This window comes from Scleropages formosus, chromosome 18 (genome assembly GCF_900964775.1).
Source record: "Scleropages formosus chromosome 18, fSclFor1.1, whole genome shotgun sequence".
In the NCBI taxonomy this organism is placed as follows: domain Eukaryota; kingdom Metazoa; phylum Chordata; class Actinopteri; order Osteoglossiformes; family Osteoglossidae; genus Scleropages; species Scleropages formosus.
In genome coordinates this window covers 9,929,774-10,209,234 of record NC_041823.1, presented here as the reverse complement: position 1 = coordinate 10,209,234, position 279,461 = coordinate 9,929,774, and the positions used below count along the sequence as shown (strand labels likewise).

The window sequence follows — 279,461 nt, the reverse complement described above, 5'->3', positions numbered from 1 at the left end:
AGATCCACTTCACCCAAGATCTCTCCAGCTCATTTACGGTGTAACTGTTCATGCATCGTAACTCCATAAGAATCCCCGGATACAACCTTCATTCAGCCACTACTCTGGCTTTGTACTTGCTCATTTGTGTATCTTATATTTAAAAAAGAAAAAAAAAAATTGGTGGGAGGGTATTGGGATTTGTCTATCCTGTGTCTTATGCACCTACTCGAATGATGAACCTCGGTGCAGCAAGTGGTAGGTAATGAACTAGGTTTGCTTGAGACTTTCATGTCTGCAGCTATGTCTCCATCTCTTAATATAATGCATAAATTGTACTTCTGTTGAGATGTACGTCACTTTGGACAAAAGTGTCTGCTAAATGAATGTAAATGATAATTATGAAGCTACATGGAAAAGACTATCTTTATGAGAGGGAATACTGGACTGTTCAGAGTACATGGGTGTGTTTGTACAGAGCAGGAAGTACATGCTTTGTTTAGCATTTTTAATCAGTAAACCTGAACTGATCTGTGTTTTGTTTTGGAGAGACAACCTTTTCGGTACAGTTCTGGAATGTATCCGCTTACACCGACAAAAGTGCAAATACTAGCATTTCAGGATGTTTTAAAATGCAAAACTGGGTCTCCTCTTATGACATCTGAAATTAAGAAGCAATAATATTTTTGACAAATTTAATTTGCTCAATTTCACGCACAGCGTTGTTATATTTTTGTAAAAAGATTAAACACAGAAAACCAGTCTAACAAATTCCACATTCCTTAAACAGTGTCAACTTTTAAGAAATTCCAATGCAAAACATCTTATCTGGCCCTATTCCACATTAGTTTCTACTTTCTTCAGGACAGTCATACAGTATAATTCAATTAAAATTCCTATTAAAATACTTTACACTTTAGAGGGTAAAAACAGGGCAACAGACCTTACAGTACAAACCAATAGAACTGGTGGAAAATAATCAAGCAACCGGAAATGACTGTCAATTTTCAAGTCTGTTTTAAGCAGTTTCTTGTATGATTTGCCTTTAGCGCTCCACAAAAAGCCTCCTTCATGATGCTCAAGTGCCTTCATAAAAAAAAAAAAAAAAAAAACTTGACACGATCAGAATTTCAAATCCACGGACAATGACCTTTGACAGATGACACACGGCCTTCTTTCAATACACTACATTAAATGCATCACGAAGCCTTCAAGGTATAATCTAGAAATAATCACGTGGTAAAGAGATGCTACAAAAAGTGTATAAAAAAATCCAAAAGGTAATTAGGACACTTCAGTTAGTTCTGGTAATGAAACCGATTTACCATGACAGCAGATTTTTCTTTTTTTTTTTTTTTTAAATCATCTATACAGTTCATACTAGTAAATATGAAAATCATGAAAGTTTAAATAAGAGGCACGCTAATAAAGAAGCATTTCAGGGTATCTGTGGTGTAAACTCACAATTACAGTGTCACTTTACCAGTGGAATTTTACAGTGGTCAAGCTTCAAGAAACACAAAGTAGAGGATTGCACTTCATGCGGGCTGGGTGCACAGCGGTGCACTCCTACCACAACACACCGCAACACACGTTTCTTATTAAAGGCTTCATAAATCGTGATTCAGACCTTCACTGATTGATTACACACAAATAAAAAATAGTCTTCAGAGTGGTCTAATACAACGTACAGCGCCCTCCAGAATTACTGGAACCCTCGGTAAAGATGAGCAAAACAGTTTTCGCTGTTTGTTATCTCACTCAAATTACGAGAGTAATTGACCTTTCACTGAGGTTGAATTATTCAAAGGGGGAAAAAAAAACAGTCCTCAAAAAACCTGAACCTTGATTAATTTTGTCCATTTTTATAGCTTTTTTTTGCTCACTTTACCAAGGCTGCCAATATTTCTGGAAGGCACTGTATGTGGAGGTAATAAAAATAATGTCCACCAATTCCTCGGAATTTGAACAAACTCGTAGCTGAGCACTGGACTGTATCTGTCTGCCTGCCTGTCTGTCTGTCTGTCTCAATCTCAAAGGCCGTCTCAGGGTCACACCGATGAACTGATTTTACTCTTTTTTTTTTTTTCCCCCAAGTGAAGCATTTACTAAGAGTTTCAGTTTTTCTGTCAATATCTTCATATATTTGTTCTAAAAAGTATACAGAATTATATGAATTCAGTTAGTATGCAAGTTCTTTTTATTGTTCAGATATACGACTTGGTCATCCCAGCCACCTCTAGTTGTTGCAAACATTTAAAATTTTATTTATTTTTTTGTTGTTTAGCTGATGCTTTTACCCTAACCAGCTGATAATTTTGCTGTTCACAGCTATAATTATATTATTATACAGGTACCTGGGTATTTAAATACCTTAGACTAAGGGTGCAACAAGGCCTTTTGTGAGACTTGAACCAGTGACCTTCAGGCCTGTGTCGTGAACAACTACCTACTTATGGCCATTTTTCCCTCCACTATTTAAGGACAGCTGAACGTGTCGTGGCTACAAACAGTCCCTGAGAGGACACTCCTTTACCCCAGCAAGGCACTGCTGGACTGCAGGATCAAAGCACCACAGCTAGGTTTTCACACAAAGAATGAAGTCCCATATTGCTCGCTGTTTCGTACTTGAGATTTCAGAAAAATGGCATCATTTGCATACTTTTAAAATATGGCCACTATTCTCACTCCTCTATTCAGCTCCTGGCACGACAGTTGTGTACAGTACTGTGAACTGGGGGGAGGGGGTAGTTGCAATACAAAAGAATGCCTTTCCCTTAAAAAAAATGTTTAGTATTACAACAAAAACACCTCAGCTGGGCTAAAGGTAGCAGTTTTAGCTGTCACTTTTTTTGCCATTTGCACTGATTTTAGGTACAGAGGTTCAGGGGGACTTAGAGCCTTCAGACCAAGTGCACTTGTTCTTCCCAGTCAGAGGAGGCACTGCTGGAATGGGGGGTAGAATCCGAGTCGCATTTGGGGATGTCAGCAGCGCTGAGGGTCCTCCTACAATCTGGCAGCATGGGCTGCGTGGCCTCGGCGTTCTCAGAGTCCGCTTCTAGATGGGTGAGCTGCACTGTCTCCAGGTCTCGGCTGGGGACGCACCCTTCCGCTTGTTGCTGCTGTAACTCCTCTGAGGGCAGCGGGAGCAGCTGTGGCACTTCGACGGCAGTGACTGCCTCCTGCAGGCCCAACGGAGCCGCTGAGGAAGAGGAGAAGGGGATGGATGTGACAAGTCTTGAATGAGCATCATTGGAATGGGTCATGACACCAGTTGGAAGGGAGGCATTGGTAGCAGAGCTGAGATTGGTGTGGTCACCCTCTCCAGAGGACAGGGTGCCCCCTGGTGGCTCTACAGGTGCATCTTCACTGTTGACGGGGCTGCTGCACATCAGGGGCTCAGAGAAGCCCCTGGAACCCGCAGCCCAAGTAGCTTCCATGTTGCGGGCCGCAGGGTCTAGTCTTGGAGGAGATGAGGAGCCTATAGCTCCCAGAGGGCCCTCGCTGCTAGTGAGCTCATGGGGCTCGTCGGCTGCCGCAAGGCCGGAGTCCTGCAGGGACATCTGGATTGCCAGCAGCATGTGGGCGTCGTCCTCCTCCAAGGAGCTCAGGGCCTGGAACGCAGGCTTTTATTAAAAACCCCTAAGTCTCTGCACAGGAGAGGCTCAAAAACAGAGCTTGGCAGAACACTGAAGAATGTTCAGACTCACTATGCTGAGGCTATGTCTCCGGCCACTGCCTCGCTCCCAAGGATCTGCGTGGGACATGGACACACACTGCTGTCTTACTCTGCACCACAGTAACCCCACATATTTATGGTTCCCTCTCAATAATTCACACGTGCCATAAAATGCAGTGGTATGACCAAAACTCACTGTGATTATGAGTACAAGGAGGAAACAGCGGTCAAACCCCAGATAACATTTATAAGCCCAAAAACATTTAATTTATCAGGCATATAGATTAGAAAACACATTTTGCTGTGAGTGGTTTATCTACTTAGAAACTGAAGATGACTGTATCATGTCTGAGGTCACCAAGGAGCTCTTGCTGGGGTTGGTGGCTCTGATACGTGCTGGTCAGTGGTGAGGGCTGGCAGGACGTTACCCCTAACGTACCCAAAGTGCTGGTCCCATTAGAACCAGTGGTGATGTTGTGTAGGATGAAGGACTCCCCATGCTGCCTCTGCCTGCGCCTGCGCTGGAGGTCAGCGTAGCTCTGGAACAACAGGCAACAGCATGAGGCATCGTCATGGCCAACAGGAGAGCGAGATACTGCAAGACCACCACAAGAGGGCACAGTCACTCTGCTCTGCCACCATGCTGACCTTAGCAAACACCAGCAAAGAGAGCAAGGAGGTACGAAACCAGCAGACATATAATAAATAACAATCATTTGCTTCTATAATCACCAAGTAAATATTTATTTTTTCACAGGTACAATCAATACAGTATGTGTGCACTATGCATTGTTCTCCTTTGCATTAAAACATTTTGTTGCCAGTTGTAATGAAAATGTTAACACTAACTACATTTATTATAAGCTGGCAATTAAGGAATTCATTTTGACTTGATTGAATAATTATTAATAATATATGAATGACTGCATAAGTTTTTTTGCAATACCCGCAGATGTACCCGAGTTTTCACCAGTCCAAGTGCTGACTGACCCCTCAAGTTCTTTAAATTGAGCGAATTCCAAAAGAACGGAGGCTGGAAGTCTGAAGCCCCTTACCTCATGGGAGGTGAAGCCCGAGTCCCATACTCCTCCAGCAGAGCTGCAAACACAATGAAGCACAGTATACAGTTTTATATGTATTTCACATAGCAGCACAGCACACATCAAGGCATCCTGTAGAGAACGCTGCACTTGAATGATGACAACTGAAGCAGACATTCTTCTGGAAGCTTTAGAATTGCTTTAATGTGGAATTGTACTGAACACAGTTGTGAAAATAACAAAATCGAATCCAGAAATAATACTCAACAGTGTATTAAAATATTAGCCTATAATGTACTTTGAGAAGGGAGGAACTGGACACACTGATATGGGGCAGGGAGAACAGGCCAGACTGACAGATCACCCACCTATGTCGGGGGGCCACGGGAGAGTCGTTGGGTGCCACACCCCGCGCCACAGATGCCAGGAACTCCTGTCTCTTCTGTTGGACCAGGCAGGCGGCGCGGATGATTTTATGGCGGGGAGTGCGGAGGTAGGGCCGGTTGACTTTCTGGGCAAGGTCCTCAGTCACCATCTCCAGGTCAGTCTGCAGGAAATGACGTGAAAGAGTTTCTGTTAAAGCATGCCACCTAGTGGGAATGGACCCCAACGTGATTCAGCATCAGTTTGCAGCATCGGCACTGACTCCTAAGATCTTAGGACTTATTAGCGCTTATGCTGAATGGTCTCTGTGAAAACGTACAGCTGTGCAAAGTGTGAAACTAACACGTACGAGCTCCTTTTTATTAGAAAAAAATGTACACCGATAAACACCACCATCAGGTGGGCTTTTCGGTACCTGCATAAGTTCAAAAATTTCCTTCTTTGTGCTTTTGGGCTCCAAAAAGAAGCCGTAGGGGTAAGAGCACTTGAGGATGCGACGTGTCTTCAGCAGCTCCTGCACGGCATCTTCGATGAACGTGGTGTCTGGGGGGCTGCCCTCCCCTGCAAAGCCAGAAAACAACAACTAAGTGAAAGATGTTCACATCTCTTCCCGCCCTCTCTTTCTCTGTCTGACAACTAGACATGACCACTATTATTACTGCTCATATAGTAACATTAAGCATTGCAGGCTACCGGGCAAGCAGCATGGACACTAAGGGCATAGGTTTGAAAGCTGAAAGGTTGATAGTTCAAGTGGACCTGCTGCAGTAACTTGCTACGTAACCAGAATCGCACCAGTAAAATATCATAATATGTATCTATACTAACTGCCAAAACTGAACATGTTTCTAGATAACACCCTGAGCTTCATTTAATACATCGGTGAGTTCGGCTTCGCTACGGTTTCACACTCTATGCTCCGTTCATAAATGAAACACTAAAAAAAAGAAAACAGTTACAGCCACAGTGACAGTTTGAGAACGACAAGCATTTTACTTATTTACTGACATCCACCCAAGGCTCTGCTCAGCTGCTCCATCTTTGCTTTGGCCGTCTTCAGCAGACGCCGTTCCAGCTGCACGTGAAGCAGAAGATGCGAAGGAATTAGCCGTAAGCTTGCTGAAGCTCTCTCTCAGGCCAACTGCATGTGATGCTGAATTAGTGGAATCGTTGAGCGCTAATTCTTGCTGACACTAACAGCGCGAGTGTCATGGAAAGCTCAATGGGTGGAGCTAACACTTGCTAATGCTAACAGGGCTAGAATCTCCTGAAGCTGAATTCACGGTGCTAATGGTTACTATTATGAACAGTGTCAGTTGCGTAGGAAACCTAGTCAGTTGCACTAATGTTTTCTAACGCTAACAGGGCCAGCATCCTGGAAAGCTGCAATGGTGGAGCTAATGTTGCTAATGCTAACAGGGCCAACTCCTGTGAAAGCGAGTTAGCGGTGCTAATGTTTGCTAACGCTTGCTAATGCTAACAGGGCCAGCATCATACGAAGCTGAATTTTTGGAGGGCTTAGCTACAAGCTTGTTACCACCAGCTTGGTCTATCCGGAGAACGAAAACCCACCTGATAGCTGTGTTCGTGGTTCTTGTATCGTGTGTAGTAGTGCATAAAGCGGTTAAGTTCCTGATAGCTCCTGTGCTTGCGTTCCGCCTGAAACAGAAAGCCCACAAAAAAATTAAACTCGCATGCTGAACTGGCAATAAAAGGCCAGGACAGGAATCCTGTCCTGTCTTAATACCCTTCCTTCGGTTCAAAGCTGCTCCCATATGCGTGTCCCCGTCAGTACTTCCATAACACTGCAACAACCACATAGACCGCCGTCGTTTATGGGTGCTTGGGCTCTTTATGGCCTGTACAAGCGCCCGACGTCCATGCCCACGTGGGGGGACAGCGCTCACCTCTGCCGTCAGCTCCTTGGACTGCTCCTCCACCTGCTGGATGACCTCGTAGCGCGTGCAGCGGTAGTAGCCCCCCGTGGACGAGCTGTGCTTCTTCCACTCCTCGAGGCAGATCCAGCAGAAGTCGTACTTGCACTGTCGGGGCAGGATCGGACAAGGGCCGTCGGCTCCACGCGAAAACGATTTCCGGTCGGAAGGCTACGCCGAGGCACTCCCGACACCGAGTAATTTTACGTTTCATTTGCAGCGCGAAAGAAATGTATCCACTTCATCTCATCTGTGACGACTTTCTCCATTTACTGTTCCGCATGAAAGCGGCGCCAACCACCCTCTTTTGTGTGCAGTAATACTCCAGGACTCTTTGGAACGGAGAACCGGGCAGCGATAAGATAATAACAGCCCGAATTTATAAAGTCCCAGGCTAGAATAAAGCTTCAGGTTTCTGATCCCAAATAAATTAGCTGCACACAGAGGCACAAAACAACATCTTACTGTGCAGATTTTCAAAGGACTCTACACATGTTGAGAAAGGCTATTCGTTGTACTGCTGGGTCTTACAAGGAAATCACACACCAAGTCAAAATGAACCAGATGTAGTTTTCTCCCTATCTGAACACTGTTCTCTAGATTGTACCATGAATCCAGCAGAGGGAAGCGTTCCGTCGCGGAGTACGAGACTGAAATCCGTTCCCTTTCTGCTGTACTTTGAGCGCTCCAGCTTAGAGCCTGAGTAGCCAGCCACGTGCCTCTCTGTCACTTCCGCAAAACCACTTATAAAATAACAGCATAGAAAAATATTTTAGATGTTAAACACTTCAATTAAAAAAAAAAAAGAAAAAAGGCATACTTGCAAGAGGGGAAAAAAGGAAGCAGAAGATGGACAGGAAATGCAATTTGTGCGGCACATACGGAACCCATTTGCAGAAGCACCTGCTGACAAAATCCAACAACTTTACTTCTCCCTTATTCTGCTGGGGGAAAAAAAAAAAAAAAAGACTGAACTTGCATCTGAGATGTGTCTATACTTCAGGACTGCCTTTTAGAGGACATTTTTTATTCTCATCAAGTGCATCGGCACCGAGTTGAACTGCTCAAGAAAACATAGAGCTTTTTGTTAAAGACATGGGGGTCCTTTTACCCCCTTGACCCCCTTTCCTCATTTCTATCCCAAAAAAAAAAAAAAAAAATTCTTCCAGCAGATATCCGGCCTCACCAGAAACAGCTTTTCCAACAGCGATGCCTGATGTTTCTTCAGCAGTATTGACAGAAGTTTCAGTAGGTTTAACATGTAACACGACTTTTTCGTGGCTCGTTTTGACTGCGTGCCTCTTTCTAAATTAAAATCTGACATGTGATCCTGTCAGTAGCTCATCAACTGTAATGGAGGAAAATGATGCTTAGCAGCATAAAACAGGCCACAGATACTTAGGAGCCCAAGCTACAGCTAGAAGCCCATCAGAACATTAACTTTTTGAGTTTGCCAAACTTGCAAAGAGAGAACACATATTTTGTTTTCCTTTATTGTATAAACAGAAATACACCAACAACTACAGACTTTGCAGGTCTGCAACTTAAGTGCCATGTAATGTCAAAAACGCTGCAAACTCTATACAGTGTGTCCCCGACTATAAAACTTTCAAGCAAACTTTTCACTATTACGAATTATTCTGAGCAATATTTAGTACAGGTAATATATGAATTCAAATTACATGCCAAAGCTTGACCAATAGCGACGGACAGTAATTGGGAACAGAAAGCATTGCCTTCAGTTCTTCAACAGCCTCCTCTAGCTCTGGCCAAGCTTCTTTACCGTGTTTTCTTATTTACAACGTATTATAAATACCCCTGTTCAGCACCCCAGAATGCAAAGATGTGTGAACGAGGCGTCCCAGCTCACCAGGAGCTGGGACTATCATCCAATCTGGTCTGCTCAGTCAGAGAGAGTCTGAACTTTGTTCCCATTTGAAAATCAATGCTGTTGTCTTCCAGTCCACGGAGCTGTCAGGTTGCTGACATTTATATTTACATTTATTCATTCATTTAGCAGGCACTTTTCTCCAAAGCAACTTACAAATCAGAGTAAACAAAAGTGCATTTTACAATAAAGAAGTTTAGAAAGACACGACTCTCAAAGCAGAGCTTGTCTAATACCACCATTTTTGCAGGCACACATTACATGAGCAGATGCAAGAAGAAGTTATGACGAGCGCTTGGTCCGCTCCGTGTTGCATTCAGCAAACAAAGTCCGAGTAACAACCCAACTCTCTCTCCTCATTAAGTTTGTAAGTAGGGGACCAACTGTATCCTTATGCAGCCTTACTATCTGCTAAGGCAGTGAAACAGATTCTAACAATAACTCGGCATTAAGTGGATTTCTATTTGAAGTGCTGATATCCGATGACCCAGTATCTTTCAGTTCTGTTCTGTTCTATTCCCTGCCGCAAACAATTATAATTAGACACATGATTTATTAGCCAGCTAAAAACTCAAGTTTCTTAGGTTTGGAACATTGTCACCGCGAAAAAAGTCAGATCTGAGATCTTAACATTCCAGAGATGACCGATGAGCATGCGCACCCAAACACGTTTCACCTTACCTTGGCACACTGCATGTGGTTGCAACCCTCATTCTTCTGGATGGGGGACTTGCAGATGGGACACGGTTTGGAGTTAGTGCGCAGCCACAGGAGGTTGGCAGCATCTTCGTAAGCCGCGCTCACACCAGCCACTTTGCGGGAGGAGGAAAATGAAAATACATCAGAACAATACTAAGAATGACGTTCACTCAAAATTGCAAAAGACATTCTTCGATCTTCATTTTCAAAAAACTGATCAATTATCATCTGGATGTGTAATGCACATGTTGATATGAAATGAAAAGGTATAATTAGCTACTGTCAAACATAAGAGAAAAGCAAAGAAAGCACGTTGTACTGTCTCCCTTTTCAAACAGATGTTAACAGATAGCCCACCTGAAACACTTCGTAGGATAAAGGCATTCAGCATAAGTATTCAGTTCCAAAAAGAAAACTGTAAAGCTTTGATGATTCTCTACAGATAAATTTCATTCAGCACTGGCAAAAGGAGTCAACCTGAAAACTCATTGTTGTGAAATTGCATGTCATAATACACAAAGAATGAAATAAAACAAGATTCTGTAGAAACTAGGTGAAATGAATGAGGCAAAGCAGAACGGAGATGCTCACACTTCTCTGGATGCATCTCAGACACTTTCTGGAGCCACTGCTTCCACGTTTGGCAGGTACAGGGTTCGTGGGCCTCTCCAAGACATTCCCTGTCAATAGGACAGATTTCTTAATTTGAATTTTTAATTACTTTCTGAAATTTCTGTACCACCTTTTTTTTTTTTTTTTAGCTGAAGGGGTTAGCCCTGTTCCCCGGGTTAGTGAAACTGAGCCCTTTAATGCATTCTGAGTTGAATCTGTTAGCCAGAAGAATGAGGAAATAGTGAATATAGAGTATGAAGGTTTTTACTAAGCATTCTAGATATATCAGAATAAAGTTCAGTCATCCAGGAACTAAATGCAAAAAAAAGGAAAAAAAAAAAAAAACAACCACATCCATGAGAGCGGGGCACTGACCAGCAGAAGAGATGGCCTTTCCCACAATCCACTGCAGGGGCCTGGAGCAAGGGCTGGTTGAGCAGCTCCGAGGAGCTGTTTCCTGGGTCCTGCCGGGACAGTCGCACCGCCCTCTCGCACCCTGCCCTGGGGCACCAGCGGATAGAGGGGTTGTTTTCCACAAATGCCTGCGGGCACACACAAGATGCACACACACTCACACACACACACACACACATCATTCTTCTTCTCCACCTTTCTCTAGAGATGCAGACCACCACACAAAAACTATCACGGCTTGCCAAAATTTTCTCCTAGACTTCTTTTCACCAGCATACGCTGAGAATGCATATCTCAGTAGAGAAAATGATCAGATTCATTAACAAGCACTAAAGAAACCCAAAAACAAAAATTTTCTTTGCATTTAATATATTTTATTATACACTTAAAGTGTTGACCTCTGGTCAATAAAGGTAATTAAGAATTGTAATATTATTAAAACATTACAAAGCAACAAAACCGGAGGAAATAAAGGGAAAAAACTGGTTTACATGAGTGAATAACAAGCTTACACGACAACTTTAAACTTAAGCTCTTAGCGGAGATGGAAGATCAGTCTCCTGTAAGATCCGATTAATTCATCATTTAAATTATTCCCCTGGAAAACTTTGTGTCAAACTTGCATTACACTGCTTAGCAATTATAGATGACTGTGGAGTTTAATTTTACCCATTAACTAGAATAAATGTGGTGAGACTGTAAAGAGCAGCAATATGAACATAATAAATCGAACAGAATCACATAGGTAGAGTATGAAGAAAAAAAACTGAAAATAACCATAATCAGGCAGCTACAGGCTGCAACTGGACACTTGATCTGCAATGCCTTGGAGGGATTTTTGTTAAAATTATTGGTAACCAGACATTTCCAGATGAGAGCTGCAAGCTCTCTTTGGTGCATTGGCTTTCGCAACTCATTGTTCTACCTTAATGTCAAATTGAAGATAGCGCTTGTCCATTTCCCGGGAAACCACGCTCTCGATGACCTCCACAGGGACCAGCTGGAAGCAGTCAAATGCTGGGCAGAAGATATTGTGTGCATCCCCCTCCTGGATCTTCACATTCAAGAACCTGACAGACGAAAACCATGCAAGGTGACTGCAACGCACCTCAGTTGTGAGCCGTTGAACACGAACGCGCAGCTTCGGCAACAGTGCACAAAATGCCTTGTATGAAGAAGCGATTATCTGACTTGTGAAAAGAATGACAGCACCTAGTTTAAGGCTTTTACGTGTAGCAGTCCTCTCTCCTGCTAGCAAATTACATTTTAAGTGAGAGTGGAGGGAAAACAAGGATAAGAAAGGCAAGTTTAACATGTTCAAAAACTAAAAATTTACCCTTCCCAGCATGCTCTGCAGAACTCATGTCCACAGGCCATATCCACTGGTTCTTCAAACACTGAAATGGTGCACATGCAAATGCCACACTGGTAACAGAGGAGAACAAGAGATCAACACAAAAATATGCATTTTCTTTGACACCCAACTGAAAAACTGACCTTTGAGAACGTATTTAACCTTAGACGAACATCACCGCACGTGTTTTCATTTTCTGTGCAAAATATCGCTTTGTCAAACCAATAAATAAAAGTACATGCAGTAAAGTACTGCAGTAAATGCAGTAAAAATTACACCAGTACACAGAATATCTCATGAGCTTGCAGCCAGTGGGTTGCACAAGAAGCAGATATGCTCATTTACTCCATGGAGATAGATGTTAATATCTGAATGTCAATATTGTTGTGCAAATGTCAGCACGCTGGAGAAAAACCCCCAGCGCACTTTTTAAAACAAAATCCGTAAAGCCACTTTAAATGCCAGAGAATATCAGGGTTTTTTTCAAATTCGTTTGACGAAAACAGAATGTCACAGGGTGCAGAAGGTACAACAATTCGGAGAAGGAACTTGTCATCAAAACCTTCTCCGCTCCAAGAATTTACCTGAAGGAAGTTCGTGAATAAGTCCATAAAACCTGAAATGTTTAGATTAAATAAAGCTCTGTAAATATACAAAGGTATAAAAATACTATACTAAAACTATATCGTTTCAGCATTACTAAAAACGTCTGCGAGGCAATACTACTAACAAGCAGAATTTGAAATTGCCCACATCACGGCAGTGAAACTGTAGCTACGTCACAGTTCAAAGCAAGGCTGAGACGCATTCTTGCTATGATGTCATTTCATTGCTATTTGTACAGCGTATAATGTTTTCAGCTATGAAACAATAGCAGTGCAGTAATCACTTGGACCTTAGAGCAGCAAGCTCAATGCAGCTCTGCCACACGAACCCACCAGCATCAATCTGCTGAAAAGAATCCATTGTTCTACAAAAATACCGATATTTCAATTTGAAGGACTCGATTGTGCTGCTTCGCTCCGACCTTTTACAGCTTGAGGGAGCTTGACATCACGTACTACTTGTACAGAACAAGATAGGCTTTTTATGGAAAAATACAATGACGAATGTAGAAAATACATAGCTCATCTCCGTGCATTATTAAAAACACCAAAGTCATATTCCTTACATTGCCGTTCAAATAAAAAGGGTATGTTCTGAAGACAGAAAAATGTTTTTCAATGTGAAAACCTTGCTTGAAAACCTTAGCAGGAACTGGAGCTTAAGCCCTCTTCACATTGTTGGAAACCATTCATAGTTCTATTCTTATCGTTGAAAACGGTTGCGAGAGATCGTCGGAAACCGTAGCTAGCCCTCCTTATCGTCGGAAGCCGTATGTAGTCCTCCTTATTGTTAAAAACCATAGCTAGCTCTCCTCATTTTTGGAAACTGTAACTAGAGCTCTCTCCGTCGCTGAAAATGGTAGACAGCTGTAATCAATGGCGGATATTTTGGCTAACTTACTATTGGAAACCAGAGTTGTTGTTAAAATTGTAGTTTATCATCATTTTTAGAAACCAAAGACAGCTCTCATTGTCACTGGAAAATATAGTTATGTTTCGCCATCAACGGAAATGTTCATCTTTCCTTTTTGTTAAAAATCACAGCTGTTCTTAACGCGGAAATCAGTATTCATTCTTGTTTACGACTGGTGTGACGGAAAAGAGTCCGAGCTGACTCACTGAAGGCATGTCCTCATCCACGCTAATCTCGTCAGGCGAAGTCACAGACGACCTGGTCGTGCGGGGCGTCCGTGCAGATGGCAGAGTGTCCCAGGCATTGTAGCCAGTAGGGGGCGGAGTGGGCATCTGGACCCCTGACCGCTGGCAACAGTCTTCGGCACTGGACATCCAGGCTTCAAGTAACTTCTCCCTGTCCCAGTCTGTTCAAACAAAGAAACACACATCTATGCTGTGACCTGACCAATTGCATATTTTTCTCTCCACAGCATCATTTTCATGCCTGCAAGGGTGACGGATGGAAGTACCGTGAGCCCGGAGCAAAGCCTCAGCAGTGAAGAGGGGGGCCTGCAGCATGTCCGCTGTCTCCACAATCAACATGTCCTTCAGCCGACGCAGATCCTGCGGCCTCAGACCCTCATACGGCTGATGAGGAGAGGAAGGGAAGGGGTTAGGTAATATTAAGTCCCTAGAATTATTTATGGTAACGATGTTACGTATTCTCTGGAGCCAAACATCATTAAACACGTACAACTAGGTAATAAACAAGAGGAAATACAATGATTTGCTACTATCTTTCATAGGCATCTTCCTCCGCCACTATTGTTTTGCAGCATTTTTCGGTATTTGAAGATTGCGGGTTTGATGAAGCGAAGGACGCTCACCGCTCAATGCGGAGCGCAAGTGACATTCTGAAGCTGCGGCGCAGAACGCCGTTTTGCTACTTCGCACGGAAGGGCACCATCGTATTGCCGCGCATCAGAGAAGGGGAGGGGAGGGGAGGGGAGGGGCCACTCACCAGGGCACCCGATCAGCAAACTGCACCTTCAGCAGAAGAGTGGCGTCGGCCAACCAGCTGACCGCTCACGGGGAAATATTTATCGGGCAAGGTTCAACTCTTAAAAACTTACCGCTTTACGTGGTATCTTAGATTCAGATCTTTCAGAGTCATATACGGTGCATGTAACAAACAGAATAAGTAAGATTTCTGCATGGCACACAAACGTCTGCTTATGGGTTGGATAACATTTGAGACAAAATTTCACACCAGTAGTAATTTCTAAGTGTCACAAGCTCTAGAATCCTGGTATAGCATAATGCCACTCCGTACCAGCAATCATTTGCATATATATTGTATTTATTTAACTTGCGCTCCCCTCCCCCCCCCCCAAAGTGACTTAGTGTCAGCTACTACAATGATGATTACCCCAGTTGGCAAGAATTTTACGTCCCTTTTTTCCCCCCCTTTGCATTCACTTTTATTGTCTGGATATTCTATACTTCACATGGAAATTAATCCTTGAAAACAAAGATTTTAGAATGCCTGGTGAATGTGGGACAAAGCGCTTAGTGGGCTTCAACCTAACCCAGGTTTTCTAGAATGGATACATAATGGTCCTAAACAAAACGGGTAGGAAATGGTCTTAATAGGAACCTTATATGCATACATTTATTCACTGAGCTGACATTTTTCTCCAAAGCGGCTTACAACATTAAGTAACACAAAATCATTTACTAATTTATATAGCTGGATTTTTTCTTTTTTTTTTTTTTTTTTGCAATTCAGAGTACTACAGCAGGAGGCGGGATTTGAGTATGTCCTTTGAGAGGAAGGCGTGGGTTCTAACCAATAGGGCACCTGCTACCCTCAGTCAAAGATAAAAGTTTGAGCGCACCACTCTTTGGTCCAGGGCGGCGCACTGGACTTGGACATCCTCGGCTTCGGGGCCTCGGGAGAAGACCATGTGAGACTCGAGGCGGAGGGCCAGATCCCTGTGCTGCCACCGCTCGGCGCAGTCGCACGCCGTCTCCTTGCTCTCGTTCTCCGCAAAGAGGTCCACGTCGCTCCTCAGCAGCAACTACACGTTAAAGGGATAAAGCTGTACATGATTTTGGGTGTGAGAGCAAAGGGTTCGTTCGCAATGTCACGAGAAAATGCTCTGCAGGTGTCAGAGTCACATATTGCTGTCATCAGGTTATTTATTGTTCATCAACAACCACTTGTCCGGTGCAAGGCTGCAGGGATTGCATATTCAAATAAAAATATTTTCAATTACGCAATTAAGTTTTCTGTACACAACCCTTCCTAACAGCTTGCCTCAGACTGTCTGACATTGCATGATGTGGAAAAAGTAGAGAAATGCAAAGTAACAACAGCGGGGCGATTCAAACAGGTAAACCTCCTTGAGGAAAGCCCAGGTCCGGAAGAGAGCCCTCTCACCTCGACACACGTGACCATCCCTGAGGCAGCGGCGTAGTGCAGACACGTGTTCTTTTTGTTGTCGGCGCCGTTGACGTCGGCCCGCTCGTACTCCCCGCGGTCCAGCCTGGCGCCGGTCCAGCCTAAGACGAGGCGAAGGCATTCGAGGCGTCTCCGCTCGTCCTCGTGGGGCCGGGCCAGGCGCGGGAGCAGCGCCGCCTCCGGCAGCAGGATGCGGGGCCCCATGCAGAGCAAATGCAGGGCCGTCTCGTTGTGCAGGTTGCGCTTGTTGGGGTTGCCCTCCTTGTTGAAAAGGAACGCCCTAGGGGAGCAAAGGCAAGGCATGCGACACCCGTTTCGGGGTTTGCGCCACGGCCCGCCACGGCCACGGCTTCCAAAGCACGACGGGAAGGTGGAACCCCAAGACCCTCTAAGCTCTGCACCACAAGTTAACTCTGCGAATCACGTCTATACCATTAGTGCAGCAACAAAAGGTGGATCCTGCCCACTGTAAAGGAGCTGCTTGTGAAACAGTCGCAAAGGAACCAAGGACTCATCACCTTTATTTGCACTTCTAAGACCACAGGAGGACAGAGCATATTGACATTTATTTGTTTAGCTGACGTTTTCCTCCAAAGCAATTACAACGTTAAGCTACTTAGTTATTTACCCGTTTATACACCTGGGTAATTTTTACCGGGGCAATTCAGGGTACCAGAGCAGGAAGTGGGATTCAAACCCAGGACCTCAGAGTTCAGAGGTGGCGGCTTTAACCGCAACACCCCTGCCGCCCTGCAAACAGGCTGCAAACAGGCAAGTCTTTTTTTTTTTTATGAATTAAGCGGATCGGTAAAGCAGAGCGAGGAGTCCGACGTGACTAGGTAGCGCAGAAAACAATTTCGCGCATCATTTGCTTTGGTATTTGCTTTCACGGAGCACCTCGGAAGGCTGTCAACAGCAACGCGCAGAGTCAAACTTTATTAAAATACTTTATTACCTTCCCCCACCTGCACTTTCCAAAACAGCTATGACACTTTAGCGACAGACAGTGAGATCACGGAGTTCTGAAAGCAGCCCGTGAAGCGTCACGACATTTTGATTTAGGATATAACGAAATACACAGCGAAAGGGTACTTGTACCTGACAGCGAGCTGATATTGCAGCCCTGATCTTTTTTTGTGAACTACTCTCTGGAACGAGTGGTTCCTGTTAGATGCAGAATTGCCAGCACCGTTCCTTCACAGACCATGAATCACACCTTCAGACCGAAACCCATCAGCGTCTGGCGCTTCGCTGCGCTCGCGCTGCAAAGCCGGCACCACTTAACCGTTAACCCTCCGCCTGGATACGATCCATGGCGCTTTGTCGATGTACGCCGAGCACATAACACCCCTTGTCATGCAGGGTTATGGTTAGGTCAACCAGCTAACATAATGAAATGTGCATGTAGAGTACAGCAGGTATTGTTTTCACAGTGTAAGAGGAGAGAACTCATACATCACACCTATTTCGGTTCCTGCAGGAAATAAAAACAACGGAACTTCTAGAGGTCACAGTTTCAAAATCAAGTAGCTTTTATTCTTGTGCCACTACAAGAGCTGTTCTCATCCAGATAGGAAAATTATGCTGGAGGGAAAAATATGCAATAGGTCAGGTCACCATGGCAACCTGGAGTCCTTAAGTTTTACAGACTGAAAAAACAAATGAGCCTGCATATCTCATCATTGGTTTGCAGTTCCTGGTGTCACATCAATGGGATTTTGTCATATTTTAGCATAAATAGGTGCCACTTTTATATTTAATTCATTTACATTTATTCATTTAGCTGATGCTCTTCTCCAAAACAACTTACAATGTTAAGCTACTTACAATTATTTACCCATTTATACAGCTGGGTAATATTTTACTGGAGCAATTTAGGGTAAGTAGCTTACTCAACTGTACTACAGCTGGAAGAGAGATTTAAACCTTCAATCTTTGAGTCCAAGGACAGCAGCTTTAACCATGATGCTACCAGCTGCTACTTTTGGGAATTTGGAAGGTGTGTGTGTGTGTCTATGTATAATTTTAAACCACCGAATGTAATATTAATTAGATCTTTGACTTACGAGAACACGTTATGAAGGGTTTTCCAGGAACGCATTACCTTTGTCAGGTGGGGGAAGACTGCATGTTTTTTTTCTCTCCATGGAAGTGTAAGTCAAGGAAAATGATATTTGCTCTTTTGGCCTCTGACTCCCTGGCTGTACCTGCAAGCCCTCAACATTTTGGTGCCTGACCCAATGAGGATCACCTGTCAACCAGAGGGGCAACTTCGGACTGACCTGAATGTCAAGTGTTGACAGGAGGGGTAAATTTAAACCATTATACGTTGTTGGATAAAGAAACAACTTCTTACGGTTTCAAGGCGTATCGGAGCAGAAATAATGAAATGAAACATACAGGCATCTGCTTTCCTCCTCCGGTATTAAAGTCACTGAAATTGGAGCTAATAAAATTCAAAGTTACAACTGCAGAGACGAATTTAGAAACGAGGTTAAAATTACCTTTGGAGAGAAAATAGCTGTGTTGCTTTGACCCACAGTTAGACATTGATTAACGAAGACCTGTCTGCCTGGAATTACTTTCAAGAATAATACGAACTCACACAGCAGGTGGAGGTGGATCGACTACCCAAAATTTTATACAGCTGAACTATTACGTTATTATTTCCCACCTTGGATTTGGCATATAAAACAACGGTGATTAGCAGCACTTCTTCCGTGTCGCTACCCTTGTGCCCGTGTCGGTTACATTTCTTACGTGGAAAGCGGAATGAAGTACAACTGGAAAGAGTTATCAGTCCGGCTCTGGAAAGAATATCGGTAGATTAACCGAAGGTGTAACCCAACACTCGGCTCAGCGCTAAGAGCGAGTAGGAGGAGGCCCGGACGCACTTTTCCTCGAAGGTACTGCATATGTAAGGAGGTGCATGAGGAGGAGGCACGTCGAGGCGGTCGCTGACCTCAGCAGCTGAGTCATGGCGTGCCTGGAGGCGTAGTGCAGCGCAGTGTTGTGCTGATAGGCATCCCCGTAGGAGGCGTTGGGATCCAGGGACTCCCGGAACTGGGGGTGGCCCTCATATATCTGGCAGGCCAGGGCCTCGTCCCCGGTGATGAGCGCCTTGCGGAACTTGCCGGCCGTGTTCCCCATTGGGGGCGTGGGGGTTGGCAGCACGCGCACTCAGGCCACCCTCAGCATGCGTGCTTCCGGAAGAGAGTCATCCGGCCGGCCCTGGAACCGGAAAAGGCGAGAGGCGTCAAACCCCGACGTACCTGATGAACCTGCTAAATGTCAGCAGGAGCAGCGATGCCAGAGGAACATAACCTTTTACTCACATCACCGGGAATTTCACATTTTCAGCTTACCATTCGTTAGTACTTACGAGTAATTTCAACATTTTTCAAATGTAGAGCAGCGCAAACAGAGCAACAGAGGACAGGTATTCCATGCAGAAATACATCTATTACGTGGCCGCACAAAATAAAAATTAGTGTTCAAACTCCAAATCACAATTAAAAAAAAAAAAAAAAAAAAGGTTCAGAATTTCACGTACACTAAAAATGGGGGGGAGGGAGGAAACATAAAAACAAAATCCTATGGAGGTCGTTTCCATTCGCCGTGCCAGCGATTAATAACCTGCCAACTCAAGTAATCGTGTACAAGGCACCACATTTTAGTACGATCGTGACCTCAATATCCGGCTGAGGACTAGAGCGCAAATCAGACGACGACGATACCTCCTGGCAGACGTCGGCCCCGGCGTTCTCCAGCTCGTTCCAATAACGCGAGTTCACGCGTCAGGTGTTGTTCCTGAGACCGCGGGCTACGGCACGGCGTTCACACCTGCCTGTCTGTCCGTCTCCTTGGCAGGACTCATGACTGGCTCAACTGGTATGGTGGCTAACTGAGGGGCGGTGGCTTGGGGTAAAAAGCAGGTGACTACTGGAAAGAAGTGCGATATATAGTATAGTGCTGCCTATGCTTAGTTTCAACATTGAGCGGGGGTGCTTATGAGAGGAGGGCTGTTATTGCTGCCATACGGAGAGCTGGTTCAACTGCTTCCTTAACCTGTCCAGCCACATAACGATATTGTTTACACAAATCTACTCCAGGCACATCTGAACTGGTATGGAGAGTGGTGTAGTGTTTGGGGGTTGTTGCCTTGGGGTCTAAGGGTCCCAGGTTCAAATCCCGCTCTTGCTGTAGTAGCCTTGATCAAAGTACTTGCTCCGATTTCACACAGTAAAAATTACCCAGCTGTATAAATAGGTAAATTGTTCTGAAGTAGACAAAGGTGTCAGGTAAATGTAGCGATGATAAGAAAAATCAAAATTTAAATAAAAAAAAAGTCCCTTAACCACAGAACAATCAAAGTTTATTTATATGGGACCACTAAAAAAAAAAAAAAAAAAAAAAAAGTTTTATTGCCTAAAAACTGAGGGCGTGCACTGAACAGAACAACACGCGTCACTAAATATGAACAAGGCCAGCACTTGTTATGACACTGGCTTGTACAATCGATACACTTTTTCCCTCATAACAACAGATCTTAATCCACTCCACTGTTCAGACCACAATGTTGCTTTGTTTAGTCACATGAGCATGTGACATATTCTATTTAAAAGCGCTGTATCTTACCAGGCCGAGCTAATACCGTAGTATCTTCGCCACTGAACGGTGCAGAAAATAGGTCAACGGCAGTTTATAGAGGGACACTTCGTCCCAGAGGGAACACAAAGGAGAAAACCTGCTGCCCGTTATGATTTATGCTCGAGGAAGTTCAAATATTTTCTCTCACGCTGGCAAAACGGGTTTGCCGTCAGCCTCTTCGTCGCCACTGAAACGAGCCGATCGATTCCTGGAGAAGCGTCGTCGCGTTCTCTCCAGTTTACAGCTCGGCGTTTTCAAGGACACACCGAAGATGGGGACAAATATTTACCGAATCCTCATTTCACAGAAAGCATGCCGCCCTGCCGCATTTTATTTATCGGAGAATTTCCTCAAAAGCCGTCTTTCGGTCTGGAGGTTGTGGCGCGGTACTGACATCCGACCACCGCTGTTCACGAACCACGGATTCCTCTCCAAGTCATTTAACTTTCCTTCAATGGCCCCCTGACTTTGCATACTGGTCGTGGTCTGTTTGGAAATTAAAATTAATAGCAAATGAAAAAGCTCCTCTTACAATCTATAGTGGGCTTCTACTAGGCACGGCTAGTGCCTCAGAGCTCTTGGGCTGTGCGCTTGAATCCATACAGACTTGGGATGTTCTCCCTGTATTTGTGTGGGTTTCCACCGGGCGCTCTGGTTACCTCCCACAATCCCAAAGACAAGCATTTCAGGCTACGCACCACCACAAACAAACATCGGACAAACAGTTACTGACGCCAATGGACAATTCGAGGGGTTTCTACTCATCCAGCAAAGGGGTGTCATCACACTGCCCATATGACCAACTGCCAAATGTCAATCATTCACAGGTAGGTGTCACAACACATGGGCCTGGTTGAAAGGAATGCTGAAGTAAGGATGCTCTAATAAACCTCCCCCCCAAAGCCTAGGAGAACACCAGTTTTGACTTTCTTTTAACAGTTCTGTCAGGGGATGCTCAGCTTTGCCCTGTTCAGAACAGGATGGCGACGCCCATCAGTACCAAGTTCTGACAAACCGAGAAAAACAGCGGAGGAGGAGAATGGGGTGAAAGGTCTGGTTTGAATTCACAGTTTCAAGTCAGTTTGTAGCTTCACATTTTCCATTATAATTAAGAATCGAAACAAAACCTGAGCCTTCCGTCTTCTCAAGGGCTTAATTTCAAAGCTGGATCAATTTCTCATGCATTGCCACAAGCTTCCTGCTCTCTCCTCTTTCGACCTTCCAATTTAAGCCATAAGCTGCATTCTGTACAGGCTGACCCGACCGACACGGTTATTAAGAGAAACACGAGACTTGTCCACAAACTTCTCCAACACCACGAGCCATCAGTCGGCCTCTTTCGGCGCAGTGGCAGGAGTGTGTCCCAACGTGGACGGGCCCTCTTCACGAACAGGAAACTTCGGCAAAGTGATTAGTCATAATCATAATCCGATTGCAGAGTCATGTCTCAGTAGGAGCATGTTTTTTTTTAAAATACTGGGAGTTCAACAGTCTGAACGAAATCTGGTCTCAGCACTCCAAGTTAAGCATTAAAAAAAGAAAGGACTGCCAAATGCCAAAGGTTATTTTTTACACTATCACCATGGAGCCGTTCTGAGGACAAACCACCTCTCTGTAAAGACACAAACGCTGTGATTTGTATAAAGTAATTACAGAGAACGTAGGGACCTTAAAAGCAAGAATGCGTTATAATCATTAAAATTTTAATTAGACGAGCATGCTTTCAAGTACATGCACTCTTCAGGGCTGCTGGGGAATTACTAAGGGAATTTTTTTTTTTTTTTTGGAACAGTACTCGGAGAACTGTGGCAGATGCCACAATATTAATATATCGTCTACAAGTCGCGTCTCAAAGCGCGTCGGAGCGCAGGCGGCGATCGCGATTTTTCTCCGCACGCGCCCTGTCGCGAGCCGATCGCCGCCGAACTAGACACGACCGCACATTCGTCAGGCAACAAGCATTGTAACAATGTGTCCCTTTGCGTGCTTTTACACTGCAAAGTTTGCGCTGCACCTGTTTTGCACGCACATCACATACATACATAAATAAAGCACAAAAAGGATTCGGACAAATATGTTTTGTGGAAAAAATACCAAAGAGAAATTATTTACCCTCGACCAGGGGGGCAGGGCTGTTCACTCTTAGTCTTAGGCTTAGCAAGAACAAGCAATGAAATGATTGACGGATTTCTCACACTTACCGTAAAAACTCGCCAAGCTCGGAAATAATATCTGCAACATGATTAAGAAGAAGAAAACAGTACACGATTAGTTAGGGACAATAAATAATTTCCGAGACATTTAGGCTACATATTATATATTATTTAATGCTGAACTAGTTCCACTTTCGCTTCAAGTGCTACTACTTAGTCTACTAGACTAGACTAATGCACTGATTACTTTACCATCACTACTTATGTTATGCAGCATTGCATCATCACGTCACTGAGTGTGCAAATTGCAATGCCTGACTTAACTACACTCAGGTATCGGTAATAAACACACGAACATATGATATACATACATATATATATTATATATATTTTAAATTAAATCCCCAGAGTGCCTGTCTCGGTGCATACACACACACACAGTCACTAGCCGGGTGACGGCGACGGAGGCGCCGGGGCTGGGCTACCGGTTTAATTAAGAAAAACAAAGACACAAACACAACATTCAAGAAAACACCACCGTGGATGCTAGAGCTTACAGAAGGGGCCGGTGGCTCATCCCCCCTCCGGGACTCGGGAGCCCGCGGCGCTGCTCCCCGACGGCTCGCCCCCTCTCTCCCCCGTCTCTCTCTGCGGCTCGGTCCACGCGCTCTCCCCGCTCTCTGTCCAGGGGGTCGCCGCCGCGCGCACGCACGGTGGCGGCTCGCGGGGCCTCCGACCCGGAAACACAACGAGTCCCCGTGGAAGAGCGGAGGGACCGACCGAGCCGCGTCCCTCAGGCAGGAGGGGAGACGGGCGGCTTTGCGTGCCACCACTGACGGAATGAACATATTTATTTAAAAGTAAATAAATAATGCTTTTACGTACGACTTGTTTTTTTTTTTTTTACTGTGCTTGTAATCCTTTTGTTTTTTTAGAGTTGGAAAATAATGCATTTTGAAGTAAAATGGAGGCTGTTTGTTCACCAGTGCCCGGCTAGCTCAGTCGGTAGAGCATGAGACTCTTAATCTCAGGGTCGTGGGTTCGAGCCCCACGTTGGGCGAAGAGTGTTTTTTTAAAAACTCATTTTACATGTTTGTGGGGATTGTTATTATTTTATTTTTTTTTTACTGAAAGTTGCTTTTTAGCTACCACTTAGCCCGAAGTTACCTCAAGTAAAATGTCCTTATGTACAAATGGTTCAAATACTGTAAGACATTTACTTAGACGGCTACGCAACTTATTTAACCATTATTTCTCTGAATGAAAATCAAAGAAGTTGTAATACCGGACATAAATCACATTTCACTGCCATTTATGAACCGCAACTTTTTCGGCATGTATCTGTAAGCTTCGCTGCAATGTGCTGTAATGTATTTATTTTCCTGTATTTAAGGACTGTGAGGATTTGGAAGTGGGCGTGTCCCCTACCTGTAAGGCCCAGTGGTTTCACATCTCATTATTTTTGCAGTGATTTGAAGTGAAAAATCCGATAAAGGTGGGGCGCCACAGTGTAGCAAATCTGAGCCACATGGCTTTCAACTGCTGTTCACTCAGGCCTCGTTGTGGAAAACAAAGCCTTTTGCCTCTTGTGATTGTTATCTAAAGGAAGCTGGATTTTCTCTCTGCTTAAACTTAAGTTATTTGCCTGCAGATGGCAACCTAGACCAAGGTAATAACGCTCGGCTCTACATAGGAGCAGGGGAATAGCAGCCCTTTCCGTAGACACCCTTGTGTTATAAAAAATCGACTTATGGATTTCTGAAGATTCAAACTAATTCCTATTAATTTACTATTTAAATAGCATTTTCATCTCTTGTCTGTTTTCTTAGTTGTATGTTTGTGGGGGGGCACAGTGGAGCAGCGGGCTTGGCCAGGGCCTCCTCTTGGGTGTGTTGGGGGTTCAAGTCCTGGTTGGTGTGCCTTGTGATGGAATGGCATCCTGTCCTGGGTGTGTCTCCTGCGCTGCTAGGCTCTGGTTTGCCATGACCCTGCTCAAGCAGTGTGTTTGTGTGTTGTTGGGGGGGTGCGGTAATCTCACCTGGCATTTACATGCCAAGCCAATAGGTGGCAGTAAATTGCACCCCACTAAAAAAAAAGGAGTGGCTGATGTCTTGTATTTACAGTAACTTCACTAAAGCCTCGACTACTTTATAGGTTGGTTGTGGTGTCCCTGATTTTGGTGATCAACAAGATTATGAATGTTGCAGATGTTTGTGGGATGAATTGGTGAAATGTACTACACAGGCAATAAAATACTGAAATAAGAATTTTTTTTTTATAGCTATATCTGAGATGACAGAACCTCATCTGCAAATTGAATGAAGCTTTTACTGATGGTGACGCCAGGGGTAGAAATGACTCTGGAGTCATGAACAAAATGAGATACAAGCAGACGTCTGGTCCTGCTTGTGTTGGTAAGGTGAGGAGTCGGTGTCCATTGCATGCCATTCCACCAAATCAAAAGGTGGCCAGAGGGTCTCAGCCGAACAGCTGTGAACCCCAACAGTCCAACCAACTTGCGATGTCTGATGTCTCTGCGCTGGTTCCACAACAGTTTTACTGAGCTCTACGGATTCCAAAGATAATGGCATATCTCACTTTGCCTTTTGGATTTCTTTTGTCTGAACTTCAAGGCACCACCACTTTTTCCTTTGTCATTCTCATTGTTTATTTATGGGGAAATTGGGCTTAAATGGCAGGAAATGCTTTTGTCTAAACTGGACATTTTCCGGCCATCGGTATTTGTTGTGCAGAGACGAGATGCACTCCCATAACAGATAAACTGCAAACCACAGGTTTGAAATTGATTTTTTTTATGTACTTATTGTGTAGTGTTAGCATGCCCAGGAGGGGTGGGCAGCCAGCTGGCCTTGGCCCCCCTGAGGTTTTTCGCCTTTTCCAGTCTCAGCAGTTTTGTTTCCTCTCCTCCGTTGCCTTCTGGCTTTTTCTCCTGCTGGATTTTATCTGTGAATCCTTGTTGTTATTACTTATGCTACTTGTTGCATGTCTGCTTGTGCTTTTCACGTTATTCTTTGTCAAATGCTCTAAGGCAGCTTGTTGGGATGGGTGTTGTACACAAATAAACTGAACTGGACTGAATTTAATACTTAGTATTAATTCTGAGAATGAAGGATTTTGCTCCAAATTATGGCTACAAAGTCCTGCAGTTTAAAGTACTCAGGTATCACTTAGATCATCATTTAGATTGCTTGCATATCATATCATTCACTTGGGTAATGTTTTTTAGACTCTATAATAAACTGTGATAATGGTGAAGTATGCTTTTGGCTTGAGGAAACTGTACTGGACTATTCAGTAAAGAAATAAATTATGTTGTGATGTAATTTACATGTAAAAAGCACAGTGACTGGATATCTGTCAATTATAAAAAGAAAACTAATGAAAGATTTGAATATTATATTTGTGTGTGTATATGTGTATATCACGTGTAAAAATAGTCCATTCAATATAAGTAATTATTAGAAATTCTTGGTAAATTTTGCCTTTTAAGCCACTTTTAAACCTTACAGTATTGTGAGAAATGCCAGGGAAATGATGTGAAGAATATTCAGTTTGCAAGAGCACCACTATAATTAACTTTAATTTGGAGTCCCTTTTCAAAAACTGGGTAAATATTGCCAGTCATTTAGGCACATAGTGGAGACAAGTGAAACTTTTTTATGAGGTCCTTTGTAACACTCAGCTTGTGTCAAATGAACCAGTGTAATATTAAATATTTTTTTCAGGGGTTGTGAAACATTCTACTAATTTCTGCACAAATCAGCGTAAGTTGCTTGTTGCAGAAACCAAAATTGAGGACAACGGTGTCAAATAAACATAAAGTACTGATATGTGGTGATTTAAAAAAAAAAAAAAAAAAAAAAAAAATCACTGCATGACAACAGTGTGAAAAATATACATTGCGGAGAAGTGTCTGCCTTGCTGCTATCTGACTAGACATTGTAGTCTCAAATTTTTCTATTTTTTCCTGCAGCTCTCATCAAACAGTGGTGTTCTGAAACAACAGTTAACACTTAATTACCATATTCAGTGTCTCAATAAATTACTGCACCGGGTTCAAAATGTCTTCATGACTCATTTAGCTTGCTAATTTAATTTAAGTCCACTCAAAGCACATACCAGAATGAAAGATAATTCTGTCATAGCAATAAAATGTTGTTCCCCCTTATGAGATGTTGTACAGAAAGTCTAGATTTTGCTGAGGCCACAGAAGAAGCACATAATTCACGTATATGTTTATTTGTAGATAGTACCCATGCCAACAGAGTGCATTATGTACTATTGATTATTGATGATATTATAATAAATAATATATTATGAACAAAGGCTGTGCCATCAAGTCAACCCCAAGGGAGGAATGGAAGTAGTTTTATATATATATATGTGTGTGTGTGTGTGTGTGTGTGTGTGTGTGTGTGTGTGTGTGTGTGTGTCTGTGTCCTTCTCTATTATTGTTTATCCAATGCAAGGTCACCGTGGTACAGAACCTATCCCGGAACTGCATAGGGCACAAAGCAGGACAAACCTGTCTGTCACAGGGCACTCACACACACTCATTCACTCACAGGTGCACACACTACGGGTACCGTGACTCACCTGAAACATGTCTTTGGACTGTGGGAGGAAACCAGAGCACCTAGAGGAAGCCCATGTGAGCATACGAAGGACATGCAAACTCCACGCAGTCTGAGTCGGAGTCCAACGGTCATCTGAGCCTCCAACCCAAGACCTGTGAGGTACCGATGGTACCGCCCTGCAGGGATGTGGCACAGATGTTATATATTATCTTAACTTAGATGTCTCAGCATGTGTGAGTGCGATCCCTGTACAGAGGCTCAGTCAATAACTGTGCACCATGACTTTTGAACGCATTTGTATCGAACGTGTCGTCCAGCTACGCGGCCGCACTGCACGACTTGTACGGATGCTGTGGCGATTGCGCACAGGCCAGCGGTCGACACCTCAGTGCCACATTTCGCGAATGCCGAAGGTTTACAAATCCCGGCAAGAGATCTCATCGGGTTTCTCTGTGAGATCCAGATTGGCAGAATTTATGACCACATCACAGCGTACAAATGTTTTATGAATGGGGCCCCTTGTACTTTCTATCACCTGGACGCCACCTCCACACCCATCCCCCGCTGCAAACATTTACTCCCTTTTCAGAGGTTAACGCTGCCACGGTCCATGGTCAAAGCATGAGTCAGACGCTCTGTCAACAAACATAACGTTCAAAGCTGCCCCCTGCACAAAGGGGCACTGCCTGCAACTCGCGTGACTCGAATCATTATAATGGAAGCAGGTAATACTGTTATGGGCATATCACACCGTTTATTATGAATGTACAATCAATTATTCATAGATTTGTTAGTGAGGAAAATAGAGGGAAGCAAAGAGATTAAGCGCTGAGACTTTAAAGGCAATAAAATTAATTACAGTCCAAAGGATTAATCTGTATTCCTTTCACTCCACCAAAGGGCTTTGGTTGTACTCTGTTTATTTACTACGAATCAAGGAAGCCAAATTTATTAAATTATGTGAGCCGAGCCTGGAGGGCACCTCAGAGGTGCTTAAACGTTTCAGAAAAGATTTAAATATATTACCTGCTCTTCATATGCCCTGAAAATCCTTTGAAAGTAACAGGAATTACAATGTGCGACAGATCTCGAAACAAAACCGATGTGCATATATCAGCTCATGGCATATTTTTGCTGGAAAAAATGTAATGTGCAGAATTCTGTTTACTGTTTCTCGGAGCTGTCCTGTCCAGTGTGCGTCTAGGTTTGCACCCTATGCAAATCTTAATAAATATTAAAAAAAAATTGAAACAATGGCGCTCCAAGGGCTTTACTAGTATGGAGTGGCAGCATATGGAGGATGTAGTGGTGCAGCAGGTTTGGCTGAGTCTTGCTGTGTGGCAGGTCTGGGGTTTAAGCCTTGTTTGGGGTGCCTTGTAGTGGACTGGCGTCCCGTCCGGGGTGTGTCGTCTTGCTCTCTTTGTTGCCGGGTGAGGCTCCTGTTTGCCACGACCCCTCTTGGGACAAGCAGTTGCAGACATTGTGTGCGTGAGTAACAGAATAACAAGTATGCAGGATGTCCGTTCATGTCATTTTACTATTACTTTCTATTCATCTATCTGTTTATTTTACACAAGTATAGTGCCGTGGACCGTGCAGTCCTGTGTTTCACTTTTTTGTGGTTAGATTTTGTTTTACCAGTCCCAGGTGAGTTGTAGTGGGAGGTTGGGAAGGGGGGGGGCTTGTTTAAGGTATAGAAGTGATGGGCATGATTCTTGTTCATTGTAATTCCCTGAAAGTGAGAATAAATTTTAAAAATAATGACAAAATAGACATACGTTTTTTATTACCTTTTTTGCCCCAGAAGGTGACATGTGGGCCTGTGCCTTTTCTCCCAGCACTCTGAGTCGTACTGACCACATTCCAAGCAGCATCTCTCTGTGCGACGGGGCCCCCAGCTACTGGCTCCCTCCCCAGGCCTCATGTGTGGAACAAGGGCTGCGCTCGGAGACAGGAGCACTGATCCGGAGATGACGCTCGAGGGCATCTTTACGCTGCGCTTCGAACATGGCGCGCAGTTCACCTTTTCGGCGCATCCAGGAAGCCGTCTCCTGACACCGAGCTTCCCTTTGTACTGCCGTCGACGGTAAGGCGACACCCGTTTTCGCCTACGAAACAGCGGGACTCTGCTACCGTCGCGTACGCCTGAAAATCCTCCCCCTAAAGGCGAGCGTAACAACAGAAAAAGACTGAAGGTGTGGCTTTACCTCCTCTGATTATAGCACTAGGCGTGATAATGAGTGCAAAAAAAAAAACTTCATATTTCTTGATCTGTGGGTTTCAGTTTGTGTAAGAAATCATATTTTCACCCAGTTCCTTGCAGAAACAAGTCTGCTTAAGGGGTGGAGGGGATCCAAAGGGTAAATTGAGCTGTGTTTGCGGGGCCTGTGCGTGTGGACTTGTTGGGTCTTTGACATACAGTATGACAACCCTGTGCCATGATCCCTCATACAGTCCAACATGATACAGTATAATGATCATCTGTCCTCATATAGCGCTCCACCCTTCAGTGAATGCATATGCAGCTTCCACATATTCAATTATTGTTCCACCGGCGGCTCTAACGCGGGGTCCGTGCGTGTGCGCGCACGTGTCCCAGTGCATAATTCAGTGCGCGTCCATCCATGTCGCATGTGCGCGATCTCCAGGTGGCGCCGCCCCGCTTCCCTCATCCCGCTCCAGCCTGAATGCCGCGAGTCCCACCGACGGATCGCTTCCCATCGGCTGCGTCACCGCTCTGTCACCGCGGCAGCCGGACCCCACGCACGGCGGGAGGTGACGCGCGCGTCCTCCCCTCCCACCCACGCCTGCGAGGAAATCGCCGCTGGGTTCCGACCCGAGAGGCAGATCTTTAAAGAAAAACGGCAGGTAGCACAACAACCAGAGAGGGACTCGACACCGCGTCCTTCCTTCTATCCTTCGCAGCCAGGCATTCAGAGCGAAGATGCGCACCCTCCTTTTGCTCGCTATGGTCCATATAGTTTGATCAGAGCCACCCGTAGCGGGAACACCAAGTGCGGAGCTCCACTACGGAAAAGGGGGAGCCGGTCCTCCTTGGCTTAGAGCCGGAGTCCCCGTTGTGCTGTCTGTCAGAGCCAATATTTCCTCCTCTTTTCCAAAGAGCTGCTTCTCCGCAGCCGCTCGCCGTAATATAGGGCCCGGCCGGTAAGAGTCTTATCTTGGCAGCCTGGCTTTTCTCAAGGCGGGACACACAACGCAGCCGGCGTCGCGCCTCTGGAGTGGAGTGCGGCAGCAAAAATAAATAGGAGACCTGGCTGGGAAAAAAGAGGAAAAAAAAAAAGAAAAGAAAAGAAAACGAAGCGCTGTACTGTACTGCCTGGGACAGATAATCTCTCTAAAATTTCATATTTCTGAAAAAGCGTAAGCTTTGAGTCAATCCGCCGTGTCTCGGGCCCCTTCCATAGCCGTATTATAAATATTATTTGCGCTGCTGGGTTTCACTTGTTTATTACGAAGCCGCGAATCATCGTGGCAAATACACGCTCCGAGAGAGATATGATATGTTTTCTCTTCCCAAAATGATTTATGCGCAGCCTCTTCATTAAGTATCTCAGTTATTAAGGCCGCGAATGAAATTTAAGTGGTTTAAGTATTTAGCTGTTCATCACGTTTTTTTCTTTTTTCTTTTTCATTTTTGATGTCAGAGCACAAAGACGTGGGGTTCTGGTGTATTTTGTTTGGATGGGCATATCCTCACTTGCCAGAAATATATTTCTCTCATGTTTCACAGCAGGGCCGATTTGCATGTTCTTCCGCGGTGTGAAGCGTGAAAGCCGGACTCCTGCTGAGCAGCGCACGGGCCGTGGAGTGAGTGAGGGAGTGAGTGAGTGAGTGAGTGAGTGGGCCAGGAGGGACGTCAGCGTTCGGCGTTCGGTTTCAGCAGCACTCTGATTGATTCCCGCTCCTCTCTCTCCCTCCTTCTCTCCATCACCCCCTCTTTCTCTCTCTCTCCCTCCCTCTCTCCATCACTCTTCTCTCTCTTTCTCTCTCCCCCCCCCTCCTCTTTCTCTCTCTCTCTCTCTCTCTCTCCGGCCCCAACTCTCCCCCTCTCTCTCCCTCTCTCCATCCCCCCTCTTTCTTTCTCTTTCTCTCTCCCTCTGTGTCTCTCTCCCCCCTTCTCTCCATACCCCCCACTTTCCCTCTCTCTCTCCTCTTTCTCTCTCCTCTTTCTCTCTCTCCCTCCCCCTTCTCCCTCTACCTCTCTCTCTCCGTCCACCCACCCTTCCTCTCGCTCACCCCCCTCTCCCTCTCTTTCTCTCTCTCCCTCTGTCTCTCACTCCACCCCCCCTTTCCCCCCTTCTCTCTCTCTCTCTCGCTCACCCACTCACTGCTCTGCTCCCTTCTTCCCCAGCTATCCAGTTAACAAGCCCCTCGAACCCAGTTTGCTGCAGGATGACATATCCCTGCTATTACACTGAGTCCCCAAGAAAGACAACACGTTAACCCAACCCGGGTTGGGCCCTGGTGTGCAGGTTCAGCTTTTAATTTCTTTAGTAAAGCCTTTATTTATCCAGCTGGCCTTCCAAATGTAATCCAGTTTCCCACAAAAAGGTGACCAAAAAACTTGCGGACTCTGCGCGGTGTCCATGACGGACCAGGGTTTTCCGCCACAGCTTTACGGTTTATGGTTGTCTCCGCCATCCTGCTTTGCCTGAAAAGCTGCGGTCGTGCGAAACAAAGCAAGTCACTGCAAATAAACCTGAGCAATGCTGTCGTACAGGAGACTATTTCCCAGTCGTAGAGACTATTCGTTCCACAGAAGGAATGCAGTGTTTGAATAATGAGATCATCCTGCTTCTCACAAGGACATTCCTATTTGGATAAAACCCGCCCACATTTGTATGATAATTGCTTTATTTTCTTTCTTACAATACAACCATAATAGTAATAACGTGAGAAAAAGATCTCAGTCTTTATCAATAGACTATTCCAATATCACAATGCAAATCCACTGACAATCACAAAATGAAAAAGGAAATTTATTTTACGGCTGCATCAAGTGAGAAAACGTGACTTTGCTTGTTACGCAGCAATAAAAACCATGACACGAATTCTTTTTCATTTGAGAGATATGAAATTAATATAATTATGATTAATTATTCAGAAATATGGTACAGATAACCCAGCCTGAATATTAATGTTATCATAATATGAAAATACTGAAATTAAAATAAGCTAGTTTAATGCAGTCTGAAATAACAGGTTTAATTGAAAAGTTGGTGGTTTAAGTGAATATTCTGAGACCTTGTATTAATGAAATAAGACGCACCGTTAAAGTACCATTACGCAACTGTACTTATGAAGGCAGAACTGTTGAAAAAGTAAGCTGAGGCCAAGACAGGCCTGTGTAACATTTATAAAGTTGAAATGTTGATTATACTTTTTTTCTGTTGACAGTCAGGCATGAGAATAATAAATAGAAAAAATAAATTTTAACATATACATGAAGAAATACATAAATATGCAAATAGATCAACTGCGCTTTGACAGAATGCAGAGACATATGGCAGCGCTTTCAGCACATTGTGGCAACATTATGACTGTATGAAATGAATAAAATGGAATAAAATTTTCTCTAGCATTATTTATTAATAGGTTCATTAAATATACAAGTGAAGAATATGAGTGAAACTGTAAAAATGGTGTAAATCATACTGGAGTTCAAGATCTAATCAACATCTTTCATGCTAAACCTTGAGGCTTGTGTAACGAACAAAGAGAAACAAGACCATTCTCCCTTCAAAATCCTGTCCCTTTCACAAGTTTCCAAGTAATTAAATCCTGTATAAGTATTTATGAGTGGAAAAAATTGAACCTTTCATGATAAATAACAACTTTCCCACTGTAGGGTCACAGTGGATCAGAGCCTATTCCAATAATGTAGTTATGAGGAAAGGTGAACCCTCAGTGGATCAATCACACACACACACACATTGTAGCATGTAAAACATATGAAACACGTGTGTTTAATGTGATTAATGGGAATAAATTAATGGCAACATGGACAGACATGAACAGAACATTCAACTCCACACAGACAGATGGATTCAAACCTATATCCAGACCCACTGCTCAGGTGCTGAGAAGCACTACCACCACCCATTGCACCTCTATTTAGCTTGAAGGATTTTTGCATCATGCTCTCTTTCCATTTGTCATTCAGGTGTTTATTTCTCTCAGAACATGTTGAGATCTGCAATGCTGGGAACAGTACATAGGTTCCAATAACAGTTTTGGACAGTTGCATGAAGAGTAGATCTTTCTGATGGGCAAACATTGCACAGTGTGCTACTTAGACTTTGTCAGTATGCAAATGTCTGCAAGAGATACCCTGAACCCTTGCTGGAGGAATAGCTCATACAGTTTCAGACAGCCATACTGCTGAGATTCTATTCAATGTCTTTACACACACAAACACACACACACACACACACACACACACACACTTTCTGAACCGCTTGTCCCATGCGGGGTCACTGGGAACCGGAGCCTAACCCGGCAACTCAGGGCATAAGGCTAGAGGGGGAGGGGACACACCCAGGGCGGGACGCCAGTCCATTGCAAGGCACCCCAAGCAGGATTCGAACCCCAGATCCACCAGAGAACAGGACCCGGTCCAACCCACTGCACCACTGCGCCACCGCTCCCCCCGCTACCCGACTGTATAAATGGGTAAATTGTCGTAAGTCGCTTTGGTGAAAACCATCAGTTAAATAAGCAAATGTAATTTCCATCTGCGCTGTTTACATTTCTATGCCATTGATTGGTTTCTAGGTTGTTCAATAAAATCGCAACTCAAGGTTCATGATGGGTGTTTTCAGGAGTTACCAGAAGCCTCAAAGTTCTCACTTGCACTTGAGTGCTTGAAGGCACATTACCTGCAGCGGAGTACTCCTGCTTGTGTTACAGTAGCATGAATTCCATTCCTCCCCCACAGTGTCCCTTCCAGCATTGTCACTTCAGCGGCACATTAATATTAATTTCGACCCTAACGAGGTCTGTTGTCGCAGTGGCCTACAGTTAGCGCAGTCGAAAAAAAAAAAAGAGCCGCTGCATACAAAGACTAAGTACGTCAAGGGGACTTATTTGCCCCGCAGTTCTTTCAGTGTAACCTAGAGAAGAAATATGGAGTACAGCCAGTGTAAATACAAATTCTTATTTAACGCTAATTTACATGGGATATATCCGGAAAAATCCAGCCAATTATTTGTGATGAAGGGAAAGGGGTCCTTTAAGGATCACGGATCAAAATGCTGCCGCGTGACACGCGCGTCCGCTCCTTTGCTCCTTTGCGCTGAACGGTGCCTTCCTTCATGAGCGGCATCGCGGAGCGCGAAGGAGTGGTGGCTGAAGCAGTCGCACAGTTCCTTTGCCTCACACGTGGCGCATTACCGAGCCCTAATGGCGCGATTAGGGTAATTCTTACCCAGAGACCAGTTCAGGCCGCTATCGTGAGTCCATTAGCACAAGCTGCGCTCGGAGGAGTGGACACATCAAAGTGCGAGAGCGGCCGGGGGAGGCCCGGCAAACTTTCCGTCTTTTCCCCCACCCCCGGAATGAAACGCGCATAATGGCCCGCCTCAGTGTTTTACGGGCCGTAATGGGTCGTCCCGCTCCGGAACACACGGCGCCGGATGCGGCGTATCTGCCCGGTGCTGATAACAGCCTGCATTGGACGCGCCCGCCGGGGTCCGGAGGCGCTACAGGCACAAAACGCAAACCCAACGGGCGAGCCGGATGCGCGACATGATGGATACGCGCGATGCCGTGCTCCTCGGATCCTCGTTTTAGCGGGCGCAATTTATTTAAGCGTCGATAGTGCTTGACGTGGTGACACGCGCCGGCGTCGTTGCTTGCGGCCTGCAGAGCGCGGTTCCACGCCGGATGAGAGAAATTGCCACGAAGAAGCGGTCGCCTTGCCGACGGGTCGAGCTCGGGGTGCGCGCGACTCTAGGAGGAGAGAGCCTAGGTTTCGGCTCGGCTGCGCATTAGTGCGAACTTCAACAAATCAATATTCAGTTAAGCAAAAGACACCAAGGCTGCAGGCCTCTGAGAATTAAAATTCTGCAAAAACTGCTTGGAGTGTTGGGAAACTAAATTGAAACAGTAGACGTGTCACCGTGATTTATTGTTTACATTTACGATATTTGATAAAAATGCACGATACGTCAATATCTTTAATGCACAGCTATTGTTTCGTACAGCTAATAGGAGTTGGATCCATATGCATATGTTTACATCTAATGCTGAAATGTATGCTCTCTGCCTTGCTTTGATTTTTCTGACCTTTTTTGTGCATTTATTGTGAAGATGTAAGCCAGTAAACAACACTAATGAATTAGATCTTCATGTAAAAAATACTGTCCACACTCCTAAGCATTAACGGGAAGAATGTGTTTGGTCTTTATTTCATGGTTTTGCACAATTTTGGATGGCAAGGGCAATTTGCTGCAAGGACCAAACTCATCTCGCTTATTAAGAACAATGTTTGGATCAAGTTTTGCAGGGATATATTTGACAGTTTGAGCAGCACTTCGACTAGATAATACTAAGGAAATACTAGACTTCTTAAAAGCCGTTATTTATACACGTTGCACTAAATCTCATGTCTCATCGTCATATTGCGACTAAAAGTCATAATCATTAAGGAAGAGAATGTCACAGGATTTCCAGATTCCTCCTGATGAATTAGAATGACAGCGCTGTTTTCATAAGAGCTTCAATTCATAGGTCCCCGGATGTCCGGCCGAATATTTATCAGAGATCTCATCACACCTCTCATTAAAATGCCCGAAAAGGAAATAAATATGAATTACGATGTGATATTGACCTGTCAGATCACATATTTACATGACATTCCCTGGACAAATTGTGCATTGCTCTGTATTGATTGTGGAGCCTCTCTCTGTCTGAAAGACTTTGAGACAAACTTCAAAATCAATCAGAGTCATTACACTCAATCTGAAGAAGGTCCATGAGAATAAGAAAACAAGAAAAGCTCTCCTAGACAGTGAGGCTGCAGTATGTCTGTTGGCAAATTGCTTAGAAATCCAGGTAATTTTCCGGGTAATTTTCCTGTCATCGAAAGTTATCGCTGATTTTATTTGAGCCCCTCTGTTGTGCACATAAGTCAAAATTAGTTATGTACATATTTTGCTGAAATCACACACTGCATTGGCCTGATAAACAGTCTGTGCCGACCTCACGCGTTTCATGAGGGGAAGAGTAGCAAGGGCAGAACGTGCGGAATGGGCAACTTCCTAAGAATTTTAATATTTTAGCTCAATGAAATAATTATGACTAATGTCTACTGTTTCCATATTCAATGATTGCAGCACATGATTTATATCACATGCGTCACATGTGACACGTCTTTTTTTAGCGCATTAAACAGTATGCATAATGGTCTTAAATTAATTTTGCTAGAAAAGCTAAGCAACTTATATTACATTTCTACGTTCCTTCTCTGTTTGTCTGTCATACTGAGGCTCTGTGATGTCATTACTGTACTTTTTACTTTCCTTTCTTTTCCTCTTCTCTTTCAGTGTGTTTCTTCATTCACCAAGGAGACGGAGCATATTAAAACAAATCAGTCTTATCATAACAGATCTAAAAATATAAACATGAATAATACTAATATAATTTAAATATATAATATAAAGGGGGGGTGCGGTGGCGCAGTGGGTTGGACCGGGTCCTGCTCTCCGGTGGGTCTGGGGTTCGAGTCCCGCTTGGGGTGCCTTGTGATGGACTGGCGTCCCGTCCTGGGTGTGTCCCCTCCGGCCTTACGCCCTGTGTTGCCGGGTAGGCTCCGGTTCCCTGTGACCCTGTATGGGACAAGCGGTTCAGACAATGTGTGTGTATATAATATGAATATAATTTTTCAAGAAAAATATGAAAACTAATGATAAGTGAAATCTGTTACGTGTTATTTGTCACGTGAGAATAGACTTATCCCATTAGGATTTGGTGAGGACTGGATGTGGGTTAGTTATGCCCCAATTTGTAAAACCATAGGAGTGAAAGAAAATATCAGACGCACTTTATCGCGTTGCTGTAAATCAGCCGTGATTTGTGCCTAATGAAAATTTTCACTAGATCAAAACCTTGCTCATTCTATGTCGGTGCACATCAAACTTTAATTTCGCTACGAATTCTTCATTCTTTGCTCCGTGATCCGTTGTGTCCCCGTGTTACATTGATGGATGTGCGTTCTTATTCTGTTACAGATTCTGCCGGATCCTGACCGCCGCCAGTCATGACCTCTATTACAATTCACTCCATTCAGCACGATCGCCCAAAGGGCTCTTTTCACCGTCACGTGTGCAACTGCTCTTTTACTTTGTCTCTTTGATGTGCATGGCATATCTCCTCAAATGGGAAAGCTTTATCTTTATTCAAAATTACAGCGAAACTGCAATTCCAAAGCTGTTTACTAGACTAACTCTCTTTGGTCTTGTGATGCGGATGGGACTGTAACCCAAAAACGAATGCTTCACTTCATCATGTTTTCTCAGATATCTATTAAGGGCTTTGCCGCCTGAGGTTCACATGGCATTATTACATGCTGGCGACATTACACTACTGATTTGCACTAAGTTTGTGGGAATAGTAGTAATTAAAATATGTGAGTTTCTATTGCTCTCGGGGGGTGCGGTGGCGTGGTGGTGCAGTGGGTTTGGCCAGGGCCTCTTTTCCAGTTGGCCTGGGGTTTGAGTCCCGCTTGGGGTGCCTTGTGACGGACTGGTGTCCCATCCTGGGTGTGTCCCCTCCCCTTCCAGCCTTGTGCCCTGTGTTGCTGGGTTAGGCTCTGGCTCGCCACGACCCCGCTTGGGACAAGTAGCTTCAGACTGTATGTGTGTGTGTGTGTGTGTGTTACCCTGTGTTGGTCTGCTGTCCTATCCAGGGTGTACCCTGCCTCACACCCTATGCTTCTGGGATGAGCTCCACATCACTGTGACCCTGCTTTGGACAAGTGGTTAATGATAATGGATGGATATTTTATGTTTATTATTATACCATAGTGGGGGCATGGTGGTGCAGTGGGTTAAACCAGGTCCTGCTCTCCGATGGGTCCGGGGTTCGGGTCCTGCTTGGGGTGCCTTGCGGCAGACTGGTGTCCCATGCTGGGTGTGTCCCCTCCCCCTCCAGCCTTACGCCTTGTGTTGCCGGGTTAGGCATCAGCTCCCCCGACCCCGTATGGGACGAGCGGTTCAGACAGTCCGTGTGTGCGTGTGTGTGTGTGTATTATAGCATACTACATACATTATAGCATACTACAGTAAACAAAGGGGGGATGTGGTGACGCAGTGGGTTGGACCGGGTTCTGCTCTCCGGTGGGTCTGGGGTTCGAGTCCCGCTTGAAGTGCCTTGCGATGGACTGGCGTCCCGTCCTGGGTGTGTCCCCTCCCCCTCCGGCCTTAAACCCCGTGTTGCTGGGTTAGGCTCCGGCTCCCCGCGACCCCGCATGGGACAAGCGATTTCAGACAGTGTGTGTATAGTAAACCAATGTCAACGGAGTGCTGAATTGTTCTTGCAGGCAGTTCCTTATGCAAGCTGTGTAACGTCAAGTGTGGCACAAGGAGAATAAAACCTAACACCCACAACCTGCTGAAAATTGCCACTAGATGCAGAGCCCAGACTTAGAGAGCTTTAAAACTGTTGGTTATCTTACTTGCCTAATCCACTCTGTGATGTGATGAAGAACAAGCTTATCCCTTAACTAGTGACTGAGGGATAAGCTGTGAAAATCCTTTTAGTGTTTAGCTAAAGCATTTAGCTTGCAGGCCACATAAGGATTGTGGGGTAAGCTCTACCCATGCCACCTGTTTTTTCCTCCTTCATTTATTATTTTAAAAAATTTTGCCATGTGCAGCTGTGAGGCTGTGCCGGAACGCTAAAACTTGCACAAGTTGCTCTGCCCCTGACTACGGGCTGTGAAAATCTCATTAGCTGCTCTAGCTTCCGCAGCTGGTAGAATGCAGGAGAGAATCCAACAAAATCACTTGTGATTGCGCTAAAAAAAAAAAAAAAGAAAAAAAAAAAGATCCTGGAATTACAGCTGGTCTCACCAGCTTTTGGCAGGATGCCACTGAAAAACTGCTAGCAATTTAATGCCGGGAGCATGGAAATTAATTTAATTAGGTTATTATTGGGAAACAACCATTCTGTAAAATTCAGTTAACTGTTTATTGCCCATAACTTACAATCATCTCAAAGGTTTTATTCTCAATTATATAAGAAATGACAGCCCCAGAGTGAACCGCTGGAGAGAACAGTGGTTGCAGTGAATTAATGCTCCAGAGCTGCATTTTGCAGATTGTGGGATTTTGTGACTGTCTGCATTTGAAGTGAGACCGAAGAAATGTGTAATAGCGGAAATAGCAAAAAAAAAAAAAGAGTTTAATGCCAAGTCAGATTAAGATGAAGCCCACATTTAAAAATGCAACATGGACAGCCTTCTGTTGATATGGTAATAAGAAGTCCTGATGTACTGTCTTTTCCCACAGTGAAATCTATGAAGAGTCAAGTTAAGAAGTAATCTAAATTCCTACAACAGAAACATTAAAAAAACCACTGGGCATACAAGTACAGTATACCTTCACAGGGCCTAAGGTTGCAGTGAACAGCATGCTATGGTTTAAAGCAGTGGTCTCCAACGTGGTGCCTGCGGGCACCTGGTAGCCTGCGAGTCACCCGCCAAACACTTTCTATAAATAGGCTCAATTTTAATTATTGATTTTAGTTTTTTTATTATACTTACACACACACACACACACACACACACACATACAGGGTCACGGGAACCTACCCGGCAACACAGGGCGTAAGGCTGGAGGGGGAGGGGACACACCCAGGACGGGACGCCAGTCCATCACAAGGCACTTCAAGCGGGACTCGAACCCCAGACCCACTGGAGAGCAGGACCCGGTCCAACCCACTGCACCACCACACCCCCCCTTCGTTTACTGTAGTATGCAATAATGTATGTAGTATGCTATAATACACACACACACCCACACACAGACAGGCCAACCCACTGCGCCAGCGTGCCCCCCACTATACTTACAAAAAAATGAAAAAGTGTTAACATTTGACACATACACACACATTTCTGGAACTGCTTGTCCCATTCAGGGTCGCGGGGAGCCGGAGCCTAACCCGGCAACACAGGGCGCAAGGCTGGACAGGGACACACACCCAGGGCGGGATGCCAGTCCACCGCAAGGCACCCCAAGCGGGACTCAAACCCCAGCCCCACTGGAGAGCAGGACCCGGTCCAACCCACTGCGCCACCGCACTCCCGTTAACATTTCATATAATGTTAAAACATCAAAGGAAATCATCATTTAAAAAACGGAAATATTTTGAAGTTTACACATGTTGTTGTTAACGTACACAGCGTACGTTTCTCATAGGCTCTTCTGCGAGTTGAGGCGGTAGCGACCTGACGGCATAAACAGGGTGAAATCAATTATAACCAAAAAACAACAAAGGATTAATTATGGCTGATGGTGCAATAGGTCCTGCAAAAAAAGAAAGACTTATTACTTTAACGAGGAGTGGGAGAAAGAATTTCTCTCCGCAAATGTCAAAGGCAAAAGTATGTGCCTCATCTTTGGGGCCCGGCCAGCATCGCGGCATTCAGCACAATCCACAAGACCTTCAATAGCAGTTATCCACCAGGTACATCACTTAAAAAAGAAAAAGTTAACAAGTTGAAAGCAACATTAAGCAGGCAGCAATCATTTTTTACCAGAGCCGCTAAGATGTCACAGGCTGCAACCGAAGCTTCATTTAGGGTTGCTCATTTTTTGACAAAACACAAAAAATCGTTCTCGGATGGTGAACTTGTCGGGAGCAACGACTACGATAGCGAACGCACTGTTTAAAGATCACAAGAACGGAGGTGAAATCATGTCCGCACTCTCCGACGTTCAACTCGGGGCGAACGCAATCGCAAGACGAGCCACTGCTATGTCAGGGAACGTAACGAAGCAACCGGAGAAAGACTTAGGTTCGTGCAAATGGTCTTCCATCCAGTGTGATGAGTCTGTAGGGAAATGTGTTCAGTGCAATGTGAAAGAAAAAATTATAAATATACATATTTCAATAAATTTTCTTGGAATATCTTCCAGGATTGATTGTTTAATAAAAAATATTTAAACAGCTTGTGAGAATACATTAACATTTTTCATGCCAGGATATCAAGATATTTCATTAACCCTTTAACATAATGTTGTTAACTGAAAGTTAAAAAAGCACCATTGTGTTTATATTTATTATACACACATTTTCAGAACCGCTTGTCCCATACGGGGTCACGGGGAACCGGAGCCTACCCGGCAACACAGGGCGTAAGGCCTGAGGGGGAAGGGGACACACCCAGGACGGGACGCCAGTCCGTCACAAAGTACCCCAAGCGGGACTCGAACCCCAGACCCACCGGACAGCAGGACTGCGGTCCAACCCACTGCGCCACCGCACCCCCTATATATATTATTATTATTATTATTATTATTATTATTATATTTATAACAAATTATACATTTTTGAGGAGATCAAACAAGTAGCCCTCTAGACTATTTTATCCCTTCAGGGAGCCCTCACTCACTAAAAGGTTGGAAACCCCTGGTTTAAACTGTAACACCACACAAAAAGAAAGAACATTTCATTTATTTATTTAGCAGACGCTTATCTCCAAAGCGACTTCCAACAAACTCTATAAAGTGTTATCAGCCCACACACCTTATTCACCGCGGTGACTTACACTGCTAGATACACTACTTACACTGGGTCACTCATCCATACATCAGTGGAACACTCTCTGTCACTCACACGCTATGGGGGAACCTGAACAGCATGTCTTTGGACTGTGGGAGGAAACCAGAGCACCCGGAGGAAACCCACACAGACATGGGGAGAACATACAAACTCCACACAGACTGAGCAGGGATCAAACACACGTCCTTTTGAACCACCCAGGCGCTGTGAGACAGCGTTTATATTACAACATTATGTAGAGTTTAATGTTTAGAGAGATGCTCCTTTAGCAGGCATTAAAGGGCTCCAGTTGGACTTTCACACAATATTTTATTTGACTTTTAGTGCTACAGCCCTGCAGGGGGGTCAGGATAGGGCCGATTCAAAGGCAGTTATCCAGAAAATAAAGATCATTCCCGAATACCTGTGTACCAACCTATTGCATTTGCTCAGGAATTTAGTGCTCTAAACTTTTTTATTATCTTTCAGTGATAAAAATTCTTTTTTTAATTATACATGGGGGTTGTCATGCCTACCACCTGAGAATTTGTGGTCTTCCCTATGGCTGGGTGAGTCATGGGGGATGTGGTGGTGCAGTGGGTTTGGCTGGGTCCTGCTCTCTGGCGGGTCTGGGGTGCGAGTCCTGCTTGGGGTGCCTTGCGACGGACTGGCGTCCCGTCCTGGGTGTGTCCCCTCTCCCTCCAGTCTTGCACCCTGCGTTGCCGGGTTAGGCTCCGATTTGCCGCGACCCCACTCAGGACAAGCGGTTTCAGGCAGCGTGTGTGGTTGAGTCATACACTGAACTTCTTTCAATGAGATTTGTTGTTATCACCTGTCCTGCGGAGCTGGGAGCACACGGGTGTCATGTTTCAGCTCAAACACCCCCCTGAATATGGAGATGGTAAAGAGTGGGTTGGGGACAGGAGTGACCTCTAACACACAATGCTCTTCCACATGAGCAATGGTTGGGGTTGGGGGGGGTGTGGTCGTTGCGGTGGCCACCCCGCGACCCCCACGGTGAGTCACTTCCCCGCCGAGGGAAACGAGAGAGGTCTTACAGCAGACCTGCCAATGAGGGGCAGACAGAGCCGTCTAAGCGATGGGGGCTCTTTGGCGTGACTCAGCTGAGACTGCCGTGACTGAGGGTTAGTCAGCGCTCGCCCCCGGGGATTTCGTCTGAAGTGAAACTAACCCCACACCACCTCCCTTTTGTTTCCACCTGTGTGCGTGTCTGTTGCTTTCTAGAGGCCAGATCCACCGCGGTCGGTCAAACCCTGAGTCGCCGACTTTGCCTTTGATGGTATAAACCCTGAGTTAGTTTATACCACAGGACTCGTTTTGATTTTCGCCCGTTTGATGGCAGGCTTCCCCGACTCCCCTGCTTTCCCACGAACGAAAATGCATGGAAAGATAAAACAGCAGACGCTGTATGGATATTGTCTGGGTTTTATGTTAATACAATGCATCGTCGTCAAATATTGAAATAGACAACGTGTCTTGTTCCTCAATATATAACTGAGGTTCCGTTGTTCTAATTACACAAGGCAGAGATACGCGCAACAATACGCGCCGTGTAAATCTATACGAATCAGAGCGCTTCCAGGCTGTCTCAGGTGAGTATGTGAATACCACATCTCCGCTGATTCCATACATATGAAAGTGTTGTAGTGTCGCAGTGAAAATAATTTTAGAGCGTTGAATATTACATTAGCTTTAATTAATTAATTAATTAATTAAATTAATTAACATTTATTCATTTAGCAGACGCTTTTTTCCAAAGCGACGTAGATCTCAGAGAAAATACAATGTCTGCATTACATTAAGAGAAAGAGACATGGCTGCAGACATGTTATCCATAACATAAGTAACCCTAGTTTATTACTTTCCACTTGATGCACCGATGTTCATCAATTGAGTAGGTGCATAAAATGCAGGACAGATGAATCCTGATGACCTCCTACCAAAATTTTTATTTTTTTTCTTATAATAAGATACACAAAAAAGCAATCACATACAATGCCGGAGCAGCGGCTGTGTAGACATGTGACTTTTAAATAAACCAAGTTTGTTTCGTTCCACCATATGCACCCATGTTCAATGTTCATGACTGACATGTTACATATTGGTATTTGTGTGCGTCAAACATGTTATGGTTTTGGTGTCACATGCTTTATCCTTTTGGCCAAAATGAAAAGACTCTTTCTTAATACAAAATTGATTCAGAAATCATTAATTACTGATGAAGCGCTATCATTAGACTAAACACACTTACTGTTGTCATCTTTTCATATATTCAGGTATTTCGATTGAAATCGTTATGGCTGGGCTCCTACCATAAATCTGTAAAAGATTAACTAAATTGTCTGATATTTTGCCTTTAGTATTTGCACACTGGGGGTGCGGTGGCGCAGTGGGTTGGACCACAGTCCTCCTCTCCGGTGGGTCTGGGGTTCGAATCCCGCTTGGGGTGCCTTGCGACGGACTGGCGTCCCGTCCTGGGTGTGTCCCCTCCCCCTCTGGCCTTACGCCCTGTGTTACCGGGTTGGCTCCGGTTCCCCGTGACCCCGTATGGGACAAGCGGTTCTGAAAATGTGTGTGTGTGTGTGTATTTGCACACTGGGGGTGCGGTGGCGCAGCAGGCTTGTTGGGTCCCGCTCTCTGGTGGGTGTGGGGTTTGAGTCCTGCTTGGGGTGCTTTGTGGTGGACTGGCATCCCATCCGGGGTGTATCCCCTCCCCCTCCAGCCTTCCGCCCTGTGTTGCCGGCTTAGGCTCTGGCTCCCCGTGACCCCATATGGGACAAGTGGTTTAGACAGTGTGTGTGTGTGTGTGTGTGTGTGTGTGTGTGTGTGTGTGTGTGTGTGTATTTGCAAATTGCAGATTTATCAGATTCAAAGAATTTAGAAAGATTATTGTGCCCTTCCACAGATGACACATTTGTCTAAAGTAATTGAAACTGTTCCTTTTATACAAGCTGGATATTCACTGGATATTCCATTGGAGCAGCTAAGCTTGGGTAGGTACCTTTTTCACAGGTACAACAGCGGGGCCCATCCTCGGACCAGCAGCAATTAGACTACAAGTCTGTGTCCCTAACCTCTATGTTACTTGCTGTCTTGAGGTTTTAATGAACACCCAGCATAAATCAATACCTCACTCGTTCACCAGGTGCAGCAATTAGTAGGTGATAGAAGAATCACAGGAAGATCTGAATTGATCGGTGCTGCTGGGATGAAATCACTGGCACAGCGGATGCCGCCTCTCTTATCCCACAGTGCCGTGCACCTTGAGATGAAGTGACAACCCACGACAACCCCCCACCCCATCCCCTCATTGATTTCCAATGGAGGTTCTGAACCTTTTTAAATTGAACTCATTCTGAGAGGCAGGACCAGTGATTCCCAAAAAGATTGCAAGGGAAATAAGACAGAGTTCAAAAACCCACTGCCCTAAGATTATTGTAGTTGTGGTGATATGTAGCGCTTCAGTTTTAGACGTGCGGTATGTCTTGCCTTTAAACGACCTTTAGATCTGGCCAATAGGTAAATTAAAGGTTATTCTTTCAAATAAAAAATGGCCTCGACATTCCACGAAAGCCCAAGTCAAATACGGTATCTGATTTATTAGACAATTAATTAAATTAAAGGATGCTTCAGCGATTACATAATACAGTAGGAATGATACAGTATAATATAAGGTATTTGTAAAATTCAAAAAATTTGTTAGAGTTCCTGAGAAGTGACAGAAAAACTACATAATGAATAATTAAGCACAGCCACAACCTGTTATTGGTACCTCCGAAGCGTAGATGGTGACACTGTAGCACACTGTTAAAGGATGTAATGAAGGAGCGTGATCCCCTCCCAGTAATGACGGAGTGGGACCATTTACACAACCCATAATTATTATGTAGCCTACATCCATGGCAACCATCTAGTTGGTTTTCCTTTGAAAGCTTCACAAAGGAGTCCTTTACAGCGTAAATGTACTGGTACAGCTCATTATGCAATCGATTAGATGAAGACTTGCCTTTGCTGCTGCCCATTGGCTGAATCCGAGAATGAGAGGAGGGGCTAAATGCTCATTTGCATTGTATTAATTCATTATAAGGTCATGCTATCAAGAGCACCTGACACCTGTTAAGCGAAAGATACAGCAGGTCAGTCTTTGTGTTTATACTTCTGCAGCTGAACTTCCTGTTTTTGTATGTAAGTATTTAATCGAGGTTTTGCCAGTTTCTTTTTCAGTCACTTAATTCTGCACCAAGACTCAAGGTACTGATCCCAAAATACCACTTCCAAATTTTAATGATGCGAAACAATGGCAAACGTGTCCAGAAAAGCATGGAAGGAGGGCCTGACCGGGACAACAGGAATGTTCTGGAAGCTTTCTTCACGGGGAGAAACCATAACCCTCCAGGCCCTCTTTGCAGGTGAACATTCAGTCCTGCAATGGGATTAACTCTCCTTGTCTTTGTTCATTGTTCCAGTTCTACATGGATACCGCGGATCGGTTATACCCTCAGAAAACTTGCTTAGAAGTATCTACACAAAGACTTGTCTACTACAACACCTGAGGGATAAAGGACAGGCCTAGGAGAGGTTCTGGATTTTAAAGAGTTTAGCTCCTGTCGTGATTAAATTTAAAACCAAAAGCAACAATACAGTACAACTTATGTTGTGTCTGAGCAAAAGAAGTAAACAAAATCAGTTATAGTTTTTTTTTTTTTTTTTTTTACAGTTTTACATACCAGAGCAATCTGAACCGGCGAAGCTGTTTAAGGTACAGTATTTCAAGTGAAAGTCAAAACTTCATGGAAAGAAAATGCTTCTGATGACATTTTCCGTCCTCGGTACTTCGGGCAGCGGAGCCCAACGAGGGCTCGTCACGCCTCGGTCACACTTTGCTGATGAGACAAAGTTTGAATTTCTACCTTTCGCATTAAAACAAAAAAAACGGTCCCAGTGTGACGGTGCCGAATTTCGTCATCTTAGCGTGGGCACCGGCGGAGCGCTTTGTTTTTCTAAACCATCTGCGATCTTATCTGGGGGCCGATGCTTGTCTATCCGTGAGCGCGAGGGAGCGGCCAGACTAGATGGGAGATTACATTTACCGAAACTCCTGACTCTCGCTTTCCTTTCAGGTGTCCAAGCTGCTCCATAGTCTCTCCCTAATGAGGCTTAGATACGTGGACCACACATTAATCAAAAGCCCAGGGCCCATAAGCTATTTAACAATGCAGAATATTCAGATGAGAACGCGGGCCTTTTCAGAGCAGGACCGTCACCGGCTCCGAGGTGAATTCACACGCACGCATAACGTGTGAGGACTTTCGCCGGCAGCCTTTCTGAGACTGCTTTTCACTATTACAGCATGTTTTCAGCAATTATCACCTATCATACTGAAAAAAAAAAATCTCTTGTTGAGGTTGCAAGTACGTTGTTTCGTTACGGAACTTGTTTTGCAGACTGAATAATCGCAGGGACACGCATGAGTAAACCAAAGGAAATCCTGTTTTTCAAAGCCCTTTACCGAGGCGAGATTTTTCTGAAAGTCTTTGGCTCTTTTTTTTTTTTTTTTTTTTCCTTTTTTTGTCCTCCCCAAATTTCGGTCGACTCTTATCTTGTAAGTGACCCATTAAAGATAGGAATCGGCTGCGGGGGGTTTAGAGGCACTCGGATTGTTTAGGCGTGACAGCAAATCAGCAAAAGCGACGTGTCCCCTTGACTTCCTCGAAATCTCCCCTTGTTATCTCGTACAACCAGCGCTCATTGCCTGACTTCAAAAAAGTAAAAATTAATTTGCCCTCGATACTTGCGCATTGTGCGGCGGTTCAAAGTTGCCATGACAACGCAAACTTACTGCGCAGATTTCATGCTGAAACCTGTAAAACTTGTTTCTCTCTCTCTCTCTCTCTCTCTCTCTCAGAGGCAATAAAACTCTCCCAGAGGCACTGAAGTGAAATATTTGTGCGTCGAAAAGTGTGTGTCGCTGCGCGTGAGAGCGGGAGGGATGGAGGAAATGAAAGAAGGCCGTAATCTCGACATATTTTTTGAGCGTGTGCGCTGCCCTGGTACGCTCCCATATCCGCCTGCCGGGACGCAGGGTCTTCGGAATTAAGAAGAGCGTGACGTGGCAAGGAGAAAGGTGTTGTCCTTTAGAGACAAGTTGAAGAAGGTGTAATTCTCACACTCATATCGCACTCAATGCACATTCATGAAAGTGCGTGAGACACCTATTTGTATATCCTGTCCCCATCAACGAACCCTGGATTAGGGCTGCCTGCCTAATGGTGCAAACTCTGGAGTTCACATACATGTTCATACACGACCACGGCATTGCGCTTTTTTCTAGATTGTCTCCACCACTTTTTTTATAAATGGGAACGTAATAAAAACCTGTCAGCTCTGTAATTATTCGGCATCATGATTAGGTTTGAATGTGAAACTTATACAAGAATGCGCTGCTTGGTGCAGTTAAACTCTAATTGTCAGGAGTAAAAAATTATGCTGCTGCTGCGGAAGAGAAAAGCACGAATAATGGGAGGGTGCACAAAATGAACATACTGTACATTTGCTGAGTACACTTTAACAATGATAAACATATTATAGTCCTTTCAATTAATTATATTTCCACACTGGCCTAAACAAAAAGAATGCGAGTAGACCCAAGGGGCTGTAGCGCTCTGCTCTGCAAAGTGTGATATATTTTGAGCCAGACTCTAAAGTGACTTAATTTTGTTACAGGCACTTTTTTGAAGATTTGAGAACGTGGCCAAATAGCTGGTGGGCTGAAGCGAGTCTGAACACCAGAAGAGACGCCCCCCCGGGCCGTGCTCTGACAGCACAGTCGGAGCGAGGAGTGCTGGAAGGCCGCTGCGAACCACAAGGGACCCAGTTTGCAGGAACACGAGACGGGAGGTGGGGGCGGAGGTCACCGAAAACACCCCCCGCACCCCATCCGCTCCCCCCCCCCCCACCGTGAGCAGGTTCATCGGAATTCTTTTCTTTCAGGGATAAACCCAGCGTTCCCCAGCCCTCGGGCCTTAATGGGGCGACGCCATTTGCAATATTGATGAAGCGCATTAAAAATGCAGCAGGCCGGCGCTGGCTTTCTGCGCAGAGAAGAAGTCACAGCGGGAGCGAGGTCAGGGTGAACCAAAGGGCTGCTCCGGTGCGAGCGCCGGGCCCTCCGTTGCACCTGGTCATCCCGCCAGGGAGGCCGGGATGTGCGGAGGAACAGGGGGATGCTTCATTGCTCTAGGTGGATTATGCACCGCTCACAACGGGAGCACTTTGGCATCTTTTTGCTCATGAAGGCATAAGTATAAGCTTAAGCTAGGTTATAAGTGTAAGCTTAGTTTCAGGGCCCCTTAGGAGGAGAATAAAAACATTTCCTAGAACTGTTCCGTCACCCCACTTCTGGCTCCTAACATCATCCCGCGGATGGTACTCGGATCCCAACCGGCGCGCACTCGGCAGGGCCCCTGGGCTCGCGGCCCTGACATCTGCATCCCTGAAAGGGCTGCGGCCAGCGGGTAGGGCGCGTGCGCTTCCAGTAAACAGCGGACCGCGGCAGAGAGCGGGCAGCGGCGGACAATCTGTGGTTAACCAGCCCCTCGTAATTACAGGGCTAATCTTAGACTCGTAAGCCTGGTCTTCGTTCAAAGGAAACTGCAGCGTAGCTAGAGTATCATAAAAGCAGCACTCTGGATCAATCCAGCAAGGAGCGACTCTTACACTTTACTACGAGATGTACCGAGAGCTCACAATATGGTCATTCGAGTCCTTTAAAGCCATGTCTCACCGCTTTAACGCAAATAAATCTGTTCATTAGACCGAGAATCCGGAGGAACCCCGGAGTGGCAACGCGCTTGTTTTCGCTCTAATCACTTAATTGGATCAATTATTATGTTCCGTTAATGCAGGTTAATGCAAGTGACCACAGGTAGTCTGTGTTTCACGCAAAATGAGAAAAATCTCCTGGGACAACACACTCAAGCGGGAGGGTTGTCCACCTCTGCCTTAAAATGTTTGTTTTTAAGTAAATGATTTATGTTGCACATTCTATCCAAACCAAATTGAGGTCAACACAGGTTATGTTTTTAATTGCTCCTAACAAAGTGCTGTAAATGCATAATGCAATTGGCATGTTTTACCTCAATTAACTCGATTAAAACCCCGATGCTATTTTTATAGCTCATTAAAAACTGCAGACAGATGAAAAGCCGCGAAGTAATCCTCTTTCCTAAGAGAAAGTGAGGAACAAGTGAAAATTGTAACTTTATGATCAATGCCATGTAAGACAAACACATAACCGGCACAATATAGAAGACACGTAAAAAACGGTAACTTGATCAGATGTGAAATGAAAACAGAACCAAAAATTGGTAACAGGAAATAACACATTAGTTTATTCCTGCCAGATAAATTTCAAGAAAACTGTTGAATATGAAAGATTTATTTTCTGTTTTGTAACTCTTTTCACATTTTTATTGCATATTAGTTATGCCTTAACACACAAAGTATGCTAAAATAAGCTGTATAGTTTATATACTAACATTATAAAATGTACTAATTGTATTTCAACTAATGTGGTAAATATAAACAAGGTGTAACATGAATATAATATTAATATAAACAATGCTTACTCTGAACACTTATGAAAAGTGGGGCAGTTCTGTCTCAGAAAGTATGAAAACTCTGTAATGAGTGTACTTGTGCATTAAATTTAATGAGTATAGTTGGGGATTTCTGCACTGCATTAAAAGGTTCTATGCAGAAATTAATTCTAAATACGACAATAAGCCTAGGTATCCTTGAACAAACATTCCAGGTCCTGGGCCAAGTCTAGTCCAAGGCTGAGAGCTAAAAAAGACCTTTTTGGTCTTTACCAGCTTTTTCTGGTAAAAAAAAAAAAAAAAAAAAAAGCTTGTCCTTGAGTTGCAAATCTTTGACTTACAAATCTTCGAAGATACAAACATTTTTCACTTTACGTATGTTTAGTTGCATTTTCTTCACTTGTCTATTTCCAAAAAAATTATGTTTGTTGCGCAGCAAACGTGAGCTGTGTTTCCGCACCTTGCCGTTGGTAGTAAAACGCAGCCAGAGTGAACAGGAACGTGCGACTGAATTCATTCACTTCACTTCCTCGGGGTTTACAGCTCATGTCTGGTGTTTCTGAGTGTTAGTGATGAATAAAATGATCAACACTACTCTTGTATATTTAGTAAATCCATCAAAAAGTGTCATTAAATAGGAGTTTATGGAGACAAAGTGTTTTTTCATTTTGAAATGTATTCTTCTTTAACTGATTTCATCGATAATAAAGCAAACTGAAGTAGTTAGATATTTGTGGGATGAGTCAGTCAACAAGTGGCATTTAACTGGAAGAAAATGGTATTTTTTGTATTCAGTCATTTTAAAGTAGACCTAATTTTAACATGGTTTCAAGTCAATAAAACAATAAAACAAAGTGTCCTGGGTGTAATCTGCCTTTCACAGTGTGCTTCCAAGATGACTGTAGATCATTGGAACTGTGCACTGGATGAGTGGTTGATGAAAATAGCAAAAATTTATTTTAGAGAATTTTTAGTTCATTAAAAGTTTGAGTTTTATTACAGAACTTAACCCATGAATAAATCTGGGGATGTCTGGGTTATGAAGGTTTTATTGATTATGATGTAGGGGAAAATGACTGGATTTATGAACAAATCAAGTTACAAACAGATTTCTAATCTTAGTTTTGTTCATAAATTGAAGATCCAGTGTAGTCATTTCCATGACTGCCAGCATGACTTATCTACACACTTCATATATGTATTTTCCCTCCTTTACACCATGCTCAGAAGCCTTCCTGAATTAAAAAGGCCGATGTCCCAGTTGATTTTGGCAGTTCCATCAACGATTTTCGAAGAGCCCCTTAATTTGTATGAGAAACTGTGGAACTTTTTCATGGTGTGAGTGACTCTGTGGCTCAGTGCGGCGGTGGCAGAATAACCGTAGGGCTGCCCATCTGCCAGACTGGGGCGCGATGCTCTGCAGAATCGTCTTCCATGGTGACAGATACACCACGTTCCACCAAGTCCACAGCCCCCAGGCAGGGGCACCGATCTTCACACAGTGCAGGAACTCGGCTGGGCCTGAATACATTAGCGGCACATCCCAGCATGGCACACCACCTGGTTCAGATTCTCACCAGCTGTCAAAACAAATTACCTAGAGGAAGATGTGGAGAGGCCATGTGTATGACTGCACCTGTCACTGGGAAAGGGAATTATTACATCTGATTACTGGCATCGGAGGTGCACATGAAGCAGACACTCATATATTACACTCTGTAGGGCAGTTTTTTTTTAGCTAAGAGGAGTTTCAGTGTACTTGAGGTTCTGGACAAGGCGAAGGAGGGAGATCTTTTGATAAAAAGGACACAAGAACAATTCTAGGACCATCAGTGAGCCAGCTCTTTTTTTTTCCTGCCCTGGATTCTGGAATTATGTAAAGCTATAAAACATTTACATAATTAGAGGTGTGTAGTGCTGCAGGGGATAGCACAGGTGCCTTACAGCTCCTGGGATATGTGATTGAACATGAGCTCAAATTTAGCTCAGTCTGCATGGAGCTCTCCCTGTGTTTGTGTGGATAAACTATAAGTGCTCTGGTTTCCTCCCCCCTGTGGTTCAGGGTAAATTGGTCACTAATTTGCCTGTTGTGTGTCTGAAGGAATATATGCGCCCTGTCTCGTACCCTGTTCTTCCATGATAATGAATGAAATGAATTAATGACGGATTAATTATTTAATTATTGAATTGCTTTCATAGAAAGAAGCTTTTGGTTTTTACCCATGCATAGCTGGGATTTACTTGAGGAGTTTAGGGTTAGGTATCTTGCTATATGGTACAACAGCAGAGCTGTCTTACATACACACATACACCTTATACTGAGCACTCATTTTTCAAGAGGTAAACACGTACACACCGGCTGAAACCGTGGGGTCGCGGTAAACTAGAGCCTAACCCGGCAACACAGGGAATAAGGCTGGAGGAGGAGGGGACACACCCAGGACGGGACGCCAGTCCATCTCAAGGCACCCCAAGCAGGACTCGAACCCCCGACCCACCAGAGAGCAGGACCCGGCCAAACGCACCGTGCGCCACCATGCCTCCTCTAGAGAAGAATGCCTTGTTAAAATTTGGACAAATCATAGTGTGCAGTAATTGGTTGGTTGTTTGTAATGCACGCAACCAAAAACGAAAAAGGTTTCGCCCCGAAATTGTAACACATGAGGTGAATAGCTCGTGTTGTCTTTCCCACTTTTTTTGTGCACACGTACAGAACCACAGCGTGGTATATGCTGCAGGCTTTTCTCTTGGATTAGGGCTTCAACAAAAGCCTTGCGGTCCCTTTCTTTCCCCGCAGTTTATGGCAGCAGAATAAATTTCCACGACTCAGCCTTGTGATGCGCTGCCACAGCTCTTGCGTAAGTCAATTTTCTGTCTTTGACCGCAGAAAGTCGTGTGTTTTGCTTAGCAAGCCTTTCCCTCGACAAGCTGCCTCGCCGCTTCCTTCACACACTCGCTACTCGGTCGCTCGCACCCGCTCGCTACCTGCCTGTTGAATTTTGCACTTTTTCATTGCACATCTCAGAGCCCAGAAATGTGAAGGACTCGTTATATATTTTTCTGAATTCAAGAGGAGACCTGAAGATATAATGAAAAGCACAGTGATGAAATTCATAGAGAAATGCACAAGGGCCCCTCGGTGATCAATGCAAGGAGAAACATCTGGAATGGAATAGTCCAATTCTTCTTTATTTTGCATCAAGGCAGGGATATCCAGAATAAATGAGCTAAATTAAAGGTTCACCAAAAACCAAAAGGACATCTGTTTCTATTTTATGCGCTCACCATTCAGGCCTAGTATTGAATGTCTACTGTATAACCATGCATGCTTTTAATTCCTATAGAGTGACTGGACAGATTCTAAATGTGTACTCTTTCTTAAAACAGCATAATACTGAGATTAGCCCATCTTGCTGAACAAACCTCTGCAAAACCTCAGTCCTTGCACTTTTTTTTTTTTACTGCATTCATAATTATGTGAGGTATATGCTTGATTATTTCTCTGTCATCAGTATGCTACACCTGTTCACTTCTATGCAAATATCACATCATCAAGACACTTTTCTATCCATTCCCAGCAGTTTCCATGAAACAAAAAGCAATGTAGTTTTTGCAGATTCTTTTTTTTTAAAAAATTGCAGCGCAACAGAGAATTAAGAAACGTGCATCAGCGTTGCAGCACTTAGATCCCATGTGTGTAATGTAATGCATGCTACTTTTATTGCAGAGTAGTTAAATATCAGAATCAGATTTATTTGGTCAAGTATGCACATATAGAAGGAATTTTGCTTCAGTTCCCAATGGCTCATATTGTAGAGTAGATCAAAAAAAAAAAATATTCGATGTCCTTCAGCTATTCCATTTGGGGAGTCGGTGCCAGTTAAATACAAATTTGATATCAGAATTCATTGAGTGTTTGTGATATTTACTGGGTTGCTGGGAAAAATTAAAGGACATATTTTCTTGAGCATAGATCATCTTGCAGAGTTCAAACTGGTATGAATGTCACAGGAAGACAAAGTGGGTACATTTTTTTAGCCTCCAAGGTCAAGGGTTGCAGGTTCAAATGCAACCCCAGCTCTGTCTGTGTGACATCTGTGTGTTCTCACTGTATTTATGGTTTTTTCTTCGAAGTACTTTGGTTTTCCTTGCCCAGATCAGACAAACTGTTCATTCTGTAAACTTTAAAGACACTGCCTTTGTGTGTTTGTACATGTTCTGTGCGGAAATCTCATCTCACTTTCTGAAATGGGTCTTCTATCATGTCTGTAAAACTGACTGAATAATGATGAAATTTGTTATTTAAAAACGAACCAAATAAACTATTTATTACCTTTGCTATAATATATTACTATTCTGGTCACAAAGTCATGCATTTAATGAAATGAGTTTTCTGCTTAGTATGAGTCTCAGTATACTGTTGATTTTTGTATTACAATTAATCTGAGAGTTGCAACAATATTTCCAAAATACATTGAGATTTCCCTCATGTATTAGGTTCTGGGTAATATATATGCAGGAAAATAAGAAAGAAAATTTTTTTAAATGTGCAATTAAGTCTGCGAAAAAGGTCTTTAAGGGGTTGATTGTATTAAAAAAATACCAAATGTCCATCCACCCATCCATCCATCCATCCATCCATCCACCCTCAAAAACAATATCAATGATGCAAGGTTAGAGAAGTCCAGAGCCTACTGTGGAAGCATAGGGTGTGATGAGGGATACACCCCGAGCGCAACGCTAGTCCACCTCAAGGCAGTCACACACACAAACTCACTGACAAACACATACACTATGGGCAGTTTACGCTCACCAGTTCACCTGGAACATGTCCTTGGACTATGGGATGAAACTCAAACGAACACGAGGTGAACATGCAAACTCCACACATACTGAGCTGGATTCAAACCTACGTAATATAATTGATTACAACAATGCATATATGCTGTGTGTTTAAATGCACAGATTTGTGTGGTTCTGTAGAGGAGGAGGAAAGCATCATCCTTTGCTTAATGATTTCCTTAAAAATCCCAGTGGAGAAACAAAGAGTCATCTCCCAAGAAAGTGGCGGCACGGATTCTAAGAGGGCAAAAATCTAATAACAGATTAACGCCCAGCTGCATCCAATTCACAGCCATTTCTCAACCTTAATCTATCTTCAGAGACACATAATTCAATAACTGAGTTTCCGGGCTCCTCGGTGATTCCATCTACAAAAAAAAAAAAACCAGACAATTACAAATGCAACTGCAATCCCTTCTCTCTCTACAGAATAGAGTTTGGAACAGACAACAAATCAATCCTGGTCCATCTTGCTGTTAAAATGTGGTATATGTTCAATAGCATTGCTGATGTAAACCTTTTAGAAAATGTACAAAGTGTCTGTATTGTTATTTTTAGAATATAACTGATTGCTATCCCGGGCAAACACCATCTTCTTAGTCATATTTAATTGCTTTGAGATTTATGAATACACTAAATTGTTATTGACATAATGTTTACTTACAGAGATTTAAGATGTGTGCTGACAAATCTGTTTAGAGATTAAATTTTAAATGATGTCTTCAGTGCAATAGCAATTTGATATTCATAGAAGTTTTGGATTTAAAATCTGTTGTTATTTTTAAGTGCCATAGAGTCAGCTCTTGGAAACCACTTAAGTACAATAGATTTCTTCCAGAAACTTCTGTCCTCCTTGAGTCCTAGTGTCGAAAGGAGCGGTTGCTGGTTGTCCTCGTCATTTTTTCCCTCCAACTTTTCCAATCTTTACAGTATTTTAGATGGAATCTGAGCTTCCCCTGATGTGTTCAAAGTATGATAACATCCCTCTCATCATTTATTCTTCTAATGAAACCTCCAGCCTGATTTGAACCAGTATCTATCCATTTTTCTGGCCATTTACGGTGTCCTTAGGAGCCCATGTATTTCCGATCCTTTTCTTTTACTGTCCAACGTTCACATCCATATAGTGTTACCGAAAATAGCAAGGCTTTAAAATCTATACAGTTTGCCATACGCCAAAACATTAATTAAGCAGAAAATTGATTTCGTCTGTCTAGTAATTGCTGCAGGGAAAGTACTTTATTGAACAAAGACAAGAATTTCCCAAGCTCAAAGACAACATTTTCAGGACATCCAACTTCCAGCAAATAGAGACAATTCTGTTACCCTGACGTTAAATAAAGGCTCAGTCAATTTAGCTTGTTGACAATATGTCACAGTGCATTGTGTCAATATAATATTGTATGTTATCAAAGTTATGTCATGACAGAGCGCCCAACTGACAAAGCAGTGACTCTTTATATAACTTAACTTTATATGAAGCTCTCAGTTAAGAGCTATTCACCTGTCTAGACTGAGCTGACTGCAGACACTCCCATCGCAGGCAAAGCCATATTATTTGGGGAGATTTAACTCATTTCATAATTAGTTTGGTTAACTATCCAGCAGCGGCCCAGGAAAGCTGAGCCACGCTCCACGGTAAGGCGTGAAGCTCTCCAACAACCCTAGGACAAAAAGTTCTCAAGCTCTAAAAACGTGCGATCTTCTCGCATTAAGAGACGTGGTACCAGAAGTGACACGTTACAGTTACCTTCAGGACAGCTCTGCCAACGTGCGCGAACGTCACTGTGGTTTATTTTTCCTGACGTGAGCGCTAAAGGTGCGAGCGGAGGCTCTCTCGTGGCCGCGCTACATTCCGCTCCCCTGCAGACAGAGAGGTTGCTGTGGTAACACAAACTCGAAACAGAACAACAGATAGGAGGGGGGTGACATCACTACGACGACAGCGTGTGTGTCAACCGAAACCGCTGGCGATGGCATGAATGGGACCCATCTGGAAAAATAAGATCATGACGATAATTCTCACATCAAAAGCAAGATAAGGGCAGCTGAAAAACATCTTAGATTTTTCACGGAGGGGGTGGGGATACATTACGCCTCATCAGTTGTTCCCGTCCCTTTTACCCCACCATTACCTCTCCAGATTTTTTTCAAAACACTTAAGCGGTCTATGATATAAGTACCCCCCCCAGCCCCCTTCCCCAGCACCCACAGTTACTGATGTGTGAGCCATGGAGCAGGACTCTCAAGAGAATGCCATTATAGCGCCCTCTCTGTCAAATGGTTGTCGCGCTTCTGTCTCCAACGGCACAGAGTCATCACCTGAAGAAAAGGGAGAACACATAATGATGAACTGGTGTCCCATCCAGGGTGTATCCTGCTTTGCGTTCTGATTTTCTGGGATAGGTTCTTAACCACAGAGACCCTGTACTGGACTTCTTGATGCTGGATGGATGGATGGATGGATGGGCATAACATCTATTCTTAAAAGTGAATGTACAGCAGTACTGTGTACGGTATTGCGACACTTTTTCGCTCTGCTGCCATATTTAAACGCAGTGTGCGGTTTCACTCGAATGCCATGTGCGGACACCATTCTTAATAACCACAAAGGAGCAAATGGAACTGCATCAGTGCATCTACAAAATATAATTGTCTTAACTGGGTTTAAAAACTCTGACTAGCCGATTCTCACAGAGAAAAAGTAACGCAGCTCTAAACCGTCTCTCAACGGTAATTACGGTAGCCGCGGTCCCGAACCTGAAAAATATCGGCTGTAACGCACACTTCGTTCCTCTCGTGCTTGGAGAACTACAAGGGTACGGCACGCACAAAAAAGAAATCGTAAGACTGGATGCACACAAAGAAACGAACAATGGCCGATTCAGGGAATCAGGTCAAAGACGGGATCGCAAACTTTTTTCGGAAGCTTTCGAAATCAATTTCCAGCATCTGAAAATACATGCATGAAGAAAAATCAATAAATGAATAAATAAACAAAGTTGCAAGAAAGGTTAAAGGATCTCGGCTGACACAGATATTGTTGAAGAGCTGTAAGGAGCGAGGGGGGCTCAGGGGGGTTGTCAGAAACCGGCCCACAGAAGCGAGGGAAATGGCGCCAGTAGCAGAGGCCGACTGCCGGAGCTTCAAAACCCCCCCGAAGAAAAAAAAAAAAAATCCGACAGAGAACAACTGATCACAGGATTAGATCTAGGCTGAGGCCCAGTTTCCAAGGACAACAAGAACTTCCAACATTTGCTTAATCCTCTAGTAATGGAGGTTTTCAGCGCTACAGTCCGCAAGAAAATACACTATCCCCCTTCAGCGGGGAAAAAAAAAAAAATCCATTTGCATAACATTAGGGCTTCGCCACAAAGTGCATTATGTTCTTATTGGTTTAGTTTCTCTGCGGGTCTCGTGCAGCTTTGGCATCGCGCGCAGAGGAAGGGGCCCAAACGTCAAAGTGCTTGTTGGTTTTTGTCTTTTCATAAGTTGGTAATTCTCCGGCAGGGCATTGTGTTTGCGAGGCGGTGGGGTTTTTTTCTCCACGTACCGTGGTGTCTGGCAAGCGGCGACGTCGAGGTTACCGATAGAAGGTGAACGTCTGCTTTGGACAAAAACAAAGCAAAAAAAAAAAAAAAAAAAAAACTTATGTTTGCAGACATTTCATATTTTTTCACCGCAATTTTCATGATGGTTATTATAGGCCCTGATTACATTTAAACCTGTATGTTTAAAACAAATTGAAACAAAAAGTTAACAAAATACAGCATTTATTTAGTTAACTTTGGTGTGTTTCCAGCTGTCAGTATTTTTGCTGATAAAATTATTTCAGCATTTCTTCTGTTTCTTTGCTGCTGCTTACTATTTAGTTTTTCCAAAACAATATTACTTGTATGTTCAGATTTCTTGATGACTTCCTAAAAGACCAAAAAGCAAACGTGCTCTGTAAATGTTCCAGTTTTTGCAATTGATCATCCACCTAATGACAAATGACATATAATTCAGAGAGACCAAAAACAATAAATGAGAATTATTTTCGAGAATAGGACTGGAACGTTTCACTGCTGGTGTAAAATTTGCAGGAAGTGTAAACAGGGTGCAGTGTGTAGACCTGTTCAGCTTCGGGTTCCTTTGCTTTGTACTCATACATTTTTTTTTGAAAATCAATGTTTTTCTCTCCCACTTCAAAGACTATTCTGTGCTCAGCTGGGGGGGCATCAAAGCACCAGGTCCACAGAATTAGAAAAGAAAAGCAGAACCTTCTCATGCTTTAGCTCACAAAGCAGGAACTGCAACACAAGGTAAAAGTTGCTCTCGTGGATCTTTCACCTGCCAAACTGGTCGATTTCCTGAGAAAACGCAACTTAAAGAAGAGCTGTAGTCCATTTTTGTTTATTTATTTATTTTTTTATTTTTTTATTTTTTTTTTTAAATATACATTAGGGCAGGAACAAAGACATGTTTGACTGACATTTGGGAATGATCTAATCCTGGTCCTGTTTCACGTGCCTCCTGGAAGACAAGGGTAATATGTGGCTCATTTTAGGTAAGTTGAAAGTTTGATTATGGATTTTTTGTCAAGGTTGAAAATTTGCCAGTTAGGACAAGAGAAGATAATTACTACATTGTTCTCTCAGCTTGTCTGACTTACAAGGCTGGACACTTGGGTGACACTATAGACGGCGTGGCGCCTCTTAGCGCCGCTGTACGATGCTGGAAAGGGAAAGGGCACCGCACATTAATTTTTTTTCACAGTAACAGGAACAAACAGGTACAGACTAGTTACTCTATTTGTGCATACATCTGCTGGAGCAAAACTGCGCAGCATCCATTATTCCTTCGGTTTCCTGCGAGGAAACTTTCATGGAAAACATTAATATTGTATGCCTTGATTTGGAAGATAATGATGTAATTTTATATTCCTCAGTTCTTACCTTTTCCTCTATGTTCAAATAAGGCTCGATGTTTCCAGGCATAAACACAGAGAGACTGTCAGCTCTGAATGATTCATGCTGCTATAAATACGTAGGCATCTATAATGCTGCTAAATTAAGTACCCATAATTAAGAAAATCTAATGGCATGATTGGATCGCATGAAACAATTAGTGCAGCATGAATCTCGCCACACTGTAATTTGGTGGCATTAGATTTGCATGACATAATTTGGTGTGAAAAAGGATTGCTACCTGACAGCATCTTCCCTTTCTTTAATGGATCCATGTTAGTAATGAATTCTGCCTGATACACCTTGTGTCAGCAGTGTGTGAGGGGCGTTGAGATGTTATTGTATCCAATTACATTCCTGGTGCGATGAGCAAGTGTGCAGGGAGTGTATGGCATGATGCTCACAGAGCCTTGCTAATGCGGCTGAGATTCCAAGATTTTTCGATGAAACAGTGCACAGAATACAAATATGTTTTTTCTTTCTTGGGTTTTTACCATGTAATTTCCATGTAATTTCCTTTAGTATTACATGGTACTCATTTTCATGTTCACTATAATAGTACTGCATCACAGCACACGTGTAAAAAATGCCTGCGTATTCCAAAACTTTGGGACAAATACATCCCCAAACAGTGGCTTGTCCAATTTGGGATTAATCAGTTATGGAAAGACAAATTGTTATTGCTAGAGCTTTTTTCAATATTATAAAACTTCTCCTTAAACTATTAAAAATGAAGCATCAATGGAAATATAACTCCACAGCAGGCAAATAATTAGAAAGAAATAAATGAAAAATATAACATATTTAAGCAAGTAATATACAATAAGTGTAATTTGTTTTGCAAAAATTCCTCTAAATTAATGCAAAAAATTAATTATATCAAAATTTGTTCTGAACAACACCTAAAATCCATTATACTGTAAGTGATAATGTATCAAATTCAGTTTTTCTCCGATGGTTTTTCTTATCAGCACAATACAGGGAGTTAAAGATATTTTTCATTTTAGAAATGCAAGTGGTCGGTAGTTTCGGATTGTCACTTTTGCAAGTAGATCTTTGATTTAATGGTCCTATACTGTTCATAGTATGACGCTGTGTGTATTACTCTTTAACTGTCAGCTTTTGAGGAGTCCTTTAATCGTGATTTCTTGATGTAATCTATTTATATCCATGTCAAATACACTGACAAACCATTTTAATTAAAAGTCCAGCCCCCTTCAAAGATATTAGCTGGCATTACAGCTACCTTTGACGGCTGTATTTCCCATAAAAAAAGTCAACACCCTTCCAATGATTGATGCAGCAGCATTTGTTTGTAAAAAATGATTCGGTTTCGGCGTTTTACTATTCATTTTTGCACGCAGCCTGCTATCCCGCTCGTGCAAATGTTAGGGTGAACATTCTTATGGAAACACACAAAAGGAGCCTTAGAAAGCAGATTTCGAAGGTTGCTGCTGTTTGACACAAGAGGAGCCCACTTGGGCCCACGGCTTCACAATGATAGGAAACAATAGTGGTGAGGAGATATAATCAGAGAGCCTTGTGTGCGTAACGTCGCTCCTCAATTCATAGCCCTCCAGCCCCGCACCCTTTATTTGTCCCTAGCACCACACCGCACTTCGAGAACATGACGTCTCGTAAATACGTTGTGTGGCTTCATTTGTCTTATTGAGGCTCGGGATGAAATACTTAAACGGCGAGCCGCTTGCTTGCCGTGAAATAAATCTTAGCGGGGTTCGGATGTTTTTTGAGAACAACCAAACGCTGCACGTGCTGCAGTTTGCAGCGATTAATATGTACGCGACTGGAGAAGCCACGGAAAAACGTAAGAACGATTTAAAAAGGAGGAACGCAACTGGAGAGCTTCTTCACAGAAGGCCGCTCTCCGCCGTGCTGCTCTGAACTCCGGAGACCCAGTAATGCCGCCCGCCTTCTAGAGAGGCGTAGAGAAAGCCAATGAATACACACAAATGAAAACCCTCACATTTAAACAGAACACAAATCCACAAAACGCCTTTCCTCGCTGAATAAAATGCCCTTTCTGTCCCTCCTTTCGGTGTGAGGAGGCTTACCGCACCGAGCGGTCGGCGGGGAGGGAGGCGGGGGTGTGTGGCTGAGCCCACTCAGTCGCAGGACAGCAGAATTGGAGCTGATCGCTGGGGAGCTGCAGACTTTCTAATGTTATTGATTGGAATGGGGAGCGGAGATGCGGGGTACTGTAAATTATTTATTCACCTGAGTGCACAAAATCAGGGATACAAATTAAGTTGGCTTTAGCTCGGCTCGATGCAGATCCGCAATGTGACTTGGAAACACTTATGTTGTTTAAAGACGGGCTGCAGATATCACAACGAAGAAGTTGCTGGGAAGTCGTGAGAATTGTCTTTGTGATAAATACCATGCTTCGGCTGTAAACTACACAGATACGATTGCATACGTATTTTTACGTCCATCTGTTTTAGAGCATTTGCCGAAAAGGCACGTAAAAGCAAATGTGCCGGTTAATGGCATATTGCGGTGACGTGTCAATCAAAAGGGGTCAAATATATAAAAGTTGTGCGCTCAGAAGAATGGCTCACTTGCGCAGGGCAGCGGGCGGTGTAGCGGTTAAAGACAAGGGTTTACAATCTGAAGGCTGCTTCATTTTGCAGCTCCACCGCTGGACCCTCGACCAGCATCTCGAGCCGGAACCGATACAGTGAAATTCGCAGCTCTATAAACAGGCAACAAATTCCAAGTCACTTTAAAGCGAATCATGGTCAAATTGAAGGCAGCTAAGTCAATGTTTCCTTTAATGCACCACAAAAATACACCAACATCTTAACAGCACCGCTTTCTTTCCAGCAAAATTCTGTTGGGGAAAATAAATGAACATAAAGATCCTCATCAACATTTTCCACCGTTAAAGATGAAAATCCCAGAGTCAGCATTTATACACATTCTCATTGTTCTCATTTTAAATACAGAACTAATAAACATGTTTAATCCTAGAAATTAAATTTTTTTTCTTGCAGAGGGGCCTCCTGCTTTCCCTACAGGGATGTTTAGCCGTGTTTGTGTCGTTAGGGCACCGAGAAGACTTTCGCTGATTTAGCACATCCTCCCCACGGTGGAAAATTGCTGATACGTCCTGGGCCGTGTTGCCTGAGTCCTAGGGTACTTTAATGCAACCCCTTGCCCGACATCACCTCCAGCTCCCAGCAAGCCCCTGTTAAAAAATTGCATCATTTTCTGCGAAACCAATTATAATAACACCGTGGACGAGTCGCGTTCTGCATGCTTCATCAGCTAGTACGCATTAAGCCTCCTTTTTATTGGGGCGTCATTCCGTACACTTGGACTCCAAGGATTTTCCGCTGTTAAAGTAACAGCATGCAGACACTGGAGGTCCATCTTACGACGTGCAACGTACTGATAGGGTAACATCGCCCATGCTGTGTACTCTGATGATAGATCATTACGGCGCCATTGTTCTACCGCAGCTACACAATTACCGGTTGACAAACAGGACCACAGAGAAACCACCTTTCCTTTCTTCTCTCTGAATGAGCAAGAAGGGCAGTGAATGCTTCCTGTCAATGAGAGCCTTGAGTTTTTAGATCAAGGAATTATTCTAATTTGGCAAGAATAACGGAACGTGATTTTATAACGTTCAGATAGTCGTCGGCGCTCTAGCTCGTATTTAGGGAAATGTATTATTTATTTCTTAAATGTATTTTCCACGTCCTTGCCACTTTTCTACAAAGCAGCTTATGATGTGAGGTTTGTATGTTGATCTGCTTAAATTTCTAGCCGGGGAAATTTTTACTGGCGCAATTCAGGGTGAGGACCTTGCTCAAGGCTACTACAGCAGGAGTGGGATTCAAACCTGGGTCTTTTCATTGAAAAGCAAAGGCACGAACCACTATGCTTCTTGCTCCCTTGAATACCTTATGATGGTTCTATGATTTTTTTATAAGCAATTACCTTTAACGTAGGAAAATATGAGTAAATCTAGTCTTAATGATAAATTTTGTGTTAAGTAGAAGTTTATATAGCATTTAATAGTAAGGTCAGAATCGAGAACAGCGCTTGCAGCAAAAAATTAGGCTTGAATAGGTTTCATAACAAAGACAACAATGAATCTGTCAAAGCAAAGTATCGGATGTGTTGAAATGGGGCGTGTCTGCCCTGTTAGACGAGTTTAGGATTTTACAAACATACGGTGCTGGGGCCGCAATTTCACGCATGCCAGTATATTGTGTATGTATTCCAAGGCCCGAATGAACACGCTCCCATCGAAGCTACTGGGCACTCCAGAGGGTTCGCTTTTCAAACCTACGCACAAGTGTCATCATTCTCTCAACATCATGCAATTGTGATGAAAAAACTCTCATGGGGCCTCTGGATAGAAAGAGCAGCAAAGCAAGAAGCGGGAAAGCAGAGCGAGAAGCAGAGGAACCTCCGCGTTCCTCCGCTGCTGTCGAGCGAGAAATTTGAAATCTAATTTGCAGGCGATAAGACAAGCCCCGGTTGCCATAATCTATAATGCATTCTCCTTTTCTTCCATAACCAAGGCGAGATTGTGGTTAACAGGTTGGGAATAAAGAGTCGGAGCCAAGTCGCTGGGTCCGGGAAAGAAGCTTTAAAAGTCAGCACCCGAAACGTTCTTTCAGAGGGAAAACGATGGCGGGAACAGAGGAGTCTGGCTTTCTCTACCCAATTATCGTTTCATGTAACTGGCAGAGAGATTCCCGACCCTCCGCACTGAGAAGCCAATTAGGATTCCTCTACAAGCGAGGTTTTAATCAGCGGTGTAATCAGGTCCCTCCTGCTGTGCGAGCGGCCGGCTGCAGAGCGGGATGCGAAGCCGATCCAGGCCGAACCACAGCGCTTCACCGCAGACTTGGAGATTAATGAGTCACATAGGCATTCTCGCTCACACACACCCACACACCCACACACACACGCACACACACACACACGCACGCACGCACGCACACATATGCCTAAATAAACAATCAACCAAATGGCTAATGGGGGGTGGGTCAATGTCTTTTGCTTTTGAGCTACTTCCCTAGAGCTGCTGCTTCCAGATGTGTGCCTGCACATGTGGTGCGACAGGATATGTGTGTGGAGGGGGGCAGGGCGTTATAGCGAAAACCTGGCATGCATAGTTCAGAAAGGCATCCAGAAGGTGTTTTTCTGAATTCAGAACAGCCAAAGACCGACAAGAAAAACTCGCCTGGCTCATTGGCAAACATTTGCTATTCCGAAGTCCTCCAGGTCTGCTCCTCTGGGGGGTTTGTTTGCGTCTACACCGCAGCCTTCAGCCATAGCCTCCACCGCCCGCCCTCGGCCGCTGAGAAAATCCAATGAAAATCAAGTGAAATAAACATATCCTGCCTCTTAAAAGAATTGTGAGCCCTATTTGGGTGCACCTCAATGTAGGGAGAAGCTCCTCACCGCTGTGCGACAGCGCACTTCTTACGCAAACCATTCCTCCATCGCCAAAGGGGTCACGTTGGTTCTATACTCAAGGGCTGTGCTCAAGGCCTCCCAAAGCAGGCAAATTGAACTGCTGCTCGATGTGGATCCAAGGACAGCAGCAGCTTCTCTTGGGCCTTTGGTTCCGCAAGCACTGATGCTGCCCATTTGACGCTCAGGTTCTGACACTTTTCCGCGTGGTCAGTGTAAAGCCCTTGCGCTGTGGATCGCGGAGTTCAGCGAGGAAGACAAAACCTTCAGAGCCCTGTGCTCCTCTTCCTACAGCAAATTCCAGAAATAAGTGTGTCGTATCCCGGAAATCGAAAGTAAAAGGTGCTTTTGTTTTTGGAACGCTGCATTTTCATTATTTAAACAGAGCACATTCACGTATTCTGCAAAGTGTGCAAAATTTTTCTGCACATTAAGTGAAAATACCAGTTTGTTGCATACATATCAATGAGAAATTTAATTGTGTACTATAAGTACATAATAGATTGTAGATTCAATTTAGAATAAAAAATTGATGGTTTCTCAGTATTATATTTCCAGGTACACAATGAATTATATTGACTGGTTAATTTTGTACATTACAGAATTATTGTAAAACAAATATTGCATCAAATAAATTAGTCTGTACAAGCCAAAAACATGCTGTATGGCTATAAAGAAGGATATGCCAGGATTTAGTTTACAGAATGCAATTATATTCTGACACCAGTGACTAGAAAAAATAAGGCAATTTTATCCATGTGTGACTTAGCCATATTTTATTTAATAGAGCTCTTGAACAAATCTGGGGACAAGCTTTGCACAAAAAGGAAAGCAGCAAATGCTGTCAACCATATGTAAAGCAGAAATATCAGCCTTTTGTGACAAATGCTACCCTTTCCTGAAATTTTCATGAAGAAACAAGTAATAGTTACTTTTCTTCTGCTGCTCTATGTGGGAGCTGTATATGAATTTGCTGCTGATTATACTCAATATTTGACTTTGTAGGAATTTGTTGGTAGTCTACGTTACTTTCCAATGTCACACACAAAACAGGAATTGTGAAATTGTGTCTGCGAAAGTACTAAAGATAGCAGAACACGTGTGTTACTTTTTACTTTGTTTCTCACCAATATTTAAAACCATTTGCTTTATGCTATAGTGAGAACATATTCTGAAATCTTTGCCATTATGTAATTGATTAATTTCTAAGTAATTTCGCAGGAAACTTTCATTAGACCCCCTGGAATGGTACTCTGTAGATATTTTTCTGAGTAAAACAATAAAGGGCAACAGAGTAAATAATGTATTCCCTCGCAGCGAGTTTACCATCCTGCGTGTGCTCGGCAGCAACAAATGCATATATTACAGCTGATATCTAACAGCCTACAGAAGATAATGAGGAAGGGAGGAATGAAGAGAATTTTGGGGGGGAGGAAAGGCTTGTTTATAGTTTTTCCTTCTGATTACTTTTCCCGTCATTTCAGCCAGAGCCCCTTGAACTCTTTTCATGTTGGTCACCAAACCATGTCTAATGGCCCCCTCTGAGGGACGCGGCCCTCTCCAGCCGGCCCGCGCACAAAGCGGATTGTTGGGGAATAAAAGCGGAGAATGCCGACTTGAAACGTCGGGAAGCGGCCCTCGCGGAGGCACACAGCCACATCTGCCGACACTGCTGTATGCACCGCTGACGGATGCAGACATGGACCCCATCCCTTTTAAAGAGAACTGGTGGTTTGAAGCATTTTTAACCTTTTTTTACCTTTCCTCTCGATATGTCTTTCCTCTGGCTTTTAGCATCATCAGGTCTTTGTTGTGGGCCTGCTGTCTCGCCGGGATGGCTCCGTCTGGCTAGAGACGGTGGCGCTGGACCACTGGACTGCGCACCAATGGAGCAGACTCCTCCTCTCGGCAGAGGTGAGGGCCGTCTTCATCGATTATTATTTTCGAGAGTTTGATTTAAACGGTCACATCTCTGCTGCGCTTTTGTTGTTTTCTGTGCTCTGTTGCACTGCTTGGTGAAAGGAGTTCTGAAGGATGACAAAAATATTAGGGTCGCCAGATAATACAGCAGTCGATATCCTATAACACCATCATATTGTGCTTTAAGCGTGACTCATTATTTATGTACTTTTTGGCGCAATACTGACCATAAAATTAAGCAATATAAAACCTGATCTGTTTGAAATGTAAACTGAAAATGTTTGTGTTCTACACTTTTTGGCCTTTGCATCAAAACTCATATCACAGATCTTTTAATATTTATTAGAATTGTCAATGGCATAATTTATATGTAGCCAGGTGCTGAATGGGAGATGAGACATGTATCTGCTGAAACAGCTATACAAGAAAAAATGGAAAATGTCAAAAGGGTAAAACATAGTTTAATCTCAGATTAGGAGGAAATACAAATTTTAACTTTTATCTAGTGAAGTGTGTTTCTATTTCTACCTCACTCAGGAATAAAAAAAAATGATACTCTGGTGCAAGTCACCATGTGTTTAACAGCATTATGACTATGGTAGTTAATGAGCAATATTTCTTCCACGATTAAGAATGATCTCTAAACAATTAAACAGAAATGCAGAAATATGTTGTATGAGTCTTGCATTATTATATTATTAATATTTTGAAAACTGTAGGACATGTGACACATCCTCTGAAAATACACAAAGAAACATACGCTCTTTTGAGAACAACACATGGTGCATTGGTCAAAATCCAAAGCTTGAGCAAGTTTAAATATAATTGGATTCACTGTAGAGGCTAATAGAGCTGTTGTTTACAGCACGGTAAATCCGCGGTGCTTTAACGCTGCGAGATTATCATGTACCTGCCAACATGGCTGTAGCTACAGAGGACAGCCAAGGTCTGGACCTTGGTAATCTTTTTTTGGTTGCATGTTTGGTTGCACGTATTACGATGTATTATAATTAGCAATTAAATAGAGTGGGAAAAAAAAGACCTTTCTAAAAATGTGACCCTGCGTACATCTCTGCCTGCCAAAGGCATGAATCTATTTAGCGCTGATGCAATACATGTGTAAATAAGAGTACCGTCTCTGAAAAAGTGGAAACCCGGCAATGGGTTGGTAGATGGAAGAAAATAGAGATTTAGTACAAATACCACGCTTAATAATGTGGTGCTATTGTAAGACGGATTAATTGCAATGGAAGAGAAGTGCTGTTTCAGTTAAAGAGAGGCATTTTATGTGTAACCATACTACTGTGTGTGGGATGTTGCTTCAAAAGCTAAAGATAGCATGTTGCTTCAGATGCTAAACAACACAGCTCACGAGTCGCTTCGGTCGCTAATCGACGCAGACAGCGTGATGCTTCAGACGCTAATCAGCAAAGTTGACTAAGCAACAAAGAGCGCACGTCGCCTCAGATGCTACCAAACGCTGATAACATACTGCTTGAGATGCTAAACAACACGGATAGCACATTGTTTCAGGCAGCAAAGCGACACAAACGGCATTTTGCTTCACACGTGAACCACCACAAAGAGCTACTTCGCACGCTTGGGAGACAGGCGGAGCGAAGAAGTGGCCATTATGGGGAGTCGGCCCTTCCAGCCCCGTTAGCCGCTGTGCGTCTGCGGAACGTGGGGATGATTTTGTTTAATTTTGGAGTGTTGTCGGAATGGGGTTGGGGAGGAGGTCAAAAAGAGCAAACGCCGACCGCACAGTCCAAGAAGCACCGAACCGCACAGCCGGTTTCGTTGACAACAAAGTAGGCCGTACAAAAACGCTAAACCGGGGCGGACGAAACCGCTGCAGCGGTCACATGCATAACATGTGGATTTTTCACCTCACAGGGGCATTAACGAGACTCACAGAAGACAAACCGACAATTAAAGTGTGTGAGAAATTAATCAAATCGCTCTGAATGGAATTATTGTCTGCGGTAATGAGGAATGTAGGAGAAATGAAGGGCTGGTCGCAAGGGAGGGGTATTCCATACTTCATAGTGTATATGGTAATAGAAGGCAGCTTCTTTGGTGTGCAAAAAATTTAAACCCATATATATTATCTCTTTGATTTGCTTATGCTTTCACTGGCCACAGCAGGGGTGATCCAAAGAGCTGCTCTCTTTGCGTTTCGGGTAAATGGGCGCCGCGGACTCTGCATGATGTGATTACGTGATTATGTTCTCCCGAGAAGCACGTTGCAGTGTGCGGCTTTCGCTCTCTCCGGTACAAATGTGATCATACCTGCTCGTAAGACTGCACGTCTGACCACTCTTGCAAAACTACCCTTGGCTGTGATTTTTCTGCAGCAATCACGCTTCGGGTGTTTTCATTCATTCCTCTGCAGTCATAATGAATTTTGGCTACTAATAAGCTGATAATGTGGGGAAAAGCTACACATTGTGTATTGTCAAGAACTTTCCTCACAGCCTGGCTTGCTGCGCTGCTAAGTCCTTATGTTGCCTGCTATCCGAGAGATCAAAAATGATCGATTTCATGGAAGTGCGTGCTCTGTATATATATGCGTGCTAAAAAAAAAATACATTAGCATTTTGGGGAGGGCGGTGGGTTGCCTATTCAGTGCATTTTGAAATGACACATTTTCTATAAGCTCAAAAACAGCATACAAAGAACGTTTAAGTGTCCGTGACAATTTCGGAAATAAAGCTCGACGAGTTTGTTCAAGACTCGACAAGACTGTCGATATTTCAAATATTTATTTTGTTAATATGAAGCCTTTTGCTGCAGTTTTCATCTGCAGTGCCACAATCCTCCACCCCTTTAATCCCTTCAGCAATACCATCCTGCTTTTAACCTTTTCATGGGTGTAGAGCTTCAATTCATTCTGAGTAGAGAATGGAAACTAATCATGAATGTTTTCAAAATAGGGACAACTAGACAGCACAAAAATTCATTTTCTATTTCATTTTTGAAGCGTTACAACCAACAATCTATTTTACACGAAGGTATGCACAAAATGTTGTCAGTAGTAATTGTTCTGCCTAAAGATTAATAGAACTTCATTTTTATGTTCAATTTCAAAGGCAATTTGTTTATTTTAATATTGTGTACTCTTACCAGATCTCTTAGCTGTAGTTTCTTTATGAAAGTAAAAGTTTGTCATTCTAAAGAAGCGTTAGCTCTGTTAGGTCCCACTAAATTCTACATTAAAAATACACTTTTCTGCCAACAGAAGAGGTTACTGAGGTGTTCAAGTAAAAGGCAAAAATCTATTTTAGTAGCCATTTGTATCAGCAGCATATAAATATGTCACTAGATACTTACCAATATTTTATCATACAATAAAAGAAAACGTCATATCAGTAATCTTATAAAACTTTCTTGTGTTTCTATAATTATTTTAAATTATAATTACACTTAACTGTCTTGGCTGATATAGTTTTATAAGGCAAGACATAATATGAGGAATACTTGCCCAGAATGCCGTAACACAAAATTCGTACTATAAAATTCCCACTCCAAATCTATTATTAATGTTGTTGGTGTCAAGCCTATGGAAATTGATGATTTTGCTTTTTTATTCTTCACATAAAATGCTAGTTCTACAAAAAATGTATTTTATAGCAGTGATAAGTTTGCAATTATTACCAGAATCCATCTAACATTAAGGGAAATAAGACTTACAAATGACATGCTCACCAATTATAAGTTTACAGTGAAATTAAAGGGAAAAGTATTACAAGCTTATTTTTTTGTAAAAAAAAGAAACTTGCACATTTTTACTTGAGCTGAAAGACCTTTCTTATTGAATCATTAGACAATCTTGAGGAGTATATATTTTATGAAACTATCAATAATATAGAGTAATATTCTAGGTAAACAAAGACTACTTGACATTTTTGATACTACACTCAAATATGAAACCATTATGTAACTACTGGCTTTATTTTACATGAAAAGTGCAGCTCAATGATGGAACTGGTTAAAACACTGATAATTTGACTCCTTAGATTTTTATGAGAGATTTCATTGTTTTGCCACTCTGTTTTTCTCTTATGTTACTAGGACCTACTGACTCAACACTTCCAGTTGCTGTCTTCTGACCTGTTCCTCAGAGATAGGCCTTATTTTGTCACTGCCGTTGTGTGGATCACACACCATAGTCAGGTGAGCGAAGCCAGAGCACACAAAATTCTGGGTAAAGCTGCATCTCACACTCTATTTTGTGTATCTGCAACAATGTGATAGTTCAGTCAGGTTAATATAGTTGCTCTTTCAGTATTCTTCTCGCTAGATTACTGCAAAATATATGTTAAACTTCAGTTCCCATACAGATATGAAATTTAGGATGTACACCAAAGATGTACACCAAGGATGTACACGAGATGTACTCCATTTCAGCTAAGTACATTCTGAATATGTTTGTTCGATATTATCCCTCATTTGTCAGGTGCAAAAATTTATGGCTGATACCTCTTTGGTGAAAATATTATACAAGCAGGAATTAATGCAAAGGTAAAAATGTGCATATAACAATTACAAAAAGCAATATATTATTAAAGGATGCATGTTAAAATTAATGTTATTTACATATATACAAATAAATTCCTTTTAAATCAGCAAATCTCACAAGAGTATAAAAATTTGGTGAAATTCTTCTTCTTCTTCTTCTTCTTATTATTATTATTATTATTATTATTATTATTATAACTTCCACTACTACTAATAATTATTGGTATTGCTTTTAATAATATTACTTTAAGTTACATAATTATATAACTTAAACTACCCAAAATGCTGTATATTACTAGTTTTTTTCAAATTATGGTACAGTCTTTCAGTAATGTATTCTTATTCACCTCTTATTCTTATTTGTTGAATTCTCTGTTTTGCATAATTTCTCATTTGCATTGATGGTATCTTTCCGAGCACAATACCATTGTGAAAAGAATGCAATTTTCAAAAGGAAACAAATTAACTGTAAGGCAAAACAGCTTCTCTTTCTGAATGAGAATTCATATTTATTTTCTGTAACATTTGACAGTTCTCTTGTTTTCGAGAAATTGTGTTTAGTAACTGAGGGAATTCTTCAACAATGTATAAGCTAGTTTGCAGATAAGTTTTTGTTCTTGAGGAAAAAACTGCAGTTGCCTGGTTATCAGTTCATTATGCTTAAGTATAGAAAATAATGTGAAATTATGTTGGCACTTTGATTTTTCAGCAATACTCCAATATTACCCTTTTATAAACTGACAGTCAGCCCTGGTATACAATTTCATTTTAAAATGAACATAAAAAATGTAGAATTTGAAATAAAAAATTACCTTTATGTTGCTTTGTCTTCACTAGACAGTGTGGCATTATCATGATTGCTTGATTGCTAATAATTTTACAAAAAGTCTTTACAAACAATGGATTCCATACCAGCAGTGCGATATTAACTATATATTGCATTACATTCAATTAATTAGTAAAACAAATGGAATGGCACAGACTGATTATAGTAGTCACTATCGGCACAAGAATGAAACTGGGCATCCTTACATACATTGTTCTCTGGATGTGATTTCTTACAGCCCCGTCAACTATTTCTTTTATGTTTATCGTTGCAGTGGCTCTGTGTGAATGAAACCACGGAAAACCGAGAAATCACAGTAAGATGTACAAATCCATGTTTTGTTTATCACAGCCCAAACACAGGTAGCAGATCAGGCCAATTGACTCCCATTTTTCCACAGGCAATAAACTGGTAAACAGCCATGATTTTTGGGCAATGACTCCATGAATCTAATTTTTAATTAAATGCAAAAACATACTTATTGCATGGTAAAATCAGGAGGAGTGCAGCTTTTTCTCGCTTGATGTTGCAGGATCACTGGTTATATTTCAGGAAAATGTGTACCTTCTATAGCCTTGGATTTTAAGCACAACTAAATGACATTCAATGAATTAAATGACATGCAAACTTCTACGACAGCGTATTTTGGCCGGACCTCCTTCTGTGCGTGTTCCGTGCACCTTGCTTTAACTATGGCAATAAGGGTAGCCTTGCAGGTCTAGAGCGTGACTGTCCACGCTCCCAGGACGTCGGCTCAGGAGTTCTGGCTGAATAAAGTTCAAGGCTATGCAACCTTATGAGCACACATGTTGGTTTAGCAGCACCTCTTCCTTTGACAGGGAGAGAAAGAAGCCCCTCCCCCTTAGCACACAGCCTCCATTCAGGCGTGCCCCTTGGGAGGCCACACTCACATCAGAGCAGCACTTCAAACACTCGCGCACGCACGCATGCACGCACACACACACACACACACACACACACACACACACACACACACACACACAGAGCTCGGTGTAGCCAATCACATTGTGGGTTGGCCTACAATTTCAGTGTCACTCCATAAAATAACCCCACTTCTGGCCCAGAATGACAGCGGCGACCTTCGCACTCTGCACGAACCCGCTGAATCAGAACAGGTCTGTGTATAAGCTTTTAAAAGTTTATGTATAGTGTGATAGCTTTTAGGATGTACGCACTGATGTTACGAGAAAATGTGGTTAAGCGAAAAAATAAAAGTGTTTTTTTTTTGTTGCTGCATCTGATTCTGCATCACGAGGCCATATCTGTCCTGTGCAGTGAAACTGCATCCTCCAATATTTGCATCAGTAAAGGGAACAAAGTAATTTTCAGCGTTGTGCTGCCAAAATGTAAAAATTGTGCAATGCAGAGTTACAAAGAAAGAAAAAACTGCACCACTTTTAATCAGGATGCAACACAATTCTTCATTGCCAACTTTACTGTTCTGGGCTATCTTGTCCCTATTCCTATTATATTCCCCATTTATGATAAATCATTTAAAATTTGCCTGGTAAATGAACGGGGGAAGCTACATTCTAAAGTACTTTTTTAACATGTTGGGAAAAATAGTCTATCCATCCGTCCATCCATTCTCAATATGCGCTTGTCCAATGGAAAAATAATGACTAAAATAATAACTTTCCAACCAAAATACTCTGACCATGCAATTTTCTTTCAGATTTTAGTACAAAGCCTATTACATGTTTTATTTTATAAATGTACATGTATTTTTGCAATCACTAAAACATTAAGAAAGCTCTGAATTACTTAAAATGATTTCATATTTTTAAGTGACATTTTTACTTGAAATGTAATGGGCAAGTATTAGGTTATATTTGTGCAGTATGAACTTCAGGAGTTGCTGAGAGTGTGATGCTTACTTGCGCCAAATAGGTCGTCTTGTCATAAAGCAAGTGCAGGTGACATTGTTGTAACTTACAAAAGGTACACGCTAATTCGACATGTGCACAAGGAAAGACTTGGGGACAATAAGGCAAATTTGCAGAGCTGAGCTCTGTTCACTCAAGTGTGGGTCAACAACAATGAAACATTCAATGAGATCTGAATGTCATGGAAATAGGGCTTTCATTGTTCACAATACTGATGCTCCTCCAAAACTCTAATGTCACAGTAATGTCCCAAAACTGTGATATCTTGTGAATGGTGGGAAGAGTTGAACCACTGTATTTCTTAATGACTTATTCAGCCTGGGGATAATTTGAGAAAATTTACCCAAAAACAAATACCCCCCCCCCCCCCCCCCCACACACACACACACACACACACACATAATATACATGAGATGAAATCTTCTCAAAACCTACACTGTTAAATACATGCCAGCTTCAATATAAGAATCATGACTCATGTCTGGAAAATGTTAAATACGATTATGACAAATGAATCAAATAAACACATAGCAAAGGAGGAGTCATTTTTGTTTATAAATATATTGTTTCCCTTACAAAAAAACTTTAAAATGATGCACCCAGTTCACAAATGCAACACACAATCAATATAATACTTGTTTGTATGCAAAAAAGAAATGTTGCTCTTTTCCTATAATAATGCTTTGGGGGTAGACACTGTTTTGTATTTTAGTAGATTCACCTTGAACAAAATGAGGAAGGTGGGTGTTTGTGAAGACAAATAAACAAGAAACCCTGAAAAGCCCTCACTCTCTCAGGATCGCTCAAAGAAGATGGGAGCAGGAACTCATCACGTCACTATATGGTGCATTTATGTTAGAAACGGCCAAGGAACAATTGGGTCCAAAGGAGGAAGTGACATCAGGTATTTTTGAACCTTTCGGAAGGAATACCATTATTTTTTCCATCTGAGGAGCTTTCAAAAGACATGCTAATGATACTTACAAGATCACAATTGCCAGTTTTGCTAATGTAGTCATTAATTTCTAGAATGTAATAACTGTCCATCAGCTTGTTTTTTTGCATTGTTTGACATGTACGCTAACAGTTTATCAACTTCCGTTTGCTAGTGTGTATTTGTGACACAAAAGTCAAAATTACAACTTTTTTTTTAAATAGGAAAATGTCACTAAACCAAAAGCTGTTGCTGGAAAACTATTTCAATAATAAATAGTAAAAAATAAAATGACTAACATCTGGATATTAAAAATCTGACTTTTTTGATTTTTTTAATTTTCTTAGAACTTGTTAGAAGACATGCAAAAAGAATCAAAACTGTTAAAATGACAGGTTACATTGGTCAGCAGCAAACATTTCATAAAGAGTATTTAAAATGGGAAAATTCTGTCTTCAAATAAGTAGGTTTATATAAATAAAATTAAATAAATTCTCACACATACACACACATATATATATATACACAGTTTCATTATTAGCAAAATTTCAGATTTCAAAACAAAAATGTGCAACACGGTGAAAGAATGATTTATGCCTTTTTTTCTCCATTTCAGACATCAATGCCCTTGGTACTGTTACAGCAGTGTAGATTTGCAGTATCAAGATACTATGGCAAATTCTAAGTGCTCTCCATATTTACCGCATTTTTCACAATGTCCAAAAGATTAACTTTCACCCTTATATAATCTAGGAGACGCACGATAAATTGTGTAAATTGGAAGGTATATGACGCTCAACACAACACGTGCAAAGATGTGTGAGAAATATATAATATTATTTTAGTACCGGTGGCATATTGGTGAACACATTTGCAACCTTCCAGGGCCTCGGCCCCAACACCTCAATTTTGACCTCGCGGTCCAGCACCTCCCAGGGAAGCGTGCGCAGATGTGCGAGGTTCTTCACACACGTTGCGAGCCTGGGAGGACGACGAGGAGGACATATGGAAGGCAAAGAGCGAACAGCGAGCCTTGAGCTGGAATGCTGCTCTAATTTTGGAGGAACAGGGAGCTCGACAGCCTCCCCTCATCTCTCACAACAGCTGCAGCTATGCCAGGCATGCACAGCTCACAGCTGGTACCGCCAAATACCCCAAGATACTCCTTTACCATACTGCTGGCTACATATTCATGCTATATGAATACACATATATTTGTATGAATGTATGTTACATATATTATATATATAAAACCCCATACAGAAAATGGGGGCCATTGGGATTTTTACTGAGCTAGTATGTCTGAGGCACAGTTTTTATTTGTAATTAACAATACAGACTGGGGAAGTATTTAACCTCTTCAAGGATTATTTTAATATACACCGTTCTCTACAAAACATTAGATATTAGATAAATACAAAAGTAAGAAAAAGTGAGCTGTTCGTGCACACAAATCTGGAAACGAGTCTTTAAGTATTCACCTCATCACAAAGCACGAGGCGAGCTCACAGTGGTCAGCAATATCAATATCAGTAATATAATACGCACTGATCTGGAAAAGGACGTGAAACGTCGTAACGTGATTTACTGGGCAACCGAATTATAAGTCATATTCATATTGCGTGAAAAGTTTTACATAGAAAACCACACTATGAGGTCATCAATTATTTGCAATATTCACCGCGACCCTTTTCCTGTGACAAGGCAGGCGCGAAGAAAATGACTGACTGATTCAGTAGTTTTGCATAATTTTAAACTATAATATTATGATACATTAATAATTCAATATATTTATTAAATATATTTTTTACAAATAGCTTGCCTTGTAGCGTTTTTTTTTTTTAACTAATCGACTCGATACCCGAATTTCACTGCACAAACCAGTATCAAATAACCACACCTTCCTGCTGACCGACAGAAAACAGGCACCCAGTAGTAAGTGCCCAGTACTCAGTAGTCACTGCACAGTAGCGGCTACCAAGTACAGAGTATCGAATATCGAATACCCGACACCTCCCATCTGGTCCGAATCCACTCCCAACATCCTTCTCACGAAAACTCACATTCCAGCCTAATGAATAGGTACCTCTCACTTACCAGCGGCTCCATATCCATGCGCACTCTCTGCACCACAAACATTAAACTTCGATACTTTACGTGATACAAACAAGTCCAATTTATGAAAATTTAACTACCAGTAACAAATCTATCTTTTTAATTGTTCCCTTTTGGATTTTAGCGTGTTACGTTGTCAAGGTTAGGTGTCTATTTTTTTTCTTGCCTGGTGCGGCGGGATACGCTGACCACAGGGTTGTTATAAGGGCTCACAGGCGTCAGCCGCCATCTTAGAACGAACCGAGTTCTGTTCCAGAGGTGTCGGCGGACCCCAGCTGTGGAGCGGTTCTCCGTGTGTACACCGTTTTATCCACGCAAAGTACTGACTAAACGCCACGGGAGGAGGACAAGGATATACCTTTTTATCTCAGGTAAGTTTTAGCCCCCTGGAAACATCGACTTTGAAGGGTTTTTGTCAGTATTCGGTATATTTACCTCTCTTTTCGTGGTGCGTGCTGGTTTTTTGGTAGCGCTTTAGGCTTCATTTGGAAGTGACCCGTGCCCTGTCGCAAGAAGTAGCGACTTGCGTGTTTTACGCGGTGTTTTAGGTGACAGTGAGTGGGCAAAAATGTAGTGCTCGTTGGTTGGGTTGGTGGCACGTCCGTGTTATGAAAAATAAGTGTGAAACTTGGCCCGGGGTTCTAACGTTGTTTGCGATCGCGGGATTTCCTCAACCACACGATGTCTGTACACTTCACACTGACTTCGCGTCACCCACAAAGCTTAAGAACTAGTGTTTATGTCGCCACAGTTGTTTTTTTTTTCAGAAGCGTCCGAATCAGCCGTTTTGTTTTTTTTTTTTTTTTTTTTTCCGGAGTCAACGTGCGTGGTCGACCAAGAGTTGAGTAGCTGTGTTTTATCGTTTTATTTCTCGATCGTGTGTCTAGGTTTTAAATGTAAAATAGGAATATTTGATCAGCTTCGGTTAATGGAGGAAGAATGGTGGGTTTTTAAAGGCACAAAATGGACGAGGTATCAGACCTCCGTCTAGCGGCTGTGCCGCCGGACGATGGCCGTTAGCGGGCTCACCACCAGCTGGAGCCTCCCGTCCGGTGTGTGTCTGTTGGGGGGCGGTCAGTTCCCTTAAATACATTTTTTTAAATTATATATTTTTTTAAACAAATTATTGTTTTGGGGACCGGGACAGTTCTCCAGCTGTTGTGTCCAATCCCCCTCTCTCCCCCCTCCCGAAGGCCTCGCACAGCCGTGAGGAGTGGAAACAGGAGGGGCTGTGGGGGTGGGGGACGTTGGGCAGAAGGTATTTATCTCTATTTTAGAGATCTACCTGACTTGAATCGTTAATCTTAACGTCTCCTGGAGAGCCCACGTGGTTGTAATTTACTATCTGCTACGTTGAAAACTCTGAAATTCAGGTGAATGTGGTTTTTCAGAGTTGACGGACGTACAGTGTCTGACTCTGAGCCCTGTCTTTGGGTGATTTTGTGTAGAAAGTTTTGGTGAGGAATTGACTGTACCAGCTATGCCTGCACTGCCCATCTTAATCTCCCAGCATCTGGCTTTTTTACTGGTAACCTTTATGTAGCAGGCACTATTCTTTCCCAACTTTAGTGGGCCCTTGATACAGCAAAAATTTCCCAGGTTTATAAATGGTGTAAGTTTCCTAGCTGTAAAAGGACCACGCTCATGGATGCTACAGGCGAGAATGGGATTTGAATCTGGGGACCTTTTCATTACGGTGATGGCTCTGCCCTCTCATTGTAAGTTCTGCAGGTCCAATGTCTTCAGAATTAAGTGTTGATTTCTCTGTGAATATCAAGTTAAGAGAGTTGCAAAAAAGTCCCTGAAACAATTTTAGGATATTTCACTGGCTTTCTGTCAGCCTTTAACAAATGCTCTTGTGTGGTGTTGAGCAGTATGGGGAGTTTTATCTCCCTTGGTAGACAAAGGGTTTTCACTAACAGTTACATGCATTAATTATTTAGCTATCACTTTTTTACTTTGCAAGAGTGCTTGAAACTGCAGAATGCTCTCGAAAGGATTCTGCAGTAACCATTTGATCTACATTAATGCCAAGACCTCCTTTGACATACCTTGCACTTAATCGTTAGATTGGTCGGGGAAAACTAGATAGATTTTGGACTTAAAGGGGATGGCAATCATTGCACACTTCAGTGTCAGAGGAGTGATGGTAAATCTTTCCAAACCTCTTAAACACGTTTTCCTGGTAAACACATCTGATGTTTTCCTGCTCATGTTTTTAGGAAGCCAGTTATCTAATGTATTTGTTGCTGTCTCTTTACCAGAGACTATACCTTTGCATGTCTTTGAAATTACATCCTGTGGAAATTAAGCCCAGTGAACGTGTAAACATTTTCTGGTTCTGGCATTTTTCCAGTTAGTGAATATTTTTCCCCCTCCTTGGCAGTTTTATAGTTCACAATTCAGCTTTCAGTCTAGTAAGTAAAGGGTCTGTTTCCTGTTAAACTCTGCTAGTTTCAGCCACATTTAGCAGGTTTTAATATATTGATTTCCGTGTAGGTTAATCTAAACTTTTGAATGAACACTTTGCTGTTTTGTACCTTGCCTGTATGAGCAGACAGAAATATCTCTTAATTTAGAGTATTAAGATTTGTTTTGCTGAAACTTGCATGTGAAATTCATGTTTTTGGATTTTGTTTTTATGTTTTGATACAAGTACTGTTCCACTCTTGAAATTCTGACAGAGTTCACGGACATATTCTCTACCGTAGTGATTTTATTATGGTTTTAATTTGTTTTTCTTATGGGGAGGAGTCTTTTTGAACACAGTTCTTAGGTAACTGGTATAACGTATCAGTTGAGTGAAAACATGTTTCAAGATCAGCAGTTGTGAAAGAAATATTTTGATACCCAATGATTGCCATTTCCTTAGCTACTGCAATAGTTTCAAAATACATGAACAAGCTTTGAGTACAGCTTTTGACCTTACTGATTGAATGTGCTGTTCCAAGCAATCCCGAACAAACCATATTCACTCAGTTCATTCACCTCTTTAAAATCCTTGAATAGGGGAAAATTTGCATTTGGTTCCCTGTTTGTAAGTCAGAGGGCACATGAGCAAAAAGCTGATAGAAATACAAACAGGATATTGGGCTTCAACACTTGTGATCTGATTTGAGCCATGGCTCTGGATTTTGCAGAGTATCTAGAACTTGAGCAGAATATTCTGTCTGAGAATGCCTATGGATGAACTATGAAATATTTATGCCGTGCTGCAGAGAGAAGTGACGTGGAGAAGTGCCAATTGTTTACAGTTGGGCTGTACAGCATAATTGGGCGCCGACTGAATGTGTGCCTTCGTTTCCACTGCTGCAGTGCTGTCAGGATGGCCTCCGTCAGTACTGTGACATCGAAGCTGCAAGTACCTAGTATTTTCCAGGAAACTCACTTTTTTTGCTGTTTCTCTGCTGCTTGAAGATTTGGGGGGTTTTCAGCTAGGATGTTTACATCTTCCACTTTAGTTTTGTAATATGAACAATTGGTTTTGGGCCAGACCTGACATTTCCCTTTAATTAAATGTTTGAACAGTAATTCAGATCCCCTTTCTGCTCCTTGCTTACTTCTGGGCGTATGACTCGGATGCTTAACTGTTTCCTGTCCTCTACGTCTGGACTCGGCTGTACACAAGAGGGCATAAATGCTCCGAAGGCTGGTGTGTGGTCATCTGATATTCTTTCTGCTAAGCTGATAGCTTTGTTTTACCTTAAAGGCCCAACTGTCAGATTTTTCTCCCTACCCTTTTGAGTTACTGCAACCTCCACTTTACTTTGGGAGTCTTCTGATTTTACTGGGGTCAACAGGTATTGTAGTGATTAGAGTTGCTGCCTTTGGATCTGGAAGTTGCAGGCTTGTATCCCACCTTATGTTATAGTGCTCATAAGAAAGGTATTTACCCTGAACTAATGTTGTATAAATTACCTAGCTGTATAAATGGGTAAATCACTAAGTTCAGAAAATCATCAGTTAAATGAACAAATGTAAACTTTAGTTTTTCCACTACCCTTTGTTTGACTAGTATGCCAACATATGTAAATCTGTGCCAAGTATGGCAATAACAATTTAACACATTTAAAGCTGTTGGCTCTGAGTGGAAAACAGTATCTAGTGATTAGTCAATTAAATTTCCTTTATAAAAAACATATAACCAATGCCTTAAGGCTTTTTTTTGCCACCCTGGTTGTGCATTTCACTGAAAAGGTTTGAATTAGGTGAATAAAATGTAACTAGTCTTCTCGCTGGAATTATCATCGTAAGAACTGAAATGGTTCTCAAAGAGATCTTTTGTGCTGACAGTTTAAATGCTGTTACATGATTTTGTTTGTGGTAATCAGGCTTTCTACAGTTGTGGAGTGTGCTAGAAAGTTAATACTTGCACAATTGTCAGACTTGTCAGAGCTGCCTATTATGTTGATTCCCACCCATACCAGATTTCAGGCTAGACTTCAAAAGTAGTATATAAAAATGCATCCAAGTCATTTCTTTCACACTAATGTGAACAAAACCTATCGGCTAGTTCCTCTTTGTGTTGCATTAGCTGTAACCGGAGGTGGATGGTCTGTAGAATCTATTGAGGACAGCATTTATGGTTAATGTATGCCTATTATGTGTTCTGGTAATAGTGGTCACTATTTTCTGTTCTTGTGCTAAACTAAGGGGTGAACTTCTACTCACGGGCAGATTAGTGTGTAAACTGTACAATTTTAGCCTCGCATTTTCCATAGTGGTAAATGGCCTATGTCCACCTTGCTTATATAAATGTTTCCTTTCCAATCAGTGTTTGAAAGTTTATTTCACCTGCTCATAACACCTCCACAGGTGTTGTGAATAGGTTTCATTTATGAAGTAATGGCTGAACATATTGCAATTGTTGCATTGCGCAAATGCCACTAGAACTGATGCTTTGAAAACTTTGAAAGAACTAAGCCTTCCCCTGTGAGTTAAATGTAGTTTTCTACTTCAGTATAGTATCTGCTATGAATGAATATAGGGAAATCCCCCACTAATATTGTTTTCAAGGTCTCCAGCTGACAAGTTATTTCCATGAATGGTTTTAAGTGACTGTTGATTTGTTGAGCTTCTGGAGTCATACAGGGTTGTGGCAGGTGAGTGGAAAAGATTAAAAAGACTTGCTACTCTGTGTAGACTGCATGTTGATTTATGCTCATTGATTACTGTGGCTTTTAGCAGCCATAAAATCAAATTAAAAAGTTCCTGCAAGTACATGGAGACACAATCCCACCTGCTCTCATTGTAACGGGAGGTGGGTCATCACGAAGTTTAAATTTCCTGTTACTGGTGTTGGTAATGTCAGATTTTAGAAGTGGTTGATGGGCAGTATAGTGCATGTTTTAAGTTTGGCTGTTTGAGTTAAGGTTTATAGGGTTAGTTTTTGGCTTAGTTTTTTGGTCAGATTAGGTCCTCAGGAGAGGCTGATCTCAGAATGCTCAAATCCATTTTGTACCCAGTAATAGCCGTAATGCCTTATTTCATATTTTGGCTGCTCAGATTCTCAAAGGACATGTTTTAGGTTGCAATGAACACAAAACCCAATCTGTTTAACAATTCTGCCACAGGAAACACCAGAAACAGACTTCATAATAGTGTAATTTGTGGTGCTCTAGACAGTGTGCTTCCTTTGCTATTGCATGTGGCTCATTTATTGCCATTTTGAAGTTCTAAGGGTGTTTTCAATTTTAGGCAGTTTTGGGCTAAACTTGACTTTACCTGCATAGTCAAAAAGTAATTTGAATGGCCTCTTGTCCTGAAATAAGTGTGTAGTAGAGTTGGCTCTTTTGTTTGTGCAAACGATTTAAAACCTGGACAAATCTTTCTTTTTTGCAGATTAGGAAGCTGTGCAGGCTGAGGGTGTGAAAGGATCATGGCAACCCAGTGTAAGTATCTTGTTACTTCAGGTATTTATTGGGCTGTTCAGTGTTGTACATGACTGTGGTCAGAGCTGCTCATAATTGCTATGGGTGTGTGTTTTGTTGGATAGCTGGTAGCCTGTAGAACTGTGATCTTTCCCAATCAGTGTCAGCCAATCCCCTGCCCTAAGCATTCACTTGTGCTGCATTTGCCTTTGTTTTTATGGCCCTTTGCCTGAGGGAGTCTGCTTGTGCAGCTGACTCTATGTCTGACTGACACCACTACAAAAATATGCTGCATCTTTACAAGCACTTTTTTGCCATCTGTCTTCATTGGCCCCCCAGGCCTGCAGAAAACTATTAAAATGCCCTTTCCTCACCTCTTGTGCTGAACTTTGGTGCTGTTGTGTGAATCCCACAGCTGATCTGATGGAGCTTGACATGGCTGTGGAGCCAGATCGTAAGGCAGCAGTCAGTCACTGGCAGCAGCAATCCTACCTGGACTCTGGCATCCACTCAGGGGCCACCACCACTGCACCCTCCCTAAGTGGAAAGGGCAACCCGGAAGAGGAAGAAGTGGACAACCAGGTGCTGTATGAATGGGAGCAGGGCTTCTCCCAGCCATTCACACAAGACCAGGTGGCAGGTACGCTTCCCCCAATTCTCTCTGGGATTCCACCAGGTTGGACTGTAACCTCAATGCTTATTGTATAATTTTTTAAAAGCTGTTAAGGCAGGGTGTCTGTAAGACTTGCAAATAAGACCTCATTTGTGCATGCTTTGAGACAAACTCTGATGACTGGTTCATCCAACAGATATTGATGGACAATATGCCATGACCCGGGCCCAGAGAGTACGTGCAGCCATGTTTCCAGAGACTCTGGATGAGGGCATGCAGATCCCATCCACACAATTTGACAGTGCCCACCCAACCAATGTGCAGCGATTGGCTGAGCCCTCCCAGATGCTGAAGCATGCTGTGGTAAACTTGATCAACTACCAGGATGATGCTGAGCTAGCCACTCGTGCCATCCCTGAGCTCACCAAGCTGCTTAATGATGAAGACCAGGTGGTAGTGAACAAGGCTGCTGTGATGGTCCACCAGCTGTCCAAGAAGGAGGCGTCACGCCATGCCATCATGCGTTCGCCCCAGATGGTCTCTGCCATTGTGCGCACCATGCAGAACACGGGTGATGTTGAAACGGCCCGCTGCACTGCAGGGACCCTGCACAACCTGTCACACCACAGAGAGGGACTGCTTGCCATCTTTAAGTCAGGGGGCATCCCAGCTTTGGTCAAGATGCTGGGGTGAGTGGTTTTGAACTCTACAATTGGGTCTTTAAGCTTAAACTTTTAACTGTATTCTATGAATGTTTTTCCACACCTCAATATTCATGTGAGGGGAAAAATATCCTCACTTGACATGCCATCACTGTCATTTCAGGTCCCCTGTTGACTCAGTACTGTTCTATGCCATCACAACCCTCCACAACCTGCTGCTGCACCAAGAGGGAGCCAAGATGGCTGTACGCCTGGCTGGTGGTCTGCAGAAAATGGTGGCATTGCTCAACAAGACAAATGTCAAGTTCCTTGCCATCACAACAGACTGCCTTCAGATTTTGGCTTATGGCAACCAAGAAAGCAAGGTTAGAATTGATAACGGGTGCATTTGTGGACTTCTGTGAGAGCAATTTTCCTTGCCAAAACTCATCTGTTGGGTGGGTGTCTCTCCACAGCTCATCATTCTGGCCAGTGGAGGCCCCCAGGCCCTGGTCAACATCATGAGAACCTACACGTATGAGAAGCTGCTGTGGACCACCAGCCGAGTGCTCAAAGTGTTGTCAGTCTGCTCCAGTAACAAGCCAGCCATTGTTGAGGCCGGTTAGTGTGTTGACAGTTTCCTCCATATTTAAGTTTTCCTCAAATGTTTACCTTCTATAGGTGCATTTAGTGCTGTATTTCAGAAACTGTTCCAGGACTATACTATGTTCTTAAGTGTTTCATAAGGATATTACGGAACTTTTTAATTTGCCTTTTTGTAGTTGTCTGAATTGTAGAATAAATTAATTTGAACTGTTACAGGTGGCATGCAGGCCCTTGGTCTTCATCTAACAGACCCGAGCCAGCGTCTGGTTCAGAACTGCCTGTGGACCCTCAGAAACCTTTCAGATGCAGCTACCAAGCAGGTATTGTGTCCTAGCCTTTGACACCAGGTGCAGTTTCATGCGTCTTTGCATCACAACTTTATCCATGGCAGGACTAAACTTTTTAAATGCAATATTGGTATTGGTTTTATTGGCCAAACTGAAATATTCAAGATGGGGATTACAAACCTCTGAGCAGGATGTGCAGTTTTACTGAGTGGCTTCATACTTTCCTGCACTAGGAGGGAATGGAAGGCCTGCTGGGCACCCTGGTCCAGCTGCTGGGCTCTGATGACATCAATGTGGTGACCTGTGCTGCTGGCATCCTCTCCAACCTCACCTGCAACAACTACAAGAACAAGATGATGGTGTGCCAGGTGGGCGGCATTGAGGCCCTTGTGCGTACCGTGCTGCGGGCAGGCGACCGTGAAGATATCACAGAGCCTGCCATCTGCGCCTTGCGCCACCTCACCAGCCGGCACCAGGATGCTGAAATGGCCCAGAATGCAGTTCGGCTGCACTATGGTCTGCCGGTGGTGGTGAAACTGCTACATCCTCCATCACACTGGCCTCTTATTAAGGTACAGCAGCCTGGACACATGCACTTTTAACAATAGAAGCATCTGGTTAACTGTGTGCTGCTGCCAGCTCCCTTTCCTGAATAATCTCCCTTGGCTTTACAGGCGACAGTGGGGCTGATCCGCAACTTGGCTCTATGCCCTGCCAACCACGCTCCCCTGCGTGAGCAGGGTGCCATTCCCAGGCTTGTACAGCTGCTGGTGAGGGCACACCAGGACACACAGAGACGCACCTCAATGGGTGGAACACAGCAGCAGTTTGTGGTGAGTTGCAGCCTGCCGTCTCACTTGTGCCATCATACATGGTTGTTTGCTTTGGAAAGATGCCTTGTGGATGTCATCCAGTGATTTTTGGGGGCTTGCTAAAAGTGGCTTTATGGGAACACAGGAGGGTGTTCGCATGGAGGAGATTGTGGAAGGCTGCACTGGAGCGCTTCACATCCTGGCAAGGGATGTCCACAACCGGATTGTAATCAGAGGGCTCAACACCATCCCCCTCTTTGTCCAGGTTAGCTACAGTATGGTGATTCATTTAAAAAAAAAAAAAAAAAATCTTGTTTTTTGAAGCTGTGTTGGCTCATGTGCTGTGTCCTCCAGCTGCTGTACTCCCCCATTGAGAACATCCAGCGAGTGGCTGCAGGGGTGCTGTGTGAACTGGCTCAGGACAAGGAAGCAGCAGAGGCAATTGAGGCGGAGGGGGCCACTGCTCCCCTTACAGAGCTCCTCCATTCCAGGAACGAGGGTGTTGGTGAGCACCTTGCCATCACCAGGGCATCAACAGATGCATGTGCAAATGTCAGTCAAATGGCTCACACTGGTTGTCCTCAACAGCCACGTATGCTGCTGCTGTGCTGTTCCGCATGTCTGAGGACAAGCCCCAGGACTACAAAAAGCGCTTGTCCGTTGAGCTCACCAGCTCCCTCTTCAGGACTGAGCCCATGACCTGGAATGAGGTGGGTTTGGCTACAAGTTGTCTAGCTCATCAGCAGTGTTGCTTTTGAGCCTAGTTCAGTAGGCTTCATACAAAATACATACCAACAACTGTAGGCCAAGAGCAGAAAGTTAATTCCTACAGTTTGGAAGTAGGAAATTGGCATATATGAGTGAAGCCTTTACTTTGTTTTGGTGTTTGAAGGCACAATAGGGCTGAAAGGTTTGAGCAGTGACAATTACCTAGTTCAGAAATTCTAAGCCTAAGTAACAATACATTTTGTCAACAGTATAATTGGTTTGGTCAGGAACTCTAGATAGTTTTTGGAAAAAGGAAACCAACTTAAGGGCAGCAGATTGGAACTCCTGTCACTGAATCTGGAAGTTGCAGGTTTGTGTACAACCCCTTGGTGGTGTGCTCTTGAGCAAGGTACTTAGCCAGGACATTGGAAAAGTTTAGCCCAAGAAGCCACTGGTGCTGGTACAGGTGGATGAATAATATGGTTATTTATAGTGGAAGCACCTATGAGCCACTTTGTACTGATGTTGAATCTTTTGCCTGTCTAGCCTGGAGATCTTGGGCTGGATATCAGCACCCAAGGAGAGCCCCTTGGCTATCGCCAGGATGGTAAGTATCTGTACCTGGTTTTGGTACAAGGCACTTAATCCACTGCTTTAGCTCATGAGTCATCACTGCGATTGGGCACAGGGGGTATTTATTATCCCTGCTTGCCTTGGTGGCATTCACTCACTGCCAGGAAGCATATGGCTTTCTTAATTAAAAAAAAAATACAATGGCCCAGCTTGTTTCGGGGGAGGGAGGGTGGCTTACAGAGCACCACTTTGGTGTTTTTTGTGGTGCAACTCACTACTTGGGTGCTGCTTGATGAACTGCTCCTAACAACGTGTGCTTCCCCTCCCTCACACCACCATCTGTAGACCCTAGCTACCGCTCGTTCCACTCGGGCGGCTACGGGCAGGACGCCATGGGGATGGACCCCATGATGGACCATGACATGGGCGGCCATCACCCTGGGGCCGAGTACCCGGTCGATGGCTTGCCTGACCTGGGTCACGCCCAGGACCTGATTGACGGGCTACCTCCAGGCGACAGCAATCAGCTCGCTTGGTTTGATACTGATCTGTAAATAAATACCTTTTTAGGTAAGGAACAGATTAAGCTTTTTGAAAGTACCATCCAAAGATGTTTTAAGGGGGACTGCCTGAGTAGTGGTAAAGCAGGAGGGGTTGTGTGACACACCGCATGCCTGAGTGATGGAGGGTGTGTGACTAATCCAAGATGCTCAGTTTGAGGTTGTGTCCAGGCTCACATCTGTAAGGGTAACATTGAATGCTGACGTCTTTCCACAGCTGTATCGTCTGAATGAACCTGCATCGTGATTTGGCCTGTTGAGTTGCTGAGAGGTCTCGGAGGGGTAGGCTGGTATCTCAGAAAGTGCCTGACGCTAACAAAACGCTGAGTTTCCTATGGGAACAAGTTGAAGAAACTCTGTTCTGGTCCTTGTTGGTCGGAGATAAAACTGCGGTGGATTTTTTGGAGCGGACACCTAGTGGAAGACTGCACAAGAGATGGGATCTTAAGATGGTATTTCAAAACCTAGCCTTGCCTGTCTTTTTTTACGTTTTTTTAATGATTCTTCTGTCACTTGTAATGGTTCTGATCTAGCTTGCTTTAAAACTATTTTTTGCAGTAATTTTTATTCCTTTTAAAGTCTCTTGTAGTGTTAAGTTATAGTGGTAATGCTCCATCGGTTTCTAAATTTTATCAATGGTGTAGAACACTAATCAAATTGTATTCTGAATAAAGTGTTATATTGTGTAGCTTTTGTATAAAACCAGGAATTGGAAATGGTCCAAATATTTTAAAAGCATAAAAAAAGAACCTTTCCAGTGTCATTTGTTTGAGGGTCCATTGGAATAGAGGCTACAGGCAGAGTTGCTTTTTTTTGCTGATAAAGGTAGCTTAAGAAACCTTTACATTGTAGCCTGCTGTGCTTAATGGAAATATGGTTGACATGGCTCAATAAAATGGACTTATTTCAAAGTGTGATTCCTTTAGTTCTCTAAATGGTATTGAAAAACACATGGAAGCTGTATCATTTTCACAAGCCTTTAAAACACCAGAAACAACTGTGGGGGAGCAAGTGACTTGTTCTACTCAACATGCAGTCTTGACAACATTGTTTACACAGCTTGTACTGAGCTGCTCACTGTCATTAGATGCTCTAAGGACTTCTGTTGAACTCATTCTGTTCATCGAACTTCATACTGATGGAAGTGAGCTTTTGCCTTAGAATGTAAAGTCAACTGAAGCAGTACACAGCCTCAAGCACTTGTGCTTAGATCAGTAATTTATATTCATCAAAGGGTCATGTAACAAGTGGACAATTTGCCAAGTGACCTCATCAGCAAAACAGTCTAGCTACGTGTAAGAGCCGATTGTCTTCATTGGTGAAATGCATACTTTTGGTGTTGGGGAAACCCATGACCAGGCACAAATTCCAAGGAGTTAGAGCTAGTTAATTGGCTCTATATGTTGGTCAAAGGTTTGAGTGTTTACATACATTTTAAGCAAACTAGCCCCCCCCAACCTAGTTATCTGTTCTGCAACAAAAACATTCTGGGGAAGTGCTGTTGCTTTATCCCATTTGACAAATACTGCTCCTACTTGCAGGTAAACTACCAACCTTTACAACTGACAATGTGGCTCTACTGATGTCTCCATTTTAATGATTCGGTTCCTGTAGAAACCAGTGAGTTTTGTTGGGCAGCCAGTGGCATCAGTGTCCGACCGCTCTCAGGATCTCTGCAGCCAAGGAGGCAACCGCTACATCTGCATGGGACCTGCAGTGAGAGGAGGATCTCATCATTCTGTTCCCAACCAGCTGCCCAGGGAACTTATAACCATGTGGTGTAGATGTCTCGAAGTGAAACTACAGTGGCTGTAACCCACACTTCAGATTAGAAAATTCATGGAAAACAACCTGTCAACACATTTCTCATCAAGACTGTTTAGTGTGCTGTGCTTCCCACCCTGTCCATTTATTCATTTAGCTGATGCTTTTCTCCAAAAGTACTTATTTACCCATTTATACAGCTGGGTAATTTTTACTGGAGCATTTTTTTTTTTAGGGGAAGTACCTTGCTCAAGGGTACTACAGCTGAAAGTGAGACTCGAATCTGCAACCTATGAATCCAAGTGCAGTAGCGCTAACCCGGCTGCCCCATCCCCATACATACGGTAACGGGTAGCGTAGTGGTCATATATCAAGTCACCCAAGTTCACTTCTAGCCCTTTTCTAGATGGAATTTCTGAAACATGGTGCTCAAGGCTTCCACTTCTCAGCTAGTTACAAAGAACAGTGTCAACTGTATAATTACAACTTCATGTGCAAGTTTACTGTATAAGTCAGCAAGTTCAAAAAGCAGAGTAAGGTTAAAAACACTACACATCAAACATGACAAAATGAAATATTTCAACTGAAGTACAGCCATTAAAAACAGAACCACAAAAACATTCCTCTACGTCTGTTCAATTCCGTCACTACAGGAAGCTCAAACAAAAAGTATGGCTTTCTTCTATACCTTTTCTAAAAGTGAGAATAATTAATTCCCTCTGTGGCTGGAAGCAGTTTTTTTTTTTAATAACAATACACTTCATATGTCTGGAGTTTTTTTGGAAAGGAATTTAACAGCAGCTTTGCCAAAAAACACAAAGCATCAGAAGCTCTTCCAACCCTTTCTTGTATAACAGACCCCGGCAGGCAAACTCAAAAAGGGGTCACTTTCCTGCTTCAGACAGAAGTGAGGTGGGGGCGTGGGTTGGGGGGGATGGACGGGCGGCTGTGTTGGGGGAGCTCCACTCGACTCAACAATGCGCCTGTATCCCGCTGTAAAAGGAGTAAGAGCTCCAGGAATCTTTCATCACAAAGGGCTGACTTGGCCTTCACCAACCCACATAGATCAAAGGCAACGAAGCAACAAAAGCAAACACAGGCCACGGAGGAGAAGGTGGTGGGGGTGGTCACTGGGGGGCCCGAGGGCTGGGTGCGCCGACTGGAGCGGCACGGGAGGAAGTCTTGACGGCTCCTGGGAGCCCTCGGTGAGCTCACCTGCTGCAGCGAGCGAGACCCTGGAGCACGAGGAGCAGATCTTCTCCCTCCTGCAGCCCGGCTGCGGCTTTGTCCTTACAGGTGACCTGTAGGCAGCACAACAACTCGTTTCTTTAGTGAAATCAGCAGGGAGGAGACCACCTGTTGCGCCACCTCTAGGCCACGCTTCAGTGTCACTGCAGCACCTTTCCTTTGGATGAACTGCGGAGAACTATGGGCGGGTCTGCAGGTATTGCTGATGGCCCACAGCTCCTGGGCTATGGTACGAGTCCAGCTCAGTCTGTGTAGTTTGCATCTTCTCCTCCTACAGTCCAGAGACACAAGTGACGATCTTTCCCCCTTACCTGCATGTCTGTTCCACAGCCTTTTTCACATCGCAAGAGAAAGACGTACTACACGAAGATGGGAAAGCGACAACGGGCTGACCACTCATGATTTATGGCTGCACTTGGTGCTTTACTTCAACAAGCGGCCTCACACTGCCCCCCAACTCTTCTCTCCGAGAGGAGCGACGCCAATGCAGCGAGGAGTGACAGGCGTGGTGTTTAATGCTCCTGCCTCTGATTTACGGTTCAATTCAGAGCCCACGCTGAACACATGGGTCCCTGACACTGAGACTTATGTGGCAGTGAGAATATAAATATATTTCCTGCAGCCGCACGCACAGAAATGTTTGATCTCTTTTAGCACACCAGCCCCCATGCTCTGCTTGTCAGCTTCAAATGCATCAAGAGACGAGGCTACAAGTTTCTGACTTTGCTGCACTTTAACCGAGCTGATATATCTGTAAACAAAGCGATCAATTTCATCAGTGTCAACGTTTATATTATATTTTGGCCCTATTATGCTATTAAGTCCACTTTTGTGCTAACGCTTCTGTTGGTGTAATACACTTTTCTCTGAAATGGACATCACTTTAGAGAAAAGCTTCTGCTAAATGAATATATGTAAATATAAATGTAGCGCTAACAGTTTCCACCAAACAACCTTGGGGCTCCAGTTCCTGCGCCAGTTACCTTTTCACTTCTGCAATCGCATCAAACTACATTTACATGTAATGTAATTCATGTGGTTTGTTTGTCGATGTCTAGAAAACCCTTCTGATAAAAATGAAACATACAATAAAACTTGATTAATCTCCTTTTATGAAGTCTTCGCCTGCTGGAGACATAAGTATCTTCTGATTAGTTACCCAAAGTTGTCAAAGTTCTGTAAGAAACTATTAAATTATATCCTTTTTCCACGCAGGCAACAGATAAAACAGCCGACACACACTGGAGGAGGTCTCTGCCAGATATGGAAATGTTCTCATAAATAAATGATTACATGGAGGTGAAGGCAAGGCTCAGAAGCCAAGAGTCAAATCAATTCATTTACAGCGTTCCTCATGGGATAAGCAGCACCTTATCCCAAGGAGAGCAGAAAAGAGTGCAGTGAGGGTAGCAAAACCGACAGAGATGTCAGCAGGAATGATCAAAATTCAATTCAGACATCAAGACTAATGAAAGCCTACTCATCCTATCATGTACATTTCAGCACAGCTCAGCCTAATTTGGATCGTGAAGTATAATTAAAATGTTTTCTATGTGTGTTTTCATCTTGGCTGTTGAGGGTGGAGAGCAGGAGATGGATATTAAGTCAATGAAGTCATAGTCAAATCATTTTTCTTGAGCTGTGACATGTGACAGTTTTCACTATGCTTAATACAGCCTTACAACAAGTTGACTAGCAAGCAATTACTTGGCCAAGTTTATGAGTCTGCTAATAGATTTTAATGTCGTCTGCTCTGACATCTCTAGTGCTTTCTACTCCACTGCAGCATGGCTTGATCGTTGCCAGGCAACAGGGTTATGCACCCAAGATGGCTGTTTCTCTAATTATCCAGGCTAAAAATGGGAGAACTTCTAGAAGTAGGGTGACAACGCAAACTCTTGACTCAGTAGACCAAGTACGCAGCGGAAACGCCTTCCTGCTGCATTTCACAGTCAAACTCCTTCAAAGGTGAACACTTCTGCTTACCAAAGGATGATACTTTGCACCAAAATTTAATTTCATTTTATAGCACAGACATAGAGTATACATGCCAATCAACCAACCAATGTCAACAACCGCTCGTCCCGAGCAGGGCTGCGGCAAGCCGGAGCCTACCTGGCAACACAGGGTGCAAGGCCGAAGCGGAAGGGGACACACCCAGGACGGGACGCCAGTCCATCACTAGGCACCCCAAACAGGGCTCAAACTCCAGACCTGCCACACAGCAGGCACAGGCCAATGCCGCCGTGCCATCACGCCCCCCATATTATACATGCCAACACAACCACATATCGCGACTGGGTGTGCAGTTTACAAATTAATGCATGTTAACAATGTGGGCCAGGGGTCCGCCAAGTACTTCTACAAAACAAGTGTGTTTACTCTCATTTCCCACAGAAAAGTTATACATGCGTACAAACACTATACCGAAATATACAAAAAGGCAAGGAGGAAAGCAGGTAAACATCTGAGGCAAAAATGGAAAACACCTTATACATCTGACACACAAACACCTATTGTTTTAAAGAGGCCTGGAACTGCATTATCGAGTCGGCGAGATTGTCAATGTTCAAACACCGACTACCTGGCTTGGCTTTGTTAAGCCTGGCAGCGAAGCAGTCCAAAACTGCTACCTTCTTGAACTCTGTAAGCCTCATCCTTGTAAAAGGATAAATTGGATCGATCCACCACTTCAGATTTATCTTTTTAGCTGCTGTCAGCGCTATATACAGGACCCTGCCCTGATCTAAGGTGAGATCTAAACTGTACTCATCACTCAACAGGTCAAAATTAAAGAGGAACTTGTCAGCAAAATCTGAGATGACTTGCAATCACAGAATCACAGAACGCATATTATCTTACTGCACAGTGTGAGATACTTACAGATTAGTGCAGGTGCACAATTTTATGTGAAAAGTACATTCTCATTGTCCCAAAACCCCAAAAAGTTGAAGTAGACCTATAAAAACTGCCCTGAGTGTCTGTGTGACTTTCCACCTGTGAGTCTCATGGGAACACCTCAAACTCACCTTTTCCAGATCCACTTCACCCAAGATCTCTCCAGCTCATTTACGGTGTAACTGTTCATGCATCGTAACTCCGTAAGAATCCCCGGATACAACCTTCATTCAGCCACTACTCTGGCTTTGTACTTGCTCGTTTGTGTATCTTATATTTAAAAAAGAAAAAAAAAAAAATTGGTGGGAGGGTATTGGGATTTGTCTATCCTGTGTCTTATGCACCTACTCGAATGATGAACCTCGGTGCAGCAAGTGGTAGGTAATGAACTAGGTTTGCTTGAGACTTTCATGTCTGCAGCTATGTCTCCATCTCTTAATGTAATGCATAAATTGTACTTCTGTTGAGATGTACATCGCTTTGGACAAAAGCGTCTGCTAAATGAATAAATGTAAATTTTATCCTTAGCCATTACAATTACTGACAGGAATATACAATAATTGTGGCTATAAAGACATTTGCACAAGATTCTTTGATAGACATAGGCACGGCGTGGGGTTTATCAATGTCATTCAGTTAAACCTGTTTGGTGGTAACTCATCAAACTGTCTGCTACTTGCTCCAGGCAATGAGTACAACCCTCAGCACAGATCTTGGTGTGTGTATCAATGAGCAACACATGGCCACATCTCATTCACTGTTGCGTTGGAAGGAGAGTGATTCAGCAGCACAGTTAAATGAATAGAGAATACCAGGCCCTGTATTAATGACAAGAATTCTGGAAGGAAGCCCTCTGTGCAACAGTGCAATTCGATTAGCACATCTTGATGGTTAACCTTCGTGGAACTGTTAAATTCCCCTTTTCTGGGCAATGCCATTGCTGGAGTCGAGGCAGCGTAGCAGAGGACTATTCCCGCGCTGCCGAGGAGTGGGAGCTACAGCCTCCTTGAGGATTTCCTGACTTTGTAATAAAGGAGAATCTAAACCAGCAGTTTGTGGCCTGTTTCTGGCGAGCCTGTCTGTACTATTAATGCCAAGGCTGAGTGCAATCTCAGTCACTTTCTTTCAAGGATTGAGTTCTATTCAAAAGGCAAATCCGGAAGAACTAAATTGCATCCTTGCTCTCATCACCTCCTTTCAGTCCAAAGAGCCTCGCTTACCCAGTCGTCATGTGTCCTTGTAAAAGTGCATCTTTACGTGCAGTTCTTCCCATGGTCTTCAGAACAGTCTCTTTTTGTGCCTTTGACCACTGACCACATGTCAAATCCATCAATGGAAAATTTTCACATCATTCATGGGAAGTAAGCCTTTCTGTCACACTCTGTGGTGGCTCCTGCACATTGTGCTTCATGCCAAGTAAGATTACTTAACTTTATCGATGTAGCAGTGGACGGTGGCTGGCTTTTTTTCTTTCCAGTTGGTCTTGTTTCATTGTCGCCTTCATCCCAAAAGCTGTCATGTCACGGACTCATTTGAGAGGTCGTGGATACAGCCGAATACAGTGTTCTCACATTATTAACATTCCACTTACGAGCTTTCAGAATAGGGCCCTATGCCTGACGCCGATTCAGCACTTTCTGCATTTCCAGAACTTACAGCAGGCACAGCCAAACCACTGCCATTGTTACCATTGCAGCATGTTTCCTAAGCCATTTTGTTTACTAAACCAGTACAGTATGTCTGAAAAGCCCAGAGACTGCTAGTAAGAAACAGCGTATAATTACTATGGAAACTGAAACTGAAATAATGTCAAACAAGGTAAAAAAAAAAAAAAAAAAAAAAAAAAATCTTTCTGTTCTTAATCTTCTGGAGTGAATCAGAGTAGTTGATAGGAAAATCACTTTGCAAGATGAGGGTCCTCTGTTCAAATCTCACTGCTGCTTTAGTAACTTTGACCTCCAGTAAAAATGCTTAAAATGTTTTAAAAATTGTAACTGGTGCAAAATAAAATGAACAAAAGGATCAGTTAAATAATGGTTCATAATAATGTGAAGAAATTACTGTATGCAAATGTACTTTTTGTTCTCAGCTGCGTCATCAGTATGTTCGATAGTCATATGATCTGGGTGAGGTAGATTTTGGACTACAGCCTCCACTCAGAGCAGGTTATTTTCAGCTTTAAGAATAATATTCATAAAGTGCCACATCAAAGCGGTTTGTGCACAGCACCACCCACCCATTCGAAGTAACCACTTATCCAGCAGGAGTCTCACGATCCAGGTCTTTTTCCAGGAAGCTCACAGCAGAAAACATCCTGGATGGATACTTGTGTTACGTGGCACTCGCTCCCCAGTAAACCAGAGGACCATGTTTCTGGACTGTAGTAGTGAACTAGAATATCAGAAAGAAAACCATGCAACACAGGATGAACTTTGGTCTTGGGCCAAATTCTGAGCTTGGGTCAAATTCAAACCCTCAACCCTGAACCAGTATGTACAAAATATGAGCTCATCCTAACATGAGAATATTACAGCAAACAATAAATATTTCTAATACTGAATTACCGACAAAGCAGCTGAGCTGATGCGGCTATTATTTCAGCTTGATACACATCAAATCACACTGCATGTTAATGTGGGTGACATTAATATAAAAGAATGAAATATTATTTGGGTTATTTTATCCCATGTTGCCTTAACTGAAGGCAGGAGATCTCATTAATAATCAATCAAACTGAAGAAAAATCTGCTCTATTCACCAGCTCACTTCATCATTTGTCTTGAGGAAAAAGCTATTTATAGACTATAACCTGTTTTTCCATGATCAGGCCGGTTTCTTTAATCCACTCTGCTTGTCCAGATTTTCTTCTGTTAGGTACCTTATGCTGGTAATAATAAGGGTGAAGGAACACCAGTCAAAATGACATTTCGCTAAGAAGGGAGGTCAAAGGAGCAGCTCTCCTCCATTGTGCTTCATTGCCCTGTGTCTATATTAGCTGTATTGTATCTGAATGTCCTACGCAGAGCCAGGCAGCCTGGAGGAAGAATAAAAATCCACCAACTGAAACTGAAACAATTGTCCATTACTTATATAAAATAATCATTCAGTGAATGTCTTGGGGACAAACATGTTTGAACTCATTCAATTCTTATTCTGACACTATTTTTTTTTTTTAAATTTAAGATTCATATACAGTGTTACTAATCTGGAATCAAACTTCCAATAGATAAATCAGCAATTTAAATGATAATTAACAATGCCCTTTGTTAATCAGCCTTTTGCAAACCATATTAGCAGAAGACATGTTGCTATTAGCACCCCTGAAAGACCAGACACTACCCGAATCAGACCCTTCCTCGATGGAACCAGAAAAATACACATCCAAGTCTGAATACAAGATGTGAAATGCATGTCCATGGCCTCAGTCTGAACAGAATACAAAACCTTTACTCACCACATCTCCTAACCAGCAGATGTAAAAGAAAGAGCAAATGCAACATCCAGTAACACTACCATCCTCTGTGAACGTGATCTGCTGAAGCTCAAGGCTTGACTGTAATACTAACCTTGGTTTTGTACACAGAGGACTTCATAAAATACATATTTATTAGTCTGAATTATAAAACACACAGATGTCTTGCAAGGTTTTTCATTTTATAATTCTTTGCTGGGTCATAAAGGTCATAAAGTTCTCTGAAGTTGTTTCTTAACTAGCTGTGTGACCTTTGCCATCACCTCCACCGTAATTCTACAAAATGCTACAGAAGAGGTCTGAGATCTTCATGAAGATCTGATCATAAATCAAAATGATGAATTTTAAAATGTCAGGAGTATTTAGAAAAAATATTTTTACTACAAAAATAGCCAGATGGAACTTGAAAACAGAAACAGTCTGGGGAGATGGAGACACGTGCCCCCCCCCAACCACAGCAGTGACTTGACTTTCAAAATAGATCAAGGATTTTTTTTTTTTTTTTTTGTTTTGTTTTGTTATATTTAGATCTGCTGTAGGTTCAGGGCATATTGATCAGATGCACATAAATCTATTGATGAATTCAAAATACGCTTAGGCACACACAAAGAGCAACAGGAAGCAAGTCCACTCCCACACAGGTTTCTCCATACATACAGATGAATAGAGAAAAAACAGAAGTGTAAATCGAAGAATTTCTATTCCCAGTTTTCTTTGCACAGGGGTACCAAAATAAGGAAATGAACAAACATTGATTTGACTCTTCTCCATCTGTTTCTAATAAACAAGTATGACCAATATGGGGATTCCTAACGCTGAAATTTTTTTCCAAGGTACTTTACTTTAGAGACAGCTGAGACCCGCTGATGCTGGTCTTCCATTAGACCACAGAGAGCGGGGAATTCAAGATTATGGAGTTTCTCAAAAGCAACTGAAAGTGGTGCTTGAGGAGAACAGTGAGCTGCTGGTGAGGAAGGCATTGGGCCTTTCATCTCCTGCCATGTCCTTCTCTGGAAGAGAATGGAGGCTGCCGGAGTTTCAACAGCATCGCGGCCACACCAGCGTATCCATGGCTGGAGAGGATAAGAGGAATGCAGCATTTCCCCCACTCATTGTCTACAAGGGGTGAAGTGCACCTGTGAGATTACCTCGCATCCCTTGGGAGAAAAAAATCCACAGATTTGTTTCCTTTCTAGAATTGTCTCTGTGATTTCTATAAAATACCAACTGTTCTAATTATTCAAAAAACGTTTTTAAAATAAAAAATAAGGAATACTATTAAACTACGAATTGTGACTACATCTCAATACCCTCACCAAATCCCACCAACTGCGCTCGCTTTATGTGAATGACTGCAGTAACAAATATCCAACTCATCATAACTACATAACAATTGTATTATAACAGTACCAGAGTCAGCTGTACATCTTGATCATCTGTGTTTTATCTATATTGTCCTGTTTATTTACATGTAACATACACTCTGAATTATCACTTGTAGACAAGCACACACACACACAGATATGCACATACATATGTGCGAGCACACACACAATGCTTGAAGTCTACCCATCTAGAATAATTTAATTAGTCATAACTTTATATCTCCTTAATTGGCAATTTTGCTACAGGCTATAAAGTCTTGTAGATGAATCTCTGACAGTCACCCTTGGTATCCTTTGAAGCTAATAAATCAATCGAAGTTTGATTCAAGCAACCGAAACAGGAACAAGGTGGAAAAAGTCAGATTAGGCATACTCTCTGAATTTCTGCCTAATAAAGTGGTTAGGAGTTTAGTTAGTGGCTCAAGGCAGAAGTATTTCAGGGATAACATCGAGAACCAGAACAGATGGAAAGTTTTTCTATTTCAATCCACCCCCCTCTCTCTCCCAGCCTCCAACCCCCATCCATTTGGCAACACAGCACTCTGATGAATCAGCCATGACAAGGGTGGAACAGGGGAGGAATTAGGAAAATAACAATACCGCCAGAGGTGAAAAAAGCTGAATATGCTGCACGCAGATAAACAGATAACCGGCAAAAGCGCCCGGCCGCAGGTGGATAAACAGACTGCCAAAGATGAGGAATAACTCCGGGAAAGCAGCCCCTAACACACACCGACAAGCACACCACACTCCGAAATAGCAGTGCCCAGTGCCACCAAGCAACCGGGCTAAATTTTTCACGAGTTCCTCTTGTTCGCTTGCTAACAGGAAGGTTTCGTTGGTTAGGAGCAGTCATTTTTTTGAGATGCTGTCAGTTCAGAATTTTTTTTTTTAGGTCAAGTATGAATCTCCTTGATTGAGGGCTGGGAGCCGGTGGTACTGCAAACAACTGCAGCGGGTCTTGTTAATATGATGTCTTGCTAGAAAGGTCTCTGCTACGGACTTATTTTCAGTCCAGTACCGTTTCCTCCATGGCAGGGATCTCAAACTCAGGTCCTGGCAGGCTGTGGGTCTCGCTGTGTTTCGTATTAACCCCTTCCCAAGGATTAGTAAGTTTTACAAAAACGAATATACAGGACTGCAAGATTACCATGCCTATTAAATTACCAGGGCCAGTACATGATAAAAGCACACCTGTGCGAATTCACTCAAGTGCCCTTAACTTGCACTGAATAGTTTATTAATTTAATTAATTTAATTAATTTATTTATTTGCTGGGTAAGATACTCAAATCTACTGCAGTGTACACAGAATTTGAACAATTCAAAAATAAAAATAAACATGAACACGCATGTTCTGTATGATTATTTCACTATTTGCTATAATATGAACATCTAAAGGGTAGTGTAGTGGTTAGTGCTGCTGCCTTTGGATCCAAAGGTTGAAGGTTTAAGTCCCAACTGTAGTACTCTTGAGCAAGGTACTTACTCTAAATTACCCAGCTGAACCAATGGGTAAATATTTGTGACTTAACACTGTAAGTTACTTTTGAGAAAAGTGTCAGCTAAATGAATAAATGTAATAACCTCAAAAACAGCGCAGAGGTTAAAAACTGCACTCTCTGGACTTGAAGGCTGCAAATTCGAATCCCACATCTTGCTGAAGTAGCTACTCTTGAACAAGGTACTTGCCCTAAATTGCTCCAGTAAAAATTATCCATATGTATAAATGGGTAAATAGTGTAAATTGCTTACAATGCAAAGTGTTCTGGAAAAAAAGCATCAGCTAAATGAATAAATATATGTGAAGAGCATGAGTACACGCAGGAAGCCTGGGCAATACTTGTGTGGGACTAGCTGGACAGATGAGTGAGAGTACAGTGACACACAAGTGTCCTACATCTCTGGGAATTGTTGAGGAAGAGCTGGGAACACACAGCACCTAATTAGCAAGTTTCCAGCAGAAAAACAAAATGGCTTGTGGAAAAGACCATCCTCCAGCAAGCGGACTCAAACATCCGACTAGTACTGCATGTCCAACCCCGGCAGAGGTGGAATGACAGCTAGCCATATGTTGTGTAAAATCCCCTCCTGTGAACCTTCATCACCAGCAGTGTTGAACAAGGTGGTTAGAATAAAAAGCTGCCCCTGATCAATAAGGAACCACTTGGCCTGTAGTGGGGTTACACTGCAAAGAATAAACCCCATTACTCTGACATACCACCCCCATGCAGCCCATCTCAAACATATCTAAAGGGGCATATAATCAGAGCTATGTCAACATCCTTGTATGGATTAAATAGCTTACTATTCTGTACAGTAGAGACACAAATAAAAGGAAAAAACACTGAATATCATCAAAACGGAATATCAATGTGCAAAAAAGTATGTAAAGGTCAAATTCAAATAAAAGAAATATACCCAGGGCCAGCTATAAAGAATTATATGTGAAATATATAACAGTATACACCTGTGCTTTTAGTAGAAAAATAAACAGCATGAATACTATTCAGAAAAAAAGCCATTGTTAAAGAGCAAAATTACTTTTAGGTTACTTTTACAGCATGGCAAAGACAAAAGATTCACCATATGACAAAAAAATGAAGTCCCAGCAACACTGCCGGTTTTCAGTGTTACAGACTGTGCTAGAGTAAGTTTATATTAAAAAGTCTTAACTGAATCTTTCAGGAAAAAAAAAAAAAATCAGAAAAGTAATGAAAGAAGCTATCTGATCTCCCCATCTAAAGTGGCTGAATTCTTACATACACGGTTAAATATGAAAGACAAGCGTGGTAATTTTGAGCACCATTCGGGAAGGAGAAAAAGCACCATTACTGTTAGCTAACCAAGACCAATCTGAGGAATCCCTGTGAAAACACCATCTTTTGACTTGGCTTTTTCATCAAAAAAAAAAAAAAAAAAAAAATTCACAGAGGCACAAACATAACATTTAATTTTGTATCTCTATTGACTATGACATTCTATAAAGCTAAGCCAACTTGGCTTCTTACCAATCCATAGTTCAGCAGATGTTTAATAAAAACCACATTTTTTATTCATATCAGCCTAACTGTAATTATTTCATTTATACGCAGTAACAGTTTGTCAGTTGTAGGGTAGGTAATACACTCCATATTGGTAACGCGCACTTTTGTGTCGTGACCACATCACCATCCCATTGTGCATTACATTCCAATTGCACGTCCAGTTCTGGTCTGACTCCTTACTTGTACGTTGCCATGTGCAGCTTATACAGATGCACAGCAGTCTCACAGTGAAGCAGTACTTGATCACCATGTTTTATTCACACTTGCAAAAGCACATCTCGTTAGGAGAGGCACACTGAAGGCAGAGAGAGCCTCGGGTTCGTCCAGGGACTGCGGCCTTTAAATTGTTAATAACCTTTCATTGTGAGAGAGAAGGCGGGGATCGACCGCGGAGGAAACGCAAGGAGTCTGATGACAAATTTGCCTTGGGCACTACCTCAAATATTAACGTTGGACACAGGTGGAGGGCTTCTGTCAAACTGGGGGAGCTAAAAATAGAGAAATCTTATGACTAAACAGCACTTTATAAGTATAAAGGGGCAAAAGACACATCTGTAATTATGCCATGCACTTCATTTTGTTCTTTTAATCTGGTCTTGATGCAACATAGTTTGCTAAGGATCATAGAGAATATTGGTGGTCTTCGTAGCTCGGGTAGATGGTTGAGGTGTTCAGTTGTTTGCCGAGCTTGGCATTCAGGTTGCAAATGTTTCGTCACCAGTCGAGGTGACATCATCAGTGCACAAGTTGTGTGATTTGTGTTGGATGCTTCCTCCTTTATATATGGTTTGATGGGTGGGATTGCCTGAAGCTTGGATGTGATTGGTCGGTTTCATGTGACCTTAAGCATGAGCAGTTCTTCTGACTTCTGATTGGTCAGTTGCTGGTTTCAAACTGGAACCGGTTTGATACCGGTTAGGTCCTCGTTGGTCCTTGCATCGTATTGGCTCGTAGATGGGGTCCAGTTCAATATGTTCAAACATGTTCAACCTAAATGCCAAGCTCGGCGAACAGCTGAACACCTCATAGTTTGCTAAAAATACATGGAGTGGTACATAAACAATTATTTCCGATTATTTTAGACAGTATATATCTGACAGCACTTTCGATGGCTAGTAAAACAATCTGTGCTATTTTATCATAAAGTTGTTTTAGTGAACATCATATTCTGTTGATCACTGGCTTATTTTTCTAACTGTACACAACTGCAGTAATTACACAGTACATACTACACACACAGTATATACACACAAATCACACATATCTAAACAAAATATTGGACATGCAATACAGAAAACACTCAAAAGTATACTGTTATTCCATAAGTCTTATGAAGCTGAGTACCAATGAATACCTAAGTATACCTACATGTCAGTTACAAAATTAAGACATTCAGTACTCAAAAATCCACTTACTACACTTAACAACTGTCCGTGTGCCTGAATTACTTTTGTACAGTAAAACTGCAAAAAATTATGTTGCAAACTGAGCTGTGTTGAAAATCATGACAGTATATGCCAAACAAGGAAGAACTGCATTGAGAAAGCAAAACTAAAATAGACAGTATGCATAAGTTTGCAAAAAAACTGCCTCCAGAATTATGGCAGAATTGAATCAAGACCTCTACAACCCAGTCTCACCAAAATCTGTACACTGTGAGCTTTTGAAAGCTGGTATTTGTGGTGAAACTCCTCTTTAGAAAACTGCTTGCATCTAACACCAGTGTTCAAAAATGCATAACGTGGAGTAATGAGCACACTACACCTAGAGCCCAGAACAGTGGAAAAATATTATATGGTCTGCTGAGTTATATCATTTTACCTACATTACTACATTATGGGTTCATGATTGGAGAAAGACAAAAGATGACTTCAACCCAAACATGTGAAACATGGTGGTACATCGGTAATTGTACTGCACTGGAGCCAACCTTATGCAAATCTTTGCTACCGTAGTTTGATCAGTCAGGCAGACTCAATTAAACACCAAATAGAAATTTTACATCATCCTCAGAAATTATGAAATTATGTATAAAGCCATTACCAACATCGTCTCAATTATTAATGGAATTCTTTTAAATCTTAAGCCTCTTGTGTAGGAAAGACTATTTAAACAGAGAAAAAAATCCATTATTAAATTGGGTTCCTTGATAAATGGAGATTCAAAACTATAGACATCTATCAAACCTAGAAAATAAATTTTCTTAACTTAATTATTTTCTCTTAATCCATATGCTGCCTCAGCTACACGTAGAAAACATATGCATATGAGGTTCTCACTTCAAAAGCATCTATAAATCTCAGAGCCCAAGAGAGACACAAAATTCCATGGTCTGTCAACATGAGTCTTTCTACAGAAGAAAAATCCCAGTCAATAGTAACTTTGCAAATCCACAACTTCATTGCATTTCTGCTTGAAAATACAATAGAAGTCAATAGTTTCCAAGGAAAATTAATCTGTGTATGTAAAATGACATTTTCATCTAAACTGGATTTGCTCTCATCCTCTGAGACACAGAACTACCCCACCATTTGTAATGCAATAGAACTATATCAACAGAAAATGCAAACCCTAAGGATTTGTTAAAATATATACACATACTACAATTTGAAGTAATTTAGTACAAAAGATTCTTCACAAGAATACTGCTCTTACCAAGTGTACCATCCATGACACAAAATACATTTTCCATGACATTCTTGTTATGGCTTATTCTCAAAAGGATCAATTAAGAAAATAAAAAGATAAAACTAATTAAAATGTGCCGCAATAATTTATATCTTTGCTCTATTTATTTTTATTGGTCCATATCAGCAAAAACTTTTACCCTTCTCCGTGTCCATCTGCGTTAATCAGATATTGTACATATAAATGAATTCCACATAATTACCACAACTAATGTTCATCTCAACAAGCAGCAAAAAGAACAGAAGTTCTGAGTTAAATGCAATACAGTTAAATTAATCACTGAATACAGGATGAAGGCAGGGAAATTATTGAGATAAAACTGCCATCCTCATCCATCAGTGTAACATGGCACTAATTCTGGATTTACAAACCAAAAATATAGTTTTCACTTTATTGCTCTAAATGCATACATACATAGGTGATAGTATTTCTGCTGAAAATAACTGAAAATCAAAACACTGAACTCTTTATACTGGTGAAAATGAAAAAGTATTGTCCAAACACAGTCAGGAAGTCAGTCACAGTCAGGGACAGCTGATAGTGTAGGGGTTAGAGCTACTGCTTTTAGACCCAAAATTTGCAGGATCGATCCCCACCTCTGGCTGTAGTACCCTTAAGCAAGGTATTTACACTAAAATTGCTCCAGTAGAATTACCCAGTTGTATAAATGGGTAAACAACTGTAGGGAGAATAACACTGTAAGTCATTTTTGAGAAAAGTGTACTGTAGATGTAGCTAGTACACAAACTTATTCACCACGGAAAAATAACACAAAGACAGTCATCGTGGCATAAAATGAGGCCCTGCAAACGTTCTGTACCTTTTTCTTAGATGTCTGAATGGGAACAAAGGAATCCACTAAAACCCATCAAGACTGTCACTGCTTTATATCTCAATCCATCCCCTATGCTCAACAAAGAAATATTTGCATTTCTGGTAAACTGAACACCAGCACTCTAAAAAACAATGGTCTACAGCTGATTGACAATGGACAAAAATTTAAAATGGTCTCTCAGCGTGGGGGCTCCTTTGATAACTATGAATTTCCTTGTGGGGGGAAAAAAAAGACTAAAAGCTTCTACAAAAAAAAAAAAAAAAAATTAGACTTGTTCCAGTTCCTGTACTTTTGTCACTATGTAGACAAAATACTGTCATCATCATCATCAACAATAATGACCACTGCAGCACCTTCTGTCTCATTATCATTATTCATATTTATGCCATGCTTGCTGACAAGGCACATTTACTGTGTGTGGACATATTTGAAATGTCTATTTATATGTCAAAATACACATTTCTTTTCACTTTTCCTCTACCTCCAAGTCGTAGAAATTGTAGTTATCGTGTCAGCTGATATAAGCCTTGATTCACCTGGTGCCAATTTTCTGTTTTGTTTTTAATATTTTTGCACTTATTCTAACCCACATGCAGGAAACCCTCTTAAAATAGTCTATATGTTTAGAATATGAAATATCTTATATAAATTGCATTTTTTTTTTTTTTTAACTTTGCCTGTAAACTGAGTTTGTTACACATGTCTAGAAACTGTTACACAATTAGTGTACTGGCCCATGTACGGTGCCCTCAGTGCTCACCAGCCTTTTGATGACCCTGAGCAATAACCGCTGCTGTCTGGGGTCAGTCTGCATCTCCAGTGTCTGCGCCAGGCTTTGCAGGTTGTCAGGGTGGAGGCACTCGAGGTCATCTCCTCCATAGAGTTGAGACAGAAGGGACAGGCACTGGCTCGCTTCCTCGTAGAGCTCTGGGTCTCTGCTGGGGAGCTGGGAGAGGATCAACATCTGTAACACAGACTTTGTAGCATGAACCACATCAGAACCCATATCTGAACCCACAGGACAGGAGCTATGAGACACCAGAAGTACCTACTGCACCACTGTGTTGGTTAAATTCAATCACTCATCTGGAGCAAGGTCTAATTTTTTTTTGTTTGCAGGCCCAGAGTAACATTGTTGAAATATACGCAGCAGGGCCAAATAAAACTCACGGCCTTTCAGCAATACAATATAAGCACTGGGTTCAGAGTTCCAAGCAGCAAGGGCTCAACCCATCCAACTAACTTTGCTGATTTTTAATTTGTTGAACTGGGGTGATGTGGCGAGGGCAACATGGGGCCATAAAGACAGACTGGTGGGGTTAAGTCATATTTCTATATGTGCAATAGACAGCTTGGCCGGGCTACAGCAAGGAGGAGGAACGGGTGCTATTCGGAGCCTGGATAAACAGTTCCTCGGGGAGAGCTGGCAATGCGATGTGCCCGTGTCACTGTTCTTTGGTGCCATCTGTGCTGTCCGTACCACAGGCAATGTGCTGCTCAAACCCGCAGTTTACAATCTCATCGAGCCTAACCTGTATTCACCAGGGCTGCTGAGGGCCAGGATAAACCATTCCTCTCCTTCATGACCAGGTGGGTGAAAGATCAGCAAGGAAATGCAAATACAGCTCTGCTTTGTATTCTGCTTGAGACCTTAATTATCGACCCATGGTTATCTGAAGGTCAGCACATGTAGCCGTTTAAAGTGTGTCTTTAACTGATCGTTCCCTGAAGATGTCCAACTATAACTGTTTCTCAGAAGCAGGGAATATAAAAGCGTTCCTCCAAATGATTCCCCATGTGTGCCTTCTAACACTGCCCAACTCAGTGAAGCGTGACTGTGTCCATCATAGAAAATCCCTCAACAGTTTTAACTGCTGAAACAGTATAATTATTCTCTGTGGTTTTTTGACCCATACATTTTAGTATCCATCTAGACCTATAGTGATATTTAGAATTCTGTTCCTTTTTGAACTATATTTAAGTATGAACTGTCCATCCATACACTCATTATCAGCAACTACTTGTCCAGAGCAGGGTCTCTGTGGTCTGGAGCATATTTCAGAAACATATGATATGAGGCTGGGTACACCCTGGAGGTAACACCAGTAAAGGGAAATGTAACAAAGTTTTAAAAATAAATTTTACTTCTTTTCAACCTGGAAAATTAAACACATAATTCATTTGCAGGAATTTACTTTAATTTCAGATTTACATAAATCACAACAGGGCACAGTAGCAATTCAGAATACACAAGTCAAGTCTATCTTACATAAAATTTCCTGCACTCACCCATAGAACAACGAATATTCACAAGACCCCTTAGGCCAGACAGTAAAGCTTTAGTGTGGCGGACACAGTTACACGGTATCTTTCCCCTAGGTAAAAAAATTCATGACTCCTCTGTCACTGCTGTGAATAACTAGCTCTTCTTGCATGAAACAGAGAAAGTGCAATCAGTCGGCTCTTTACACCAATTACAGTGAAGATTAAGGATCTTTCAATCGTGTATCAGCTACTCCAGACGTTTGATATTGAAAATAAACTTGCTTGGAAACACAAGGGGACGCTGGACGGTGTACCCCATAGATAAGCCATGTATTTAAACCACGAAAAAATGATAAAAGATGCCAAGAGCAGGTCTCACCATCTGAATGAGCAAGCCGCTGAGCTCTGCCAGTGGCCTGTTGATGAGCAGGAGCTCCTCTGCCGCCTGAATGTCCCCCTTGTCTTCCCCCTTCTGGGACTGCAGGAGAAAGGAGACAGAAACATAACTGGTGAGGACAGATGGGGAAGCACAGCTAGTCAAGAGAGGTTCTATACCACGTTGTCAAAATGTAAAACTGACTAGGAACCAGTAACCACACAAATCAGCTGAGCTTCATACCAGAAAACACTGTACATTTCACAGTCCGGGATACGTGTGTAGCTGATTTTTATCATAAAAAAACATTACAGCTGGAACTGGTATCGCAGTACTATTCATTTACATTTACATTTAATCATTTAGCAGACGCTTTTGTCCAAAGCGATGTACATCTCAGCAAAAGTACAATTTATGCATTATATTAAGAGGAGGAAACATAGCTGCAGACATGAAAGTCTCAAGCAAACCTATTCATTCTCATGTATATCATTACTGCAAAACTGTGATAAATCAGATAAATGTCAATTTTTTAAGTTTAAATGGAAATAGTTGACACAATATAATCAATTCAGTTTATTGTAAAGTCAGCCTGGACACAAAAGATTTGTGATAAACATTAGTTACTAAGATTCATTCTCAAGGTTACAAGTCATTTGCCAAGGAACACACATGATGCCCCACACACACACACACACACACACACACACACACACACACACGACATGGACGTCCAACACATTATATATATAATAAATGTATATTTAAAGTTTGTAGTACACAGCCGTGTGAATATGTTTCCCTCACACATAACACTGCATACAATTAATATTTACTCTGCAGAGTTCTGCAGAACTTACCATAGCCAATTTACCATATTACTAAAGTTTATGCATCCATACATATATTATATATTATAATCTACTTAACCTGACAATACAGACCACAAGACTCTTAAAGAGAGGTAAAAGATCTCACAATAGGTGTTGCACAACACAGCAAGCTGTGAAGAAGAGTTTTCCGTCACGCACATTCACATGGTGTACAGATGGGCTCATGCAAATTCTGAGGAACGCAACTCACAACGGAAGCGTCTTTTTCCTCCTTTTCGGTGACCTTCATTTCTGTTGGGCTGTAATTTTGCGTGGTTCCCACCGAACAGATTCTGATCTCTGTTCAGTATAATGCAGTGCACACAGATGCATGAGACTAGTGGAAACAGTGGAACCGAATACAGGCCAAATTAACTCACTGACAGCTAAAGTGTAAGGACCACTAACTTGAGAAAGGCACAAAAATAAACTTGGCCAGTAGGATTATATGCTATAGAGGAAAATTTTAATTTTTTATAGCTGAAAAATATACAGTACATCTTTTAAAAATCAAGTGTTGAAATATTATGGCTGAGTAACTGTGGAATAATAAAAACATTATATCTCAGAATCCATATACATTGTTCCATCTACTTTCATAATGTTTTTTTTTTTAACCTTCGATATTTCCAGTCCCTAGCCTGCATTTTTGTGCACAGTGATACATGTTCTCCTTAAAAATCCTATGTAGGCTGCTTCAGTCTGAAAAGAACCCAGTGCTGATGGTAGTGTCACAATGAAACGGGGGAGAGCAGTGGGGACCCTCACCTGGAGAGCATACCGCACCACTGCGGATGTGCTCTTTAGCACATTGTGCAGGACATCCAGGAGTGACAGCAGGAGGCCATGGAGCCTCTTTGCCATAGCTTTATCTTCTCGCTCCATACATAGGGCTGCCACTCTGATCAGCCAGCTGCAGATAACCTCCACTAGACCTAATTTAAGGGAACACATAGAACTGTATACATCATTTGCAAAGGAGATAGACGCGATGGGGTACAATGCTAACGACTGCGGCTTGTCCTTCCACTAACACAACAGTTACGTGTCAGTCAACAGTGAACCTGTGACACAAAATTGCCTTTAGTGTGCACTGCTGTTAGGAAATGTATGACTGCCCTGGGATGGATTTGCATCCTGTCCAGGGTGTACCCTGCCTCAAGCACTATGCTACCTAGCTCTAGACTACCAGGGTCCTTCACTGGACTAACAATACCTGGAAGGATGCATGGATGATCTTTATGAGAAATAATTTTAAAGCAGTAATTGTGACCTACTTGTACAAATGTAGCATCACAGTACAAATTATGAAAATGCACACAAAAATGCTGTTTTTCATTGCAGCAACACAAGATTCAGAATACTTGGGGAAAAATGAATATTTAAACACTCTTGAAATATTAACTGCAGATGCATGAATGTTCAGAAGTATGGTATAACCTCTGTAGCTCCATGTTCTTTTCCTGACCTGCCATCTACGATCACGGTAAGCATTTTGACCCATGTATGAAATGTGACAGCAGTTAATGTCCACCCACAGAAAATAGCTCTTCACATCTCAAAAATAGCAAATATGTCTAATTTTCAAAACTTGACGGTTATGAAAGCAAAGTAAAATGCATGCCATTTACTGGATTCCTTTAAGTGTTACAATACAAGACAGATCTTAAAGGTCAGTATTTTCTGTGGTATGGAGTTTTCTAATCTTTTGTGATGTGTGCTGTGTTCCAAATAAATCAGCGTAACTACCCCATGCTCTTTTTCAGGTGGTCTAGAGTGGTCGGTCTTAAGTAACTCTTGTTTACATTTCTATTTAGTTCAAAAGGGGAAATTACTTCAAAACCAGCAACCTTTCAACATCATCAGCAGGATGCAGATAAAATGCTGAACACAAGAGAAAAATGTGGACTGAAGACGACAGGGCTAATGGACAAACACCGCAAAGCTCCGAGCTCTCACCTAAAGAGTCTCCGTGTCACATCTCCAGCTCAGGAACTTGCCTATCACAGCAGTCATCTCACACATTCCCTATTCTCTTTCTCATGCCTGCCTTCCTTGTCTACTGGCTCGCAGCCATGCAGGAAGGAGACAATTAGAAGGGTTTTCTTCACCTCCTGCACACCGCTGCAGAGAGCGAAACACTGAGATAGTGTTAATTGTCAGGATTATATTTAGCGCTGGGTCAACAGTTTCCAGGAAGCTGGACCTGATTTACTCATAATGATGCTGACTCCTCTAAAAATAACGTGCAAGGAACTCTCCTCCAGTAGGAAGAGCAAGATGGTCTTTTTTGAGTATGTCCTGGAGTGGACTGGGATCTGCCATGGCTGGCAGTTCAGAGGTAAAATATTAGAGTCAGTAATTACATGTTCCATAGAAACAATATAAAAGAATTTAGAGTAGCTCATGCAACTTTGACACTATCAGGTCTTTTGCATGTTTCTGTCCTGTAGAAGACAGGTTTGCTTAGGTAAAACAGCCTAAGACTAAAAAGAGTTGAAAACAGAGGGAAAGGTTAATTTTAAACTGTGATGTGGATTGACTGTCTTCCAGCTAGTCCACAAAGCTGTGACATTAGTTGTGTTTCACCTACAAAATTGTTCTCATGTATCTCCCCTTCTCGTCTCACTCCACTGGCTTCCTATAGCTTCCTGTGTCAAATTCAAGATTTATAGCCTATAAGATGGTCAAAGAATCCTGATACCTACAAGACCTGATCATTCCTTTCACCCCAGCAAGAGCGCCATATGTTCCTCTACCCTTGGTGGACCTACAGATGAGCAGCTCAATCAAAAGCCCAAAGCTCTCGTTTTGGTCTCCAACGTGGTAGAATGATTCCTTCTGTCCCTCAGAATTACTGAAACCCTTTCTGCATTCAAGAATCTCAATTTTTTTTTTTAAAACCCACATCTCTCCTGATCTCTATAACAGCTCCATAAATTTGCATCACACCATCTGGCACAATCACCTTTGTGGCATTTCTTGTCAGACTAAGTCATACTTGTGGAGTGTGGGCTGGTGGTATCACACAAACTAACTGTGCTGCCCAGTTGTGTCTGTATCTAAAGCTCTTCACCTGTTCTGAAATGTACTTTTGTTTACTCTGAGTTTTACATTGCTTCGGAGAAAAGTGTCTGATACAGAATAAAAGTACATGCTGTACAAAAACAGCTCTCTTGTGTCAAAAAATAAACTACAATCTAACCAGAGTTTACAACCTGCACAGAAGCCAGTTACTATGTAGAATAACACCAAAAAATGAGACTGGAACAGAAGAGTGTGTGGACAAGATGAGCTCTGTGTCTCTTCAGACTGTGTCAAAGGTCTGTGTATAATGTACTGACCTGTCTGTGTATTGATTTAACCAAGTGACATGTCAATACAAGAATGTCAACATTCCTTCGTGAAACACCAGACACCCCTCCTTCCGTCTTCACCCTTAAATGCCCCATACACTGCCCTCCTTCAATTGAAACAATGAAAATAAGAAAGAAAGGGAAAAAAAAAAAAACTAAAAACATTCATTGGAAGTAAGGAGGAAAAGAAAATGCAGTGAAAACAGAAATGTTAGCTACAAAGTGTTTGGCCTGGATATTTGTTACTTTGGTCTTTCAGGTTTAATGTGACATCCTGTTTATCACTCAGTTTGTCGTCTCAGACAGAAAACTGCCTGTGTCACTTTGTCACATTGCCTGCAACTGGCTGTGAGGACTGAATCAGTGGTGTCATCTCTTATTCTTTGGCACAGCTTTAGCAAACTGCGGATTATAACAGACATAATACACTGGACTTGTTCAAGGTCTCATCAACCTGGACAGAAATTCTTCCGCGCAATACCAGCCCCTGTAAGGCAGACAAAAAAAAAGAAGCCTCCATTCCTTTGAGGTTTGGTGGCTGTGGGAGGTAACAGTCAGATGTATAGAAGCAGTGTCTCTACAGTAATGGCATTAACAATCCTTAATTACTAACATGATTACAACTTACAATGGCTAAGTAACTTTGTTTTATAGACTCTTTCACCGGCGATGTCTGTTTCCAAATACACATGAATGGCTCGAAAACCTTACAAACCAGAAAAGTTACCCACCAATATAAATATGTATCCAACCTTTTTAAGCTCTCTATGTTCTCGTCTAGCATATGTGTTTTTCATTAATCACCTTACTACATGTACTGACAACACTAAAGTGAACGCTACACAATACTATGGGCATCCATAATCAGTAACTCAGAATTGGAACCCACTTCCAAACCCATAGCTAAAGAGCTGTGGGACACCAGTGCTACCTGCAGTGGCACCTATACTGTAGAGTATGTCCTAAAATCATATCATCTGCCAGCATTCTTATCAAGGTGATTGTGGGCTTTTTACCTAAGAGTAGTATAGAACGATTTGCAATGCTCTAAACATCGCTTCAACCTGTGTGTCTCAGACTGTCAGTGTATTAGACTCAAAGGGAACCTTTCAGAGTGGAGCTGCAGTACGAGAGGACTCGCTACACCCTGTTGAGTACATACCCTGCTGGTAGAGAGGCCGCAGGCGGACATCCTTTTGTCCAGTTAGGTTGCTGAGCAGGGCCATGGCACTCTGCACAGTGGTGCCCAGGGGGTTGCCCTGTTGTTCCTGAAAATACAACATCGGAACACAATGAGCAAGGTTGAGAATGCTGTTGGCTCATTAGCTGGTGGAATGGTGGCTGTAAAGGACAAGAACTTCTGTGCAAATCCCATGAGGGACATGGCACAGTTGAGAGCAAGGCATTTACCCTAAAATTACTTGTGTTAAATATGAAGCAATATGAATGAATGAATTTGTGAGTTGCTTTGTATAAACTGCTCTGCTAAGCAACCAAACTAATAACATCAAAAATAAAAGTCATAACCAGCAGCCTTTAAAAAACATTGCTTATCTGGCCAAACCTTTATAAAATTCAGTATTTAATTTTATAACTATGTATGTGTGAAGTGCAACAAATTATACAGGCCTTGAGCATTTATAGCTAAATTTACAGGGAAACACACACAATAAACATTTTAAAAGGCCAATATATAGACGGATAGAACACGAGAGTGAAATGCATGACCTAATCTATTTTACATTTCACATGGACACTGTCTCAGTAACTGAGCAAAGAATAGAAATGTCCAACACCACGGTACACCCTCCGTCACAAGCAGGTGTTGGTATGCAGAAGCTGGACGAACATTCAGACCCCGGAAAAGAGGAATACACATACACCATTCCAGAAGCGAGCTCTTTCCCAAAGCAGTTCAAAGAGAAATTTGAGTTTGCACTTAATTTATTCAACTACCTGACGCTTTTCTCTAAAGCAACATACAATTATTAATCTAACTAGCTGACACATTTATCCAAGGTGACTTACAGCACTAGACATACCGCACTGAACTCCCTGCAATCTTTCTCAGGGAGTGTAACACTCTCACACACACTATAGGCAATTTAGAGTTTTCAGTTCACCTGGAAAGTGTTGTTGTGAGAAAAACTGGAGAAGATTGGAACCCACAGCCACACAACAGCCCAGGAGCTGTGAGGCACCAATGGTACCTGCTGTTCCAATGTGCCACCCAAGTTTTTTCAGTATACTTAGTAGCAATTTACAAAAACACATGTAAGCCCACTTTTTCGGAAGCTCTACGAAGAACTATGAATAAACAAACCTGAACTACTATGAATACAGAAACTCCACAGCCACTGCTCAGCAGCCAGAAGTAAGAGAGAAAATTAATGATGAAGCAGATGTTTTGTCTTTTTTCCAATGGAATCATGTTGTGCATGACATGGGACTGCTGTTATCTAGCCAAGGGTGCTGTCCCTTGGAGCCCTCTGTTCTTCATATCTCTGTGCTACCGGCAAGTTGTCTCGTACAAACTGTTTCAGCACGTGCCCTTTGAACTCAATAAGATGTACACCATCACCGTTCCTGTATTTTGGTAGTTTTCCATTTGAAAATATGTATGAATATTTATGTCCCTTCCCTTATACCATAACACACACACACAATATAAATATTGATAACATGCATTGTTCAGGGAGCTTCTTTTTGGAGTTGTTGCCCAGCATGCTGTTTGTAAAGATACTTTTCAGATTGTGTGTATTCGAACCAAACTCCATGCCATGAGATCTTAATGTGACAAAAAGAGTGCTATCTTATAGGATGGGTATATTTGGTGTTCCTCTCTACAGCATTCAACCAATTCTGGTGCTTTGTAGTTTCCTGTTACTAATTATGCTTGATTGAGCTGTCAGATGAATCTTTTTTAAGTTTTGACAGATCTTGACATTTCTGAACTATTTTCCATAGGCATTTTCTACTGCTGAAAAGAGGTTTCTTAAAAGCATGTTTATTGCTGACCCTTTAAAAACAAGTATATATTAAGATGAGCTCTAAGGGAAAACTGGCTGCTGCGAATATTGTGGGATATGTGGAGAACCTTCTTCTCTGTGCAGATCAATTCGGCATGCAGAGCTAACATACAGTCAACGAGAGACGTGACAGATCATTTCAAAGTACCCTAAAACATTTGGGATTGATTTTCACTTTGCATGTCGAGATTAAGGGTGAAATGTGAAGACTGGAGAGTGGGGGGTAGAAGTTAAGTTCATATCAGGGAACGCTATGCTGATTCCTGGTAGCCGTGAAAATGCAGCTTGGGGGAGCTTTTAATCAGACAGCTGGTGGAGAAGGAGGAGTGTGGGGTGATAAGAAACATAATGAATTGTCAGGATACAGAGGAAGACAGGAGAGAGAGGGCAAACCGCAGGCCTGCAGACTGCAGACACACGGAAAAGATGGGGGTAATCAATGGCAGACTTAATTACAGGCTAAGATGCTGCTCCAAGACCTCTTAACAGCTTTATGGACTGCTGGGGACAGATGGCTCTGTGGCCTGGAGAATTTCATCCAGGCTCATCAGCCCAGGGGGGGAGAAGCCATGTATTTTTATCAATATTTTATCAATAAATATACAAAACCCACCAGTATTATATGAACTAATTAAAAAAAGAAAAAAAAAAAAAACTGATTCTGAGAAGGATGAGTAGGATTTTAAATATAAAAAAGAGAAAATGTATTTTTATCTAAGTGGCTTGGAAATAAAAACTGGCACATTAACAGTGCTAGGTTTAATATCTCCACCCTGAGACAGGACATACACACATGCACAGACACACACACAAAGTAGGTGACACAAAAGCCCACACTGACAGATTAGAATTCCCGCAGGAATTGAAATTCGTGTAGCTGAAAAACTGTCAACCTTAAAAGTATACTGGTGGAGGCAATCACTCCATTTTCCACTCTCTCTTATCAATTCTGTAATGTGGTTATTTTGCCCATTTCCAGATTTGATTCAAATTTAGATATTACTCTTGATCTGCTGAGCCTTGAGCTCCTGTCAGCTGAGAATTGTGCAGATTAACAGTGTTGTACTGCACCTTAGGTCAAAGTAATTATTACAGGTTTATTTATGTATAAAATGCCTTTATCCATAATTCACACTGGAATGTTAAAGCTGAACTATGAGGTCATTCTAACATATCATGTGTTTTATTAGAGTTAAGTAGTGGCAATTGGCTTTCCAAACATTAGTAGTAATTGCAAGACACATTCACAGATTTATATTTGGATTCGGAAGGTCAAGTAATAATATTTATGGTCCATGATCCTAATTATGCACCCATAAGAAAAAAAAAGTTGTGATGTAGTCAATGAAACATGTCCATAGTCAGAAGACTGGTGGTCTGGCCTGATGTGCTTTGATCAGATTTGTAACCAGACAGCTTAATGACATCTTTGGTCAATTTATGGAAAATTTTTATTACTGGTAGGTCTTTTGTCCACATGCACTGTGGGAAAAGAGGAAACATTCAAGCTATACCTATATGACTTTTTCCTTTCTCTCACAAATACAAACTGCACAGACCTTGCCTCTGCACTGCACCATTTCTTAGAGATGTTTTTTACTTTCCTCAATGTTGTAGTCTGTCGTAAAATTGCATCTGCGCTCCATTAACTTTGCCCTTCCCAGGTCTCTTCAGACCACCCAATTACACTAGTGCACTAAAAGAACTACAGCACCTGCCTTCGTAATGATCCCATGAGGTGCAAAAAAAAAAAAAAAGAAAAAAAAAGAGAATGGAACTGAAAACCAGTTCATGTCAACATGTGTGAAAAACCACCAAGAGAATCCAATATTGTGCACTAAAAAGGCATGAGAAGGAACATTCATCACAATCCATGAACTGAATTATGACCTAATAGATGAAGGTCTTCCAAAACAAACATAGGCCACATATTTTTATTATAGCCAATAAAAATGGCTGTTTTGTGGTACCAATTTCATTCTGTCATCTGTGCCTTCATAAATTGTTACACCTCAGGTGCTTTTGTAATTGAGAGTGGCTGGTGTGGTTTTTTTATGTTCATTTTCACATATACAACTTTTATCCATGCTAAGACTGTTTCACTGCACAGCCTAGCATGAAAGGCAACAAGTGTGTAGGGGGACAGCACCCTAGTGTCCAAACAGTGTCAGTGAGTGTCCAAAAGCATAAATGGCACTTAGAGCTGAATAACAGGACTTCATAAACCACTTACTGAGATGACTTGAAAGACAACAGGTAGAAGATGACTCTCCTCAACAAGCCTGCAATGGAAAGACACAAAAATTAACTTTACAGTTCTCAGATGCATATTTAATCCTCATTAAGGTAACTGTGTGTGTGATGTTTGCCATTCAAGTGTTGTTTCAGAATAAACCTGTGCTGCCAACATCAGTCAGCTGAAAAGGACTTGTGAATAATTTTCTGATGAAACAGCACTTTACTACAACAAGGCAAAGAATAATGTATCCCTTCACTCGAAATGACTCCCTCCTGTTTTATTGATTACACTTATTGTTTCAGAACCTGAGCTGCTATCTATATGTAAAGCAACTTAAGAAGAAAAATAGAGAAGTCTGGTGAAGTCTGTACAAAAATAAATGCAGAGGAAAATATGTGAATGTTGTAAAATTAAAATCTTTTTTTGACTACCCTTAAAACAGGAGCTGGCTGCAATGTCCCTACAAAACACATTTTCAAAGTAATGCAAAATTTCTGGCAATGACGAGACAAGAATGGTTCTGCTAAAAATGTGTTTTAGATAACAGCAATAAATAGCCCCCACTAAAATAACTACAGATGTTCAACTTCTCTTACATTTATTTTTAGAAATCACCAAAGTAGTCCTAAAGTGGATGTCAACTGCAAACCAGACAGTGAAGTTCAAGTCTGTCAGAAGGAAAGTGGGAACACTGTGCTTGGAGCTGCTGTACTCATTAACATTAATACAGATAACAACATTCCCTGCCATAATAGTCTACGGCAACCTACCAAGTATGATGCACGCTGCCATGCAGTACTGTCATTAGGCTGACAGGTGTCAACATTGTGGATGACAAGGGTCTTGAGGAGTCACAGACATAGTGAGCCTGGCTACACACTCCCCTTCCAGAGAGGTGGCCTGGAGACAATTCAGATGCTAATGGCTCATGTGGCTCACATTTGACAGATCGCTTCCACAACTTGAAACAACCTAGTCTTCCCCTATAATACTCACAGATGACTACATTTATTTCTGCTGTCTTGTTAGTTTGTCTTTGCGTTAAAAAAAAAAAAAAAGTATCATATGCAGTAACCGTCTATACAATAATAAAAACAAGGGCTTTATGAAGTTGAGGATAGTCACATTTATTTTTACTATTTTTAACAGCTGAGAAAAAAAAATCTAAAACTAAAAAAATGATGTGGACACCTACTTGAATAATTCAATACAGCAAATGATTAGTGCTAAGAAGATATGCTACTGGAAGGACCTCCAAGTGGAGCTGAGATAAGAGTCTATACAGAGCCAAAATGCTGTAGACCATTGTGTATCTTCTAAAGATAGCACAAGGTAGACTAAGAAGGGGAGAGTACAAGTTAACTCCAGCCTAGCAGGCAAGACTGGAAATTAGCAGATTTTTCTAGAACAACCTGTGAATGTTTAACATAAACACTTAAGACAAAATATCCAACAAGACATGTTCAATTTACATAGGACAGGTGCAAAATACTGCTTATAGCAGAAGTTTGCAAAATTGCAGACTGACATTTACCATTTTAATATAATTCCAAATATATTCATGCATTTGGCTTGTTGACTTGCATATAACAAAAGAGTTTCATAGAGCAGCGTATGACAAGGCTGAACTTGTAGCACCATGAATGCTACATGAGTGGCATAAAACCCCCATGGAAATGTCCTACATTTTCCTCTGACCTTGACAAGGCGACCTGAGCAGCCCAGCGGACATCACAGAGAGGTGCATGCGGGATGCTCCCGATGGCGCCGTATGCAGTGGGCTGAGACGCAGCCAGGAGCACATACTTGGCTCCAGAAAATCATTAGTAGCTGAGCTTAAGAAACCAGGGCCCAGCTGTCTCGTAGGGCAGCCTGAGGTCAATGCCAGGTCTTCCTTTGCTCTCTAAAAACATATCTGCTACTCATGTTCACACACTTGAAGAAAAGTCACAACACTGCAAACAGACCTTGTTGCTAGGTGAGGGGAATCCACATTTCTTTCATTTAAGCATCCCAAAGGCACAAATGTGCACATGGTTATTCAGGCATGTCAATCGCTTTTCAAATACGTCTTTAAAACTGTAACCAGCAAGCGGAAGGTGCTGCATTGTGTGTTAGCACAGGTGTCCAGACTTAAAAAAGCCCTTGAAGTGCCGACAGGGTGCTTGTACACGCCCTGTTTCTGACAAATCCTTTCTTCTCTGTGGAGCCAAAGTCCTTTCTCTCTACCTCCCTGGGGAGAAGATGTCAGGGCTCAACTGAGAAGCACAGTGGTTAAGGTGGCTCAGCGTGCAATCACCTGAGCAGGTGGGATCATTTCTGCGCTGGGTGTTCTGTTCCTTTAACATTGGAGTCTGGGGGGGATAGGCTTACATGTTGTAGGACTCCAAAATATATCACCTTTTACACATCAAAGGGGCAAGTCAAAACTGTCCCAGTGCCTACAGCTCAGTAATAAAATCCTATTGTTGATGCAGACAAGCATTCAAGAGAACAGATGGGAAATAAATGGCTCAATAGGCAACAGAGTGCTCACTCCTCAATCTTTTAAAATAAATTGCTGAATCATTCTGTTACCTTTTTATACTTTTTGATTAAAATGTAATTTAACACAAATCACTCTGGATAAAAGTGTCCATTAAGACTAAACTAATAGTAACAGTTTGTATATTGTTATCATCATTAACTGTAATGACATTACTGCTGCTACTACTCTTATTAGAATGCAATGCATCAGTGAAAAACGGTAGTAAAATGTTCAAGTCCCATCACTGACCACCGAAAAGCAGATACAGTACTGAAATCAAACTGTTTATAAATTCCATAAACTAAGCCATTCATTTTCCCCTCAGCTATAGAAGGATATAAGTTATTAAGTGTAAACAAAACTTTATTGGTGTTGAAGCCTTACCATATGTTCCTTTCAAGGAGAGGCCATGTCTTAATCCATCCCCATGAGCAAACAGCTTGGTCATACATTAAACAGCCCTCATTTCTAATGGATAAATTCACCGTAAATAATTCAGCTAGCAAGTTGTTGAATTCATAAACTCGACTCAATATGCTTTTGGCAAACTCGTTCATCTCACGTAGCCCTGAGTATGCACCGCTGGTCACGTTTCCAAACTGCACAGGAGGTAGCAACAATGTCTGCTTATGTTCCTGTTCGCTGCTGCCCCAAGGAATTCTTTTTCAAATTAGCTATATTATATTAACAATTAGAAGTAGCTGAACTAAATTGAGTGCACATCTCAGCAGACTAAGACATTTTTGCTATTTCCTTCAGTACATGTAGATTTTTAGAATAAATCATGCAAATAATCCAATTCAAAAAGGCCCTGTATTGTACAACAAATGTTAGCTACAACCTATGAAAGAAACATCAGTAGATAAACCTGCACTTTCAAATTGCATTACTTATATGATGGTTACATATGATACTACTTTAGAGATAAACAGAGTAGGCTGCTATTTTACTGTGGGTCTGAAGCATTTTACCTGCTCACGTGTGAGCTGTGCTCTGTCAGAGAAACCAGAAGCTTTAGGGCATAGGCTGGGAGTGGATCAGGCTCCAGGAGAAGAGACTCACATCTGCAAGGAGGGAAGTGGGTGGACACAAACACTAAGAAAGGAAACTTGAGATCTGTTTCTCATGTAGATCACCTGAACACAAACTTTGGTAGGGATGATTCAAACATTATTAAATAATATTACTAATTAGGAAAATTAAAAACCCACTATAGTTCTGTGATGGACTGGTGTCTTGTCTAGGGTGTATCCTGCCTCATATTCTATGCTTATGGGATACACTATGAACCACTGTGACTGTGCATTGTACAAGCAGTCATCCTTAGTCCATCCATGATAATGGCTGGAGAACCCATTTTTGTTAAGCAGTGTTGATTTGATCTGTAATAGTTAATAATCATTGAGGATTTGGCCTGAATGTTACAATGAAAGTTTGTTAGTCTTTCAGTATGTTTATGCACCGTCGATGAGTTTGTCTTTTTGCATCTCAACTCCCAAAACTGGACAATCAATTCTTAAGTCTCACATCTCTTTATCTATGGCATGCTTTCAGTAAACTGCATGACACACTTATCTATTATACTAAAAATTTTTAAGGTTTCACCAATCTAGTCATGAATCCCACAAAAGATGAGGAAAAAAGTGCACAATCCCCATCCCTCTTATGTCCTAAATGTAAAAACAAGTATCTGTTACATGAAAAAATAACATTTGTTTGGTTAATCAGTTTTGTCTTCAACTCTTATCTTACAATATTAAGAATTCAGCTACAATTATACATGAAAGTATGAACTTGTGTACCCACGGCTAAAGAAGTTTCAAAATGTTTTGCTTGGCTCACACCAAAATGCTACAATACAAGTGAAAGATCACTGCTTGCCCTAAAGAAGAGGCTTTATTTCTCACGGACAAGGTCTGCATTGTTAGTCTCAAGCATCTTGGAAAAACATCTCTGTGCTTATGTTAAACTTTCTCTCCAACTGCTTACAGGGCACAAAACCTAGAGATCTAAAGATAAGGGTTTTTGTGAGCAAAGGAAGAGAGAAGAAAAACTGCAAGAAGACAGAGCTCAAGTGTTGTAATGTTAAGCAGGTGAATTAATGTTTGTTTCTGATAAAACTGATAATGTGCTTGTGTGAGAGAATGATCATGGGTAATCTGATGATACCAGGGAAGAAAAACCATGCCTAAAGCGTGCAGGCAGCCAATCGGAGAGGAGCTAGAGTTTTACATCAGAATCACTTAAAATGGGCTATGTGAGAGTTAGAAGTCTTTTGTAATTTTCAGCTTTTTAGCCTATCAGTTCAGAATGAACTTTTTTTTTTTGGTTTGTGCTATGAAACACGAGTTGATGCCTCTAATATTTTAAGGGCATACTGCAATAAAGCCTCACTCTCTGCATCCTCAGGGGTCCAGGGGTGGGTAATCTTGAATCGCACAATGGGTCTCTGGTGGGGTACTAATCTAATATGATCTTGAAACACCTTACAATGCTGCTTCATGTCATCACAAAAAGTTAAACTAATAATGAAAAACTAATAAAACAATAAGAAAATGAGAAGTATGCAGTCTGCATGCACAAAATTTTACAGCACGGCCCTATCCTCACAGTCACTACAATCCCTTCTCTTAATTATACAGTCAAGAGGCAGTCATTATTATTTAAATGCGACACCACTTCCCTCCATGTAACGTTCCCCACAAACACAATGATTCATATTCCTGAGCGGTGTGCATCACCCTGACTGTGGGCTTGCTCCAGAATAAACGTGCATTATCGGCTCACCAACAATAGAAGAAGCCGGGAGAGATACCTGTGATTTTTCCTACCCCCTTCCATTATTTTGTGCCTTTGAACATTCTTGGGCAGACAACAATGATGCAAATTAAAAACTAATGGTGGCTACCTGGGGTCACCGCACTTTCAGGGTCACCTAAATGGAGTTAGCGAGTTGTCAAACACAGTTTAAACAATATAGGATGAGCAAAAAGCAAGATTAATGAAAAAGAAGGGAGGAAGGGGCTGAATGTTACAGAAAGCTGAGACGACCGTAGGTGATTAGGAAGGACATGGGAAGAAGGAGTGCTCACTGTGGGAGCAGAGCCTTGGTGATGAGTGCCAGCAGATCACGGCCGGCTGAGTTAACTTCTCCCTCGCCCAGGAGCTCCTGGCTCAGTAGAAGGAGCGTGATCTCCGACAGGACCCTCAAGCTGACCATCCTCCACTCCACTGAAAGAAAGAGCAGGGGTTACTCAAACGTAGTCAAGAAACACGTAAATATCCACAGTGCACCTAAACAACAGCCCTCGGGCCACAATGTACATGTCAGCTGAACATGCTGACACCTCTCCAGAATTCTTTGAACCTGACTCCTGTGTGTCTAGATTAATGCTACGTGGTCTATGGGCTCCGTCACTGTGGCTGTTCTCACCGTTGTTACTGGATGCCAGGGAGGTTAGTGGCGGGAGGATGGAATCCACAACCTAAAAGAAAGAAGAACAAAGTATAATGATTAAGAATTAAAAGTTCTGTTGTGAACAACATACATATAACAGGTTATTAACTACACTGTATATAAAATATTACTCAATGGCTTAAATAAATATTTGACACAAAAGGTAAAAAAGTAAAAAACGGAGAGCTCCAGTTTCTTTGTACACACAGCATTGCCAATGGTCTTTGATCAGAGACAGAAAACCCATATGCCCTATCTTTTTGAAATCACTATTAAATTTCATATTCCATGCCAGCATCTTATCTGAACCCTACAAATTTCAAAAAGATGACATCTGAATGTGAAGCATGGGGGTGATTTAAACTGAACCCATGACTAGAGGACATTTTTGTTTATTATATCAATCAGTGAAAGATTCTTTTCATGGAGAAAGTCTGTTTTTAGGTTTTATATAATATTTAAAACTGCCCTGACCCTTAGGCTATAAGCATTTAATTCAGTGTTTGATATTTTCCAGAATGACAAAAAATTATTTTTAAAACAATTAAATTATTGAACACTTAATTAATTTTGCATATCCTTAGACCTCAGTTCTTTCACCAAAACTGTTAATAAAAACAACCTAAATCATATTTACATTAGCTAAACAATTTCAGAACTCTGTACTTTTCTTCTGTCCTCTCCCGGTATCTGATGGCAAAATTAAAATACAGACAGCTCGCACAAAGTCACCATCATGCATTAAAAAATAATTCATTTATTCTTTTTCCCCATAAAAAGTCTAAACAGAATACAGTCAATCCAATGATAGCAAATGGCCCAATTACTAATATATGGCAAGCAAGCAAGGGCCTTCATCAAGGGTAATTTCCAGAGATTACACTGTACTCTTAAAAAGTATATTTTTAAAATAACTAAACAGTAAGCCCCAGATGATTTGAACCAGCAACCTGCCAGCAGCAGTGCCTTAACCAGTAATCTACACTGCGGATGTTTGGAATGCCATTCAGCTGCCTGCTGGGTTTTCAGCACTACACAAAAACAGTGATCTTAGATTTTTTTTTTGACATTTTTACACTTGTAAAATATACATGCACAGCCCCTGCATGAGCTTGGAGGGCAAGAGCGTGGGCTGCCCGAGTGGGACACCATTCTCGTGCTGCTGAAGATGCTTTGAGCAAGATGAGCAAGACCTCAGTTTCATAGGTAGAAAAACTAAGCCAACAACAACAGCAACCTGTGGCTTTTAGAGTCAGGTAACCAGATTCAGAAAGCAAAACTAAGTTTCAGGACATCCACTGCAACAATTAATACAATGAACAAACTCTTCAGTAGCTAATTATCTGCATAATCCTTTTGAGTTCATGGCAATAAACAGCTGTGCACTACAAAATTATATATATAATTATTCATTTGCTGACACTTTCCTCCAAAGTCAGTTGCACTGAAAGGTTTGTACGCAATGATTATGATTATTTACCCACTTATACAACCATTTTTTACTGAAGCAATTCATGTTAAGTACCTTGCTCAAAGGCAGAAGCAGGAAGTGGGATTTGATCCCCAGTCTTATGAGCGCAAGGTGACAACTCTACAGCTATGATACACGGTGCTGCATATATAGCAATGTTCACATTGCCAAAAGCAACGACAACAGGGCCTGAAAATGAATACATTATTTTGGTATTCATTTTAATAAACCTAAGCCATCCACCTTTAAAATGAAAATTATATGTAGATCATATTTTTGAAGATTGTTTACACAAAAGTCCTTTCTCCAATAGAGCACTAATGAATAATTTCCACAGAAAATCCAAACCTTCACTCCGTAGTGAAAGCAACATGTCGGAGGAAAGTCACAGCAGAAGCCATGTTGGATATGAACATTTAATCGTGCATTACCAAGAGCCAATCTATGTTTCTAGTGCTGGCCTCTGAGGGCTGTACTTACAGTACTGTGATGGGGTGTCAGCAGTGGAGGATGCTGGGTAATGGCCTCCATGGCTAACAACGTGTTCCTAATAAGCTCCTCTGAGGGGGTCTGCCCTGGAAACAAGAAAACATCCAATAAATGGAACTGGTCTCAAAACCTCAGCCCAGATCTCAATTAAAGGGAACTTGGAAAGCAAATCCACAATAAACAATTCAGATAACAATTTGAATAATCAGTCAACTCTTCATCAAGAGTTTCCCTCCATGTAAATTTAACAGTTCTTCCAAAACTGCTTGTATTATGTATTAGGCACTAGCTAACTGAATGCAGTTTATTTACATTTATAATAGAAGTTTAATGAAACAAAGGATTTAGTTCCTGGGTCACTGAGACAATGTTGTCATTTAAAATGTTTCAGTCAAACATTAAAAATTAATTTTCTGACTTGGTGATTCCTTACCTATTGCACCATCCAAGCAGGTTTCACAGGAATCAATGGATTTCACATAATTCTGAAAATGCAACACAAACACATAACAGACAAACTGATACAGCATACCCAAAAGAACAGAATATATCAAAATTATTTACAACAATTCAAGTGAGTCTTGCTCATCATACACTGATTTCAAATAAAATGTGAAGAGCTGCATATTGTAAAACTATCTTAAGACAATGTTAGCTATTCCAGACTTACAAGTAGCTTCCCAAATTTACAAAGGAACTCTTCTGTCACAACCTGTGGCCTAAAAATCTGTGGAGGTAGAATAAAGAGGAAAAAAATACTAGAATTAAGTGGGGTTACTGACACAATGACTTAAATTGGAAACAAATTAGTTGATGAAATAAGAAAAAGATTTAGAGTGACAATGTAAAGGTGATGGCAGGAACAACAGCTGCAATTACCCATGTGACACATTACAATGGAAAATGAACAATTTCCACATCCATAAAAAACCTTCTGATTCCATTTGTGAAATAAACGACATCCTTTATGGTTTTAGCAATGGCGCATAGCCAGCCAAGGGCCTAGTGTGAAAACGAGTGATGTAAAAGAGTAGTTGGGCTACAGTTTTTTAAACACTTTAAAGTTATATGTATTCATCTGGCAAAGTTTCATATTAATTTAAACTCTACATAATTTCAGTTTGAATCATTCAAAGTTTTATTATACATTTATCTGAGTTTTTTCATTTTTTTTTTTTTTTTTTTTACAGAGTTCAACCAGTAAATTAAGCATATTATGATAATGACTTTTTGGTAAAGACTGACTCTGTATGAAAGAATAAGTTGAGTCGACTTCCACTCCTAATTGTGCTTGTAACGTGAAGAGCCGTTGTACTAACACTAAATCAGTTGTTTATGCCACTGTCGTTCAGAAATATCCAAATAATCTAGAGGGTTTGGAAATGGGTCAAGAAGGTTTCTGCAAGACAAGGACCGTCTTGCATTGATAGAAAGACAACAAAACTCCCTAAGATGGGAAAACTTGCAAAAAATACTAATCCATCTGAGTTACTATGACTATTCAGCACGATAGGCATCACGTCAGCTCCAAAGAAACAGTTAAAGCTGGACAAGTTGAAAACAGTGGTCTTGGCATTGACACCTCCACAGTATGCAACAGATCTGTTCACCCTACTGAACACATCTGCTTTAACTAACACATAGAAAATTATGTAGAAATGCCTGGTTGATTTTGAGAATTTTGCTTCATTCACTATTTATACTTTTTAAAGACAAAAACATATTGTGAACTAAATTGTGCAACAGATTAATTCTTTTAAAATATACACTACAGTGGCTTCTCATATTGAGGATGTTCAAGTTGTAAATGTTTGATTATAAGAACATTTCCTACTTATTTTTTATTGCACAAAATGCATTCAAACGGAATTTGAGTGTGGATGTTCCTTTTTCGAGTTTGTATTTGTCACTGTTGTGCGTGATTGTCCATAATCAATAACAAGATACAGCATATGTTCATAGGTTGAACTGGTTAACAACTGGTATTGCATAGGAGTTTGAGCAGAATGTATTCTTATTTGCACACATTTTAAATGTTTTAATTTTAATGCCGCTCAAAAAAGTCTCAGAAAGTAATTTTATTTTTTTACAGCTATATATCCAAGAGTTTTTAAAATAACCTGTTGGGAAACATCTGTATTGTCAAGCTTTTAGTGACTGAGTACATAATAAAGAATCGCCAGAATCTTAGTTACACCATTCATGTCATATCATACATTGTGGACAGAATGTATCTTTTATTTTGAGTAATTATCAATACTGAAAATGAAGTTTAAATAAGCTTCAATCATAACGTACTGTAGCTTGGTGTTAGAAACAAAAGTATTGAACTGCAATGATATGGTGCCCTGTCCAGGTTGTACCTTGCCATGCACCGTATGCTTCTAGGATAGACTCCTGACTGCTGTGTACTTGATTTGGACAAGCTACTGAATTACGGGAAGGAAGTGTTATAAAGCATTTATTTATAATTTACCAGCTTTACTTTTACCAACTAAACCATGTTTAGCTGCTGTATTTAAGTGTAGCCAAATGACTTATGCTGCTCAGAGATGTGTACCATATCAGCAGTTCCATTTTTTTTAATATTTACAAGACTTCAGTAATGTACAGTATGTTGTAAGTCTTGAACCCAGGTTGTGAACTTTCATGACTGGATTGACCACTGTGCTACTGGTTGTTCCAGCTCTGGCCTTCATCCTGAAAGAGGAAGAGTATGGTGTTGCTCATATATTTTTCCAGTTGCATATATCAGGATCAGCTGACGGTCGAATAATCAGTGATCATTGTGCTTTTTAGCTGTAACCTTTTCTTCAGAGTGAAGAGAGAACTGCAGCTCCTCTGAGAGAGGTTCCTCTAACCAGTGCCAAGCAATGTGCTTCCTGCCAGGCCCAGGGACATTCGGGGAAGCCAGACGGCTGCACCTGATGAGTGGACACCTCGGCAAGGTCAGAGCTTGCAGCATGAGCATGTTGGGAGCTTCAGGGCAGCAGCAGTCCAGAATGTGGAAAAAATTTGAACCGACAAACCCACACAGTGGAGCTGCCCCTGGCCCTCGAGCCTCGCTGGTAATATCAACCAATTAACACACGGTAGCAAGTTGCTCGACTTCAGCAAGTCTGCCTGTGGCCATTCTTGGCATTCAAATGTGAATCCTCAAGAACAAATAAATCTGTAAGTGCATCTACACAATTTGATATGAGAATGCATGAGAAACAGCTACTCATTGTAAGATTTCTCTATAGGAAACAAGTCAATCAAAAGGTACCATGAAACAACAACCATCATATTTTATGACTATCACCATCTTCAATTTTTGTTTCCTTTTCCATATTAGTTACAGAAGGTTATATAATCTATAACAATTTAACAATATAAAATCAGAGGTAGGAAGAAAATAGCAGAGTGACAAGTCACTGCATTTAAAATGAGAGGGATCCATTTGCCTATGTGATAATATTTAGACTCCGTGAAAAATTATTTCAATGTGGAGAATTATACTAAATTTAAGCATGGCTTCATCTCACCATTTAGTGACAAACATCTATCTGGAAAGGAGTGAAGGACTTCATATTAATTTCAGCACAACTGACTACGTCAGCATTAAATCCAATTTCACACCATTTTGGCAACTGGCAATCGTTTAGCTATGAAGCTATGGAGTAAAAAGTAATGTCACAGAAACTCCAATAGCCAAATTTTAACTGTAGCCATTTTTATTTTTTACCTATACTAATTATAAAAGTTATCAGTACTTATATAGAGCATGAAAATGTGCTCAAATTTTAACATTTTCGTAATGCAATTAAGTGTAACTTAAAGGCATAGAAGTCACAAAGAATAAGATGTTCCATTCCATAATGAATTCCACTAAACTTTATTTACTCAGGCAGTACTCAACTGATTTAATGGATTTGCATAAATGACCTTGTGCAAATGCCACTAAAAAGAAATAATTTAATACTTGACCATAGTTAATTCATTGTCCTGGCCCCAATGAACTTCCAATGTAATGGCAAAAATTGCATTGATGCAAACCTCTCTTCACATTTGCAAAAGAAAATTTTGTGGGCATCATATTGTGCACATGTGAATGCTGCAAATGTGAAATGTAACATCCATAATGTGAGAATTTGTTGGAATTTTTCTTATTTTCAGTTTTTCAAGGCAAATTAGGATGTGACTAAATTATTTACAGTTACAAAAGTTTTCCTAATAAAAAAAGCATTACTCTAATCACTCTTTCCGACCACTCCCCAACACACACACAAACACAGGCAGAGCATTACTTGGGAGGTGAGCATATGAAGCAACACAGCGATCATGGGCAGACTCTGTTTCAGCTGCTTGGCCTGGGCGCCGGACGGATGTTTGCGGCCCACGATGTTCCCCAAAGCAGACAGGATTTCGTCTGCAAATATGGGACAGAGAACAATCACCTTCCACTTTCACTGGTACATGTGAGAGATGATAAAACCACAACACAATATTACTGAACCAAGAGTGACATAAGAGGTGCTTTGACCCCATAAGTAAAGGAGACATAGGTATTTAAAGATACCCCAAGTTTATTGAACCTGAGCAGGTTTTACTTGGTTGAGACAGGCCTTGTTGGAGAACTAATTTATAAATGAAAAGGTAGGAAAGGTCAATACCCAACTCAAGGACTGGTTGCTTTAAAATTCAATCAGAGTAAGGTAATTAAATAGAAGCAGGGGGAATTGGATTGTTAAACCATTGAATCTCATTGTCGCCCCCCACGCCACACTCCCAGTTTTGATGTGATTTATTTACCCAGAAGAACTGGCAGCTCCTGCACCATGTGACGGATGAGCAGATCCAGGCATTTTGACAGGTATTCATTGCTGCTCTGTTCTTCCCTCCCTGGAGCAGCTTTTCTGATGTCTCTTTCAATGTACATCACCAGTCTGCACAGAGGACAAGGAAACGCTACTGTTCAGTCAGGCCCTCAATCTTACACTGTTCATGTCTACGCACAAAAGCACATCTATACAAACATAAAAAATAAATGTCAGTACAATAATAAAACTGAAAATATCATAGGAATACTACTCATTAAAACTTTTTAAAAAGCTTGCTGATGGATATAACTTCAATTTAGTAATGAATGGATCATAGATTTAAAAAGTTACCGCAAAGCAAGCTCTAATTACTGAGGAATGAACACAGGTGTTTTTTTAAGCAGAATGTACAACTGAGAACCTTCTGAACTCCATAAAGTAATTGGCATTAATATGGTGGAGGTAAATCCAGTCAACCTGTCAATCAACTTATAACAGATCTTCTAACAGAGCACTGACTATCCCGGACATTATACCGAAAAACAGATGTAGCTTCTACAAAGGACTGGATCCACAAGAGCTAAAGCTTTAAGACATTTAAGTCTCTCCTACTGTTAGTGTAATGCGCTTTTGTATTGTTTTCTGAGATGCACCACGCTTTGAAGAAAAGCATCTACTAAGTGAATAAACGCTAGTCAAACCTAAAAGCTCTGTGTTGGATGCAAGAGGGGCAAATATAGAACAAAACCATGAAGAAATACTAAAAAAAAAAAAAAAAAAAAAAAAAAAAAAAAAAATCGCTTAATGTTAAAATACAGGGTGTAGGCTCAGTATTTTCATAACAGAATAACAAATTATCACAAATTTGTCTTTTCTTTTGGATTTAGTCTGTCTTCCAAACATCATCAATTACATCTGTTGGCACAAGTCAGCTGAACCATGTAATGGTGGCCAGCAAACCACAAAAAACATCACTGCTGATAGAAATCACAGTACCTGAAATGAGTGTTACTACTTGAAGGACAGACTGTTCTATAAAACTTTTTCAACAAAACTTCTGTAATAGAGACAGGAAGTTCAAGGTGAAAGAGAATGCAAAGAGGTGAAATGTATACACAGATGTGCAGTTGTGGGAATAGGTGCTCTGGTACGAGATATGCCGTGAAACAACGCACAGCTCATGAACTGGTGAATGGAACAAGACGGCAGCCTATTCTATGCACAATCCATATTTCTAATGAACCTACGCTCCAAGGCACTCAGGAGTCATTTGAGCTATTCCTCTTCAGTGGAAGGGCACTAAATAAAACATCAAACAGAAATGGAATATAGGGTTCCAATGTACAGACCCTCTCGAGTCTGTAACAACAAAAAAATATTAAAGCCTCAATTTAGAACATATGCCATATAAAAGCAATAAATTGTTTCCCGCAAAATTTGCAATAATATAAAAAGCTTTTTCAAATATGCACATATTTGTAAGGTCCTTTGCAATTAATAGAAGTCAGGAGGAAAAAAAAAAAAAAAAAAAAAAACACCCACAACTGCCCTTTAATATTTTAAGTATATCTTAATATGATTTATTTGACTTGTTTTGAAAACAAATTTGAATTTATACTAACAAAATTCTACATACATATATGTATAAATATAATCAAAAGCAGGCATGTAATGTCATGCAAGCTTTGCAAAAATGAAATGTTAAATTTCTTGCCCAGGTACAACATCTTAGCTTACTTTATCTCTACTCTTCTGGGAATGCTCAACATATCAGTGTAGTTGCTGCAAGAAGCATCAAGTTTCACAAGAGTCAAGTGACTACCATACAACCCCTGACGTTATTGTAAGTGGGGGAGGCTGGGGGGGGAATCAGCAGTGACTAATTTGTTCCAAAAGATTTGCTTCATATGGACACTTTATAATATCCCTACTTTTGGTAAAAAGTAGAGCTCAGTGTCCTCGGCAGCCGCTGTAAGACTCTTAGCAGAGCAGAGACACACTCACTTGTCACAGATCACCTAGTGTTTCACTGAACACACAAGGCCAGCCAGCTGCAACACTACATACTCTCTACAAATAACAGAAAAAAAAGTGAGGTGGTGGTTACTCTCCTGGAGAATGCTGCATGCCAACAATTTTCATATATCAGGTTATAATTGGAATCTGACAGGAACTCCAAAAATGCATGAACGACAGGGACTGATAGGCTGTGTCCGCCTGGTATTTGAGCTTCCCACTCCTGCAAGAACCAGGGAACCTGTAAGAGGTTTGGGGGGGTTGAAGATACAATTTGACAAGTATGCTGTAGATGAGGGGGGAACTGCTCACTCAGCTCTACACGCTGATCCTGGTTCACGGCGAGTCAGATGAACGAGTTTTCAGCAGCCTCTGCTGAGCCTCAGAAAATTACTGTCCCTGTCTTTCTGGCCTTTACAATCCCAGCCAGAACGTTTTTTTTTTTTAGCTGTCCAAAATAAGGAACCTACTTTTCATATGTTTTTTTTTTTTTTAAAAACCTTTTTCAACCTCTAAGACCTCAATCCATTTCCACTGTAGAAGACACATTTGTTATTTACATTTAAATTTATCCATTTTTCTGATGCTTTTCTCCAAAGTGACTTAAAATGTTAAAGTTACAGTTATAACAAGCTTATGCTTATTTACACAGCTGGGTAATTTTACAGGAGCAATATAGGGTAAATACCTTGCTCAAGGGTACTACAGCCAGAGGTGGGGATTGAACCTGTGACATCTGGATCCAAAAGGAATAGCGCTAACCATTAGGCTACCAGCTAACGTCAATGCCTAATGAACCTTATAGAGGACATTCTTCACTTTTAAATTATTAAAATAAATAAGAAATGCTGACAGACATTTCATTTCAGATTGTGTTCTCAGGGACAACCATATCTCTACCTAAAGGTTTGGGATGTCGTCTCTTTGCTCATATTCCTAACTGGAGTGGTTCATCTAAAGCAGGGTCACAACTCCAGTCCTGGAGGACCAGTTCTAGAAGCTTTCCTAGAGCTTTCCTCACACCAGTAAGAACTCAGAATGTGAAATGAGTTCACTGTTCAGCTGGAACAAACTCCACTTGGACCTGGCCATCTGGGACTGAAGCAACCCTGACATAGGCAGGAGTGTAAACTAGAGTACAGTTTTTTTTCTGAGGCCATTCAGGGCACAGGTCAAGATACCTAGTTAATGTGACTAAACAATCTCTGAACATGTTTTATAAGTGGCCGAATCTTGTATGGTAAAATGAAATTGAAAAAAGGTACTTTAGATTCTCTACATTTACATTTATTTATTTAGCAGATGCTTTTCTCCAAAGTAACTTCTAATGAACTCTATGTAGTTTTATCAGCCCACACACCGTATTCACCACGGTGACTTACACTGCCAGATACACTACTTACACTGGGTCACTCATCCATACATCAGTGGAACACACTCTCTCTCCCTGTCACTCACACACTATGGGGGAACCAGAACAGCATGTCTTTGGACTGTAGGAGGAAACCAGAGCACCCAGAGGAAACCCATGCAGACATGGGGAGAACATGCAAACTCCGCACAGACTGAGCAGGGATCGAACCCACGTTCTCTCAAACCACCCAGGCGCTGTGAGACAGCAGCGCTACTCGCTCTGCCACCGTGCTGCTATTCTCTCCAGTATAAACAATGCTTCACTTCAAAATATTGTCCATTTTAAACATGTTTCACACTTAATTCACACAGTCTGTTGTCACCAACTAAGTGGAGCATAGCTCTGCAAACCAACCCACTCAACCACTTAAATGCATATTACTTGGCCTTAAGGGACCAAAGTTGAACAGCAGTCTGTCTATTGCCTCTTGTGCTAAATTTGTTCTGAAAAATAGTCTTAACAGGTAGTTCAGAACTATGACCCTCAAGAAATACAGTCAGAATTAACTTTGCATTGTTAAAAAAAAAAAAAAGTTATGAAAATAAGAACCGTTAATGGTGGACTCGGTTTTTTCATTTGGAAGGTGAATTTAACACCACCTTTAGGTTATGCCACAGAATACTCTACAACATGTCAGGTGTCTCTGCCCGAAGGACAGAGACAAAGGGGTAGATACTCTCTTCAGACTCACTAAATAACCATCTTTCATTAAAAAAAAATTGATTTGGGACTCTGTAGAGTTCAAAGGGACTTTTACCTACAGTTACTCTGGAGAGCTTAACATGGAACAACACAGCTTAAGTCTAAAATAAATTGGATTCGATTTATCTCTTGCTGAAGCTATCTATGCACTGTATTACTGAGAGCCATTACCCTCACCACTAAGTCATTTGATGAAACTAATTTCACTGTTCTATTATTTTTAGAATAAAAGTGAACTTTGAATGACATGGGGGGGTTAGCAGACCAGCTTTCAACAATAGTCACATTTTTAATCTACAATCAATCTCCCTTCAGTTTTGAGCCCAACCCCCCTGCAGTTCTAGCAAGGTCCTGACTTAGTGGAAGCACATGCATCTGTAGTTCACACCCCTGCAAATGCTACATACGTCTACGATCTGCAAAAACATGGAAAACAGATTAATATGTAATTTGGTTTTTGTCCACAGCACATTAAACACCTTTTACTGAGCACATCAGCATTGCTCAGCAGCATGGAAAGTACATTTACATTTATTCATTTAGCTGATTCTCTAAAACTACTTTCAACGTTAGAATACCTACAACTACTTACCCATTTACACAGATGAGTAATTTTTACTGAGGCAATTCACGACAAGTACATTGCTAAAGGGTACTACAGAGATAGGTAAGATTCGAACCAGCCGCTTTTGGATCCAAATGCAGCAGCTGTAACTGCTATGCTGTCAGCTGTCCCAAGCAGCAAACCTTTATTGAAGTCATTTTATACAAATAAATGCGTGGCATGCTGGTGTACCAAATGTTATCGGTGTCTCACAACTCCTGGGCTGTGTGTTTGAATCTAGCTGTATGTTGAGTTTACATACTCTCGTGTCTGTGTAGATGTGCTTTGGTTCCCTCTCACAGTCAAAAATATATTTTGGGAGAATAGAAACTGCCCTTAGAGCATGACTGTGTGTACTCTGATGGTTTGGCATTGCGAGTGCAACCTAGCTTTGCCCTCTGTGTCCTGGATTTGATCCCAGGCCAACATAACTTCATAACTGAACAAGTGATTTTTGTGTGTGTGTATATGTAGGAATGCTTGTAAATGTTGAGATACCTGGAGTTACAGCACAGGAGCAGCACCTCTCGGCTGCAGGAAAGCACCTGCAGGAGCACCAGGAAGGCCTTTGCCCGGATCATAGGGAATGGGCTCTCGAGTGCTCGAACAACCTTCGCCGTTAAGTCCTGTGAGTTAAAGCTCAAGGTTATACAACACTGCCTTGGATACAAAGGAAAAACATGGAAAATTACTGGCAATCAGAAGTCAAGGAATCTGCAGCTTGATACATGTGAAAATGCAATATTTAAAATAATATTCAATGAACCAATATAACTGGTTCATGTTCATAATACTGAATATATAGCATAAACTCAACATCAACTAAGATGTTTCCTCCAGATCAAATTTCGTAACTGCAAAGAGTAAATCCAAATTCCACAAGGTTTAATTAAATCCAACTAAAGGCAACCTCTGCTGTATATTAAGAAAACATAAAGAGCCTTTTAAAATTTCATTTCATTTTCCAGTTGATTTCCACATGGGATTAAGGGCTGAATACAATAATTCTGGAGCAATGCGTCACTAATAGATCAGTTTTGCAGATGAGGATATTATTATGTGTTAGAAAATAACAGTGATACAATAAATTAGTAGGCTAGATGGGTTGAAATTGCTGAAAGCTACATGAATATTAAAGACACCATATGTTACGGTTTGACAAACTGCCACGTGCCTCTTGGGTTATGCACTGGACAACTGTATTAATGTGGTGAGTTTAAAAAATAATACATGAAGCTGATTTAAGAAAACTAACATTTAATCTAAATACTGAGTATCATAAATCACTACTGAAAACATACCCGAGACTACTAATTTTAGGTTTTAACAGGAAGAAAAAAATTAAACCAACTGGCAACTGTGGGCTGAAGTTTTAATCTAACTGGACGTATTCAGTCCATGTTTTTTGCATACTAAAGTTTCCTGTCAGTAATAAAGAGGAGTAACAGTTTCTGTACTTATTAATGAGCCACAGAAGGAGAGCTCTCTCTCCCCTCCACACAATTTCAGTGTTATCTGCATTTTCACTGTCTTTTTCCAGCTCTCTGTGGGCAGGGGGATTAACATCCTCTTATTTGTCCACACTCGAGAGGGACAATGAGACAACATGCACCTCCTCAATGCACAGCAACCACTGCATCCATGGCTAACGGCCAATTAGTGTTGGAGGATGCTGTAGCGTAAATAAGCCTGGGCTTGAGAGAAGTTCAAATCTGGTTACTTTTGCAGAAATTAACTCTAAATGCTTTGAGAGGCTGGGTGCTGGGACACATTAAGGACACCATCCCAGACACTCTGGACTCACTGCAGTTTGCCTACTGCCACAACAGATCCACTGAAGACGGGATATCACACACACTTCACACCATTCTGTCTCACCTGGACAATAAAAACTGCTATGCAAGGCTATTGTTTGTAGATTATAGCTCAGCATTTAACAGTCATCCCAACCAAGCTGATCCAGAAACGACTAGAGCTGGGACTGAGTGCTGCATTGTGCAATTGGATCCTGGATTTCCTCACCAACAGACCCCAGTGTGTGCGGATTGGCAGTAATACCTCCTCCCCACTGATCCTCAACACTGGCACTCCACAGGGAAGTGTCCTGAGCCCAGTGCTATACTCCCTGTTCAACACATGACTGTGTGGCCAGTCACAGCTCCAACCAACACCATCATAAAGTTTGCTGACGATACCACCATTGTGGGTCTGATCACCAACAACGAAGAGACGACCTACAGAGAGGAGGTGAGGCTCCTGGCAGAGTGGTGCCAGGACAACAACCTGTCTCTCAATGTCAGTAAAACTAAGGAGTTGGTGATTGACTTCAGGAAACAGGATACGGTTCAGGCACCCATCTACATAGGAGGGGACATTGTAGAGAGGATCAACAGCTTCAAATTCCTCAGGGTCACCCCTGCTGCCAAACTCTCATGGACTGAGCACACAGTATCAACCATCAAAAAGGCCCATCAACGCCTCCACTTCCTCAGGCGTCTGAAGAAAGCCAGGATGTCCACTACAGTCCTAACCACTTTCTACAGGTGTGCTGTGGAGTCCGTCCTCACAGGGTGTATTACATCCTGGAGTGGCAGCTGCTCCATACAGGACAAGAAAGCCCTACAGAGGATGGTCAAAAGAGCTCAGGAAATCATAGGCAGACAGCTACCAGCAGTCCAGGACACCTACACCACACACTGCCTCAGAAAGACGATGCGCATCATGAGAGATCATAGTCACCCCGCACGGGCACTTTTCTCTTCCCTGCCATCTGCAAAACGGCTTAGGTCTATTCGAACCCGCGCAGCTAGGTACAGGAACGGCTTTTACCCCATGGCTGTAAGAGTATACAACACTAACCAACGTGCAACCTTTAGTAACTAGAGTTGTACTGCTCCACCCAAGCACATTGGTAAATTACACTGCCACTTTAAGCATTCTCATTCTCTCGTTCCGAGTTCTCCGACCGTCAACTGGCATTATTGTTACTACTGTTATTATTTATTGCTATTGCTGTTGCACTACTCAGTCATTGTTTTGTTTGTGCAGTATTTCTATTGTCTTTGTCCATAGTCTGTGGAGAAGCATTCAGGAAGATTTTCATGATACATGTACATGGTACTTGCATCTATGACAATAAACTTGAAACTTAAATCCACTGAGGCTGAGAGTTCACACTATGGCAACAGACACTGCTGCACTGTACTTACCCTGTCCTGGATAAGCCTTTGCACGTTGGCCCCATGGGAGAGGATGGCAGCAAACATGGTGAGGAGGTACTGCTGAACACGGTTGATCCCTGAAGCCAGGCAGTCTAGGATGGCGGGCAGGCCCACCTTGTCAATGACGCTCTGAAATGCAGTGGCTGAGTGGCGTGTCACCCTACAGAGGGCCTATGGACAGCAGAGACAGACCTGGTAAGGAAATGTCCGTCTCGTGGGACCACAGTGACGTGGACATGCTTCTTCTCTCCCACTCGCTTGTGACAAAAATACAGAAGCAAATTATCAGGAATAGATACGTCACAGGAGGAGAATCCCAGGTGGTTTCATGATGCCATGGCAAGGCAATTCGATGGAGTCCACTGCAACACCTGTCGGAGTTTGGGAAGTGCTAATCAACCAAGCCTTTGCCTCCAGCACAGCTTGCATCTGTCTTGTTAATGGCAGCGACAAGGGACAGAAGACCCACCCGAAAGTGGGGGCGAGAGAAGACACATTCTGGGGCCTGCCAGACCAACAAGCTTAAATGCACAGTAGAACAGCATAAAGGAGAGGAGAGGAGGAAAGGAAAAAAAAAAAAAAAGAGCCACTGCTCCAGACAGGTGGATTATCATAATTGTGGAAAAATATCTACATGTATTTTATGTTGCCTACCATAGCAAATGACAAACCACCTGGTATAAGGGATGGTCCTGATAGATACCAGGACAAACATGACAGATTTCTGTGGCTGGTGGACAAGCTCTGTTTAATTAAGATTTCAAGAATGGCTTTCTCTTAAATGCAAGTAATCCATCAATGAAATGCTTGTAAGTACCTTTATTTTTCTTTTGGATCAAATTAATTTGTCTTTCACAAGATAAGGCACTCTTTCAGTAGAAGAGTTAAAACACACACACACACACACACACACACACACACACACACACACACACACACACACACACACACACACACACACACACACACACACACACACACACACACACACACACACACTTTCGGAACTGCTTGTCCCATACAGGGTCACGGGGGACCGGAGCCTACCCAGCAACACAGGGCGTAAGGCCGGAGGGGGAGGGGACACACCCAGGACGGGATGCCAGTCCGTCGTAAGGCACCCCAAGCGGGACTCGAACCCCAGACCTACTGAAGAGCAGGACCCGGTCCAACCCACTGCGCCACCGTGCCCCTCTAGAGTTCAAACAATTAGGTCAATATGTCTTGTTGTTTAAATGAAACTTGAACTAGTCACACATTTCTCATTCAAGGAAAGGATGTCATTCAATTCAAAGTAATAAAAATAAAAGCTATCCATCAGTGAATTTAACAGTGGTACTAGTTAAGTATTCTGGGCCTTTCTTCTACACATATCAACAAAATGCATCATAAATGCAAACAGAGTTGCTAGAAGCTGAAGAAGAAATTGCTTCACGCAGTATTCTTATAAATACAAATGAGTTTAAAATATTAAAACTACAAATAAACACCAATGGTTTTCAGCTTGCCATGGGATATGTTGAGATTTGGGTTATGGGGGTGTTTAACCCTAACCCTAAAGTCATATCCTTTAGTACCCTAACCTCTACGAAGCGGCAGTGTAGTAAAGCACTGTTCACCGTTTTACATTAGTACCATCACTCTGTATTTCTAAAATGCATTGGCTTGTGTACTATCCATTTCAGTTTTTTTAAGGTCTAAAAGATTTCACAGATTAAGAAATCAAATCAGACAGGAGTTCAGTAACTACGTTTGTTGCAAAGGACCCTCACCGATATGGCAGTGACCCGGAGCGAGTCCACTGTGGAATGAGTGAAGAGGTACCACAGCAAGGGTCCAATCTCGCCCGTGACAAAGGCCTTAGCATGATGGGATAGCGTGGTGCAGATGTTCTCCACAGTCTTTGCGGCTATGTGGTTTACCACCAACTCTTCCTGCGGAGCACAGCAGTGACAGAGGCTAAAAATGAACAGGCACAGTCTGTAATTCAGAGACAAGCATTAAAAGTGTAAACTGAGGTAAATGCCTGTCATCACCCATATCTTTTACAAAAATGTGAATCATTTAACATTTAGCTCACATCTGTCCTAGAATCCCTTTCCTTTCTCCTCGCTACATTGCACATCTCAAAATAAACTTCTACACTTCCAAGCCTATATATAGCCTAGTTCAATTAATTCTTCACAAACCCAAATAACTGAAATTAGAGAAGTGTTCAAAATGTGCTTTTGTTAAAGTGAAATCCACCTTAGGTATTACTGATGTTAACTCTGACACAAATACAAACGAAAAAATACAAAAAAATGACATTATTCCAGCTGGCTTTCTGAAATAATTACCCAGGTGAACATCACTTGTCAATAAAATGACATCAGTACTTGACATTTGAAGAAGAGCAGACAGAACACACTGAGAATTAACAGAAGCAACAGTCTAAAGTACACGTCACTAAAGAGGAAAAAATGAAAAGGGAAACTTTGAACTTTCGTGAACAGATTTCATTATATTACATCATAACGCTATTGTTTTTTTTCCCCCTTGAAAAAAACGATTTATTGGAGCCTTTACTGGAAAGGGAAAACCAGACTTTGAAACATATGGTTAACCAAATTAACCGATTTTGAATTTTTCTTGCATCTGCAGTATATATTTTTCTTGACATGAATTATTTCTCCCATACTGTAAAACTGGAAATTAAATAGCCCTTTCCAGCTTCCATATTAAGCAAGTGCACACACAAACACACTGTGGGTGAGAAAGGAGTTATTTAAACATCCATGCTGCCAAACATATACTTCTGGAGTATAAACAAACAGAACAGGGTATGCTTTGAAAAACTCTGAGGCAGCGATCAGGCTTGGACCCCATAGTCAGCGCGTAAATCAGTCGCTGTCTTCATGCATTTCCAGCCAGCGGCCATGAGTGGTTTCACTCACCTCTCTCTAGAGAGCAGGGTCAGATACAGTTCATAAAAATAAAATGAATAATTAAACTGTTATTCTGACAAATGAACACATGCTCTGATGCAAGGAAGGAGGGGTGGGGGGGAGAGACATGAAATCCCAGAATTAAACTGGCACTTCTTGCATGGAACCGGAGATTCACCAAACGGCAAACTGGAAGGTCACAAGGACACAGTGGCCGATGGTTACGTAAAAGCGAGGCACTGGGGGAGGGGCCATAATTGACTCCAGAAATACACTGTGCCCCTCTGCACCCCCTTCAGACAGCAGGACGACTTGTTATGACACACTAGAGCACATTCAACAGGACAACAGTCTAATTAGCACACAGGGGAGTATCGTCTTTTAATTATACAGCAGCCAATACTCATTAGCACGAACATCTTTTTTTTAAAATAAATTATATAAAAAAAAAAAAGGGATTTCAGTCATAGAGAAAAATGCAGCAATAAAAACAGACCGATAAAACAGTCCCAGTTTCCAGTACCGCCTCATTAAATCTGTGTGCACAGCTGCATTTCAATCAAATCTTTTATTTCATTATTTATTTTCTTAAAAGTGGTCTATGTGCCATTCAGTTTAAAGAGTATCCATTATTAAAACATCCAGGATCAAGTGGAAAGATACTTTGTTCCGCTGGAGATTAAACAAAATAAACTGTACAAGAAATTAAAGATCATTTGGAAAAAGTTAACTGAAGAGTAAAAAAAAAAAAAAAAACACCACGGAACACACATCAATAAAGAAGAACTGCTAAGCTAAATAAAATTATTGAGAAACAGGCATCAAGAATGTGCAGTGAGAGCAAAGCCTGGTGGGATTTTATACTCAGAGTTGTCATTGAACTCTTTATAGTGTCGATAGTCTCGTGGTTTCTAAGAGTGAGAAAATGAGAGGAGCCCAGAGACACTGCGGTTTCATTGCTGGGAACATGTGCCCGGCTGTAATTATTTCCTTTTGAAGCACCTCAACACCTGGACCAAAAGAAAGCACTATGTAAATGATGACTGCGAGCCAACTCTTTCATTACCATCCCCTCTTTTTTTGTCAACCTGGTTTTTAGAACAAAAAAATCAATCTGATTTGCATGTTGTGTTACAGCATGAATGGGAACAAATTTCACTTTGATTTTGTAAAATCTTACTTAGAAAGGAGCCTTTAAAAGGTAGAAAAAATAAAAAGATGTATGCTACCCACACAGAAGTGTCGTGATTACATTAACCTAGAAGAACTCATGCACATTTATCTAGAGTATGTGTATGTGTGCACATGGAAGGGAATAAATAAAGTACATTAATCATGGTTTCACACAGAAAGAGGACTATATATTGAAACAAAGGGAACTGCTTCCACTTGAGCAGCTTCCATGCCTTTAATTTTTTCCCCCCGCAAAACAATGTCAAACGCCTAATTAAACCAATTCTCTGCCATTTCACAGATACATTGAGTTAAAAATCTAAAAACCCATGAGGTCTGGAACAAGGTTCTGTTAAATGTTATGAGGCTATTAAAACCCAGTCCAATCGCTTGTTGGCAAACATGAATTGGATTACTATACTTTGAACAGTATGCCGTAACACTGCTCAGCAACAGCATGTGTATATGTGATTATGCAAGCCTCAGGTCAGAATAACTAATCACCTTACAACGATTAAGGGTAGAAATCATTTACTGAACTGTGGACAGAGCAAGTTCTCATTACATCCAATTGATAAATGTATAAATTTATCTACATTTGTCAGACATCTTTCTCCAAAGAGATGTACAACTCAGAGTAAGCAGGTACATGCATACATAGCTTTAGAAACAACCACAAACAGCATGTTTGAATCACACCACCATTTTCCAAGCCCATATACTGCTGTCAACAAAAACAACACAGAAATAGAGAAACATGTAGGTAAGAGTAACAGAAGGTGAAAGACTAACTGAATTAGACAAGGGTCTCAAAAAGATGAGTTTTGCTACTCTCTAGGAATACTACAAGAGACTCAGCAGTTTGAGGAACAGAGAGAGTTCAATCTACAACATCAGGGCCAAGACTGAGACCTGGTGAGCTTTCAATTTTTGGACACCTTGTGACTGGAACTATGAAGCAACCACAGGTGGAGAAATGGAAAAATCTGTTCCACTCCACTGAACAGCCAAGGAGTGTTATGTATATGATCTTTCACACCCCAGCTAATGCTGCAAGAGTGCCTTTAAGCATGAAACCAAGGGTGCAATGTGTCATCAAGGTTAAAAACCCTTAGCACTTGTAGACATAGGATGAATTTTAAACCTCCAAAAAAGACATTAAAATAAAATGGGATTATTTCACTTTTGAATTTATAAAGCTTCAAGTTATTGCTGAAGTTCAGTGGAAAGCATATTATTGGAGATGTCAGTGTTTGGTGCAGACTGACAAGGTGGCTCAATAAAAAAGGGCCATCTGTTAAAGAAGACCGAGGCTGAAAGTAATGAATGTCTACCGTGTGTACTACAGTTTAGTCAAACAGAGGGGACCTGCAGTATCATGCCCCCAGTTCTGCTTCTTTTGAAAGAAGTGAATCATGTCAATGGTCCATTTGCTGAAGGTTCATCCCCTGCTCCAGGGAACATCTTCATGAGTGTGAATCATTTCTTAATGCTCACATCTGGTCCTCTTCCTCATTACACTGCATGCCACAACATAAATCTTAAACCTCAATTTTCTTTTGTTCTTCCCAAGAGGACAAACCAGATTTGTTGGCTACCTTCAACACAGCAATAAATCAAAATAATAAATTAAAAAAAAGCTTAATAAAAATCCAAATATAACTTCCATGATTACTCTGCTTATTGGAGCTTGGCTGTGCTATGGATTATCTCTTATGCATGTCTTCTCTCTATCACTAAACAACAACACTTTTGAAAGCAAAGGCAGTTTATGAGTTGGGATGGCAGTAGCTGCAATACCATTTTATTACCCTCCTCATTACGGTTTTTAGAAAGGGCTCCACGATTCTGTAATTACCCATGAAGGCAGTACACAGGTATCTATGGTAGCATCTCGCACATGGTACACATGCAAAGCCCATTATATTAATGCAAGAAGTTATAACAACTTTGAGACAACTGTAGTGTGGAAAAACAAGGTTTTATCACCTGACACATATCAATCACTTGAATAAATAAAGTGCTACACATACTACAAAAAGCGGTATTTAAAAGTAGAATGAAGAAATACAACTTTTAAATGATTTAATGTCATTTTTTTTAAAAGCTTGGAATATTTCAGTTTTAACTGAAATATTAAATAATATTGATAGAACAAGTATGTGTATGAATCTGACACAGAAAAATGCATGCTGATATGTCGAAACTTTTGAGTCATTTTGAGAATTTTCCCTTGTGCTCTCTTAGGCAGCTTGGCCTCAGTCCATCCACAAGATGTGCAACGACTGACACACTGGCTTTTTTGTATAATTCATAGCTGTCCTCTCAGTGTCCCTCTCACAGATGTTTATTATACAGCCTGGATGGCAAACTCAAGAGTATGCTCCAGTTCTCTTTACAAGCTGCCTAATTCAAGGACTCTCTCACACAGACATGGCTGAGCAGTGATTAGTCACTCCACAACATGGTATTAAATGTCAAATTTAATGTTTAGCTTAGCTGGAATACAGAACAAATCTAGTGTTATGTTACGTGATACTTCATGTTATAAAGAGTTAAGTAAAACTAATTCTTGTGATGGAAATGTGATTCGACATATGTGCTATGTGTCAAACACAGTCCCAATTCGTGTGCGCGTTCTCAAATTCTTTCTTGTCCATTCAAAATAATTAAAATTATGTTAAATATTCATTTAACTGATGTTTCTCTCCAAAACGAATTACAATGCTGGGTTCGTATTTACTAAAAATGATTTAACAGTTGTACATCTGGGTAATTTTTACTGTATTAGTTTAGGGCAAGTACCTTGCTCAAGGGTACTACAACAGAAGCTGAGATTCAATCCCAGGTCAAACCTGGTCTTCTGAGAGGAAGGGAATGGCACTATCCACTGTGCTACTTACTCTCCCTTACTGATAGCCTGTTGGTTTAAAGACTCCCTCAAAACAAATGATTTTTAGGAAAAAAAGTGTAAGTACTATCAGGTGATATATTTACACATATACATATACACATGCAAACAAACACATCAAACCCAACTGGCTCATAGCAGACCATCTGTGACCAGTAACCCCAGGCCTCTGTGCATTTCCCAGGACTAATTGCAGCAGGGGGCTACACCACTGCACCATGCTGCAGCAGGCGTTCTGAGGAAGCAACGTGACAGCGCTGACAAGGCACTTGCTGCGTTGCCCTTGACTTGCGACGGGCAAACAACGCCTGCGGGGCGTGCAGGAGGATCATTACTGTGAGCACCCCTGCACCACCCCTCCCCCACCTCCCGCTGCGAGCGGCCGTGGCATGCGCCAAAGTCTCACCCTCTCCCGAAGGCACCTCATTAACACGGTGTAGGAAGCGGCAGGAATGGCCCACGTTCCTCCTGGGGGTTCCTCCTTCTCCTCCTGCTGGGTAAGGAGAGGCAAGGGGGAAAGGAGTTAGAGTCGCAGAGACATATGCCAGCTGCTCCTTCGAAGGGGTAGGGGAGAAAACATCATAATTACAGTAAATAAATAAAGCATTTCACAAATAATGCTCCTCACTGACAGAGACAATTCCTGAGTGGCAGGTTCAGAAAGCTGCTTAAGCTTAACTGTGGATTGAAAACATGTCAAGTCAACGCCAGTGCATTATCAGTACTGGATGGCTTTCAGAACACATTTACTGCAAGATTTTTTGGCTTTTCAGAACTCTTTGTTTTATTATTTACATAAACATCATTTTCATTGCACATCAAGAACAGTCCGCCAAACTGCCTTTACTTCCTTTCTTTTCCGGCAATCTGCACTTGCTGAATGGGGAGTCCTACACACTTTCTCTAAGTGACTGGGCTTTAGAAAGTGGGCACAGGAAGCAGACTATAGAAACAAGTCAACGCTTTGGAAACATCATCTTCTCTCTTTTATTTCACTTTTTTTTTCTCCCAGTGAATATGATTTTAAAGCAGCATTGGAGCCTTCTCAATATAACTGCACAGCTCCTTTTAATAAAGTAAGATTTTTAAATAATTAAACTACTAGACTTAAGAATCCTGGCATATGGTTAACAGTAGCCATCTACACCTTTACCTTACCTTATTAACCTTGAAGTGGGGCATAAAAAGGAGCTACACACCTTATCTAAGGCATACCTAGAGTTAATGGTTTGAATATGGCTTTCATAACGGGTATGAGTAAGAGTCTTTATGTACGCAGAAGTGCAAGAACGCTTCAGTAATCTTCACAAACCTTTTCAAGTCAGAGTGCCCTTGTGTCCTTTCTCAGACACATCATTGAGGAAAGCTCACCTCCGTGGCCCCTTGTTCCCATGCACATGTCGAGCGGTGCCATTTTCCACACATAGTTTGGAGGGCTGAGTAGCTTCCATGTACCGCCTACCTGACGGGCAACGAGGTACATCAGTTCCCCCAGTGATGGTAGCAGGCACTGCTTCAGCTTGTTGTTCCTGAAGTTCTCCCGGACGAGCTCCGTGAGAGTGGCCACAGCCTGCGGGGGTAGCACAGAGAGAGGTGCCTTTCAAAACCTCTCAGAACTCAGCATGACTCACACTTTAGCTTCCTTGCTATATGATTTCAAAAATTTAACCACATCATCATAAAAGCTGGTGTTACCCATGGAGCATCAAAAGGGATGACACTATTACCATTTTAACCAAAGTAGCAGCATGCGTATGTTCTTGGGTTGCCTCTGACCTGTCAGCTACATACTTTTGTAGATTCACCATTACCTGTGGTCACCTACGTATATTTTCTGTAAACAATTACTTGGTACTGTAAAGCAGTCAAAATGGCTGACAGTGTTTGTTCTTAATCCAATATTCACCAGCAGCATCTGTCTTTGTTTCAGTTTCACCTAATTTTCTTCTTAGTGCTAGTTATTTACAAAAAAATCACTAATATCTTTTGTTAAAAGCTTTCCAAGGGTAAACTGGCAAGAAAGGGAGCTACATTAAACAATTTTGTTGAAGGGTGTTTGTGACCAAAGTAAAGCTAATTGTGTTACAGACAGAATACAATTAGCTTGTCAAGTCATGAAAGCACTTTGCCAGGTAATTATCTAAATTTGTCAGTCGCACTTGGATTTGGGTGGCATGGAGATGCACTTGAGTAACGCTGAGCTGTCAAAGCTCCTGGGTTTTCGGTTCAGACGTGGGTTTGAATCAAGTTCATTATGTGTGGAATTTTTAACCTTCTCTCCATGTTTGTGCAGGTTTCTTCTGGATGCTCTGGTTTCCTCCCACAGTCTAAAGACATGTGCTTCAAGAGAATTGGGGACTCTACACTGGCCATAATGAATGAATGAATATGTATATGTGATTCTCTTGTGATGGACTAGTATCAAAGCCAGAGTACACCCAGCCTCACATTCCATGCTCTCAAAATAAGTCTCTGGACCACCATGGTCCTACACTAGAGATACAGCTATTGGTAACAAATGAATACTAACTCAAGGCACAGCACAGAAGACCTATAAGACATATGGATACAAAAACAGAGATTACAGGATCTCTGGGTATATCAACAGAGTTCTAGACCCTGCTAGTGCTCCCTAAAAGGGTGTTACATACCCTGACAAACTCTCAAATCGGCACAATGAGATCAGACAGTCGACACAATGGGATTAGATAACACAATGGTCAAGGGCATACACATAAACACAGGGTTGACAATTCCAAGCCTTGAAAGGGAGCCTGTAAAACACTTGAGCAAAGAATTCAACCAAACAGCAGCAACAACAATGATAATATTTCTTGCGCTGCAATGAACTGGCATTCTGTCTATATTCCAGGACAGACTTCCATCCACGACGACCCTACACTGGTGAAGCAACCGATTAAAATGGGGGAAGAAAAGGAGAATATTTCAGAGACTACCTTGTCCCCAGAATGAGTGTCAGTCTCCATCTCTGTCTCTCAGCCAGGAGGGGGTGGGGTGTCTACGTGCTTGCTGCAGCATCTCTCCCAGCAGGGTGCTATGCAAATGGCCTGCCTCTCCGCCAAGCTCCTTTTTCTCCTGGTAAATAACTTAAACGGCCACTTCGTAGGGAACAGATGCTGGGGGCTGCTTCTCATGCCCGGTGCGTTTCAGCCAGGGACACGTTTTCTCCACCTGCTGGGTGAAGTTTGAGGCTGACACCCTTTCTGCCCCATGACACTGTGGAAAAGCTCTGAGCCTTGGTGGAGGCCTGACCTTCCAGGGCGCAGACAGCTCTGTTTACGGTGAACACCCCTGAGGGGCTTACTGAGGGAGCATGGGAACTTAGGTTACAGGGGCTTTTTTTTTTTTGTCCTGATATATATAAATTAATTAAAATGGCAGGAATGGAATAACAAAATGTACATACCCATTTTATTCTGGGTGAAACTAACTAAGGAAAGCATCTCCATGAAGAAACAAATCCTATGGAAAATTAAATGTGTGTAAAGAGGAAAAACACCACAAGTCCAGTTCAATAGAACAAATTAAAAAAAAAATGTTCAAACTATTTTGATTTTAATGCATTATAAAGATAAAGGAATACTCATTAAAACGGGTTACACGACGGCATTCTATGATCGTCTAGCTTCAGATGATTGAAGGCATCTAACGTTTGCATAAACACAAAAAAAGAAAAAAGGAACCATTTATGGTAAATTATCAGAAGCTTCTGTGATGGTCCATCAAACACATAGTTTTCAGACAGTGGTCCACAGGTGCTGAAAACAAGGAGATTTCCCCTCTAACAGATGGGCATCTTTAATGATTTAAAAAGCAACTCATTCAGAAAGCATGCTAATAAGCTATTTGGATTACTCTCTTGTACTGGTATACTACTCTTGTAGTGGTTGCACAGACCTCTCAACTCAGTGGACAATTTTAAGAAATTAAAAATGAGAGCAACAGAGGCCAAGTTAAGACCATTAGAAATTAGATGATGTGGCAATGATCAAGCAATAAACATTTATTCTTAATGCTGATGGCATTAGTAAGAATAAGTCATATAACAGTTATAGCATCGTATTGATATAATTTCTAACTTAATTTCTGTCTTTTCCATCCTAATTTGGCAATGCACCATAACAGTGAAGCATATTGAACTGAATTACAGGAAAGCATTTGAGGAAAGGTGCTTATTCCACTTCTCAGTGCATCCTATTTAAGTTCACAGAACTACAGCCTCCTATGTGCAATGAAGCAGCAAATTTACTTTAAGGGCCACTTTAAAAGGACCACTGTTAATTAACAGGGATTGATGAAAATAAATCTGGTTTGATGAGGTGCAGGGGATCAATACCTGAGAAGAGGCAGGTCTGGAACCGTTCCCTTGATTGCGGTATTCCTCTGAGTAAGAGCACAGAGACACAGTAGGTCCCAGATTTTAATTTGATAGTTACAGTCATCGTCAATGTCAAATGACAAAATCTGAAATCTCTTTCACAGAGTCAAGTACAAGGCCAACCTGACAATGACTTTTGTCAAGTGAGGAAAACAGACAAGACATATAACAGTCAAGGTACTATTTAAGAAGGAAAATATATCAGATTCCTAACAGGCACTGGGGTAGCTTCAGAAACCCTGTTTCCATCAAGAGCAGTAGAGTGGAATGGAGTAGACAAAGTCAGGTCTAAAACCCCATGAGGTCCTCCTGGCAGCACTGGGAACACTATTAACAAAACCGTGGAGAAACCCTGAACAGCATTTGTGGGCTCAGCGCCTCCTTATATTCACATCTGTGCATTTGCCAGAAAGTGATGCGACACAATTATTAAAACAGCTCATTTGACTGATATCTCCATTTTCCTAGCACACTTATTGCAGTACTTCAGAGAGAAGTAATACACAAATACTAAAATAAGTAAATAAACGTAAAAGACTAATTTGCAAGTGTCAGGTGCTCAAGAAAAAGGTTAAAAAAAAGATGAGCTGAGACCTTTCTTGAATGCTGGGGGGATTCAGCAGCTCTGAGGAACAAAAAGAATTTCTTCCACGACTAAGAGAACTAAGAATTTTGATTTATCATTTCTTGCAAGTAGGATTCCTTAGGACAGCTACTTCCACCTGAACCTCACATTGCTGGTAGAGTAATTTTTTTTTCATTTTGTAGTTTAACAAAGTGTAACAAATAACCTCTTTCACACAAAATTAATTGAAAAAAAGATAATGAATAAAAAACCTTTCAACTACTAATATAAATGCTTATTGTTCCTTAATTACTTGTGTAAACACCCCAGTTTTAATCAGCTTGCAGTTACGCTGATAAACTCCTTGCCTGATTTTCTTGCCAAATAAGAGCTGTAATGAATAAAGATTTGGCACTGCAAAAAACAGCTTTTCCTATTATACCTCCAGCATTTATGAAGAGGAACGCCAACATGTTCAAAAAAGGAAGGAAAACTGTTAACCAGTATTTTAAATTGTCCATGATATGCTACATAACCAAATGAGAGCCTAATCTTAAATGCATAATCTGGAGCATTCATATGAGCAAAACTACTTTGCTTTGAAAATTAATACTTGGCACACACAAACAAAAAAAACATGCAATATACAAACAACCAGATTTCACCGCTTTCAAACTATCACAATTTAACAGTATTTCTCCCTCTCCATTTCTCCAGTATTTCAGTGGGTGGCATTGGTGTTGCACAGCTGTGTGTGGGCTAGGGTGTTGGTACAGGCATGGGTTCGAATCAAACTCAATTTATACAGAACCATCTGCATGTCCTCCCATTGTTCACATGGGTTCCCCTCCGCAGTCCAAAGACTTATGCTTCAGATGAATTCGTGACAAAACTGACCAGTGTGTTTGTGATTGTCCTGTGATAAGACTGGAGTCCTGTCTGTGGTGGACCCTGCCTTGTGTTAGATGATTCTGGGCTTGACCCCAAATGATTATAACCTGGCTCCGGACAAGCGGCTGATGAACTTCAAAAAGGAAAAATGAGGAAATTGAGTATGCAAAGAATATGGTACAAAGCACAGCAAACTCCTCAAAGAGATCCTCACAAGAATACAAACAAGATGCAACAGAGAGAAACATGTGGGAAACCCATGCGTCTTCACGGCATTCTAGAAGCACACAGCAGTCAGCCATTTTGCTTTGTCCGCTCGTAGGTGTGTTCGCTGTCATTACAGGAGCCATGAGCGCCGCTTAGAAGAGCAGGCCCTGGCGAACTCGTGGATAAAGAGCTGAAGTGCTGGACTTTGCATCAAACACACAGATCTTTTTTTTGAAATGCTTTGATGATGTCAACACCTTTCCTCTGGCGTGTTTCAACGTGATGGTGTGTCCAAGCACGGCGGCGCACAACCCCCCCCGACTGCCTGTAAAACACTGCCCGAATTCCCCTGTCAGCCAAGGTCTTACTTCTATTGCACAGAACTCGCTTTTTAAGCACAGCCCGAAAACAACAGCCTTTCGGAGATATCTACAACAAATTACATAAAAGCAGCACAGTGGCTGTACTACAGTGCCATCTGCTGTCATTATGCGAGGCACTGCATGCTGCTATGCCTACAACTGAGAAGCAGCTGGATCCCTACCCATGTTCAGCATGGAAGTAGTGGTACTCACATAAAGAAAGTGAACAAGATCTGACAACATTTAGGGTCAAATACTAACAAGACGCAAACCTTTGCTGCAAAAAGCAACATTTAATTCCAAGAAGGAATTCCCAGCACTGCTGATAGATCAAAAACCATAGAACTATTTATAGAGGCAGATATTTGACCAAAGGAAATGTGTTTAATACCACATATATATATATATATATATATATATATATATATATATATATATATCTCACACATACACACGTGTATAATACCATGTTCAGGACATCAGCAATAGCAATGCTCCTTGAACTTAATGACAAAATCTCTGGATCACATTTCAAGATCCCTCACACCATCACAAACCTGTTACAAACCTGTTTGTTTGCTCCTATATGAAGGGATATCGCCTACAAACATCACTAGTGAGGATTTACTAAATATGCTTTACCCACTAAGAGACACACTGTCATCAGAGGCCCAAGGTGAGCCAGACTGACCTCAGAAATCGGTGTGACATCCTTCAGCTCCACACAGTGAGAGGACAGAAGACCCAGCAGCCGCGTTACCTTGGTCCTGCTACAAGAGACGTCAGGGAAACACCGTCACCAAATTCATTTTTAATTAATAATATGGAGATACGATACTGTGCAAAGCATTTCTTATACATTCTTTTACAAGCATTCATATTGAAGTCCACATTAAAATAAAAATACACTAGCTCATCAACTTAAAATCACAGCTGGGACCAGAAGTTCATTCACAATTATTTGTTTGGAAATCCAAAAGTCACCACTAATTCATAATCAATAAAAGCTTAGTAATACTGCTCAGTCCTGATTTGTCAGGTTTTGTAAAAACCTCAGATATAAGTCTTACTGAATTTTTCATTTAACTGCAGACAACTTTGTTATTTAAAATTAGTGAAAAAAAATGTCATTTTCACATCATCCTGAGTGAACCAATGCATCCCATAAGCATCTTAAATGCTCATCAGCTTTGAGCCACTTTCAGTTTTATTTGTTATCCAAACAATAAAACGGTTTATAACACAGATATCCTTTGATTCATTACTTTTCTTAACTTCAAACTACATTAAGATTAAAAAATTCAAAACAATGAAAAGTCTGTCTCGACAAAGGGGCATGTGTGATTGTCCCATCCCGTTCAGGGTGTGCTCTGACGCAGACAATATGCTTCTGAAATAGGTTCCAGACCACTGGGACCTTGAATTGCACAAGGAGTTACTGCTAATGAAAGATGGACATAGCAGATGTACTTTGGCAAACAGACCCAGCCTGTTACAGAAACAGACACCAGATGGCAGTAGAGAGGCTACACAGGCTAGCTGAACATGAGCGCAAGCATACCAAGCATTCCTCCCATAGTCAGCCACAGAGATTGCACACAAACGTGGCATCTGGTCATACTCACACATCCCAATTAGGAGCGGCACGCAGCTGTGGGGTCAACAGTGGGAACTGTCCATGAAGAAGGAGTGAATTGGTCAAGCAACAATGAGAAGATTTAGACACTGACAGCCCACAATCAAACACAAGTGTAACTGAGCATTCACCACACTTTAAATATTAGTTCTACTCAATCTGAATACTACTTTAAAATTAACGTATTTTTTATGAAGACTCCATACCCTTCTCAACTGATGATTCACAAAATGTAGGAAAAGCGACACTCTAAAGAAGCTTGAAAGTTCAAAAAGGAAACTGTAACCAAAGCTTTCCTGAGCCCACCTAGCTGCCCATTGTTTAACTTCCTCAAGAATAAAGACCATCTTTGCTTGTTTTTAAAGCCTGTCCTTTCCAGCTCAGAACACATACTAAGCTAAATCCCATTACACGGTGGACACTTGATACTGAAGACAAGCTCGTATGTGGCCATACATCACATGACAAGTTTATGAATAGTCCTCCAGAAGAGTAATGAGGCAGGTGACTGGTGCAGACGGTGGGGCGGCTACCCTTACCAGCTGAGAATGGGCCAGCCGGGTGGCTGCCTCTCTGTGGCTTGCCACAGCACACAAGTAACTGAGCAAGTTGAGTTTTGAGCGCGGTGGCCCACTGTCGGATGTCTCGGCTGCATGTAGCAAACAGCACACCTGCTGCACAAAGGCCTCCCAGTCCGCAGGGCTCAGGGATGACAGCTTTTCACCTGGAAGTACAGTGAAATTCAGAAATCACTACACAAATTTAAAATAAAAAACTAAATCACAACCAATAAGGACTTTAAGAATAAATGCATGCTCATTGCAGGTATCACTGTGATAAGAGTTTAGAAGGACTAAACCCACTCTAAATGCTCTACATTCAGTATGACGTGCAGACCTCTAGCACGAAAACAAAAAAAAAGTCTGACAATTCAATCCAGATTTCCCAGAATTTGGTCAAAAGAAATCCATTAAACACATTATTTAATTCTACCGAGCAGCAATAACATGTTGCTGGACAAAAATCCTTTCAGAATAGCCAAATTAATAGGCAATTTAATGGTATTAACTCAGTACACAAAAGTTTCTTTATGTGCATATTACCTGAGTACGCAGGGACACTCAAGGTTTTTGAGTCAAATTTCACTGGAGCCGGCTTCATGACCTGAAAAAATGTGGTACCTGTACTTACATTTTATGGTCGCTGTTATTATTGTTTTTACTGTTAAAAAGAACTAGAGAAACAGAATCAGACTGAAGAACTTTGACAGAGTACAGTCGTGCTCAGGTGACACATTTTTAATCAGAAATTTATCTTATGGGCCACAATTCTCCTGTTTTCCCTCAATAAGAAACATCACCTCCTTCAGAATCAGCTCAGATTTCCATGACCAAGGACAGACAAAGATGCAAAACAGGCTTACACGGACATGGTTACAAAGCACTTAAATTAGCTAGCTCTCTTACTATATATCAAAACACATTTATGAAACAATCAATACAGTGTCTGTATTGTTACCTACAAGTAAGCTGCAGGACTACTACTAGAGTGCTTTGTTCCACACAACAAGGCAGTGTGTTACCTTAGAGTTGTCAATGATTGGTGTCACTGTTAGGTCAGAGTCTGTGAAGACTAGCTCCCTGATGGAGGAGCCCAGATCATTCACCTGACTGGCTAACAACTCCTCCTGAAATGGAGACAAAGTGACGGTCTTCTTACTAGGTGAACGTGGTGGAACACTTGTCTATGAATATGATGGAACACATTCCCTCACAAGACCACAAACTGCTCACACTTTTCCCTGTGTAAACTTCAAAACAAGTCTTATGGAGATATTGTGCCTTAAGGCAAAACAAAGGTGGGCATCACTTTACTGAAATGCATTCCTCTTCCCTTTCTTCTATGTATATTCCTACATATGACAGTGACGAATACAGCAGCCAGACTGTCTGTTCACCAGCATCCAACGGTACTCACATGTGACTGAGATGTTCTGTCTACTGCATGGTTGGCCATGGTGCTCCTTCCAGGTGCTGGGCAGGAGCTGCTTTGTGAAAGCAACACAACACATACATAACAATATTACATAAAATAGACCAAAGAAAGACTGACTCACTCATTTTCATTAACTGCATGTCCAAATAAAGCAGAAACAATTAGATTTATTCATTAATTACTGATAACCACTTGTCCAATGCAGGGCTACAGCAGTCCAGAGCCTATCCTAGAAGCACAGGTCTTTATGCAGGACACACCTTGCACAGGGTGCCAGTCCATCACAGCAAAATTATGTTTAAACTACACAGACAGCCCAGCTGAGCAGGACTAAGAGCAGTATAGGGTGTAAAAATTCAAATTTGTAAAATGAATGTAACTGGATGAAGACTGAGGAAGGGCTTTGCTGTAGTAAGCTTCAGTAAAGGATTAAAAAAACTGCTAGCTGCGTTTGAGAAAATATTACCAAGTTGTAAAAAAACTATTAAAACAATATTATCTTATCATTTAAAACAAATTATGTACTAAACAGAAAGGAAAGTGTGATAAAGGAATGAGAAAAGCTATTTAACCTGAGAAGAAAAACAGGCTCTCTGGCATCATTGTCCAATGCACTCTTTGGTCTGAACTCAGCCACACTGTCTGGAAAGAAAAAATAAATATAAAAAACAAACTATACCAAAACGAACATTAGCACAAACAAGTGTCTCTAACAGTTCCAATTCCTTAGCCACACTGCACAGCATCTTACATAAAACACCATAAAAGAGAGAAAAAAAAACAGACATTGAAATGATGGCACATTTCAGCTACTATATTTAGAAAGCTGATGTGCTTGAAACTTGAATGGAGTGTTTCTCTGTTGAACAGCTTCAGAACTACACTGTAATTGAAGTGCATTCACTAATAGGTGGATAAGCTTTGACTATCAGCTGTGCTTTCAGTGTTGAATAAAACACATACAGAGACAGATGCGTACAACACTCCTTACTCAATTGCAAAGAATTTCGGAGGGGCTGGCCTTTGTTCCCAGCTGCTTCAACTCCTTCCAGGGTACGCGTCTCTTCTAAGGTCTCTGGGGCAGAGCACGAGTGTAACATCTGGCCTGTTACGTTACTGTAAGCTGTCTCGACGCTGCTGGCAGAACACATACACACCTCTTCTGTGAATACCTACAACTTCATACCATTCTTTATCATGATTTTAGCAGGGATACTATCATTAAATCACTAAACTAGCTGTTATTAACCAAAGCCTTAAGATTACAGACAAACAGGCATCAAAAACACTATGCCTAGTAATGAAATAAATGTTATACAAACAAGATAAATGCAATCACTCAATAAGCAGCAGCTGTATTAATCAATTATCTAGAGGTGCTGGCAAAGCAACTCCCACATGGAAACTTCCAGTCCAGATGGCGCCTGTATCCCCCCCCGCCTCCCCACCACTCCCAAACCACCACCAGGATATTACAAAGGCCTTTGTCTTCCCCAGTCGTAGCCCAGGCAACAAGTCTGACTGTTCAGGCTCCCGTCTCGCCCAGCAAACAAGGCCAGCCCTTATGACACCATCGCGTCAGCAGACGGTCTCCAGCACAGACAAAGTGGAAGCAGAAAAGGAAGTTCGGCTCTCATGAAGGTGGAGTGGCTTCTCTATACCTATAGCCAGTAACAGCAGCAATACCTCAAGCTCCTATACAATACGCTACTTGTCCATTCATGAGGAGAAATGTACACAAACATAGTCCACTTGCTTTCTCTGCTTTGGATTGTAATCAAAGAAGTATGTAGAACAAGTTAGGACAGAGTCTACAGCAAAACTATTTTCCTTTAAATACAACAAAAAAGCCTCAAAGGAACATGTTAGGAGCTGAATACCGTGAGACACTGAGAAGAGACAAAAGGAAAAAAAAAGAAAAACAAAACACTTGCTTCTCGTGGTCACATATGCGAAGATAAATTTTCCAATTTACTTATTTTTAAATCACATTTCCTTCACATCTATTTTCTATAATGACTGCATGTTGTAGAACTTAAGTGACCTGTGTTTATGCACCCAGCTGACAACTGGCAGTAAAATTCACCCAAACATAACAGCAGTGTGGGACCACTGCCTGCCATTTTTCAGCCTTCAAAATGGTTGCGAAACATTTCACTTCTGGAGTACATGCTTATGAAGATGTGTGAGTGAAAGATAATTTCATCCTGGGGAAGAAGGAAAGCTAAGTTGAAAACAATAACTCTAGACATAATTACTTAAGTGCATGAGGAATAGGTCACAACCTCTTCAAAGCTATGGACATGCTACACTTGGACTCTGGGTAGGCTGCACCTTGTATATACTAAAAAGGAGAACAGCTGGGATCAAATTTTCATATTCACCAACTGCTCCGACATCTGTGTTGACCAAATCCTTTACATATTATTGCATGGCCCGTGGCACATGTTTCCTATACACTTCTCTCCAGTACATGTGATTCGGCTGATATATCACCTGGAGCTCACAAAGGTATCTTCCTCTTTGAGTTTTTCCTCCTCAGAAAAGGCACCCCTCCAGAATGGGTGTGACAACAACTGGTCCCAGCTCGGCCTGTCCAACGCAGTTCAAACAGAAGAAACGTTATCCGTAATCGACTCGGAACAGTGCCGCCTAACAGACGTTTGGCTGAGCCCCAAGCAAACCCTGCTTACCTTTCATGAGGGTCTTTCCGAAGCAAGCCTCTTAGGAGGCTTTGAAATTCTGGACTTGGTTCAGAGAAGGGGGCTACTGCATAAACAAATAATTAAAATTAACTCAATAAGATCAGGTTAATTAAAAGCCAAACTAAGCTGATTTTAACATGGAATTAAAGAATAAAGCTAATTATTTAACTTCTACTTGCTTTTTGCAAAAAACAAATCAAGAATTATAGAAAAACAAGATGTTTTTATACAAGTGTAACATTTTTTGGTATACAGAGGCTAAAGTCATCTTCAGGTTTCTCTGTAATTAATTAAATACCCTTTTGCCTTAAAGGTGGTGGATCTTCATTAAGAATGAGCTGCAACAATTCAGAGGCGTTCTGAGAAAAAAATGGGGGCTTTCCTGGGGAAAAAAGTTATACACATTACGGTTTTGTTTCCACTGATGTAGGGATGAGTGACCCAGTTTAAGTAGTGTATCTAGCAGTGTAAGTCACCTTGGTGAATAAGGTGTGTGGGCTGATAACACTACATAGAGTTCACTGGAAGTCGCTTTGGAGAAAATTGTCTGCTAAATAAATATATGTAAATGTCTGGAATTTTTACATAAAAGGCAATTAAGAAACTGCAAAATACATAATATGTATATGTATAAACCAAAGGACAAAAAAACTCAAACCTGAAAACATCTCATATAATACACAGCCCAGAGCCCACAAATCACTTTCGATGCTAGTATCTTCTCCCTTCAACACCTCAGGAGCTGAGTACGTGGGAGATCCTACATGAAATCAGATCAATATAAATATAAATAAACTGGGGGGGCACACAAAAGATATGAACCTCTCAATGGATTTGTATCTTTGACCCTTAAATTTTATTTGTAAAGGAAAGTGTAAATTTCATCATAAACGAAACAAGGTTGAAGTAAAAGCCAAAATAATCTACTACACCTTGAACGAGACTTTTAATATTTATCTGAAGTGTGTTGTCATCTTCCAGTCCTGCTTCCTGTGATATAGACATAAGAAAGAACTCTTCCAGATTCTCTCCTTCTGCTTTGGAAATGCAGAAATTTGAGTATTTCAGAGTCCCCGGACCATCCAGTAAGATCTAAAGAAAATGTAAACGAAATCACAACATGGTCCACTTGTTTCTAAATAGTTTTGCTGTCATTTCAAATAGTCACAGACAGTGAATATGTATCATTAAAAGCCTTAAAAGCCACTCTCCAAACTCAGCAGTAAAAGTGCCATGTTTAAATATACATCCAGTGAGCAGCAGACACAAGCCATTATATGTGTTGCAGCCTTGTTTAAATACATACACACTGACTTTTCAAGCAACTCCTCAATTTCCTAATCAAAAATAAAATAAATTAATTCATTGGACTGAATTTGCCACATGTGTGCACTGAATGTATACATTATTTTGTATAATACCTTGGCTGGGGTAAGGTCACAAAAGACAATTCCTGAATCATGTATGTATTTCAGGCCTTTGGCCAAATCAATTGCAAACCCTCTCACAACATCCTCAGACAGGCATTGATCCTGACCGATGACTGTTTCTAGGGAGCCTCCTGAAATGAACAAAAGGTCTTCAACCACACTAAATCAGTTAACTTCAAACCGCATACAGTTATAAGTGTTGCAATATATATTTAGTCATCCATTTTTTAGTCAGCTTCAACAAAACAGTTTTACTCATAGGCAGTATCAAACATTCAATATTATAACTATACTCACAGTAGAAATAAAAAAATAATGTTTAAAAAAATAATAAGAAAGAAAAGCACACAAGCCTCCATAATACATTAATTTTACCTTCTATCTGACTATAGGCAATAAGAAGAATCAATCACACTGTATCTATAAAAAGAGACTTGGCATGGAAAAATACTAAATATTTCAGTACAAATAAAGAATATTAAAGGAAACCAGCATTTGTACAGAACTTGCTTAGGAGAACTACCTATAGGCATATGGATAAAGCAAAGAAATGGAATGGATAGTTTTTGGATGTTTCAAAGAAAATGCTATAAACTTTAGGATTGTGAAACTAATTTGAACTTATTCTGTCTATCGTACAGTGCATCACACTGCCACTTCCTTTTTGTACAACTGTTTCACAAAAAACAACCTAAATATTTCACCTGTGCATAGCTCTACCACCAACCAGAGATGGTTGCTGGTCTCGTACCACTCATGGAAGGACACCACATTTTCATGCTTGATGTTGCGAATCAGCCGCACCTGTCCAAACCACAAAGAAAGAAGGAAAATTATACATACAAAGTCAGAAAATCAGAAGCTGGAAAGAAGAGGACCATCTATAGCTAGCTCAACTTTATTTACTGCTACATCCAAGTAACAACAGAGGAGGAGATTCAACAAGGAAGAACACTCACATGGTTTGTGATTTTAGCCCTTTTTGACTTGTCACTGCAAATGATAGCAACAAAACTGATGCTGCCTTTCCTTCTCCCTTTGTACACAACTGACTGGTTCCCTCGTCCAATTTCTTCATAGAGGATAAAGTTCTCCATCTTGGCGCAGTGTTCAGGGAGGAAGACCACTATCAGTAAATCTGACAGTCCAAACCTGGCAGGAAAGACTGGAATGGAAGAAGTGGAAAATGTCAATACTGGCCAAAAATATGAAACGCTTTATATATATATATGTACACATATATACGTGTGTATGTATAGATACACATATATGTATATACAACATTATTATATATATGTTATGATGTATATTATGACATTAACAGATGAACCATATCCAAAGCCAAAGATGGTAGTCTTCACCAGATATCATAACATTTTATGTCACCATCATAATTTAAGTGTGTCTAAACATAATTTCACACTGTATTTTCTATGAGATGCACATCGCTTGGAGAAAAGCGTCTGCTAAATAAATAAATTTAAATTTAAAAGTCAACACTCACTGTGCGAAAACTAGCCAAGGTGTCACATCACTTAAAACTATTAAAAGTGGGGTTCTACTAAATTGAAACGATTAAAGCGAGTGATTTAAATATCTGTGTAATCGAATCTAGTCTCAGTTGTCAATCAATCAATGTCACCAAGTCACAACTACTGATGGAAGGAGGTTATTCCGTTATACGAGTTACAGCTTCCCATCTTCTCTCACACTGCTGAACTGAAAACAGCTGTGTTCAGCATTTTCGTAATATAAGAATTCCCAGGGGGCTAAATACCTTACCTTTCAGTAAAACTGCGAACTACTTCTAACCTTACGTTTGTGTACCAAATTCATGACTGTACTTTTAATTTAAAACTCTTACAATTTGAATTTATTTTATTTATATCGTGACGTGGTGGTGACACCATAAAGATAAATATGCACAAATCCAGGCGACAAAGCGTATTCTACGTACCTTCAACGAGGTATTAAGCTTTGAAATTAATTTAAATACTACATACTTTTAATTTTTAAGTACAATCCGTGCAAAAAAAAAGATATAAATTTCAAACTTTACGTCAGCTATCGGGAGTTACAATTCCATTTCGAACTGATCTGCGCTTCGGTAAGGTACCGGAAGTAGGTTGGGACGACACTATTCCGCTGGACAGGGGCTGAAAAAACTCTTTTCTTTCATTTATGTGTAAGTATAATCAATTTATTCATAGATATACTTTTAAAGAATATAATTAAGAAAATACTTATTACAAGTATTTATAAACTTGATATGAGTATTTTATTTTCTAAATATTTTTTAACGTGTTAGCTGTAGTGCCCTTCCTTATTGGACTTTTCCTTGTTTCCGTGGATACCGCACGAGACGCGCGCCGGGCACGCGGAGAGGCGTTTATGCATTTCGGTTACGGTTCCGGGATGTTGAAAACTATTTTCTTTAAGGCTGAACTCGTAGCCTATTAGTAATGATCAAAATTTAATTAAAGATTAAAAGTAATAATCATTGAATTTAAATTAAACGACACGTCCCATCCACGATCCCCCCCGGCTTTATGCCCAGGGCTTCTAGGATGGGCTTCGGTTCACCGCGACCCTGCTGAGGACAAGCGGCTGCTGAATTTGGATGATGGATGAAATGACAGGAAATGCACCCCTGATGTTTTTCCTTAGCCTAGGACTCAAAATTGAATCTTTACCAGCCTGCAAACACATGTATTTTACTAGGAAACTGGAGTACATTTCTTATCCATTTACAGATGGGGGGGGACAGCCTGAGACATAAACCCACAACGTTCAGGTTACTACTCTATGATCACTCTACCTGTTGCGAGGGGTGGGTTAAACGTGAGTTGCGGTCATGGATGGATGGCTGGTTGGTTAATGAATCTACTCCCCTAAAGATCCTCGGGTAAACGATGGACCGAACTTTAATCAATATATCGAGCGCACTTTTCGGTCTGACCTCTCATTTGCACTTCCACTGGAGTAACCTTAACGATCCATTAACCAGGCGGATGGATTTTGAAAGGCTTCCTACCCTAGGATACTCGAATGATTCATCCACACATCGATGTTCATGTTTGCATGCTGGATCAATAATAATATGGATTAATGTTCGTAAGTGCATTATTTGAAACGATACGCAGCTCTATAAATTGTGTCAAAATAATACATTTTGGAACGGGTAATTGCATAAAACAGTGTCACGGAAAACAGCAATGCCTGGCTTGTAAGTACCTTGCAAATCATAAAATTAAACAGTTGCAAAACGATCAGATTACATGGTTAAAATCTGTCAGTTGAGAGATACCATTACAATGTGCAAACATGGTACTGCAGTTTGAGTAGCACCGTGGCCTCTTATTTGGCGTAATGACGGTTGCTGGTTCGAATCCCGCTCTTACAGTACAGTAGTACCCTTGACAAAGGTACAATACTTACCCGGAACTGATACAGTAACAGTACTGTGTAATCGTAAATAATTGTAGATAACCGAACACTTGTTAAATTAAATCGCTGTCTGACAAAATTATCATTATATGTGTGTTAACGGAAAAAAAATGCTGTATGGTGACTCTTTTAAAACCATTAGATGCCAAAAAACGGTATCTTAAGTTAGAAAGCAATCCGACAGAAACCTGGACGTCGATTTTAGGCTCATTTTATAGGACCTTCACCTTGACAGCCCAGGCACGCGTGACTTGCCGCCGCGGGAGAAGCGTGGGGCCGCGGACGAGGGAGGTGACGTCACCGCCAGCGCAAGCCGGCAGCCGGCGAAAGAGAGAGAGGGAGAGGGAGAGAGAGAGCGAGAGAGCGTGGGGCAGGGCACGGGACCAGCTACCCAGTTTAAACCCACGGCCAAAAACGGGAGCATGTGGGCTCGGGGGAGTGTGCGGCGCTGTTCGCTGTGCGTGAACTGTCAGATTCAGAAGGCGATCGGTGGGAAATAGAATAATAATAATAATAACAACAACATCCAGAAATCGCGGAGGATTGGTGGAGCTGTGGGGGCTGGAACGACTTCCGATGCCGGACTCGAACTGTCCGATGGTGACCGTGGAGCTCTGGTTGATGACTGAGGACTGACGACTGATGTGATCGGAGACGGCGAACACGTTCGTTACATGTAGCGGATCGGCGGTGGCGCGCGCGGTAATGTAACACATAGTTTGCGGAAAGAACGAGCGCGCGCACTGAGTCCACAGAGCCCACGGAAGGTCACCCACAGGAATACACACCAACAGAGCTCAACTTGGAGCAACACACACCCAGCAGGTTATGTACAGCACCCAAGAGTGTGTTTTCACCACCTGGATGTCTGTCTGTGTTTAAAGGACCTCCCCCCTGCCCCCCCACCACGTTTTCCATCAGTGTTCCTGCGGTAAGTCAGCAGCTGATGATGATGATGATGATGATGATGATAGTGTGTGTATCAGTGTACCTGTATGTCCTGTTTAAGGGCCTGGGGTCAAAAACATTTGTCTTTTCTATTTTATCATATGGGTATTCTTTGTAATCTTTGCAAGATATTTATCAACCGATGGTTGGCAAAGTCACTATTTTAAAATACTGTATTCTGTCCAACAGGTATTATCAGTATGTATTTATTTCTGCACACCTAAAATTATTTAGAAAGTTTAATTACAAGCCAGTATAATGTTAGAAAAGCAGTTTATAACCGTAACCCCAAGACTAAATGGGAACTCCATATACTTGGTCTGGATATAACGGATTAAACTGGATTCATTCCATTTGTAAATCATTTGACAAATGCTTCCTACAGTGGACTGTCCAGTTCTGTCAATTTTAAGAATACTAATGGATACGTTTTTATGATGGAAGCCCGTCACTGATGGGCTGTATCAGTGGATGTGTTGACTGGAGGACCCCTGTTGCAGACCATCTCCTGGAAAGTGTGGCTTTAGGGCTCTGATTTTTCTCCTCTCACTTTATTTCCAGTAAAAGCAATTTCTTTAGGTCAGGGCTTCTTAACTTGGGGTTGGGGAATAGGCTCCTGTTGTCTGTGAAGCACAGGCTTACATTTAAAAGTAGCACTAACTACAATTAATAAAACTAAAACTGTTTAATCTGTGATATAATTCTATGTGAAGATGCAGAAATTGGGCTAAATATTTACTCTGAATCTTTTTTTATGGGAATTTTTTTCTACGAGGAGTCCTTAGCTTTCGTCCACCTTCTTGAATGTCTCTGTGGCCTAGAATAGGTTAAGAACCTCTGTTTAGTATCCCCTCAACACAGGGCTCACGACCTGAAGTCCATACTTCACTGCTGTCCATGCACCCTCTGTACCTTAACCGCTGTTTACATGAGCACATGTTTGCGTCTCCAAAATAACTTTTTTTTTTTTTTTTTTTTTCGTCAATGAGTGAAGTCATTTGTGTCCATTACTCATCTTTTCCTAGAAAACTGCGAGTTCTCATTTCATTTCTATGGAATCTTCTTCAGATATGAGGACTGTGGGCTGACTGAGGTTGATCGAGATTGTGGAAGGTTCTTGTTTGTTCCACAACCACCTCTGAAACAAGCTGTATGGTTCTAGTTTTTTGGATTAATTCTAATGTCATTTATTGTTTTGCGCTCACATATTTATATACAGTTTAGGGGTGTTATTTCATAATCTGGAGGTCCCTCTTCAAATCCTGGTTCCTGCTGTAGTACCCTTGAGCAAGCTATTTAGTCTGAACTGATGCAGTAAGATCATCCTGCTGTATAAATGGGTAAGCTGTTGTAAATTTGATTATGTAACATCGTGGGTCACCTTGGAAAAAATCTCAGATAGATAAATAAATAATAGTACGTGCGTCTCTGTGATGGGTCCCACTCAATAGAACAAATATGTACACTTGAATAAATGTGCAGATGTTCCCCTGAGGATGACCTCTGTGTGACTGGTGATCACAAGTGTACTTTGGCTGAGGTCACTCACCGTACAGTTGTTCTGCTGTTACAGTTCAGGAGGAGCTACCAAGGAGCTGGGGGTGGGACTGTTTTATTTCGGATTCCTGTGTTTTTCTATGGTCAGTGGATTTTTTTGTTTTTTTTTTTTTTGTTCCAGGCTGGTGGACATTGCATTATATAGCATTAGGTTGAAGCCGGAATGTTGTTTTAGTCCAGCTCCCTTTTTCACTGCATTGTGACTGTGCGTCACCCAGGCTGCCTCTCCTGGACGTGGGAACTTGTCCTCCGTTTTTATTCCCCCACCTCTTTTTACGGCAAAGAGCAGCGGATCTTTTTCTCAGACGTGTATTTTGTGCAAGTCTCAGCGTTTTTAGGCTCTTATCTTGTGGGCCTCTCTCTACCTCGCTTCACCCCCCCCCCCCCCCCCCCCCCCTTCACTCATGATTTTTCTCTAGCCCTCTCTTATTGGTGTGCTTTTCATAATTTCCTTATTTTTAAGTATTATACTGTTTATAGGTACATATGTCTTATCGTATGATTAACATTGACTTTGTTTAACTGACACCTTTATCCAAGGTAACATTTAGTGTAAGATAAGGAACTTTGTAGTGATTTAACTATTTATACAGCTAAGTTTTCTTAGTGTGTCAATTTTGGGTGACTACCTTGATATCAGGGGTAGAGATTCAAACCAGGGATCCTCAGATGAAAATTTGACAGGGCTAACACTACTCTGCCCGCTGTGTATATAGACTGCTGATCTTGCCTTCCTAGAGCGGATGTTGGTTTGCCATGTTCTGCTGTGCAATGCAGTTCGATGTGAAGAGAGTGGTATTAATGGGTTGATGCGAGGGGCAGTTTAATGCAGCTATTACTTTCCCCTCATGGTTTGGTCTCCATGAGGACTCGCAATATCCCCTCTAGGCCTCCCCACTGTAGTCGTGATTTGTGGTACAGGCCGCAGACAGTACATCCTGTCCTTTTGTGTACGTCGCAGATTGTTGAAGACACACATGAGTTCAAGTGGAGATGTGAAGATACCCTCTTTGTGTTACTGTGGCCAGGCGGCTAGTGGCACTGATGCCTCACAGCTCCTGGACCACGGGGTCAGATGTGGGTTCAAGTTCGGGTCATTGCTCATATGGTCTCCCCATGCTTCGCTGGGTCTCCTCCAGGTGCTCTTGTTTCCTCCCACAGTCCAAAGGTGTGTTTCGGGTGCTGTGGTGACTATAAATTGCGTGTAGTGTGTGTATGTCTGTATGTGTGAGTAAGTGTGTGCTATTGTCCCTTAAACTGGTATCCTATCTAGTGTGTACTCTGCCTCACACTCTGTGCTTGCTAGATAGGCTCTTGATCACCACAACCCTGCACTGAACAAGAGGTTATTGATAACGGATGCATGCAAGCATGGTTTTTATTATGATAGTTCAGGATTTCTCTGCTCGTTTGTCAACTGCTTTGGTTTTGACTAGGGTTTGGCTTTCAGAACATCCTACTGATTGGGTACATGGCTTGGGTTCTAAGCCGCAACTGATTTGGACAGTGTCGTGCAACATAGCTTACACTGCACTGGTGTCAGGTAACAGAGTCTAAGTCACAGCCCATCTGCTTGCCTATATCTTTAAAAATGGTCGGAAATATTCTCAGTGAAAGATGGTGACAGCGTGAAAAGAGGAAATCCTTCAACGGTCACATTTGGTGTTGGCAAATAAAGTTATAGAAGCCATTTCCTGTTTTGTTTTGTTGGTTCGATCTCAACTTTAGTGCGTTTTTATGACTTACGGTCTTATCTAGCTTTTCAGTCAGTTAGAAAATGCATACTGGAAAGAGAGAGAATTCTCACATTAAATGATGTATACTCTTCTATTATGATGGATTATATCTTTTTTTTTTTAAAATGCGTTGATCTTCCGAAGTTTTATTTCAGTGTGACGCCAAGGTACACAAGGCAAAGATCAAGACGACTCAGTAAGTGGGGAAAAATGAACATTTTCATCACTGACCAAATGCTTGGGTTCAGGTTTGATTTTTGGCGAAGTTGCGTATGTCCTCTCCAGCGTTTACCTCGATATACTGGGACTTGGTCAGCTTTTTCAAAGCGTTTCTTTGTTCGTTTTAAATAGAAGCCATTTCTTATGTTTGGAAGGGTGTGACCTTCTTGGGTTCCTCTCATTATGTACGCAACGCTTGGATGTGGCTCAGAGATCATCTATCCAATTTTTTCGGGCTCAGCTAATCTTTGCAGAAATCTCTGGTAAACCCCACAGAGCTGAACAGTGGTGCTCAGGTTGGGGGTCTGGCTTGCAGGAGGAAAAGCTCTTGTCAAACGCTTATGCTTCCAGGTGGCATCCCAGCCCGGCTGTACTTTCAGATACCTCCTTTGAATCATCTGTTCTTTCATTATGCATTTGTGTATGGGGATTAGTATAATGGATCTTCCTGGACTAGGTGATGTCATATTTCTTATCATGTAGTGCATTGGTTAAAGTGCTCCCTTTGTCAGTACAATGACCCAGGTTTGCATCTCATTTTCAGAGGGGCAGTTAGTAGCGTAGTGGTTAGAGTTGCTGCCTTTGCCCCAAAGGTCGCAGGTTCGACTCTCACTTCCTGCTGTAGTACCCTTGAGCAAGGTACTTATCCTCAGTTGTTCCAGCAGAACTGCCCAGCTGTATAAATGGGTAAATAATTGTAAATAGATTAACATCGTAAGTTGCTTTGGAGAAAAGCCTCAGATAAATGGGTAAATGTCAATTTCCTGCTTTAGTACCCTGGATTAAGGTACAGCATGTATCCCAAAAGGATACAATAAAAATACCCTGCTGTCTAAATGGGTGAATCATCGTAAGCGGCGTAATATACAAACGCAGTATTGTAAGTCACGTTGAACAAAGGTGCCGTTTAACTATTAACAGCATTTTTTTTGGGTGTTTCTATATGGATTGAGTGATAGCCTCATACATGACAGTAGTTAGGTGCGATTGACTGATTTGGAGTAGCTGATGTTTAAAGTTAAAGCAGTTAACATGTAATTGATTCCCTGATATGGCAGTGAAAAATTGTACATTTTTTCCATTAAATGAATTGCCAGATGAGAGAAAAAAAAAAAAGAAAAAACAAACGTATAACTTTTTCAGGCTGCTGTTGAGCAAGGGCTACAGCTACATTTTCTATCTTCCGAAATCCGATTAAGCCATTCGAACATGGCCAGCATCTGGCCCTCGTGGACTCGGCTTTGCAAGGGTTTGAAATGGAAAGGTCCTGCTGTCGATCCGGCTTCTCTCCCCGCTGCTGCACCGAGAGCGAGATTAATTGGCAGACTTTTCCCCAGGCAGATTATGAAAGCCTCCGCCAGCCATTCAGGACCCCAAACTCCTATCGCTGACCTTTTCCTTTGTCAGCCGTTGGTCCGTTGGTCGACGTCCCACGTCCTGCCTTTTTACCCAGTCGCTTGCTGAAAGGCTTCCCCCACGTGTTCCTCATCTGCGATTTCGTAACTTCGAGGAGACCAACCCTTTCGTCTGTCGACGCGAGGGGCCGAGAAAGCGATATCCCGGCAGAGCTTGGGTGGCATGGCAGAATCTCAGTGGGGGAGGAGAGAAAAAAATTGGTGCAAGTAACTGCCAGCTGATGTGTCTCGCACTCGAAGAGGAAGGACGACCGCTGGACTTGTTTCGAATTGAGCGTAGCCAAGATGCGAATGTCGGAAAAAACAAAGCAGGGATTGAGCGGTTTGGGGCGCGCGGCCCTCGGCGAGATCCGTCAGATTTGAACGTTGTGACGGCCCCGCCCAGCTCTCCGGAGAGCGATCCTTTTGTCTGTGAGGGTGTGAGGAGGAAGAGCAGCGCTAAGTCCGTGGGGGGAGGGGACACCGTTGAGTCCACCAGGCCCCACGATGTAGAGGGGGTTCTTTGTAGCTGGAGACGTGCCCGGCAGCATAATGGGAAGTGACAGAGTTGCTGAGGGAAGAGGGGGCCTTGCGAAGCACGGCTTCCGAGAGCAATTCCCTCGGAAACCCTGGCAGCATGAAGGCACTCGTCTGTCCAGCTTTTCTATTTGTTGCGTGTTTTTATAATGGCCATATTTACACGCGTTTCTTCTTATCGTAATAGTTGCGTCACCTGTGTGTCTGAGCGCTTCTGCAGGAATAATGGATATGCTTTGCTGGTTGGGGGAGTAACGGAAGCACACAGCGGGCAGGATGCATACATCCGCACGTAGACAACTGGTGTGGCCCATGCAGGAAGTACCACTTCCGTCACATGTCTCCTCATGGTAATGTTGTCATTCATGACCCCCCCCCACCCCAATTACACACCCCTGATGTTCTGGGAGTAACCTGTTTGAAGGTCCCATCTGCTGTTGCGTTCTCTTTTCTGCTCATCCTAGGTTTGCAGGCTTGTTTTGCCAAGAATGATAGTTGAGATAAGTACATTCCTGAAAACATCACATTATAAATTGCGTAACTGAATTCTTGATGAAGAGGTGTGCTGGTTTCCAGCCAGCTGTTAAGAGTTTGCCTTTTTTTTTTTTTTTAATAGAAAATGCACAGCTGTAGTTTGTATTGTGCAGAAACAGGTCGTATGACTGTTTAATAATTTTTGAATAATGGATAAACCTTTTATGCAGCTCCTCGTGTGATGTCTAACGGTCCATATGGTGGGATGCGACAAATTGACTGTAGTCTAGAATCACGTGTCTGCATCCAAATCGCTCCTTCTGTTGATGTAAAGCACTGTTCTTACTGTTCTCTGAGATGTACATCACTTTGGAGAAAAACGTTGGTGGTACGCGGCACGGTGGTGCAGCGGGTTCAGCCAGTGCCCACTGTGTGGCGGGTCTGGGGTTCGAGTCCTGGTTGGGGTGCCTTGCAATGGACTGGTGTCCCGTCCTGGGTGTGTCCCCTCCCCCTCCGGCCTTGCGTCCCTTTGTTGCCGGGTTAGGCTCCGGTTCGTTGCTCGGGGCAAGCGGTTGCTGTCGATGGATGGATGTTGGTAGTACAGCTTAAAGATCCTCTTGTTCTTATGGACATAGAACATCAAAACATGTTTTTATGTCCATGTTTATCCTACCATAAGCACTGTGTCTTTCTCATTTTGTTTACAGATTCCATGCAGCAAAAGCTAAAGTACAGCTTGCAGCGCTGTTGACTCGCACTCAATCTTATCTGTCTGTTCTTTTCGATTCCAGAAAAGTTTTGGCAACAATACCCCTTTATTTATTTCATAGTTCTTACATTTTATCAGTCATCAACAGGCCATGTTATGCTATAGTTAATATAGTAGCAGATTACTCTCGATATGTCTGTAGTAAACAAAAAACTATGGATTTTGGATTCCTATTCTTCCTATTTCTATCACAATAGTTATTTCCCTGGAGACGGCTGAGGGGTGGATGCAATTTTCTCAGTGTTCTGAGAGCAACGCTCATCAGCCTGCATGATTATAGTATAAAGAAAGGTCTGTTGAGTACAATGAGAAGTTCTCATCATGACCTTATTGTTTCGCAAAGTCCCTATGAGTGTAAATGTCTGCTCATCCTTGTTAACTTAACTACCAAGCGTTTACAAGACAGGTTTTTTTTTTTTTTTTCCCCCCCATGACTAAACTAGAATGGCACTTTGTTCTTGTTTCATCACTAATGGACTGCTTTCGTGCCAGTATTTGCGTTGGAAATTTTCAGCACTTTCTGTCACTGGATAACTTGCATAGTTCAACGTGTAGGATGTATTTTTGTATGATTTGCGTGTATTTATTTCGCTGATGCTCTTCTCCAGAGTGACTTGCAGGTTTGCATGCTGAGCTACTTCCGGTGATTTACCTGTTGATATTCTGGATAATTTTACTGTATCAGTTTAGCCCAAGTACCCTGGTCTACAGCAGAAGTTGGGATTGATTCTGGGGAAACTGCTCTGACCACTGTGCCACCCACTGTACCTTTTAACCATTATATGTGGAAAGATGAACCACGGTGGGTTATTTTTATGCAGTATCTTAATGAATTAATACATTTAATAATTTCATCACAGGGCAGCTGGTAGTGTAGTTGTTTGAGCTTCAGCTCAAAGGACCCAGGTTTGAATCTCACCTTCTGCTGTGACACCCTTTAGCAAAGTACATACCCTGAATTAATATATTAAACATTACCCAGCTGTATTACACACACACACACATATCAGCTGAAACCGCTTGTCCATGCAGGGTCGCAGGGATCCTAACCCAGCAACACAGGGAGTAAGGCCGGAGGGGGAGGGGACACACCCAGGATGGGACGCCAGTCCGTCGCAAGGCACCCCAAGCGGGACTCGAACCCCAGACCCCCCGGAGAGCAGAACCCTTTCAAACCCACTGCGCCACCGCACCCCCTCTCTTTTCTCCAATGCGACTTTCAATGATTTCTATGTAGTGTTATCAGCCCACACACCTTATTTACCAAGCTGTATAAATAGGAAAGTCATTGTAGATAGCCTAACACTATAAATTGCTCTGGAGAAAAGCTTCTGCTTAGAAAAATCACAATTTCTAACTAACATTCTTAGTACGTGTTTAGATCTCTGTATTTCTGTCCGCACACGTCGGGGATTTTGTGTTATAGAGATCCATCGGGAGAGGAAGAGGAATGGTATTAATCCAAAGTACCCTGGGAGTCCCGCCAGTGAAGTAATTACTCTGATCTGATGATGATCTGGGCTTTGGAGCAGATGTAAATGTGGAGGATGTCTACCTGTCTGCAGGGCAGACTCTTGAAGAACGACTCTTCCAAATGGCCACGGCTATGTTTACACTTCTCAAGTTGTCAATCTTTTGCACCAGACCTGTGCCTCGGAGTTTATATGCCACCATAAAAGCATCCTGCTCGTCCGGCGCTTATTTTTAGGCGTTAGGCCATCATGTGACCCCACCCGCTGCACTTATTTTTCCGCTGTTGTAAAGACACATAAAGCGTGAAGCGTCCACCCTGGCAGCAGCCCAGCGCGCGCTACGTGGAGCAACGCACGGCCTCTGAAACCAATATAGTTTATGACCGTTTTCCAGGGTGACGTTCCTGGGTCTTGACGAGATCGGGCGCGGCGCCAGCCCCCTCTTACTTTACATCCATCTCTGTGGTGTACCAGGGTCAGACGCGGGATCGTTGACCGCCAGCATTTACCGGCTGCTGCCTGCTTTCACTCAGGACACTGGAAGTTAAGGTTGCCGCGGGGGGTCAGGCTGCAGATAATTGTTCCTGTGCCGTTTAAGGCTTCGAATATTAATCAGTCTGGGTTGGCTGCTCTTACATTAACGGCTTTCAGGAGGCTCCTTTGTCTCCCACCTGTAGGATAACTTTGGCAGACTAGCTTGGATTAAAAAAGCAATTACCTGCAAGGCTCTCATGGCTGGAGGAAAGGCTGCTGAAATGAACAAGGCTGGCAGCTTGTCGATAAGGGCCATCCAGTCCCCTCGAACCCCACTCCAGCGTGCGGGCTCCAGGCCGTGGATTCAGGCTGCTTTGCGCCTCTGCAGACGGGAGAGCCTTCAGTCCTCCAGCAAGCTGTTTAGGGGAGAAACAGCATCCCCGCTGGAGTGCGATGAGCTCACGTGTACGGGCGAGCGTAGCCCAGCTGATGGCGCGGTGCAGTCACGCATGGCCGCCCCCACGTGGCCTCCTGCAGGGAGAAGGGTGGCCGACGTGCAGCTCGGGAGGGTGGGGGGAGCAGAGAAGGAGAACGTCTCGCGGTTGCTGTGCTGCTCCGCTTCTGCTGTTTACCGTTGTTACTTTTTCTTAACAACGGAACAGCGGTGGGTCACAGCAACAAAGAGGTAGAAACGGTGCATTTGCAGAATTGCAAAAACATCCACATACATGAAGAGTTAGAAAATTTCACAGGTGCGATCACATTCCAGCGTGTAATGAATTCCAGAAGGGTGTCCAAAAATTCCAGAATCCCTTTGAAATTTCATGCAGATCAAACGTTAATTTTTCTAAGGGAAGACAGTTACGTGCTTCAGTCGTGAACACATTTACCGTGGGAACTCCAGGTGAAGACCATCGCAATAAAATACATTTCCTTTCCAACATTGTTTTTTTTATTGTGATGCTTACGTGTTTGCTACTAATTTCCTTGTTATAATAAAGCAAAGTGAACTGAACGGAGAGGGATTGGAGGGGGGCAGGGACACGGAGGAAAGGACATGGAAAACTGAGACGGAGGTGTGGGGGTTGGGGTTGGGGTTGGAGTTGGGGTTGGGGGGGGGTGCGTAAATGTCTGAGTAAGAGAGGTTCATTCCAGTTTTTTTCCTCTTTAAATGAAATATGGCTTTTTCTGTATGTGCCTGGATCTGCTTTAGTGAAAAGTAACCACTTGTCATGCAAATAAAGCATTTTTTTTTTTTTTTTTTTTTTTTTGTTACAGCTACAATTAGAATTAGAAAGGGGGATGAGCAAGGGATTGTGGGAGCAGGCGTCGCTGATGGCAGAACGGCCACTCTCCGTTATGACATACAATATGCATGGAGATGTAAGCTATTTATAGCACTTTTCCCCCTCCTGCCTTCACTTGAAACGGCTGGAGGGAAGAGTGGGTTATGTAAAAGAGAGGCGTTTGAGGAGAATGAGTACATGACAGAGCTGGAAGGAAGTGTGTGTGTGTGTGTGTGTGTGTGTGTGTGTGTGTGTGTGTGTGTGTGTGTGTGTGTGTGAGAGAGAGAGAGAAAGAGAACTCCATTCTGTGAAATGTGCACTTTCCTCACACAAGGGGCTGTATCGACTGTCGAACCCCTCACCGAGCGAGGAGCCGTTCGCAGTGACAGCTCTGTGCTGTAATTCAACTGCGGAAAAGCGATTTCCAGGCCTGCGCTGTCTCCTAAAGTAACATCCCGTGCTTGTTTGTATTTGCAGCATTTCGTGTTACGCGGTGTCCACATTTCCGTCCTGAAAAGTGTATTTTAAGTAAAAGTGTAATTTGTGCTTGGTTGGCTAAGGTTAGACAGAGGAAGAGGCTTTGAAATGTACTCAGCAAGTCAGCATCGCAAGATCAGGTACTGGGTGAAATGGGTACACCCAGGGTACGAGATACATCCCAAATCATCTGTGGTGAAGTTTGTTTCTGCACACGCAATGTGTGCCTAGTATGAAGTAATGTTGTTGTAGGAGTAGTAATAATAATAATTATAATAGGTGGCACAGTGGGATAGTGAGTAGCACTGCTGTCTCACAGCGCCTGGGTGGTGCGAGAGGACGTGGGTTCGATCCCCACTCAGTTTGCGTGGAGTTTACGTTTGCCCTGTGTACGCATGGGTTTCTTCTGGGTGCTCTGGTTTCCACCCACAGTCCAAAGACATGCTGTTCAGGTTCGCCCATAGCGTGTGAGTGACAGAGAGAGTGTGTTTCACTGATGTATGAATGAGTGACCCAGTGTAAGTAGTGTATCTAGCAGTGTAAGTCACCACGGTGAATAAGGTGTGTGGGCTCATAACACTACATAGAGTTAATTGGAAATTGCTTTGGACAAAATTGTCTGCTAAGTAAATGAATGTAATAATAATTAATTTTTCTGACATTTTCCAAGGCAACTTACAATGCCATGTTTTTACATTTACCTAGTTACAATTATTTATCCAGTAAAACAGTAAAAATTATAAAGCTGTAAAAAAAAAAAAAAATGGCTGCACACATTTGTACAGCGTGAGTGTTTTGGGAAGATGCCTTCATCAGTGTGCTTATACATTATATTTTAGGAGTGACGTATATGTAAGGGGTAGACCATGTGGAGGTTTGTGACATCATTGTTCTTGGACCACCAGCTGAGAGCAATCATTAATAACCATAATACAAGGGTAGTGCAAATAATATGAGAGCACACACACACACACACACACACACACACACACACACACACACATACTGTCTGGTGAGAGCTTTAAGTCCAAAAATAACATAAGTCAGAATAACGCAACAAGGGACAGTGACTGAAAAATAGAGTGGTGACAAAAGACATAATAAAATATTAATAACAAACTGGAAATATAAAAATATCCATTGGCGAAAGCTGGATAAAGCAATGGGTTACAAAAATACTCTGGAGTCATGTCTTCAGTGAGCCCATACGGTGATACTGTGTTTAAAAGTCCATTTACCGCGTTCCCCTCTGTGACACGTTTCCGTCACTCCCTCTTCTTGAGAACTTTACTAGTTTGAGGCCCATAAAACAGCGTTGTCGTGTCCCGCCGTATTAAATGTCATTTTGTTTCTAATGGAGCGTATTATGGACCAAATTATCATCTTTTTACTAACTGACTGAATATTATTGAGATTCCAGCATCCCAAGCATGTCATTTTTATGATTTTTTGACCCTGAGTTGAGTGCCTTTCGATAATTCCGTCACTGCAACCGCAGCCCTCGGAGAATTTGAATGAGCTGTAATGCTTTGTACGAGTTCGCAGTTCTTCCGTGATCTTCTGCTCTGATGGTAAATTCTACAGTTACCAGGGAGGTTTCTCAAGGCACGGCGTTGAAGGGGGCGTCCGTCTTGCCCGTGACCCTGGGGCTGACCCTGTCATCAGAGCGACTCCGCGATGTCGTGGAAACGGCGGGCGGCTGCTGCCCTTTCAACCCGGTGCGAATTTAAACCGTTCTCTTCAGGAGATGCCGCCAGGCCGTTACCGCTTCCGAGCCTTTGCTGGCTCGTGGTGGTCCGGCACCGTCCTTAGAAACACGTTGTCGCCGTTTCCATTTGTTCCCGTGACTCGCGTGCTGTTTTTTCTGGAATGTTGCCCTATTTTGAAACCAAGCTTTCTGTAGTATTTGGCCAGGCAGTTCAGGAACAGTTATTCATGTCAAGTTACGAATGTAACCTGAACTAGCAGCAATATTTTGTCATAGACTAGTTTCCTAGCAGTGGGTGCGGTGGCGCAGCGGGTTTGGCCAGGGCCAGCTCTCTGGTGGGTGTGGGGTTCGAGTCCCGCTTGGGATGCCTTGTGATGGACTGGCGTCCCGTCCTGGGTGTGTCCCCTCCCCCTCCAGTCTTACACCCTGTGTTGCCGGGTTAGGCTCCGGCTCCCCGCGACCCTCGCATGTGACAAGTGGTTTCGGACAATGCGTGCATGTGTGTAGTTTCCTAGCATAAGGTCCTTTTTTTCTTGGTGTTGTGTAGTTAATTATTATGTATCAATTTAGCTGATGCTTTTCTCCAAAGAAACTGAAAATCGTAAGCTGCTTACAATTATCTGCACATTCATACAGCAGGATGTATATATTTTTAAGTTTTTCAGGGTAATCACCTTCCTCAAAGGTACATCAGTGGGAATGGGGATTTAAACTGGGGTCCTGGTACCTGCTGCCATTATATCAGAGGTCACATAGGGGTCCATTATGAGCAAAGACTTATTAAGGTGTATTAAGGACATACTTGGTGAAAAAGAAACTTGTAATAAAATAAATGCATAAAAATATTTTGAGGATACATTTTATCCAAGACATGTGTAGTTTGATGTGGGACACACATGTCTGTAGGCTCAGGTGAAAGACCACCGATGCTCATCATCATCTCATAGCACTCTGCTGGATCATAAGGTAGAAATCACAGCAGTTCACAGCAAAGGTAATGATGATAAATATGCATTTTGAACTGGAGCAAACTACATATTTGATATATTTCTGAAACTCCAGCGATGGCGATCAGAAATGGGGTGATTGACTCCATGTTTACGCTCGCTCTTGAAGGACACGCTGACCAGTGTTTTTTGTACTGTTTTTCTCCATGTTATTTAAGGCAGGGTGACCCGCAGTCTGCCGTTCCAGGTTAACTGGTAAAGTGCTAGCCACACGTGAGTATTTTTGTGTAGCAAGTACAAAAACAGGAGGCCAGTGAGGACGCATTGTTCTGTTTGTAATTAGAGCCCGATCTCGTTTCAAGCTCTGAGCACAGCGGATGGGAAAAGCCTCTCTGAATGGTGTGGGAGGTATGATGAGGACTTTTAAGCTGTATGAGGTGATTGGGGGGGGGGGGGGGGTCACGTGATTGCTGAGGTTGGGCATGGAGGCGGGGCGTCATGTGCCGCTGGTGCAGGTGAGCCACGACCTTGAGCTGCCCTTCCGCTGAAACCGTCGTCCGCTTTGATACTGCAGCACCTGGCGCTCTGCAAACAAGACCGCGGCAGCGACTGCTTTATTTCCGCCCCTTTTGCACGTCCTTCGCTGCCATGTGACACAGGGGGTCCCACTGCCACACGCTGCATAGCAAGGTGGTGCCATTTATTCTACACCGATTTACAGATATGTCCATTTATAGATTTGGATATTTTTACTGGACCATTCAGGGTGGGTTTTTGGCCCGGGGCCCCTCCTGGGATTTGAACATGCAACTTTCAGGTCTATGTCCTCTGCAGTTTTTCTGCCTGCTGCAGAAAAAAAGTGGCCAATACTGCATATGCACTAGTATTTCCAAAATTAAATATTTCATATTTTTAAAATTTTCATTTACATGTCCGTATTATTTGTACAAATGTTATTTATACTGTTGACGCTCCAGCTGTTGTACATTTCATCAAGGTTCTTACGCTGAATTCATAGACCATAGAAACTTTAAATGGGTTAAATAATAAGTATATGAAGAAGATGGCCTACAGAAAGGTGTCAGCTAAATGAAATCAAAACTCAACAGTTGGATCAGTATGTGGCATAGCAGTCAGTGCTGCCACCTCTTGACTCTCAGGTTGTTGGTTCAAATCCCACCTCCTGCTTTATTACCCCTAAGCAAGCTACCTACCCTTAACTGTGCCAGTAAAAATTATCCAGCTCTACAGTAAATGGGTAAATGCGCACACACACACAAACATTGGCTGAAGCCACTTGTCCCAAGCAGGGTTGTGGCAAGCCAGAGCCTAACCTGGCAACACAGGGTGCAGGGCTGGAGAAACACCCAGGACGAGACGCCAGTCCATCACAAGGCACCCCAAGCGGGACTCAAACCCCAGACCCACCAGAGAGCAGGACCTGGTAAAACCTGCTGCGCCACCGTGCCCCTAAATGGGTAAATAATTATAGATTAATATTGCAAGAAAAGCATTAGATAAATGGATAAATCACAAAATATCACTCTCTCACACACACACACACACACTCACAGCTTGTCCCAAGTGGGGTCACGGCAAACCAGGGCCTAACCCGGCAACACAGGGTGCAGGACTGGAGGGGGAGGGGACACACCCAGGACGGGACGCCAGTCCATCACAAGGCACCCCAAATGGGACTCGAACCCCAGACCCGGCCAAACTCGCTGCACCACCGCGCCCCCCTCTCAAAATCTCATTTACATCAATTTTGACATAGGACTTTAAATGCAATTATTAAAGAAATATTTAAGGTCCTATTTGTAAGTGAAACAACTTCTAGGCCCTGTCTTTCCAGGTGCTTCCAGGTGTGGTCTATGCAGTCCAGCACATTATGCTGCCATTGTTCTCTGCTGACGACGATTGGCAGCTAGTAAAGGAAAGCGGTCATCTCGTCCATCCAGGCGTGTGTTTGCCTGCCATACACATGTAGCGCGGAGGCTGGGCAGGACCCTGCCTGAGTCACGAGCTCCGTTTGGGCACGCCTTTGGCTCCTTGCTGCAATGCCGTGGCCCCGTTCAGCTGACTCGGAAAGAATAGCCTCACATGGTCGTGTGGGAGGTGGCGCGAGTGCGCCGCAGTAGCCTGTCCCGTTTCGATTTACTATGATTTACTGACTTTACTGACCACGTCCCTTTGTTTGTAATGCGGTTGCCTCCCTGTGAGAGTCCTCGGGACGACAACGGCAATCTCTGAACTTCGGTTACGGTCATTATTACATAAATGTAATGTAATTTGCATTTACAGTTACTCATTTGGCAGACGCTTTTCTCCAAAGCGACGTCCATCTCAGGGAAGATACCATGTGTCCATTACATTCGTAGAGAGACATAGTTGCAGACGTGCGATTCTTAAGTGCAGTTACTTTCTTTCCACCATATGAACCAATGTTCATCACACGAGCAGCTGCATAAAACTTTCAGAATATCGATGACTCCTGATCACCTTGCAACTATTTTCTTTTTTTTTTTTTTTTTTTTGAGATCCATATTAACATATTTTTTTATTTATGTATTTATAGGAGGGAGGGTGCAGCGGGTTTGGCCGGGTCCTGCTTTCTGGTGGCTCTGGGGTTCGAGTCTTTCTTGGGGTGCCTTGAGATGGACTGGCGTCCCGTCCTGGGTGTGTCCCCTCCCCCTCCGTCCTTGCGCCCTGTGTTGCCGGGTTAGGCTCCAGCTTGCCATGACCCCGCTCAGGACAAGCGGTTTCAGACAGCGTGTGTGTGTGTGTGTGTGTGTGTGTGTGTGTGTGTGTGTGTGTGTGTGTGTGTGTGTGCGTTACAGGAGTAGCTGTGTAAATGGTTATCTGGGCATGATCTTCAAGTTATTAGTTTGTTCGTTGATTCCCGTGTCACAACAGGCACGAAAAACTCCCCCCCCACCCCGATTATTTTGAGATGTCACCCTTTGTGTAAATATTCCAGAACAATTTTTTTCCCTGTGTTTTGACAATTTTGATTTTGAGCTTTAGCACGTTTACGTCCCCTGCGGACGTTCTGCTTTAGCGGTTGCCAGCGAGTTCTCTGTCTCCGCAATTTATTCGCGCAGTCTTGGTGCTCGAGGGCAAAGGGCTGCGGTTCTTTTACTAGACTCATTGTTCATGTCATGGGTCACTAGACTTGGGCAAGTTTAAACTGACCGCTGCTGGGTGGGTGGCTCTGAATCTGTCGCGATTTTAAGCGCCGAGGACGTGCGCCGATGTTCCCAGAATTCGGACACTATAGCTAATCGACCATTGAACACGTCTCCGGGTAACGGAGTGGATGGCGTGGACTGCTGAGAAAGTGGCTGGACCAAGAATGTAAATGTTTATTTAGCTGGACCCCACCCTTATGTTTGAGTGGTCCTCGAGAGATTACGTTTCCCGAGACTAATCTGTGTAGAGGAGAATTTCTGGGCCGCAGAGGGTAGTTTCAATAAAGGTCCAGATCTAGTTTCTGGATACTTTATTTATCAGTTCTACACGCCTTAAGGTGTGTAACATTCATAAATTACATACAGTTGCCTTTCCAATAATTCACACACACACACACACACACACACACACTGTCTGAAACTGCTTGTCCCATACGGGGTTGCAGGGAGCCAGAGCCTAACCCGGCAACACAGGGCGTAAGGCTGGAGGGGGAGGGGACACACCCAGGACGGGACGCCACTCCATTGCAAGCAAGACACTCCAAGCAGAACTTGAACCCCAGAACCACCAGAGAGCAGGACCCGGCCAAACCCGCCACACCAGCGCGCTCCTTTCCAATAATTATTACTGTAAAATATTAAGATGTTGAGAGATGTTTGGCAGGATGGAAATGGCCGTATCTTGTGGACCAATCAGCTTGAAAAGCTTCTTCATCATACCCCCCTCACGCCTACTACAGTTCAGATCCCGCTGGTATATGATCAGTGCCCTCTTGCCAAGGAAATATGGCCCGAAGACTCATCCCACCAGTGCAGCCAGCAGTGCAGTGACCTGACACGGCCTGCTCTCATACTGAGTGATTTTTCACGCCTTTGCAGATTTGGATTCTTTACCACTTCTGAATGATGCCAGTAGTCAAAAGACAAGCTGCTCCCCCCACAATATTTTCCTTTATCGTGTCACTGTGTTCGCAGAGATAAAGGTGGTAAAACGTGTGCGAGCAGAAGTTCACAGAACAGAACTCGAACCCCATCAATTGACCTTTTTACATCTCTCTGTCTGGCGTTTGACATTTTTGATCGAATTCAGCTATGTGTTTCCTGGGTATGAGAACCATCTCAGTACATGTGATCCACGATGGGTGTGTAAATGTCTGTGTTCAAAAATATGTTTGATTAGAAATTGTTCCGTAAAGGGTGAAACTTCATGCAGCTTCTTAAATTTACATTTATTCACTTAGCAGACACTTTCCTTCAAAGCAATTTCCAATTAACTCTATGTAGTGTTATGAGCCCACACACCTTATTCACCGTGGTGACTTACACTGCTAGAAACACTACTTACACTGGGTCACTCATCCATACTTCAGTGGAACAGACTCTCTCTGTTACTCACACACTATGGGGGAATACGAACAGTCTTTGGACTGTGGGAGGAAACCAGAGCACCCAGAGGAAACTCACACAGACACGGGGAGAACATGCAAACTCCACACAGACTGAGCAGGGATCGAACCCATGTTCTCTCGCACCATCCAGGCACTGTGAGACAGCAGTGCTACCCACTGTGCCACCATGCCAGTGGATACTGGTTCATGTGGTGCAACGTGTCAAATTGACTGTACTGTAGAATCACGTCTGCATCCAAATCTGTCCTTCTGTTGATATAATTGCATCCATTGTATTTTCTCTGAGATGTACAGTATGTCGCTTTGTAGAAAAGCTTCTGCTAAATGGACAACTGTAAATGTATATATGTGATGAACCGTGTTTATAGATTCATATGTATGCTTACGCTTCCTCATTTTACGATGAGATTGCAGTGAATCACAGTGCTAATTTTAAAGTTTTTAATTTATACTCGAGGTTATTTTTACTGGAGCAATTCAGGATAAATACCTTGATCGGGGCTACGACAGGGAGAGTGGGAGTCGAAGCCCCATCCTTCAAGTGGACCCCCCCCCCCGACCCCTAAAGCATTACAACCACCCAGTGAGCAGAGAGGACGTTTAAGGGCGCTGAGTGATTCCTGACTCCTCATTCCACTTTATAATATTCCAACAATGTTTAAGAAGCTGCTTCAGTTGATTTTGCAAGAGAGGCAGGTTTCAGCAATATCTCTTGGCTTGAGCCTCCTGTCCGGGCAACACAGATCGTCACAGTGGTGTCTTGGTGTTGAAACGTGTACGAACCATTCTTCTTTCGGCATGAACTGTGCTTCGTGCTCAAGCGTGAAGTCCCACTGAAACCGGTTTAAACTGTGCTCTCATCTGGTGTCTGAAGCCTCAGTACAGATTCCCAGTAAATTGGCTGTATGATGGACTGTGGGTTTTTTTTTTTTTTTTTTTTTTTTCCTCTCTGAGTGGAAAAGGTTCCCATCCTTCACAGTTAAAAGAACTGCGTCGCGATAACGATTCCGACTATAAGCCACTCATGCCTTTGTCCGAGGACATTTACTACGTTGGGTTTGAATACCGCACTACTTACAGCGATTTACCTGGTCATATTTATACAGCTGGGCAGTTTTTACTACATTGATTGAGAGCAGGGGTCTGAACCCTTGTCCGTTGACTGTAAGGTGATGGCCCGCTCTAACCGCTCTGCCACCTGCCGCCCCTCTATTTAGGGGAGTGTGATGGAACCCAACTGTTTAGTTTGTCGTGAATCCATTGCTTGGATGATGCTCTTATAAAAGCAGCTTGAACTCTGTCCTATGTGGTCCCCTGGCAGCAGCGCTCACCATCCGCTCTCTTCTCTTCCAGCGTGACGCTGAGGACGTCATTTTATACCGGTCCCCCGGGGCCGCCGCTCTGCCCGCCCTGCCCAGCGCCCAGCGCTGGCCCCACCCATGGCACGTGGTGCTCGCCAGTGAAAAGCAGCCAAGCTGGACGCCACGGCGTCGAACCAAAGCACCTCGGCCTCCGCCCCGCCCCCCTCAGAGCCTGGCGGCCCGCCTCCGGAACCCACCGTCGCCCCTGGCGTCCACGAGGAACAGTACGTGAGGGAGGCTGTCGCCCCCGACGACAACACCCTCGGCAGCATCGCCTACAGAGATGCGGGAACCATCACGGGTATGCGGAACGGCCCGGGCCCGGCCTTTTAATTCCTTCCCGCTCCTCGTGATTTGTGGGTTCAAATCTCAAGGGAGATGGTGCCACCGTTCCCTTAATGGAGGCACTTTGCTCGATTGCTTTTATTACAGTGGCACTTCACCGAGATTGATTGTTAGCGCTCTTAGTAGAATCCCCTCAGGAGGGATGTCTGGGAAGGTGCCACCGTCTGCATGATTGAAGCTTATCGTTTGGAATCGCACCCGTGTGGTTTCCCTCACTCTGACTAATTAAGCATATTGCGCGGGTGTAATTTGCTTAGTTACTTAAATGGACTTATGGAACGACCGATTTGGTTTCTGGTTTCATAACCTTAATAGATATTTAACCTAAGCGGCCTGACATTTTCATTGGAGCATCATCTGAATTATTGACAGAATTCTAATGAAGGTCAGTTCACCACCCGGGCAATCATCTCTGACACACACACACACACACACACACACACACACACACACACACACACACACACACACACACACACACACACAGTTTTTGTCCAGATCTCTCGGGAGGAAGGAAGAAAGGAAGGCTATTTTCTTTACTGCTCCGCTGTATTTTGCTGGTCGGAGGGAAACGGGCTCCCTAGGGATGCGGCTCGCCGCAAAAAAACGCCGTCCAGCTGAAGAAGTCACACAATGTGGGAAAAGCTGTCATCTTTTCCTATCCACTCAGCTGGCTGGGAACACCGGGAAGGCGCTTTTTTTTTTTTTTTTTTCTTTTTTTTTAATTTTAAATTTAATAATTTAATTCCTCAGATCACCCCCCTCGTCCCTTGAAAGCAAAGATGTTAAAAATAGATTAAAAGCCGGAAAAGTTTTGGCACAAATCTGTTTTTCACCGCGCAGTGAAGAGGCATTGCACGCAACGTCTCCGTTAAAGGGACATAAAGCGGAATGCTTTGCCGTCGCAGGCAAAATAAATATCCGCTTTTATACGTGTGTCTATATGTGTACAAAGTGCTGGGACCATTTCTTGGTTTTACTCTGGCTGCTGTATTAAATGGTGGTACTGCTGTGTCGTATAGTGGCTGGGGAGGTGTATCACCGCCACCTTCTCCTTTCTGTCCTGCTGCCAAATGCCATGAGTGACATGATCAAATAATCAGTTAAATATTCTCGTAATGTGACGTATATGCGCACCTCGCTGCGATGTGGGGCAGCAGGTGGTGTAGCCGTTGGTGCTATACCTTCGCAGTTGTAGGACCTGGGTTCGGATCCCTCTTCCTGCTGTAGTACCATTGATGAACGTTACTGGGAAAACCGCCCGGCTGCGTATATGGATAAATTAAAAGAGAGAAGCTTGACATTTTAAGAGGCTTTGGAGAAAAGCTGCAATTAAATGAGGAAATAATGGGAGTAATAATGCTGGAAGTGCTAGATGGGCTCTCGCTTGTGGCGTTTTGAAGCTGCATTTGGCCCGTCGGATCGTGGCGTTGAGCGCCTGGGTATGAAGGGCTAAGCTGAGCACCTCTGACGAAAATCTGTCAACGTGCACGGATGTGTAAGTGTGTGTCTAGTAATTAATTTTTTGGCTGAACTTCAGAGCCCAGCCCTATTTTACTCCGTTTTGCTTTTTGTCAGCCTACTTGTCAGATTTGGATGCCGAGTTCCGGGATGCAGATGAACCAGAGGGGAGGGACACAGCAATGTGGTGGGAATCCGCCCCGAGTGCGTGTTGGGTCGTGTCCTGTGAGGAGACCAAGCTGCACCAGAACTAACGGCGTTGTTGAGCCCACCCCCCCACCCCCCGAGATGCTGCGTGAGCGCTTTCTCATCTGCCGCCGAACGGCCTGAGGTTGGAGGGTCGGAGGGGAGGGCTGTCGCTCGTCCGCTTGCTCTCTGGCCCCAGGGACCTGCCGTGAACCAGTGCTGCCCCCTGCTGTGTGGTTCCGCCCCAGTGATTCGTGGCGTGGGAATGGTGCTGAATGGGGCCCCTCTAGAACCCAGCCCCAACTTGGCTCACCGGTGATCTGTGGCATCATCTGCTCTTCATATGAAATGTCGCCGAGGTCTGAAAACAGGGTAAACCGCTGCCCTACAGGACACCACATTCAGGAGCCTTGTGATCACGGCACCGCTATCACTATTAAAAACATTAGTGACAGAAACAAGCAGTTACGACCGGATCAGCGCGGTAAATTTTACGAAGCCCTTCGGCACACCGTATCTGAACAAGATGGTAAAACTTGAAAAACAAGCATGTAAACATTTAGAGTTTTTTTTTTTTTGCTAAAAAATGAAATCTTTTGCAGAACTAGTGTCTTGCATTAAAGAATTTAATCACAAATTTATTTCTTCTCGACTTGTTGGTTTTCAAACATCAACTGCTTACAATTAAGTTTAAATTAACGTCAAGCTGGTGGAACAAGGAAAGTTAGGCTTTTCCCATCCTCTTGAACTCCTGATATTCAGATATCACTTTTCTTGCACGTGAAGCAAACACAAAGTCCCTTTAACACGTGCTGCGCTCGGCCAGAAGGTGGACTTTGCTGTGAGGCATAACGCACACGGCAGCTTTCAGTTCAGATCCTGTTAGTCTTCCCAGGTAAACTGCGCTTCTCTGGTAATATCTGATTATATTTTTTCGATCGTTTTTGATGTGCATGCCTGATTTCATGTGTCCTTTGCTCTAATTTTGCTCTAAATCTGCTGTCGGGCTGTTAATTTCTTAGATTATCCTTGGTATTTCATTAATTTAAAAGGCTGAGAGCGACAGCCATAATTCGGTACCCATCAGTGTAAGCAGTGTATGTTCAGCGTCGGTGTCTCGGCGGTCAGCTGTCTCACCTCTGTTAGACTCACTTGTCCCCAGTCCAAGTGCTCAATAAATGTGTACATGTATGTTATCGGTTTAATAATTTGGGCGACATGGTGGCAGAGCGAGTAGCGCTGCTGTCTCACAGCGCCTGGGTGGTGCGAGAGGACGTGGGTTTGATCCCGGCTCAGTCTGTGTGGAGTTTGCATGTTCTCCCCGTGTCTGTGTGGGTTTTCTCTGGGTGCTCTGGTTTCCTCCCACAGTCCAAAGACATACTGTTCAGGTTCCCCCATAGTGTGTGAGTGACAGAGAGAGAGAGTGTGTTCCACTGATGTATGGATGAGTGACCCAGTGTAAGTAGTGTTTCTAGCAGTGTAAGTCACCATGGTGAATAAGGTGTGTAGGCTCATAACGCTACATAGAGTTCATTGGAAGTTGCTTTGGAGAAAAGTGTCTGCTAAATGAAGTAACGTAGTTTAAAAACAGACCTTTATCCAGCTACTCATATGATGCAGTGGAAAGTGACAAATTGACTGTACTCAATCATGTGTCTGCATCCAGATCTCTCTCTCTGTTGATGTGAAGCATTTTTGTGTTGTTCTCTGAGATGTAAATCATTTTGGAGAAAAACATCTGCAAAATAAATAAATGCATATGTTCTCCCTAGAGCTCTCCAAGGCTGACATACGGTATTCCCTTCGTTTCTGCAGTTCTATTGACTGTAGTATTACTTTGTTTACCCTACTAAGTGAGAAATGACCTAAAATGAAACAATCCCTTTTCACCGCCCCCCCCCAACTGATGTCACTGCAGACAAGATGTCTTTTTTTTTTTTTTCCCCGTTTGTGTTCTTGCTAAATAGGTCTATTACACACACACACACACACACACACACACACACATTTTCAGAACCGCTTGTCCCATACGGGGTCACGGGGAACCGGAGCCTACCCGGTAACACAGGGCGTAAGGCCGGAGGGGGAGGGGACACACCCAGGACGGGACGCCAGTCCGTCGCAAGGCACCCCAAGCGGGACTCGAACCCTAGACCTACCGGAGAGCAGGACTGTGGTCCAACCCACTGCGCCACCGCACCCCCTAGGTCTATTACATTAAATAGCAATTTGTCTTGCAGCCAACGTACGATGTCATGAGACCGTGCCGTGGGAACTCTGTTGGGCAGTAAGGCGCACACGCTTGGGGATGTTTGTAAACTCAGAATAATGTTCCGCGCTGGAAGAAGCTGTGCAAATAACCCAGCGATTTGTGCCTCAGTGTAAATTCCCGAGTAAAATGCGTAAAATCAGTGTTGCGTGTCCTCCGGCATCCCTCCGTGAATGAGGCCTTAATTTTCATGCTTGTGTATCAGTCTGCGCTGGAAGAGACGAACTTCCACACCGCCCCCCCCCATCCCTCCTCCCACGTCTGTGGAAATCCTCCGCCTTTGCTGTGTACGCCTGTCTCCTTGGATATCGTAAACAGTAAGCGGAGCTGACTCGTCGTCTCCACGGTAACGATGCGGTTTGGAAACAGTAGGTTTGCCCAGGATTTCTCGTGTCCTGGCGCAGCGAGCCCAGCAGAGGAGGAGCAGGACTTCGTCGCACATGTTCCAACCCAGTTTATAGGCTCCTCCTTTGGGTACTGAGTGAGGGCATGAAGCGGCCAGCAGGTGGCACCTTGGCCAAAGGCATGAAACATAAGCGTTTGTGGCCAAAGTCATGTAACTGGACAGAAGGGAAAATGACATGTATTCTACTTATGTTACTTAGCAGAGTTGAATAACTGCCTAAATGGGTCTTGTTCACAAGTTCTGAAAGTCACTCTGGATAAATGACTGTTTAGCAGCAACATTATTAGCAGTAGCGGCTGGTGGGGTGGTAGTTACCGCTGTCAGAGGTTTGAATCCTGCCTCCTCCTGAAGAATCCTGGCTCAAGGTACTTACCCTGAGTTGACACGGTAAAATGACCCCTCTGTGTAACTGGCTAAATCGTAAGCAGCAGAACACTGTGAGTCGCTTTGGAGGAAAGCATCACAAATTGTGAATTTTATCTGTTTGTGTTTTTTTTTTTTTCCCAAGAGCAGATGAGTAGTGTCAGGGTAGGGTCACGACTCAGAAGAGAGGCGGACAAATCTCAGCGCTTTTCACGCTGCCCTTTCGCTGTATCTGAACAGGTCCTGCGAGGGGTACCGGAGCTCTTGTTTCCTCACATTCCAGCTGAACTCCTCTAGGTGTTCCCCTCTGATCGGTCCTCTTGAAGCTCGAATTACACCGAGTGTCTCTTCCGTGCTGCGGACGTGCAAAAACTGGCGTTTGCTGCTTTTGAAATGACCATCTTTTACCATGTTAGGCCAACTGTTGTTCCTGATCCCCCAGGTTAACGCCTGTTCCTGTGTTAGCAGATTAGAGAGTAATCAAAATGGTATTTTGTGGGGATAAATACGCTGGTGGGTGTGTGTTTTGTGTCAGCTGTGCAAAGTTGTACATATACAGATACATACATAGGTGTACTTTGGAAACATTGTCATCATTCATCAATAACTGCTTGTCCAGTGCAGGGTCGTGGTGGTCTGGTTCCTATCCTGGCAGGGTACACCTTGGGTGGGACACCAAACCATGAAAGGACAATCACACACCCTGACTCTCTCTCACACATGGTATAGCTAATTTTGAGTGACAAACTCATCTGAAACGCACGTCTTTGGACTGTGAGAGGAAACCAGAGCACCAGGAAAACACCATGCAAACATGGGTAGAACATGCAAATTCCACACAGACGGAGCATGAGCCGAACTCGCATCCAAAGCCACAGTCTAGGCTCCGTGAGGCGCCGGCGCTGCCCGCTGTGCCACCCTGCCACTCCTTTACATACATACCCCTGGTAATGTCATTTCACGCAGAGGCACCTGAGGCTGGCGGGTCAAGTGAAATCAACATTTTGACCCACCTTCAAAACAGTGTCACATACTGTAATCCAGGTTCGAGTTTGGCATTTACTCTCTAATCTTGTGGTATGTTTAGCAGGTCAAGTTCGCTGACAGGGGCGAATTCCCTGCTCAGAGTCGAGCACCCTTCCTAAAGCGGGGCTGTGGCAGCGAGTGTGTGCGTGGGGGCTGCGGGGGCTGCTTTCCGCATCTATCGGTGAAACCACCTCCCAGCCAAATGGTGGGGGTGAGGAGGACAATGAACAGCGGACAGGCTGCGGGGCGCTGGAGCGGCACCGATGAGTCTATGTTTAGTCAGGAAGCCGTGAGAACATGTGACCGGCGGCAGCGGCGGCGGCGGAATGCCAGGCCTGGCCGGGTCAGAAGCGTGGCTGCGCATGCCTTCGCCTCCACTTTTCCCGCACCCTTCCCTCCCTCTCTGCCTCGGCTCGTCCCGCCTCGCACCGGGGTGACTCAAAATGTAAGAGGGGGCGAACGAAGGCGGCACGAGGCACCGCGGCACTATGAGTGAGTACCGCACGCCGTCGCTTTGCTGCCCGTGCGGCCGGAGCGCCGACCGAGCCGCTCGTCCCTCTGCCCTCGTCCGCTGCCGCGAGCCTCGAAGCTGCGCGACCGTACCGGCCTGCAGCGTGTACAGATAAGCGAAATAACTTGAGAACGCGACGGATAATTGTCCGCTCTTCTGCCGTCAACGCTGAAGTTGGCAGGGGTGTTACGATGATATGATTATGAGTGTGTGTCTCTGTCTCCCAGCGACGTCCTCGGAGAGAAGCTCCTCGTCCCATTGAAGGTCACAGTAGTAAATGCCCTGAACACGGTGCTGGAAAGCGTTAAAAAAGTTCAACCAGTGCTGTTTAAGACAGAAACACATTTATTTAATGGACACAAAGCATATTTACTATGTTGAAAACATTTGATGTTTATAGTTGGACGTGGCCTGAAATCGGTATGTTTTTTTCATAGATTATCGTATATCCTGACTATCATTCGTCTGTAATAATGTCAATCTGTTAGCAGTAGGAGTAACGCTATCTTTATTATTCGCATTAACCATATTTAGCCGATGCTTTTCTCCAAGACGACTTACAATGGTGAGGTATTTACAGTTTTTTACCCTTTTACACAGCCGGATGATTTTACTAGGGCAATTTAGGGTAAGTACCTTGCTCAAGAGTACTACAGCCAGAGGTGGGGATCAAACCTGTAACCTTTGGATCCAAAGGCTGTAGCTGTAACTACTACACTACTGGCTGTCATTATTATTATTATTATTATTATTATTATTATTATTATTATTATTATTATTATTAACAATTATTCTTATAATAATAATAATAGTAGTAATGTTTTATAATAATATTATATTGATAATGTTTTTAATAATAATTAACAATGATGATGAGTAATATTATTATTATTATTATTATTATTATTATTATTATTATTATTATTTACTTGATGCTTTCCTCCAATGCTACTTGCAAACTTGGGTTTGTACACTGATTAATTTTCAATTATTTACCCATTTATACAGCTGGTTAATTTTTTTTATATTACTGTATCAATTCAGAGGAAGTGCTTTGCTCAAGGGTGGCGGGACTTGGGTTCAAACCCTTGTTCTTTCATTGCAATGCGGTACCTGTGAGCACTACCCCAGGTGCTGCCCCCTACATGATGTTTTAAGAAATGCGTCAGTCCACGCCGGTCAAAGGGGAGCGGGAGCTCGACTCGAAGGCCGCGTGGAGGTCGGCCTGCGGGAGCATAAGTGAGGGAGAGGAGAGGGGAAGGACGGCGGGCCAAACGCAGCTGTTCCATGCGCACCTATAAATACAGCGCGCAGCCAGCCGTCGGCACCAAGGAGCTGGACACACGAGGACACGTTGCTAGGAGATAAAAGCAAAAGTCATGTGTGCTAATTTTGGCTGCATTACTGCCTTTTTTTTTTTTCCCCCTCCCCTCCTCCCCTTGTTGGAAATAGTAAATTGCATGTGACATGTTTTGTGACATGTTGTCCCTGTGGCTTTTCTATCTATTTTTTCTTTTTTTTTTTTTTTTTTTTTTTTTTTTTGCATGCATGGAGAGTGTTTCAAGAAGGAAAAATAGCTTTACGCATTAAAATCTGCCTCTAGGTCCTTGTTGTTGTTAATCGTTTGCTTCGCTGGCAAAATTTTAATTGAAGAAACTTTCTGACCAATTTTACGTGGGTGTTTTGAGTGGTTCTGGGTAAATACCTTGATCAAGGGTACTGCGTTCCATAATAGAATGGGACTTGAACCAGCAACCATCTGGTTACAGTTCCATGCGCTGTACTTCACTACTCGTCTACCTTGCTGCAGGAAATGCGCATACTTTCGTTTTCTTTCTACTCCAGTTTTTAACCGAAATTGACCTCGACGGATACTTGTTCGTTCCGTCTGTAACGGAGCAGTTTTGAGCGGCGTTGTTCACAGCACTGACCTTGAGTCCGGGACCGGGGTCGTGATCCTGTCACACTGTTGTCCCGTTGAGCACTGATTTATTTACTGGAAATTCTGCCAATAAAAGCTTCCTCCTTGCGTACTCTGCGGTGATATATTTAACATGTTATGCCTTCAGCTATAACTTCCTTTGTTTCAGAATTTTTCCGCCCAGTTTACTAATTCGCGCCGGTCTGGTATGTTAAGGTGAGTGCATGTGCCCCGCGGGTCGGGTTCGAGCTCCTGTGCTACACCGACACGCTCGTCGGTGTCTTTGTTCACCCCTACGAAGGCCTCGCAGCACCTTTTGCTGGCACAGCTCTGACTGCTGGCGGCTAGAAGTCCACGTGATTGACAGGCGAGGCAGGACGAAGACCAGCGCACCCTGCTGCCCGGAAAAACCGCACTTCCGCAGGTTCCCCGGTCCGAGAACATTGTTTTTAAATTACACCCCAACCTCCTCATCCTTCCCAGGCTGTGTCTTACCAGCCCATGTATTTAAGCAAAATCAAAGTACTATAGACTGGTACCTTTTTATGATCTTTTTTGTTTAATAAAGACTCAGATTAGCGTGATTGTGATACATATGATCCCTCTTCCCTTCCATACACCGAGCAGAAGCCTTGCTGAAGAAGCTGTGCATTTTTTTTCAGAGGTTAATACCTCCCATTGCCAGAAGAGGTAGCTCTGTGTCTGGAAAAGAAGTCCTTTACGGCGCTTTTCCCGCCACAGTCCTTCAAGGATTTAGTGCTTTGTCAACACTGTCTAACTGTATGGAAAAGCAAAAAAAGAACTGTGTTTCTATACTAATATCAGTCATCAGGGGAATAAGTAAATATATATGGTTGTCTTTTTTTAATGGCTGAATGTGAAATTAATTAATTTTTATGGAGCACTTTTCTTACACAGTGACACAGAGTACTGAAGAAAGGATTAGAAGTGTAAGACCAAGAAAAGATTGCCTATAAATTGAATTACTACAATAGCTATTTAATTGTTAAAGTTGTAACTAAGTCTGTTGTCGATGAGGAAAGGAAAAAAAGGAGTCCTAACTGAAAGGGAGGAAAAAACCTCTGGGGGTCCAAATGCCAGGGGCTGCCCACTCCTCCTGGGCATTCTCAGTTAAATACACTTCTAAGTCAGATATTCATAGTGTTTTGGCTAGACTTATTCACTGGTTAGTTTCTGTAAAAGTCTTGGACATAGCTACAATGAAAGAAAAATACTTTGTAAGACAAAATATTTTTATTAACTTTGAAAGCACATGGGGAAAAAAAAAACATTAAAAGGACAGAATAGTAAAAATACATCTCCCATTGAATTTCTGTTCAGCGCTGATTGTTGACCAGTTCAACAAGCAACCACACATTTGCTATCTTCATCACCAGTACTCAACAATATCAGATACTAGTTGTAAGCGTTGCGGATGCAGGGTTGAATGCAAGTGGTCTTGCGTTGCCGCTGTTTTTGGGTGTGTTTTACTGCCCACTGTTGGCTGGTTGCGTAACTGCAGGTGGTATTCTGGTTTGGTGCTCTTTACTGCCATCTATTGGTAAAGTGCGAAAACACAGGTCACATTTGCTCCATTATAAACAGAAAGGGTGCGGTGGCGCAGTGGGTTGGACCACAGTCCTGCTCTCCGGTGGGTCTGGGGTTCGAGTCCCGCTTGGGGTGCCTTGCGACGGACTGGCGTCCCGTCCTGGGTGTGTCCCCTCCCCCTCCGGCCTTACGCCCTGAGTTGCCGGGTTAGGCTCCGGTTCCCCGTGACCCCGTATGGGACAAGCGGTTCTGAAAATGTGTGTGTGTGTGTGTGTATAAACAGAAAGGGACAAGTGAAGAAATCTGTAATTTTTTTTTTAAGGGAAAAAATAACAGATAACTAGAAAAAAAATCTTTCAAAATGTGTAACTCGACTGTTTGTAACATGATAATCCACTGTGTAGAGTTATATTAGCAAATCGTCGGCTGCAGATGACGAGTCTACAGAAGCTATTCCAAAGCTGTTTTGTTACTATGGATGAGTTAGACCGTTCCTGTCCTCTGTTGTTCCCGCTCTGCCCACATCGTTGAAATGACCGTATCGCTTTCGCGTAAAATGCGTGACTGCTGTTCTCTAACTTTGCTCACTAGGTCTTCTCTCTCTCTCTCCTTCCCCACAGACGTGTGTAACAGTACTGATCTTCCAGAGGTCGAAATCATCAGTCTCCTGGAGGAGCAACTGCCCCACTACAAGTTGAGGGCGGATACCATCTATGGCTATGATCACGACGACTGGCTCCACACGCCGCTCATCTCCCCTGACGCTTGCGTCGACCTCACCACTGAGCAGATCGAGGAGACCCTGAAGTACTTCCGTAAGAAATCTCCCCCCGTTTTCCGGTTTTCTCTTCTCACGTTTTGCTGGAAGAAGGCGGAAGGTAGTCCACAGTGCGCATGACGTTTGTAAAAAAGTTGCAGAATGGGGAGAACCCAAAGATTGGTACATTTTGCTGTTGCTGTTGTTGTTATTGCTCTTCTGGTTTCATTCAAGTTTTTACATGCACTCAAACTAGCAATTTTGAACAGGGACAAGCAAAATATTTACGTATTTGTAAATATTATATTCATAGTGGGTTTTTAAGGTGCGTTTTTTCTGTTGCTGTTATGATAGTTCATTTGCAGTCAACGTAGTTAGGAGAAAAGCAGCAGGGCAGGAAGACCGACGGCGATTATGGTGCGTTGGTCACGGTCTATCGTGAACAGTCTTTATCTAATTCTCCTAAAATGGACGTAAAAGTCCAATATTTTCTGTTTCTCTCTCATTACCATCCTGAAGATAAACGATGAAGACTTGTGAAAATGAGTATATCGGTTCAGCCAGCTGAGTCCAGCATAAGTGTTCACGTGTTGGATCGTTCCCTCTGTTCATCCATCCATCATGTGGGTGGCACAGTGGCGCAGCTGGTAATGCTGGTGCCTCAGATCTGAATCCGTGGGATCGGACGTGGGTTTGAATCTGTACGTATGCGGTTTGCACGTTCTCCCAGAGTTCGCCGGTTTTCTCTGGGTGCTCCAGCTTCCACCGTCGAACCGAAAACATTTATGTGCGTGTGATTGCCCTGTGATGGATTGGCATCCCGTCCGGGGTGTGCGCTTCCTCACACCCTGTGCTTCCAGGATAGGCTCTGGAACATCACGACCCTGCACTAGACAGGTGGTGATGGATGGATGGATGGATCCACACAAGCTGACCTCTCTCCTGCAGAGGCTGTGGCCTGGTGGTCGGATTGGCCGTTACTGGATTCGCTATGAGCACCGTTGCCTGCTGAGCTGGGAGGTGTGGTGCTTTCATATGCTCCTCTACCCACAGTGCCAGGGCTGTGGAAGGAGGGTGCCTTTCGTTTGTGAACCCAGCTGGATATGAGTAATGGGGGGGGGGTGTTCCCTACTCTTGGCGCCAGATTGTCTCTAATTGTATTTCTTCATCGCACTTATATTCAGGCCCTTGTCTTTGGTTGGGTGGACTTCACAGTTCGTCAATAAAGACAACGGCACCGATCCCACGTTGGCCTCACCCTCTTCCAGTTCAGCCTTCAGTTTTGCGTATTTAAGGAGCAGAAGGCTAATAAATATTCCGAGGCTTTTATTCCAGAGGTGGATTTTTCTGTGGAAAGAACCTTGGCCTGTCAAAGGTGACTCAGCCATAATAAGGAGTAAACAGGGGACAGACCAGGAAGAATTTTTATTAGTCCATTTCCTTCCTTGTATTTTCTGAACTCAGGAACCGTGCCCTTGGACCTCTTAAACCTCTGCAGTGCAATGCAGTGAAGGGGCGCCACTCTAGGTCTACGTGTTTTTTTGCAAAGTGCATTGATTGATCAGATCTGTCCAAAATTAGTCGGAAAAGGGTCATTTCCGCTCTGAATTTAGACACGCACTAGTGCTGCTACATGTGTCCAAGCTTCTGAAACCAGTGTTCCCTGAAGGTCCTCCTTTAGACCTGTGAAATTGTTTATAGCTTTGGAAGATGATGAGGAGTTATGGTTTTAATTTTAAAAGAGAGCGGACTGCAGGGTTGCAATAAACCCACAGTCATCCATGCAGTGTCTGAACGTCCTCTGCTGCTGCTGCTGCTTTGGCCGCGGCCTTTGGAAATGGAGTAAATCAGGGTCTTTACACGATGAGGCTTTGGGTTCTCACTGTTCATGGCTGCATTGAGCTCAAGGGTTTGTCCTTTCTTCTCATATCCAGACTGCAATGCGTTTGTTTAATCCACTTGTCAAGGCTGTGATTTAAGTCATTTGTTCACAATTAACCAATTAAAATATAGAGGTTTATATTAAGGCTCCCCAATGAGTCACTAACATTACGAAATAATGGCTGTGTTTTTATTATGTTAATACTGCTGATCACAGCCACATAGACCTGAAAAGGACAGATTCAGCTGGACAGATTTCTCTTACTGCTATTTAAAAGTGAAATGCCTTTCCATGAATGTTCGTCTTGGAATATAAAGTTGTATAGAATCTAATAAGTCTGTTAAGTCTTTTATCGAAAGAAATTGAATTAATTTTGCTCCCAAGGACCTATGAAGGAAATATATAAATGAACATCAGCAGCACAGTGGCAAAGCAGATGGCGCTGGTGTCTCGCAGCACTTGGACAGTGTAATTGGACATGACTTTGGTCCCCGTTCAGACTCTGTGCTGTTTTGCATGTTCTCTCTGTGTTTGCATTGGTTTCCTCCCGGTGCTCTGTTTTTATCCCAGAGTCCAAAGATTGTGTTTCAGGTTAACTGGCGACTCTAAATTGCCAGTAGTATGTGTGCTGTGCTGTGTGAACATGTACCGGGCAGCATGGTGGCACAGCAAGTAGCATCGCTGTCTCACAGTGCCTTGGTGTGAGAGGATGTGGGTTCGATCCCTGCTCACTCTGTGTGGAGTTTGTGTGTTCTCCCTGTCTGTGTGAGTTTCCTCCGGGTGCTCTGGTTTCCTCCCATAGTCCAAAGACATGCTGTTCAGGTTTCCCCTATAGTGTGTCAGTGACAGAGAGTGTGTTCTACTGATGTATGGATGGGTGACCCAGTGTAAGTAGTGTATCTAGCAGTGTAAGTGACCACGGTGAATAAGATGTGTGGGCTGGTAACACTACATAGTGTTTGTTGGAAGTCGCTTTGGAGAAAAGCATCTGCTAAATAAATGAATGTACTGTATAACTAGATGAATGATTGTAAGGGGTTTAGTGTAGAGTATCTGCACTCTAAGTCACCTTGGGCAATGGTGTCTGTCAGCTAAATTGCAGAGTAATCATTGTATGTCACTTTGGAGAAAAACATCTGCTGAATGAATAAATGTGAATGTACGTACACAGGAAGGTGTGTGTGTGTGTGTGTGTGTGTGTGTGTGTGTGTGTATTTTGGGCACTTTCTCTGTGCAGCGTTTCACGTCCGCCGATGGCATACGTGCGAGTCCAGCGATCCGCAGGCCGCACGGGTGTCGGCCGGGCTGATCTCACGTCGTGCGAAGAGGGGCTGAGACACACCGGTGGCTGACGGCCAGTTGACGTGCCGTGTTCCCGCTGACCGGGTCTAACAGTCACGCTAGACGGCACGTGTTTTCAGACAGAATCGGACGACCTCTGCCTTGGTGGCGCGAATATCGAATGGTGGCACATAAAACCCTTTATTGCCACACCGTTCTGGGTTTGCGTACCGTCCTCCCAGAGGTCACCTGCTTTCGACAGCAGAGACGCTGCACGCTTTTGTTCAAGTTTGTTAAAGTTTTACATACTATTTGTTTTGAATCTACGCAGATATTATATCTATGAAACTGTGACTACATACGGTTAACAATTAACCATCACTGCTGCGAAGGGCCAGTTTTGTACAGCAAAGAAATGCGTGAGGGCTTTGCTTACATAGAAAAATTTAAAAAACAAAAAAAAAAACAAAAAACTTGCTGTCACTAATCAGGTCAGAATGCTGTATATGCACAGTTATTGATATCTTCTGTAGAGGTGTTGCATTCCCCAGCAGCGTGTCTCCGGATGGGTCCCTCTTCCTGTGTCTGGCCGTTTTCCATCACATTTGCAATCCTGATTGACAGTGAGGATTAAAATTAGACAGTCGCCTTCCTTTGGCCAGCTGGCGCTGCAAAATTCCGAACCCTTTACTTCCCGTCTGGTGTATAATTTAGTGAAATTGTTAACGTCTGAATATTTTAAATTTACATAATAATAATAATAATAATAATGGCAAGAGGAAGGGATGAGCTGCAGTGACGGAAAGTTAAGGGAGTGCCCTGCACTCGCGCAAAGCTCACTGCAAGGCAGTCTCCATGGCAACCGGCCGTGGAGAAAGGATGTAAGGCGTACGCAGAGGGAACCGGCGAGGGGAGGGCGAGCGGCGGTGACGGCGGCTCCGAGGGGTGGGGGTACGCGTCCGTCTCTGACGAAGCCGCCCGTCATTGGCTTCCCGGCCTCCGGCTCCACCCCGAGCATCCCGCCGCCGCTTCGGCGTTGAATCGGCAGCTTGACGCGCTGGAGCACGGGACCCAACACACCCCTTTGCTACTTACAGCAGTTTTTGGCACCATTCTTGGTCGCCCCCCACCCTTCCTGCTCTGCTCCCCTCTCCTCCCCCTCTCCTCCTTCCCTCTCCCTCTTCCCTTCCACCCTTCCGTCCAGCTTCTTGGGTACCACGGAGATGATGCGCAGGCGGGAGCCGGTGGTTGCCGCGGACCGGCAGCGCTACGTCTGAAGGATGGCCTGCGCACGGCGTGACCTCTGCAGCAGGGGAGAAGCGACGCCTGCCTGAAGGACACTGATTATGCAGAAATTTGTGGAGGCGGATTATTATGAGCTGGACTGGTACTACGAGGAGTGCGCTGACGGTACTGGAACGCCTTTTTGTTGCTGTGGCGGCATTGTGATTCCGCCCGCTTTCACACAGCGCTGTCATTTTGCGGTGGGGGGGGGCGATGCGGCGAAACGAGCGCCGTGCGACTGCACGCTTTCCCGTCTACGCGTCCGACGCCGCGCGGGGGTGACCTCCCCGTTCCCACGGCGATGGGTTGCATCAGCCCGCGATGGAGGGCGAAGCTGCTTCGCCACGTGTCGAAAACGTGCGCGAACCCGAAGTTCGCAAAGCCTCCCTGCGGGTTGTAGACGGTTGCCGTGTCTGTTCCTGCATGCACTCCTCTAATTGGGACGGTTACGACCTCCCCTAATTGCGATGGGTAATCGTATTGTGCGGTTAACTAAGGGCAGCGTTGCCTGGTATACAAGATTAGAGAGACGTGCGGGCAAAAGTCGTATCGCTTTAGATGAGATGGAATATCTGAGCAATACAGCGCGAGCCGTAAACGGGAGGTTACGTAAAACGGAACGCGCCCGGAGAGCCCGGAATGGGGAAGTGGTGCCTCGCAGCTCCCGGGCCCTGCTATGAGACTCGGGGAAGATTTACGTGAGCAAAGTCCTTGACCGACGCCCACGTGAACGGGCCTTACGGGGAGCGCGGCGCCGTCAGTCGCCCTACGCGCTCGCTCTCGGCCCGCCTCTCCTGTCCCGGAGTGACTCCGGCATCACGGAATCCCATAACAAATCTGTCTTACACAACTTGCGTGTATCTTGTGTAATGTTTCATTTGGCTCGTGCTTAGCTTTGGAGCGAAATGTTTCTTCCTGAGCTTTCCGCTATTACACTGGATATTCCCAAAATTAAATGTTTCTATAAATAGTATGCTCTTTAATCTCAAGCCGACCATGACTTTCTGTTCTTATTTGACCGAAAGGAAGAAGAGATTATAGTATGTGAATATATCTCCGTGAGGCATTTATGGGGTCTTGGGTTTTCGATGTTTCTGATGTTTCTTCCAGCCGTTATGAAAAACCGCTTGTCCAGAGCAGGGTTGCGGTGGTCTGGAACCTATCCTGAAAGCATAGGGCGTGGGGCAGGGTACACCCTGGGTGGGACTGTACTCCATTGCAGAACAGGTTATTTCGGCATCTCCATATTGATTTGCACATCTTGCAGGCAGCACCACGAAGGCGCTGCTTTCAGACAAAGGCCAGGCCGGCTGGGGCCCGGAAGGCACCGGTCCAGAGAGGAGCGGGATGAGGAGATGCGGGCGGCAGGAGTCGGAGGGGAGCGGCACGCGGGCCCGCGTAGATCACGTGGCTGGTTGTGATGCAACGCTCCTCCGTGGAGGGAGTTGCCTGGAATATTGATCACCGTTCGCAGCGAGGAAAGGCTTTCATCTCCTTTTGCCCTGCCCGGAGCTCGCTGAGGGATCATTCATCCCGTGAGCCAGGGGTGCGGGAGGGGTCGGCGGAGAGGGTCGTCCAGCCAACGATCAGGAAGAGGAGCCTTTGTGAGTTCGCACAAAAGCATCCCCGAGGGCCGAGGAAGAAATGGCGTGCGTTTTCTTTCCGGTTCATTACCATTTTCTAGGTTTTGTTGTCCGTTACCGTGGCGTCTCCATAGGAACGCGTTGGCACTTGGCTGCGCGTCAGATCCTTCTCCCCCGAAACGTTTGTGGACGCAGAATATTTCCATGGTATATTATACGTCAGGCAATGCTTACGCTGCGGTTGAACCAAATTAAACAAATAACGCAATGCAATTTAAATGACTGCATGTTTTGGTACCACCGATAACAAAATGCGTAACGAATAACTATTTGTAATGATGAGAGCGGTAAGAGTCCTTACGGCAAGTGCATTTGTCTCACTGCCCTACGAGTGCTTTGGGCTGCACCTTTGCATGAACGTGTGCGATAAGAGCAAATTGAGTCACCTGTGGATATCTGCGCCTCCACCCGTTGAACAGGTGTGTCTGTTTTGCAGGCTGATCCGCCTTGTTAAGTTTCCATGGCGCGTATTTGGACGATACCAAACCCCACGTTAGAAGCGGGGGGGGAGACGGGAATTTGCTTTAAATGTTTACATGTTTTCTTGTAACCAAAGATATTTCCAGGCAGCGTTATGCGGGAAGTATGCAAAGCGGTGTGGGGGTTTCAGGATTTGGGGTAAATCCGCCTCTTTAAGTCGTTTCGGAGGGAATTCTTGACCGCTTCCCCCCACCACCTTCAGCTGGGGTGGTTGAGCACAAACAAAGTGTGGTGTGGAGAGGTTATGAGGGTGTGTTTGTGGGGCTGTGAATCAGCTGGACCAGTGGAACCAGGCATGCCACTGGCCTCTCCTAGCAGCCTCGAACCCTAGTCGCAGGCATGGCCCCGGATTTGAAGCGGTCCGGCTCCGTTAGGGGCCGCTAGCCTGCTGCTGTCATGTCCCTCCCGGGCTTGGGCTGCTCCGAGGAGAGCTACGAGTACATTTCTTCGGAACCCCTTGAAGAGTCAGGTCCTTTGGAGGACTATGATGATGATGATGACGATGATGGTGATATTGGTGGTGGTGGTGGTGATGATGAGGAGGAAGTATCACTGCAGCAAGGTAGTCTCCAGTTCTGATTTTATTTATTTTTTTTCCTCCCCCCTCCCACTCTCTTGGGTTCCTGTGCTGTCATGTGGAGCGCTCATGGTGTTCCCGTGTTTTGCTTACCCAGCGTCGGCCACGGCTTTCTTTTCCTTATGTATTGCGCTGTAATTTAAATAGTGTGCTTTTTCTCACGTCTTCATTGACGTTTCTCATTCAACATGTTGAGTGTTTTATGGGCGATACCATTGGAATGCTAAAAGGAAATGAATGGAAGAAAACCTGTCTGGCATGTCGTTTAACCCCAGTGGGTAATAAAGGGTTTGTATTGTAATTCCTAGCCGCAGGAGCTCGGTAGAGTGCACCGGACCCAGCGGGCGCTCCGTCTTGTTGTCGTTTGGCCTATGTTGCGGAACCGGGGGTGGCCCTAGCGACGCCGTGTTGTCGGCGGTGTCCTTTCTGCCTTTTCGCTTTCGATGTTTACCCTTTAGGGCCTAAACACGGCCTCCTGGCACGGTCTGAGCCAACTATCCCCATAGGACGCGCGTTTCTTTATTCTGCCATGGAAGTTTTTCTTTTTGCAGATGTAGACTGAAGCACAAGTACAGTTAAAATTGTCACTACTGTGAATTTAATTCCTAGTAGTTATTTTATAGCAGTAAAAAAATCAATGGTTTTGTCTGTTGTACCCCCAAGCTTGTTTTAAAACATGGTGAAATTTTATTATACATTCATCTAAAGGAGCATAATGTGTGGGGTTCCCCCTTTTTTCCATCACAACCGTTGGCAAAGGTCCGCGGAGTTGGGAGCTCATAATGTTTGTAGTGTTGTTCAGTGGAGTCCAGATTACACGCTGTGAAAGTGAGGACACCCGTAATTCCCTTTGCCCCCTTGTATTAGCACTGACTTAAATTATAATGCAGCTGAGGAGCCGAACACATTTATGCCTGGCTGCTAAAGCCAGAAACTCCAGCAAACTGTTCCAGGGCCTTATGGGTTGAGAATCTGTGGTGCGGTGTAAGTAGTTGCCATCTTACCTTGACAACAGGAAGACATATTTTGATTATGATCCTTATTTCTGGATAATTCTGGTGGTACAGCGAGTAGCGCTGCTGTCTCGCAACATCCGGGTGGTGCGAGAGGACATGGGTTCGATCCCCGCTCGGGCTGTGTGGAGTTTGCACGTTCTCCCCGTGTCTGCGCGGGTTTCCTCCGGGTGCTCTGGTTTCCTCCCACAGTCCAAAGACATGCTGTTCAGGCTCCCCAAAGTGTGTGAGTGACAGTGTGTTCCACTGACGTATGGATGAGTGAGCCAGTGTAAGTCACCGTGGTGAATAAGGTATGTGGGCTGATAGAGTTCATTGGAAGTCGCTTTGGAGAGAAGTGTCTAAGTAAATGTAAATTCATAAGGGTTTTTTTCTTTTATAAAAATTCCATAAGATCAAATGCCACTTATTTCCCCTCCTTTCTCTTGATGAAATATTTATTAATATTAGATTAATTTAACCCTAGATTTGCAAAAATGTTCAGCATTAATTAAGCATTGTTTGATTTAGAGCCTACTGTGTATATTAGTCCACTTACAAAGATTTGCCTGTCTATACAGCTCAGTTTGTCGATCATGAGTCCTGCTTCCAGAGCAGGGATTTGAACCAGGCACCTTCTGATTGTGCATTTACATCACTAACCACTCCTGTATTTCAGCTAACATATATTTCTGTTTGGAAACAGGAAAGTGTCTATTTGCTATTATGATTTGAATATCATCCAGGAGGTATATTAATTTTAGTCTACATGAATTTTTAAATTGTTGCTCGAAGCTAAATAAATATCAATCATGTGCAGCTGAAACCTGTTTTAAAATGACAGTTGTTCCAAATTTGGCAACGGAGGGATATTTGGAGAGCTTTTATCAAGCAGGGCAGCAATTACCATAGAGCTCCACGTTATATTTGGAATGTGGCGTAAAATGCATCATCACCTCAGTGGTTGCCAGAATAATTAGAAATGCTGTGATGATCCACTTGAATGAGTTACAGAACTCCATATTAGGTGTCTGCAAAAAACTGAAAAATTCAGAAAGGACTTTTCTGGTCCAATGTCAAAGTTTAATGAAGGAAGAAAACAACCTGGCTGCAAGGATAAAGTGTTTTAGCTCAACCGATGTGCTGCAGGGGGAAAAAAGATGCTTTCATTATCTAAGCTTAATTCTTGGGTATTAACACACCATTGTGGACTTGCTGAAATTTGACAGTTGTCAGTATTGTTGTGTTTTAACCATCCCCCACCCTGTATACTCTGACACCCAGTGCTATTTAATTTTGGCACTTGTCATAATACTTTTGGGTGTAGATGTGCGGAATATGATTAGAAGACGGTCTAAAAATGGAATACCCTCAGGCCAGTCCCCTACTCGGCGCATTGAGCGGTTCTGTGGATGGACTCCTATTCCTGTAGAACGGCAGGACAGTTTTATTTGCTAAACTGGGCGCCAACTGGAAGGGGGTTCTGCTTAGTTCTGCAATTAGTGACGTGAATATAAGTAAAAATGGGTTCTGCAACAGCGAACTCGAGAAGCGGTAATTATAGCACGTTATGACATGTTTGTTTCTAGTGTGCAAGATGGGGTTATGTATGTATGAAATTTCATCCAGCTGGGATGAAATCCTGTTGTGATATTACTTTGTCACTCAAAGCCCACAAATATAGCCCTCATTGCACACAAGGACCAGTTTTATTATTGGCAGTATGTGCTGTAGACTTCTTTGCTTTAATGATATGCTGTAATTAAGGGGTACCTGCATGTTTCACTGAGTTTGAGGGCTATGAACCCTTGCAGCTCAAACTGGTAATCAGATGCGCCTGATGGTTGCACTGGGGGATAAGCCTCAGGTCCAAAAAATCCCATCAATGCATGATCACGGGTTATGAAAAGTTATCAAAACCTCAATATTGTATCTCGCTCCTAATACTCCTATAGACGTTCTGCCTTCTTTCGAAAAGACGTGAAATGGATCTTCTCAAACTTGCATATCGCACAGTTGTAATGTATCCTGTCCTCCGTTTCTCTGCAGTTCTGTGTGCTGAACGAGTGGGCCAGATGACTAAGACGTACAATGACATAGATGCTGTTACACGACTGCTTGAGGAGGTAAGGTTTTGTTTCTTTAGAATGTGGTTGTTGAAAGTTGAGTTCAAGAACTTTCAGCTTTTGTGGCCTGTTTTTGGAGTGGGGGGTGGATGCAAGGATATAGGAATCAACCTTTTGTGCTCTTTACTGGCCTTAGAGAAATGTGGTGTCAGCTCTAGTTACCTGAGTGATTCACACTGCCATGCTTGTTCACTACCTCCCAGGAATAGGAATAATTTGCATTCTTCTAGCTAGTTAGTAAAATGAGGCTCTTTGTACTTAGACTTCTCATTCGCACATCATGCCTCTTCTGTATAATTGTTCAGTGTGCCTTTTGCGACCAGTAGATTGTCATATTTTTGTGTATTGTTCCGATTTCACTTTTTTGAAATGTAAATATAGCTTCCAAGTATAACCTTTATTCATTTAGCAGATGCTTTTCTCCAAAGGACAATGAGGTGCAGTAGGAACATATCGAAAATTGCATCTTGAGAAGAATTAAGGCTGAAATATAGTTCCTCCTTCATATTCAACATTAGGTTAAATAGTTTTAGCTTCATTGAACTTGATTAAGTCACCGCTGGCTTTTCAACAGGCCTCTAACGCTCTTGACGTGTCGTTTGCAGAAAGAACGCGATTTGGAGCTTGCAGCTCGCATTGGCCAGTCACTGCTGAAGAAGAACAAAACCTTGAGCGAACGAAACGAATATCTCGAGGAGCAAGTCGAGCACATCCGAGAAGAGGTAGATGGGTGGGGGTGCACCTTTGTCTGATGGTGCAGGGTCATCGTTACTGCTATCATCATTGGGGAAAGGTGGTGTTCTGCAATGTGAAGTAGCCTTTGGTGTTTTTATAACTCCCTAAATAGGTATCACAGCTGCGCCATGAGCTCTCCATGAAAGATGAACTGCTCCAGTTCTATACCAGCGCAGCAGAAGAAAGCGAAGGGGACTCTGCCACCTCCACACCGTGAGTCATCAGCCATCCAACTTTTCCCCATGCTTGTGTCCTTGTCCCAGTTCACCCCTTTCCAGCATTGCCTTCCTTCCTTCCTTCCCATATCCCAACAAACACTCTCCTTCCATGAGTGGTCAGCTCTGGTCCTCATGGCATGGAATCATATGTTTTATTGAACCTGTTAAATAGGTCCTGATACCCACTTGACCTGGGTCCTGATTTACATTTGAACCCAGGTAATGTGCCTCATTGTTCAATTAACATCCATTAAATAGAGAGCAGAGTCAAGAACAGACTTGTGCAGCTTTTGAGGACCAGGGTGCCAAACCTTTTTCCATCTACACGCCTACACTAATCTGCAGGACTCTGGGGTGGTAAGCAGTGCAGTGGTTAAAGAACTAGACTTGCAGGTTCTGAAAGAATGACATTCTTCTGTAAATGGCCAGCTATATAAACAGGTAAAACTTTCTATCCATGTTCTATTAAGTCCATTTAGCCAAACTTGGCCAGAAGGTAGGTAAACAACATGCTGTCTCTGTTTTGAGAACTTTTCCAGCTAGAGAGAGTGATCAGGGAAGATATCTTGGTGGTCATGACTAAGGAATAGCCTCTTTCTGTCATCTGCCCCCACTCACACACCAGATTTTCTGAACCGCGTGTCCCATACGGGGTCGAGGGAACCGGAGCCTACATGGCGTAAGGCCGGAGGGGGAGGGGACACACCCAGGATGGGACGCCAGTCCGTCGCAAGGCACCCTGAGCGGGACTCGAACCCCAGACCCACTGGAGAGCAGGACCCGGTCCAACCCACTGCGCCCCCTTGCTCTGCCCCCACTCATTGGATCATTTTCCTTTCCGCTTGTGAAAGTTCTTTGGCTAATTGTGTTAAGTGGCCCAAGGGGAAGCCTGCAGGAGATCTGGACTCGAATAAGGTCTCAATGACAGTTTCTGGCAGCTAGTCTTCACTTTCAACCTGAGATCTTATTTGTCTTCTGTCGGAGCATCCTTGTTTACATGGTTATCACATTACAGCATTGGCATTTTTTACATAGTCTGTATAGAGACTTTACCTCCTTATCATACTTGATACCATAGCTGATGTTCCAACTGTAGAATCTTCAGTTACTCTTAACTGAAAAGCAAGTTTTGTTTTCATTCACTTAAGGTTTGCTATTGGATCTTGGGAATTCTCATGTATGCAGGTCACCATCTGGGTTGGTGCATCTCTCTGGCACATTCCAGATATAGCATTTCAGTTATTTCTGAACACTTCTTTTGGTAGTATAAACTGTCCATAAAGCATGAGTTTCTGGTGGCTAGGAGTTCGTGTTGCCAGTTAGACCAGTAGGTCAGCAGTGTGTTTTGAAAACCAGGGCACTTGGAGTGTAAAGCCCCACCCTGTATGACTGAAGGTTCTCACCCCAGTTTTTCCACACCTTGTCTTGAAGTGTAACCTGAGAGCGTGTAACAATACGAACTTGGAAACATGGACTTTTTGCCCTTCTGATAATACAAGATAAAGTGGGGTAATGGAAAACTGAATTGTAGTCCTATTGGCAATATAACTGGGTGGAAGGTGGGGAGGAAATATTGTCACTGGAGCAGGTTGGTATGATGCAGAAATTTCCTCCATAAATTATGCATTCAATGCAGCTTGTGAATGTGGCCTTAATTCATAACTGTCCGGCATTGGTGCTGAGAGCAGGTTATTTCACGATTAAGATGTGACGCCATTGGATATTGCACCACCTTCACCATAGTCACTTACGGTTTCTTTCCCTGCCTTAGGATACACCGAAATGAGTCCTTGTCCACAGTGCCAAACTATTTCCCCTTGGATTCCCTGCAAAAGAAGCTCAAAGACCTCGAAGAAGAGAACATTGTCCTGAGATCAGAGGTAAACATGCTTCAGGAAAATACCAGAGACTGGCTGCTTGGAGAGGGGGTGTGGAGCAGTGTAAAACTCACTCCAAGAGTGAACTGGACTTTCTGCTTGTCCTTATCCTCTGATAGGAGACCATCTGCCTTAAAGCCAAAAAATGTAGCTTCACACCAGGAAGCAGTACAAAAGAAAGTCAATAGAGAACTCTGTTCAGACTGATTCCTGAACTTCTGGCTGTTCAACAAATGGAGGATGTTTGCTGTGGTTTCTTCTTTAGACCATCCAGGAACTTCACCATCCAGTGTGAATGTTGTTTCAGAGGATACTAAACAAGGGGCATGTTTAGCACAAGCCACACATTCCAACTCCTGTGAAGTACAGCTTAATGGCCAAGAAGTGATGTACAGGAAATGTGGCATTTTTAATTTAAATTTTGCAAAAGTAAATCATGGTAATAAAACTTCAACTACTATAACAATGTGCTTTGGACAGCTGTGCATTTTGCCTATGGGTGTGACGGTTTAGCTTTATTTTGCTGCCATCTGTACCGTTTCTCCGGTAGGCCTGTCACCTGGAGACGGAGACGATATCGTATGAGGAGAAGGAGCAGCAGCTGGTGAACGACTGTGTCAAGGAGCTCAGTGAGTAGATTCCATGTGCATCATGTCACTTGGACACCAACGCAGCTGCCTCATTTTGTCAAAGATCAACAGTTTTTCCTCACAGCACAACTGTTCAATATTCAGGCATGAAATTCACTGGTGATAATGGGTTTAGTTGGATTTTTATGGTCATTGTGATAAGCTGTCTTAACTAAATGCCAATCCAAATCACATTATTTCATATGGAGTATGCAATCTCCAATGTAAAATACTGACATTATCTTAAGGTAGCAATCTGTTGTACCTTCACCATTATACATGCAATAATACACTATTTTTATATGGTGCATTATTGCATGAACACAATGGTGAAATGGGTTCCCATTTGAATTTTCATACTGCAATATAAACCAGTGTCACAGTTCTGTTTACTGTAGGCACTGTTTTACAAATTTCTAAATGCGTAGCTATTCTATACAATTTCCCCCCTCCCCTAGGGGTGTTTGATGGTAAATTTTAATTTTGAGGTGTTCTGGTTGAGGCCAAGCTGGGATCTGGGTGTATTTTTAGTCCAATTCTTCAGTATGAAGAGAAGCCAGAGCTTGGTCTGTAATGATGGCTGACTTTGCAGTATCACAACCAGAGAATTAATAGTTCAGACACAAGGAACATTGCTGCTGAGATCCCAGTTGTGACCTTTTTTGCTAACCCTCCTTGCTGTGCCCATGCAGGAGATGCCAACCTCCAGATCTCATCCATCGCCGAGGAGCTGGCCAAGAAGACCGAGGATGCATCTCGGCAACAGGAGGAGATCACACACCTCCTGTCCCAGATTGTGGACCTGCAGAAGAAAACCAAATGTGTGAGTGAGCGTTTTGGTGTGCGGGTATGGCTAAGGCCAGAATACAACTACTGATGCATTTCTCCTCATACTGTAGCTTTAGTAGGAAGACTTGTCCAAAGGTTTCTTTAACAGCTTCTGCTTTTACTTCAAGTACGCAGTGGAAAATGAAGAACTCACCCAGCACTTGGCAGCTGCGAAAGATGCGCAACGTCAGCTGACTGCCGAGGTAAGGTGGTGGCACAGTGATTACTGTAACTGGAATGCGGTTAAATGGTAGTTCCCTGCACCTGAATGACGTTTGTTTCACCCTCCGTTTCAGTTACGGGAGCTGGAAGACAAGTATGCCGAGTGCATGGAAATGCTCCACGAGGCTCAGGAAGAGTTGAAGAACCTGCGGAATAAGACACTGCCTCTGAGCACGCCACGCCGCTTCCACTCATTGGGCCTCTTCCCCATGGTCAGTGAGTAGAAAGCTCATTGTAGATGGGTGTTCCACCCACACTGCAGTATGAGTCACATCCTTTGACTAAAGGGCCATTAGAATCTGCCCCATTTTTAATTTAGGAAACTCCTAAAATTGCACCCCAATTGGCAACCTTGACACTGCTTTGATTTCATCAGTGAATTTTATTATTGTTCCAACTCTGAAGCAGCACAGTCTCTGACTCCATGAGGTCTAGAATGATCCCTGTAGAAGACAATGAAATGGAAAATTGTTTTGCTTTTAGTGGAAGCTGGTTATATCATTTTAGTGTTTTTCTGTGGTACCCAATCGCTCTGGATGAAAGCTTTTGTGAAGAACTTGTTGAGCCCAAACCTGTGTTCTGCCTGCAGGACTCTTTAGCAGCAGAAATCGAAGGCACTATGAGGAAGGAACTACAGATGGAGGACCCAGAAGTTGAGGAGCAGAAGTAAGTTTCAAAACTTTTTTTGCTATTTTCTCTAGGAATTTGTGAAATAATCCAAGCTCCACTGATACAGCAGTAATACCACATATATTTACTGTAATCGGAAATATCAGGTGTTTATCGTGAGGAGCTAAAGCCTGAATAATTGAATTTAAAACAATCTCAGCTTATTAAACCTAGTATGAATAAGGTTGGCCAATGGAGTTCATAAATTAGACGTATCTAATGTCTGTACTCGGGCATCGCATATCTGAATCTTTTGGTTGATTATAATGCACTTCTCATTCTCTGAGGTTTACGTTGCTTTGGAGAAAAGCATTTGCTAAACAAATGTATGGTTTTAAAAGCTTTTGAGAATAGTGGTCGTTAGCGAATCATTGTGTGTCCTTCAGGATGCACCACAGGCGTGTCTTTGAGACAGTGAAGAACATCAACCAGACAGTACGACAGCGCTTCCTGGGACCTTCACCCATGAACATCCCTGGCTCCAACCAGTCGTCTAGCTTCAACTCGGTGCGCTCCAGCTGCACGAGCACACCGCGATCCAGCCTGTATGCTGGGGACGTGAGCAGCATCGTTCTTGACAACCGTACCGGGAGCATCATACTGGAGACGGAGTCACCTGAGGGCGGGTGAGCAGGGGCTCGGTCAGGGATCCTTTCCATTGTGTTTTGCTGAATATCATTCTGTGGAGGGAGCAATGGTGCAGCAGGGTTGGCCTGTGCCTGCTCTCTGATGGATCTGGGGTTCGAGTCCTGCTTGGGGTCCCTTGTGGTGGACTGGCTTCCATTCCTGGGTGTGTCCCCTCCAGCCCCATGCCCTGTGTTGGGGTAGGCTCCAGCTTACCGCGATCCCGCTCAAGACAAACGGTTTCTGTGTCTCGTCATTCTTGCTCAGTAACGGTAAACTGAGCCATTCCCTCATTTTATGAGATGAAAAACGGAACAATGACCTTTTATTAAGCCTTTAAACTGTAAGATGTGGTGTAACAAGCAACATGTGCTGCAGCAACTCCTCAATTCCCATTCACTCCTGTAGTGTTGCTTAGTTGAACAAACATGGGGAGAACAAGGCATATTGCACAGCTGGACTATGAATAATAGGCTCCTGGTGCCACTTGTCAGCACTGACCCCACTGGGTTAACACACACACACACGTGCAAAGCCCACAAATGCTCTAAATAGCTTGTTCCACATGATACCGTAGTATGAGAGCAGGAGGGAGTAGCAGCAGTTCTGGGCTTCATTTGTGTGTGTTAGAACTGAACAGGATAGTGTTAAGTGAGATGGTATTGCACTTTTAAAGGTTTTTGTGTTCATCTGCTGGCTTTCTTTGTTGCTTTTGAGATTTGAGTTGCGTTTCCGGATCCTGCAGGCTCGACACCAACAAGAAGCCTGGCACGCCTGGCACACCAGGCTCTCGGGATCTGGAGCTGGCGCTGCGGAGGCTCTCGCTGCGCCGCGAGAACTACCTGAGCGAGCGGCGCTTCTTCGAGGAGGAGCGGGAACGCAAGCTGCGTGAGCTGGCAGGCGGTAGCAGCAGCGACGGGAGGGAGTCGCGCAGCGGCAGCCTGACACCTACTGACAGCGTCATGTCCCTGGGAACGCATCACTCGGGCTTGTCGGTCTACTCCTTCGGCAGCCGCTCCTACCTCCCTGAAAAGTTGCAGATCGTCAAGCCGCTGGAAGGTGAACGCCGTGGGCTGCGACCCCTGCCGCTACTCCTGCTTGACTCGCTCTGGGCTCTTGTTCACCACGAGGCCAGTGGTCTCGCCACCCAGTACTCCTTCTACTTCCGTGGCACACAGCCACGCTGCTGGTTTGAGATTCCCTAGCACTTAATAGTGGGGGCAGGCTCAACTAGGACCTGACCTTTTCAAGCCTGTTTATCCACAGTAGTCAAAAAGCTGCTGCAGCAAGACGTGTATGAAAATGCACTGTGAAGACCAGGGGTTTATAGCTCCTCTTCTGCACATGACAGTGATTTAATATGTCCTGCTGATCCATACCTTTCCTGTTTAATCAGTTAAGCATGATGCATCCTTCCTGTGCTCCAAAGGTTTGGTACATGAGGAATCCATCTTCTATCAATTGTCATTTCTGTTGTTCTTCATATCCTTTAGTTGGTGTCTTTACTTCCAAATTGTTTTTGTTTATTCATTTGCTTTTCTTTTCTTGTCCTGTCCTTCAGCCTGTGGATTTTTTTTATTACTCAATAAATTACTTTTCTTAACCATCTTTCTGCGTTTTTCCTCTCTATTGATCATGTACCTAACCTTTTGAGTGCTTTGTACAGAACTTGAAACACAAGTGTCTCTAGGTTACAGGGTCAGTGTCTGAATAATACATTTTCTACAGAGTAAATTCTGTTCAGGCTGTGGTAACTTTTACAGGTTGTCAAAGGGGTAAGATTGCATCCTTTTTGGATTTGTACATTCAGTTTGTATAGTATGCTAGCATACTGCAAGAGGACATATTGAAGCTCCACTTTGAATGTCTTCTACAGAAGGTCTTAGGTCTTCAATTTTAGTATACCATCCTTCATTTTTGCAAGGCTGAATAAAGAAGTTAAAACCCACAGTTTGTACATAATCTTAAAGTGATGACTCATTAAATTTAATCCCAAAACACAAGATGGCTCAGAGTATGTAATGGGTTGAATGTTGCGTTGTGTAACTGCATGATTCCAGCTGGGAAGTATGATTGCAATAAGACATCTGTTCTGTTCAATGTCGTTTGAAGGCTCGGTTACCTTGCACCAATGGCAGCAGCTGGCTCAACCCCACCTGGGGGGCATCCTGGACTCGCGGCCGGGTGTGGTCACCAAGGGCTTCCGGCCACTGGAGATGGACCTGGAGGAGGTCTACCAGTTCACAGACATTGAGGAGGACGAGCCAGGTGACCTTTCTTTCCCAAGCCTTTCTACCTCAAACCCTGGCCGCACCTCCTCGCCACGCTCCTGCAACAGCAACCACGTTCCCAACGGTGCTGATGTTGATGAGGACGACACCACCACCGTTGCCTCCTCTGGCGGTGACCCTGAGGCCCTAGGTGAGAGGCCCGTCCCTGGGAACCCACCTCCGGCCCTGTCCAGAGCCCAGGAGCCCCCGGAGCTGCAGGCTGCTGGTGAGGAGGTGCCCGGTGAGGGAGCATCCTGAGCACCCTCCTCTAGGCGTGGGAATGTCTGACGGGACGCCGAGTGCCACCACCCCCCGCCTGCCCACCCTGGCTCCTCCATGCTCGTGCGCGCACATACACCTGTACCCCCACTCCATCCCAGATGTGTGCTGCGGTCCCATCTTGAGTATACCCCATTTTTTTTTATTTCAATATTTCTTCCAAATTAAACTCTTGTGGTACTACATGTGCTGAGAAGGAAAATTTTGCTTAAGCAAAGAGGGGAAACTTGTGATCGTTTGGCGAAGTTTCACTTACTTACTGGAAAGTAACATGTACATCTTCAGGCTTTCAGTTTTATGTCCAGTACTACTAGAATAACTTTGCCATCTATTTGAGAATGTCAGCAAGTATCCCATAATTGAAAAATGGTCTTCATTTACAGAAAATAATTGGTGTCAACTGGTACAAAGATGGAATTTTATCAAACTGTGTCAAACTACTCTTGAGCCATACCACTGACCTGAGTACTTTGTGCTCTTTCCTATTATGAACTACATGCTTTATCAGAGAAGCTCAAGTGAGCAGATAACGGATACAGATTTATAATAGAGATTCACTTCAGGGCTTCTTTGAAGGTCTTCATAGTGGTGAGACATTTCATATCGGCCTATGAATGGCCCTTTAAGTCTTGTCTCAGTAAAAACGAAACCTGCACGTTGATATTTAGTTACATGTACTTGGTGTTTGGCGCCACATCTCATTGTGGGGAGGAGTTGATGAAGCAGCTTCTCCTTTTCAGCACACAGTGGTCCGGTTTCATTATCTCCAATCCGTTTTGACCTTCAGATTTAATTTTTCCCATCCTGTCCTCCTCCGCGCTCCTGTGATTTTTATACTGAATTCGCAGCCTATAAAGAATCATACTTCCTTTCTGCATCTGGTCCAATCAGAATGACACATTTGGGGAGGTTGAGGGACAAAATGCCTCATGTATAATGCATGGCCTTTGAGAACAGACAATAAACTGCATATTTTCTTCACAACAGTGTATAACAAAAGCCAAAGTTGAATGTCCTGCAGTCAGATCTCATCAGCCTTGTGGGCCTTGAGGTCATAGTTGCAGCAAATCTGATGTTTGAGAATTATTTACTCTGTCAGATAATAAGCTTCTAAGGTGATTTTAATGTAGTTGGGGGGGGGGCTGAGTTTGCGTTACATTTGTCTTGTACTGTATGTATACACAAGCACCTGCTGGCAGTATGTACCATGTCAGTCATGGTGCTTTGCTGAAAGCCATTAATGCATCACATGTCATATCAGATGCCCCAGACTATTTAAAACCAGGGCCTTGCCAGATCTGACCAGCTCACATGACACTCCTAATTTAAGGGGAACCTGGAGTGCATGCGGCCTATAAAGTCATTGCCCTTCTGCAAAATGACACGTGTCATTCGGGCACGGGCAAGTACTTCTGTGCGTCACTGCCGGGCACGGTACGCACAACTGTTCAGTCTGGGTAGCCGCTTGCATAGTGGTTAACGAAACGCATTCAGTGTTTGTCCGTTGATGTGCCGTTGATATGCTGCAATGAAAATATGCAGTATTATAAACAATAAGTGAAATAAGCTTCAGGTAGGATAGAAAATGTCTAGAAGCTATTCTGATCTATTTTTAGCAGAGTGGTAGATGCTGTTCATTCCTCAGATATGAGGCTGCGGTTGTGCTGTCATTCTCTGGGAACTAACCTGTCATTCTTTCTTTCCTTGTGGCTTGGCATTTAATCTAGACCTGCCTATTTAAAACTGCATCAGAGATGGCAACGATTAGTCTGTCCTATATCAATGTACGGAATTTAAATCCATAATTGTGAACCCCCGAACTATAGGGATACGCAAACGGCTTTAGAAAACTCAATTAAATAAACTTAATTTTTATTTAGTCTAATTTAATAAAGTCTATTTGATCTGTGTTATTAAATTTAGTCCGAGTTCTTTTGATGAAGACCTTTTCAGGTTATTGAATTTTTTTTATTTGGTCATATGTTTAATAGTCAGTTATATTCCACAAGTAAATGTCAAAGGCAGCCTTGATGCAGTTTTAAACCTCTCTCTGAGTATGATGGGCTCTATTTGATTCGTCGTCGTCTCTGTGCTGAAGACTGAAACTCCCTCGTCCTCTTTTGTTTCCCGTAGTGCGTTTCCCTGGTAAATGCATGTCCCACACGAGTTCCACCTACACGTTCACCACGTGTCGCATCCTGCACCCCTCGGACGAGCTGACCCGAGTGACGCCCAGGTGAGCGCCAGACCAGCCCCTTGCTTCAGCACTGGAAGGTCCACTAGGGTCTGCTAGGTGGGCGTGACAAAAGTTTGCCCGGACTGGGAAACGGTCGCTCGTTCAAAGTTGTTCCGGTGCATCTATACTGTGAAGGAAACACTTTTTCTCCCCCCAGTAAGATCGATTTTACAGTATTGCCCCTGGAAATCAAAAATCCCACCTTGGTTTCACTCAGGAAAGTGTGCATTATGTTTAATACATTCTAATGGTTGTTACACTGGTATTGAAGCTTTTCTAGTAGTAATATAGTCCAGGCACTATGTTGCCTATAAAATCTCAGAACGATGTACTGTTCAACTTTTTCAGTTGAAAGGGAAAAGGTGGAGCAGAAGCCATTAAGGATTTGTACGGAACAGTAGTTGAAAAGTGAATTTTGGGTAGGAGCCGATCGGTCGGTTCCGTCAAACGCGGATCCGTTTTCGTCCGCGAGCCAATGGGAGGGCTCCTCTGCCTGACCGTTGCCGGGCTCTTTCCAGGTCATGTGACGAGGAAGAAGAAGCCGCTGCACGGTATCGCGTTGTTCTGAGGGCTGACTTAGAGCAGGCCCGCTGAGGGCGGGGCGGGTGAGCTGCGTGTACACACACACGCGCACCGTGACAATGGCAGTGTTTGGCCACGGTAACTGCCTGCGGCGTCCTGACTGACCTGCATCTCCAAACTCTAACCCCCAGTTGCTCGAACGAGCCCGGCGTGTGTGTGTGTGTGTGTGTGTGTGTGTGTGGAGCTTGAACTGAATGCTCAACAGTAACATGATCCAAATGGTTACCTGTCACTTTCTTCATGTAAATGTGACGTTATGGGTTTGTTGTAGTAATAAAGCATGGCTTTCTTTGTCTTCTTCACTAGACATTGTCCTCAGCTCTTACACAGGCAGCGATGCATTAGTTATCAATGACCAGTTCTTTTCCTGCCCGACATTAATACCAGTGTGTGGAAAGCCTTTTGGAGAACTTATGAGCACTACCTCTAACAAGTTTTGTGTGTTAAATTTTATTTAAAAAAAACCCATCAGTATTGTACCGTGAAGTGGTTAGGTTTCAAAGCAGACGTTCACTTGTAAATGCCTGTTTCATCTAATATTATTTTGTGGCTAGCAGTTGTTTGGTGTGCATGTAAAGGAAAAACAAATATGAGCTTTGCACAGTGAATAAATTGACTGCGGATTTGATATTTGTGGTTTATGATTTGTTGTGCATAATGTTCCTGACATGGCGGCTGACTTAATCTTTCCAATTCATTCATTCATTTTACATTTTAAAATGTATTAAATTACCAGAATTTTAAATCAAAAATTCATTAAAATTATAAGACTTCATTAATAAAAATTAAAACTCTTGACAGTTTGTTAGGTCTGGATGACTTGTTTTGTTTTGTTGCACGTGCTTTCGCATTCTCCGAGCGTTCCTCACCAAAACACACAAGCACTTGTGTTCGGAATATTTGTTTTTTCCCAGATTCGACGGCTTCCTCCTACAAGAAAGGTAGAATACTCAGTTTCTTTAAATATGGTGAGTGACAGTAAATGTGTTTATTTGTATTCCTCCCTCAGCCTGAACCCTGGCCCCATGGCCACGTGTGTCATGACCAACAGCATCAAGTCCACACCGAGCTCCACCCCATGCACTCCACGCCGTCTCAGCCTGGCTGAGTCCTTCACCAACCTCAGAGACTCTACCAAGACCACGAGCACCTCCCTGGGTCTGGTGCGTCTCCTGCAGGAGCGGGGCATCTCGGCAGCCGTCTACAACCCGCAGAGCTGGGACCGGGCAGATGCCGGCGGTCTGCCTGCGGAGGGAGCTGCCAGGTCGCTGGAAATCCTCCCGTCCACGCCTCCCAACTCGCCCACCAGCCAACCCCAGGCCTCACCTGCCACCCCCACAGGCTCCTTCGAGTTCCGCAGCTCCTGTACTCCCTATGAGAACTTCCTGGTCTCCCGGCCGGCCAGCTCCATCCTGAAAGAGGTGCAGGCGGAGGCTGGGGGCCGCTCGGACGGCGAGAGCCAGACTGACGTCAGTGTGCACAACCTGAAGCTCGTGGACAAGCTGAAGCGCTTCAGTGTGGCCCCACCGGACGGCTCCGGTGCCGCAGGCTCCGCTCCCATACTGGAGCTCCGCCGACACGGCCCTCCCTTCGGACCACCTGCGGTGACCAGTGCCATCGGCGGCCTGCCTGCCATCAATGCCGGCATCCGCCGTAATCGCAGCTACCCGGCCATGGTGGGGGCCAGCATGGCGATGAAGGGCCCGGGGCCTCAGAGTCCCAACCTGCTTCTAGATGCCAAGCTGCCTAAACAGACTGGCCTCCAATGACAGACAGGGGCTGCTTGCTGTTCACCTTCCCCTACGTGTACAGACTAGTTAGTCCATCGACAAATCAACGACGTGCCTCAAAGTGAATCCCTTTGTACAGCTTTTTTTTTTTCTTTGTATAAAACTTTCACTCACGCAGTGTACAGTACCATGTTTTGTCCAAATTTGTGTTCTTTCCTTTGAACTTGTAAATTTACAAGACTTTTTTTGGAGGTGCTCTTGAGGTGTGCTCCAGAATACTGTAAGCAACATGGTTCTGTAGCAGAACCTCCAGCAGGGGGCGTCACGAGATTAGGTGAATGCCTGTTAAAAAGCACTTTTGTTCCCAGGGCTTGTCCTGTAGAGACGCTTGTGTATTCTGTTTCATTCCTTGGGGAAAAGGCTCTCCTCCTCACCCACCGCAGCTGTGTCCTACATCACTGTGCACTGATCTTTGCAACCAATGAGCAACAAGCACTGGGACAATGAATGAATGGTTAATGCACCTTAATGTGACTCTAGGGGTTAGGCCATGCAGTAACAGTCCAGGCTAAGGTATCATTTCTGATATGCACACTTTTTTTTTTTTTTTTTAAGCAGACCTTAGGTTTGTCACCCTGTGTCGTGATGCTCACCCAAAGCTGTGTCCAAATGGAGCAGGAAAGTTTGCGGTGGATGAATAAGGTTTGAACTGAAACACAAGCTGCTTTTTTTTTTTGGGAGGCAGACCAATGTAATTTATACTGTGTGTGTGGTATGTAAACAGGTGTAAAGAACTTATAATAATGAAGATATGAAAGACTTGAACTCATTTTCATAATCAAAGAAAATCACATTTCTTTATTTTCCATATCAACCAGTGTGAGTTGATAGAGGTCTTTGTTGGCTTTTGTGGAAAAAATACTCATGAATCATTAGAGGCAGAATGGAATGCATTTAATGACTGAACTTTTATTTTTTTTTAAAGCCATTCTGAACAGTGTTTCAAATTAGGACAGAACTAACACAGTGCCTGAATTTTTTTTTTTTTTTTTTTTTTCTTCTCTTCTTTCCCCTCCCTCCTCTGACTGACATTTATGCGGTCTTTTGGACCCCAATGCAGTGCCACTGAAAGTCTAATACAAGTGTTATATATATTTTAACCTGGGTCTAAATGAAGTGAACCTAATACTACATCTTACTTTTATATTTTGACAAAAGCACATGTAATGAGACTGCATGTATTATCATGCAGAAAAAAGCCTATTCATTATGCCTGTGTTTTGGTAAGCCAGAGATTCAGCAGCTGGTGGTATGTATGTGCACTTATTGTTTGTGACTTGAATATCTCCTTTGAATGTATTTAATACCACATGTCCATGACTGTGTACAATGATTTAAACCTTGTGTTTTACTGCATTTCACTACAAAGGGAAGCGAGTAACTTGTACATTGTTAATGGTAAGTATGCAATGAATTTAGTTATGTTTAAATTTTTTAAAATTTACTAGAATATGAAGAACTAAACCTGAAATAAGTCAGACACTGGTACCAAGTGTTCAGCTGTATTATCGGGAATTTCAAATGGCAGTTCTTTGGAGGAAAGGTTACCAATAAAATGATTGATATGACTTGTCTTTTTCTTGACTATGTGCAAACAGTGTTACCTGCCTGAGAATGGGCAGTTCCACCTCAAAGAAAAATTAGAAACAATACTTCCACTATTATTCCAAAAATAAAAACTGAAACCTGCAAAGAAACCAGATGGTTACAGGACAGTTGAGCCCAGCTGTGACTTTGTGGCTATACACCTTGCAGGGAGCCATCCAAACATATGCTCTGAAAAGATTTCTTAACTATGGGCTGTGAGTCACAGGCTGGAATGGCTCTGTTCTTTTTTTTTTTTTTTTTTTTTTTTTTATTAAATAAACCAAAAGATTACTCAGTGATTGCCCATCTTGAAATGATTTCCTTCTATTGTTGTAGGTAGTTATTAAAGTGTAGTGGTGATGGTGAGGTCAAAGAAAACAATAGGCTAAGCAATAATGGGTCTAATTTACAACTCTCAAAGAAAAAAAAAATGATTTGAAAGTAAAATAAACATTACAATTACAAAAATTGTCAAAGGGTTGGTAAAACAAGAACTTGAGGGTTTTATGTTGGGTTTTGCCTTTTACCACTTTGCGAAATGAAATAACAGGTGCTCAAGTTAAGTAGCTCTTCCCCTTTATAAGGTAAACTGTACTTAAAGCAATTTGAAAATTATATAAGCCTTAGTGTAAGAGTTGAATTACGTAAGGTACTATAATCTGCGGACATGAAGTCACTATGGGTCCTCTGCATTTAAAATTAGTTTAGATATTGTCAAATGATTTTTGGTAAATTTAAGCGCAGCCTTAGTTTTATATATTTGTTTGATAGAGCTCCATTTCAGAGAGAGACGTGATTGTTATAGATTCATCATTATTTGATTGCATAATTATTTCCCAAACAGGCAGTGACAACAGAATTTGAAGTTACAATCTATGAAATATGTCCTTTGTTTTCTGATCATGTTTTCCCCATCTTCATGGGATAACCTTTCCATACAGTAAACTTTAGCTCACATAATATCTTTCGTGTTATATTGCACAACGAATCTCTGTAGTCAAACTGGTACTGTCAACACAAGCATGATTTTTTGGAAAATAAATGATATAACATTAAAGCATTTTGAAATCAGCAGCTGATTACATTTATTCCTTAAGTTTTTTGGTTGATATCCACAAACTCCATTTCCATCACAAATGATATAAAAAGCATGTAGTGGCTCTCATAGGTTTGATTTCTCGCCGAGCTGTTCTTTGCCAAATACTTTATTAGATGTGAAACCACATAGTAATATTATATTACATATGACGTACGACCTTTGACCTGCTGCCTACACATTGCCCAGAATTACAAAAGAAATCAATAGCTCTATCCTATCTAAAAAGGCTCCATCCTGAAGCTGGTTACGTTCAAGTTTTGAAACTACATTCACACAAAATGTACGAAAACACCACATAAAGTATGACGCCATAGTCCAGTAGCGCCTTGTACATCTCGAGCATCCACATGTGTATTTGTCCTTGTAAACAATTTTTTTTCCACTGAGCCTTTTCATTATTAAACTGCAACATCCTTTAAAGATCTCAGGCTATTGCTCATGTATTGAATTATATCTCTTCATACTTGGCCCGTTTGCTGACAAAAGACCTTCCTGTGTCACATTGTCCAGATTTAATGGGTTATTTGCGCTTTGCTTACATAGGGATACATAATGAACAGTGCATGTACGAATCCAACAGAGGAACCCAATTACGTTGCCCTTTCAGGCAACAATCGTTCAGTTGAACTTTGCTGCAGATAAGCGCTGAGGTCTGCACCAGTTTCTCTTACTAGGCTTTTTATCGCTGCTTTGATTTTGATGCATAAGCACCATTCGAATTGGAGAGGCACATGTAATCGCCCAAGATGCTGGCCCTGTTCATCTTGCCCAATTTTTTAACCGACCTGCATATTTTTTATTGTCTGACCATCAGCATTTTCTCAGCTGCCTGTCAAAGGCAAACACCTGGCGTGCAGGATGAAGTCTGCTCTGTGGGGATCACCTGCGCAGCCCGATTGTTGACCGTGATTTGTGGGGCCGAGCAGCTATTCGAGACCCATTACATTCGTCCTAAACATCCATTTCACTCTCTGTCATTTGTCTTGTGCTTTTGCAAACTCCACCGAGCATCCCTTTCGAAGCGCTAATGTTCCTCCCAGGTCATGTTTAAATAATGAGATTTGGGGTCTTTCGCACAAACTGTGAGAGATATTACTGGGGAGGGCCTGCCCAAGAGTGATGTACGTGAAACGAGCCATTTAAAATGTGATTTCTGCGTTGCCAGGCTGTTAAACTGCACAGTAGGAAGGAGTCCATTAGTTCTTAGCATTTTCAAGACTTACTGGCATTCTGCAAGCTAAATGTGGCAAGTGTGGTTAGCTTTCTTCCCACAGTGGACTGCTTCAAATTCTTCTGTAGGCGCCATGGACTATCGAACAGTTCTGGACACTGACAAATGCCTTCCTAAAAACACGTTGTGCCTGTAAATCCCACAGTATGTTATGGTAAAGTGATATGCTAGCTTGATTTATTCCCAAAAATTTAACACCGCTGCAGTGACTGCACACTGAGTCTAAATTGACTGTATACAATCAACAATATGGAACAAAAACCTAAAGAAAATGTATCATCTTTGTTTCAGCAAAATCGGTTGTTTGTATATTGCAATATTAGTTTTACAAATAAATTTTACACTGAATAGATAATAAATATATTTTGGGAACACAAAGTGCAAAGACAATGAAATGTAATTTGTTTCTATTTTTCTGTACAGGACATGGCCAGGGGTGCCTTATGAGGTGTACTCGTACTCCTCAGCGCTGCGGCGGCCGAAGTCCATCCAGCCCAGGTAATCTCTGTCTTGTATCCTATGGCTGCCACTCAGCCCGCTGGATCTGCTGTTCATTGTGGAGTTCCTGCGGGACAGTCCTGGTCAGAAAGAAACGCACAGCTGCTTAAAGATCTCTCCTCGTAGACCTGATAGTTTAGAAACTCTCACTGGAAGCACAAATGATAAGAGTGAGGTTGTCATTCACTGGACACGCTTGAAAAGAGACCAATGCTTGGAAAAGCTGGAAAAAAATGAAGACAAGGACTACCAGCAACCAGATGCATGGACTCAGTCACAACGACATTGGACACACCCCTTTCAACACTAGGCATAGAACATTCCAGAGGCACTCCATTTGTGTGGTCAAAAAGAGTCGATATTGACTCGACCACACTTAACAAGAGCAATGCGAAATATCTTTTGATGCTCAGATTCAGTCAGCTGGGCATGTCACTAGTGGCCCAGCAGGTGGTGCAGTGGCTAAACGACATTCTGAACAAAGTATTAAATACATCTGCTTGAGCATATACAGTATGTTCTTGACTGGGATTTCATCTGACTGTATTTTTGTCAGAAATCTATTTCTTCAAGCATGAGTGCGCCAGAAAAATACCTTGTGACCCATATTTTTCACCTTTTCAAAATAAAACACTCCTACTATTTGGCTCATGCTGTTGATGCTTATGCTGGTGAAGAGTTCTGCACATTTAGGCTACTTGGTTTTTTAAAAATCACGGCCTGTTCTGCATACAAGACTGAGTTATGCCTGACAGTAAAAGATGTGTTGATGCTTTATGCAGTATGGTTTTTAAAAATTATATTGATTATTTAAAATAACCACCGATAGGCCACAGTAGATCTCCACTTTACTCCTATACATTACCAGCACTGAATGGCATTTAGTGGAAATGCATTCAGAGGGGGTTTGGTTCACGGGAAAACCTCAAGAGAGAGAGTGTGTTGTAATATATATTTGGTGGTTTTTCGACTGCAGCGTACCGCTGTGTTGCGTGAACATAAAGTTAACATGAAGTTCTTGACCTTCTGTTGCCTAGTACAAGGTTTGAATTCCCAAGGTTATATACAGTGATGTAGCACTAGGAGAGGTCTGGTTCCAGGCAGGCAGAGGCAGCCAAAGCCTCCGCAGACACCTCCTACGCGGGCGTTGGTGGTGCGAAATCAATAGCTTGCATGCGCTCACTTAATAAGAGAAAACTTTGCTTGATCCAGCTATTGGAAGAAACCAGCAGGGCTCTGGTTTTTTTGTTCTTTTTTCGTGTTTTTGGCTGCATCAAAGCTCCTCCTCCATCTTTGCCTGTTCAGTACAGTGGCCCACAGTGCTCCTCCACCATGGACACTACGCCTGCATGTGAGAGGTAATACAGATTGGATGCATCTCCCCGGCTGTGGGATTTATACACTTCTTGTGAATAATTCACAAGCGACTGAAAGGCAAAGCTCTCGAAAAACAAGCCATTCAGCCATCTCCAGAGACTACATTGTCTTCTAGCGAGCGACTGCTACATTTTGGCCATGGATCTGTTTTTGCATTGGATTTCTTGGATGGAAAGCATAGGACTCACACTGATTTCTTCTGCAGCATTCAGACTCTTCTGCTGAAAGTCCTCACATCTCATTGTCTCATTGAGTACTATGGTATCTACATTTCTGATTGAACAGAGGGTTAAGAATGCAATTAAAATGTAATTAATTGAAGATATAATTTATTTATGCCAAAAGTGCGAGGTGAGTTGTGAATTTTTGACATTTTGAAACTAGGCGGGGGCACAGGGGTTGCAGAGTTGCGGGGTTGCGGAGGAGTCCTGCTCTCTGGCAGGTCTGGGGTTCGAATCTTACTTGGGGTGCCTTGTGGCGGACTGGTGTCCTGTCCTGGGTGTGTCCCCTCCCCCTCCAGCCCTGCACCCTGTGTTGCGGGGCTAGGCTCTGGTTTGCCGTGACCCCACTTGGGACAAGCAGCTTCAACCAGTGTGTGTGTGTGTATGTGTGTGATGTTGGCATGGCATCTGGGACTCTGGTTCCATTGTAACTGCAAGTATTCAAGTACAAAATTACAATGGAAGTAAGTCGATGGTCACAGCTAGTTTGGAAATTTCAGATGGAGAACAATTTTTAACCTCCAATCTGCCTAGTAAGTACTAAATTTAATAGTTCAAAGTTTGTATACTCTTAAAGCAAAGGGAAATGAAGACTCCCAGGAGGTGGTGGGGCTGCTGCCATTAGGTGTTCACCTGCATTTCTCATGTAGAGAACTTGACAAACTGAAGACACAGTGTCGACACCCACAAGAGCAGCACATGGATGAACCCAGAATGGCACCACCTTTTGGACCCTAAAGAGTTTTTACATTTTTTTCTGGTATTTCTGTTATCACTTCCCATTTCACAGTCTAAAGACTATCTGTAATGTTGAAGTTCCCTGATCAGTGCTGTGTATAATAAAATATAGGTTAGTATAGTTCTTTTCTGAATAAATATTCTGCAAATATGCAACACATCTAAACTGCTATATATGTATATATGTGTATATATGTATATATAATTGGTTTTTATTGACAATTAATGTAAAGTGGGACAGTCAGGTGAAACAGGAACTACAATATAAGCATACAACACAAGTGTGTTTAAATGTTAATCTGAAGCCTTCTAGATTCTAAACCTCATTACACCTCAGAACAAATTTGGTTTTATGTAATATTTGTCTGTTTGCAGTTTGTTCACATGGATCAAGGAGAGGCACATCAAGCTGGAGGTGGAGGGGCTCATATTGTATTGATGGAAATAGTGGGATGGAGCAGAGTTATAGGAAGAATGGCCTTTATTCTGAATATCAAAAGGCCATTGTTCTGGTCCTCTCATTCACAGCTGAAGAGGCTGCAGCTTGTTCACGGATGACTGTGAACGTAAGTTTACTAACTGCATTGGTTCCTCATTATCAGATGAGCACAATCTAAAAAAATGAGTCAATAAGATGTCATTCATACAAGAACTACGAATTAATGAATATTATTTGTCACATATTATGACGTATTAATTGGCTAAGAAGTTTGCACAAATTTGACTGAAGCAGAACTTTTAACAAATGAAATTATGCAATTTTAGCAGCAAACTGAAACTCTTAGTATAATTATAAATGCACTTTGAATTTGTGTTGATACATCATCTGCAGGTACTGGTCTGTGAAGTATATGTCAGTATATTTGTGTGTGTCAGCTTGTGTTTGTGTGTGTGTGTATATGTGTGTGTATGAGAGAGAGAGCTTTATGTTGCTTGGTTATATTAAGCAGCCCTCAGCAAAACGATATGTAGGAGCTGGAAGGAGGCACATCTTGTTCCTGGAGGGCTGGTGTACAGGAAGGTTCACGTTCAAACGGACCACTTAAGCACTCGTTCACACCAAGCGTTTCCTTAATGGCACCCGGTTGTAGGTAACAGAATTAATTGAATTCACTTTAGCTGTCTCTTCTGAAGCGGAAGTTGTTGTGCTGTTTCACAAGGCGGCAGCTCAACCGTAAATGGTGTCTGGAAATATCTGGCGGTTTGTTAAAAAGCTTTCAGTTAGGAAAAAGTGGGATTTTAACAGAATATTTAGAATAGGTATTGTTTTTTTAGTTTGACTGCCTTCAGATTGTCCTGGAAACATTTCTTAAAGTATCTTTATATATGGTGACAGGTTTTTCATGGGGTGTTTCCAAACACCAGCTACCGGTGCCCTCCCCCCCATATGAGGATCCGGACCCCCTGTGTTAAACATTGTGTGACCCACCAGGACCGGAAGCTCGGCAGCGGGCACTGACCTTTCCTGGACAGCAACCGGGCCAGGAGCTCACTCAGGGTGGCCCTCAGGTTCTCCTCCTCCTCCTCCTCCTCGGCAGGCCCCCGGCCCTGCTGCATGGCCTTCAGCGTGTCTCGCAGGGGCGTGGAGCGGGCGTGCCGGTCATGCTGGGCGAGCCCTAGCAGCGGGGAGTCCACCTGCGGTGAGGCGGGAAGGACCCCGCCCTGCGAGTGTGCGGGAGGGTGTCCCAGGCAGCTGCCAGAGAGGGCGGCCAGCAGTACACACACACAGACCCCGCTGTTCATCGCTGGCGGTGGGGGGTGGGCGGGGTGTATACACAGCGGTTAAGAGTCAGAGAAAACCACAGAGCTAAAGCATTATTACAACACTGTTGGAACACTGTGCCATATTACTACAGTATTTCAGCATCGCTCCTGCAGCGATGATCTTCACATCAAATGCTGATCCTGGTATCAGGAAAACTTTGTTGCACAGACACCAGGATTAGATACAAGATCTTGACACCTGGATGTTACAACTGCTGTTACATTTAATTGTGAGACACGCACATACACTGATGTACTTCCAATGTGTATATAGACACACACACATATATATACATATACATACAGTACATACATACACAGTATAGTACGGTACAGTATAGTAAGTATAGTATAGCAATGGCTTGTTAAAGATCATTAACATACTTATAGATTTAGTTTTACTGTTCACAAATAATTATTCTGATTTTGAATTCTTCTTTTCAGATTTTCTGTGCTTTTAAAAATATTCAGTGCTGAATAATATTAAAATCATCGCAACTAGTAACATCCATCTCGAAAACATTAATAATAAATTACCAGTCGCTTAATAATTCTTTTCCACGTTTCATTACCGTGGGGCCAATATATATTCTGTCAAATGATAATTATTAATTATTATTGAAACAGATGAACAGTTGTTCGGAGTGACCGTTGTGATCTTTCCGTATTAAATGTAAGAATACCATCATTCTGCATAGTGAAAGTGACGCAGAAAACGTCGCTATGTTGCGCTATTAAACCAACTTGTAGTCGTTAAAAACGAACATTTTCAGTCTGAAGCAATTCCTCGCTCGCGCGACGCCGATGGCGGGAACAATTGGCGCGTAATTGACGACGATGTTTGTTAGAGGACACGTACAGTTTCCACACACACACACACACACACACACACACACACACTTTGTCCCCGAGCGTTTTCCTATGTGAGCCACTTAAGAAAAACAGGATGATAGAGTCGAGCGCGGAAACATGAGGAGAAGAAGACACATGATTCATGCAGTACATCATCAATGTCTGTGTGAAGTAAAGCCTGAAGTAAATAAAGAGCCAAAGTGTCCCTGACAGGGAAAAGTGAGTGAAGACGGATCCAGTGCTGGACGTTATACATAAAAAAGTGCTATTAGGTCATATTGTTTCTATCAACTACACTGAAAACCTTGAATGCACAATGCTTATTAAATAGGAAAAAATGACATAATTTGCTGTACTGACATATGCATATTAATGAATGAAGTAATACAGTTGTTCCAAACTAGATATATGTATATTAGTGTACAATAATTAAAATGCAAATAGCAGATAAAATCTGAGCATTATGTTACTATCAACTTGAAAAAGCAAATGTACAGATGAGGATTTGGGCAGCTCCACCTGGACCTTACCTGCAGGACTCGGCTGGATATCCACAGTGAAGATGCTCTTGGTGAAGTGAGGATGAGGACAACTTGTTGAAGGTCTGAGCGGCCCTTATATACCCATGCTGGGGGGGTGCGAGTCCTGCCGTGCGCATAGGGCTGACGTATGAAAGGGAGGTGCTCGTGGGCTCAGACGCAGATTCATCACCCCTCCAGGGAGCAGGGGTTCAATGAGCTAACCCCCCTATCCCGAAACATATGTGATGTCAAATATCTGCTTCACAAAATTTGTGTCTTTCGATAATTGTCGCTTCCTCCTTCCCTGGGCAGCTCATGTTTAAAGATAAATCTCTGTTGCCCCCCCCCCGAAATATTTGAACATGTCTTTATTGCATTGGTACACGTAGTAGCAGTAAACGGCTCCCTAGACAAAATAATAATTATAATACCAGGAGTAAATCAGTCCTTTGCTATCACTCCCATAGACTCCGAGGAGACAAGAGGGAAAAGGAACCGTCCGGAAGCTTCTGACATTTCCTCATGGCTGCACTTGAATCATTTTTGATAAGCCTTATCTAGAGAGACTCTTTTGTACAGCGTGGTGGGATTTCCCTGCACTCCTTGGCTGTTTTACATGGTTATTCCTCCTAAGCAAACAGTAGCTGTTCAGGGAGTGGCTCTGAATGTCAGAAGCAGTGGACTGCCCTTTAGAGTAAAATTACTTCTAATCCCATGAAGATTGCACTCTCACTGTCTGGGATGCATAAATCTGCTGTTCTGTTTAACATTACAGGAACCACTGAAATGTTTCTCTTTTGTGATTGTGGCCACTGGAGCAAAATGAGACCCATATCCATGACTGTTGTTCATCAGTACAGGAAGCCTCTGTTTTGGTGCTGAAAGTTTAGATGCAATGTTCATGAACCTCTCACAGCTCTCTCTCATGCTGAAAGTTGAAGAGCTCATTTTCCAGTTCAGGGGATTCAACTGATTAAATTAATGAGATTTACATTTGATTAAGGTAATTAGCCAATTATGTAGAAAAGGGAAATAGGCATATATACCAGCCCAATGTAGAGCCGATGACTTTACTGTCACTTCAGGATAAGTAAATGTATTTTTGCTCCATTTCCATCAACCACTTGCCCAGAGCCTCTCCAGGAAGCACAGGGCTGAGGCAGAGTACAACCTGGACAGGGTGCCATTCTGTCACAGTGCACTCACACACAGGCACATATCATTCAATATTCAAACACACGTACACACATTATGGGCAATTTAGAGCCACCAATGCACCTAAAACACATGTCTTTGGACTGTGGGAGGGAACCAGAGCACCTGGAGGAAACCCCTGTGAACACAGAAAGAACATGTCAACTCCACACAGACTGAGCCAGATCTGAAGCCACATTGGAACCCAAAGCCCAGGAGCTGCGGCGCCACAGAAAATCCAACAATCCAATTTGCAAAGAGATTATTATATTATATTATTTTATAATTATTATATATTATTATATGAGCCAATCATATTTAATTCATTCTTTTATCATTAGAAGAAGTGCACCTAGAGGCCAGCCCCAACAGAGGGGTTTGGCCAGGAAAACACTTTTCTAGAACACAGACTGGGCGCCACAGTCCAGATCAAGTGATCGTGAACTGGTTAGCAGCATTGGATTGGATGTCTCGATAGCCCACTGCGATGCAGCTTCACAAATCTGACGGGTGCCTGCAGGTCACCGGCTGACAACAGTGAGGGTCATACCTCTACTTGGTAGCAAAATCAGCAGGACGTCATCAGGAGGAGCGCAAGGTGGCCCCCTTCGGCTTCCTTGTTGGTGTGGAATCAGTGCAGACAGCAGGGTCTAATGCAGAACTGGAGACAACTAATATCGGGGGAAACACGGAGAAGAAACAAACAACACAGAACCTCAGCAGGTGTGATGTCTGTTTAGAACTCCAAGGGAAATGTGTTCAAATAACAATCTGTTGTTCTTGTCTTGTTCCGCATTTATGTCACTTTGGATGAACCGATGAGACAATATTCTAAATTATTATTTTTGGTAGAATGCATTATTGTTAAACAAATGTGAAGCACATTTATGTGACTTTAAAAACATAAGTGCAGCTGAAATAACAACCAAGGCCTGAATCTGCATTGTTTTCTTCGGCTAAATAGAGCTGTGATCAAATTTACTGGCTCCCCAAATGATTTTAACCATATCTCGTAAAATGAAGAAATGGAAAATATATGCACTCATAATAGCTCTGACTTTACCAGGGCCATAACCTTTGACTAACCAAACTACTAGGAGTTCTAGACAAATATCTGCGGGAACAAATCAGACATTTTTGAAAACTGAGGGAGACAGTCACCTCTCCTGTTGTGCATATGGTTTTTACAATAAATTCAAAACATCAATTAGTTATAATATTACTAATAATATATTTGCAGTGATATTGCCCCTTTATTTTTCCTTTGATCTGAAACACTTGGAACGATAATCTTCAGGTACATTGAATCTACTGTCAAAGACAGACATAAAGGCTGATTGAAATTTTCACATGTTCATTTCTGCAAAGGAGTACTGAAACTACATTTCATATTTGCTCATTTGTGAGCTACAGAAAAGAACTGATCAGGCTCTACAATGAGATGTTTACTCATACACTCACACACTGGTACACAAAAGATAATGATTATTTACTGGTTTGTCATACCTTCTTATATTGCAGCCAACAATATAAGGGCATAAAATCCAGAAAAAATCTGAAGGGAAATGTGGCAACTCTTGTATTATTTGCAAGCGACACGTTAACTACAAGGCAACACGAGTGTTGATGTTGCCGAACACCATTAGAATTGATAGAGAACAGCGGTAGAGAAGAAGGATGTTTGAATGCTGAAGATGACAGGGCCACAAATGTGTTATACTTGAACACCACTGTTAAAGGAGCCCTTGAAAAGCACGTTTTGAATGTTGTTATCTATTGTTATGAAGTGCTGTCATCTATTCATACAAAACATAATTATTAATAATTCGGCCTCCATCGACAGTAACTGCTCATCGCTGCCAGTGACCTTCTGCATAATTGGCTATTACAAAATCTCAGCACGCAGCAGACATTCAAGGAACATCGTGGGTGATGGCATGTGCTTGACGGGGTTCTTTCAAACACGCTTTGTATTCGCACGGTTGTGCTTTCCGTAGTCCGGCACTTAACGCAAACCCACCAGAGGTAGCTATTCTAATAGCTGTGATGATCAATAAATTGGCGAAACATTGTTTCATCATTCATCCCCGACTATTGATCACACCAGAGTGGTCCTGCAGCACCGCATTCCCTGATGGAAGAAAAAAAAACCACAAACTCTCCAGGAACATCAAAAGTAACTCTGTTCTTTGACAAAGGATGTGGTTTGGAGAACATCGCACTCAAAACACTGAGTCTACCCAACGGAAATTGTCAGAAGCTACGTGTGCATGTTCCATAAATGTTACACTCAAATGGATTAGTTCTATCAGGATTTTTAGAAAGCATGAGCCAGTGTTCCACTCCACCACCTTGGCAAAAGGCATCCTGCTAATTTACTTACTCAGAAAATTAATGCAAATATTAAACTGTCAAATCCCCGCAAGGAAAGTGGGAAGGATTACATGAGACATAAAAAAAACTATCAAATCCTAGAGGCAGCTGTTGACTGGCTCTCAGGCCAATTTATCCGCCACTTGTAATTTTGTTATATGCAGCAAGTTCCACATTCTTTTGGGCAGAGATGCCCCTTCTCAATTTAGATCGATCTTGTATGCATTTATTCTTTTTATTTCCTGTTTTTAAAGGTAACGAACACAGACTATTGATCATGTCATTATATAGTAGAAAAGTAGCCAGATTCATATTGTCATAATAATCTTAAAAGTACTAGCGGGAAATGGTTAGTTCTACTGTAATACTGTGGTAACTACTAAAGCTGCCTTTTACACACCAGTACTGTGTTAAAAAAAAGGTGTAGGTGTAGGAATTATGGGGTTGCAACTGAGACCTTAAATCCATTCATTTTCCTCTATGGATTGGTGTAAAAACTCCAAGACCACATGTATTTTTCAATCTTTCTTTTTTAAATTGCTTTGAAATTTCAAATTTAAATGAAGTTGAGCTTCGATCCATGAAACACATGCGATTGTTACATACTCAGGAAACCGGTCTAATCGGACCACTTGTCTCACAATAAAAACATAAAAAAGAAAAAAACAGAGAGCAGACATATTTGTGAGACTCTGTATGCACAGACTATTTGTGTTTGTAAGGCTTGATGAATATTTCATGTTTGGCACTGCGGCAAGCAGCAGATGTCTCGTCTTCTGCCGACCCACTCCTGGTGCGCTGCGCCGATCCTTACCGCACATCTTCTGGGCAACACTTTCCATTTTGTCTTGAAAACGTGTCCTTATCCCTCTCTTGCCTTTTCTACATTTCAGCTCTACAGTGGGCTGCCATCTCTTCTCCAAGAACATGTCACCTACAAGAGCCTTTTCCCAAAAATTAAAATAGTTTCCACGTTATGTAATTAAAGATATGACATAACTTCAATATGTGACATTAAAAAGAGTGCTGCATCCCTGTGAATAGTCAATGACTCCACACAGTAATGTTTTCTGTGTAAAGAACAGAAAATCCATTTTTATATATGAACACCACATATCCGATTAATTTGGATTACAGGCCATTTTCCTCTATGAACTATAAAGATAAATTTCTCATATGGCATCATTAAATTGCCATCCTCTCAATGGCTTTTGCACTGGGTTATCCACTGCAATATTTGACTTTCATTATGTCACAGTTTTCTGTTGGGAATTCTGTAAGGTGCAGTTTTTTGGGTTTCTGTTGCTTCGGTCTAAAATAACTTCACTTTGATGCGATCTCTGTGAAGCCCCGTGACAGTCCCCAGACACATGTTCCTCATATGGGCATGTTTTATTCAGCAAATACAGGACTGGGCCATATTTCGCCGTAGAACAAATTGCCTGCTGAGCACACTTTGCAATGATTCTCGGCAGTGCCCTGCAGCTGTGTTTATATTGCGTGCCATTTGAAATCTGGACAATCATCCTGGCAGCCCTATGAAACCGTATATGCAGTTTCAGGATGTGTGCAGAGATAAATGTAGCTTGTAAAGGGGGGAAAAGGGTGCATTTGCAGCTCCAGAATGCTTGTTAAATAACTTGGGCATCCTTTAGCACGATGCAGGGATCTGTTTAACGTGTTGAAGTTGACGTCAGCCAGTATTATGTTGGTCGGTGCCCCTAGAGCGGCGTATTCAGCATGCACATGGAACAAGAGGAGGTGCACACAAGCTCTTGCTCAAGGTGGACAAGCTGAGTTCAGTGTGCGCTGTATATATTCATTGCTTTTTATTGGAGTTTCCAACAGCCTACCTATGTCAACCAAAATAAAAAAAAGAAAGCTGAACTAAATATTTCAGTAATCCCATTAAATACAGTTTATGATGTGCAGCGGAACAGACTTTAGAATTTGTAGGTCTTGATAATGAACTTTTTAAAGTAGCAGTACTGTTGATCCTTAAATTCCAAAATGTAGACTCACACATGACAATTCAGTGCCTGAAAATGCCCCTATCCTCTCCTCTATGTATATATTTTTTAAATAAACTTCAAAAATGTGGAATTTTTATGACCGAGCATCAAAACACTTCGGACACATAATGGAAAGCTACAATTATGCACCCGTTTTCCTTGGCAAGGTGGCTCACCTACTTCTTGTTGGCTAAGAGGTCACTGTCTAAAAAATGTTCAGGCTTTTCCATAAACTTTGTATTGTGCTGAGGACACAGCACATTTTTAATTTGTCCATTTCTCTTACAAACACGCAGCTACGCATCAGCAATGAGAAACAGGATGGGAATCAATCGGCCACACACACAACACTATGCATCAAACTGTTGGATGAAAAAGGGCACCCATATCTGTACTTTTACCTATGATAATAATAACTATTATAATAATAAATCTATAGATGCAGTTCTGATGCGTGAGCAGTATGGATTTCACAGCCAAAGCACTGTAATCTGTGACAAAGCAAAATCCACGAGTTCAGAGCTCAGTGCAGTGCTCTCCTTATAGGCTAGTTACATTTCTTGTGCTTTAACTTCTCAGCGATGATTTACAACAGATTGTGAACTTTTCGACTAATAAAAGTCATTAACAGGGCTATTCGCTGCTTTTTCCCTCTTCGGTTATCAACTGTGTAGTCACCCTATCGGCTAGCGGTTCGAGTACACTAAATATGGTGAAGAGTTGGAAATCGATAGTTTCTGGGGAAGCTATTTTAAGCAGCGTAATTCTGCTGCTTCCCAGCACAGTGGGAGCAAGAGGCATTGGGAGGGAGTGCCGTGCCAGGGGAGGTGGAGAATGGAGCGGTTAGGGCTGTAGCCATGTAATCTGAAAGTTACTAGTTCAAATCCCACTTCTGCTCCTGTATTCTTGATCAAGGTGCTTACCATGATTTGCTACAGTAAGAATACCCTGCTGAAAAAATGAGTAAATAGCAGTAAAATGCTCTGGATTAAAACCTCAGCTTAATAGTAAATATCACTTGTAGACATGCATCAGGCATCTGGTAAGGATGCCCCCTGGGTGCCTCCCTTTGGAGGTATACCAGGCACGGCCAACTGGGACGAGGTCCCGAGGTCAGCCCAGGACCTGCTGGAGGGATTAGATCTTCCAGTTGGCCTGGGAGCAGTTGGGGATCCCCTGGGTTGAGGAAGTTGCGAGGGACAGGAATGTCTGGGCTTCTCTGCTCTCCTTATTGCCACCGCAACCCTAGAAGAACAAGCAGGCAAGAAAATGGATGGATGGATGGATGGATGGATGGATGGATGGATGGATGGACGGACGGGCGTGTAGAAGGTGTAGAGGTTCATAACTCAGCCTTGTAACTTGAAGGTTATGCTGTAGTGGTTTTGAGCAATTGACTTACCCTAAATTGTTCTTGTAGGAGCTTTAATTGGGTGGAACTGCACACCAGGGTCATTAATCTGACAGGGTGGCAGGGAGAAGGATGCGCTAACCGAATATCAAGGGTGAGACAACCGGACATGTTAAAGTAAAGTTACAGAGCAATGGATTATTACAAAAAGGACTGATCTTAGGGCAAAAGCAGAACATTTTGTACAAAGCGGTTTCTGAACAAGGAGTAAACATCTAAATTTATTTTCTGCATATTCTCAGTTTGGCAAGATTTTAAAATAAGATATATGCATATGTTTGCTCCAAAACAACTGCAATAAACTGAATTTAAAGACGGCAGCTTTATCGATGTGGGAGAAGTTAAGGTGAGAAACACATCGCAATTCCTCTCTGTAGTCAGTTAAATTCACCGTGTCAGTTCTGCTTTCATCAGGCCTGTTCCAGCAGCTCGGCTTTTTCATTTGTGTTCCTTATTCCCTCGACCCTTTTGACTCAATAAAGAAACCCGTCATTGTGATAGGTTTCAGGTTCTTCAAAGCCTTGGGAAGATAAAGGACAAGTTGTGAGGAGACATTTAAATAGCAAACTATTGAACACAACTACCTGGTACAACAGCAATGAAACAAACCCTCCAGCATATAAAATAAGTGAAAGCTATAGCAAAAGTGAAAAACAACATTTGTATATCACATTTATCTGATGCTTTCCTCCATTGCAACTTACAATGTTAATTTACTTACATTATTTATCTATTTATACAGCTGGGTAATTTCTTTACTGGAACAAGTGCAGATAAGCACCTTTGGGATTCAAACCTGCAACCTTTGGGTTCAAAGGCAGCAGCTATAACCCCAATGCTACCAGCTGTTTTATGTGTACACCTGTAGGATGGAAGTAATTTTTCTATAGCTGGAGCTATAGCCTTTGCATGTCAGAGTATGGGCAATATGAAAATTTTAACACATGAACATTTCTCAGAAGATCGGAAGATCTATTATTTCAGTTTTTGTGAAAAGGAATTTCTTGTGAGTACACAACTGTACACAGAAATATGTCCCTTGGGTACTTAATGTATATTTACTTATGGCTGTATATCAGATCTTTTATTTTGTTTTCCACATTTGTTAAAAATTATTTCGACTTAGAAGGCAAACTTTTTGAGGCTTAACACATAACAAATTTGAAAAGGAAAGGACACAGATAATTATAACTGTATATGATAAATAGATTCATACAATGTTCCACACAGGTAGATTGAGCCTGGCTGTGTATTGTCTATGGTTTAATAGACAGTTTTCTTGGTTTGTTTATCCTGACTGAACAAATTGCCAGAGACAGCCAACCTAAACAGTAATAGACGCAACATGAAAATAATTTTTTCAGTAACACCTCTACAAACCAGAGCGACACATATATTGCTTGCCAGAAGGCGTTTCGTCCCGTCTCTCCTCTGCACAACATAGCTAATGACCAACGTGGCGCAAAAATACATAACTGCACGTTTTGAAATTACGCAATACTTTCAGTGCAACATGATCATGGAGCTCTGTTTCGTTGTAAACTTTGGTTAGAAATCCTGCAGATAGGAACACATATCTTTATAATCCTTAACTTCACACCCAGCACTTCTTGCCTGGTTCATACTGATCCCACTGCCTCCTGGGAATTGACAATATGTCTCGCACTCCGAGCGATTGATCAGAGAAATTATTCACCTTGCTGGTTCTGGGCTGGCACTCCCTGACTTCCGATTTACCACCTATTACGTTTCCAGAACTGTGAAGCCCTGCAGGAGCCAGGGAAGAACCCCCCCAGGGTTGGACAGCGCACCGTATAGCAGAGGAAAAGGATATTGAACGGTCATCTTCCCTCGATGAAAGGGCTGCTGAAAAGGCCGCAAGTGCAGCACTATCAACCGCAGTCCACGTGCATGAAAAATCCAGAAGGGAGCGTGCAGAGGAGGGCGCTGCATTGAGTTTGACCAACGGGCACGGACCCCATTCACACGCTTTCAACAAAAGTGCCGAGTGTTCTCCACTTAGTGACTCATCTCATTTTCTTTGTGTTTCGATTTTCCATTGTCACAAGCATGGATTTAGACACCGTGCATTAACATGAGTAAACACGCAAGCAGGGCTCATGTATTTAAAATATCCACATTTATTAAGTCTATGTGAACAATGGTTCTGTTTCTATATTCTGCTGAATGCGAAGGGGTCTTAGTCATTCTCCAGCTTGCACTTGTCACTCTGAAGAGCTATGGAACATGAACGCTGTACGTATTCCACGTATCCCTCTTGCGTTGCCTACCCTCTGGAGGTGCGTGCACTCCAGGACTCAGACCTGTTTTAACAAGCTGCAACAAAAATATATTTTAAAGGGATCCCTAAAATTTAATTTAAATGCCATATTACATGTATATGCCTGATCACCTTGACTTGTATCTACAGGGATACATTTGACATTGATTCCTTCTTCCTACACCATGTTCTTTGTACATTATTCTCTGCATTCAGTGTTACATTAGTACAACTCTTATTGACTTGTCTGAATGTGATGCCGTAGACAAATAAAGACTACAATACATTTTATTGCCTAAGTGCTTTGGAAGGTTTTTGAAAGTAGCCTGATAATTAAATTTCTGAAACAAAATTGCAGTTTGATCCCAGTTTGTTCTGTTGTTCTTAATGAATGATGTTCAGTACAAGGTGGATTTTCATAAAAATCTATGTGTACGCACCTGAGAGCACATCATAACAAAGGGGGACATGGTGGGTTCAGCTGCTGACCACATGACCGTGGGTCTGAGGTTCAAGCCGTGCTTGGGGTGCCTTGCGATGGACTGGCGTCCTGTCCTGGGTGTGTCCCTCCCCTTTCGGCCTTGCGCCCTATGTTGCTGGTTAAGGTTCCAGCTCGCCACGACCCTCCCACTCAGGACAAACGGTTGTTGATGATGGATATCATAATGAAGCTGTGCACCTACAAATATTACTGTGTCAGTTTAGATTGGCAGAGAAAGTAAAAATGAGACGCGAAAAAGGTTGTGACAAATTACGTGTGTTGAGAAGGCATACACAGTTCTAGATTTAACCCAGGACTCACAAAAGTCTTGTTCTTCCAAGCCTTTAAATACTTTAAGTATTATTTACCTCAGCAAAGAACATTTGTATGATTTCCTTTTTTTAACCAAGAAGTTGTTTTTTAAGCAACCTGCATAAAATTATTATGAAACTCCCAGTTACCACACAAAACATACGCATTTATTTGCTTGCAGTCACTGCCACAGGCTCAGAAAATGTTAATAGGCATGTGAATAATAATGTCATGCTTTGTGTTCAAATGTGAAACCCTGTGGTGTTTCTGTGTGGCTTAACCAAGGAGAAAATGAATTTTATAGCCAAAAAAATCAATGAAAGGTGCAGCAACAGTAGTTTGTTAAGATAGATTTTACACTGAGGAGGAGAACAAGAGGCAGACACCCATAGATTTTCACATCAAGGGATAGGAACGTAAGTGTCTTGAGGTCTACGGGCTTCATCTGGATGTGCTGCTCTTCCTAATTGGAGCCACTGCATATGAAAAGCGCTGTTCAGAAGCACTTTTCTTACTCAGTCCCTTCATGCCAAGCGTTCAATTAGATCATCGCAACTCCAGGTTTCAATGTCATACCACCATTTCATTAGTTTCTTTGCTTAAAGTCTAGTTTTTTTCTTCTCCTTCTTCATATCTAATGCATGTTTAACTGAAGCAGCTGAAATGAGTCATTTTAACTTGCCACTTTTTAATACTTTCGGTATTCGCATGCTTCGGCTGTATGAAAATGACCAAATTTTATTCAGTTCCGTTTAACAGAGGATATCAGTTAATTTGCAATGTGTTTCTTCCATTCTTCTGCCATTGCTTCTGTTATGATGTTGTACTTTTTTTGTCGATATTGCTGCAATTTTTCCTGCACATCCATATTTTAACATTCTACGGAGTTCCGAACAGTTTAACCGATTGTAAGAATTCCAGAGACGTGTATTGGCATCTTGGAAATATACAGCTGTGTACTGAAGCTGTGCATTTGCCATTACTGTACATTCATGAAAAATAATAGTAACACTGGACAGAATGTAGGCACCTCTGTCCCTGGGCAGCCCCACTGAGCACTGTGCACTCCTGGTTTATACAGTAATTCCCTATGATTCCTACTGATACAAGCTGTTGTATGTTTGTGGACCAGCAGAAAAATGTAGTTCTGAGTAAGTCTGTGCACATTTTAGTCAAGGCTGCCAACAAAAAAGTGTTTTGGGAAATTAAAATCCATTTCGCAAGTGTGGGCTTTACCAGAGCAAACTCATTTTAATTGAAAGGATTCGTATTTGAAATGGTGAGGCTAACGGCAGAGCACTTGATGTTACTCCACGGTATAGCTGAAAAAGTGGCTTACTTTCTGCACAGCATGATATTTCTGTTTAGTTACAGTTAGTGAGGGTCCAACTGCTGCTTCCTTCTTTGGACTACAACTGAAAATGTTCAGGTTACAAGTGAGTGACTTTAACTTTGGTTCTAGACAGAAAGTCAAGCAGTGAGTCACCCCAAGTCTAGACCCTGTGAACAGGGAGCAAAGGGTATGGATGGCCTTATGTCCAGAAGATGTTCCAGGTTGAGTAAGTTAGGAGCCCAGCATTGGGTTTGTGAAGAGTCATCGTTCTCCTCAGTCATCGGGACAGATGGAGAGGTGGGTGGTGTCAGGTTCTCACATGCTCATGGTTTTGGACACCATCCTCCTGCAGACTGTCGGTATATGCTGGCAATGACAGGGATTGTCTTCTCTACAATCCAGGTGTCATTTGCACGTTTTATTTTTCATTCTGAGGAGAATGGATGCTAAATTATTCATCCAAGCTGGTCTGCAGTTCAGAAGTCTTTTTAGCTGGATGTGAAACATTAATATGTTGCATTGGTCTTTCCTTAATTTAAAAAATATAGAAAATTTATTCTTTTCAAAATGTATTGATGTGTAATTAGTGGGCTTTTCAGAAGGGAAACAATCAATGAGTTATTAGTTATAACTTTTGTTTGCCTGAACTTTCTGATTTCTGGGTAGTTCTTCCGAGAAGGTCTCAAAAATCGGATACAGCCATGTTTATGTTTACCTTAGGATGAGTATCCACCACTAACTGCACAAACTGTGCTCTCTACCTTCTTGTCATAACTGCAGCCTGTTACTTTAAATAATTTCTGAAATGACAGGCCATCGTGATCGATGCTTAGTGTCTCCTAAGCTTTTTCTCAATAGGATCAGATTGCTTTATGAGGAGCATTTACTGCCAAGTTTATTCTCTAATGCTTTTACGGTTGTTTGATTATCATCAGACGTCCCTACCATGGAAATACAATGGAGACAAAGAGGCAACTAGGGAGTTATACAGAAAAAGGATAATGCAGTGTCATTGTTTGCTTTGTTGTCTTGCATCATGCATGTTAATGGCAGAAATATGATTAACTTAACCTTTGTTGATGATAACCTTTGTCAGTCCTGCTCAGAATTAAAGTGCATATAAATAACCTGGAGCACATTTTTGAAAGCATATTTTAACTGAATCCCGAAGGTGACTCTAAAAAGGGGTTACAGCCATTTGATGCCATTGCTATTGCACAATAGACCATTTAAAGGTTCTTATTTTAGGCATAAATATATAGCTACTATTTTTATCAGTAGCTATGGCTGGACAGTATGAACCAAATTTCTGATAAAGTTGATTTATTAGCTGCTTTGCTGTCTTTTAAAACTTATCTCACAAAACAGTATATCCTGCTATTCCGTGACAAAAATTATTAGCTTGCATTCATATCCTTAGAACAACAATCAAATGGTATTCTGAGGCAGCGAAAGTAACTACAAGTTGTTCTCGAATTTTTATTGGAACCAGGTACATTATTTGATCAGCAAGGATGAGCAGCCAAAAAAATGATTTTGAAGCTTTTTAATTGTATCCCAAGGCGACCAGAACACACAGGAGGAGCCTTGACACTGATATGAGCAATAGCATTTTGGAGAATGCCAACCTGAATGAGCACAGCCTTTCATAATTAAACATCTAACGAGAAATATGACAAAAGCGATAACGATTTCACAAATGTGAAGGCTCAAATGCAGCCTTCCAAGAGCTTCTGATTAGATTTGTGGTTTGAGCAGGCTTGGGGAGGACAATGTCCATTCAACAGCTCTTCTGCTCGAAGTGCGTCCTCGTGTTTTTCTTTGTCTCCAATAAGTGCGCTTCGTTTGCCGAAACAAGTCAGGACCTCACCGAATGCCTTTTTGATCCGTACGCATATTTGTGCTGAAACAAATCCACCACCGGTCACGACAGAACCAGAGTGAGTGACAAGATCACGAGGTGTCCGTCCTTAAGAGTGTCGCCTGGGAGGAAGGGTGGCCTGATCTCCAGAAACGTACTGACACATGAAAATGGTGCTGGAAGGTCGAGATTACAGAAAGGAGAGCGGAGCTGTGGTAGCTGGGGAGCTGTTGCATAATCCGCCTCCCTTGTGCACCTGAGAGGGAGGCTCACCGTCGAGGACCAGGTAGAATCCCAGCCGGTGCCTCAGCAGACGTATTTGCTGGCATACAAATGTCAAAGCGCCGGTTGCAATAATGATCCAAAGCCCAGGAGGTGTGCAAATTTCACTGTGATGACCTGACATTTTGATACGTCTCTGCCGGGGAATATCACTGATTTTGAGCTGAGGAGGAGTGGTTTGTGTACTTGCGTGTTACCTTGGGTGAATGTAGCCAGGGTGTCGATACCACTAGAGCAATACATGAGGGTTCAGTTGTTTGTAAAAATTAAACGTACTCAGATTATAACAAATAGTGATTCCTTGTGTGAATACACACATTAAACTGTTCATTGTAGGTTCAAGCTTCGCAGGTCTTTAAGCATTTACATTTATACTCACATTTCTAACATTTATTGCGCTGGGGATTATGGTGTCCTTCATAAATTTGGTTGAGGGTTTTTACAGAAACAGTTGATGATGATGATGCTGATGATATGACAGCAAGACTGCTTCAGTGCAGGCTGTAAGACCCTCGTCATGACGTACTTTACTAGGAAAGATAAACTTATGAAGGGAGTACTTGCGTCAAGGTACTTGCTCGGTCAGCCTGGCTTGCCGCACTTAAATTTTCACTAGTTAAGCTATAAGCCTCAAGTGGAGCTTTAACGCTGGATGGCTTTCTTGGAATACTGTGAGTCTCATTGTTGATTTCACATCACACATTTATGAGCAGCTCTCAAACACGCAAGCTCAGGGACCCGAAGACACTCTTTCCTTTCAATGTGTGATATCATGATGGGTTTCACATTTCAAACTGCCTCCCTCCAGCCTGGAAATTTTGGAAAGAGGCCCTCTGGGTGATGGTAACAGAAGAATTCCACTGGACTTTATTTTTCTGGTTATCTTCAAGACATTTCTCATGGTACTCGTGCTTTTATGGACTGTTTTTGTCTTTCTCAGAAACCGTGCTCACGTTTTGCAAATGGCGACCGGAACTACGGATCATTGGTGGCTAAAAATAAAAATTTTCCAGCTCAGTAGGACGGTGGAGATGGCTCAGTCGTCGGAGGTGAGACTGACAGTAATCGTTCCAGTCTGTGCAGCTGGAAAATAGCTGTACCCTCCTTTTGGACGACCTCTTGATTGCCGGAGGAGGCAAATAAAAGAGCAGGAAGTGACAGAATCCGTTCTTCCCTAGTGCCAACACGTGCTATTTATGAGCGTGAAGAAAAATTTCTGGTCTAATAACAATTATTGTGGACTTTGGAGCAAAGAGATACAGTTAACCCAAATACATGCAAATATCTGTTTGCGCAAATAAGCACAACCTTTTAATTTGTGGTTTTGGTTTTCAGTATTAATTCCACTACACATGGTCCGGTCTTAGCTGCGAATCTGTGAGCGTCACTCAATACGTGACTAAAATAATAAACTCGCGTAAGTCAAGGCTGATGTCCAAACAAAACACTGTGGCTAGTTTTGGGTATCGAGGCTGCCGTACCGCCAGAATTTCCTCTGCAATTATGTTCCGCTCTTCACTTGTTTACCTGCGTTTATGTAATAGCCAATGACAACAGAAAACAAAGAGGGTTTTGAGAGAGTTATTCCTATTCCCATTAATATAAAGCGTAATTGGATTCTTTTGTTAAAGCACCCCGGAATGAGCAAGCCAGCATTATTGCTCGCTATACCATCTGCAGTCAGAGGCTGGGTGAACAGTTTGCCTAGAAATAATGGTGACTGAAACGGACATTGGGCTGTGCACAGAGACTCGAAACCCGAATGAAGATGTGTAAAGTTGCAGACCAAACTGGCTCTCACACACACCACAAAATCAATTATCAGTTGCTGCAGCAACTTTACGCTCTATTTGGGAACTGGGTTTCCTGTTGTTTGCTGCCGAACTTTACAGTGTCCAAGGGTGCTGTGTGGGGAAAAAAAGGAAAGTTATTGTCAGCCATGTTATTAAAAGAGAGTCATATTAAAAGAATAGTTTTCAGTCCAAACGCCTGGGTAATGGATATTGCTGTTCACTGCGAGTTGCCATGAATCCCTCTTTGCACAAGCCGTGCAATGAATATTATAGTTATTATGATTCCAGTGCTTAGCTGTCGCTTATCCAAGGCTATGCAACACGCATTTTTCATTATTTGCACAGCTGCAAAGCTTATTGGAGCAAATCAGTTTGACTAACTTCAAGGTACAACAGCAGGGCCCTTCTGGGATCTTCAACTGACAGCCACTTCACCACTGTATTAGCTGCTGTTCACGCCGCTCGAAAAACTCCTCCTCTAACCCTTGAACATGCTAATGGCCAAAAGATCAGTGAAAAAGGGGAAATATTAAAGAGCATTTATTACTAAGAACATTTAAAATGCCCTTTTCCTCCTTCACTTTGACTGATCTTTTTTTTATGATTATAATTCCCCGAATCCTCTTCACTTACAACCGATGTGCTCATGTAGCCCCGAGGGATGATGGCAATTGATTGAATGCTCAATCTTGGCAACTCCATCCCTGTCAGCCTCACATTCGTTTCTTTTGCAGATCTTCTGCGAGCACGATTTCCACCCTCACCCTACAGGCCCCGGTCAATTTTCACATTTACATCAATTTTTCTTTAGGGTAGGTACCAGGACTGCAAAGCCTTATGCAAAGTCCATACATTTGACCAAACTGGGCATTCAGGTAGCATTTACACAGCACTTCTCTGTCACATAACTATATGTGTGTGTATATATATATATATATACACACACACACACACACACACACACACACATTTTCAGAGCCGCTTGTCCCATATGGGGTCACGGGGAACCGGAGCCTACCCGGCAACACAGGGCGGAAGGCCGGAGGGGGAGGGGACACACCCAGGACGGGACGCCAGTCCGTCGCAAGGTACCCCAAGTGGGACTCGAACTCCAAACCCACTGGACAGCAGGACTGTGGTCCAACCCACTGCGCCACTGCACCCCCTTATATATATATATAGTCATGAATAAAACAACATCATGAAGGAATTGTGAGAAGTCTTTTGTTACCAGGTGTCGATGCTTTCCAGATTCTTGCAGCGTTTGTTACGTGACAATGGCGACTTTTCCACAACAATGTGTCACGGTCAGCGTTCACCATTAAAGTCAGAGTCGTTTATGTGTCATTTGCACAGTTACACTCATGGAGACCAGCTGTGTAAAGGTCATGTAGATCAGGCCAGATAATGCATATAATACAGCTTTTAATGCATAATAAAATATCACCTCTTGACTGTTTTTCTTCGAGATTCACATCTTAGCAACTTCTAAACAGTTGTGATAATGATTTTAAAATAAAACCCGGTTGCATATTACCGTCAAGTATTTAAGTGCTTGGTAATTTCTAAATCGTTCCAATCACAGCTCATTTCTCATGGTACAGTGGTGCAGCAAAGATCAGAGGTAATCAGTGCAGTAAAGTGAATCCATTAAAGGATGCTAAACCATGGTACACGAGATGGCAAATTCGCAATCTTTTGAAGCTGCTGGTTGATGTTGCCGTTCGTGAGTCTAACAACGCTGTTTGGACCCATTAAGAGAGTTAAAAGCATTTGCCCGATGGTTCGATTGTCTCTGTCCAAACAAATTTAAGCAGGCTTGTACACATCATATTGTCAGCACTTATATGCAGGTTTATATGAGATAATAATACTTAACTCTCCAGCCAAGAAATGTGGTTAAAAATGTCATTTATTTTATACATGTATGTCTTTACATGTCTTTGCCTGTGAACTTTTCAGTTCAGTAAGACAAATTAGTGGAGTTTTTGCGATACTTTCATACAGGACATATACAGCAACTACAGTATCTACCAATAAATAACAAATAAAGGTTCTGAAATATTTCCAGAAAACATTTGAGAGGTGTTTTTATACAACCCCTCAGCAACAAATTAAAAACTTTCTCCTGAAAGCCAACAAAGAAGAAATAAAGAAAGAAAGAAATTAAGAAATACAAATACTCTCCCCCCTCCTTTGCCCTTAATTTCACTCAAGTCCTGCTTATATTTTCTTTTTAAAGCATAAAATATTTGCCTGGAGATAGCAATATTAAGAACTACAACTCAACCTTAATAATTATGTTTTTATTATTATGCTTTATTTAGCTAATGCCTTTATCCAAGGCCATTTACAATGTTAGATATGCATGTTTTCAATGAATTAACCATTTATGTAGCAGGACAGTATCAGAGTCAATTCAGTGTAAGTTCCTTGATCGAAGGTTCTATGGCAGGACTGGGATTCATATCAGGAACCCTCAGCCTGCAAGGCAGTAACTGTAATCGCTACACCACCTGCCTATAAATATATAAGAAATATACCTAAAGGTACTTAAAAAAGTTTTCAGAATGTTTGCAGGAATTTGCATGTTCTCCCCGTGTCTGTGTGGGTTTCCTCTGGGTACTCTGGTTTCCTCCCACAGTCCAAAGACATGCTGTTCAGGTTCCCCCATAGTGTGTGTGTTCCACTGATGTATGGATGAGTGACCCAGTGTAAGTAGTGTATCTAGCAGTGTAAGTCACCGCGGTGAATAAGGTGCGTAGGCTGGTAACACTTCATTGGAAATCACTTTGGAGGAAAGTGTCTGCTAAATAAATAAATAAATAAATGTAGAATGTAGGTGTTCCCTGTTTTAAAACTTTCTTTTAAAGGGAATGCTGACAGAATTTGCTATTTCTGAGTCCTTACATGTTCCCACAGTTCGGGTCCATGGTGTCAGTCTGCGTCTGTTGAAACCAGTTTCTGTAAGTGGGGATGCTGGGTGTGCTAGAAATAATGTTTAGGGTACCAGCGCTCTCTAATTCTCTTTGACAGGGTGGCATTAGGATACTATACAACATTTTTTTCATTTTCACTTATTACATTCGGGGACTGTAAACAGCGATTCAGCCGGGATTGTCATTGAAGGGCAAAGTGGGGCAAGTACTGCTTGGAAAAGTATAACAAAAGACAACATCGCAGAAGCGATAGATGAGTAGTCTGTTACCAAGAGTACAACAACTGTGGTGGTAAATCATTTCAGTTTATTTTCACGTTTCCTGCGTCTGTGTGTGTGTGTGTGTGTGTGTGTGTGTGTGTGTGTGTGTGTGTGTGTGTGTGTTTCCTTGCCGCTATCACCCAAACACACCTCTGAGTTAAGTGTGAGAAAAGTTAAAATCGGTGTGAGAGTCATGTCACGGGGTGGAGACAACCGGTGGACACCTTTACCACCTGCCAGCCCAAGGTACTGATGACAACTTGCAGCTGATGGGAGGACATTTAAACAGCTGGTCTGAAAGTGTTGGGAGAGGTGGGAGCAGGAGAACTCCTGCTTTTCTTTGTGATGAGCAATTCTCCACACACACACACACACACACACACACACACACACACACACACACACACACACACACACACACACATTGACCGAAGCCGCCTGTCCCGAGTCGGGTTGTGGTGAGCTGGAGCCTAACCCGGCAACAGAAGACACGGGGCTGGAGGAAGGGGACACACCCAGGATGGGATGCCAATCCATTGCAAGGCACCCCAAGCGGGACTCAACCCCCAGACCCACTAGAGAGCAGGCACAGGCTAAACCCGCGGTGCCACCGCACCCCCTGAGCGCTTCTCCGTTAAAGAGTATTCATTGGCGAGCGTTAACATTCTACAGATACACACACAGTGCGCTGCATCTCAGTACGGCACTGTGTGTCTTCTTGGACGTAATCTTCTCTATAGTTATAACTGATGCATCAAGGATGAGTTAAACGTCCTTTCAAAACAATTTTTATCCAAACTCGATGGAAAAAGAATGTTGCATCCACATTTGATATTTGTAATATGACTTCGATTTAAGTTTAAATCATTGCCGCGTCAACGGCACTTTTACAAAGTTAAGGTACATTTTATTAAGGAAGATCAGCAGAGCAGATAATTAGGATCATTTCAAGTGCAGAGGAGTGGAATGGCTGCAATATAAATAGAGAATAATGTCTGGGCTGGTTATTGCAAGCAATTATTTGTAGAGGTACTCAGTACCAATCCAGAGGTACTCATTAGAAATGCAGGAAATGATGGTAGATATGTTCCCAAAAGAAATGTTCTCAGAATCAGGTCATTGTGACTAAAATCAGGCATGTCAGAATGTTCCAGATATTTCACTGAGGTTGTTATTATTGAGTAGCAGATGCATCTTCTTCAGCTGTGCACGTTTATATATCCACATAGCATGGTACCTTCGTGCTCTAAAATGAATACTTTACCTAGGTGGTATAGGCATGCTGGTACTGTACCGCACCTGGAGTGCGGTTCAAACCCCACGCGGCCCGAGTGGCGTTTCCAAGTTCTCCCCATGTCTGGATGGATCTCTAGTGTTTTTCCTTCTCCGCTTCCTTTCACATGCATTTTCTTCTTAGATATACGTATCACACAGTACAGTGTCATGTTTGTTATATCCTAGACTTGTACTTTGGATGTACTGGACAATATGAGGAGTACCGTGTGGCACAGCGTGGGGACATTGTGCGAAACTGTGCAGGGAGATGAATAAGTTGTTTTGTACGGCTTGCTGGAGTTGCTGAACCAACTGGTATCGAACCTCACCAAGACCACCCTGGGCCCGTGAAAAAAAAATAATAATACAAATAGGATGCTGCAGCTGAAGTGTGTGCGAGACTTGTGTGAGTTAGAATGGAGTGGCAACATCTGGGGAGAAGAACAGTAAACCGATTGAATGCAAGTTTCGGGGTCTAAGAATTGTGTGGCTTGGAGAAACCAGGATTCAGCTCAGAGAAGAAATACCTGAACCTAGCACCTGCCACTTGTTCGTAAGCATGTGTGGAAGGAGGCAATTGTCGACTACCTTCTTATGTTCTCTTACCTTGGGAACCGTGTGACTGTTCACCGTGAGTCGACTCGTCCACACAAAGTGCTGCTCGAAAGTACATAAATCCTCCAAGGATGGTTATTATTCTTCTATAAAACATTAAGCTGAACTTATAAAATCTAAATCTTAAATCTTTAACTTTAAAATGAATAAAAGATTATGATTTGTACACCTGATTCTACTTACCTACTCGGTTGACGCAAAGCAACTTGGCGTTCACTTATTTTCACACCTACACTACCATGTTTTTACCACACACGATTTCCTCCAAACCAACAAATGGGTAACGGGTCCAACACACCTATTACTTGTATATCGGACGAGAAACGCTGCTTCTGATCGAATAATGATTTTGTGGTGAAAGTAAGGGATGCAACGGGTTAACATGCTTTCAAGCAGCACTGTATGACTCAATAAGTCCACGCTCCCCTACCAATAGGGGGTGTGGAGGTACAGAGGGGAAATTTTATGGTATAAATCCAAATGTAATTACAGCTATATTGTTGAGAGCATGACGCTGCACGTAATTATAGCTCCTACACCACCACACATAATTACAGGGACCCCCAGCTGACATTAAACGTTGCTATTAGCCACAAGGGGAGGTGAAGACCAGTCACCTCGGCTCTCCGTGGGAACAAGGGTCAGTTTGAAGCACACGGGCATCCTTGCCCCGCGTGATGAGTGTGAAAAACCAGGGACTCCTTGGGGTTTTGTGCATCTTAACACTGCATTCTCATATTGGGTAGTCTGAGTCACTTAGGTCTGTTGATTGTTGTTGCATTTCGGCACTCAGCCAGTCTCTAGATCATGTAACCAAGTGGGTTCATGAGTTGTAATGACTTCTTAAATTTAATGGCACTTCAGCACTGCGAGGACTGGGCTTATTGGGATTCTTGGCCATTAGTTTAAACAAATGAATAGCAGTGCTGGGATTGTATCATATTTCAATAATAAAAGCTTAAAACAGCAAATGAAGCTATTTTGAATCCTGACCAAGTTATATAATGAGAGAGACCTGTAACAAAATTTCAGCAGACAGCGCGTCAAGAAACGCCCTCTGGAACAAGCATAATAACGTTTACATAATGGTGACGTGAAATCTTCAATGGAACGTGTTCGCTAGTGAAACTTTTCAAAGTTATTTCATATCAGAAGAAATTTCTTTCCATTGACTGCGTGAAAAAGTGACGGGAAACCGCACGCCCCTCGGGCGCCGTGCTACAGAAGGCAGGCAAACGTGGCAGGGCTCTTGACCGATGGCGTGTGCTGGTGACACCGTCCCAAGACCTGCCGAAAGACGGGACATCAAGTGATAGCAGATATCAAAGGACCCAGAATCCCCTTTGATGACTTTCTGAGAGATGCGAGCCAGTACTCCGGGGGGCTACGCTGCAGCTGTTGCTTCATACCACTTATTGTACAGTGTCCCAAACGCTTAATAAAACATGAGCCAATAGCTGTGGCGGAGGCATCTCTCTTCTGTAAAGTACATCCAGTTATCCTTCTTTGCTCTGCTGCCTTAGATCTCATAGTAAACAGAGACATCTTGAAATGTGGGAAGAGCGAAAGATCAAGAGCTTCGACAAGAATACTTCTGGACTTCTGGGATCCCCTGAGAACCACGTTTTAAGTAAAAATATGGCTTACATGTTGTTTTGCTTATTCTTATGGCACTGCATATTCGTCATCACTTAATACTATTGCTTCTCAGTTAACAGAGTGTAAAATATGAGAGAATTATTACGTGTGACAATGTTTACATTTATTTATTTAGCTGATGCTTTTCTCCAAAGCAGCTTTCAATTATTTACCCATTTATATGGGTGAGTGATTTTACTGCAGCAGTGCAGAGTAAGTAGATTGCTCAAGGGTACTACAGCTAGAGGTGGGAATCAAACTTGCAACCTTTAGGACCAAAAGCAGCAGCTCTAACCACTTCACTACTAGATGCCCCAGGCTCTTTGCTGTCCGGGTCTGAGCTGTCAGTAATGTAGTCAGAAGACTGGAATCCAGAGCGTCATTGTGCGCCTAATTGACCCCTTGGGTATGTAAGAGTTGCTGGTTGAGCTGCCATGATTATCTTTGCAGAAAATGACTTTGGCAAACTGGGACTGCTTCCAGTTTATTGTGAATTTGGTGTGTACAATGAGGGTTGTCAACTGACATCCCTAATTGTAATACAGCTCTGTAGCGGGAAAGCAACCAACTGGCCATTCGCAGCAAGAGTGCTTCATGAACGCAATAGGTACATTAATCCCTGCTCTCTCGAGAAAGGTACCACTGGACCCAAACGACTCCAAATGGCAAAACTGGTCAAAACAGACCATTTTTTTCAATGCCCTTTTGTGCAGGGTTTGAATTATCTCGTACATTTCAAAGCAGATGAGTATTTATTGGGGTGATTTGCCCCGAAGGCCACCGTGAGTTCTGTCTCAATCCCCCGTTTCATTTATATCTGTTGAGCACAACTGTCCTCTGATACCAATAAAGTTCCATCCTCTTCAGTTAACAACTTCCTGGCCTGTTGCAAATGGAAGTCATTCAAGGCAACGCTCTGGATTCCAAATGATCTCAGTCAGAGCCATAGAGAGATTTTTTATTACAGCTCTACGCTTGGGATTAATTTGTTCATAATTACCTGTGTAATTTTATTATTCTTTCATTTATCCACTTTTCTGCATGCAGTAATGTTGTCTTGTGCAGTGTGCAGTGAGACAGCGGTTACCAGCACAGCTGAGCTGTTTGAGGAGACAGTGATACATTTTAGAGCAATAATAGAAAAGAAGCCAATGTCCTGAACTTGTCTGCTATAGTATATACTGTTATAGGTCCTTTATGTGTTGTATCACTGTTGGTACAGTAATACCTCGCCCTACTTCGTTTTGTGTTGTGTCAGTTCGACTTTACGTCGGTTTTTTGTTAAATATATATGGAAAAATACAATTTGTCTATTAAAAATTGTTAAAAACTTAAAAATCACTTAAAAACAATAAAAAAGTATAAAAGCAAATAAAAATAAATGTTAAAATGTATAAAATAATATATTGTAATCTATAAAATCAATTAAAAGCTTAAAAATAAAAAACTGGTCTTATTTAACTGCCGTTTGGCGCCGATAACGTCAAGTTCCGCTGCGTGGCGTCGTTGTTGTTGTTTGCTGCCAGTCAATTCAAACTTGTGTTTGTGTTTGTGCTTGTGCTATTCACAGCGTCTCGTTTGCGTTGCATTTGTGACTTTAATATTTGCCCCCATGGCTACGAAGAAAGTTCCTAGTGCTAGTGGCGGTGGTAAGCATCACACTATATCATTGGAAGATAAAGTGGCTATGATAAAATGTCATGAAAAAGGTGAAAAGCAACATAGACATCACTCATGTAAAATTTTTTTGGAATTTTTTTACTTTACTTTAGCTGTAATTGAAGTGTATACCCTTAAGGATAATGCGTATTAGGGGTTTATAGGGGGTCTAAATCGGTTTTTTAGGGGTTATTTCGTTTTCTGTTGTTTTTCGACCTAAGTCGCGCCCTTTGGAACCAATTAACGACGTATGGAGAGGTATTACTGTATTTCAAACAGTTTTTGAAATTTCATGTGCGGTCGAAATGTACTGCAGATCAACGAAAAAGGCTGGAAATTTCTAGCCACACGCTACCCAAACCCAACAGAGCATTGTCTTTGAAATCCATGAAAATCTTTGAAATCAGCGCAAATTAAGTAACATAAGCAGTACGTTAGAAGAGGTTTACTATAGTACAGCATTAGACAGAGCCCAGAATTTATTTGCCTTTTAGGTAGTAATCTTAATTCTTTGAAAACCTTTATATTGTTCTCTTTTTTGACTGAGGAACCGTTAAGCAAAGGGCTTTTTCCATACAAGCAGCAGGCAACTTGCATTGCGTCCAACTTGCTCCTCCCCTGCAATATTCGCTTGACGTCTCTGTGGCCACAACATATACACTTATACTAGGATGCTCTGGCCAGAGATTCCCTAAACGTGATAAAGCCCCTTATTTTCTCTCCCTGAATAATGGAGAAGTTTCACTCTTTGTCAGTGTCAGCCACTCTGAGGAGGGGCAGCGATTAAGGCATTTGTTTGCTCTGTGCATTGAGCTTTGTGCTTTCTGGCCCAGGTTTTGGTTTTATATTATGGTCTGGTCCCGGAAATAGAGCAGAGTGCGGTCTTCGTCAAGCTTACCGAGGTCGTTTGTTCCTGGAAAACCCTTCGTACATTCAACACCTCACTTATTACATCTGATGGTAAAAAATTTTAAGTGCTGCTGAGCCACCAAAGTGATACCCGTGTATGCAAAAATACCACAAAATCCCATTTATATTGCCGCAGTTACTTTGGTAGTTAACGTCAGTTATCATAACACAGCATAACAGCAGTTTACTTTTATTAATTGCTCTCCGATACTGTATGGCTCATTCAGCTCTTTCGTAGCTTTTATGTACTGTCGTCAACTTAACAAGTAAAACATACATACAAATTACAGCATTTACGTATTGATTCAAATCTGAATGCAAAAAACAGAACAATACAGACAAAATAAATAAATTAAATTAAATGACACATCAAATAAGGTGGTGTTGTTTCAATAGCCCAAATGATTGATTGATTGATTGATCGATTTAAGGATTGATTACTGAGATTATAACAGGTAAATCTAACACACAAGGGGCAGCTGAAAAAATGCAATACAAGCCAAACAGAAACTGCAAAAAAGACTGCATGGTGGCTCTGGTCTCTCGCCACGTAGCTGCTGGGAGGCACAAAATCCAAATTCGGTCCTCTGATTGCAAGGAAATGCCTCATAAGCCAAAGTAGGAGAGTCAAATGAAACGCCCCATGAAGTCAAATTCTTACATGCATTGTTGATGTGAAGCAATCATTGTATTTTTCTCGAGATGTGGTCGCTTTGGAGAAAAGTGTCTGCTAAATGAATAAGTGTAAATGTAATGTAAATACAGAACTCAGTTATACTCCCTTAGAAATTCCGTTATCCGTTGGTGATGCAACACAGAAATACAGAACGTATAGCACTGCACAAATAAATAGCGGCAGACAAATAGAATAAATCAAATAATTCAAAATGACAAATTAAAAAGAACAGTAACATTATAACAGAAAACAATGCAATAAAATCAAAAGAGTAAAACAATTAGTGAAGAATGGGAAAGAATATGCAGTGTCACGTTAGAAATATTGAACATACAGGCAACATCGCTGGGGAAATATTACACATAATTAGAGCAGTAGGGGAACAAAGTGTTGTCTGTGGAAGAATTTTTGCCGCTGACAGTCTTGGAAAAGATGCTTGTTCTTCAGTCTAGCTGTGAGCGCTCGAACCCATCTGTACCTCCTCCCACCTGGGATTGGCCGAAACAGACTGGTGAGGCTGGCCGAGCCCTTCATGCTTTCCAAATTAACGAGCACAAAATTGCCGGTTGAGCAACACGTAGGTACCATTGACCGTGTGGCCGGCTGCAAAGCCACTGGCGTCCAAGAGCGCCCGCGTCTTCGGTCCCTTCCTTTGTTCATCAACCGTGTGTTATTGAGTGATGAGGCACCTGTAAAAGAGCATCGACTTCTTTCTTGCGTTTGGACTCGATCTCTATTCTGCTGGGTGGTTATGCCTGTTGCGGTGTTTTATTTCAAATTTGGGGCTGTTTTAGGGAACATTTGTTTTCTGGATCTAGTGCAGAACTTTTGTGCATATCTTGGATATCTGATACTTTTGTGGGAGCCTTTTGTTGAACATTTTGGCAGTTTCAATGCTGAGAGTAACTGACAATACCAAAATGAACTATTTGACATGTACCATAAAGGAACAGTTTCATACACTTTCAATAACTGCTTTGACTTCAGCAGGGTCACTGTGAACTGGAGCCTATCCCAAAAGCATGAGGTGCAAGGCTGGGGGTGGGGGTGTTAAACCCTGGACAGGATGTCAGTCCATCACAGGATAGCCACACACACTCACCCATTATGGGCAATTTTGGAGCAACCAGTTCACCTTAACTGGATGTCTTTGGACTGTGGGAGGAAACCAGAGCACCCAGAGGAAACCTACATAGACAGGGTGAGAACTAGAAAGCTCTACACAGACTGAGAAAGGATGAAAGTCGCATTTTCTCACACCACCCAGGCCCCTTGAGGCGGCAGCAGCGCTACTCGCTGCACCACCACACCACCTGTTGTGTATGGAGACTCCTCTGCTGCAACTCTGTGAAAACCTCTAAAGCCATTACAGGCTGCACTTTAGGATGCAACCTGTCGTGAACCCCAAAAGCAAAACAGCCAGGATGTAATTTGATGAGAAGCAGGAAGTCTGGGAATTCTTGCAACTCTTCAAGATGTATGAGACTCAACTTTTTTCCCAAGAAAAGCGGAGAATTAGACACAAAGAGATAAAATTTGACACAGCTGCTGCCTCGCAGGGATGTGCAGCCAAACAGCCCCACATATAACTGGAAATGTGCTCCGTCTGTCCAGCAGAATCCTCAAACAATAAAGCAGAAATAAGTTTGGGTTATAGTTTCGTTCCAGTCCTCTGAGAAATGATTGTATTGTTCCAGGACACCTAGAGAAACCATTTTAATAAACACGGGTTTTATTCCATCCAAGACAAAACTCATTCTGTGTGCGCTTATACAGCCTGGATTTTTTTTTATGAATACTTATTGTCAGTAGAAAAAAATCCCACTTAACATTTATTTCATGGATCTTCTCCAGCAGAGAAAAACACACGGATTCTTATGCAGCCATCAAGTGATCTCTTATGATAATCCGTAACAATTTGTAATTTTACAGAAATTGCAACCAGACACATAATTAGCAGGTAGGATTGATTCATTAGATTTCTGCTGTGCTCGGGTTCATCAAGCCTGCGTCGTCTTGAGAAGACTTACCTGAGCCAGAAGGCCCCGCACTCGAAGGAGAGCCTTTCAGGGATGCGTGAGCGCGCTGCAAACTGCACGGTCTCGGAACCTCTCCGCCGCGCCGCGTTTTAATTTCCCCGAGGAGGTGTCTCATTCCTCCCCTAAATGGAGAGTTGTGTTATTAAATCGTTGCAGTTGTGTTCCTCGTAGCGTTGCGTCACGTGGCCGCCAGCGTGGTGTTGTGTCTCCGGCCGTCCAGCATCTGCTGGTCTTCATTTCTCAGTGTGGACGCTAATCTGAGAGTTTCGCGAGGTAATTCCTGCTATCAGTCCCAGGTAAGGCACCGGCGACACATCGATGTCACAAGAGGCGACTTCCTCGCACCATCTTGCCGTTTCGTCACGCTTTCCAGAGTTTAAGATGCACCGTAACTTCCCCCAGCTTTAACTGTGGCGCCATGCGGATGTGGGATGCTCCGGCGCTCTTTGTCTGGCCACCTGAGCGTCCTTCTGCCAGACTGTTTGGTTGACTTCCGGCATCTTCTTCGCAACTTCTCATGCAAATGTCTGCCTTTCAGCTCCAGATATGAGCTCCTCAGCGGCGGCAGAGGGTTCCATTTACCCGTCGACTGTAAAGAGCGACGACATTTTTGGATGAATGGAGTTTTGTAAATAAATTCAAGCCTTTCTCTACCCCGTTTCCACGTTTCTCTCTAAAATAACCCAAAAAGAATCCGCTCATATACAGTTCCTTCCCTTTGTGTAATTTGCTGCTGAGCATGAACACTAATCTTGGAAAGACGCTTGAACAGGACAAACCGCTTGTACTTCTGCGGTACTTCGACGGTTTGTTGAAATCACCGCGATGCCGTGGGCCTACTGTCAAGCAGGAAAAACGAGGCTCTGAAAGGTGAGATTTGTGCAGCAGCAGTAGGGCGAAACTCGTATCGAATTTTCGTGAAGCATTTTGACACCTGTGCGGTCACCAGCGCTGCTCAGGGCAACCCGTGTGCGGTTCACCGGGGGCGAAACCACTTCTACCGGGACTATCTCGCCCGCGGCTGTGCCGCTTTTCTTTCAGAGGACAGAGGTTGATTTTGAGCAGGGTTCCGGCCATGCGAACAGAATCAGTGGAAGCTTTTCATGTTCACAAGGCCACCTAATGTCAAGATCAACACTCAAAAAACTAAATTGCCGGCAACGGCTTCACCTGTACCAGTGTGAAGTGTGCGCTATTACCACGCTGTACGCCCGGCCAGAGCCCTGTGCAGTTGCTGCATACTGACCCCTGGTGGACGTGGAGAGAACTGCATGTACATCCGAGTAAATGTGGTGATCAACAACATCCCACATGGAGAGGTTTTCATCCTGACCTTCTTAATCCTGACCACAGACATCCCAGAGTTCACTGGCTTTCTCCTCCCCAGAAATCCCAGAATCAAATTCACATATAAAATATGGAGAAAATAATGACATGTTGCCTTGTTGCTAGGTCCTTACCGTGCATGCAATTACTTCTGTTTTGTGACAATTTGTAACTTGTGTGGGTGAATAATTGTGGGAGGCTTCACATTGTAAGTCACTTTGGAGGAAAGTGTCTAAGGAAATAGAGGAATAAATATAAGATAAATATAGAAGGCGTATCCTGCTATTTCGCATTGCCATTTTTCTAGTTTCGCTCCTGCAGTTTTAGAGATGGTAGATGTAGCTCTTTCACATACTATTCCTTTAGTTTTCTGGGATCATCCATATTTTCCCTCATACTATTGTCCTAATCATTTATATATGCCAGCACATAATAACATACACTATGTCTTCCATAGTATTTTGTGTGCGTGTGTTACATTTATCCACTTAGCAGATGCTTTTCTCCAAAGCAACTTCCAACAAACTCTACGTAGTGTTACCAGCCCACACACCTTATTCACCGTGGTGACTTACACTGCCAGATACACTACTTACACTGGGTCACTCATACAGACGTCAGTAAGACACACTCTCTTTCTGTGTCATTCACACTATGCGGGATCCTGAACAGCATGTCTTTAGACTGTGGGAGGAAACCAGAGCACGCAGAGGAAACCCACACAGACACAGGGAGAACATACAAACTTCACGCAGACTGAGCAGGGATCCAAGCCACGTCCTCCCGCACCACCCAGGTGCTGTGAGACAGCAGCGCTACTCACTGTGCCACCATGCCACCCCGCCAATCCTGGAAGCAGAGGGTATGAGGCTGGGTACACTCTGAATAGGGTCCCAGTTCAAAAATTGGGATTAGTTATTTTTTTGTATAACATATTGCATTAATCATAGTATTAGTGTTGTGTTTCTGCGCTCCTGTTACCACCTAGAGACAGTGGGATGCAACAACAATGTGCTTGAAGTTGTCCACATTGATGAATGCCTTAAACATTATGCTATAAGGAGTTATGATATTCTGATTTATTTTAATGAATGGAAGACCAGCACTATGCCGCTTGTCTAATTATTAATTAATTACACACTATTTGTCTGTAATTTTCCTCCAGTCCACCAGAGGTCACTGATCTCACTTATTCCATGTGTCTGATACCAGGGTGCAGTTTCCAGTCACCTTTGCGGGTATTTTTGTATCTTTGGAGTTCTCTTTCTTAAACTTGTCTCTTTTCTCCAGAAAGCTACTTAATACTTGTTGTTGGTGTTTTTTTCACTTAACTAGCTATTACTTCTATGGGTAATTATTTCTAGGAAAGAATATAATACGGGGGCGTGGTGGTGCAGTGGGTTGGACCGGGTCCTGCTCTCTGGTGGGTCTGAGGTTCGAGTCCCGCTTGGGTTGCCTTGCGACGGACTGGCGTCCCGTCCTGGGTGTGTCCCCTCCCCCTCCGGCCTCACGCCCTGTGTTGCTGGGTTAGGCTCCGTGACCCCGTATGGGACAAGCGGTTCAGAAAGTGTGTGCGTAATATAATATTTTTAAGCGCTGTTCAATTTGTCATTTGCAATTGTTTTGAAAATTTGTACAAATTACAGGGAAAAGCACATTTGATCTTTTTCTAACATAAAATTTAATTAACCCAGGGAACTGTTTAGCTTTATGAATTTTATCTTCATAATGAAGCTATGAGAGCCAAACTGTAAATAGTAGTGTAACACAGCAGTATAGGGGTTGCAGGATATCTGGCGTTTATCAGTCACCTACCGATCGGTCCGATGTTTGCTGCGGAATGAACGTTTCACATAAACAAACTGTTTTTATAAACTGCAACAGGTAGAGCTGGTGTAAAAGGAACAGGAGTGGACAACTCCGCTCCACAAGGGCCGAAGTCCTGCCAGTTCAGTGGGACAACTGTCAGTCGGAGCCTGATGTGCCGGCATGAGAGCCGCCGGGAGTCTCACCGTCCAGGAAAAGGCGTCGGTAACACACTTAGGAGCTGTTGCCCTTCAACGCTGCAATTTAGCCAACTGATCCAGAAAAGCAGTGAGGTAGAAGCTGGTAAACCGGGGACGATGCAGGTATTTTAGGGCCTCGTGTTTCTGTAAAGCGCTTTGAGAAAAAGCACCTGAAAAATGAATAAATGCAAATTTAAAATGTAACCATGACTGACCGTAGCAGCATCGCACGTACAGATCGACTCCTTCCGAGGACCGCGACGTCTTTTTTTTTTCTGTCTTGAACCGACGCGGCAAAAATTACCCAGCTGTATAAATAAATGGGTAAATCAAAGTAAGTCGCTTAACGGCGCGAGCGTGAATTTACAGGGTACATTTCCCGGTGATTTAACTACACGTGATGTTTTCAAGTATTAATATTTCCAAGACGTGAGGGAGCGTTAATGAAACGGTTGCGCCCGTTCGGCGCTCCTGGAAAAGATCCGTTCACGGCGAGTTAAGGGACGTGCGGCACGAAGAGGCCCCCTTTCTTCATTCACCACTTCATCTGTCCAGCGCTGCCCTAATCTTTTTCACATCGCACCTTCATGCCTCGCTCCTCCCGCCGTCCGCTTTCCCGCCCTCCTCGCTTTTTATTGTGTGCCGGCTGATCAAGAGATGGGCTCTGCTGCTGACAGGCCTCTTCTTGCTCGGCCCGACACCCTGTCCAGGTGAGCTCGCGTGGGTGGGGGTTGGGCGCTTTATGGAGAGAACGGCCGACCCGGCCTCAACCCCTCCGACCCTCCGACCCCCCGACCTCCCCGGCGCCGTGACAACTTTACGAGCCTTCAGACCCGCTCACTTGAAGTCCTCTCGCAGAGTTCCAGGCTCCATGTGGCGGTAATGCTCTGCAGACATACACACACGCACACACACACCTGAGTGTCCTGCTAAGAGTGGGGGGTGGCTAATGCGTTAACCGCATTTCCAACAAGCGGTTACTGAAGAGGCTTCATATTTAATACTTGTTCTAACCCTGTGCTCCCTCTAGGCTCAGTGTCGCTCAGGCCCAACAACTTGTCCTTCTGGTGGTTTTTGTCGCCGTCAGCTGGTAACTTTCAGCCAGGTGAGCAGAACCCGAATATGTGTGAGACCTTCCTACCCGGTGCACAACTGAACTGCTTTTTTGTGCCCCTGTACTTCACCTCATGTTTTACATGGTGTCAAAAAAATCCCCGCAAAGCAGCTTGACCTTTAATATCTGTGGGTGTTTATTCAGTGGATGCTTTAAGTGTTTTTGCCCTTATTTACACCAACAAATCAGCTTATTCACTTGAATGTCACTTTTCTCCAAAGCAGTTGGGCCATTTTTACTGGAGTAATTCAGGGTAAGTACCTTGTTCAAGCGTACAACAGCAGTAGGAGGGATTTGAACCCACAATGGTTTTAACCGGTATGTTATCAGCTGTACTGGTTATGGACAGTATGGGGAGATCAGCTAAGGAACTCGTTTTTTTTTTCTGAAAACTGTGCACAACTAAGGAGTAGAATCATTTCCAAAGAGTACACATAGGTGAGAAAGATTCAAAGCGCCACGAGACGTTCAATTGCTCGGTAGAACATGGATTTGACGCTGTTATCTCTGCTGCCCTTCGGTAAGGAACTGGTGGTGATGGGAAAGGAGCTCTGTCTATTCCAACAACACTCTCTTACCCTGGGAGAGAGAATACATGTGCTTTCATTCCACGTTCCTTCCTCTGCAGGACAAATTAAAGAACAGAACATTGTTTTCAGCTCAAAAACAAGATGCGTGTGTCACGCCCTCCACCTCAGCGCGATGACGGACACCTGCAGCTGGTCAGGGGATGAATGTATAAAAGGAAAGCGCGGAACGCACACAAATGCGGGACCTCGTTCAGCCTCGCTATTCGCTCGCGCTTCTTGTAGTAGATCTCCTGACCTCCCTGATTCCTCGTCCACAACTTCCCGGTTTACCACGACTTCTCGCCCGTCTATTGGATTACGGTTCTCGGATTTGACTTTCGGATTTCGTTCGCCCCTCGGTGACCATTTTGCCTGTTTCCCTGATCATGTCTCTTGAGTGTTCTTCCTGTGCTCCGCACTTGGGTCCAACGCATCCGCCCCGGGGGAACACCGTGACAGCATGATTGTGGAATATGATACTTACCCCACATACTGAGTGATGAACAACTCTTGATTTGGTCCGTTTCCCAGGAACTTGACGGTTAGTCATTCATCTCCTCAGTCCAGCGGAGAAAGGAAAGATCTAGGTGCCGACAGAGATCAGGGAGGGGCCATAGTGGGAGCCACACGGTGGAGCCAGGCTCTATGTGTGTGTTGGAGCCGCGTGGGGACAGTCATGAAATAAGTGTCCAGCAAAGCGGAGGACAGGTCTGCCCAGGTGCATTTTTGGAACCAGAGTTGTGAACAGATGCCATGAATATGACCTGGGCTTTTTTTTCATAATGAAGGTCCTTCCAATATAATATACTTTTCTGATTTATTCTCTGGAAAATAATCTGAAAGTAAATGTCAGTCAGCACAATAGCTTACTGCAAAATATAAATATTATTAGACCATGTGCTAAATTAGTTCTAATTAAATGAAATTGCTGAATGAGTAGTGAGAATGCCACAATGTTGGTGCATCTGCTAATTTGTGAAGGAGCATGTTTTCTTTTCAGATATCAGTGCATATTCACGACTACCATTTTTATTGGGCTTGTTAAAACGTACTCATTTTGAGTAAAGCAGCTGGCTTGTTTGTAAAAGTTTATTTGCTGCTTCCCTTTTTATAACATGTCTGATGCAAACTCTTCACTCGTAGAAAACAAATATTAAGAAACCGTGGACTTCCACCTACACATCTAAAGTGTTTTAAAAACAGTTACAGAATATATGTTTTATTTTATTAAATATGTGAACATGTCCCATCTGTGTAGGCAGGGCCACATATTTAAATGTGTGTTTAGTTGGAAAAAAATAATTCAAATCACAAAGTTGGGTTCAAGGAAATCCAGGTTTAAGTTGTAAACAAAGACATATTCACACATTGAAATATCGCATAGGAAATACAATATTTAGCCACATACATAAAAAGCTGCAGAGAATTAATATCTTCCTCCTTTGATGTACACAGAAGATGTGGCACCTGTTCTTAAAGATGTCCACAGATGTTGGGACTGCAGTGAGAAGGTGTGGTGCTCCACGAGGAAGTGTCCGATCCCCCCAGTTCCAAAGTTTCTCCAACACCATTGCTCCCCCAGAACAGTCGTCTGCAACACTCTACAGTCAGGCTACAGACTGCCAATTTGTGTGTAACTAGAGTGTCGCACCAAACAGCTGGATATTTCTGGCAGCTTTTCCAGAAAATTGCATGTAATTTCAATACAGTGTTTTCTTTTTTCAATACAGTGTTTCTTTTTTAGAACGGAAATTACACATTGTTCTAAGAAATACCATAATAATCACAGCATTTTTTTAATATTCAATTTTTTCTAATACAACAAAACTGTTCCAGCCATAGCTGTTTTTGACCAATTGGACCAAAATTTAAACTAAAAGTAATAAGAACAAAACAATAAACAAAAATCCAGTACCAAAAAAATTGTCTATATGTTTGTAAATATCTTCTTTGATTACTGGTTTTGTTCACATGCTGCACTGATCACGTAACTAGGTAAAAAAGAAGGAAATGCTGTCTTTCTACAAACAACTGTTTTCTGTTAGTTTAGCTGCAGTATTAATAGAAGAATCACAAGCAAACTGCAAAAATTGAATTCCAGTCGTGAGCAGACATTCACATATCTGTTCTTGAGTACTGTACTAGTACTCTTGAGTAGAGTACCAATTTCTTTGTCTTTACAAACAGATGGCACATGATTCCCTTTTAAAGGTGTCCCTTGTTGCAATAAACAGTGTAAAAGCAATGCTGTAAAATCAAGGTCATTTGAATACATAAATGTTTCTTCTTCAGTTGTAAGACATAAAAGAATTAATGTGGTAAACTAAAACCTACCCACAAAGAGATTCAAGGCAGACACAAAAGTAATTTTCAAGCACATTCTTGCTCTTTGGCTTTACAATTGCTGTGTCTCTGACAAAGACTCATCTGAAAAGCATATCTGCAGCAGTTGCCAGTACCAGTGAAAAGTGTGAGTTTTTCCCAGCACATCTCAGTGATGTAGGACACTGGTGTGTTCCTTTGTTTTCATTCTCCCTAGCGTACTCATACTTTTCACTGATACTGTAGGAACTTTTTCAAAGAGTTTTGTAGATCTGAGAAGGATACATTAAAACACTATTATTACACAGCAAACACTTATAAATCAACCCAACCAAGAACATAATACATTACCAACAAATTTTTTTGTACTGAATCTACAGTACAGCTCTACTGATGTTCTGTTCACATCATGTAATGTAGATCATCAACAAAATGCACATACAGAATCCTTATTACACAGCACAGAAATAAGTAATATACTGCTACTCACAAAGTAACACCTTTGGCAGCTTTGAAATGACATCCATAAACATAAAGTTTCATTCTGACACATCTTTTAGGCTGGCATTCTCAAACGTGCCTCACTGAAGTCAATAATGTCATTTACTAACTAAACCTACAGCGTAAACTTGTGTTTGAATTTTATAATGACTCACTGTACTTAAAAGTTACCAAGTCAGTAGTCAGTCATTTGAATGAGGTGCAAAGTTATTGTGCTAAACCCAATGGAATAATGAGACAAATGTGAAAGTAATACTGAAAAAGATCCTGTCTGTCATAATTAAATAACAAAGGAACTGATTTCTACATTAAGTTCCTTCAGTTTCTACTTGCACAATTACATTGTTCCACTACACCATGGCACCATGGGCATTGTCATATCTCTAATATTTGTGCTAAATACTTCTTTTACATTAAGAAGGCACAAGCAAACACAAAACAAACTGTGAGATATTTCTTTTGTATACAAAATAAGCAACAGTGTTGATTCCTTTGGTCACAAATCTAATTTTGTGCAGATTAATATTAATGGTGAATTTAAGATTAGATTTTCGATATTTGAAGCACTTAATTACTGAAACATTAAAAGCCTTGAACAATGTTTTTCAATGTTCACCTTCCAACTGATAATACCAACAGCACACCAAAAGTAAAACTAGTGATAGATGGGTACTGTCATAAAGTAGCAGTCTGAACCGAAATTCAGCAATTTCGTTAATTTCTCACATTGGCATGAGAATAATTTCTTTTAAATATATTCTTATATTAGCTAAAAAGAATATAAATAAATGGAAATATCAGCAGTAAAGGTTTGGATTAAATCCAAAATGCTCCTGTGCTAAACTGGATGTTTTCTGCATCACCAAACAGATTTAATGCTCTTTAAACTGTCATGGCTGTGAGAATTGCTCTTTGGTTTATCTCCAGGTTTATACATACTATAACATTTTAATTCTCAATGTAAACTATTTTGCAGTTCTATTACACAAAAATGTAAAAGAGAATATAAACAGAACAGGATTATTTGAAGGCAAGGATTTACACATTCATTTGTGTACATTCAGTACAAACTTCCTACTTTGTGAATTTAAAGTAGTCTGTCATGCTGAGGTATAAAGAAGATGGGCTAATTTGACGGTAAATGATAAAAAAGAGTATAGCAATCAAAATCTATGTACTCTTTAAAACTCTTAAATCCATGGTATAACACTTTTAGTGACATTCAGGACTAAAACTGCTTAATCTGCACAATAACTCTTCATATCAAAAATAAAACCAACAGAGGTAGAGAGTTTTCTTTCCTTACAAAACTTACAGACTAATGCCTTCAAAAAAAACATTCAGACCTGAGATACATGAGGTAGGTGTGAAGCAGAGAGTAAAATATTTTAAGAAGGTAGGATATTCCCTGAGAAAATCGAAATGAGTTTACAATGCTTATAAATAGCTAAACTCCTTAAATCTGAAAGTACTTGAGGTAATATATGTCCCTTAACAAAGGTTTAAAAATGCAGTTTCCATATTATACTAAACCTTCCCTGATACAAAATATTTATGGTCTTTTTTCACACTTTCTTTTCTGATTATTGTTTAGAAGATGAGGATTCGGTTGTTACCAAAGTCAACGACAACAATCATTCCATCAGGAGTAACAGCTACACCTGATGGGCGATCCATCTGTCCAAAGCTGTCACCCTGAGACCCAAACTTGCATAAAAAGTTACCACTAGCCTCAAACACTTGAATGCGGTGGTTGCGGGAATCTGCTACAATAATTCGGTTCTCCTGGTCCACAGCAACCCCCTGTGGCCGCAGGAATTGTCCGTTGCCTGAGCCCTCCAAGCCTAGAAAGCGCGCCGACTGGCAGTCTGGCCGGATAACCAACAGCCGATGGTTGTTGAAGTCCGTCACCACCAGGTGGCCCTCGTGATTGAAGGCCACACCCCTCGGAGAGTCAAAGTTCTTCCAGAGGGCGCCCTCGAAGCCATATTTGTTCAGAAAAATGCCACTGGGACTGAAGAGCTGGACACGATGGTTGCGTGTGTCTGAGACCAGGATCTTACCATCTGAATTAACGGCCACATCCCAAGGATAGTTGAACTGCCCATTCTTGGCTCCCCTCTCCCCGAACTTCAGGAGGAAGTGTCCTTCAAAGGTGAATATCTGAATGCGGTGATTATCCTTGTCGGCCACAATGATCCTTCTCTGGCTGTCACAAGCTACACCGGCAGGGCGGTCAAACTGCCCAGGCCGAGATCCTTGAGTTCCAAACTTGTGATGAAAAGTGCCGCTGGGCTTGAAGATCTGGATGCGGTTGTTGCTGCGGTCTGCTACTACAATGAAGCCATCCTTGTCCACGCAGATGCCCCAAGGTCGACACAGTTGGCCATCACTATCGCCCTCTCCTCCAAAGGATGCCACGGGAATCCCCACGCCTACATAGCTGCGGCCTGACTTGACAATGACTTTAAAAGGGCTGCCCTCAATAGGCTGGTTGCAGATGAGCACAGTGATAATGTGTTCCCCTTCCACCCGGGGCAGGTAGCTGACCATGTATGTGCCATCCTGGCGGTCAAGCACATCGACAGCGAGCAGGTTTCCATCTGGGCCCATTGCCACAATGGAAATGTCATCTCCGCCTGATAACCTGGGCTCCCCATCATGGTCGTAACCCACCACAGTGAAGGAGGCCACCTTGCCTCTTATTGCCTTCTTCAGGCCCTCACCAGTGGCTTTGGTAAGGGGGGCAAAAGATCCACTGCTCACCAGACCCAGGGACTGAACAGAAAGTAGCAGTGCCTGGTCTGGCAGGGTAAATGTGATGTGGTCATCCTCCTGTGGCTGCAGCAAACAGCGTAGAGCCCTTAGCTCCTCAACCTGTGCTAACATGCGCTCACGGGCTAACAACACCTCCAGGCTCCGGCCATCCTCTAGAACCTGCTGTACAGCTGAGGTGGTACTGTCCAACTTATTAAGGGCCTGACGCAGCTTCTCCACCTGCAGGTACAGAGTCTTGATCTTGACCTGCCTGATTTTCTCAACCTAAGCAAGAAAGAAGTGTGAGAAGCACTTACCAGTCTCGTGAATTTAAAGGTATAAAATAAGATTTTGATACAATATTGTGTTAATTACATTTTCTTTTTTTACAAGTTAAGCTTTATACAGGGTTTACAAAAGGTTCTTTACAACAGTACATACTACTTGGAAATTGCCAGAAACCTTCACTTATCCTACCCCAAGGGAAGACAGTACAGACAACTGATATACACACACACACACACACATTTTCAGAACCGCTCGTCCCATACGGGGTCACAGGGAACCAGAGCCTACCCGGTAACACAGGGCGTAAGGCCTGAGGGGGAGGGGACACACCCAGGACGGGACGCCAGTCCATCGCAAGGCACCCCAAGCGGGACTCAAACCCCAGACCCACCGGAGAGCAGGACTGCGGTCCAACCCACTGCGCCACTGCACCCCCTACAACTGATATATTACTATGAAAATCATTTAATGAGGCTGTTGCTGTAATCCTTTAGAGAATCAAAGTAATCCCCTTTTCTGTGAGCTGGACTGTACAAGCCAGGCCCCTAATGCCCCCTCCTACTGCAACATTAGACCTGGGAGGTCCTGAAAGATGTCTTATTTTGAGGAATGCAGTATATTAAGCAAGGATGTAATTGAATCCCATTGCCATCACAATGGGTGCTGTGTACGGACACCAGCACATACAATGAAAGGATTTATTGTGTTATTTATTAGGCTCTAATTTATAAATGTCTTTAACAGTTAACAGCAGGAACATGTTGTACTTGATACACTTTACACTTGAATCAAACAAATACTTTGCATGAATGGTAAATTCAAAAATAGATTATCCTTGACAATATTATGTAATAATAAATGAAAACTGTCTGAAGACAAACATTCCAGCAGAGCATACAACTCATAAATACTAGCATTTAAATAAAAAAAAAAATCCTCCTAGGTACCAGGATTAGGATTTTATAATATGGTATATAAATTTTCAAGTTTTAAAAAGTGTTAATTACACAAAATAGTTAAATCTAGTATTTGGAGTGCCAGTAGGAATGTTCATGGTAAAAACATGTAAACCAAGGGACAGGATACAGCCCACTGTTCAGTCTTCCCCCAGGCAATTTGGCTCCATCAGGTCAAGCCCTGACAACATGTCTGTTTCCTTAAAACTCGGTATCTATGCTACATGGCACTCACCTTCCACAAGAGCTCACGCTCACGCTCATCCACAGCCTTCTTATGCTGCAGAGTGACAGCTTTCACTTCTGCCTGGATCACTTTTGCTTTGAGTTCCACCTGACTGGCAATTGCCTGCACCTTCTCAATGCTGAGCTGAAATCACAGGGACAACTGGCCTGTCACACCATACACAAAAATTGTCCTTGCAGTTTTCTCCTAAAACTATAAAAGACATGAATGCACCCGAGCACCAGGAAATATTAAATTTTGCTTAATTTTCAGACAACCATGCCTATACCAGAACATTTTTCCTGGAAAAGAAATCTTTCCAAAAACAAAGCAACTGCATCATCTTTGTACGAACATTTTAGTTCACATACTGTGTGGATTTCATATTTATTCATTAATTTTCAGTATTTTCGTGGCCCCAATCCTCTAAAGAACAAGCCTGTTCTAAAATTTCATCATTTATAAAATGCACTTCTGCATACCCTGAGCTTTACATCATTTTGCAGAATAGCATCTGCTACATAAGTACATGTAAACGTAAACTAGTGCAAAAGAAATGTTATTTAATTATGTATTAATTAACAGAGAATTAATAAAAACACAGCTGAGCTGCTGAGACCCTACAAATAAGGCCTGGTTCTCCACTGAGTGTTTAAAGACTGTTATCAGGACCACATTTTATACTTAAACCCATGGAACATCCTTTCTCCATCATGTTTATAAGACCAGCAATCAGCTAACATTCATCACCTATTTAACAATGTCGAATTACAATACTTAAAAACCCTGTTGTGACACATTGTGCATGACTGATCTCTGTTAGCAATATGTCCATGGTAGCATGTATATGTACCACCCTCTTACCTCCATACATGTTCTGTGACATAATGGCTGGAGACTTTTTATCTGATTCAGTCAAACTAGCTTATGCAAGAACTTGTTTGACTGGGGAAAATGGCTCACTGTGGTAGTCTGGCCCCACCTCCCACTGCCCCCCTAAAAGAGAGCCTTTGATGTGAAGGAATGAGAAATGACCCATCCTGCTCTGGCCATCAGCCTCCTGAATACAGAGTCTGACCACACAGTGGTGGTCCTGGCCCTCAGTTATTATCACCCTTTCAGCAAGTAAAGTGGGGGAAGGGGGTGTCAAACGACACTAATAGAAAACACCCCAACTCTGCAGTTCCTTTCAGGTTTTGCACATTCTAGTTTACAAAAGCCACAGGCACATGTTGCCTCCTCTCATTGAAGCTATTTCCTCCTTATTGCTCTATTTTATGAATGGAGGAAGAGGACTTAGGGATTCTACACTACTCTTCAAGGGGTTGTTGCTTTTCTCAGATAAAAAATAACAGATATATAATGCACTGCATTTGTCACTTTTAAAGAAACTAAAAATAATCTAAAATGCTATTAATTTTAACTTTCTATCATTGTTATACCTGTATTTTATTTTTTATACAGGCTTATATATACAATATTTTTGGTTTCAGTTTTTGTTTCTGAAACTGCTAGACTGGAATGAAGCACTATATACAGCACCAGTGAAAAGTTGTAGTATGTTTGCTGGAAACAAAGTTTTCCTCAAGACATTTGGTAAACAAGTCTGAGCAGAAAATCCGTCAGCATGTCTTCTCAGTTCATCCGAAGGAAATCCCAGGTATACAGAACACTTGTAAGCTGCTTTGCTTTCAGTGGTCTGTCCAGTTCATCCCATACGAGTTTAGCCCAAGTGTATTCACAGTGATAGTGTATATTGATTTACACACAGCTGAATTTAATACTGATTATTAAATTCCAATCTTTGAATTCAGCTACTTTGTTTGAAATGACACCAAATTCATCGAAAGTGTCTGAGATTCCGACATGGATACTGTGTACCCGACTTTTGAGATTTTCTTTTTTCTGCCCGTTACAACCGTCCATAACTGAGAGACTCTCATTTACACCTCTCTATTTACTAATTCTACATTGCTACATATGCTAACAGCAACAAGTGATGAAAGAATGGAACATCAGATAAAAATTATAGGATAGTCCTTAAGCACACAAATACACACATATTTGATTCTAACCACTGTGGGTTCTTATTCATGGTAGTAGAGGGCTGAACGGTAAGAAAAGGAATGTTTTACTTAAGTGCAGGAAGAAAATTCATACACTTAGATTCCCCAGGCCCACATGTGAGAAGAACCCAGTCTCTAAACATAAGATGGCCAAGATGAATTCCATCAGTAAACTATACAGCTGCAGTGGAAAACTTAAAATTAAAACTGGTTATTGGTTATGTATTGTGCACTGCACTGTATAGAGAATCACACAGTGAAAGAAAACAGAAATTTATAAATATTTATGTAGTACTTTCAAAATAGTTCTTATGCCTTTTCATTATGGTATGTAATGTTAGCATTACTTTCTTTCCAACTATGAAGTACTATTCAAAAACTCAAAGGTCAGTATGAATGAACCCACCTGAACAGCCTGTTTGCCTTGCTGGGCATTATCTAGCAGCTGGATGGTGAAATTGCGACACTCCTGAATGGCGTCACGGAGGTAGACCACCCTATGGCTTGTGTGACATTCCACGTTGCACTCTCGGCAGACTGGTGCAGAGCAGGTGTTACAGAAGAAGCAGAGAACCTGGGGAATAAGTGGCACTCAACAGAGTTCAGCAGCACATGGCCTCCAGAGACCTGTTGCAGCTTTACTTGGCAATTCCTTCTGTGCTCTGAAATCTTCATTAGATTCATATACACAAGATTCATATACACAAGAAAATTTCTTTAAAAATTGGATGCTAAAGATAATTTTCCACCTGGATCCTTGCATAAAACCACTATATGAACAAATTTGATTTTTATCGCAAATAAAACTATTTTTAAAAGGTAGAGCTTTGCAATAGGCAAGTACAAATAACAATGCAGGATAATGTCTTTTCATGCAGATGTTCAACAACTGACTTGATAACGGATAACTTGATAACCTGGTTTTTGTTATCAGTAACACAACTGAAACAGGCTTTTCTTAAAAAGTTCCTCCATCTAAGCAGGAGAGCTTGGAATGAAACATTCTTTAAAATGTCCCCAACCCCCTATCCAGACTCACTCTGTCTTGTCTGAGATTTCAATGAAACAAAGTGAGGAATGCAGACTTCATTGAGGGGGATAAAAGACAAAGGAAACTCAACAATGCATGAGATAAAGTAAATGTCTTTTTTTCAGGGGAGGATGCCTTAACACTCTTATTAGTCAAACAAATGGTTTCATGATCATTCCCCTTGGCCACACATTTAGAGAAAACCAGAACAGGAAATGTAGTGTGTCAATTCAGAATCCAAAATAAGGTCAGACTGTGGAATAAAACCAGGTCTAATAGTACTATTTGGGAAAACTCATCTGCAAACTAATGCACATACATTTTATGCTGAAAACCTAAGTACTATACAGCTGTTTTGAATTGTTCAAGTTATGTGCCCAATTTAATATACAAAACCGTTTGAAACAGAATTGGGGAATCGTAGTTCGCTCATGAACTTTCTTAAGCAAATCCTCTCTTGCTAACCAAACAACCCAGGAATTTCAATCTGACCACATTTCCATGACTCAAAGCATTGCTGTCACATTCCTCAGTTACAGGATGTCACGTGTCTTTACCTCCGCCATTAATGATTCATGAAGCTGTTCTTTCTGGCTTTGCAAAAGGCCTGTTCTTATATCTCTGTCAGGCAAACTCAAGTGCCTTAACAGGTGTCTTAAGGATTGGGTTTCTCAAACAGGGAGCTATGCAGTAAAATCTCTATCAGCTCGCAAGAGAGCCGTACAGTGAACTATTGCTCCCTATAGGGTTTCCAAGACCCTGTGCCTGACCCCTATCAGTGGTAATAAGAGAGTGACAGAAAAGATGCTGGGCACTGAAACTGAGTCTGATAGTGTCCTATACTTGGCCTTTTGAACATTTCTCTGAGTTTTATGGAGAAAAGACCAGTCTTTAGACCGATACCAATGGCCCTCATTACTTTCACTCAGCTAGAGAAACCTTTTGATTCTTGTGTCCCCCAACAAGAAGAAACATGGTGAAATGGATGAGCAAATCAGAACAGGCAGCATGTTCTTGGGGTGGAAACATTCACATCCAAATTACTGTGCCTAGTCTTTGTACAATAATACCAGTAATACCTGAGCAACAATTCCCATTACTGACTCATAAAATATTGACAGTAGGTAAGCTATGAACAGCAGCAAAAACTGTATGATCATGTTTGGTTAATTGCTCTCCAGCTTGGTGCTCTGAGTAACACCTACTTTATAAGCAGGTATAAAGTAAAAAGTACAAAGCATAAAGTATAAAGCTTGCAGACATAATTATAAGACCAACCTCTCAGAAAAATCATATCGATTTAGTGAGAACCCAGTCGCATAATCCGCTTTGTTTTGTCCTGTAGGATTTATAGTACTTGTAATGTATTTCTTGGTGAATAAAATCAGTTTGAGATTCTAAAACTGTCTTACTGAGCTGGTCAGTTCTGTCACTAGGTATATCAAGTCCTCAGGTAATGTTAAACAAATTATCGTATGGCATAAAAGAGAAACCTATACCTGCTTTTTGTCCATTATACTTAATTTACCAGCAGAGAAGTACAGATGTATACCATATTTTACTATATATATGACAAAAATATCTTCCAATTCTGATGCTGCATGTCACAAAAATTTTTTTTTCAATCTCTGTTTTGTGAATGCACGTATTCACTGTGCTTGATTGAAAGGACATCATATGAAATAGGTTAAAAGGAGAAAAGCAGGAATGGAAGGTGAGTCAAACATAGACATTAGATAATTAAACATAGGAAAATAAGCATTTCTGGCTATCTGATCAGCAGATACCTCCATAAAAAGCCTGTTAGGTAGACAAGATTATTGAATTGTGTTTAAAGGGTGCTGTTTGCCTTAGTCTCATCCACACGGCTGCCATTCCATCTGTTCTCCACAGAAAAATCAGAACCAGAAATTCACGTTTCCGATGTTAATTAGGTAGCCGAAAAAACATATGCCCACAACAGAAAATATCGCATTTAATTTTTGCAGCTTTCAATGCAACAGGATTACTAATGTTATTTGTGTCATTTCTATTTTTGTTTCCTTTTGGCCTTTTTTTGGCTTTCTTGAGCTGTTTCTATTCAGGAGTGCTGCAATTAGTTTTTTTTTTTTTTTACCCTGTGGTCACTGTGTAGAAAACTGCAAGAACTGCAAACAATCAAAGGTTTTGTAATACTTTGATGTGACAAGCGAAGGATACTTACTCCTAGTAAGTATCTCATTAAACCATAATAGTGCTCTAATTTAAAGACCACACTTCCGTAATGGAACACTGCATCCCACTGCGTACTGTGTAAAGTGTCAATCAGCATAAATCGCTCTTCGTGACCCTGCCGCTCGGGCCTATGCCAGGGAACCAAATCTAAAATTTCCGCAGAGACAGGAAAGCTGTGGTCTTGAGTCCATTAGGACCTCACAGGTAATTAAGGGCCAAAGGCTGTGAAATGAAAGATTTTGGCCCCAGATCTCCTGGCTGCCACCACTATTGTTTGACCTTTCACATTCAGGATTTCCTTTTCCCGTTCTCCCCTGCCCCACAGGAATGTTAAGTCACCTAGCAATGCAGTCAGGCCTCTCAGGTCTCCTGACAGCCGGTCTCCTTTCACCACCAGTAGCTTGGAGCGCTGCTGACCTTCTAAGCCGGCATTCCACATTTTACTGGCTTGCTTTAAACAACCCTTCCAGTTGAGAAAAAAGATGTCTGACACCAGGAGGAAGGTAACATGGAAAAGGGAGGAAGACAATGTCGGGGTGATTCCCATCATGATCATCAGAATGACGGGCCACAAGCAGACATGTTTGCATTCTTGTAGCCTCCTGCCTGCACAAGTTTCTCTTGTGTTTTCTGTTCTGAAGGAACATTTATGATTAAGCTCTGTGGTTGGCAGTCAGCAGCACGGTGACATTTGGTCCCAGGACTACTCCACTACTGCAGTGCAAAAACCTTCCTCGTTATTAAAGACCCAGGTCTGAAATTTAGCGAAGGATCTACATGAGTAGAGAAACAATTTAGTAATAATGAAAGTTTTTAGAAAGAGTCTAAAAAATATTGCAGCTCAATAATTCTACCTCAGTCTTCCAGTTCAATGACTGATCCTAAGCACGATTGGGAATGACCTTATAGAAACTTATGTGATCCTGAAAAATGGTAACATGTGCACAGTACATACATATTTTCCTGTGTTTTGTGTATTCAGCAGCTATGTTAGAGAATATAATTGAAAAATTTGTCTCTCCAGGGGATCTGCACAAAAAACTCAATACCCACACTCATATAAGATACTGTCCCTCATAACCTTACAGTCTTTCACTTAATGCATGATTGATGGCCTTTAGTATTTCGTGCACAAGCTCTGGGTCATACAGAGATAACTGGACTCACTTCGTTGTCATGCTGTTGGCAGATACTTATCCTGTCCTGAAAGACGGGCAGCGGTGGATAAGTAGAATGAAAGGAACCGGCGATGTCAACTGCAGTGCTGGTGTTGTTTTTCCAGGAGGTGTGAGGCAAGCTTTCCACCAATCCTTCCACAAAGTGATCCTTGGTCAGGCGTACACGCCGGTGGGCACGCGCGCAGTTGCTGCAAAGGAACTCCTGGCAGTCCAAGCAGTGTGAGGTAGCACGGTTGCCCTCATCGCAACAGCTGCAGCAAGGACCCTCAAAGGGATGCGACCCAAGCAGGCTGCCATGAGGCCTGCTATTGCTCCTGCAGCCAGGTTTGTTCTGCTCCACAGTGGAGACCATCACATCCAGCAGTCCGCTAAGGAGGAAGCTGGGTGAAGGCAGGGCACCTGCACCACACTGAGACCCAGAACTCTTTGGATCGCATGTTGGACAGCACAGTCTCAGTGGATCTCCAGGGTTCTGTTGCCCTTGCAGGCACTGTCTGCAGAAAGAATGGAGGCAGGGAAGCGTGTGCAGCCTTCTGGCTGATAAAGTAGAGGAGCTGGATGTTTGCGACGAGGAAGACGAGGTTGGCGAAGCAGAGGAGCCACAAAACTCCTTGCAGAGTTGACATGTTTGTAAACTGGCGTCTGAAAACGAAGCCATTTGCTGAGAAGCTAAAAAAAGCAGGATAAATCTATTTAATGTGTTTCACTGAATGGGACATATCTTTTGTCAGCTTCCTTTCCTGCTGTGTAAAATGCAGTACAACACTATTCACTGACATTTGATCTTTGGACCCGTTTGAAAAATATTAATCTGTTGTGCTTAAACAAATAAACTATAGGTTTACCCGAGTCACATGTCTGCAGCTATTGTACTTTTGCTGAGTTGTACGTTGTTTTGGACAAAAGCATCTGCTAAATGAATACATGTAAATGTAAATGCATTACATACCTTTGATTAAAAAAGCAACACATCCAGCTGATGCTGAATAATCAATATTTTTTGTTCTGTTAAATACCAACTAGTGTGTTGGCCTTCTTCAGGTATGAGTGCTCCAACCTTCTACTTATTAAAGAGTAATGTAGTATTATAAGAAAAAAATGTATCTAATATCAGTGTTTATAGCCAACTCAGACTGTCTTCTTTTTTTCTTGTGAATATCAATTAGTTTGTTTTGCTGTAATCCAGAGGAAGATGAGGGACACAGTTTCGAACACGGGTCTGCTACTCTCCTGCTCCCATCTTCACATGATGTTCTTAGTTAGGATTGACGTGCAGGTCGTATGTTTTTCGTCAAAGTGCTTTAAATACGGATTTTCCTCCTTTTTCCGACTTCAAATGGGCTTTTCTCTTCATGATCTCTTTTAATTTCGTTGCTCATCTCCCGTCACGTCCAGGGTGCTGCAAAACGCCTCAGGACGCCGTCAAAGTGAGAATTTGAGCTGAAGAAGCGGTTTCACTGTGAGCTCCGGTCATTTTTTTTTGACGTCCAGCCAGGTCTTGATTCCAGTTGTATTCAGAGTTATTTGGTTTGGCGTTGCCCCTGCAGCACTGCGCGGAACATGTGTTTTGATAGAAAAAAGCATCACTTTGCTTCAGGAGACGGTTCCATCTTAACATCCATTCTAGGATGCCTTCGACGCCGGGCTCGCGCTGCGGGCTTCTACGTCCCCGCGCCGCTTTCCGTCCTCGCGCCGTGGACTCTGAGCTCGTGCAGGGGGCGCGCGGGGCGGCCCGCAGAGCGCCTTCAGACCAGGGTTGCCAGAGTGACGTCCTGATTTACAGGAGGAGACCCCCCCCCCAGGGTGGGTTTCAAGTGTCCCCAGTCTGAGAGACGGTCGTCGCTTCGTATGAGCTGAAAAGGCTCGCAGTATAAAAAAACATATTAAAGGTTCGTAATATAAAAAATATATTAAAGAGTTAGTATAAAAAACATGGTTATGGTGGACAAAAGTTTAGTATTTTTTCTAAATGGTACGCTAAAATTGTTGTACTCTTGCTGAATATAGAAACTGATAAAATTACTGACTTGCGAAAATTTCTAGACTAAGTGCTCGATTACAGTATTTCATTTTAAGTAAAACATAACAAATGAGTGTGATTTTAGAAATCAAAATGAAAGCACGCGAGAACCAGGATCACACGTTACCCTAGAAAACTTGGAAGTCTGGCAACCTTGACGCACGCGGACGCACACGCACGCGCACGCACGTGCGCGCGCACACACACAGCAGCTTTTAACACCGGTTGTTAGAGCAAAACCGTTGTTTTTGTGGTGTTACTTACACAGGCACACTGTGAAAAGTGTCCTAGTAACTGGGACCGTAACACTTAGTTTTCTTAAATTAATGTGGAAAAAAATATTTTTTGTAGACGTAACAGATATATATATACATATATATATATATATAAAACAGCTTTACATTTACATTTATTCATTTAGCAGACGCTTTTCTCCATCATGTCCTACACCTCGAGAAAAATACAATGAGTGCTTCACATTAACATTTTCTAATAAACAATAATTAATAGAATTATTAGAACTGATACTGATATAACTGATCATTATAACTGATATAATTATATAACTGATTATAATTATTATAATCAGTTCTTTGGTGTAGGTATTAATAATAAAAAAAATAGCTTCATTTGGTATTTTACTTATTTTAAAGCCAAGACAGTTGATTTTGCTGCCTAACTGTCTGATATATACCCGCTGTTACTGTACTTGTGCCTAATCTGACCCCTCCCTTTGTATGTCTTGTATCTTTTGTTTTTTTTAAATAAAATCAAAGTTGATAATCCTTGAATTTTAATCAAAAACGTTTACCAGTTACGCAGTATTTTACTATGAATTAAAGCGGCAACAATTATAAACTGTAACTTCTGATGGATAGTGTGCTCTTTGTATATAGACTTAATATCCTTCACACGCCACACAATACTGTATTTCTCCGGATCAGCAGGGTAATTAAATGTTAAATATTTTAAACAACACTACATAGTGGATTAGACTAACTGTGGTTACTGTATAAACACCAGAATTAAATCACTTCACCCAGTCATCACATACAGCATAGAGATCCAGCTAGATGAAGATTTACTCAAGACGGATGGACGGACAGACGGACGGATGACAAGCGGTGGTTTTCCTTCCTTCCATATGGCTCTGTTCTTATGTTATTTCCAGAAGGTCAGGTCCCGGTGACTTCCTCCACAGGACGCCAAGTTAAATGTTTGACCTGTCATTTGAGAATGACCCTTATATCCTCTTGGACAAAGGGAACGAGGCTTTTCTTCTCACTGTGCTTTCACGCCGCTTCCTGTGCACTCATTTCACAGACAGAGACTTTCCTTATCACCTTTCGTTAAGATACACCAACCTGTACACGCACCCTACATGGGTCAAGTCAACGTTCGCGTTAAAGTTGTCAGAAAAATTCAAATATATTTGTTATTCAGCTATAGTAATGGTTCAGATTGACATAGTATTTTAAATATTTTAATCAAAGCAAACAGAAAACTAACATGATTCTAAAGGTCTGTTAGTAATTAAATTCAGGATGTCTTGCTTCTTTGATTTTAGTTAGTGTCAAACATGCTAGCCCTTTAGTTGAATTAATATCAAGGAATTGTTTTATTATTTAGCTTTAAAATATGCAATGGCAAGTTTTAATTTTTGTTTGTGTACATAAATGAATAGCATGTTGTTCATAAGTATTACATGTAAATTTTAAAATACTCTATTTTTAAATGCCCAAAAGAAATATTTTTCTAAAATACATTTTTACTTTAAAAAGTAATGCACGTCAGTGCAGTTTGTGGATGTTACTTTGGTGCAAGATTAAAGCTAGACACATTTTATTCATTCCTGCAAAAGTGCAATATTAGTTCTCAGAAATGAAATAACAGAAATGGAAGCTGGTATACTGCATGTGTTCAACATATTGTCTTAACTGAAAATATTTTTGCCATTGCAATGACGGTGACCATTTAGAAGACAAAAAATTTCCATCGGCTCCCAATGATAACCTTTCTAGTTACAGATTTACTGTAGAATGTGATGGGAATAATTTGGGACAGGGGGAAAAAAGCTTTTATTAGCTGTAGAAGTAATGTGCATTTTGAATACACAGTAGGACAGAACACTATTAAACCATCTTTCAAGATTCATTATTTTAAGCATTTTCCCTTCAAAATCAGTTTCAAATGAGCTGACACCTTATTTTAAAAGTGTAAAAAAAACTCTCCTTACTCCCCAGATGTACACCGCACTATCCGCATATAGAGTTCTGATGAATGTTGTCCATTTCTCACAACACAGCATTGAAAATGGCTATTACTGTCCTGAGCCAATGATGTGATCAACACACTGGGTTACCCTGCACATATGTGCTGTCCTCTAGAGCAGTGGGGGTCAGTGGGCAGAACAGCAAAGCCCCCAAGGGAATCCTCTGACCCCTATTACCCTGTCCAGGCTTTAGGGCACCAGGTCCTGGTCAATCATAGCGTTTGCACACACACTCCGCAGTCATTCCAAGGATGCTGATCCATATGAGGAAAAACAGGAGGAAGGGGAGGGGGGGGAAATGAAATGCCTTTTAAAAAGAAAACTGCTAAACAAGAGGAGGTCACACCAGATGTTTCAAATGACCGTAGGTGACATGGTCAAAATGGATGGGCCTTGGGTAGGGGGTCTACGTGGGGGCTTCCCTGTCTTGCATAGTTTAACAATACAAGACTTTGTTCAGGCTGTTCTAACACTGGACACAGATGCTCTTTTGCACATTAATTTAATTCATCAGCTTGGTAGATTCTACCAAATAAGCATGCCCTTAAATTCTTTTTTAAAGAAGACAATTACAATAGAGGTCAAAACTGTAAATACAACTTTGACAAACAAATCATCCCTTCAGAGCCAAATACTTTAATAGGTATAGTTGACTAGAAAATGGGAATAGTCAAGACTCCAAAGGACTATTCCTGGTGGATTCATATTTCTGAAAGGAGGAAAAAAAGAAAACACAGCGAAAAGTAAAAACCATCTATAGTCACTTTCCTAGCTTAGGGTCATGGTGGTCTGGACCCTAACCCAGAGGCAAAGGTCTACTGTATCTAGTAGGATATATTTTTCTTAAAATGAGAAAAATTGTAAATACTTTGGAAAAAAAAAATGAACAATATTGGTGCAACGGGCTTTGCATCAGTAGTATACAGCACTAAGTGAAAAAGCATGTTGTACAGTTACTTGGTGATTAGCTGTGACAAATCAATAAGTCATTTCAAACAATAGTCGTTTCAAGAATACGTTTGTTTGGCTGAAACACAGTAAAAGCATTGCCAAGGGATATAAAACAGATATTAGGTGTTTGATTTTGCATCTAGGAATTTGGATTCCTATTGTGAACTCCAAGAGGTCTTAAGAGGAAAAAGGACTGCAAGTCATTATTTAGCGATGTCCTGCTGTGGTCCGTGCGTATACAAATATGGAGTGGAATGACGACCATCTGATGTCCCTTGAAATGGAATCTGCAAAGACTTTTAAGGAAGCTGAGGGAAGACACCAGAGGACCTTTGGGGAGTACTGGCAGGGCCTCGGAGAGCTTCCTGGAGCTAGCCAGGGTGTGATTGTGACGGTTTTTTCTGTTGACGTTGCTTTGTTTTGTGTGCCCGAGTTACTTTATGCTGCACTTTAAAGGGGCCAGATCTCAGTCCGATCTCAATAAGTTGCGTTACAATATTTGTTCTTGAGACATACTGTCCACACACACACACACACACACACACACACACACCAAGGCTAGTTCAGCTAGCAAACATTAAAAGGAGAGTTAATGTTATAAGCCCTGTTGACTTTTTATATCATAAAATTCCTATAAAATTTTAACTTGCACTAATTGAATATTTGAAGAAAAGGATGCTGGGGGGGGCTGACCTCTGGAATCCTCCAATTAGTATAACCGAGTTATATTTAAAGCAGTTACAT

The 279,461-nt window shown here is 42.5% G+C and overlaps 6 protein-coding genes and 1 non-coding gene across 25 annotated transcripts; 3 read left to right on the top strand and 4 right to left on the bottom strand.

Moving 5' to 3' along the window:
• Positions 1–687: 687 nt before the first annotated feature.
• LOC108940713 (ankyrin repeat and IBR domain-containing protein 1-like) lies at positions 688–23,471 on the bottom strand. Of its 3 annotated transcripts, none has more exons than XM_029260085.1 (21): positions 23,307–23,471; positions 22,798–22,828; positions 18,909–19,177; positions 15,926–16,226; positions 15,381–15,563; positions 14,013–14,130; positions 13,708–13,907; positions 11,966–12,054; positions 11,555–11,699; positions 10,591–10,757; positions 10,195–10,283; positions 9,586–9,716; positions 6,990–7,124; positions 6,655–6,741; positions 6,091–6,157; positions 5,498–5,643; positions 5,067–5,245; positions 4,714–4,756; positions 4,098–4,197; positions 3,690–3,733; positions 688–3,605 (listed from the first exon to the last, which is right to left on the bottom strand). In XM_029260085.1, the coding sequence occupies exons 3-21, from the start codon at positions 19,094–19,096 to the stop codon at positions 2,883–2,885; spliced, it is 3,135 nt and encodes a 1,044-aa protein (XP_029115918.1). In that variant the 5' UTR covers positions 19,097–19,177; positions 22,798–22,828; positions 23,307–23,471; the 3' UTR covers positions 688–2,882. The 3 variants fall into 3 exon arrangements, with proteins under 3 accessions (XP_029115918.1, XP_029115919.1, XP_018618560.2); XM_029260086.1 differs by having other exon boundaries at positions 688–3,593; XM_018763044.2 differs by lacking the exons at positions 22,798–22,828; positions 23,307–23,471 and adding an exon at positions 19,684–19,993.
• Positions 23,472–23,736: 265 nt separating this feature from the next.
• Positions 23,737–23,809, top strand: trnak-cuu (transfer RNA lysine (anticodon CUU)). Its single transcript has one exon. It is a non-coding gene; the product is annotated as a tRNA-Lys (tRNA).
• A 54,628-nt stretch (positions 23,810–78,437) lies between these two features.
• ctnnb1 (catenin (cadherin-associated protein), beta 1) lies at positions 78,438–89,801 on the top strand. Its single transcript, XM_018763008.2, has 15 exons — positions 78,438–78,591; positions 84,062–84,111; positions 84,506–84,730; positions 84,900–85,392; positions 85,529–85,730; positions 85,821–85,965; positions 86,167–86,270; positions 86,471–86,809; positions 86,912–87,070; positions 87,195–87,314; positions 87,404–87,554; positions 87,638–87,759; positions 88,304–88,364; positions 88,676–88,900; positions 89,108–89,801. Exons 2-14 carry the CDS (start codon positions 84,099–84,101, stop codon positions 88,882–88,884), a joined length of 2,343 nt encoding a protein of 780 aa, XP_018618524.1. The 5' UTR covers positions 78,438–78,591; positions 84,062–84,098; the 3' UTR covers positions 88,885–88,900; positions 89,108–89,801.
• A 400-nt stretch (positions 89,802–90,201) lies between these two features.
• ulk4 (unc-51 like kinase 4) lies at positions 90,202–163,981 on the bottom strand. 10 transcript variants are annotated; one of them, XM_018763083.2, is made up of 37 exons: positions 163,942–163,981; positions 161,227–161,432; positions 160,972–161,071; positions 160,259–160,398; positions 159,770–159,929; positions 159,496–159,597; positions 159,136–159,219; positions 158,826–158,901; positions 158,629–158,724; positions 157,124–157,269; positions 156,705–156,774; positions 156,115–156,181; positions 155,720–155,824; positions 155,241–155,301; positions 154,677–154,861; positions 154,127–154,173; positions 153,193–153,271; positions 147,540–147,647; positions 146,484–146,570; positions 140,839–141,000; positions 139,055–139,237; positions 136,344–136,471; positions 131,102–131,235; positions 130,597–130,718; positions 126,978–127,034; positions 126,741–126,792; positions 126,299–126,393; positions 124,324–124,375; positions 123,983–124,121; positions 121,862–121,954; positions 118,358–118,406; positions 114,258–114,363; positions 110,508–110,674; positions 108,871–108,969; positions 106,987–107,172; positions 91,870–91,955; positions 90,466–90,601 (listed from the first exon to the last, which is right to left on the bottom strand). In XM_018763083.2, the coding sequence occupies exons 2-37, from the start codon at positions 161,362–161,364 to the stop codon at positions 90,538–90,540; spliced, it is 3,825 nt and encodes a 1,274-aa protein (XP_018618599.1). In that variant the 5' UTR covers positions 161,365–161,432; positions 163,942–163,981; the 3' UTR covers positions 90,466–90,537. The 10 variants fall into 10 exon arrangements, with proteins under 10 accessions (XP_018618603.1, XP_018618599.1, XP_018618598.1 ...); XM_018763082.2 differs by lacking the exon at positions 163,942–163,981 and adding an exon at positions 163,706–163,874; XM_018763081.2 differs by lacking the exon at positions 163,942–163,981 and adding an exon at positions 162,225–162,369.
• A 3,956-nt stretch (positions 163,982–167,937) lies between these two features.
• trak1a (trafficking protein, kinesin binding 1a) lies at positions 167,938–218,360 on the top strand. Of its 7 annotated transcripts, none has more exons than XM_029259925.1 (16): positions 167,938–168,151; positions 194,330–194,524; positions 204,655–204,731; positions 205,337–205,453; positions 205,579–205,679; positions 207,456–207,564; positions 208,112–208,190; positions 208,883–209,013; positions 209,147–209,221; positions 209,315–209,452; positions 209,830–209,906; positions 210,296–210,535; positions 211,279–211,592; positions 212,646–212,954; positions 215,216–215,318; positions 216,910–218,360. In XM_029259925.1, the coding sequence occupies exons 1-16, from the start codon at positions 168,052–168,054 to the stop codon at positions 217,667–217,669; spliced, it is 2,925 nt and encodes a 974-aa protein (XP_029115758.1). In that variant the 5' UTR covers positions 167,938–168,051; the 3' UTR covers positions 217,670–218,360. The 7 variants fall into 7 exon arrangements, with proteins under 7 accessions (XP_029115758.1, XP_029115760.1, XP_029115763.1 ...); XM_029259927.1 differs by having other exon boundaries at positions 167,939–168,151; positions 212,646–212,801; XM_029259930.1 differs by lacking the exon at positions 167,938–168,151 and adding an exon at positions 183,782–183,974 and having other exon boundaries at positions 212,646–213,029.
• A 2,047-nt stretch (positions 218,361–220,407) lies between these two features.
• Positions 220,408–227,620, bottom strand: ccka (cholecystokinin a). Its single transcript, XM_018762881.2, has 3 exons — positions 227,588–227,620; positions 225,902–226,186; positions 220,408–222,185 (listed from the first exon to the last, which is right to left on the bottom strand). Exons 2-3 carry the CDS (start codon positions 226,182–226,184, stop codon positions 222,049–222,051), a joined length of 420 nt encoding a protein of 139 aa, XP_018618397.1. The 5' UTR covers positions 226,185–226,186; positions 227,588–227,620; the 3' UTR covers positions 220,408–222,048.
• Positions 227,621–263,533: 35,913 nt separating this feature from the next.
• Positions 263,534–274,608, bottom strand: LOC108940751 (E3 ubiquitin-protein ligase TRIM71-like). Of its 2 annotated transcripts, XM_018763117.2 has the most exons (5): positions 274,424–274,608; positions 273,464–274,143; positions 269,459–269,626; positions 266,996–267,130; positions 263,534–265,801 (listed from the first exon to the last, which is right to left on the bottom strand). In XM_018763117.2, exons 2-5 carry the CDS (start codon positions 274,130–274,132, stop codon positions 264,350–264,352), a joined length of 2,424 nt encoding a protein of 807 aa, XP_018618633.1. In that variant the 5' UTR covers positions 274,133–274,143; positions 274,424–274,608; the 3' UTR covers positions 263,534–264,349. The 2 variants fall into 2 exon arrangements, with proteins under 2 accessions (XP_018618633.1, XP_018618632.1); XM_018763116.2 differs by lacking the exon at positions 274,424–274,608 and having other exon boundaries at positions 273,464–274,350.
• Between the last annotated feature and the right edge of the window lie 4,853 nt (positions 274,609–279,461).

Coding starts and splice junctions, on each gene's coding strand:
- LOC108940713 (XM_029260085.1), bottom strand. CDS start 19,096: ATGGGGAACACGGCCGGCAAGTTCCGCAAGGCGCTCATCACCGGGGAC. Junction 12,055..13,707: donor TGGATGAGGACATGCCTTCA/GTGAGTCAGCTC, acceptor CTCTGTTACCAG/TGTGGCATTTGCATGTGCAC. Junction 5,644..6,090: donor GAGCAGAGCCTTGGGTGGAT/GTCAGTAAATAA, acceptor CTGGCTTTGCAG/GGGAGGGCAGCCCCCCAGAC.
- ctnnb1 (XM_018763008.2), top strand. Junction 87,555..87,637: donor TTCCAGGAACGAGGGTGTTG/GTGAGCACCTTG, acceptor TGTCCTCAACAG/CCACGTATGCTGCTGCTGTG. Junction 87,760..88,303: donor AGCCCATGACCTGGAATGAG/GTGGGTTTGGCT, acceptor TTGCCTGTCTAG/CCTGGAGATCTTGGGCTGGA.
- ulk4 (XM_018763083.2), bottom strand. CDS start 161,364: ATGGAGAACTTTATCCTCTATGAAGAAATTGGACGAGGGAACCAGTCA. Junction 155,825..156,114: donor ACAGAACATCTCAGTCACAT/GTGAGTACCGTT, acceptor TCTCCATTTCAG/GAGGAGTTGTTAGCCAGTCA. Junction 155,302..155,719: donor CAATCATTGACAACTCTAAG/GTAACACACTGC, acceptor ACATTTTTTCAG/GTCATGAAGCCGGCTCCAGT.
- trak1a (XM_029259925.1), top strand. CDS start 168,052: ATGATGGATTATATCTTTTTTTTTTTAAAATGCGTTGATCTTCCGAAG. Junction 207,565..208,111: donor ACATTGTCCTGAGATCAGAG/GTAAACATGCTT, acceptor TTTCTCCGGTAG/GCCTGTCACCTGGAGACGGA. Junction 212,955..215,215: donor CGGTGACCCTGAGGCCCTAG/GTGAGAGGCCCG, acceptor TGTTTCCCGTAG/TGCGTTTCCCTGGTAAATGC.
- ccka (XM_018762881.2), bottom strand. CDS start 226,184: ATGAACAGCGGGGTCTGTGTGTGTGTACTGCTGGCCGCCCTCTCTGGC. Junction 222,186..225,901: donor CCGGTTGCTGTCCAGGAAAG/GTCAGTGCCCGC, acceptor CTTTCTGACCAG/GACTGTCCCGCAGGAACTCC.
- LOC108940751 (XM_018763117.2), bottom strand. CDS start 274,132: ATGGCTTCGTTTTCAGACGCCAGTTTACAAACATGTCAACTCTGCAAG. Junction 267,131..269,458: donor AAGGCAAACAGGCTGTTCAG/GTGGGTTCATTC, acceptor CTGTGATTTCAG/CTCAGCATTGAGAAGGTGCA. Junction 265,802..266,995: donor AGCGTGAGCTCTTGTGGAAG/GTGAGTGCCATG, acceptor TTTCTTGCTTAG/GTTGAGAAAATCAGGCAGGT.